This window comes from Rattus norvegicus, chromosome 9 (genome assembly GCF_021556685.1).
Source record: "Rattus norvegicus strain SHRSP/BbbUtx chromosome 9, alternate assembly SHRSP_T2T, whole genome shotgun sequence".
Classification (NCBI taxonomy): domain Eukaryota; kingdom Metazoa; phylum Chordata; class Mammalia; order Rodentia; family Muridae; genus Rattus; species Rattus norvegicus.
The window spans coordinates 75,644,527-75,932,884 of NC_141542.1; the positions used below are offsets into that span (position 1 = coordinate 75,644,527).

The 288,358-nt window shown below is 43.1% G+C and overlaps 5 protein-coding genes, 2 long non-coding RNA genes, 1 other non-coding gene and 2 pseudogenes across 27 annotated transcripts in view; 5 read left to right on the forward strand and 5 right to left on the reverse strand.

The window, feature by feature from the left end:
- LOC120094795 (uncharacterized) overlaps window positions 1-2,874 on the forward strand; it is a 34,385-nt gene extending 31,511 nt beyond the window's left edge. For 3 of the 4 annotated variants that reach the window (XR_015629589.1, XR_015629588.1, XR_015629586.1), the window contains one exon: window positions 2,588-2,874. This is a non-coding gene — a long non-coding RNA (uncharacterized LOC120094795). Of the gene's footprint in view, window positions 1-479; window positions 615-2,587 lie in introns of all 4 variants that reach the window. The other variant, XR_015629587.1, reaches the window with a different exon arrangement.
- Window positions 1-47,601, reverse strand: part of Catspert (catsper channel auxiliary subunit tau) — a 95,775-nt gene extending 48,174 nt beyond the window's left edge. Inside the window, 13 exon segments of one of the 2 annotated variants that reach the window (NM_001409059.1) lie at window positions 1,422-1,718; window positions 2,821-2,858; window positions 9,021-9,084; window positions 10,898-11,003; window positions 16,098-16,232; window positions 19,792-19,871; window positions 22,568-22,636; window positions 23,616-23,660; window positions 24,623-24,748; window positions 29,523-29,668; window positions 31,359-31,410; window positions 32,361-32,447; window positions 47,203-47,601. In NM_001409059.1, the coding sequence (NP_001395988.1) occupies window positions 1,422-1,718; window positions 2,821-2,858; window positions 9,021-9,084; window positions 10,898-11,003; window positions 16,098-16,232; window positions 19,792-19,871; window positions 22,568-22,636; window positions 23,616-23,660; window positions 24,623-24,748; window positions 29,523-29,668; window positions 31,359-31,410; window positions 32,361-32,447; window positions 47,203-47,568 (1,611 nt within the window). In that variant the 5' untranslated portion in view covers window positions 47,569-47,601. 2 annotated transcript variants of the gene reach the window in all.
- On the forward strand, window positions 25,882-26,016 carry LOC120094911 (small nucleolar RNA SNORA17). The gene has a single exon (XR_015630039.1). It is a non-coding gene; the product is annotated as a small nucleolar RNA SNORA17 (small nucleolar RNA).
- A 5,686-nt stretch (window positions 47,602-53,287) lies between the features above and the next one.
- Window positions 53,288-85,923, reverse strand: Tmem237 (transmembrane protein 237). Of its 9 annotated transcripts, none has more exons than XM_087566123.1 (13): window positions 85,088-85,166; window positions 83,012-83,043; window positions 82,387-82,397; window positions 80,866-80,922; window positions 75,546-75,683; window positions 71,702-71,819; window positions 70,791-70,948; window positions 67,527-67,650; window positions 67,106-67,297; window positions 65,702-65,775; window positions 64,605-64,695; window positions 57,023-57,144; window positions 53,288-53,916 (listed from the first exon to the last, which is right to left on the reverse strand). In XM_087566123.1, the coding sequence occupies exons 1-13, from the start codon at window positions 85,118-85,120 to the stop codon at window positions 53,855-53,857; spliced, it is 1,212 nt and encodes a 403-aa protein (XP_087422249.1). In that variant the 5' UTR covers window positions 85,121-85,166; the 3' UTR covers window positions 53,288-53,854.
- Window positions 85,924-86,285: 362 nt separating this feature from the next.
- Mpp4 (MAGUK p55 scaffold protein 4) lies at window positions 86,286-129,048 on the reverse strand. Of its 4 annotated transcripts, NM_021265.3 has the most exon segments (21): window positions 86,286-86,751; window positions 88,589-88,723; window positions 90,099-90,207; window positions 90,850-90,943; window positions 95,765-95,845; window positions 97,375-97,545; window positions 99,489-99,530; window positions 102,923-102,937; window positions 107,348-107,368; window positions 108,522-108,560; window positions 109,660-109,677; window positions 112,129-112,193; window positions 113,007-113,203; window positions 114,555-114,626; window positions 115,033-115,118; window positions 117,294-117,375; window positions 117,764-117,895; window positions 118,606-118,686; window positions 120,003-120,080; window positions 124,272-124,393; window positions 125,703-125,778. In NM_021265.3, coding segments are annotated over 21 exon segments (1,908 nt in total). In that variant the 3' UTR covers window positions 86,286-86,559.
- Window positions 101,347-101,932, forward strand: LOC120094797 (mitochondrial intermembrane space import and assembly protein 40-like; annotated as a pseudogene).
- A 997-nt stretch (window positions 129,049-130,045) lies between the features above and the next one.
- Als2 (alsin Rho guanine nucleotide exchange factor ALS2) lies at window positions 130,046-202,407 on the reverse strand. Of its 2 annotated transcripts, NM_001013413.1 has the most exon segments (34): window positions 131,265-131,303; window positions 134,272-134,368; window positions 134,562-134,711; window positions 135,215-135,276; window positions 135,456-135,501; window positions 136,926-137,102; window positions 137,508-137,630; window positions 139,344-139,501; window positions 140,765-140,882; window positions 143,761-143,928; window positions 144,475-144,608; window positions 145,432-145,509; window positions 145,852-145,963; window positions 148,549-148,713; window positions 149,206-149,304; window positions 150,339-150,404; window positions 150,498-150,700; window positions 152,364-152,430; window positions 152,760-152,830; window positions 153,614-153,742; window positions 154,067-154,198; window positions 158,162-158,324; window positions 161,449-161,514; window positions 163,301-163,481; window positions 165,911-166,082; window positions 169,512-169,694; window positions 173,202-173,279; window positions 175,406-175,502; window positions 176,570-176,738; window positions 178,024-178,381; window positions 182,008-182,927; window positions 184,786-184,940; window positions 187,507-187,584; window positions 202,354-202,407. In NM_001013413.1, coding segments are annotated over 33 exon segments (4,956 nt in total). In that variant the 5' UTR covers window positions 187,527-187,584; window positions 202,354-202,407.
- A 14,044-nt stretch (window positions 202,408-216,451) lies between these two features.
- Rps2-ps15 (ribosomal protein S2, pseudogene 15) lies at window positions 216,452-217,355 on the forward strand (annotated as a pseudogene).
- An 11,167-nt stretch (window positions 217,356-228,522) lies between these two features.
- The window catches only part of Cdk15 (cyclin-dependent kinase 15), a 93,613-nt gene continuing 33,777 nt past the window's right edge, over window positions 228,523-288,358 (forward strand). For 2 of the 3 annotated variants that reach the window (NM_001431239.1, NM_001431240.1), the window contains 10 exon segments: window positions 228,532-228,731; window positions 229,459-229,608; window positions 230,276-230,370; window positions 235,359-235,438; window positions 249,103-249,197; window positions 249,915-249,977; window positions 259,111-259,234; window positions 261,003-261,123; window positions 275,183-275,276; window positions 280,816-280,879. In NM_001431239.1, the coding sequence (NP_001418168.1) occupies window positions 228,603-228,731; window positions 229,459-229,608; window positions 230,276-230,370; window positions 235,359-235,438; window positions 249,103-249,197; window positions 249,915-249,977; window positions 259,111-259,234; window positions 261,003-261,123; window positions 275,183-275,276; window positions 280,816-280,879 (1,015 nt within the window). In that variant the 5' untranslated portion in view covers window positions 228,532-228,602. 3 annotated transcript variants of the gene reach the window in all.
- On the reverse strand, window positions 262,196-263,874 carry LOC148003744 (uncharacterized). 2 transcript variants are annotated; one of them, XR_015629136.1, is made up of 3 exons: window positions 263,735-263,867; window positions 263,503-263,647; window positions 262,196-263,334 (listed from the first exon to the last, which is right to left on the reverse strand). It is a non-coding gene; the product is annotated as an uncharacterized LOC148003744 (long non-coding RNA). The 2 variants fall into 2 exon arrangements; XR_015629137.1 differs by lacking the exon at window positions 263,503-263,647 and having other exon boundaries at window positions 263,735-263,874.

The window sequence follows — 288,358 nt, forward strand, 5'->3', positions numbered from 1 at the left end:
GCTGTCCTGGAATTCACTCTTCAAGACCAAGCTGGCCTTGAACTCACAGAGCTCAACCTGCCTCTACATCTCCAGTGCTGAGACTAAAGGAGTGTGCCACCATTGCCTGGTTCAGCTTGTCTTTTATGTTTTGTATTTTCCAAACGTTTTTATGAGCACGTATTACCTTTACAGCAAGTAAATAACATTACTCAAATCATATTGCTTTAAGCTATTGATTAATTAAGAATAAGTTCCCGGGGCTGGAGAGATGGCTCAGCGGCTAAGAGCACTGACTGCTCTTCCAGAGGTCCTGAGTTCAAGTCCCAGCAACCACATGGTGGCTCACAACCATCTGTAGTGGGATCTGATGCCCTCTTCTGGTGTGTCTGAAGATAGCTACAGTGTACTCATATACACAAAAATATGAATGAATTTTTTTAAAAGAATATGTTCCTAACTATGGTTACTTACTATAATTATACCTTTTGAAATTCCAGAGTAAATTTAGCTATGGTTTTGAATCCATAAAAGGATGAGGAGACAGAACTAAACACTGGAATGTCGAAAGCCAGTACTCAGGGAGAGAACACCTTGCTGAGGCCTCTAACTCCTTCCAGCTGCCTCTTTTTCAGGTTGTTGTTTCCTTATTTTTTAATTCACTTTACATCCAGATAATAGCCCCTCTCCTCTCCTCCCAGTCCCACCCTTACAAATCCCTTCCACTATTTCTCCCACTCCGTCTCCTCAGAGAAGGGGAGCCCATCCCTCTTGGGGCATCTTAGTCCCAGCAAGTGTAGGCACTGAGGCCCACTGAGGCCCGACCAGGCAGTCCAGGTAGGGAAAAGGGGTGGGACAGCTGCAGTAAAGGAAGTAGGTGTTGACAAAGGCTTTCCTAGTGCACCTTACATTTACACTCAGCGTCTGAAACAAGGAGACATATGTACATTTGTAAGACAACAATTTTATAGCATTCTACTAAAATATTTTCTCAGCCTTTTACATGTCTATTGAATTTATATTCATAATTGTTAGTACATTTTTAGCAGAATCACACACTAATGCAGGGGATTAATTTGTACTATTGACAGTTTGCTTTTCTTTCAAAGGATTTCCCCCTTAATTGGTCAGCACACACAGAGGAAGAACACTTAATATATTTAGACACGTTTCTACTTAGAGGCATTTGAATAACTTTGAATTTATTGGTATTTAGGAGATTTTAAAAATAACTGTTTTGGGTTTTCCTGTCTGAAGCTTGCTGTGGGAAGACTGATTTAGCTTCTGTTGGATCTTGCCTTTGAAAGCCACCTTTTCACTTCCACTCTCAGGAGCCCAAACTAGCCCTCTTCCTTTCAGTTGATACCTCATTCTGTTGGAGAGACACCTAAATTCCTCCTCCTTATTCTCTCAGGATTTATGGGTAAACGTCTCAACTTTACCTCTTGTAGAGATGGGTTTATTTTTAAAATGCTTGGATGTTTGGGCATTAGTTCTTCATCCGATGAAAAAATTACACTTTTCCTGTCTTCATGTGGCCTGTCTTCTAGTTCAGAAGTGTTTGGCACACGTGGCATTTCATCCTCTTCTATTATCTGCAGGGTATGAATGGGGGGCAGCGTGACATCTTCCGGCGGTGTTGAGTCACCACTTTTGGGTAAAGAGAACTCTGAATAATTTTGGTCCAACAGCTTTAAAACTGGTATGACCCGGCCTTCCTTATCACTGTAATCCACTAACTAAAACAAAACAAAACAGAATAAACATAATTAATCATTATTCACTAGTGAGTTTCAAAATCAATAAATCAATTATGTCTGTCCTTTACATATTGATATTTGTAAGTCATTACATTCCTCAAGAAGCCGTTGGGAAATCTTATACTTGGCCTGAGCGTAGATCATTATCTGAAATGTGATAAAGCAACTGTTCACGAAGCCATGGCCGCATATGTCTGAAGTGCGTAAACTGGCGACCAGCTAAGGAAATCTGGGGGCCGATGTCTTATTGTCACGTTATCACTGATGCTATGAAACAAGGGAAGCTTTAGTGCCAAAATACCACAATTACATCATAAAATAAAGGAAATGTGATAGTGAAGAAAAGGAGAATAAAGGCTGGCTTCTTAAGTGAAGTGTACTCTGTGTTCTACCGTCTCCATCTGACTTGGGGAAAACAGTGCATCTCACGCTTGCCAGTCAGAGACCCAATATGGAAACAATTAAGTAGCATCAGAAAGCAGAAACAAATCCTTTACCGATCTACATGGCGATTTATTCCTTAATAGAATGAAAAATTACATTTAGATAATTCCATTTTCACTGACTTCTATCATTAAATGTATATTGTTAGATTCTCATTCTAATGAGCAATTCTAGTGAAAGTAAAAACAGGCTTAAGTCATCTGCTCCTCAGGTCTTAAGTAAAATCTCACGGGCTTTCTCCTTTTCTAAATGTTACTGTTTTGTGCTCAAGTCTGTTTCCATAGGGCAATTTATTTTGAAACTAATAGTATAGATATTGTCATAACAAAAATAACTGAATAACTTTAGGGATACATTTTAAGGTTTACCTATAACTGTTCTACTTATATTCCATCTCTTCATAGATTGATGACTATTAGAAATTCCCTTTTGGCTCAGAGTGGTTAAGAACACCAACTGCTCTTCCAGAGGTCCTGAGTTCAATTCCCAGCAACCACATGGTGGCTCACAACCATCTACAACTCCAGCTCCCAGAAAGATCCAGCGCCTTCTTTTTCCTCTGTGGGAACCAGTCATGAATATGCACGCCCGGGCCATCCATGTAAAACACAGAACATAAAAGAAGAAATTCTCTTACCTCGTTTGAAATAGCTTCAGATTTTCTGTAATGAATATCTGTTTAAAAAAATTACAAGTTCTCTGTTTTATTTAAATAATATTGCATTACTTACATGTATATACACTGATGAACTATGACTATAATTTTTCTCCCTTCAAAGAAAGGACAACTTACAGCAGCTATTCAAACATGAGCACTGCCTTAGTGAAAACATGGTGACAAGCCTCTGGGAAGAAGAAGGGGTGTAGAAAAAGAATGGAGCATGTGGGAATTGATGTTGAGCCTTAATATTTTCCCCCAAGTCCCTGAGCCATTTTATATCCCACCAACAATGTACAAGGTTTTCCATTTCCCCACAGCCTGGTCAACACTTGTTATCTTTTCACTTTTTGGTATATGATCAGGTATATGGTATTATGGTTTTTGTGAGCATTTTGTCTAAGCTCTGCCCCACAGTTACTTGGCAACAGCCAGGTGTACCTGACTCACTATAAAAGGGGATGCTTGCCTCCTCCTCACTCTCTTACTCTTGCTTTCCTGCTCCTACTCTGTCCTCTCACCCCTCCCCCTCTCCCCCCAAGAGCTAATGGCCTACCTCTACCCCCCCTCCTCTCTCCTCTCTCTCTCTCTCTCTCTCTCTCTCTCTCTCTCTCTCTCTCTCTCTCTCTCTCTCTCTGTCTATACTACCTTCTCAACTGCCCTCCCCATGCCCTGAATAAACTCTATGCTATACAGTCATGTGGCTGGTCCCTCAGGGGGAAGGGATGCCTCAGCATGGGCCCGCGGAGGGGCCATCATACATCTACTAAACATATTCCTTCTCCCTTTATCTTTTATAAACACAAGTTTTGATTTACACTGAACTGGTGATTAGTGATTTTGAACATTTGTTTTCTTTTTTATAGAGATTTGTATACAAATCTGAGCCATTTTTAATCAGGTTATTTACATTGACTTGTTTTTGTTGTTAGTGAACTGAAAAATGGGTATTAGCCACTTACCATGCATGCTTTGCAGACCTTCTGTCCATTCTGTGCTTGCCTTTTTACTCACTGTCTGCTGTCAGGGGCTCTTTAGCTGGATATAGTCCAGCTGTTTTTGTGTTTGGACTTGTGCTTTCACTGTCTCATTAAAGGAATTATCACCTGCACCAACATCATTGAACTCTTCTCATATATTGCCCGCAAATCTTATAGTTTCAAGACTCATGTTTTAAATTTTTAATTCTCTTTAACTCACTTTCTTTTTGTAGCTAGCTCATGGGGAGAATGAAGTGGGTTTTTTACATGATTCTGTATTGTGCAGCTTTGTCAGATTTATTAGTTCTAATATGTTTTTCTTGTAGAGCTTTAGGGGGTTGCACATATAAGATCATGCCCTGTGCTGTCAAACTGCCTTCTACATATCTGTGTCTGTCCCCACTGATGACTGCTGCTGTCAACCTTGGTAGGAGAAGCTCCTTTTTTGCAGCATTCAGCAGTCGGTGCAGAAGCTCAGAACTGGTCACAGCACTCAGGATTGCTTCATACTCAGCCCTGAGCAGGACATGCAAATCACACCGTCAAGGCTCGTGGAGGTGTGAGACACCGAGTAGAAAGACTCTCAGAAGATGAGGAGGAGTATCATGAAATGCACATTCTGGACAGGGTGTGTCCATTGCACCCATGAAATCATAGTAGCTACCTACACACAACCTGTGCAAAATCAAGCCAGCCAACTCACCAGCATGAGTAGAGGGGCTCTGATGAGGCTCTACCCTAGCTGAGGAGCCGTTGATACTGATTTTTCTGTGGGTTGTTCCAGTGGGTGGTGCTGTACACACATGCACACAGGCAGCACTCACGGGCTCAGGGGTTATTAAAAAGAAACAATGACATCAAGTTGGAAAGGAAAGTGTTGGGGATCCAGAGAGGGGTGAAGGGAGCACTTAGATGGGAAATTATCAAAAGATAGAGAGATTCTAAAAATGCCAGGTCATGTCCGGTAAAAATAAAGTGGTGCCATCTTCCTTTCTGAGCTAGATGGCAGTGATATCCTTTTCCTGACTGATCGCTCTCTTAGGATTTCCAGTACTGTGCTCAATACAACAATCAGGGAAGGACATCCTTGCCTTGCTCCAAGATTAGAGAAAAACTATACATTAAAAATTGGAAGAGGAGTCAGGCATAGTGGCACATGAGAGGTGGAGGCTGGGGGACTGCTTTGAGTTTAAGGCCAGCTAGCATGGTCTACATAGTGGGTTTTTTCTTTCTTTTTTAGATGGTCCCCCCCCCCCCCCCAGAGCTGGGGACTGAACTCAGGGCCCTGCGCTTGCTAAGCAAGTGCTCTACCACTGAGCTAAATCCCCAACCTTTAGATGTTTTTTTAATGTGAATGAGTGTCTTCCTGCGTATATATCTGTACATTGTGTGTGTGCCTTTTCCTTGGGGAGGTCAGAAGAGGATGTTAGATTCCCTGGAACTGGAGTTACAGATGGTTGTGAGCCACCAGGTGGGTGCTGAGAACTGGACCTGGGTCCCCGGCAAGAGCAACAAAAACTCAAACTTCTGAACCATCTCTCCAGCCACACTTTTATTTTTTCCTAGTCTAGCTCAATTTGTCAATTTTATTTACATTTTTTAAACTTAGCTTCATTGATTTTTTTCAATTCTCTAATTGAAAAAAAAATCTATGATCTTTATTACCTCTGACTTTGAAGTTAGCTCCTGTTCTAGTTCTTAGTGGCATGAAGTTAAGTTGTTTAATTTTAGGTCTTTTCCAAAAAAGCATTCTTTACTTTTAATATTCTTTACTTCTTTACTTTTAATTATGCGCGCAAGTGCGTGCGTGCGTGTGTGCGTGTGTGTGTGTGTGTGTGTGTGTGTGTGTGTGTGTGTGTGTGTACGTACTCATGTATTCTGGTGACTATGGAAACTAGAGGCACTGGATTTCCCAGCAGCTGGAGTTACAGGCAGTGGTGAACTGTCTGACACCGAATTCTGCAAGAGCATCAGGCACTGGGAGTTATGGAGCCCCAGATCTTTTTTCTACAGGAACCTTTATTGCCATAAAAACCTGACGTCTTAATGTCAATGTCCCTTTCAGCATTGCTTTTGCTTCAGTGAATGTATTTAGGGTGTTTTCTAATTCTTCCTTGCATTGAGCCAGTGTTTTACTGGTTGTTAAAAATAAAAATTAAATTCCTACATAGTGAGAATTTTCATTTTCTTCGCTGACAGTTCTAACTTCACTCCATTGTAATTGAAAAGGTATTTGGTACGACATAAATCACTCTCAATTTGTTGGCTTGTTTAGTGATATCTACTTTGGAGAATATTCGACGAACTCCTGAGGAGAACAGATAGTCTATGCTGTTCTCTCTCTCTCTCTCTCTCTCTCTCTCTCTCTCTCTATATATATATATATATATATATATATATATATATATATATGTATATATATATATATCTCCACACACACGCACACACATATACACACACACACATACATATACATTTGGACTATAGTTAAGTGAATTTACAGTGCTATGAAATTCTCTTTTTAATTTCTGTCTTGTACTATTAATTATAGAAAGTGCCCTTTCCCATTATTTTTGTATTGTTACCTGATTCCCTTTTATCCTCGCTTGCATATTGTTAAGTTCTCTGACACTGGTTGCATATATTTACAATTATTTCTTTTTGATATGTTGACCCCTTTGTCATCATATAATGGACTTATTAGTCTCCTTTAAAGTTTTGACTAGTGTTTTTATGATACAAGCACAGCCACCCCAGTCTCTTTTAGCTTCTACTTGTGTGGATTTGGACTCATGTTGTCAGGTAGGAAGGTAAGCACCGTTATTGGAGACCTATCTTGATGGGCCCATTTTCCTTGTTACTTTGTGTTGATATTTTCACATAAGAGAAAACAGCCATTTCTTTCTCTTGTTAAAGCATTGTACAGCAAACCTTCACCAGGCTGACTGATTAGAGATTCTGGGGCCTCTTAAAACTTTCATTCAAGTTCAAATTATCTTTGTTCTCAATGATTATTAGTGTTAGATCACCAATGCACCTAGACAAGCAAGACAAGAGTCAGTGCCTCAGCCTGTCTGTGGGGAAAATCAGAATGTTGGCTTCCAACTCCTGATTCCTCTTGCCCTAGCCACTTAAGTGACTATATTACAGGCATGCACAACCATACATGGTACATTTTTTATTCTTAGTGTGTCTCAAACATCTAGAGTATGCTAAGTCTTAACAGTGTTCTGATACAAGCAAGACAGAAGGCCATGTCTTAGGATGTACTGAGAAAAATAAAAATATTAGCTTATAGCTTATGCTCTTAGTTCTTGACCTCCACAGTGGTGCCTTAAGTATTCCTAGGAGCTAAAATAGAGCAGGTTTTGTGCTCACTCAGCATTTGGGAGCCTGTCAGTCAGTTTTTGGATTTCTTGTAAAAAGGAATTGATTTATAAATTGTTGGAATTGGAGTATCTTTAGAGGGCCAGAAAGGTCTCAGAGTTCATGTCTTGGTGACATTCTTCCCTCAACTCATTTTTCCTAGCTGTGGTATGTCAGCTATAAAAGAAATAAGAACCGATTGTTTTATGGATATGGTGCATAAGAAGGAAATAGCAATATGGTTAAAACTTAAGCTCTAGGGTCAAACTGACTAAGCTCAAAGTCAGCTCTTATCAGTTAATGACTGAATTCTAGTTAGTTGGCTATTTAATCTGCTTAATTCTCAGCTTACTTGTCTTTAAAAACATGGATAGGAAAGTACCCAGAATACATGTATGTGCTGAGACACTGGAGGCCTCAGAAATACCCAAAAAAATCAAGTCATTAGCTGACCCACAAAAAACAAAAACAAAAACAAAAAACAAAAACAAAAACAAAAAACAAAAACAAAAACAAAAAACAAACCACTGGAGAAGCAGAACTCATAGGGGGGGTGTTACTTCTTCCAGTATGTGATACTAAAGAGGGCATCTGTGGTGAGACTGCACTTAAAGCATGGGTGTTGGAGCTCTGCAGAGCCTTGGCTGGGTGCTTGCCTGGCATATGTGAGGTCCTAGGTTTGATCTTTAGCAACAAAACAATAAAAACAGCACCAAAAAGAAGCTTGTATATTTCATATAGATTGAAGATACAACAGCTCCACTCTAGTAAGTTAGTATAGGAGACAGAAATATGAGCGCGAGCACGCGCGCACACACACACACACACACACACACACACACACACACACACATGTGGCTGATGTTGCTGGGGAAATAGCATGGAAAGGCAATTAAGTTACAACAAAAACCTTGCAATAATAAATTATATCACAAATAAAGCTTTAAAGATGTGAAAGCGTGTGTTTAACACGCAGTAGTGTGCACACTTTACTTGCTTTCTACAGAGATTGGAGAGAGATGTGTAGGAGACTGGGTGAACACTATTTTTCATTAATTAAATCTCTTACTGATACCTTAGGGTAAGTTCTCAAATTAGACACTAATTGGATTTCCTCTGCTATAGTTTCTCTTTCTCTCTTCCTTGTTCTGTCTTTGACTCTCTCTTACACGTACACACACACACACACACACACACACACACACCTCAATAGTTCTGTAACTCAAATGCTTAACAAAAATGTCTTTATAAATATCACAGCTAATATTTAAATTTTTCTATATTTAAAGAAGCAAAGAACCATTAAAATTTTTTTTAACTCCTGAGGTGGGAGGAATGACTGAGCAGTAAGAGGGTCCATGTCCCAGCATGAACATGGTGGCTCACGCCACCTGTAACTCTCTGCCTAGAGGAAGTGATACTCTCTGATGGCCTCTGAGGATGTCAGGAATACAGATGATACACAGGCATTTACACAGATAAAACATCCATACACAGAAAATAAGTAGCAATTTTAAAAGTTAAAAAAAAAAAACCTCTTGATAGGGACCAAGGCTTTTCTTAGAGATTATTACAGAATACAAATATAATTGGTACAATAGTAAAATGTATGTATCATCTGAGATGAAAGTGAAATTAATTTAGAGTAATTAAGTAACGTTTATAATACACCACCTTGCTTTAGTTAACTTAATAATAAACATAGAGGGGCTGGGGATTTAGCTCAGTGGTAGAGCGCTTGCCTAGGAAGCGCAAGGCCCTGGGTTCGGTCCCCAGCTCCGAAAAAAAGAACCAAAAAAATAATAATAAACATAGAAATTAACTTGATTTTACCATGTGTCGTTCTTTCAAGCTCTTCTAATACACTAGAATTTGATCCAGACGGCTCAACACTTCCCTAGACACACGAAGGAAGAAAGAAGGAAAGAAAGCATGTTGGGTAGAATACTTAAAGACCTAAAATATTTTTTCTGCTTTCATATGTATTTTACAGAGGACAAGAAAGAGGAGGAGTAGCTACTCTAGAAGGCAGCAGCCTAAGCACAGGGACCAACATCACTGAGATGACAGAATGAGAACAAAGATCTCAAAGCATGATGCTAGCTGTGTAACTCAGGCAGGAGGACGGCAAGAAGCACATTTGTGTTGGAGTACGTTATGGCCTGTGTCTTTAAAATTATGCATATCTTTATAAAACTCCAAGGAAATTTGTAATGCACGATGACATTGAATCTTTTTTATATAGACACCGTTAATAATAAGAGCACAAATCCACAATCTCTCTAATGACTAGTTTCTCCTAAAATATTAACTCTATATTTGTAAATAACAGTTAATTCAACCTCTAACAGTACACTGCTGCCCAATTCTTACAGAGATATTGTAAAACATAATATCAACACAGTATGACTAGCATTTCAAGATCGTGATCTTAGTAAATCTTTTATCTGAGATAGATATCCTTTATTTCTTGATCAAAATGTATACATTACATATCTAAACTTCAAATGAAATATTACTATCAAAATGCATTTAAAGACCATTGCAGCTAAACAAGACAAAAGTACAATTTTAAAAATTGTCCAAAGGTTTGAATATTTATCCAAAGAAGATATACAAATAGAGAATGTATGAAAAAATTTTCACATCATCCATCATTAGAGAAATGAAAACAAAAATTAATGAATCAGGACTTTGAATTCTTAGGTTTGTTGGGAACATTGGGACCTGCAATCACAATATGGAACCCAACAAGAGGTCAAGACTCAAAACCACTACACACTTTCTTATTGCAATGAAAGATGACAAGTTTGCTTGTACAAATAATTTGGCAATTCTTCAAAACTTTAACTGGGAATTACCATGTAATTACCTTCTGTTCCTGGGCATTCACGCAGGAAAATTAAAAACATATGTTCACACACAAAAGTATACAAGAAAGCCAAGCACGTTGGCCCACATCTGTAATCTCAGCACTGGGAAGGCTGAGGCAGGAGGATTTTGAGGTTGTCAGCAAGTTTAAGACTAGTCTACATAGTGAGACCCCCATCTCAAGAAGAACAATAGATGTCTGCTCATGAAAGCTCACTGCATCGCCCTTGACCGTAGCTCAATAGAATAAATAACCACAATGTGTGTCAGCAGATGGACACAGACAAATGCAGTGTATCCGTGCAACGGGGACACATCTAGAGACAAATGACATGCTGCCATGTGCTACAACTGGAAAACATTACGGCAAGAGAGCCACAGTAAGCCACAAAGAACCATGTGTTTATATGTGGTCCCACGTTTAGGAAATGTTGGGGACAGGCAAACGTATACAGAAGAATAACACAGACTGGCTGCCGCCGAGGGCTGCAAGGCACTTAGAGAACTGAGCAAGTTCTCACTCATGCTGTCCGGCTTCTTCTGACTCCATCATGAACATTTTCTAAAATTGATTGTGCTGATGGATCCGCAACTTGGTGGACAGGCTGAATGCCCCTGAAAGGCAGGCTTTAAATTGGCCAGTTAACTGAACCTTATAAACCATGAATAAACTTATGGAATGATACACTGTTAATATAGTAAAGTTATGAAGTATGAGTAGCATTTTATATAATGGTATTATAAGCAATAATCTGATCAAACACTTAATTATCAATGCATATCCCTACTAAGCATATGTATTGCATGCTACATATAAAAGAATGCATTTTGTCAATTACCTTAGAGTCTTTTTTTAACAGTTTTGGATTAATAAGATTTCTTAAATAATCTGCTTTTTCTATCCATGTATTCATACTTTTATATTCCTCTTTCATTCTTTCCAATCTAAACAAAAAAAGCAGTTAGAGATGAAACGAGTCAGTGACAGAAGAATGTGCGATAAAAGTCACAGAAAAATGACACAGTATGATCTGTTTACATAAAGTTCCAAAAGGGACACACCAAAAACATATTATCTAAGGATACAGTTAAAATAATTACAACAAAAATAAGGGTCATGGTTATGGGATGCAATCAGGGACAGAGGTACATCTCATAAAGGCACACAAATGTATTTCTAACATTGGTGATGAGGACGTATTTCTTATTAGGTAGTAACTATTATCATTAGTTAAGCTTTATAAACACATTCAGAAATTAGTCAATTATTATTCTTGGTGCTTATTCCTTCAGTATTCGAACTGCACCCCCTTTTCCCTCCCAGATCCCTCTCCCTCTACTTCCCAAGATTATTCTCTCCCCCCTTCTGAGTAGGACTGTAGTATCCACACTTTGGTGTGATCTTTCTTCTTGGGTTTCATATGGTCTGGGAGTTGTATTGTGGGTATTCTGAGATTCTTTTTGGCTAATATCTACTTATCAGTGAGTATCTTCCATGTGTGTTCTTTTGTGACTGGGTTATCTCACTCACAATATTTTCAAGTTCCATCCATTTGCCTCTGAATTTCATGAAGTTATAGTTTTTAATAGTTGAGTAGTATTCTGTGGTGGAGCAGGGACTGAAGGAAAGGCCATCCAGAGACTGCCTCACCTAGGGATCCATCCTATCTGCAACATTAAACCCAGACACTATTGCAGATGAGAAGTGCTTGCTGTCAGGAGCCTGGTATAGCTGTTCCCTGAGAGGCTCTGCCAGAACCTGACCAATACAGATGTGGATGCGTGCAGCCAACCATCAGACTGAGCGCAGGAACCCCAATGGAGAAGGTAGGACAAGGACTGAAAAAGCTGAAGGAGTTTGCAACCCCCTGGGAAGAACAACAATATTAACTAACCAGAACCCCCAAAGTTCCCAGGGACTGAACCACCATCCAAAGAGTACACATGGAGGGATCCATGGCTCCAGCTGCATATGTAGCAGAGGATGGCCTTATCGGGCATCACTGGGAGAGGAGCTCCTCGTTCCAGTGGTGGCTCAATGACCCAGGGTAGAGGAATGATAGGGTGCTAAGGCAGGAGTGAGTGGTTGGGTGGAGAAGCACCCTCATAGAGTCAGGAGGAGGGGGGGGGATAGAGTACTTGTGAAGGGGAAACTGGGAAAGGGAGTAACATTTGGAGTGTAAATAAATAAAGTAACCAATAAAAAATAAAGTGCTTATTTCAATTAGTCTGGGCTGCAATAACAGAGTGCTATATATTGGGTGGATTAAACAACAGATACTTATTTCTCATAATTCTCAAGGCTGTGTTGTCTAAGGTGCCAGTCCAGTTATATCCTGGCAAGGATCTTCCTGGCTTCAGGTGGTCCTCATATCCTCACAGAGGAAAGATGGACACCATGTCTTCTCCTCATTTTGTAACCTTTCTAAAGTTATCAATGCATTAGCATTAGGAGGGCTTTATCCTCAAACCTGATCTACCCCAGTTATTTCCCAAAAGTTCTACCTTTAAAATATATTGTTACATCAGAGGTTAAGATGTTAAGCTATTAACTGAGAAAGCTGGTGCTATAGCTCAATGGTAGAACATTTGCCTAGCATGCTTGAGAGCCTATGTTCACCCCCCAGCAACACAAATAACAGGAAGAATAGGGGTGGGGTGAAAACATCTGGTGGAGCATTTTATATTCAAACTTTTTGTCACTGAGTGTACAGATAATATCAACAAAAGACACTTTTCTCTTTAAAAACATTTCTTGTTTCTTTACTGTCATAATATACATTATAATGACAAACTGCCATGCTTGCTTAAGCTCACTGAGAAGGTGGGAAGTCTGGGAGTGACAGTGCCTGCAGGGGCAGCAAAATTTCAAAATCTTTTCAAATCCCTACAGAAACTAATAGAATACAAGTAGCAACTAAAAGCCATGGATGGCCTTTGTAACAAACCTTATAGTAAAGTATTTAAAACATCCTTTAAAACCAAAACCAGCATTGAGGGTGCTAAATATAAGAATGGAAGGAACACTGTATTTGACTGAAAATTTTCTTAGCTAATTTTCTCCTCAAAAATCTGAGTCTAAAAGATGAGGAGAGCGCCACCTCATGGGAGGACCAGCAGTCTCAACTAACCTGGACCCCAGAGATCTCTCAGACACCGAGTCACCAACCAGGCAGCACACACCAGCTGATGTGAGGCCCCCAACACATACACAGCAGAGGACTCCTGGGTCTGGCCCCAGTGAGAGAAGACACATCTAACCCTCGAGAGACTTGGGGCCCCAGGGAGTGGGGAAGTCCGAGGGAGTGGGGACATCCTCTTGGAGATGGGGGAGGAGTTATGGGATGAGAAACAGTCAGAGGGCAGACCAGGAGGGGGATAATGACTGGACTGTAAAAGCAGATTAAAGAGTTAAATAAATTTTAAAAACCAGATGAAATAAAAAAAAAATATGAGTCTAGAATTCCTCATGTATTCATTCCCAAAGATGGCCATGAGGCTTGCCGTAGCCAATGGGACACCATTACTGTGACATTAAGGCAAGTATGAGGAGCACTGTGCACAGTGGTGTGTGCCCTCCTTCAATGCTGCCTTCAGAATGCTGCTCTGTAATGAAGCCAGGGCAGCCTACCAAAAGCCACGTGGAAACCTCAGGGCCCAGCTCACTGCTGGCCGCAAGTGACAGACGGATGAACAAAGACTTCTCGTGGTTCATCTATTCCTCCTCTCATCTGACTGTACAACCGAGCCCAGCCAATAAAAGTAAAGAACTTAGCCTACAAAATATGCAATATGCCTACATTTACTGTGATTTAATACAGTAATAGATAACTAGTACTATTGCATTTGAAGGATAATCAGAACCCAACCTTGAAAACCAAGTAACTGAAGGAGAGAAATGATCCTCTCTCCCTACAAGGAATGTAACACTGGGCAACCAAGAAGACTTACAAATTCACTCCATTTAATAAAAAAAATGGTAGAATTCGCATAACATTTTGATATTATATTCCCAGAAATACAGTATGGATGCTAACAAAAACCAACAAATTGAAAAACTGCCCAGGCAAACATCATGTGCCCCATAATAAGAGAACCCAGTTTCAGTCTCATGGAAGAAACCGTGCCTGATTGAAACAGTCTTGCACTGTGTCCAGTTTGGGTGCATGCCTATGGTAAAACACAGTCACTCTAAGAGTTTGCTTATCTATCTGCCAGTCCTTAAAGTTGGAGTCAACAAAATGCAAGGTCCTGCCCCCAGTGTCATCGTGATGTCTTCAACATAAGATGTGGATGTGGGAAGCTCACGTATCTTATCTGCAGCCACCATTGCTACTCAGAGTCTAGATCTGATAACTGCAAGCTGGCACTCCTGTAAGTCTGTCTCTAGTGTAGTTTTTTCACTTTTTGCTTGTGTGTGTGTGTTCTGTAATAAATGTTTCTCTCTCTCTCTCTCTCTCTCTCTGTGTGTGTGTGTGTGTGTGTGTGTGTGTGTGTGTGTGTGTGTGTTTAATATTACATCCTCCTGGGGGGAGGGTTGGGAGGGGAACACCCATAAGGAAGGGGAGGGGGGAGGGGGATGTTTGCCCGGAAACCGGGAAAGGGAATAACACTCGAAATGTATATAAGAAATACTCAAGTTAATAAAAAAAGAAAAAGAAAAAAAGAAAAACCAAAAAAAAATATTACATCCTCCTGTATATAGTTTTTTACTTGGTGGAAGACACTATTTAAAATTTTGTAGAATTTGAGGCTCTTGTGTATATTTTCCTCTAGGAAAGGTACACATTTACCTCTGGCAGCCAGCTCTTTCTTCTAATGCCAGAATGAGGACCAGTGGTAGGCAATAGGCAGCTAGGGCATAGCATTTAAAGACAGAGTTATTCTGTCGTAACTTGTTGTTGACCCAGATAGAAGTCTGGGTATTTATGAAGTACACTGAACTCTGGCTTCTGTTTCCTCAGGACTGCATATCTATCTTAGCTCTGCTCAACTTCTTACCATCTTGGCTACCACCAAGTCCTTTGAAATTATGGCACAGAACAATGGACTCAACAGCCCTGGGTCTCTCTTGCTCATGGAATCTAGGATCAGTAAATATCCACTGCTTTTATAACATTGCTTTCGAACAAAATTTCAAAACATACTTCCTTCAGACTTTGTTGCTGTTGTACAATGAGGTGGTCTGAAATAACTTGGGAGGACTTATGTAGAAGTGAGTGTGTGCACATATGAGTGTGTGCATATATTGGTTTTCCACCACCCTAAGTTCATGAACATGAGCTGGATGACCAAAGAATACACCTCTGTCCTCTAATCTGACTGTCTATTTATCAAAGACTCATGAATATCTACAACATGTCAGGTGCTCTCTAAGTACCAAATACACAAAGTTTTCTCAAAGAACGCAAGAATCTAATAGTTGAAGACTAAAAGGTGTAAAGAAATACATATCAAGCCATAAATCATGAAATGCCTTCAGCCAGTGTCATGATGCTGGACATCATAGCCTCCAGAATTAGAACTAAACGTCTAAGGATTAAGGCCCATTGCCTATGTTGTTTTACAGAGGTCTGGACCACGTAGCAGTAAGATTAATGTGATTAAGGTATTAAAAGCCACAGCTGAATGTTGCAGAGTGGAAGGAACTATACAAATAAATGAAAATTCCATAACCAAGAAAGAAAGTAACTAAAACTCATTGGAATTAGTTCAACAGCAGATTAAAAAGAAAGAAAGATCCAGTGAGGTGGTGTGTGAGTTGGAAGGAAATACCCAGACTGACAGAAAACATGACAGGAAAGACAGCACACGAGACCACAGAACAGACGAGGGGAGGAGCAGCTGTCTTATGAATGGGTCTTCTTCACCTCTTTGGTCGTCACCTCTCTCCTTGCCATCATAAAGTACCCAGCTGCTGAGAACACATGAAGCAGTGTCACAGTGATATTCCCAGGCCACCAGAAAGCCCATGGTTCAACAGACGGGATTTGGAACACGGTAGACCAAGTGTGAGTAAATGAAATGTGTGTGCTTTACCTTTCCCGGGGCTTCTCTCGGAGTTTTTCAAGTTGCACCACAGTTGCCTGGCTGGTTTCAGGACCCCCAATGTTAACATTAAATTCTGGGGATAAGAATGCTGGATATTCCACTCGTTGCGGGGTAATAATATTTCTGAAAAAAGGGTAACAGAGTTAGATGCTGACACGATGTAAAAGCACATCCCTGTAATCAGTGTGGTAACAGTAGTTTGGATCCTTCTTCCTCTCACGCTAGCTCACCCGCCACCATGGGCCATCGAGAAGACTGGCTAAAGAAGCATCAGAACCCTGGCAGAAGCGCTCATCCTGTCAAAATTGTGGGCAGTAGGGACAGAAGAGGGGCGACCCAAAGCAAGGAGAAAAGCATTTGAGCCCAGGCCTTTAGTAACCATTTACAGCCAAATCGCCTTCAGAGTCCCTCATTCTCTTAAACAACTAATCCTATGGACTAGATTGTGTGCCATACGGTATTAATATATCTGTCTACATAGATTGTTTTATCCCACTGTAACAGTAAACCCACAGGAGAAAAATTATGGAATCCTTTTCTGAAGGGGACAGGGAAACTATGTAAAGACAGAATAAATCTTAAAAGAAGGAGGGGGGATTTATTGAATCCACTTGACATGCAAGAAAGCCAGTAGTAAAGAGATCCCTTACACATCTAACAGCTAGCAAGTGCCTTTTGACCAGTCTTCGCTATATACAATAATGAACACCTTAAGTTCAAAGTATTTCCAAAATAGAACACAAACTTCTCCATTCCCTGAACATGCTCTTCCCCATATTCCCTGCCTCAGGGATTAGAAGCACCACATAGGCACCCAGTGGTCATATATGTCAGCTACCATTGTCACTTCCCTTTTCTCTGTCACTGTCCATCTCTGATCTAGTGTTGAGATTCCAAAATCTCAACAACTATGATTAAACATCCTAAATATTTCACAAATTAATGTAGTCATCGGTACCACTGAATTAGTCAGGGATGTCTAATGAAATAGATTAAAATATATATAAATAGATTGTCATATTATATAGGTTCCCATGAACTTGTAGAAGTTTGAGATCTGCAGGGTGAGTCTTCTGGCTGGTGACCCGGGTCTGCCAATGGTATAACTGAGGCAACGGCACAATTCCTGTTCAAAGTAGACAGGCTCAAGAACAAGGGAGCAGATTGGTATAAGCTGGCATTTCAGATTGAAGGTGCTTAGACAGGAGCGATTTCCTTACTGGGGAGAGGTTAGTCTTCCTGCTGTATTAGCAGATTAGATGAGGTTGCCCACACTAATATCTGCTTTACTTATACTTATTTAAATATGAATCTCATCAAAAACTTCTCCTTGAATGATGACCAAAATCTTGTCACTTTGTGGCCAGCCAAGTTGACACATGAATTACTATTAATGTGCTTGCTGTCAACCTAGCATCTATATCCATCCCTTCAATCATCCTGAACCTCCAAATGAGGATGATCACATGATCACAGTTCCACCTGACCTGATACAACTGTCCTTTGCCAACAGACCAGGAGAGGAAGTAAAGTTTGAGTGATGTTTTCTCCTCTTCTCAGCACCTCAGAACTTCAATATTGTGATTATGATATAGGGATAAGAGGAGGGAAACAAAGCTACTTACATCTATGTATAGATACATACAAACACACTCATAAGGCAACTTGGGCGGGAATGCACGCAGCTAGCATACCCTTGCTTCTGTAACTCACACGTCACAGTCTATGCCTCTTTATTCTTCCACTGTCTATTCTACCCTTCCTCTGCTTTAGTAATCTCTGTAGCTGTGCCTTACCTAGTGGTATGATCAAGACTTCCATCCTTCTGGGCCATTAATAGTCCTGTGCAGATTAAGGTGTACTTTTCTATTAAATTTTTATTTAGGACCAGTGAAGTGACTCAGCAGGTAAGGGTATTGCTGTCAAAACTGAACCCAAGTTCCATCCCAGCATCAAAGGAAGAAGGCAGGACCAGTTTCCACAAGCTGTCATCTGGCCTCCACACGACACACTGTATGCTCCTACTCCAAGTAATTTTTTTCTTTAATGTTTAAAAATGTTTCGCTTGTACTTGTCTTTTGCATGCATGCCTGTCAGGCTACCATGTGCGTGCAGTGCCCATGGAAGCCAAAAGAGCCTCTGGAACTGGAGTTGCAGATGGTTGTGAACCATCATGTGGGTGCTAGGAACTGAACACTGGTCCACTTGAAGAGCAGTCAGTGCTGTTCAACACTGAGTATTTTTCTATGCCCACAAATAATTTCGTAATGCAAAACCCCCCTAAACCACAGAGTGTGGGGATATGAAGAGAAGCTCCAGAGAGTCTGGTGTATCTCAGGCACAGCCTTCCCTTGCCCATTGTGAGACAGGCCTTCACACTTTCTTCTGCAGTTGGGAACTGCTGTTTACCAGTGAAGTGACCCCTCCTTTACCTGTTGATTCTGGCTCATATGGAGCCCAGAAGCTGTGCAGCAGCCTTAACTTCTAGTTCAGTGCAATCTCTCAGTGGAAGCATTTCCTTTTTTTTTTTTTTTTTTGGAAATAACTCGAGGCCTACAGAAGATAAGGTTACAAGACCAGGAGAGAATGCTTTGCTCATGAATTGTCAGGAGCAATGGGGAGTGGCAGTTTCACTTCCACACCGTGATTCATGGACCACTTCATGTTGGCTACAGGAGACCAGGCACAGGCATTGGCGACAGATACTGGCGATTCAGAGTACAGAATGCCACCTGGAGAACCAGGTGCCAAGCCTGCAGGTGTTGATGGCGAGTGACTGACATATGGGAAAGGCCATACAACAGTTTTGTTGAGCCAGTTGTTTCAGGATAGCAGGGAACATGGAATACTATATTTTAAACTACAGTTCATTTGTTAATAACTTAAAATATTTTTGTGTTGGGAGATATGGAGTGTATGGGGATGTGTGTACATAAATGAACAGTGAATGTACCAGGTACATGCATGAGGAAATCAAAAGACTGAAGGCATCTTATTCTATAATTCTCTGCTTTAGTCCCTTGGAACACGGTCTTGCACAAACTTCTGGGATATGCCAATCTCTGTCCCTCAAAGCTGGGGATATAGACACCTGCAGCCATGAATGGCTTTGTGTATGGATGCGGAGATCTGAATGCAACTTGCAGAGCATCTCCCCAGCCCCACTAGTAGCATTTATAAACAGAGTTTTGCTCTGTTTTTACAGTCAATTTGGAGCTAGGAGTTGGAGTGAGTGGTGTTAGGTAGGCTAATGCTGATGTCCTACAGAGCAGAAACTGGCAACCACTACACATGTGGATCTTAGAGACCCTCCTTTTTATCCAATAAGAAGGATCTTGCTGGCCAGTTTCCTCATTAAGTCACCTCTTCACTCACCAAGAAGGTTCCCCTCTCCTCAGTATCTCTCCCATCTTTTTGTTTGTTTGTTTTTCACAGGATTTCATATAACCATGCCCCCTAAACTCCCCATCTAGCTGTCTCTATCTCCCAAGTGCTGGGGTTACAGACACGAGCCATCACACCGGGCTCTTTCTCAATTATTAAGCAAAGGAATTCAGTGCTCCCTTTAGCTTAGGGGCTGGCCCATCTCAGCCATGTTCTCAGGGTCTGTCTCTTAAATAACTAATATGCTCCATCCTACCTTTAAAATGCTATGTGATCTTGATACGGTCATGAAACTTACGTGACAGGGTCTGTTCTCTCTGGAGGAGGTGTAATTTTCATAAACATAGATGGTTCAATGACTTTCTGAAGAGGTTTTAACTGAATTTAAAAAAATGTAAGTTCAGTTAGTTATAATTCACTGTAATAGAACTAACAACAACACCCGCTCCCGAAGGCCTGTACAGTTCTTAGGTGACGAACACAAGGAGAGGAGTGAAGACAGACTTAGTTTTTTGGGTACTAAATATCTGCCAGGCATCATATACCTTTAACTTTCTCAAGTGCTTTTGATCAAACTATGAACTAAGTGTGCACATTTTACAGATTACACTGAAGATCTGTGATTCACTCAGAGTTCCACAGGGGTGTGCCTGGGTGACGCCGTGGAGCGTCTTGAGTGCCACTTTTCTGGCTCCTGGATGGCCGTCTTCTCACGCCAACACAGTGCGGGAAGGAGGCCTATCACTGCGGGGCTGCGCTGCCCTTTCATTGCACAGCCAGTTCTTTCTACACAGTCCCTTTGCTCTGTGCTTACAGGAAGGTCCACCTACATAAAACAACACTTGCCCCGTTTTATCAGAAAATAAGCTGTCACATTCTCCATGTGTGCACAAGAATGTGTTCATTTGTATCCGAAGATATATGTGCATGTGTGTTCACATGTGTATTGCTGCATGTGTAGTCCAGAGGACAAGTTCAGACTTCATTACTCAAGCTTTCTCACTGGCCTGGAACTCATCCAGTAGGCTAGACTGGCTGGCCAGCAAGCCCCAGGGAGCTTCCTGCTTCTACTTCCCCGGTGCTGGGATTGAAACTCTGAAAATAACCTCTCCCATTAAGAATAGTTGCTCTGGGGCTGGAGAGATGGCTCAGCAGTTTGGAGCACTGACTGCTCTTCCACAGGTCCTGAGTTCAAATCCCAGCACCCACCTGGTGGCTCACAACCATCTGTAACAAGATTTGATGCCCTCTTCTGGTGTGTCTGAAGACAGCTACAGTGTGCTTATATATAATAAATAAATAAATCTTTTTAAAAAAGAATAGTTACTCTGATATGTTATGCTTATATTTGAACACAGACCTAGCTCTAAAGTTGATGCTCATGAGCTATGACTGCTAAATGTAACTTGCAGAAATAATGACAGTGGGAACTCTAATAATTCATCACAAAAGAGAATAAAAGGGTTAAGATAGTAGCTCAGTCAGCAAAGTGCTTCCCATGAGTTCAATACCAAGCAGTCACATAAAAAAGCCAGGCACCGGGGTTGGGGATTTAGCTCAGTGGTAGAAGGCCCTGGGTTCGGTCCTCAGCTCCAAGGGGGAAAAAAAAAAAAGCCAGGCACGGTGGCGTTCACTTGTAATCCCAGTGCTGGGGAGAAAGAGGCAGGACAGTCTCTGGATATTCTAATTGGTGAGCCCCAGGTCCTGTGAGAGACCCTGTTTCAAGAATCAGTGTGAATGGGTCCTGAGGAATGGCACTCAAAGTTGGCCTCCCAGCCTCCACATACACGTGCTAATGTATACACATGTGCACTCTACCATCTATACATACACACAGAGAGAGAATAAAAGATCTAGGCAGGCCAGTGCACTGGCGCAGTAGCCTCAGCACTCACTCGGTAAGGCAGGGGACCATGAGTTTAACTCATGGACCACAGGTAGCTCAGGAGCAGCCTGAGCTATAGAAAGTCTCTATGTCTAAAAGCCATGTACTGGGCATGAGTAGAGAGAGCATGAGCCCACTGGGCTCAAGATTCTGTGTCAGCATCCCCAGCATTACAATAAATAAATTAGTGAAAACAGGCAAGGAAGAAAGGCTTGCTCTTTGAGGCTGTACATTTCCATTTCAAAATGTATTAACAACTATGATATGCTTCAGAAAATGTAAATATATTATAGGGATTTTAATTAACATAGGGTTAGACTTACTTAGTAAGATTGATCTTATTCTCAATAACTAATTGGAACTCACCCAAAGACTACTAAGGGAAAGTCTGAACCGGAAGGTTCTTCCCTATGCAGCAGCAGCATTAATGGAGTCAGGTAACACACGCCTGGTTCTGATAACAGTGTTTATAGTGGTGTGATTTTTCTAGGCTAGTTCTTTCTTCAGTCTGAATGCTAAAATCACAGGCACATGTCTGTGATCAATGACTCCATTTTATGAATATTTCTAGATGTAAAATTCCATACTCAGTGAAACACCCAAGATAACATTGCTTTAATAACACAAACATATAGAAACAATTAAGAAGGAAGTCTTAAAATAAAGGCATTTTGAATAAAATACAATCATTTAAAATATAGAAGCAAGAGATGATAAAGTAATATTTTTTTCTGAAGAAAAGCCCTTATATCTCAAGATCAGAATACAAAGCATCATTTGTTTTTAAGTGATCCTTTTTTAAACACTTATGTATTTTTAGGGGGCGTTGCATGAGCCCTAGCATACAGGCAGAGCTCAGCAGGCAACTTTTGGAAGATCCTTCCACTATACGGACTCCTGGAAATGAACCAGGTCATCAGGTTCAGTAGAAAGAGCCTTTACGGGGTTGGGGATTTAGCTCAGTGGTAGAGCGCTTGCCTAGGAAGCTCAAGGCCCTGGGTTCGGTCCCCAGCTCCGAAAAATAGAAAAAAAAAAAAAAAAGAAAGAAAGAGCCTTTACCCACAGGGCCATATGCCAGTCCTAGAAGTTTTTACTTTTAAATGTTGCCCAACTGGAAGAAAGTTAGAGGCTCAAATGATTTGATTGAGGAGCTAAAACAGAATACCGTTATTTAAAGGAGTGAACTAACCTGATGTGAAAATCCATAACCGAAGTTTCCATAGGAGAACATAAATTCCACTTCCACCCTGCAGATAGGCTAGACACAGGGAAATAATTTCATTGTTTGATTAGCATGATGTTCTTAGAGAAGTGACAGAAACCAATAATGCCATAAATCCGTATTTTTAGAAAAGCCCAGAATTAATCTTCTAGTTAAAAAAAAAACTAAAAGAATAAACCAAAGCTTTGTTTACACAAAGAACCCCAAAAGAAGATTCTGTTCAGTTCCCAGAAGGTTAAAGCCTCCCCCATTAAAATTAAATAATGCTAATGGTCAGATGTACAAATTTTAACTTAGAATCATTAGTAGGATTATATAGAACGTATTTTATATATGCATATGTTTCCAGTTATTCACTCACATGTCTTTCATCTCCACCCCAGATCAAATTTTTGAGACAAGCAATGTCACCTCTCAAACCCAGGCTGACCACACACGAAGGGAAAGTCCCCATACTCAGGGACTTATCTGTTCCTCAATCCCGTCTGGCCAGGAGACAGTAGGAGTGTCTTTGATTGCTCAATTAATCAAATTGCTAACTTTAGGCACATTCAGAATTCGGAGACTTTCCAATAAGGCTGGAGAAAGCACTGAAAGCAGTGGAAATGTTACACTGTCTCATCCAGTGATGTCTAATCCTGTCACAATTTACTAAGAAGGTCAAAGTGTTACAAACATGTATATATGTATATACATAACAGTAAGAAAAGGAGGCCATGCATTTGAGAGAGAACAAGGGGGAACATAGAAGGAGGGGATAATATTATAATTAATTTAAAAATATTATAAAGAACAAACATATAGAAAGTTAAATAGAGTCTGGAAAATTATACCAAATTTTACATAAAATAAGTAAAGAATTTATGAGCAAACAAATACTTTTACTAATTCAGACAGCTAAGGTTAGGGTAATGAAAAATTTAAAAGTTTAGGCTATGAACTATGAGAGTAAGTTCTATACGGTGTTAAAACATCACACATGCATAAATCTTAGGGAGGTTTGTAAAGCTCTTACGGTGTTTCTACGCATCATCTGCATTACTTCAGTAAAACAGCCTTTCTAGAAAAAAAATCTTAAATGTAGAATTATTCATGTATGTATCTGTAATTCATCTAAAGCATGCTGTAATTCAAAATCGGGCAGTAATTTTCAAAATATACATCAATTCAATAGCTAAAATACAAGTACAATATAATGTTAAGTAAATTAAAATCAATGTTCAGTAGAAGAAAATTCCATTGCAAATGACAGAAATGAATATAGATGCTAGCATTTACAGAGGCAGAAATGTCTCTGCTGGATTGACTTCCCTTCCTAGAAATCGACCTCCATTCTGGGTCTGAGGGTTCTATATGAATCTCCATGTCAAGCTCCTGGGTAGGTGGCAGACTTCTCACATCTCGAGGGCATGGACAGGCTTTGAAACCTTCCATCTGTGGTCATTTCTGCTGTCCTATGAGCTAGCTCACCCAGTCCAACATCCACGGTTGGCTCTTTTCCCTGAGCATTTATCCTACTCCCAACGTCACAGTTAGGAACCTTAACACTGCATGTTGAGTGCTTCGCTGAGCTTTCTTTTCAGTTCGTACCACCACCAAGCAGTGTGTCTCTTGTGGAACCCAGAGGCAAAGGGGCTTCTCCAGGGCCCACACACCAATCTTGTTCAGAAAGCAGTGCACACTCTGCCACACTACCCTTGACTGCTCCAAATTACATGATCTTGAATGGAAGCCTCATGCCATCTGATAATTCTAATATTTTTCATGTTTAGAATAAACTTTGTTTCCTATGCATGTGATAAACCCATCAGATATCAGGAGCCATGATGACAAACAGCGATTAGACACTGTGGTACCAAGAAAAAATGGTTTCTGTTTTACTTTTTGTCTTTTTGAGACTGTCTCATGGAGCCAGGAAAGAACTAGCTAGCCGAGGGTGAGCTTGAACCCTGTCTTGTCTGTACCCCCAAGTACTGGGATAAAAGGCATGGGTCCCTATGTAGCTGATATTTTTATATATACCTGTATTACTTCATAAAGATGTGATTCCGCATTGCCTAAGGGATAAGGAAGCTTTTCTGAATCTCCTGCATCTTGCATTAGTTCCAAGTAAATATAATTCCGCTCATCATCTTGACGTCTGGGAACCTCAATAGCAAAATATATGCGAAGTATTAAATTTTAAGTCTGAATTTCAGACATAATGTCCAAATAAATACATCCATAAGTTATAATACATCATGGGCATCTCAATTATTAGTTTTCATGTTATCTTTGTGATGTTTCAAGTTCATCATTCCACATACTCTCATATCAACAAAATGAGGACCTGCTTCTGTCTAATGCTAATTATGATCTTTTGAATCATCTATCATATTACATACACTGTCTTTTTAACTATTCATAAAGAGTTGCCCTTAACACACTACTGAGACTACATGGCAAGATGAAGTGATTCAGGGATCCTAAGAAGAAAGATCAATTCTGGAGGTATTGTAATATTGATTTCAAATTATCCTAACAGAGCCATAGTAACTAAACCAGCATGGCACTGGAACAAAGCAGGCACAGATCAATGGAAACAAATACAGGGTCAGACATAAGCCCACATAGGTACACCCACTTGATTTTCTACAGGCCCCAAAAATATACATTGTCTTTTCTCAAAAGACAGTTCACCAAGCAGGGCTAGAAAAACCCCAATACCCATATGTAGAAGAATGATCAAGATTCCTAATGCTCACTTTGTATAAATACAAATCCAGATTGAATGGAAGAGGTCAGCGTAAGAACTGACTCTTTAAAAGGGAGAGAGAAAACACTCTGGACACGTTCATGGGCAATGACCTTCTGAACAGAGCCTCTTAACAACTCAGGGAACAGCAACAAGCAGGAATGATTCAATTCAAAAAGCTTCTGCATGGCAAGGGGGGAAAGTTTCTTCTCCAGCTGTTCATCTAACAGGATATTAATATTCAGAGTATGTAAACACCTCAGAAGACTAAACACTGAACAAGTCAATAAACCAATCAATAGGTGTCAGATGAGCTGAATAGATCCATTTCAAATGAGTAAGTACAAATAGCCAATAAGTGCATGAAGAAATGCTCAACTGTTTTCCGCATGGGAGAACTACAAATCAAGACGACGTAGATTCAGCCTGGCCCTAATCAGGCAGAATATCCAGAAAACAGAGGCAGAGGCTCGAGAGGATGCAGGGCAAGGCTTTACACTGCTGGTAGGAATGGGGAACCAGGAGAAAGTTCCTTAAGACCCGAAAACCTGCCCCTAGAGGAGGCCTTGCAGATGTGACTGCTGTGTCACTTGTGTGTCAGTAAGTGGCAGAGGGGAAAGAGGCTATTTCTACACCCAGTGTTCTGACCTATGGACATCTGAATGATTAGTAGACTAACACTCCCTGAAAAAAGCAAGCCAGAGATGGCCACCGCTCTGGTGCCAGGCAGGCCTGGACAGCCTCCCAGGACAGGAAACAAATGAAGACTAGAATTCTACCTGGGACTACAGACCCCAATCAAGGGTGAGCCCAGGATAGAGGGCTATTTGGATAGGCAGGCAGAAGAGATCCTGAAATGACCCCCAGACTCCTGGGTAGGGAGCTCGCCTGTCTGGCACTTCCCACACCTGAGAGGTGAGAGCAGACCATGCTTGAGGTGACTCCTGCCTGCTTCATAATGCAGGAGCCAGGCACAACACTCCCAAGAGCACTCCTGAGATAACCCAGGTACTCAGACCCTGGGCACCACTGAAAGGAGCAGAGAAGTAAGTGGTGGAGAAGTGGAGGAGATGGAAGAGAAACAGAGGCTGTGGCACAACAGAGAGAGGCAGGACTGGAGACTCATGAGGAACAGCCTGATGTGAGTAGCTGGGGATGCCACCTGGGAACACGGTGGGGTCCTGGCCTGTGCTATGACTGTGTCTGGCTAGGGCCTGAGAGCAGGAGAGCTGACCCCACACAATCCGGGAATTGCAGGTTAGCCAGCCACAAGGATACAAGCAGGCATGGGAGAGCCGGCCCTACCATTCGTCTCCCTGTGTGGTGTGGACAAGAAAGAGAGAGCCTCCCCCCCTCTTGTCCTCTCCACCTTTGGCAGGCAGCAGACCTGGCCAGAGGGTCATGAAAGAAGAGCCCTGTCCCTCACCAGCTGCAACTCTTAGAAGCCAAGGTCCTGCGCCTCACCTGGGCAGTAAAATAGAGCTGGCCGTGATGGTTGTGAGTGAGCTAGTCCAGAGGGCATGAGTGTGAGAGAGCCAGCCTGTGTCTCCTGTGTGGTGGCACCAGCAAAGGAGAAATCCCCTCCCTATCCTTTTGCCCTATCAGAGGCTGAGAGAAGAGTTGGCCCAGATGGGGTCATGAGAGCAGGCGAGCTGGCCCTGCCCCCACGTGCTGCAGCACTCAGGGAGGGTAGGTCCTGCACCTCACCTGGGCAGCGCAATAGAAATGACTCTGATAGTGGTGGTACAGGTGAGCCAGTCAGGAGGGTGTGAGCACGGGAAGATATGAGACATCTACTCCTACCAGAGGGTGATATAGACCCTGAAATGGCTACCTCCTGTAGCCAGACCGAACTCCCTGAGGAGGGAGGGGGACATCAATCCACCCACAAAACCTTCAACCCAAGATGTGAAGGGATAAAGATGGAGAGGTGATTGAGGGAACAGCCAACCAATGACTGCCCCAACTTGAGACCCAACCCATGTGAGAGAACCAACCTTTGATGCTGTTACTGGCACTCTGCTATGGCTGTATACAAGAACCTAGCATGACTGTCTCCTGAGAGGCTTCATCCAGCAGCAGATGAAGGCAGATAGACTCACGGCCAGACATTAAGTGGAGCTTGGAGTCTTGTGAAAGAATTGGAGGAAGAAGGGAACAAGCTAGAGGGGTCAAGGGCACAACAAGAAAACCTACAGAGTCAACTAACCTGGGGATATGGGGGCTCACAGAACCACCAACCAGAAAGCCTGCAGGCTCTGGGCCTAGCTCCCTCCACATTTGTAGCAAAGATGCTGCTTGATCTCCATGGAGGTCCCGTAAGTGAAGCAGAGGCTGCCTCTGTGTCTGGTCCCTGCCATTGGCTCCCCTCCCCTACCTGGACTGTCTGGTTGGAGCTCAGTGGGAGAAGATGGTCCTGGTGGGACCAGATGACCCAGAATGGATGGTACCTAAGGGGTGCTCCCCTTCTCAGAGGAGCAATGGGGGGGGTGAATTTGTAAGGGTGGGACTGACAAGAGGGGGGGGCTGTGATCGGGCTGTAAAGTAAATATGAATTATTGGAGAAGAAAGTTCTTTAAAAAAGAACCTGAAAATAGAGTTGTCACCTGACCTGGTTCCATCGCTTCCAATACAGAAGAATTCAGTCAGCACACACTAGAATCAGCCTCCTCATACTCATGGAGATTGCAGCCCACAGCCTAGACACCCAGGATGGACGGAATGGGCATCTAAAGTGTAGCATATGCACACAGTGAAGTTTTATCCAGTCACAGAAGAATAAGACTATACCATTTCCAGGAAAAATATGGGACTGGAGATCATTGTGTTAGACATAATAAATCAGATTTACAAAGACCAATGCTCTCTTGTAACTGGAATTTAGGAAAAAGAAAGGGGTTATAAAAGTAAAGGGGAAGCTATTAGTGATTTAGAAGAAGGAAGAGTGGAGGAGATGCCTTGCTTGTTATTTTGCATGCATGCATGCATTCATTCATTCATTCATTCATATCTGCATGTTATGAGGAGAGCACACGTGCCACAGTGCACATGTAGAGGGCAGAGGACAGAGGAGTCAAGTTGTTTCCTGCCCTGGGAGATCCAGAAATCAAATTCAAATCATTAGACTTGGTGCAAGTGCCTTTATTCACTCAGCCATCTTCCCTAGATTCAGGACTAAAAATTATCTTTCCTACTCAACACTTAATTAAAATAAACTTCACAAAGACATATAGAGCACAGATGAAATGCTCTAGAATTTCAGTAAAACTCAATATAATAAAGCTTTTAAGAAATAACTGAATCATTTTAACTATTAATGAATCTTGTAACTCAACAGATTAATACTAATTTATAAAGAATGTGTTCATTTATTTTGTGTGTAAATGTGTGTATGCTTGAGTGTATGTATGCACACTGCATGTATACATGCAGATACTCATGGAGGCCAGAAGGGGGACGACGTCAGATCCCCGAAAACTGGAGTGACATCCTGACGTGGGTTTTGGGAGCCAAACACAAGCTATTTTCAAGGACAGCAAGTAGTCTTGACTACTGGACTATCGGTCACTATTTTAAAGAAAGCTTTGAAATATATTTAAGCTTTTAAGAAGCTTAACTATAAGCAGAAGTAATTTAATGGAGTATGGCTTCAGGGCAGAGTGCATACACCCCCAGCTCATTCACATCCCAGCACTATGACCCCGACAAAGTCCCATGGTACCTCAGTTTCTTCACTGTAAAGATAAATTTTTAAAAATGTGTGTCTGTGTGTCTGTCTGTGGGGCAGAGGCGGGGGAAGAAGAGAGAGACTTGGGGTTGTTGAAAACAATTAGAGGTGCGTATATGAGAGGAATATATAAGCGGAGAAAAAATAATGGGAGAGTGGATGAAGAAAGGGTAGAGAGGTATCGGGGAAACAGGAAGAGCAAGGGAAGCAAACCTTATTTATGACACACGATTGGAGCCTCCCTCACACAGCCTCATGGCAGGGAGGAGTGTGCTGAGGATGGCCCTGCACAGCACTTCACACACAGCACAGGCCTCGCCAGAGCAGCAAAGCGCTGGGAACTCCAAAGGAGAAAGCACTGCTCTGCCTCCTGTCTGAATTTCCCCCAAAGATATAAGCAGTTGGAATTTTTGAAACTGTAAAGACACACCGCCATATTGAGATGAGAGTTTTCACATTACCTGTACAGAAAAATACTTCACCTCATCGAACTTAAGTACAAGGTTCTTCTCGTTATTAACAGCTTTCAAGTGACGAATTTTTGTACATTTCACAATGTGGTTTACGGAGATACGCATGAACAGATTAAAATGCTGTTGGGCGATGACTACACATAGAATATTTAGGAAACAAGTCGTATTGTGATTGATCAAATAACACACTAAAAATTTATTAAACAATCAAGACCAAAATATAAAAATCAACCAAGTAGATAGAGAAAGTAATATCAGAGTAAGTTAAGCAACAGAAAAAAATTCAGAATGGTATTTTTTGCCTCTCATTGCTCGGCACCATGTCAGCAGTGACGTTTGCTCTTCTCTCCAGACCTACTACATCCGTCTTCTCACCTCGTCACCACAATCCCTCTGTAAACTTTCTATATATTAATTTTAAAGTGACTAAGTATCTATGATACATAGCTGACGTCGTTTTCCGGATATAATTATGTATAAAGGTTTTTAAATAAGCATGTAATTGAGAACAACTGATTCTTAGGATAGAATTTACAGCAAAGTGTTCTACTCTAATTCATTATAGGCTTCATTTTCAATGTACTGTATTGCTTTAAGTACTGCATGAATTTAAAAACTGTTTTCAAAATTTAAGTATCTTAAAACATCTTTATAGAAAAAAATTTTTTAAAAACTCATATTATACAAAAAAAGAAAGGAAGGAAGACAGACAGACCATCAGACCATCATGAGAGTAGTTTAAAAATAAGAATGGAGGAATCTGGTAGTTCAAACTCTAATCCCAACACTTGGGAGGCTGGGACAAGAGGACGGAGAGGCCAGCCTGGGCTATATAGCAAGACTTAGTCTCAGAGAACCAAAAGACAATGCACTAATTTAAAGTAAATTATTTTTTAAATATTTAAGAGAAGTAGACTTGTTGCTTATAAAAAAAATCAGCATTATATCTAAGGATAAAACATATTTTTACTTTACATGGAGATCAAGGTAAATCACAGCTGGCCAATTTTTTCTTCTCTTTTACTTCGACACTAAAGAGTGGGATTTACTTACTTTTGCTGTCCTTGAACCTGAGAAAGCATTTATGATCAGTATTTATGAACACTCTAACATAAACTCAATGAATGTGACTAAAAATGGAGTTAGGATGGATGAGGCAAACATCAAAGTGTAGCATTTAAGAGAACGTGAAAACTATGGTGATCAAGATCTTTTTTAATGTGTATAATGTTTTTAAACTGACTTGAGTGCCGCATATAAGAGGTCATGTGATAGGACAAGCATTCTTGTGAGCCCCGCCCACCAGCCCCGCCCCGCGCCCGCCCCGCCCTGGCTGCCCCTCTCCCAGTCCCTCCTACCCTGGCTGGCTCCCCCAGCCCCGCCCACCTTTGCTGCTCCCCCCAAGTCCCGCCCACCCTGGCTGCCCCCCTCCCAGTCCCTCCCACCCTGGCTGGCTCCCCCAGCCCCGCCCACCTTGCTGCCCCCCCAAGTCCCGCCCACCCTGGCTTGCCCCCCTCCCAGTCCCTCCCACCCTGGCTGGCTCACCCAGCCCCGCCCACCTTTGCTGCCCCCCCCCCCCAAGTCCCACCCACCCTAGCTGGCTCCACTCTGAAACACCAGACCTGCTAGTCCCCTTCAAAGGCCAAACTGCAACCAAAGCTAAGAGGCTCTGAAGCACAAGGACCATTTAGTAGGCAAGCAGAGGATTAGATGATAAGAATGCATAGTGTTTCGAGCTGCTGTGTTTTCAAGTGGTAAGTCAGCAATGAGTAACCCAAAACCGAAAAATGGGGTGATACTGGCATCTACAGACCAAAAGGATACAACGCTGAGTAAACTGTCTACAGCTCTTTATATGAATCGCCAGACAGCCCACCTATAACAACCAAAGCAAAAATATAAAAGTCAGGCACAGGAGTAAGCTATTAACTTTCTTACACTTTACATTGAACTGTATTTAGTTCTTTTCATTATTTATTTACTCATTTACATAAGCAAAGCCCCCCCCCCCTTCTCTCTCCTCAGTCCAGTCCTTACATCCCTCCCCCATTCAAACCTGTGTCCATGGGGCTCACAGAGACTGTATTTAAAATTTAAAAACACACTTGTGTTGGTTTTTTTTCCCCACTACAAACACTTTGTTATTTGTTCTCATTAGAAGTATGATTTCTCGGGGTTGGAAAGATGACTCAGTGATTAATTGCGCGTGCGTGCGTGTAATAGCATATGTGTGGTGGTCAGAGGACAGCTTGCAGAAGTTAGTTCCTTCCTTCTACCATGCAGGTCCTGGGGTGGGACAGGTCCTCAGGCTTGGAAGAGACAAGTGTTTATCCACTGGATCATCTTACCAGCCCAAGCAATGCATCTTCTAAGCATGCAGAAAAAAAGTCACATGGAAATCTATTACTTCTGAGGTTTGGTAGGGGGTGGAGGATGGAGGAATGATGAAGGGTCAATTTTCAAACCGTTGGTCAATCTGGAAATAAGTGTAATCACTTAATGAGCTCAACAAGAATATTGGTTCACAGGATGTTAGCAGTTCTTAGGTGGGGCTCCAAATTGGTGCCTTGCAGGACATTAGCATATCTTGTCATGTGGGACAACTGGGAATCTTCATTATAGAAAACATTATTTCTGTGAATAAGAATGTTTATTATAATTTTGGTGAATATGTAATGGTTTATGACTCAAAACATTCTTGGTCATGTTTATCATAGAGGACTATTTTTTCACATACGCTTTAATTATCAGATAATGAATATCAATTGTTTCATATCACATTAGAAATAATTTGTTCAGGCTTATTTAAGCTTAACTCATACATACCACATCTCCAAATGGTATCAAATTCTGTGTTTGATTTGCTACAACCATTTCATCACTCTGAGACCCTTGAAGAGTTTTCCTTAGCATCTATAATGAAAATAAACAAATTTAACAATTTAGAAGAGAGCATAGACCATAAATGGATAAAATATTACTGCAATTTAATATTTCCAGGATCTATTAATTATCTGGTGCTCTAGGCAGTGGATGTGACTATGAGTGGATGCAATAGATGGAGACTCATTTCTATCTTCAGTAAGTTTAATAGTAGGTGAGTGGGGGTTGGGGATTTAGCTCAGTGGTAGAGCGCTTGCCTAGCAAGCGCAAGACCCTGGGTTCGGTCCCCAGCTCCGAAAAAAAGAAAAAAGAAAAAAAAAGTAGGTGAGCAAAGAAAATATACATAACTAAATATGGAATTATCAAGGAAATCAGAAAATGGCATATGTGCATGAACTATGGGCATTGGGCTTGTTAACGAGGTGGACACAGATCAAGGAATGTTGAAACATTTGTAAGATCACGTCATCCAGTTACTTCCAGTATGGGGATCCCCTGAACCAGGACCTCTATTATTCAAATATAATTATGTCAAAAAGAGAAACACAGATGAAACACAGGGCACGTTAGAAAGGGCATCACAACTTCCAGATTTTCTATAAGGAGAGACTTAAGATAAAAATTCCAGTACAAACCTGTGGGGGCAGAGATCAAGACAAGAAAATCCATAAGCAAATGTGGCAGCTAGAGAAGGGGAGAGGCAAAAGAATAGAGAAAATCAAAGAGAAAGTCCAACACTGCAAAAATTCTGACTCCAGGTGGTGCCACACTGGCCAAGCCAAGAGCCCTAAAGGAAAGGAGCAGATCCAGCTGTGGCCTCCTTAGAAGAGTAATGGTTCTCTGGGAAGAAGACAGAGGAAAAAGTGGGTTCCCTGAACACATGACAGTAAAGAGAAAGAAAGGTGTTGTGGGAAAATTAAGGCTAAATAACAAATAAGAACCACCAATCACATTAATGTCACCCTTTCACCTGTCACCTATAAACTGCACTTTCATTCCTATAAACTGCACTTCCACAAACTTTTTAAAAGCATGGTGCACTTGATCATGCACAAAAAGTGACTAGGAGTAAGAAAAAAAACAAATCAACTGCATTAAAACTTATTATAGGAAGGGAATTGGGAGGTATTTTTATTGACGGCTATTCTCCTCCTATTGGAAGCCTCCTCCCTGAGACCTGGCTCTCATAATATGTGCAGGTGTTATGCAAGCTGCCAAGGAAGAAAAGCAATCCCGAGTCCTACCACAACAGTCACTAGCCCAGCAAGACAGCTCCAATGGAACAACAGTGACACCTTTATCTTGCAGGTAAACAACTGTCTAGATGAACCCAATACTAGCTTATGGGAGGGAATTCATGGCCAGCACTGTAAATCTGGCCAACTGCATGTGACTTGAGAAGTCACAGACACTAAAGGAGAACCTACAATTAACATTTTTCTAAACTAATATAATTTCTAACTATATTCTAATTACTTGTCCTTACACTCATGGATAAATGTACCTCTCACTCCATCAAAGAAATTTCTTTTTGCAATAGAGACTATTGTAGAGATTCGCAACTGGTCAAAATAGGGTCCCCAAACCCAACTGATACATCTGCGATGCCACCCAGACACCCGAGGGAAAATCACGCAAGGGGCAGAGAACAGGGAGGAGGCAGAGGAGCAGGACACCTCACGACTTGCTGAGGAGGCCTTGAGTGAATAAAGAACAAATGGATGAATCTCTGAGTGAATTTGTATTGCTGACAGAGTCATGGCCATGTCAAGGACCAGTGCCTCAGACCTCTAGGAGCTTGACAAAGCCACAGCCTAGGTCAGGCTGAGAGGGATGTCTGAGTGTGAATGTGGGCAGTGTGTGTAAAAATTAGCAACTGTAGCTTCCTCCTCCTTCGTGTTACAGCCTGAGACTGCTCACCTCCAGAGAGACCTCCTACCCGGGCTAACCCTTGTCCCCTGTGCTGTATGTAACAAACACACTGGGGTTCTGGCTTGCTGTGTTGTGGGTGCAGCTCCATCACAGCATAAATAGCTCGCATGACCCCATCTTTTCTGTATATGTATCTGTCAGTTCTTCATTTCTTCACTGCCCCTAGTCAGATTTTCAGGGTTCCAGGACCCAAGCCATGAAGGGTCTACCATGATGTAGACATGACAGGGGAATTGCACCCATGACGTCTTAACAATATGGTTGCCTGAACAAGACCTGCATGATGAGAACACCAGCTGACATGCCAGTGTGAATGGGGAGATTCCACAAGGTCCGCCTCTAGCTAAAGAGCCACTGCTAGCCAATGATTACTGAGAAAAGAGTCCATTTTCTCAAGGGATGGCCAGCAAAGATTGTCCAATCCCAATGGTCAGGCCTGGCACATGGATATAGGAGCAACACAAAATGAACTCAGTGGGGTGAATTTACAATAGTAAATTCAACAATAATTCAAAATGAAAAAAAAGAAGTTGTTTATCAATTCAAGGTAATGTCAGAAATGGGTTAGAATTAAGTGCCCAAGATAGCATGAATTCAAGTGAAATTTAATAAGGGCAGTGAAGGAGGCAGGAGTAATATGATGAGAGCAAAATGAGACAAAGACACAGTACCAAGACATAATTGAAGGAAAATGCAAAAACAAAACACTGAGAAAAGAACTAATATTAAAATCAAAATCTCTGAGAAACTTTTTTAGGCAAAAAGAGGAAAAATTGAGTCACAATGACATATCTACTCTCAAGATATACCTAGACTCTACCTAGAACCTACACTCTATGCAGGTTAAAGACTAGCTTTGCTATGTTATCATAAAGAGTACCATAAAAGCCAAAGTGTCAGTAATAGGGGGGTGATAGACTAAGAGAACCGCATGAAGGGGAGAGAGGTTATCCCAGAGTATGCCTCGTGCATTTAACCGTCAAGTGTGTCATGTTCTGTCTGTAAAATAGCATATCTATAGATCACTTTTAGAAGTACGAACATTTTAACAATATTAATTCTTTTCATTTATTTGTATTCTCTTCAATTCATCAATGTTTCATAGTTTTCAGTGTAGAAGTAGTTTGCTTCTTTGGTTAAATTTATTCCTAAGAGCTTTATTTTTATAACTATGAACAAATGCAAATGTTTTCTTGATTTTTTTCAAGTCATTTTCTGTACGTATACAGAAGCACTAACAATTTTTTCATGTTCCTTTTGTAACTCCCAAATTTACAGAACTTTCAGTTAATTCTGACAGTTTTGTGGCAAAGTTTTCTCCTATAGTGTCATTTATCCATAAACAGTGACAGTTTGACTTCTCCCTTTTCAACCAAGATGCCTTTCTCCTTACATGATCGTTTAGGCTAGGACTTTCAATACTATGTTGAACAGAAGGGCATCTTTACCTCATTCTATATCTAAGAAAAGCTTTCTATTTTGTCCTTATTCAGTATGTTTGCTGTGGGTTTGTCATATATGGCCTTTACTGTCTTCACATATGTTCCTTGTGTGCTGAGTTTCTTGAGAGATTTTTAATCATAAATGAACAGTAGGGATATATCTATATATCTATATATCTATATCACGTTATATATATTAGATATTCAACATATTAGATATGTAATATGTATTTAAATATATTAGATTACATAGATCATGGATGGTGAATTCTAAGTATATAATATACATACATACATATATATATATAGTATTAGATCTCAAAATGCTCCCATACTCTCTCTCAGGATGCAGTAAAAGAGCATGTGAGAGGCCAGGTCTTTCATTCCCATTGGTATAACAAGACAGAACCACTGTCTTGTACCTTCACAGCATCAGTGTACACCAACCACAGGAGAGCCGAGATTTCCATTCACACTCAGTAGTACTAAGTACAAGTCTCCTTCCTGCTGGGATGATATCCAAGGAGGCCCATTGAACTATAAGAACTTTCCCTATCACCCAGCAAGTACAAGGCAACCTCTAATGCAGGCTGGATTTTCCTACTGCAATAAACTAAAAGTAGAAGTAGTAACAAAAATCTGTAAACACGTGGGCACTAAACAACATACTTCTAAATAGCTCATGTCAGAAGGTAAAATACCTCTGAAGAAGAAATGCCACAGGAGAGCAGAGAGAACTAGAAACCTAGCTTAAAGAAACAGCTGTCTTTACACCCACTATTGCTGGACTGCGATCAGTATGACTTTTCAGCATTAATTTCCCAATTTAGTGTTAAATATTTTTCAAGAATTACTTGTTTAGCCCTTAAAATATACAACAAATTCTTAGTTGACAGTTTTTTATTAAATGCTTAAAAGCTGGGTATGGTGGCACACACATTTAATGATGCATTTGCAGAGAGAGGCAAAAGGATCAAGAGTATAAGGATAGCCTCAGCTACAGAGCAAGCTCAAAGCCAGCCTAGACTATGATGCCCTGTCATATACGGAAATCATTTAACAATTACAGTGATTTTTCTACATGATTTTCATATTCTACAATGTTATCAGTTCTAACAAGTTTCTGTTATTGTAGTTAAGATTTTTTTTAATGTGTAAAGCAAACAGAAAATTTCATTCCTTTCCTTCATATTTGGATTTTTATTCCTGTTTTCTTGTTTAATATGGTGCCTTAAATACAAATACAAGAGCAGGCCTCTTAGACATGGCCTCGAAGTCAGAGGGAAAGATTCCTGCTTTTCCCATCTGCGTGTAACGTCCACAGTGGCTTTTCAGGCACCACATGCCAAAGACCTACTATGATTTCACATTCATAGTGGTACTGTCCTCGGTCACTGAAAAACAAGTGACTTCAGTGTCTATGCATAGCTGATGGGAGAAAACCCAGTCACACTTATAACTTTAGCCTTGGGGGTGGGGGAGGGGGAGAAAGGAAGAGGGGGGGGAGGGAAAAGGAAGGGGAAGGGAGAGGGGAAGGGGGAAGAAGGGGGAGGGAGAGGGAGAGTGGGAGAGAGGGAAAGAGAATGTGTATGTATCATGTATGTGTGTGTGTGTGAGAGAGAGAGAGACAGAGATAGAGACAGAGACAGAGAGAGACAGAGACAGAGAGAGACAGAGACAGAGAGAGACAGAGTTAGAGACAGAGACAGAGAGAGACAGAGTTAGAGACAGAGAGAGACAGAGATGGTTCTGCTCTTTTATTCTAGGTTAACCCAACAGACACAGAAAGACAAGACTGCCACACTCTCATTTATATATGGAGAGTGAAAGCTCTTGCAAATAAAGACTAGAGTGTAGAGGCTGCAGGGAGAGCAGGCAGACAGGTGGAGAGATGGTGGCTAAAGTGTGTATAGTTTCAGTGATCTATTGAATAGAATGGTGAATATAGTTAATAATAATGTATTGTATATTTCAAAGTGCCTGGAATGCATGGGACCCAGAAATCTAATACTGACATTTTTCATAAAAAATAATAGTTACAATAAACAATTGATTCAATTATTCAATAAGTCAACTATTCAATATATCTGCAATCATTTTGTTATTGTAACACACATGCAAACACACCACATCTGTGGCTTAGTTGTAGTTTAAAGTAACTACTTCTAATTACCATATCATAAATATCCCAAACTATGATATAGTCTGCATTTATTTAAGTGAAACATCATGTTTATTATGTTTATATTCTTTATCTTGGAAGTCTGCTTTGTTAAGGTCTCACTCTGTAGGCAGGCTAACGTGGAGTTCAGTAGACAGCCTAAGCGTTGTCAAAACCACAGGTATGCTCCTGCCCTGGTCTTCCAAACGCTGCAGGTACTGGCAGGAGCTCCTCTCCCGGCTGGGAAGTCAATTTTGAGTGTGTGCATCAATAGATATAAGATGGTGGGATCCTTTAAGAAACCTTCTTCACAGGCCACTCATGCTCAGCTCCTTTGGCCCTGACAATGGTGCTGCCTCCCTCACACTCGTACCTGTGGGCTTTCCTTCCTCAGCTGAGTACAGCGCTCTTGAACAGCAGTGACACCCACAAAGCAAGTATCTGCCGAATTCCTATTAAAATCTTGGCAAAGGTTCTAAAAACATCACCTAAAGACTTTGATTCGACCTAGAATTTCTGCTGAGCCAAGGAAGAGACTGACTTCAGATAATCCCACCGGGCTTTCCATCTCAAGAATTCAGCCCCACTTTGAAAAGTCCCCCCCCCCGTGACACTTTTGCTGGAAAGCCTGTGCTGCCTTTCACACCATCTACACTCCATCTCCAGTCGACACTCTTCTTACCCACATTCTTCCATTCCACAGATCTTTCTGAAAGCCCACGAACCTACAGTCACCTTTTGCTAAAATGCTCTCACTTCCTAGTCCTCACTGGGCCTGTTATCCGTAATTAGTTAGCAATTACCCACATGGTGGCACAGCTGCATGTCTGGCACCTGCCTGACTCCAGCTTCAAATATTCTTGCCCTCAAATGGTCAATGCTGGTGTTGAAAGCAGATAGGTAAAAACATAAGTAATAACAACTACATTTTCATCGCTATACAAAACAGTTATCCAAAGGAAAGCCTTTGTCTCCACTTGCCCAGCCCACTCTTCTACATTAGAGGAAGACTCACAATTTCATTAGCCAAGTCCTCATTATGTAAGGAATCGGTCACTCAATGTGTATTCTTTTTAGCATTATTTTCCTTGCCAAGTTTAACAACAATGGCTTCCCTTTACCTTCTTGGGTTCTTTGTCTCTACAAAACAATGACCATCACAAAAAAACAAAACCTAGAGTTGCAGAATAAAGTATAAGGTCTTACCTAATTCTGTGAACATGAATGACTGACTCCGGGTAGAAGGCTTCCCTAGGAAGTGCTAGGTGACAGCAGACACAGCAACACTCCATGCTGCACTTAACCCCAGAGTATGGTACTTGCCTGCTGAATGGGTCAATCACTTGGATGGCCTTATCTAGTAGAGTTCCTAGTCTAACTTTACAGATGGATAAGGAACGATGAGAAAAATTCAGGCTGGAGAGATGGCTCAGCGGTTAAGAGCACTGACTGCTCTTCCAGAGGTCCTGAGTTCAATTCCCAGCAACCACATGGTGGCTCACAACCATCTGTAATGGGATCTTTTGTGCCCTCCTCTGGCATGTAGGCATACATGCAGGGAGAACATATTATATACATACAAAAAATTTTTTAATTTAAAATTTTTTTCTTGGAAAAATTTAAAGTGGCATATGTGAAGAACTATAATAAATTGTGGTTTTTTTTAAGCAAATGGAAGGGTGGAGAGACAGGAGATTCCCAGTCCTTGCTGGCTGTCAGCCTAACTCCAAGTGAGAGGCTTTCTAAGGGGGAGGATAATCGAATAGATAAAGCAGTAAACTAAGTGTCCTTCTCTGACCTCTGCATGTATATGCACATATATGTGTGCTTACATCGTACACACATAAACATATACACAAAATATTAAATGAAATAAATTGACATTACAACTGGATTTTCAAAACATGCTTTTCAAATATGGTAATGGTTTGTTTTGGATTAATAAATAAAATATAACTAAAATCAATCAGAAACCCTCCTCCCTGCCTTGTTTCTTTGGTTTGTTCATTCACTCCCTTCTTTCTTTACCTACAGCTACTAGGAGAGTTACTCAGACACCGAACCCTGCCACAGTTTCACTTTTTATTTGGAAACCCTGGGTTCCCCAGGTTGCCCAGTGTGACAGGCATGTCTGGAATCTGTGGACTTCCTCCCTCTGCTTCTAGAGAAGCTGCAATGATAGGCCTAGGCCACCAAGTCTGTTTCTCACTTTAAAAATTGAGGGTTTTAAAATTTAGAAGTTGCCACGCACATGCATGACAAACATTGGTTGTAGGTGCTAATATATTTTCTACTGATAAGGATGCAATCAGAGAAATTTAGAAATACCCTATTGTGTCACATTAGACACTTGTAATTACTACTATTATTATTTTGCTTTCCTAAACTGACCTCTCTGGAGACATAATGGTCCCATATCCCATGCATGTGTCATATATCTGAATCAATATACATCGTGCTAAAGTCAAGGAGTTATTGGGTCTATCCTCACTCAAGAGGCTCTAAGGGAAAACCTGTCCTTGTCTCTTTAGACTCCTTGCTGAATCACTCCTATCTCTGTTTCTGCATTCACACCAGCTTTTCCTCTTCTGAGCATGCCCAGATCTTTTTCTAAGTCTCTCCTATGAAGACATTTGTGGTTTATAGGGACAATCTTTTTGTCAGGATAATCTCCCCACTTCGAGCTTCTAAATTCCATCACATCTGCAAACTTTATTTTGCTGCATAAGGTAATTTCTACAGCTATGCAACCATTCTTCCAACAGAAACATTTCTGATGAACTGGAAGAATCCTTCAAAAGACACAAATGGCCTCTGCTGATGTAACTGCACGGAGGTCATGCAAGAATCACCAGAGCCTACCTAGCCACCACACCCACACCAATGCAGTCTACCAAAGTTAGTCTCCAAGTCTGCACAGCCATCAGCATAGATCTCTAATGAACACACACAAATCAAGGAAACATGACATCACCAAAGAACAATTTCCTAATAAGCAACCCCAAGACATGGAGATCTACACATTTCTGTAGAGGGCATTCTCAATGACTGTTTTAAGGATGCCCAGGGAACCAAAGAACACAGATAGCAATTCAACAAAAATCACAACAGCAAGACACAAAGGTTTGGAGTTAAACACAGATTAACACAGCTAAACATTCTACAGCTGATTGACAAGATCAATCAAAAAATGTAACAGAAACTGTGGTTGCTTGAATAGGTATAGCCACCATAGACTCGTGTGTTTAAATGCTTGGCCCATAGAGAGCGGCACTATTAGGAGGTGTGCCTTGTTAGAGTAGACGTGAGGTGTGTCACTGTGGGGACAGGTTTTGAGGTCTCTTATGCTCAAGCTATGCTGAGTGTGACTTAGTCTCTTGCTGCCTGGAGATCTGATCAAGATGTGGAACTCTCTACACCTCCAGCACCATGTCTGCCTGCATGCTGCCATGCTGCCTGCTATGATGATAATGGACTAAACTTAAACTAGTCCCAATTATGTTTTTCTTTATAAGAGTTGCCATGGTCATGTTGTCTCTTCACAGCCATAAAACCCTAACTAAGACAAAGAGTATCAACAGTGGATTGATCAAGCAGAAGAAAAAATATGTGAGTTTCAAGAAAATCCAGAAACTTAACTATCTAGTTACACAATTTCTTTAAGAGTGAAGGTAAATTTACAGAAAAGTCATAATATCCTAACATTGTCACAGTGGCATATAAATCACTTACCTGACATGAAAGTTAGACAAAATTATCAAAATATTGTTATGAATACTTGACATTTAACACAAGATAGTTATATATGTAAGTGGTATCACCAAGCCAACATGGTGGAAGGTGTAGAAAATAAGTTTTTGTATATGATCAAAGTTAAATTGTTATAAACTTAAGACTATAGCTATAGGTGTTCTATGTAAGCTTTACAGGAAACACAAAGACAAGAACTACAGTAAATACTCTAAGAAAAAGAAGGAGAAAGGAATGAAGACATTCCTAGAAAACTGTCAAATCATAAAAGACAGGGATAAAGAACTAACATATCTAAAGAATGATGAACAAGATGGCAATAATAGGTACTTTAAATAATTTATGTGTAAGTAGATCAATTCTCCAGTCAAAAGATGGAGAATACTCAAATGATTAAAACAAAACAAGATGGTCACAATTGCAGAGCCCTGTAATCTCAACACTTGGGAGGCTAAGACAGGAATACTGGTCTGTGTAATACAGTGAGACCCTGTTACACATGAGAAAAATAAATGAGATTATTAAATAATAATTAATGGGTCAAGCATCAAGAAGATTATGATAATTGTAATTATATATTCATCTAATATCAGAGTACATAAAAACATTAATATACCTGAAGAGAGAGATGCAGTACAATACAACTGGGATTCAATACTCTATTCTTTTTAAATTTTTTAATACAGGACCTAGCTCATGATAGCCACTAGTGCTAGTATTGCTGTGAGGAAACACCATGAACAAAAGTAAGTTGGGAAGGAAAATACTTATTTGGCTTACACTTCCACATCATTGAAGGAAGTCACAATAGAAACTCAAACAGGGCAGGAACTCAAGAGCTAATGCAGAGGCCATGGACGGATGTTACTTACTGACTTGCTTCTCATGGCTTGCTCAACATGCTTTCTTATAGGACCAGGACCACCAGCCCAGGGATGGCACTACCCACAATGGGCTGGACCCCTCCCCATCAATCAATAATTTGCCTACAGCCAAATCTTATAGGCATTTTTCCAAATGAGGTTCCTCTTCTCTCATGACGCTAGCTTATGTCAGGTTGACTTAAAATTAGACAGTACAACATACAAGTCCACTGCTATTCCCACAAGTACCCACTGTTAACAATGAACAGGTTTTCAGGCATAAAATCAATAAGGAAACATTAGATTCAAAACTATACTTTATACTGAGAGATCCTGATAACACACAGAATATTTCATCCAACAGCAGCAGAGCACAGGATCTTCTCTAGGGCAGGTGGCACATTCTTCAGAATAGATTACTTCCACAAATGTGTTACACTGTATCAAGTATCTTTTCTGACCACAACAATATGAAATTAGAAATCAGTAAAAAGGAGAAACTGGGAAAATTCACAAGCATATGGAACTTACACAAAAACAGCAGAAACCTGGAGAACCAATAGGTGAAAGAAATGAAAGGACAAATTTAAAAATACTCTAGGCAAACAAAAATGGTTCTACAACATCCAAAACTTACGAAATGCTGCAAATGAAGTTCTATGGGGAAAGCTGACGACAGCAGAGGCCTATCCCAAAAAAGAAAGCTCTCATTTAAGCAAACTTTACAACTCGGCGAAGGAAGGAAAAGAAAAAAAGAAAGCTCAAATAACAAAGAAAGGAAGGAAGGAAGGAAGGAAGGAAGGAAGGAAGGAAGAAAGAAAGAAAGAAAGAGAGTAAAGTTAATGACTAGAGCTCAGGAAAGGAATTGTACTAATTAACAAAGCAAGGAATCATCAGAAGACTATTTTTATTTAAAATGTTTATTTATTTGTCATATATATATATATATATATATGGGTGTTTCGTACGCATGTATGTCTTTGCATTGCATGTATGCCTGGTGCCCAAAGAGGCCAGAAAGGGTGTTAGATCACCTGAAACTGGAATCACAGGTGGCTGTGAGCTACCACCTAGGCGCTAGGAATAAATCCAGGTCCTCTGGAAATGCAGCCAGTACTCTTTATTGCAGAACCATCTCTTCAGCTCTACTATTTTAATTTTTATATTTATCACAAAGGAGTCTATATTAAGGGAGCAATATATATATAGTATATATGAAAGAAGTTTGGGAAGTAATTAAAGAACTTTGAGAAAACTACAAAGAGAAAGACAAAAATCTGACAGGAAAAAAATAATTTGATCCTTCAATTCTTTCTCAAAAGATTTTAGCAGAGGCTTAAATAAACAAAGAGATGTACTCTAGCCTCCTCTCACATCTTATTGAAGTCATAAGCTATGATATATCTTAATCTGAGTGATATTTATTACCAATCTTTCCAATTCTCTCAATAATCTACCCCTTAAAAGTTTTTGGAAAAAAGTCTCTTTAAGGTGTAGCAAGCAGTTCAACCAGTAAGAGTGTCGCTGCCTTGGCCTCATGAGCTGAGTTGGTCCCCAGAACACATAACAATAACACCACAGAGTTAGCCTCCGGTCTCCACATGAGCATTGCAACAACTCTCTGTAATAATTGTCCTCGTTTGCTTCCTATTGCCGTCAAAAATACTATGGTGGACATTTGAAAGAGCCTGGCCTTCATATGCTCATATATTCGATTACTTCGTTCCCAGCAAGTAGAACTGTTTAGAAAAGAGAGGAGGTGAGGCTTTGATGGAGGAGGTGTATCACTGGGGGTAGCTTGAAGGTTTTCTGGTGGGTGTGGTCTCTCTCTCTCCCTCTCTTGTGCTGTGGATCAAATGTAAGCTCTCAGCTACTGCTCTAGAAGCATGCTCGCCTGCCTGCCTGCCTGCCTGCCTGCCTGCCTGCCTGCCTGCCTGCCTGCTGTTATGCTTCCTGTCATGATGGTCATAGACTAATCTCCTGAAACTGTGAGCCCCAGATTAAATGCTTTCTTTCATAAGCTGACTTGGTCATAGTGTCTCTAGACAGAAATAGAGAAGTAATTAAGACAATATAACCACAGGCAACTTGGGAAGGAAAAGATTTATTTCATATTACAGGGCAAGAACGGAAGCAGAGACCATAAAGAATGCTGATAACTGTCTTGCTTCCCATGGCTTGCTCCACCTGATTTCTTATACAACAAGGACCACTAGCCTGGGAGTGGCATGGTCCACAGTCACATCAACCAACCAAGACCTATAGGCATAGGCCAATCCGATAGAAGGAATTACTCAACTAAGGTCTCTTCTTAGGTGACTCTAGCTTGTGTCAAGCTGACAAAAGGAGGGAAAATACTATAACAAATAAAATTTTAAATTAAAAAAAGTATTTGAGCCTTCTAGTCACTTATTCCTCCACCTGCTTTTACTCAATTCATCCATTTTTAAAAACTTTCTATGTACGCAAAGATGGCCTTAAATTTCTGATCCTTTTGCCTCCAGCTCCTGACACTCAGATTACAATCTCGTGTCACTGCCACTGTTTCTGAAGTGTTGGGGATTGAACTCAGGGTACACGTTAGGCAAATCCTCTACAAACTAAGCCACATCCCCACCACCGTTTATCTAGTTCCTCTAGTTTGTGTCAAGTTGACAAAAAGGGAAAAAAATCACTATAATAAATAAAATTTTAAATTAAAAAGAAGAAGGAATCTCTTATGCACTGTTGGAAGCTTTGCCTGAAAATAAAAAGTTTATGGCCTATTAGCAAAAGGCAAAAAATAGGAGGTTGGAGTTCCAGAAGGGACAGCCGAGTCTGAGAATAAAGAGGCATGGAGATATTTGCCCCAGAGACAGAGGAGATATGAAACTGAGGACTGGGCAACCAACCATGTGGCACTCATAGAATAGAATAAATGTGAAAATTAAGATATGAGCTAGCCAGAGACCATGCCTAGCTATATGGCCTAGGTATTTGTAGACCTAACTAAGTCTCAGAGTTGTTATTTTAGGTGCTGGAGCGAGGGTGGAAAGACACGAGGGTACAGGTGGTTCCACCTACATTCCTCTAGCTGCACCTTCAACCTGCAGTCACCATTTCAATGCTTCTTTTTCCTCTGAAGTGACCCCCAAGCTCACATCTAGGAACCAGTTAAAATAGTTTTAAACTTGAGCACATTCCTCCATTTACCCTTCTCCCTCAGGAGAACTATAGTGGAAGCTCAAAAAGATCTAGTTTAGACATTTATTTGTGGGTGGGGGGGCGTGTGTGTGTGTGTGTGTGTGTGTGTGTGTGTGTGTGTGTGTGTGTGTGTGTGTGAAAATCTCCTTGGAGGCCGGATCTCCTGGAGCTGGCATTACAGGTGGTTGTGAGCTGAACTGCATACAGAACTGAACTCAGGTTCCTCTGCAAGCACAGCGTGTGTTCCTGACTCAGCCATCTCTCCAGTATCTCACGGTCAACATTTTAAGAAGCACCTCAGAAGACCAAACTTTGGATACAGATGAACAAAAACTAAAACAAACAACCCAACCTAGAGAGAATAATAAAGGTCGGTTATTTTTATGCTAAAGAAAACTTTACATTGAAAAGGAATCGCCATGTTCAAAACAATATTAAAAGTCACTATTCTGAGAAATAAAGCCCAAATTTCTTACGATCATGTACAATAAACTTAGCCCTTGGTCTGGATTTCAAAGCACGTCTCTCTTACAAATCTTTGTGGTTTTTAATTTAATATTATTAAAAACCTATCCTTTAGTGTGCTTTAATAGGCTCTCAATTTATCATAACCATGCTTTAAAAGCATGCTAAATTTTTGGAATTAGGAGAATCTTAGACATCAAGTAATTAATTTTACAGAGATGGCGCTCAGTGTTTTATATGTGCTATTTGTTTCTGAGTTTTTATTTTTTATTATTAATTACTTTGAGACAAAGTTTCTCAGTGTAGCCCTGCCTATCTTGAAACTTACCCAGTAGTCCAGGCTGGCCTTCTTAAGTAATAAAAGAACGTGCCACCACTGCCTCTGCTTCTGGATAATTTAACTGCACTATTTCTTAGTGATGTAAGGTCAGCAGAGGATGTGAAATTTCCTAGTAATCTTCTAATAACCTCTATAGTAAAAGGAATTACAATTTGGTTCTCCCATTATCCACATCTCCATCCCCTTGGTACCACACTAAACGCTGGAGACTTGATGAAGAGGCAGAAGAGTGCCAAGAGTTTGAGACCAACCTGGGCTACACAGCAAGTACCAGGTCGGCCTGGGTTTATGTGTTAAGGCAAAATAAAGCAAACTAAGTCCTCTCCATAGCAAAAGAAACAAGTAATAAAAATGAAGTGTCTGGGGTTTAGCACATAATCCAGATAAACTACATCTCAGTGAAGGTATTGACTTTGGGGAGCAGGTAGGGACTGTTCTTTGCCCTGTTAAAGCAGCAACTACATTATCATCTCCTTCTCAATCAGTCTTCCATATGCTAGTTGAAAAAATGAGGCTGCAGGAAGTTAAAGTAACTGCCTAATGTCTCTAGTGTCACCACCTTTCAGATGAGGGAGCTCTCAGGATTGCCAGCACTTTTAGTCCCTCCCGACCTCCCATGCTTGGCCCACCCTCCACCATGGCCGCTCACGTTCAGCAGCCGAGTTCCTGTGCCCTTGCCCTTCTCTTTGTCCTTGTCCTTCTCTGTGAGTGGTTTTCCTTCTTCATCAGCATATCGGACTGAAGAGACGTTGGATGTTTTGCTCTGCAGGAAACCCGGGGGGTTGAGGGAGCTCTTCTGGATAATGGGGTTCGGCAGCAGGGACTGTGTCCCCAAGCTGCGGTTGCTCATGATGGAAGGTCTATAGACGGAAGATTGGACGGAGCGCTTCGAGGAGACAGAAGAGATATTAGATGGATGGCTGGGAAATGCGGCTGGGGTGGTGGGAACCCTGCCCGATGTCTCTTGAGGGTTACTGATGGAAACCCTCCGGTGTCCCGGAGGAGGCAACTCCATTGCTGCATTCTCTTCAGGGCCCTCTCTGCCACTAACCTAACCGCTGCTTCCTGCGCACGCGCAGCTGTGCTGCCTTTCCCGCGCTTTCCTGGACCACGTGCTGAACGCCTGAGCTGTGTTTCAGTCGCCTGAGTGTGGAGGCTTTAGCAAGCAGGACCTTCTGCTGTGGTTCCTTGTCAGGCAGTTTCCATTTCCCCCCAGAAGCCAGAGCTCGCTGGAAGGCACCACCTCCACAGGAGGCGAGACTACCTAATTCTCAGGAGCCATCTTCTCTGCACACCAGATCTTTCTAGATTTAGAGTACCAGACATGACTTCCTATGCATTATCACCAGTGTGCCAAATGGATATTTCCAGCAACCTACTTGAACATCTTTATTTGACTGTTCCACAGACACAAGACACATTCTATTTATCTTATGTATTTATTTATTTATTTATTTATTTATTTATTTGGTTTTTTTTTTTCGGAGCTGGGGACCGAACCCAGGGCCTTGCGCTTCCTAGGTAAGCGCTCTACCACTGAGCTAAATCCCCAGCCCCTCTATTTATCTTATTTCCTGAGCCTTTAATATGTTCCAAATTTATTTGATGTAGTAATGCCACATTTGCAAAATTATGACACTTTAAAAAAATGTATGTTGATACAAAGAACCCTTTCTCGTTACCATCCTGTTCTGGGATATCTGTCATGTAGAAAAATATAATGATTTATTTTATGGTTTTTCCAGTTTGCCTCACCAACCCCTTCTGCCCTCCCAGTATTAGAACAATTTTACCATTATACACAAAGCAAACCCAGGAACTTCCAGAACATTATTGACCATTGAACATTTAAAAATATTTTTAAAGGTGGCTCTAAGGCAAGGTGGATAGCACATTAGACTTTTAAAAACATAAAATATTTTAGATATATTTTCATACCTTAGAGCTATTATTCACTGCTATAATATTTGAAATGTCATCTTCTTTTAGGCAAGAGTCTGCTCAAGAGTCAATTTAGTTAATCTCTAGCATTAGAAATTCCAGTTTCCCCGCTCACCTCCAACCTCATCTACACACCTTTCCTAGACTCTCCACTCCCATCCCTAAGTAGATTAAGAGCCTCCGGAAAGCAGACAGTTAACCAAGTGCTCTCTCACATGCCCCACAGACACAGTTAAGTGCTGCCTCCACCCTACTGCTTGGCATGCCTCTTACACTGGGGTAGAGTAGAGTACAGAGTAGTCGCTGCTCTCCAGAATTCTTCAGAGACCAGACCTTGGTTCTGGCCTTTACCTTTCTGGCTACCTGTCATAAAATCCCAGACCCTTGATTTCCCGCGTGTTCTCAGTGTGGGTCTATGCTGCATGTCCAATGAGACTTCTCATACCAGAACATTCTGACTTTCTACAGGTCCATGTAATGTAGCATAAAGTATACCTAGCATAACAGATCAGTCTTGTTTTTGTTTTGTTACACAATGAGAGATGATTTTATTTGTATTGTAAAACTATTCCCACTCGGTGGTCATGGTGGTGGCATGCCTTCGAACACAGTGCTTGGGAAGCAGAGGCAGGCAGATCTCTGTGAGTTTGAGGCCAGCCTGGTCTACACAGATAAACCGTTTCTCAAAAAACAAAGAAAACAAAGCAAAACAAACAAACAAACAAACAAACAAACAAAAACCCCCTATCCCCATGCTCCACTTACTGGCTGCGTAAGGAGAGGTGGTTCTGCAGGACAGGTTAGTGGTTAGCTCTATGCATTTTCCAGAATGCTTAATGTTTTCTGGCCAGAGCCTGAGCAGTAAGGGACAAGTTTATCATTATTTGAGATCCTTGGTTAAGTCTAGCTCTGTGCATTTGTCTCTGGAGGCATCTGCTAGAAAACATTGGCATTATTGTTTTACAGAGAAATGTATGAAGTATAAAGGAAAGGTACAGTACTTCAGGGTCCACCAAAGCCTATTTCTGAATTGTTACCAAGTCTAAAGATTCATTTGAACTTAATTGACAGTGGCAGCTAGCAATGGTCTTTGGGTGGGACAGAAATATAGTCCTGTGAACAATTTCATATCTCTAGGTATTTTAGTTCATTAGTGATACTCAATCTGAAAAGAACAGAAATGTGTTTCTCACAGTTCCGGAGGCTGGCAAGTTCAGTATCCAAATGCTGGGAGGACTGCTGTCTGCTGAGGGTCTAACCTGTGCTTTCTAAATAGTGCCTAGCAGAGTCCTTCTGAACTCTGTGTTCACGTGATAGAGGGTAGAAGTATAGAACTGACCAAGTCCTGCGAGTCCTACAGGAATTTCACCTGCCTGGGTCTTGATTTGGTCAGGACATGATGTTCCGAATGTGGCAGAGTGCCCCCTAAACCCTCATGGTTTGAGGAGAATTGACCCCCACAATTTCTTCTGATCTTGCTATGCCCATCCACACATGTACCCAAAAAGAAATGGATATTAAAGAAACTTAAATTTAAAACTCAAATATGTAAGAACCAAATGAAATACGATTTTATTGTGTCAGGAAGCATTTGTGAACCCCAAAAAACCACCACGGAGCCATCCCTGATGTAATAGCATTAGGGTCTCTTTATTACAAGCTCAGGCTTGGGCTCTCCTACAACCCAACCCTGACACAGCAGGATGGGAAGGGAAGGCAGAGCAGCCCTGAACCCTCAACAGGATAAGTTTTTATAGGAAAGTAGGTGCAAGTGAGGGGTTGTCCAGTCTGGCAAGCAAGTAATAGAATGACTGTAAGGCGACAGGCTCTGAAGCAAAACCATATACCATCACAAACAGTCTGAAGGTACATCTGAAACAATCAGACTGATCTTAACTAACTGTTGCTAGGGAGTATCTAGGGAGTAACTCTGGGCTACGGGCAAGGACAAACCCCAGGGTCCTTCCTAGTACTTGGGTGCACCTTGGATTCAGCTGTAGGTCAAGTTCTCAGACTGTTTTTGTTTTGTTTTTGATTTTTTTTTTTAAGATGGAGGCCAGACCCAAGATGAAGTAGATTTGGTCTCTCAAATTTCATCTGAGGGACAACTAGAAAAATTCTAAAAATGAACTGGATCTTAAATATCGTGGAATTATTTTTTCTAGTTGCTTTAATGATACTTACTGTGCATTCCTAGAGATATGCCCCCAAGTCTTAGAATAAATTTCCCTTGAAAAGATTTTGAAAGAAAAAGAGTTGGGGGCATTCAAAAGTTTAACATTAAGCCTAACCTGATATCTCACAACTCTGTGTTTTTAAAAGATCTCCAAAACGTGCTCCAGTGATGAGGCTGGGCGTGGTCAAGAACATCTGCAGCTGTCTCAGAGGACAAGTTCAGTACTCAGTACCCACCCTGGACAGCTGACAACTTCTTGTAGTTCTGGGAATCTAACACTTCTAGCCTGCAGAGGCACCCACATGCATGTGGCGTGGACACACATTCATGTAAATAAAAATAAAACTTTTTTATTTTTTTAAATGTCGAGCTGAACTGGTGAGCTGGCTCAGCAGACAAACATCCTTGCACGAGCCTGACGACCCAAGTTTGATACCCGGAACCCATATAAATGACGAAGGAGAGAACCAACTGCACAGAGTTGTCCTTTGACCTCCATATTGAGTCTGTGGCACAAAACCCTTCCCTATCATTTATACACACTGATGATGATGACTATAATGAAAGGTTTTTTCAAGTTATAAGCTCATTCACCTTTCTGGTTTTTTGGTACTCATCTCTACAAGGAAATGATCCATTTTATAAAGCCTCTGCTTACATCTAACTTCACCTACAAACCTTTTCTAGGTCCTTCCATTCCCAGATCTAAGTAGATTAAGAGTCTCATCCTCTCTTCCTGCTGCTCCCACAAACCTAGGCTTCATCCTCAAAAATTCCAATTTGACAGGTCTGATATTCTCATCATAGCAATCGGCCATGAATTAACCAATGGGGCTCTTGTAAAGAACTTTCCTAATCACGGTCAAAAGAATCTTTGACGTGCACTGTTGAGTTGTGGTGGTGAAGGACTTGTAGATTCCGTCATTCTCTCAGACCTGACAGAATTCAAAGATCACTCTCCCACTGTCAGTTAAGACGTTATTAACAGTCAGCTTCCTCCAGCCGCAGTGCAAGGCTGCATTCTCCATGCCATTTGGAGCAAACCTAGCCACTTGGCTAATACGAAGCTGTACCTGTCTGTATTTCAAGTCTGGTACAGATATAACTGAATCCAAACCAAAGTACCACAGGGACGGTACCACTTCCTGGAGGACTGATTCCTTGCTTGTCCTTGATAGAATTCATGAATTCCATCTCTGTTGGCTACTGGGTAAGAGTCTGTTTCCAGCCTTTCTGTTGGCTACTGAGTAAGAGTCTGTTTCCAGCCTTTCGGGTCACTAAAGGACCCTCCTCCTTTATAAGCAGAAATATCACAACTGACCAACAGCTCTTTGATGAAATATAAAAGGGTTTCTTTAATCCTTTAGAAAACATCAGCCACCTCACAATGGAGGATACTCTCCCCATTTCAGGGCTCTTATCCCTACTCACATCTGCAAAACCACTTTTGATGTGAAAAGTCATATTATCGTGGACTCCAGGAATTAGAGGGGCCATGACTCAGTCAGAAACAACCCCACACTGAGAGCACCTTTCCCCATTTCTCCTTGATGACACAATTCAGATATGGTCAACTTCAGCACATCCCTGCAGAAGCTGCAAAACAGACTATGAACTCCTACACTTCCAGCTGCTGCCGACATGAGAATCACTGCTAATCAGTGAAGACTAAAACTGGCAGGAATGTCAGAACTGCATGTATTTATAATTCTATAACACGGGTAAATACCCGTTCAGCAACTCGGGCCTTACAGATAGTAAAGGAGTTTCACTATGGTGCTGCAGAGACAAGAACAGCCACCTCACTTAACAATCTGTCCATCATCTTCTATACAACATTCAGTTGTGTGCTAATCTGGGAGGCCCAGTAGTTTCGGGGATGTGTCCAACAGCCTTTGAGTCACCTTCTCTTCTAGCAGGTCTTCTCACTGACTTAAGCTGTCGGACTTAAGCTCACAGACACCAGCTGAAGAACCATTTGAAATGTGTTAGGACAGCATTTTTTTTCTACGCAGAACCCACCCCAAGAGTGGAATTTTCCAAAAACCTGAGATATCCGATAGAGAGTGAAAATGAGGACGGTGACCTTCCATTCATGTTTCCCGTGACTCACAAGAAGAACCCCTTGATCGCAGCATTCAAGAGGCTGGGGAAGGAGGATCAAGAGTTTAAGGTCAGTCCGAGAGACAGCGCAAGACCCTTTCTCAGAAAACTAGCAGAAACAGAAGGACTGGGGAGGGGGCTCAGTGGTAGAGTCCCTGCCTTCCAGAATAAAACCCCGGGTTTGAAATCCATCAACTGTACGAAGTCAGAGCAGAGACTCAGAGGTCAGCCCCAGATCACACGCCTGAGCTGGCTATTGGTCCAGCTTCTCCTTGCTGTCTGACTTCGTTGTTGCTGCTTTTGGTTTCAGAAATGGGCTCTCATGTCTCTCAGGCTGGACTCAAACTCGCTGAGTAGCTGAGGGTGGCAATGACCTCGTGATCCCCTGCTTCTGCCTCCCACGCCCTAGATTACAGGAGGTGTGAGCCATTCTCCCAAAGCTCCCTACATGATTCTGAGGGGCAAGCAGACAGGAGAATAACTGGTGCAGATTTTAAAAAGGAAAAATCTTCAGTTTATAAAGCCTCTCAAAGATAGGTATTTCTGTTTTATTAGCTATAAAGCATCTTTCAATTCAAATGGCAAATAATTATTATATGAGCTATAACACTAGCCAGATTCAGAGAAAACAAATCACATCCTGCAGTGTTCCATAAGAAGACATCAAAAATATAAAATGAAGACATTTTTCCATCTTCCCCATTCACTAAATTTACATTTAAACTTGATGTATATTTTATAACACTGAGGTTAAGGCTTTTCTAAATTGGTGCTCTTTAGCTAATAATAATCATGAATTTTGCAAATTTGAAAGGACAGGAAACAAACACATCACCTGCTGTGTTTTTTTGTTTGTTTGTTTGTTTGTTTGTTTTAGCTCATTATCTCCTGTGTCACTAAGGTGAAAATAATAAAGACCCTAATATTTGGTATAAAGACCAGATATAATTTACAATCTACAGTAGCATTTCAGCATTATGTAACAAAAGCTCGATTATAAATACATGTATCTTATAAAAATACACTTAAAAACGGGAGTGGGGAACGCAGGCCGTCACTGCAGGGACGGAGCCGGCCGGCGCTACGGAGACGCTTTGACTCCTCTCTCGGGGTACTCGTCCACATCAGAAAAGAACATCAACTCTGGAGAAGAGAATGAACACATCATAATTAAAACATTTCAGATCCTCAGAATGGTTTTGTAGCTTAGTCGCAGTCTGCTGGAATACAGATTTATGCATAGTACTCATACAAGTATGAATTATTCAGGGAGTTTTTAATCTAAAAGCTAAGCTAGTAGCAAGTGGGCATGTTTCATCATTTTTAAAAGTTCAGGCATTAAATTTATTATAGACCCCTTAAAAATAAAATACACATAATGAAGACAATATTAATACATTGTACCAAGAAAATTAAGTCACCTAGGGTCATTAAAAGAGCTAAGAGATCTAATTCTACAGTGATCAGATGAGTTAAGATGCAGGGGAGAGGGAAGGATTCAGAACCAACACTAAGTGTCTACAAGAGCACCTCCACTACACTATCCCACTTCGTCTCCAAAAGTCCCAATAAGCTAGGCATTATCCCCATTTTGTCTTCACGTTTAAAATCACCATCCTTAAAAGACAGAGGGTTTCTGGAATTCTTACTATGTATCATGCACACTGCAGTTGAGACGAACCCTGCACAAGCCAGCAAGGGAAAGTGTCAGTCCCAGCAACAATACAATGATTTTCATAATTAAACTATTATTTAACATAGAAATTCAATTTATTATTAAATGCAAGGAAATATAAAAATTAGACCTTGAGAATACAAACAATAAAAGTCCTCTGATAAAAACCATTAGATTAAAAAACCATACCTCACGAGAAAAAAAAACTAGCAAAATACACAATGTGGAACATCTTTGTGTGTGAGCAGGTATGTCGTACATACATGTTCATATGAGTGTGTGCACATACACATAGGTGCTGATGTCAGGCATGTTTCTCTATCACCCTCCACATTAGGGGTTTCTCACTGAATGTGGAGCTCATCAATTTGGCCAGGCGACCGGCCATGAGCTCAGGGATTCCCCCTTCTCTTCCCTCCCTGTGCCCAGACTGCAGGTGCACAACACTGTGCCTGGTTTTCACACAGGCACTGGAGATATAAGTTGAGGTCCTCATGTTTTTATAACAAGCATTTTGCCAGCTGACCAATTACCCAGGCCCAAAGTCCACGATACCGCAAACTGAACGAAGCGTAGGGCATTTAGTGGGAGAGCATGAGAACTGCAGTGGAACAAGTACAATCCTGAATGAAATGCACACAGAATGGCACTTGGGTTTGGTATAATATGGTACACACATATGTGCATACGAAGAACGCCACCTGGGCTCAATAGGCTGTATGTTTCTGTATATACCTACATATATACATTTACATCTATAAATGGAACAAAAGCTATAGGAGAAAAGGTCCTGGGATTGGAAGAAGGGACATGAGAGCAGTTAGAAGGGGAGAGGGATCGTGGAGACAATGCAACCACAGTGCTCACGAGCGAACAGACGACAGCAAGGAAGCCCTGTCAGGAAGTACAGTGCACAGTGAAAACCAAGTGTTCCTAGAGCATTTGCTGATGAGCTCGCTAGTCTGCTAACACGAGTGTTCTAAGAGATTCATGGGTCTAGAGATTAGTGACTTCACTGGGCACTGGCACATTAAAGGTAAAAAAAGAAAACACTGTTAGACAACGAAGTGAGAGTCTGGGTCAATGTGACAAGAATGGCTCGCTTCTCTGAGTATGACAAGAAGCTGTGCTGATGACGATTTAAATAATTGGATGCTAGTGTCTTCTCTTCAATTGCCTTTCTGACGCTCATCTAAACCTAGCTACCTCTCTGAAGCCACTCCAGAACTTCAGGTCTCTATGTGTCTTATTAGCACAGAGAGTGAAAGATCTGATCAAAACGAGCTTCAAAGATGTAGGCAATATGAACTGACTTGAAAGTGTATCTTTTGACTAGCCAAGATTACATTTTTATTTTGTTGTCCACGTTCATAAAACTTCAGTCTCCAAAGCAAAGGCTACACTTCTGTGAAATCAGCTCCATTTTGAAGACTGATGTTTCCTATTTTTGACCTTCTTCAGCTGTGATACAAACATTCAGGGGACATGGCATATACCTGGGTGTCTCTCCATCATCTGCATGCAGGTAAGAGATGAATAAGGTCAGTACACAGAGTGCTCTCACACCGCATCTTAAAATGTAGTAGAAAGTAACGGAGCAAATTAAGCCCAGCACTTGAGGTCATATTCAGCAAAATGGTTAAATGACTAGGTTGTTGCGTGGAAAATAAGCAAAAATATCTAAGGCTTAAAATAGGGAAGTGAATATTATTAAGTGGCAATTCTCCATAGCCTCAGGTCTTTTTCCTTTTTAGTGGTTTAGGATGCAAGGAAATTCCCTAGCTCTTTATTACCGAGCAATGTGTTGAGAACATTTATTATTAAAGTGAATTATTTGTTTTGTAGTATATATGTCAAGATTAATTTTACATAGTTTGGTTAAATTATTTACTGTCATATATTGATATACACCTATTTTTATATATCATATATATAAATATATGATAGAAAATATATATCATATATATCGTGAAAACATAGCTTGATGAGAGCAGAGCCTTAGCAAACCCTCAACACTCCCAGAAGGCGCACCTTCCGGGAGCCTAAGGATCCCCAGGAAATGTTTTCAGGCTCTGACTCTAAGTCCTCTGTTGACAGCCGCCCGTATCAGCTGTTGTCTGTTAGTAGCCGCCCGTACTGCGCCCAACGTGGGGCTGATTTCCTGTGAGTGAGTCAACAGGGCACAGCTGTTGTCCACCTCAAAGGACGCAGTGCACATGAGCCAAGCACGTCACAGCCCGCTCTCGGGACATGCAAATTGGGCATGGGCTTGCACCAATCGGGTAGCGACACATATATAAGCAGTGCCTTTTCCTCCCTCGGGGTCCCCTGTCCCTGTTCAAAAGAGCTGTACAATAAAGGCTTGTTTGCAGACGAATCCTGTTGCCGCGTGTCGTTCTTGCTGGCGAGATGTTGGGCACGAGACAGTCCTCCCTATTCCTTCTGTCATCCTGAGACCTTCTTAAAATAAGGTCCTTCTAATTGTTTATTTTAAGTGTGCTTATTATTAAAGTATTATGGCAAGACTGATCATGAGAGAAATTGCGCAATACCCCTATCTTTTTAGTTCAATACCTTCACTAAGATCCATGCCTGGCCTGTAAGACAAAAAGAGCCAGGCTAATCCAACCAGAAGCGCCACCACCAGATTCACTATGACCCATGGCATGAGAACCGGTTCCTCCACTTCTGCTGGCCTGGAGATGAGAAATGCTCATTAGAAATGCCTTCGTTTTTGCCCCCAAGTCCAATACAACTATTTTATATACTTTTAAAAAGCAGTCCTCTCCTAGAGGAATACCAAGTGTGACAAAGCATGATCTTCCTAAAACAAGCAACAGAAGAAACTCAGCACACGTCTGCAGACGTTTGAGTTCTACACAGATCTTTGTAGAGCAGTGTAATGAAAGTTAAATGTTCCCCTCAAGAGTCCAAACAATTTCCCTCACAATATCACGGCAATATTCTTCAACTGATAATCTCCTTTCTCTCTTAGACCATACCTACTCACTCTCTCAAAAGAGACTGTCATTCATTTAAGCTGGACTTTCAGCCATCTGGTCAACCCATTAGCTGGCTACTTGTCTGTGAATGCTGCTTCTCCCACACTGTCTTCCTAGTACTTCTTGCTCAGTTCTTGGGCTGTATTCCAGCCACCCTCTCACCACCATTCTGTGATATTAGGCTCTCTGCATGGGGTAAAGCCATAGAGCACCTCCAATCCATTGTCATACTTTTTATAAGAAGATAGCTCATTTAAAAACCTAGGTATAGTTCCCATAGAGGAGGGCCCAAGAGCAGCAGGACCGCTGCGTCTGAGACACCGCCAGAACCTGAAGGGATCTACCGGATAAACAGTTCTCTGCACCCAAATCCCGTGGGAGGGAGAGCTAAACCTTCAGAGAAGCAGACACGCCTGGGAAACCAGAAGAGACTGCACTCTGCACACATCTCTGACACCAGAGGAAAACACCAAACGCCATCTGGAACCCTGGTGCACTGAAGCTCCGGGAAACGGCGGCGCAGATCTTCCTGGTTGCTGCCGCCGCGGAGAGCTCGAGGGCAGCACCCCTCGAGCGAACTTGAGCCTCGGGACCACAGGTAAGACCAACTTTTCTGCTGCAAGTGACCTGCCTGGTGAACTCAAGACACGGGCCCACAGGAACAGCTGAAGACCTGTAGAGAGGAAAAACTACACACCCGAAAGCAAAACACTCTGTCCCCATAACTGGCTGAAAGAAAACAGGAAAACAGGTCTACAGCACTCCTGACACACAGGCTTATAGGACAGTCTAGCCACTGTCAGAAATAGCAGAACAAAGTAACACTAGAGATAATCTGATGGCAAGAGGCAAGCGCAGGAACCCAAGCAACAGAAACCAAGATTACATGGCATCATCAGAGCCCAATTCTCCCACCAAAGCAAACACAAAATATCCAAACACACCAGAAAAGCAAGATTTAGTTTCAAAATCATATTTGATCATGATGCTGGAGGACTTCAAGAAAGACGTGAAGAACTCCCTTAGAGAATAAGTAGAAGCCTACAGAGAGGAATCGCAAAAATCCCTGAAAGAATTCCAGGAAAACATAAATAAACAAGTAGAAGCCCATAGAGAGGAGTCACAAAAATCCCTGAAAGAATTCCAGGAAAACACAATCAAACAGTTGAAGGAATTAAAAATGGAAATAGAAGCAATCAAGAAAGAACACATGGCTCCTCCTCTTCCTCCTCCTCCCCCCTCCTCCTCCTCCTTCTCCTCTTCTTCCTCCTCCCCCTTCCTCTCCTTCCTCCTCCTCCTCTTCCTCCCTCCCTTCTTCTCTTCCTTCTTCCCTCCCTGGCCAGCCTCTTCTGCTCTTTCTCTTTTTCTGCCCTTCTCTTTCTCCCTTTCTACCACTTCACGAAGTCCTCCTCCCCCTTTTCTTACAAAAAGCAATAAAATTCCCCTTTAGCAGAAAAAAAAAAAAAAAAAAAAAGAAAGAACACATGGAAACAACCCTGGATATAGAAAATCAAAAGAAGAGACAAGGAGCTGTAGATACGAGCTTCACCAACAGAATACAAGAGATGGAAGAGAGAATCTCGGAAGCAGAAGATTCCATAGAAATCATTGACTCAACTGTCAAAGATAATGTAAAGCGGAAAAAGCTACTGGTCCAAAACATACAGGAAATCCAGGACTCAATGAGAAGATCAAACCTAAGGATAATAGGTATAGAAGACTCCCAGCTCAAAGGACCAGTAAATATCTTCAACAAAATCATAGAAGAAAACCTCCCTAACCTAAAAAAAGAGATACCCATAGGCATACAAGAAGCCTACAGAACTCCAAATAGATTGGACCAGAAAAGAAACAACTCCCATCACATAATAGTCAAAACACCAAACGCACAAAATAAAGAAAGAATATTAAAAGCAGTAAGGGAAAAAGGTCAAGTAACATATAAAGGCAGACCTATCAGAATCACACCAGACTTTTCGCCAGAAACTATGAAAGCCAGAAGATCCTGGACAGATGTCATACAGACCCTAAGAGAACACAAATGCCAGCCCAGGTTACTGTATCCTGCAAAACTCTCAATTAACATAGATGGAGAAACCAAGATATTCCATGACAAAACCAAATTTACACAATATCTTTCTACAAATCCAGCACTACAAAGGATAATAAATGGTAAAGCCCAACATAAGGAGGCAAGCTATACCCTAGAAGAAGCAAGAAACTAATCGTCTTGGCAACAAAACAAAGAGAAGAAAAGCACACAAACATAACCTCACATCCAAATATGAATATAACAGGAAGCAATAATCACTATTCCTTAATATCTCTCAACATCAATGGCCTCAACTCCCCAATAAAAAGAAATAGATTAACAAACTGGATACGCAACGAGGACCCTGCATTCTGCTGCCTACAGGAAACACACCTCAGAGACAAAGACAGACACTACCTCAGAGTGAAAGGCTGGAAATCAACTTTCCAAGCAAATGGTCAGAAGAAGCAAGCTGGAGTAGCCATTCTAATATCAAATAAAATCAATTTCCAACTAAAAGTCATCAAAAAAGATAAGGAAGGACACTTCATATTCAGCAAAGGAAAAATCCACCAAGATGAACTCTCAATCCTAAATATCTATGCCCCAAATACAAGGGCACCTACATACGTAAAAGAAACCTTACTAAAGCTCAAAACACACATTGCACCTCACACAATAATAGTAGGAGACTTCAACACCCCACTCTCATCAATGGACAGATCATGGAAACAGAAATTAAACAGAGACGTAGACAGACTAAGAGAAGTCATGAGCCAAATGGACTTAACAGATATTTATAGGATATTCTATCCTAAAACAAAAGGATATAACTTCTTCTCAGCTCCTCATGGTACTTTCTCCAAAATTGACCATATAATTGGTCAAAAAACGGGCCTCAACAGGTACAGAAAGATAGAAATAACCCCATGCATGCTATCAGACCACCACAGCCTAAAACTGGTCTTCAATAACAATAAGGGAAGAATGCCCACATATATGTGGAAATTGAACAATGCTCTACTCAATGATAACCTGGTCAAGGAAGAAATAAAGAAAGAAATTAAAGACTTTTTAGAATTTAATGAAAATGAAGGTACAACATACCCAAACTTATGGGACACAATGAAAGCTGTGCTAAGAGGAAAACTCATAGCGCTGAGTGCCTGCAGAAAGAAACAGGAAAGAGCATATGTCAGCAGCTTGACAGCACACCTAAAAGCTCTAGAACAAAAAGAAGCAAATACACCCAGGAGGAGTAGAAGGCAGGAAATAATCAAACTCAGAGCTGAAATCAACCAAGTAGAAACAAAAAGGATCATAGAAAGAATCAACAGAGCCAAAAGTTGGTTCTTTGAGAAAATCAACAAGATAGATAAACCCTTAGCCAGACTAACGAGAGGACACAGAGAGTGTCCAAATTAACAAAATCAGAAATGAAAAGTGAGACATATCTACAAATTCAGAGGAAATTCAAAAAATCATCAGATCTTACTATAAAAACCTATATTCAACAAAACTTGAAAATCTGCAGGAAATGGACAATTTCCTAGACAGATACCAGGTACCGAAGTTAAATCAGGAACAGATAAACCAGTTAAACAACCCCATAACTCCTAAGGAAATAGAAGCAGTCATTAAAGGTCTCCCAACCAAAAAGAACCCAGGTCCAGACGGGTTTAGTGCAGAATTCTATCAAACCTTCATAGAAGACCTCATACCAATATTATCCAAACTATTCCACAAAATTGAAACAGATGGATCACTACCGAATACCTTCTACAAAGCCACAATTACTCTTATACCTAAACCACACAAAGACCCAACAAAGAAAGAGAACTTCAGAGCAATTTCCCTTATGAATATCGACGCAAAAATACTCAACAAAATTCTGGCAAACCAAATCCAAGAGCACATCAAAACAATCATCCACCATGCATCCCAGGCATGCAGGGATGGTTTAATATACGGAAAACCATCAACGTGATCCATTATATAAACAAACTGAAAGAACAAAACCACATGATCATTTCATTAGATGCTGAGAAAGCATTTGACAAAATTCAACACCCCTTCATGATAAAAGTCCTGAAAAGAATAGGAATTCAAGGCCCATACCTAAACATAGTAAAAGCTATATACAGCAAACCAGTTGCTAACATTAAACTAAATGGAGAGAAACTTGAAGCAATCCCACTAAAATCAGGGACTAGACAAGGCTGCCCACTCTTTCCCTACTTATTCAATATAGTTCTTGAAGTTCTAGCCAGAGCAATCAGACAACAAAAGGAGGTCAAGGGGATACAGATCGGAAAAGAAGAAGTCAAAATATCACTATTTGCAGACGATATGATAGTATGTTTAAGTGATCCCAAAAGTTCCACCAGAGAACTACTAAAGCTGATAAACAACTTCAGCAAAGTGGCTGGGTATAAAATTAACTCAAATAAATCAGTAGCCTTCCTCTACACAAAAGAGAAACAAGCCAAGAAAGAAATTAGGGAAACGACACCCTTCATAATAGATCCAAACAATATAAAGTACCTCGGTGTGACTTTAACCAAGCAAGTAAAAGATCTGTACAATAAGAACTTCAAGACTCTGAAGAAAGAAATTGAAGAAGACCTCAGAAGATGGAAAGATCTCCCATGCTCATGGATTGGCAGGATTAATATAGTAAAAATGGCCATTCTACCAAAAGCGAGCTACAGATTCAATGCAATCCCCATCAAAATACCAATCCAATTCTTCAAAGAGTTAGACAAAACAATTTGCAAATTCATCTAGAATAACAAAAAACCCAGGATAGCTAAAACTATCCTCAACAATAAAAGGACTTCAGGGGGAATCACTATCCCTGAACTCAAGCAGTATTACAGAGCAATAGTGATAAAAACTGCATGGTATTGGTACAGAGACAGACAGATAGACCAATGGAACAGAATTGAAGACCCAGAAATGAACCCACACACCTATGGGCACTTGATTTTTGACAAAGGAGCCAAAACCATCAAATGGAAAAAAGATAGCATTTTCAGCAAATGTTGCTGGTTCAACTGGAGGTCAACATATAGAAGAATGCAGATTGATCCATGCTTATCACCCTGTACAAAGCTTAAGTCCAAGTGGATCAAGGACCTCCACATCAAACCAGATACACTCAAACTAATAGAAGAAAAACTAGGGCAGCATCTCGAACACATGGGCACTGGAAAAAATTTCCTGAACAAAACACCAATGGCTTATGCTCTAAGATCAAGAATCAACAAATGGGATCTCATAAAACTGCAAAGCTTCTGTAAGGCAAAGGACACTGTGGTTAGGACAAAACGGCAACCAACAGATTGGGAAAAGATCTTTACCAATCCTACAACAGATAGAGGCCTTATATCCAAAATATACAAAGAACTCAAGAAGTTAGACCGCAGGGAGACAAATAACCCTATTAAAAATGGGGTTCAGAGCTAAACAAAGAATTCACAGCTGAGGAATGCCGAATGGCTGAGAAACACCTAAAGAAATGTTCAACATCTTTAGTCATAAGGGAAATGCAAATCAAAACAACCCTGAGATTTCACCTCACACCAGTGAGAATGGCTAAGATCAAAAACTCAGGTGACAGCAGATGCTGGAGAGGATGTGGAGAAAGAGGAACACTCCTCCATTGTTGGTGGGATTGCAGACTGGTACAACCATTCTGGAAATCAGTCTGGAGGTTCCTCAGAAAATTGGACATTGAACTGCCTGAGGATCCAGCTATACCTCTCTTGGGCATATACCCAAAAGATGCCCCACGTGCTCCACTATGGTCATAGCAGCCTTATTTATAATAGCCAGAAGCTGGAAAGAACCCAGATGCCCTTCAACAGAGGAATGGATACAGAAAATGTGGTACATCTACACAATGGAATATTACTCATCTATCAAAAACAATGACTTTATGAAATTCGTAGGCAAATGGTTGGAACTGGAAAATATCATCCTGAGTGAGGTAACCCAATCACAGAAAAACACACATGGTATGCACTCATTGATAAGTGGCTATTAGCCCAAATGCTTGAATTACCCTAGATGCCTAGAACAAATGAAACTCAAGACGGATGATCAAAATGTAAGTGATTCACTCCTTCTTTAAAAGGGGACCAAGAATACCCTTGGCAGGGAATAGAGAGGCAAAGATTAAAACAGACACAGAAGGAACACCCATTCAGAGCCTGCCCCACATGTGGCCCATACATATACAGCCATCCAATTAGACAAGATGGATGAAGCAAAGAAGTGCAGGCCTACAGGAGCCGGATGTAGATCGCTCCTGAGAGACACAGCCAGAATACAGCAAACACAGAGGCGAATGCCAGCAGCAAACCACTGAACTGAGAATAGGACCCCCATTGAAGGAATCAGAGAAAGAACTGGAAGTGCTTGAAGGGGCTCGAGACCCCTTATGAACAACAATGCCAAGCAACCAGAGCTTCCAGGGACTAAGCCACTACCTAAAGACTATACATGGACTGACCGTGGACTCTGACCTCATAGGTAGCAATGAATATCCTAGTAAGAGCACCAGTGGAAGGGAAGCCTTGGGTCCTGCTAAGACTGAACCCCCAGTGAACTAGATTGTTGGGGGGAGGGCGGCAATGGGGGGAGGATGGGGAGGGGAACACCGATAAGAAAGGGGAGGGGGGAGGGGGATGTTTGTCCAGAAACCGGGAAAGGGAATAACACTCGAAATGTATATAAGAAATACTCAAGTTAATAAAAAAAAAAAAAAAAAGAAAGAAAGAAAAAAAAAACCTAGGTATAAGTGGGGTATAGGAGCTCATTCCTATAATCACAGCACTTAGGAGGGACAGGCAGTATGATCAGGAGTTCAAGGCCAGTCTCACCTACATAAGAAGTTTGGGCTACTTGAAACTACATGTCAAGAAAAACAAAAATATAAAATATAAAAAGGTCATTCTCCATTAACCAACGGAACAGTTATTTTCTTCTCATGGTTTATTATAAACAGAAATGTATCCTTGGTATGGTCTATGAGTGAAAATGTGGAAAGGCATCATTACCCTCCTGCTCCCCCATTGCTGCTGTTAGCATAACTGCTAACATTACTGTGGAGTCTTACCAGAGGCTTCCATTGACAGAAGGTTCGTAAAGGTAGATTCTGTCACTTGTCATTTGCTGACTCAGAGATAGTGTTAGAGCAGTAAAATACACTGAGGGGGAAGAAGTGAAATTACTAATAAATTTAACTGTTGTTTATATTTAAATTTAAGACCAAAACAATCCACACTTGTGGATTGATTATACAAATAAATTCACTTAACTCCAATACACAGTTTTATTAAAATGTGGGCCTGGATATAGTGTAGAGTGTAATAGATGAGCACAATTTTATCATCAGAACTGGCAAGGAGGAGCCTAGGTCTTTTAAAAATTTAAATGTTCGGGCTGGAGAGATGGCTCAGTGGTTAAGAGCACTGACTGCTCTTCCAGAGGTCCTGAGTTCAAATCCCAGCAACCACATGGTGGCTCACAACCATCTGTAATGAGATCTGATGCCCTCTTCTGGTGTGTGTGAAGACAGCTACAGTGTACTCAAACACATAAAATAAATAATTCTTTTAAAAAAAAATTTAAATGTTCAAGGTCTTCAAACTAGCTTTAATAGAATCTTGTAACCTACAACAAAATGTATTGTAGATTGCCAAAAATACATAAAATGGTATGTCATGCCAGGCCATCTGAGTCTGCCAAGGGGAAACACAGAAGCTAAGTAAGTAATGAAGGCCAGCAAGTTTAACTTTACTTATTATTTTTGGTGTGGGGCATTAAACCCAGGACCTCTTAGATGATCTTCAAATGAGAAACACTTGTAAGCCAGGCACAGCAGAGGATGCTTGCAAATCCCAGCACTTAAGGGAAAGCAAACAGAATGAGAAGTTCAAAGCTATCCTCAACCACACAGAAAGTTCAAGGCCAACCTGAGCTATGTAACAGATCCTGCCTCAAAAACAAAAACAAAAAACAGTTCTTAAAAATTACTCCTGGGTTGGGGATTTAGCTCAGTGGTAGAGCACTTGCCTAGCAAGTGCAAGGCCCTGGGTTCGGTCCTCAGCTCCGAAAAAAAAAAATTACTCCTACCACATTTTAAAGTATAAATTGTACAATATTTTTCTTCTCCTCAATTATAACATAGTTATTAAGGTAACTATTACTTACAGAAAGAGGCTAAAGCTGTTGGCTCCAGGGCCAAAAAGTTCCGGATTGCTACTGAGGTTTTAGCAAAGTCGATCCTAGAACGAGATGAAGACTTTGTGTCACTGTGCAGCTGAAACACAACAGTATCTTCCCTTGCTGGGTCCCCTTCTCTATTCTACCGCCACCAGTTCGTCTGTCCCTTGCCAGTCTCTAGTTAACGTCTGAACTTCAACAAAGAAAGTATCTACCTGATTTACAAAGTCTATCTAACACGAAGATGAGTATTAAGACACATGAGGAAACAGTTTAACCTTGATTGGCAAAAATCATTAGCTTCCTCCTCTTCCCGGTAAACTATTGGACTACAGTGCTGCCTAGTTTTTATCAACTGGTCTTTACCTAGAGTCATCTGGGAAGCTGAGGGAACCTCCACTAAGAAAATGACTCCATAGGACTGGGCTGTAAGCAAGTCTATCGGGGCATTTTCTTGATGTGCTCAGGGCCGGGGTGGTGCACACCTTTAATCCAAGTCCTCGGAAAGCAGAGGCGGGTGGGTCTGTCAGTTTGGGGCCAGCCTAGTGTACAGAGGGAGTCCAGGAAGCCCAGGCTACTCAGAGAAATCCTGTCTCAAAAACAAAATAAAACAAACAAACAAAAAAAAACAACCAAGGAACAAATCAAGACTGTGGGAGGGCCCGGCTCACTCTGGGCGACACCATCGCTGGGGCAGGCCCGTCGCTGGGCAGGTGTACTGGGTTGTATAAAAAGAAGGCTGAGCAAGCCATGGAGAAGAAACCAGTACCAGGTCTCTGTTCACAACTCCAGGTTCTGGCCTTGGTGAGTTCTAGCTGTGTGTTCCCCTGACAGGGGACCATACAATATGTGGTAAAACAAACCTGTTTCTCCCAAAACTGTTTTTGCATAGTGTTTTATCACAAAAACAGGCCAGTCATGACAATAGGCAGGGTTTGTTTGGGTTTTTTTGAGGGGGGTGTGATTTTATTTAGTTTGTATGGGCAGGTGGGTACACGCCCATGCACTCACACACACAGGAGCTATGTGAAGGTAGGAGTTGGTTGTCTCCTTCCACAGCGTGGCTCTTGGGTAGCAAACTTAGGACAGCAGGTTTAGCAGCAGGCATCTTTACCCACCGAGCCATCTCTCCAGCCCTGCTGATATTTTTAAAAATGGGTTGACCTGTGTTCTCCAAAATAAGTGGTGAAGGTCTAACCTTAGTCCTTAAGAAAGTGACTTCATTTGGAAACAAGATCTCTATGAATACAGTGAAATGAAGACAAGGCCATACTAATCCAAAGACTGGTTTAAAAAAGGGTCATTCAACCTTGAAAAGCCATAGTGACATATATTGCTTACTATTTCTTCCTGAAGGAAGGTTAGAAGAGCCCGCATTCACAACAGCCTTACCTGTCAAATGCTGAAACTGTACTTAGAGCCAAAAGCAAGTAAAGAAGGCTCTGGAAGGGATATGCCAAGGGCTTGTACTGCTGCAGAAGGTTGGAGACATTAGAGAACTGGTCTCCCGCGAGAACACAGATCACAACAATATTCCACACAGCACAGCCAGCCAAGAAGCCGTGAGAGAAGAGGCCGATCATCCTGCACAGAAGATTTTAGTTATGTATTAGCCACTAAAATAAAAAGCTAAGGTATTTTTAAAACCTCCTCAAATAAAATAAAGTTGAAAAGCACAAATGGAATGTCTACAAGAATAAATCTACATTCCATTTTAAATTGTTTACGAAGTATGGAACAGCCAAACATTTTTCTTTTAAACGATGCTATCCAATTAACATTTGCTTAATGAACACCAACAAAAGGCAGCCACCTGAAAGCTCGGTGCACGGAAAGTGCCACATCGCGGGTAGTCCAAGATGGCTTCATGTCCATTGACACATCTACGTTTTCTGTGGTCTTTATCAACTCCGAACGGTCCGCCGCCTGAAATCTCCCTGGGAGTGCGGAGCAGACAGAACACAATCACTGAAGGCTAACAAGCAAGCGCCTGAACTGCAGGTCCAGGAGGATCTGGTGCCTTGGCCTCCACGAGCATGCACATGTAAGTGATTGGAATAAAATAAAATCTTAGAAAACAGACCAGGAGCCTGCAGAGTGGAGTAAAGGTGCTGCCTCAGATCAAGTCTGCTGACCTAAGCTTGGCCCTAGACCCACAGAGGCAGCAGGACGGAACTGGCCCCACAAAGTTGTCCTGACCTCACACGAATGTCACTCGTCTACCTCACACCTACAAGCACATGTGCTCAAAACCTAAATAAATAAATAAATAAATAAATAGAAGGGGTTGAATTTGCTATTTTTTTTATTCTAAAAATTACACTGGACTGTAACTTTCCTTTTCTTTCACCTTTGACTACTTAGATATGTAATTTCTTCATCTTTATTTTTAAGATTTAGTTATTTATTTTATGTATGTGAGTATACAGTCTCTTTCTTCAGAAGAGGCATCAGATTCCATCAGATGGTTGTGAACCACCATTTGGTTGCTGGGAATTGAACTCAGGACCTCCAGAAGCAGTTGGTACTCTTAACTGCTGAGCCATCTCTCTAGCCCCAATTTATTCATCTTTTTTTAAATATATATATCATATATATATCATATATATATATATGCTATTTTTTATTTACATTTCAAATGTAACCCCTTTCCTGGTTTCCCATCCATAAATCCCCTATCCCATTCCTCTTCCCCCTTCTACTATGAGGGTGTTCCCCCACCCATCCACCCACCCCTTCCCTCCTCCCCGACCTGACATTCCCCTACACAATGGGGGTGGGGGGTGTCCAGTCTTGGCAGGACCAAGGGCTTCTCCTCCCATTGGTGCCTGACAAGGCTATCCTCTGTCCATGTGTACTCTTTGGGTAGCGGTTTAGTCCCTAGGAGCTCTGGTTGGTTGGTATTATTATTCTTATGGGGTTGTAAGCCCCTTCAGCTCCTTCAATCCTTTCTCTAACTCCTCCAATGGGGACCGCATTCTCAGTTCAATGGTTGGCAGAGCCTCTCAGGAGACAACTCTATCAGGTTTCTGTCAGCATGCATTTCTTGGCATCAACAATTTCGTCTGGGTTTAGTAGCTATATGTATATGGGATGGATCCCCAGGTTGGGCAGGCTCTGAATGGCCTTTCTTCAGTCTCCATATCTCCTCCTATGAATATTTTTGTTCCACCTTCTAAAAAGGACTGAAGCATCCACATTTTGGTCATCCTTCTTGAGCATCATGTGGTTTGTGGATTGTATCTTGGGTAATCTGAGTTTTGGGGCTAATAGCCACTTATCAGTGAGTACATACCATGTGTGCTTTTTTGTGACTGGGTTACCTCACTCAGGATGATATTTTTCTATTTCCATCCATTTGCCTATGAGTTTTATGAAGTCATTGTTTTTGATAGCTGATTAGTACTCCATAATGTAGAAGTACAACATTTTCTGTATCCATTCCTCTGTTGAAGGGCATCTGGGTTCTTTCTAGCTTCTGGCTATTATAAATAAGGCTGCTATGAACATAGTGGAACATGTGTCCTTATTGTATGTTGGAGCATCTTTTGAGTATATGCCCAGGAATGTTAGATAGCTGGGACCTCAGGTAGTGTAATGTCCAATTTTCTGAGGAACCTCCAGACTGATTTCCAGAATGGTTTTACCAGTCTGCAATCCCACCAACAATGGAGGAGTGTTCCTCTTTCTCCACATCCTCACCAGCATTTGCTGTCCCCTGAGTTTTTAATCTTAGCCATTCTAACTGGTGTGAGGTGGAATCTCAGGGTTGTTTTGATTTGCATTTCCCTGATGACTAAGGATGTTGAACATTTCTTTAGTTGTTTTTCATCTTCTAAAATAATAATGCAATGCCGATAACTTTCCTCTTAACCCAAGGCCAACATTAAAATAATAACAATTTTAAGATCAACTATATTTAAATCAACAATAAACTTTCAACTCAGAATTAAATTTAAAAGCAAGACAGTCTATAGAAGTAATTTAAATACTTTAGGAATATTAAGATGAAAAGGTTGGGGACTAGAGAAATGGCTGAGAAGTTCAGAGTACTTGCTGTTCCTGCAGAGGACCTGGGTTCTGTTCCCAGCACCCACATGGTGGCTTACAGCCACTGTAGTTCTAATTCTAAAGATTAGGTGCCTTCTTCTGACCTTTGTAGGCACAAGACACACATTTAGAACACAGAGGCAAAACACTCAAACACATAAAATAAAAATAAATAAGTTTTTAAAATATTTTTTAAAAATTATTTTAAATGTTTACACTATGAAGGCAAGCTATTATTTGAAAAATTCTTTACAATTCTTGAGAAGAGATGCCCGAGTGTGCAGCACAGCCTCCTGTGCTGGCAGGGAAGAGAACTTCAAAAGGCTCTCTTGAGACTCAGGAGTCGGCCTGGGGCAACGCACATATGCACTGTGGTCACTTTCTTCTTTAGGTGTTGCAATCCAGAAATGGGTCAGGAAGCAGGCTGACGCCATCTCAATTACCTTCACAAAACCCATTGCTCAGATATTTTTAAAGGATGAAAGAATAATTAATTTTCTCAAAAAAAAAAAAAAACTTTCCTGGAGAGCCAAAAAAAAGCATTTGTGGTTTTCTTTATTGGTCAGTCAAACAGAAAAGTTTTTATACCAAAGGAAACAAGAATAAAATAACTGGTCACATTGCTCTAAAAAAAAGAGGGAGTCGGGGGGATGGCCTTGTCTTACAAGCACAGAGACCTGACTTGGGTCCTGACAGCCTACCTAAAATTGCTGTGCATTTTTAGCCCAGTGAGTGGGTCCTGTCTCAAAAGAAGCAGATGGTAATTACTTCAGGGTAACACCTGAGTTGGGGGTAGGGAAACTGAAATCAGAATATACTGTATAGGAAAAAATAATCTATTTTCAATTAAAAACAAAATCTAGTTGGAAAAAAAACAATAGTATAATGACTAGATTTGTCTGTCAATTTTCATTCATATTTCTTTATTATTTCCTTCATTCAGGTCATCAGAACTATAATTACCAAGTTAAAGATATCCCTTGACAATATTCAGAGCAACTGTATTCCAAAACAAGGAGTTACTTACGGCTTTTTTCCACAAATATTTTGCCAACAGGCTGGCTGACTCCGGTGGGTGCGGTGAACCTAGAGTGGTGTTCTAGAGTGCTCTGCTCATCCGTAATTACGTCTTCATCTTCTACCCCTAGCTCGCTGGCATACTGTGGTTCCGCTGGCTGCATTTTCCTGAAATCAGGGGAAATCTTTGAAACAATAAATAATTCTTGAATTTTTAAAGACCCACAAGAAATTACCCATGAATATAATAGACAGAATCCTGAACTTGGAGTGAAAGAAATATGCTGTTAATAAATCTAATTAATAAATCTAATTATAAATCTGTTATTAACTGCACACGTTCCTGTGAACCTCGGACTTCTCATTTGGAAAATGGACACTCACTGGACGAGATTTCTCCTGACTTCAAATTATAAAATTCTAAACGTGACTGGTTATTGTTTGCAGTAATTTTTATGTACAAACATTAATGTTATGTAACTTCCAGTATATTTTAAGTATGCTGTTGTATTTTATATGATTATAATGATATGTTATTATTTATAATAAATAATGGAATAACTATATAAGATAGTTAATTTCCTATATTAAAACACAATGGTTAGGCTTATTTCCTACTTCAAATCCATTAACATGGAGAAATGAATCACAGTATTTATCCTTAATGACGGGTTTTGTAACTTATATGAAAATATTCTCTCTGATTGTGCTTTCTTCGAGATGACTCCTTGGGCTAGTTCCATACATTATTCTTCTCTTTTCTTTAGTGTTCTATTCTTTTCAAATTCCTCATAGCATCGGTTCATTTCTGTACTACTGCTTATCCTGACACAACACACGGTGTGATGAGACCCAGCGAGGACTTGAACTAAACACAGCACCAGCTCTGAGGAAGAGCTCCATGGATGAATAAACTATTACTTCGCCTTCCTTCGAGGTTTTGGAATAACCACTTCCTCACGAGGCTCCACGTCCATGCCGTTTTCATTCCGTAGTAAAGACGGACTGGATGGCTTTTCAGTGAAGGAAGTCTCCAACTCTGAAAGTAAGATGTGTCACATGATTACAAGGTAGAAATGAAACAGTACACACCTTTTTCGAGACAAGAGAACTGTCAGACTTTTGGTTGGACCAATTCTTTCGCCAAGGGCAGTGTTCTTTGAGACGGAGTCTGACTATGTCGTCTCAGCTTCCCTGGAATTTGTTATGTAGACCAGGTTAACCTTAAACTCAGAGAACTGCCGGCTAAAGGCATGTGCCAACATGCCCACTGGGATTAGATTTCTTAATTTTTTTCTGTACTGGTTGACATTAAAACTTGAAATTCTACATTTAAAATATAGAAGTGTAAATTTTTTTATCTGAAAAATTTGGCTGGTGTGGTGGTGCATGTTTTTAATCCTAGTATTCAGAAAGTGGAGACAGGCAGATCTCTGTCAATTTGAGACTAGCCTGGACTACATAGTTAAAGTCTAGGCTGGCAAGGACCACATAGTAACACCCTGCCTCAAACAAATGAAACCAAACACTAGCCTCCAAGTTCGGAGTACCTCCAGGTTTAGCTACTTGTTGGCAGGAGTCACGGGACTCAGATGTCATTACACTCGTGGTTAGTTTATTACAGCAAAAGAACAAAAGCAAAATCAGCAAAAGGAAAAGTGGAGCGAACCCAGGTGAAACAGCGCAGTGACAACAGTCCTTCGCCAGAGCAAACCGTGCCACGAATCCCAGCAGCAGGTTATGCCAACACAGGGCAGGCAGATCCGACAAGGAAGCTCATCAGAGACTCAACGTCAGTCACACAGACCTACACTTACCAAAATCCCAGAGTCCCAGAAGGGAAGCAGGTGTTCGTCATCACGTGCGAAGGCACAGTGAGCTGCCCTTACAGGTTAGTAAAGGTTTGCGTGAGTGTGGGGAACCGTTCGTCATCCAAATTGCCCAAAGCCACAGACAACAGGCTTTCTGAGAGTGCAGGGATCTCAGTCATATGACCTCTGCTATCCTGCACCCAGTGGAGTCATTAAGTTCAAACAAGTGGACAGGCCACCTACCCATTAGCTAGTCTTCCCACCTGAAAACACTAGATCCCGAGACAGCCTCAACCCTTCAAACGTTTGACTAAAATGCAGCCCAGGCCTGAAAGACAATACAGGCAGAACAGTACACAACGGTCATTCTGGGTAAAGCAAAACAAGAACCAGAGCTTTAAACTCCTAGAAGTCAGAGCAACAGACAACAGACATAGCTCAGATGGTACAGTGCTCGCCTAGTGCACAAGGTTCAGTCCCCAGCACTGGAGAAAAAAGAAAAACAGGCGTGGTCACCATAATCCTAGCAGCTGGAAAGTGGTGAGGAAAGAGGAGGCTCACAAGTTCAATCCTCAGCTACACATCACGGCAAGTGTGGGTTACACAAGACCCTGCTTCAGAAGAAAAGAGAAAAATACTATACCACCAGACAGGCAAAGCTGGTGCACTTAGAATGGCTAGAGCAGGCTCCCCGGAACGCAGGTCTCCTTTGGTCTGATTCTTCTCCGGCTTGTTTTGCAGTTTGGGCTTTTTGTTGGTTTGGTTTTTCTTTTCTTTTGTGTTTTGTCTTTTTGAGACACTTTGTCCACACTGACCTGGAACTCATAGACCTTCTGCCTCAGCCTCCAAAGTGGTGAGCCTAAAGGCACGTGCCGCCGCTCAGCTGGGTCAAGAATGTTCTGAAAATGGCTAGGCCAGTTTTATGCAGCTATTCTTCACAGTCTAGGAATTGGTATCATCTCAATTTTCAAATTCTTATCCTGACCAAATGATCAAAACTTTATTGTCATCAACCTACATTCATGCTGGTGATTCCTACGTCGAACGGAGGGTAGGCTCTCCCGTGGGAGTCACCTGGGTCTCCTTCCAACTGCTTCTGCTCTTCCAGCGCCCAGGTACTGTGACACCCACTTCAATGCTTCCCAAAACTGGCCTGTGTTCTCCTCAGTCCTAAGTCCTGCCACTCTGCTCCTGTAACTTTAATCAGTCAGTACCTGCTGCTCTCTAAGAGCACAGTCATTAATTAGTCAGGAGAAACACTGTTAAATTCTCCTCAAGGGCTAATCTGTGATAACAGTGACCAGCTAACCTCACAGTTACTCCTTCCTCTCCTTTGTTTAATATTAGTAAAGTCAGTCCACTGTCCCTTTCTAATTACCATAAAACTAATATATGTTCTTAAATGAAGAAAATTAAAATCATATTTTGTTCTTCCTTGTTAAAAGACAATCTAGTCAGTTAACACCACTGTTCTCCACTGTCTTCACTGTGCTCATGTGTGCCTATACCTACGGTCTAGATTGAATCATGCCCCTGACACACATGCAAGTCAGACATCCAGGACCTGCCAGCATAACTTTATGTGTAAACAGAGCATTTGCAGACATAAACAAGTTAAGATAAGGTCATGCTGGGGAAGGAAGGACCCTAAATCCAATGGCTGGTGTCTTCGATGAAGAGAATCAGGGAAACGGGCAAAATGAAACATGTGAGATGGGCAGAGATTGGCATTATGTGTCCACAGTCAAGGATGCTGAGGATTGGCCATCCTGCCAGAGGCTGCAAGGGGCAAGGAAGGCGCCTTCCTCAGAGCCTCTGGAAGCAGTCCAGCCTCGGAACACCTTGATTTTGAACTTCTATCCTTTAGACCCATGAAAAGGATAAATGTTGATTGTTTGAGGTCTCCGAGTTTATAGTAACTTGTTACAGCAACCACAGGAAAAGAATAAAGTATATTTTGTGAGAGTGAGGTCCTCTCCAAGCGCACTGTTTCATAACCTTTGTCGGTCACTCAACAATACTTTGTAGATGTCTTCCCAGGATATTAGTTCACTGGAACACTCCTTCTAACCTATACTTGCTTTATGCTTATTTAGATAAATGTCATTATTTAACCAGGATCACAGAGTTCTGGTGGTTACCCGATTTTAGCTAATATCCTTTGTTTGAAATTATTATAGCCGCTTCCATTCTTAGACATCAGGACAGGCCAAGGCCATTTATGCTCCTATTTCTGTGTTTCTGTGTTTCTGTGCCCATTATCACTAGATTTTATTTTTGTACGATGGTCTTTTTTGAGACAAGATCTTACTTTGTAGCTCAGGCTGGAATTCATTATGTAGCTATCCTACACCTTGCAATCCTCCTGCCTCACTCAGCGTTGTGAGTGCTGATTACAGGTATATACTATGCTCAGCTCAACACTAGATTTTCAAATTTAAAAAGCAAATAGCACTGCCAACTTGATTCTCTCTCTCTCTCTCTCTCTCTCTCTCTCTCTCTCTCTCTGTTTACATTGAGAGCACTAATGTAGGTCACAATTTCACAATAAATGGTGACTATTGCTTTATTAGATCCTTGATAGTACAGAATTCACCCTATCTCTACTAATCTGAAATTTTCATTTCACTAATTAAATTCTTGCATGAACTAGGAACTGAGCTTTCTGGTTTAGACCTGATATCTATCTATCTATCTATCTATCTATCTATCTATCTATCTATCTACCTACCTACCTATCTATCTATCCATCCATCCATCTATCTCTATCCCTCTCTCTATCTCTCAGTTCTTCTCTCTTAGACTACATATTCATGACCAAAGAGACCTGAAAAAGGGTCTGAGTCATTGGACTTGAAATGGTAGGTATTTTAAGGAAGAAAGCAAGAACCCACCTATGGGAACAAGGTTCAAAATCACAACTTCTGTCACAGTCTACCCGTTTCCTCACGTACCAGGAGGTGGTCTTATCTTCTTCTGTTTCCTTTGAACAGGAGCCTCTGGGTACTCCTTGAGTTCTGCAGCTGGTGGCTCGCTGCCCTCAGCCCTCCTGTTAACAACGGGCTCAGCAAGGCCTTCTGAAGAAGCAGGAGCTACCGAAGGACAGGAGAAAAACGTGTCAACTCGAGCAGAGACCACTGAGTTAGAAAAATGGGTCAAGGGTCCCTACAATGTTTTCTGTACAACAACACCCCTCTTCTGGATTGTGCTTCTATACTGACTTCGTGCCTCCTCTCCTCTCACTACAGGTTCTATGCTGAAAATGAAATAAACATGGGAAGAGGCAAGCTGAGAAGGGGGAGGGCTGAAAAGAAGACCCGTTTAATGCCGAGGACAAGAAATTGTTTCAGAATATTCAGAGCTTTCAAAAGGGTACAGAGAAATTAAAACTGACCTCATAGACAACACTGTCATCTCCGACCCTAAGAACTATAGCTCATTCTTTCACATGCAAGTTAACACATGGAGGTGACAGGTCATTTAGGAGTTTCAACTTTTCCCCTAATAACCAAATATCAACATTATTTGGGAAATTGGAAACATTCTTGACTACTTTCCCTTGCCTACTGCTATTCCTTGAAAAGGAAAAATATGCTGAAAAACAAAGGGAGAATGTCCTTAGCCTCGCTGGTATTCCGAAGGCCAACTCTGGGCTGCAGATGAGGGTTAGTGGAAAACATCGGCATAGTATATGGGGCCAGGGTTATCCTAGCACTGGGGAAAAATGGCTGACAAGTGCAAACGGAAGATAAACTACCTTTCATTCACTGAATCAGTGGCTGACATTGTCCCATTTTGTCAGGGACTTAGAGAAGGTGACACTCCCATGGGTCATGGTGACAGAAAATAGGAGAAATTTTTCCTTGAAGGTGAATTAGCAGAATCCATATGATCAACAAGATAAATCTTTCCACTGCTAGCAATCTACACTGTACCCTCGCCATACCACCCACAATTTTATGTTGAACTGTAACACTCTTTAGAATGAAATCTTTACGTAAATTAAATAATATTAAGTTAAAGATTAAACAGTACTGTAACAACACGAAACCACCACTTAGGTATTAGGGATCCCTACAGTGCTCTATAAAGAGCCAAGACTGTGCCCATAGCATATGGTCCCTTTACAGTGCTCTATAAAGAGCCAAGACTGTGCCCATAGCATATGGTTCCTTTACATAAGAGAAAACCAGACAACATCAGCAACAAAAATCAAACATCACCACTACAGACCTTTTAGGCTTGGGAGAGATGTTAAGTAAAGAGTGAAGTTAAGAGCCCAGGACCAGTGGGTTCAGTGCAGAATTCTATCAGTCTTTCATAGAAGACCTCATACCAATACTGTCCAAACTATTCCACAAAATAGATACAGATGGATCACTACCGAATTCCTTCTATGAAGCCACAATTACGCTTATACCTAAACCACAAAGACCCAACAAAGAAAGAGAACTTCAGACCAATTTCCCTTATGAATATCAACGCAAAAATACTCAAGAAAATTCTTGCAAACTGGATCCAAGAGCACATCAAAACAATCATCCACCATGATCAAGTAGGCTTCATCCCAGGGATGCAGGGATGGTTCAATATATGGAAATCCATCAAGGTAATCCACTATATAAACAAACTCAAACAAAAAAAAACCACATGATCATTTCATTAGATGGTGAGAAAGCATTTGACAAATTCAACACCCCTTCATGATAAAAACCCTGAAAAGATCAGGAATTCAAGGCCCATACCTAAACACAGCAAAAGCAATATACAGCAAACCAGTAGCTAACATTAAACTAAATGGAGGGAAATTTGAAGCAATCCCATTAAAATCAGGAACTAGACAAGGCTGCCCACTCTCTCCCTACTTATTCAATATAGTACTCAAATCCTAGCCAGAGCAATCGAATAACAAAAGGAGATCAAAGGGATACAAATTGGAAGGGAAGAAGTCAAAATATCACTATTTGCAGATGATATGATAGTATACTTAAGTGACCCCAAAAGTTCCACCAGAGAACTACTAAGCCTGATAAACAAATTCAGCAAATGGCTGGGTATAAAATTAACTCAAACAAATCAGTAGCCTTCCTCTACTCAAAGGATAAACAAGATGAGAAAGAAATTAGGGGAATGACACCCTTCACAATATTCCCAAATAATATAAAATACCTCGGTGTGACTTTAGCCAAGCAAGTGAAAGAGCTGTACGACAAGAACTTCAAGTCTCTGAAGAAAGAAACTAAAGATCTCAGAAGATGGAAAGACCTCCCATGCTCATGGATAATTAGTATTAATATATTAATATAGTAAAAATGGCCATTTTGCCAAAAGCAATCTACAGATTCAATGCAATCCCCATCAAAATTCCAATTCAATTCTTTATACAGTTAGAAAGAGCAATTTGCAAATTCATTTGGAATAACAAAAAACCCCAGGATTGTGAAAACTATATTCAACAATAAAAGAACTTCTGGGGGAGTCACCATCCCTGACTTCAAGCAGTATTACATAGCAATAGTGATTAAAAACTGGTATTGGTACAGAGACAGGCAGGTAGATCAATGGAATAGAATTGAAGACCCAGAAATGAACCGATACACCTATGGTCACTTGATCTTTGACAAAGGAGCTAAAACCATCCAATGAAAAAAAGATAGCATTTTCAACAAATGGTGCCTCAACTGGAGGTCAGCATGTAGAAGAATGCAAATTGATCCATTCTTATCACACTGTACTAAGCTTAAGTCCAAGTGGATCATGGACCTCCACATCAAACCAGATACACTCAAACTAATAGAAGAAAAAGTGGGGAAGAGTCTTGATCACATGGGCACTGGGAAAAATTTCCTGAACAAAAACACCAATGGCTTATATTCTAAGATCAAGAATCGACAAATGGGATCTCATAAAATTGCAAAGCTTCTGTAAGGCAAAGGACACTGTCACTAGGACAAAACAGCAACCAAAAGATCTTTACCAATCCTACATCTGATAGAAGGCTAATACCCAAAATATACAAAGAACTCAAGAAGTTAGACTGCAGAGAGCCAAATAACCCTATTTTAAAAATGTGGTATAGAGCTAAACAAAGAATTCACAGCTGAGGAATGCCGAATGGCTGAGAAACGCCTAAAGAAATGTTCAACATCCTTAGTCATCAGGGAAATGCAAATCAAAACAACCCTGAGACCCCACCTCACACCAATCAGAATGGCTAAGATAAAAAAATCAGGTGACAACAGATGCTGGTGAGGATGTGGAGAAAGAAGAACACTCCTCCATTGTTGGTGGGATTGCAGACTGGTACAACCATTCTGGAAATCAGTCTGAAGGTTCCTCAGAAAATTGGACATTGAACTACCTGAGGACCCAGCTATACCTCTTCTGGGCATATAGCCAAAAGATGCCCTAACATATAAAAAAGACACGTGCTCCACTATGTTCACAGCGGCCTTTTTTATAATGATCAGAAGCTGGAAAGAGCCCAGATGCCCTTCAACAGAGGAATGGATACAGAAAATGTGGTACATTTACACAATGGAGTACTACTCAACTATCAAAAACAATGATTTTATAAAATTCATAGGCAAATGGATGGAACTAGAAAATATCATCCTGAGTAAGGTAACCCAATCACAGAAAAACACACATGGTATACACTCACTGATAAGTGGATATTAGCCCAAAAACTTGAATCACCCAAGATACAATCCACAGACCAAGAAGTTCAAGAAGAAGGATGACCAAGTGCAGATGCTTCAGTCCTTCTTAAAAGGGGGAACAAAAATATTCATAGGAGGGGATATGGAGACAAGAGTTTGGAGCAACAACTGAAGGAACGGTCATTCAGAGCCTGCCCCACATGTGCCTCATATATATGCAGTCACCAAGACTAGGTAAGATTGATGAAGCTAAGAAGGGCATTCTGACAGGAACCGGATATAGATGTCTCCTGAGAGACACAGCCAGAGCATGTCAAATACAAAGGCGAATGCTAGCAGCAAACCACTGAACTGTAAACGGGACCCCCGTTGGAGGAATTAGAGAAAGGACTGAAAGAACTGAAGGGGCTTGCAACCCCATATGAACAACAATGCTAAACAACCAGAGCTCCCAGGGACTAAACCACTTCTCAAAGACTGTACACGGACTGACCTATGGCTCCAGCTGCATACGTAGCAGAGGAAGGTCTTGTTGGGCACTAATAGAAGAAGTCCTTGGTCCTGCCAAGGTTGGACCCCCAGTGTAGGGGAATGTCAGAGGAGAGGAGGGAAGAGGGGATGGATGGAGAGGAGAACATCCTTATAGAAGAAGGGAAGGGTGATGCGATAGGGGGCTTATGTCCAGGAAACTGGGAAAGGGAATAACATTTGAAATGTAAATAAAGCAAAATATCCAATAAGAAGAAAGAAAGAAAGAAAGAAAGAAAGAAAGAAAGAAAGAAAGAAAGAAAGAAAGAAAGAAAGAAATAGGGGCTGGGGATTTAGCTCAGTGGTAGAGTGCTTACCTAGGAAGCGCAAGGCCCTGGGTTCGGTCCCCAGCTCCAAAAAAAAGAACCAAAAAAAAAAAAAAAAAGAAAAGAAAAGAAAAGAAAAGAAAGAAAGAAAGAAAGAAAGAAAGAAAGAAAGAAAGAAAGAAGAAAGAAATCAACTAAGTGGGGTTGGGGATTTAGCTCAGTGGTAGAATGCTTGCCTAGCAAGCACAAGGCTCTGGGTTCAGTCCTCAGCTCTGAGGGGGAAAAAAAAAGAAATCAACTAAATGTTACTCTGAGGTCTCAAGCCAGCTAGGAAAATAAAGAAAACCCCAAACTGACCATTGAAGGTTATGTACTCCAGATGTGTTGGGTCTGAGTTACTAATAGGCCACCCAGGATTATGGGGATGGCAGAAGGGCTTCATGGGCTTGCTTGCTATTAAAGCTTGAAGACATGGATGATGTGACCCTGCCTTCAGGGTCTTGCTCTAACACAGAATGGGAGAGTTAAGAATCCCAGGTCTCTAAATCTATTAATGTATGCAAAGGTCTAGAACCAAGTAGAGCTTCTAGGGACAAAGACCCAAAGAACCCAGCAACACTGTAAACGTTAAGCACCTATGCGCAGAACTTTGTTCTATAAACACGTGTAGTTAGTCTCAGGTTACCATGGTCTTGCCCCACTGATCCCAACACATGGGTGATGTGCTACCCTGGAACCTGTCTCTCTGTAATTTGTAATGCTGATCATGCTTACAGTGCTGGGAAAACTTGTCATCTCCCATAATACTGATATCTTACCTGGTGTGCTCTTTGTTCTGGATTTCTTTTTCTTAGGATGACTAAGTGGAATCTCATCTATAAAACAAAGAGCAACAACAAGAAAGGCAGACAATCAGCTAGAACAGGATTTCTGGTAAGGAAGGCTTTCCCCTCTCTTCTCTGGAGTCGACCAATGTTTATGTATAAGGGGAAGAAAGGTAAGAGGCTGACAAGCCAAAGGCAGCCACACACGGTGTCAGTATACACCTGCTGCCCAGCGGTGTTTAAACTGTCACTTAGAAAGCTGGCTCAAGGCATCATGGACCATGAAGAGGCAAGACAAAAACATACAGGAGAGAAAATCCTGGGATTCTTAACTGTAAAGTGTAAATAAAAAGCCTCTGTGAACTGTGGGGAAAAAAAGAAGAAAGAAAGAAAGTTGGCTCAAGAAACGTCCACATGGTCCCATACAGTCTCCAGTCCCTGGCACTGAGGTACTATAGTCTAGACTGGCTCTGGCCAGGTGGCTGAATAGATATGGCACGTGTCTGTCTGCAGCACATAAGAAGTTAAGCAGGGTAAAGTACAGTCAGTGCTTGGATTGGTGCCCAGAAGACGAGGACTTTGCAATTAACCTACTTGGACTTTTCCTTTGGAGAAATAAACTTAACATTTATTTATGTTATGTATATACGTGTGTGTGTGTGTGTGTGTGTGTGTGACAGAGAGAGAGGGTGGGGGGAGAGGTGGGTGTAGGTGTGTATGCCTGGAAATGTGCACGCCACATCTTGTATGTAGATGTCAGAGGACAACTTGCAGGAGTCAGTTCTTTCCTTTTGCCTTATGGGTTCTGGGACTCTAACTCGGGGTTTCAGCTTGGCAGCAGGTACCTTCTTCACCCACTAAGCCATCCTGCTGGTCCAACCTTCAGTTATGTCCAACACACTTGGAAGACGATAAGTGAATAAAACGCTTTGAGTTATTAGTGCAGCATAACCTTGCTTATCCTGACTAAATGAGAAAAGTGCAGTCTATTACAGAGTTATTAGCAAGCCAAGAGGACTACAGAGAGCAACATATTACGGTATATCACACATAACTTCCAAATGGCAGTCACTGGAGATGGGGAAAACAAGTGAGCACTGAAGATTTACAGACTGTACACTTAGATTCAATTCTAAGTAGAATACTCTAAGGAATCAAAGAAAGTATTATTATTATTTTTCTGAGGCAATGTCTGACTGTTACCCATTCTGGCCTTCAACTCCTGGGCTCAAGCAGCTCTCCTCCCTCGGGCCGTAAGGGCCGGTGATACAGGTGTGTGCTACTGTCCCCACCTTGAGACCTACGTAGTCTAGGCAGGCTCGTAAGAGCCAGTGTGCTCATCCTCACACTTACTTTACAACACCAAACACATTTAGGACTGTTTACACTAAGAGCAAACTAACTTGGGGTTGGGAATTTAGCTCAGTGGTAGAGCGCTTGCCTAGCAAGCGCAAGGCCCTGGGTTCGGTCCCCAGCTCTGAAAAAAAAAAAAAAAAAAAGAGCAAACTAACTCACCTTGGATAGCACTTCAAGTGACCCCGGCCAAGTTTAATCAGAAGGGGGAAAAAGAGAAAGAGAGAGAAAGAAAAGAAACTATTAATTAGATATCTATTTTATTGTCTGGCTAAAAATCAACTTACATCATTACATCATTACAACCTTAAAAATAAAACTAGCTTCCGCGCGCATACTTAGTTTACAAACTAACTACTTATTTGTCAATAGTATGTTGTTTAATAGCACTGCTAACAAATATTTTGAAAGCACAAATACACATTCCCTACTGTCTGTTAACTACAGGGACTAAGCAGATTAAGAATTCTCCTTTGTCTCTGGTTATAATCAGCTCAAGCGCTGACGCTTGTCCCACAAACACAAGGGCCTCAGAGAATCCTGGTAAGCAGGACACTAGGACACTCAGAACAAACCCATTACTCTATTGTGCTAGATTAAGGGGTTTCTACCATTTTTCTCATTACTCGAATTTAACTTTTGCCTCTAACTTTTTCGGAAGACTTCTAAAAATTCCAGGAAGGTTTTTATATGAAGTATTGTAGGTTTTCAACCATACTATTCAATTTTTTCCTACTCACTTTACATTTTTAAAGTTCAATAATTAAATGACGTAAACTGTTTTTACCTTGGCACAGGTGGAAGTGCTCGCGGAGGACGCTAGAGGGGGAGGGGAGAGGCAAAAATCTCATCAATAAAAGCTGGGTGACTCTTACCTTCAATTCTCTCACATGCCACAAAGCTACTCTTTTAAAAGCCCACCATTCAGATGTTATGCAAATAAGATGGGTCAGCAATTATCTTCAAATCTTCAAATCGAAGATTGTTTATCAGTGAATCCTGGGAGGTGGTGATGGAAACTGGACTGCTGGCTTTAGATCTGTTCTGCCGTTTCTACGCCCCATGTAAAATTCTTTTTTCTTCCATGTCAACCAGGCTGGCCCATTATGAGCATTCAGACAAGGATCTGAACATACATCGCCTCCCTTTTCAGGCCTTCCGTTAGTGGTCAAGTATTGGAAAATAATGTTGCATACACAGATAAAGCCAGACCATGCCATATAAGTCTGTGTGTGCATGCCTGTGTGTGTATGTGTGCATGCCTGTGTGTGTATGTGTGCATGTGTTTACGTACGATAAATAGCCATATGTAAGGAATGAAGAGTGACACTTTTCTTAGGGAAAGCCTCTCTGATGTTATCTGAGCTGAGACCTTTGTGGCAGAGGAGCCAAATTAATAGGCAATGATGAGTAAATGTTAAGGCTTGGACACGAAGTGCTCCAGGTAAAGGAGAGCAGCAAGGCCGGAGCACAGTTACAGAGGACAGAAAGGCAGAAGCCACATTAATTAAGGCCTTGCAGACTAAGAGGAGTATGGATTTAGTTTTATTAAGTAGGAAGCCAACTAAGGTTTTATGCCACAAAGTAACATGCTATTTTAAAAGTTACCTGGAATAGAAATAGATAACATATTTAAGAACAGAAAGCATGGGGCTGGGGATTTAGCTCAGTGGTAGAGCACTTACCTAGGAAGCACAAGGCCCTGGGTTCGGTCCCCAGCTCCGAAAAAAAGAACCAAAAAAAAAAAAAAAAAAAAAAAAAAACAGAAAGCATTTGGGGTTGGTGTAATTTACACTGTCCTACCAGAGTAAGAAAAGTTGTGCTTGTAAGTTCAGGGAGCATTAGGTTTTTTTTTTTTTTTTTTTGGTTCTTTTTTTCGGAGCTGAGGACCGAACCCAGGGCCTTGTGCTTCCTAGGTAAGCGCTCTACCACTGAGCTAAATCCCCAGCCCCGAGCATTAGTTTAAAAAGCATTCGGAAGGGCTGGAGAGATGGCTCAGCGGTTAAGAGCACCGACTGCTCTTCCAGAGGTCCTGAGTTCAATTCCCAGCAACCACATGGTGGCTCACAACCATCTGTAAAGAGATCCGATGCCCCCTTCTGGTGTATCTGAAGACAACTACAGTGTACTTATATATAATAAATGAATATTGGGGTTGGGGATTTAGCTCAGTGGTAGAGCGCTTGGCCCTGGGTTCGGTCCCCAGCTCCGAAGAAAAGAAAAAAGAAAAAAATGAATAAATCTTAAAAAAAAAAACATTCGGAATTTTTTCAAAATAAAATGCTAATCACTGAAGAGATGGCAGCCGACCTGGGTTTAGTTCCCAGAATCCACAAAGCAGCTCACAGTCATCAGTAATTCAACGGCCAGCCTCTTCTGGTTTCTTTGAGCAATAGTCAGGCACACAAGTGGTGCTATACATAGATGCAGGCAAAACACTCATTAAAACAAATACATCTTTAAAAGAATTGAACACTAAGAGCAGTGTCTAGATGTCAATTTATTATCTCATATTTCACGCTGCTTAAAGAAGGCACCAATTCCAAAGGTTTAAATTTTAGATACTCTTGCTTATCCCACTTAGCAATCCATGGTTGTAGTCATTCAAACAAATTCGTGAAAATGCTACAAAATTAGGACACTATGATGGCCTAATGGTATCCAGCAGTCAAAATGACAACTGGGATAGAATAGTGGCACTACTATTCTCAAGATGCTATGAAAGTGGGACCCAGAGCTGTTGATATTTCATAAGTCTTGCAAAAATGAGACATCTCACCCATCTGGAAACCGCAACTCTAAGCCCCTCAAAAGCGGAACGGCTGAACAGAAGGAGAATAAATTCCCAACAGCTCAAAAGTACCTGAGGCTCGCTAACCACTTGCTTCTTCCCCATCACGTCTCCAGGGACGGCTGTAGAGCACAGAGAACAGCGGCCGCCCGCCCCGCCCCGGCCTGTCCGCCCAGGCGCAGGCGCAGAGCGTCATCGGGCTGCGCCTCCCTGGCTCCGGGACCCGAAGCGTCCCCACCCCTCCCGCCAGAGGTTTTGGGGCTACCCGGGCCGAACCTGGTCTGACCCCTTCAAACTAAGCTCAAAGGAAAACCTCAGCGTATGTCGACGTCCCCAGGAGCGGAGGGGGTTCACCCACAGTTTCCCGGGAGGTCATCACGGTTTGCGTGGGGATGAGCACCGCTTGACCAGACCAGGATTCAAGCTCCCACCGGAAACAGCCTCCTCTCCCGCTTTGCCTGCAGCCGAGAGCCGCCCAGAGGTGTCGTCATGGCAACGCTGACGGGCACTGGGATGTTGGTTGGGATTGATCGACTTTTGGGGGGCCGCCCAGCCGTACCGCCCCTATCTGGCCCCGCCGCACCCCTCGGGCACAGCTGTTCTCCGACTTCGGGCTCGGCGGTGGTCACTGCTGGTTAGGACACCTCCACAGTGCCACACTCCGGGTCATGGGCCCCTGGTCGCTCACCGCTTTGTCCTCTTCCAGCGGAGGCCCTGAGTCGTCCCTCATGATGCTTTCCTGCGGGCCTCCTTAGACTCAACCGCTGGAGCCCGAGGCCAGCTCCCCGCGACGCCGGGCCTCCGGGGACCTGCAGGAGGAGGCGGCTTTGTGGAGCCTGGAGAGGCCACGGTTCCCAGGCCTGGTTCCTGCCTACCATGGTGCCTCCTGGAGGGAGAGCCCTGTGACTGAAATAGGGAGGGTCGCTTTCACTGGCAGGCCCAGGGTCCCTGATGGCCCAGGAATATAGTTTGAATGATCAGTTCTGATAGTTTCTTCAGTGGGAAAAGTTATAGTTAAAAAAATAGATAGGATGGAGGGAAGTGTGGATACAAAAATGAACAGGGAATCAGGGAAGCTTCAGATCTAGGGAGACCAAGACTCTGTACCAACATCCTTATTTTGGAGCACATATACAGGCCTCCAGGACTAGTCCACTGCCCTTTGCTAATTTGGAAATAACAATGTCATAGGTTTCCTTATTAGACTCGTTCTTAGCTTAGTTGGTCAACTAGGCACTTTTGTAAAAATAAAGAGAAATAAGACAAAGTATTTTACAAAGTAAAATACAGCTTCTGTCATTAGTCTGATTTATTTAGAAGATTTTTGAAAGCTGTCTTACAACATATGAAATCTGTAATATTCTCACATACAGAGACACCATTGTTCACATCCCTACCTTTAGCTTATATGGGGAAACAGCGGGGAAATGCCTGAGAGCCAAACGAGTAGCTCCCTATAAGTATACGATGCTAGTTAGATGCTAGTTAAAGCCGTTCCATAAGCAGTTGTCGTGCTCTCAATGGCAGCTGTTAGTCTGGATCTTTTAAGATTCAGCGCCAGGGGAAACCCATGCCTCTGGTACCCACTGCAGTTCTTCCTCAGCCTTCTGTATGGCAGACAACAGCTGGGCACGGGCATCTTGCAAGTTGTCATTCACAATCACGTGATCAAAAAACTGGCCAAACTGACTCTCCATTTTCTGGGCTAGCTCCTCCATCTCTTGTAGGTCTTCATCCTTCAGGGAGATTGAACAATGTGAGTGGCACGGGCAATAAGACATCAGGCGTCCTACTGGCAAAGCCGTGAGGTATTTATAAACAATTATGTCAATTACATATCCACTCTAGTCTTTGTATGCCCCACCCCTTTCTCACTGTGGGTTTTGGAGGCAGAGTCTTGCTGTCTAAACCTGGCTTTCCATCTGTGATGCTTGTGCCTCACCCAAGTGTGCTTTCAGGTGTGCACCCCCGTGCCTAACAAGGACACAAACTTTTTTTTTTTTCTTTTCTTTTTTTCGGAGCTGGGGACCGAACCCAGGGCCTTGCGCTTGCTAGGCAAGTGCTCTACCACTGAGCTAAATCCCCAACCCCACAAGGACACAAACTTAAAAGCCCCAGAGACTTAGAAAACAGATTGTCCTGTCCATAGATGTCAAAAGGTCAAACCAGAAAACCAGAGTTTCATGGTAATTGAAAAATAAAAAGAGAAAATACTTAAGGGTAATATAAAAATACTTTCGACTTGCTTTGACAAGACATCCTAAAACTGGAACAGTATGGAGATTAGCAGTGGCCTCTGGCCGAAAAGGACATGCAGATTTGTGAAGCTGTCATATTTTTTTTAGTTTTCAAGGCAAAAATTCTATTTCACAGCAATATAAATATAGTCAGTACTACTGAGCTGTACAGTTACTATAGTGGTTCATTTCTAAAATGTATACATCTGTTTAATCATGTGTGTGCAAAAAACAAAGGACAACTCCACTATGTGGGTCCTAGGGATCAAATGTCATCAGATGTGGTGACAGACACCTTTAACCAGTGAGCCAGCTCACTGGCTCCAAGACAATAAATCTTGTCTGTCTGTCTGCTTCTCTCTCTCTCAGTCTCTCTCTCTCTCTCTCTCTCTCTCTCTCTCTCTCACACACACACACACACACACACACACACACACACACACACACACACACACACACACACGGGGCTGTAATGTCTGGATGATTATCTAGGGGCATACATATAAAAATTCACTGAGCTATATGCACTTAAGATTTCTACATTTTAGTAAGTCATATGCTATGGCTTAAATTTTCTAAAGTGGATTTAATGTATTTAAATACACATCCATTGATAAATAGAAAACCTCACTTAGAATTAGTTCTCCTGACTGCGCCTCTTGTATCATTATTAATAAACATTTTTGTGAAATATCTTATTTTACAGATGAGGTATACTCAATATAACATTTTACAAAGTATTTTAGTAAAAACACTTCAAAAATAGAAATAGGCTATACATATATTTGTTTAGCTTTGCAGTGGCTTCTGAGTCTTTTGCTAAGCTCAGAAAAAAAATAGCATTTATTAAACCTTATTTTAGTAACCGTAAATAATAATCTTGAGGGGTTTTGTTTGGTTTGGAGTTTGATTTGTTTGTTTTTCAGGTCAAAGTTTCTCTGTGTAGCCCTGGCTGTCCTGAGACAGCCTGTATAGACCAGGCTGGCCTTGAACTCAAAGATCTGCCTATGCCTCCAGAGTGCCGGGATTAAAGGTGTGCACCACCAATGTCTATCGAGGAAGGGGAAAAACATTTGAAATGTAAATTTAAAATATCCAATAATAAAAAATGGAAAAGAAAAAATTAAGGATAAATTTAAAAGTCATTACTTGTTAAAACTTTCAAAGGATTCTGTGGAAACAGCAGTGGTTTTTATTTTTTTAAAAACCATTTCCTTGAAGTGCTCCTGAGAAGAGGGTCAAACAAAGAAAACAGAGAAAGGCCTTCAGCTCAGCCACCCGATAGCTCTCCACCTCCCCATAATGAAAGGAACACCAGGATTCTGGTGTGATTTACCTTGAACTTCATGTCCACAAAGTAGTCAGTAATAATCTTAGCATTCCTCCTAGAGTGTCTCATGGAGCTCATGCTAGGTGGCTTAATAAATATGACATAGGGCTTCAGTTCACGGGTTCGAGCCAACTGAATATCCTACATAGAAGAATTAAATGCAAAATTAAAAGACAGAAGCGGGCCAGGAGGGTGGCTCAGCTGTAGAAGCAGTTACCAGGCAGGCCTGATAAGCCCAGGCCAGTCCCTGCAGCCCACTGTAGAGGAGAACTGACTCTGACTCGTGAACATCGTCCTCTGGCTTCGACACCAGCACATTCAAATACCCATTATACATTCTTAAAAATTAAAAATAGAGGGCTGGAGAGATGGCTCAGTGGTTAAGAGCACCCGACTGCTCTTCCAGATGTTATGAGTTCAATTCCCAGCAACCACATGGTGGCTCACAACCATCTGTAAAGAGATCTGATGCCCTCTTCTGGTGTATCTGAAGACAGCTACAGTGTACTTATATATAATAAATAAATAAATCTTAAAAAAAAATCTCTCTCTCTCTTTCCTTCTTTCTTTAAAAAAAAAAATTAAAAATAGAAGTCCTAGCTTCCTATACTCAATGTGATCATAGTCTCATGTGCCCCCAAGTCCTCAATGTAAAATCCAAATATTTTAATTATGGTTCTAGAATCAAAATTAAGTTAGAATCCTGGCTCTTCCTCTTTCCAGCTATTGATATATTGAAATAGGTCTTAAATATGACAAAATGCTGTTCACTGAGCATAGACTCCTATATACAACCTCATGACAAAAACAAAAGTTCAGGAAAGGTCCAGTTTGTCCTCTTTCCCTTTCTTCTCTAGCATGTGACCTTCGACACTATTTCCATCCTGCTGACCACCAGCTCTGACCCAGGGAAGAGCAAATTGCTTTTCCCCTGATTTTCTTTACCACACAAAGTATATTCTTAAGTGAATAAAGAAAGGGCAAGAATCAAAAAACTGGGTCTGCACAAATAGTATTACTCATCCCTGCTCTCCTCACGCATGGTTCAAACATGTAATTTTGCCAGCACAGAACATTACCTTTTTTTTTTTTTTTTTTTTTTTTTGGAGCTGGGGACCGAACCCAGAGCTTTGCGCTTGCTAGGCAAGTGTTCTACCGCTGAGCTAAATCCCCAACCCTTACATTACCTTTTATATAAAGTATCTGCCTCTGCAAGAAGTTATCTTGACAAGTCTGTGCTCAGTATTCAAAGCAGGAGAGATTGGGACATTTTCTTTTATGACTATCCACTCAAGCTCTGGTTCTGGGTGTGAAAAGTAAAACTTTCTCTCCAACTTTTATAAAATTTTCCCATTTACATTTCGAGGAATGGCCTGAGATGTGAGAGGCGGTCTTATTCTTAAACGTAGAGCTGAATAGGATGTCTCAACTCTAGCCTTAGGCACGTGTGTAACATGGATGGTGTTACATGCATTTGTGACTTAGCATGATGGAAAATGTGCTACTGTAGACCCACCTGAGGCTCCAAGTCCATGACACAGATCTTCCCTTCATCAAGGACTGCAAGTACAGCATTCACACTGGTTCCATACAGGTGGCCTTTGTACTCGCCGAACTCCAGCATCCTATAAGAACAAGACAAAGGAAACGACTTTCCCAAGTAAATTACAGTGATCGGCAGTAATTACATGAGTTGTCCTGGTTAGTTTTGTCAACCTGACTTAAGCTAGAGTTACCTGGAAAGGGACTATCAGCTGACGGATGGCCTCCATCAAACTACCTAGAGGCAAGTCTGAAGGTAGGCGGTGTCACCTCTGAGCAGGTGGTCCTGGGTTGTGCTAAGAAAGGTGGCTGAGCAAGCTGTGAGGAGCAAGCCAGTAAGCAGCACTCCTCCATGGCTTCTCCTTTAGCTTCTGCCTCCAGGTTCAGGCCTTGAGCTCCTGTCTAGACTTTTCCTCAGTGGTTGCCTGTGATGTGGAAGTGTATGCCAAATAAACCCTTTCTTCCCCGAGCTGCTTTGGTCATGGTGGTTTTCATAGCAGTAGAAAGCAAACTTGGACATAAATGTGAATGGCGTTAGGAATATGCCGATCTCGACAATACGAAATCGTTTCTCTGAAGCTTGCAGCTCTGGCTCTAGTAAATCAATTCATGTTGCTTTCTCAGCCCTTCAGAAATGAGGACTTAACTGCTGAGAGCTTTGGCTAATGCAAAAAAACAGACTACTGTCAAATAACCAGAAGTAAGAATTGACTTCTGAATCTTACCTGTGTCCATACATGAGGCTTTCAAATGTTTCCCTTGACACGTAGTGATACTCACGCCCGTCCATTTCATAACTCTTTGGGGAACGGGTGGTATCTACCAAGGAAGATAGTGAAAACTTTCAGAATCTTCTATTTTTGATTTCTTACCAAATACATACTTGGATAGAGATTGCCAACTAAAACAAATAAATGAACCCCTAAACAGATAGATAAGACGCTGGAACCAAGAGAGGAACCCTGAAGTGCTAAGAAAGTGAGCACCCTACGTCACATTCCACCAATTACAAACCTTTACTCACTTAGTGTGGGAAAGAGCGGATCACACTATCACACAGGACACCTGCGTTATTTAGGGAATACGGAACTAAACGAGAAGCTCAAAGTGCACGTTTGCCCCCTCGTAGCAACAACAACGTCTTTGTTTGGACAATGTACTTCTGATGATCTCGCTGTCTCTCTCACACTGCTCGCCAGATAGGATGTTATTTTACTGAGAAGTAGCTGCAGCTTTTGAAGAGTAAGCGACCTGCTCACATATCAAGATGGATGCTTCTCCTAAACTGCTTTTATTACAACAGATTGTCTCAGATTTGAGAGAGAGAAAACCCACGGCATCTGCAGTGTTGGCAAAGCATGAAGACCAAAGAAGAGGTTTTGGAGATAAAGAAAGGGGGAAACTTGCCTATTATGTTTAATTTGATTCTTTGATGTGGACTATTTAATTTAGACCAGATGTTTTCAACCTTCCTAATGCTGCAGCCCTTTAACACAGCTCCTCATTTTGTGGTGACCCCCAACCATAAAATTATTTTCATTGCTACTTCACAACTGTAATTTTGCTTCTGTTATGAATCACAATGCAAATGCCTGTGTTTTCTGATGGTCTTAGATAAGCCCTGTGGAAGGGTTGTTCAGCCCTCAAAGGGGTTGCCACCAAAGGTTGAGAACCACTAATTTAGATTTAGACTCCTCAATGTTATGTTTCAATGGCTTCTGTATGGAAAAAAAAAACACACGTTCCACCAAACATCTAAAAGTGATGTATTGTCTATTAATAACAATGAACACATACTATGTATCTACTATTTTCCAGTTATTAGTTTGGGTTCTAGAACTTAAGAATGATACACTGGTGTTCTCCCCACCCTCATGTATTGTCAGCTGATAAGGTCCACGAGGGCAAAGGGAGCAGAGGCTAATGACAGGGCAGGGGAAAGGCTGGGGAAGGGGGAGGAGGATCAGAAGCCCTGTGAGTACTTACTGTGAATAACACACACCAGGACTAGCTGGTGACTCAGGGGATTGAGCGTAGAAACATCCGGTGTGGGCAAAGGTCATTGTTGGCTGAAGGCTTAGGGTACTGAAGTACCTCATTAGTGTGGGGAAGCATTTCAGGAATCTCAGGTGCTAGCTGAATGAGTTATCAGGAAAAGGAAATTGATCCTGTAATATAACTGAGGATATGTGACATTCCCCAGGTTGAGGTGTATGTGTGTGTGGGTGGGGGGGGGGGTGAATTCCTCAGACAAGCTCAGAGAAAGCAAAGCCCTGTAATTAGGAAGTCTTCCATTACACTCTGAGTCCAGAGACTAGCTGGTCACTGGTGGACTCCGACCTTCTTTCAGGAGTTTTCCCCCAGTGCTCCTCTAATTCTATATCCTACATGCTGTAATGCTCGATCTTACTCTCTTTTACAACAAATTCACCTTGTTAATAATAAAAAAAATCTGTTCTTACACTTGACAAAGTTTCAGGATAAAATAGATCAGTGAAAATTACATGTGAGGAGCTTGCAGCAGGCCCTCAGTGACCAACCTCCAAGGTTGGTAGATATCGCCTTGGGGCCATTTTGTTTTTTCTTTATTCAGATCGCTCTCCAATGTCCTTAGACATCTGTAAGTATGCAATTTCTCCTGCAGTTTCCTACTGAGGACAAGGAAAGCCAGCAAAACTTAAGGCTCCCAAGAGGTAGTGAGTTATATACTGTGCATGGAATGACTCCACCATTGCCCCAGTGGGAATGCCATTTCTTAAGGCAGGCTCCTCTGTGAACTACAAGGTGTCCACTTTTAAAATGTTGGTGATTAAAAAAAAATACAAGCAAGTTTTTTCATGTTTTTAATGATGGCTATCTGTGCACTTAAATGTTCACATTTTGTAGGTATTCTACTTTTATCTAGACTACTGAAAGTGGTGACATCGTTCATTGTTTTCTCTGAAATTAATGCCCATTCTTATATAGGTAAGCCATACTTGCGAAACATAGCCTAGCAGAAGGGATCACAGGTAACAAGGTTGGTCTTCCTTCCTTGAGACAAGATCCTTCCACTTTCCTGCCTATGAAAATCTGACAATTCCCATGATTCTCTTTCCTTTCCTTCATTTCTACCTTTCCTCTATCTGTTTTTATCTCTCTAAGGCTAGAGGGTAGGAGAGGAGAAAGTGGGGCAGGAAGGTGTTCTGACTTGGTTGATACCAAGGCCTCTGTGGTGGTTTGAATATCTTGGCCCATGAGAAGTGGCACTATTAGGAGGCGTGGCCTTATTGGGGAAGGTGTAGCCTTGTTAAAGGAAGTGTGTCACTGGGAAGGCAGGGTTTTAAGGTCTTGTATATATGCTCAGGTCTGGCTAGTGTGATCTAGACCCTCCTCCTGGCTGCCTTTAGAAGACAATCTCCTCTTGGCTGCCTTCTGATCAAGATATAGAATTCTTGGATCCTCCAGCACCAAGTCTTCCTGCATAATGCCATGCTTCCCACCACAATGGTAATAGACTGAGCCTTGGAAACTGTAAGCCAACCCTAATTAAATAGTTGGTTTTCTAAGAGTTGCCTTGGTCATGGTGTCTCTTCACAGCAATAAACTAATAACTAAGCCTACAATTACTTCCTTAGATTTGACAGATAATTAAACTGGCTCTTTCTCTCTGAATGCTATATGAGGTTATGCTGTAACCTCTACCACATGATCAACAAGTGACCATTTCAAACCTAATTTCTACACAAGTCAGTCCTTTGTGATTCCTTCCTGACCTCTTGAATCTGGAGGTCCACTTCTGGTGGTGTTTGCTGGAACTTCCTTTTGAACAGGTACTGGGCTGACTTTTCCCACATTACCTACTCAGATATGATCCTTGCAAAGCATCTTAGAACTTTCACTGTGACAAGCTCTGAAAGGGCAGTTGCTTTCCAAACACCAGCCATACCCAGGAATCTTTTATCCTTTAGAGTTTTAGTTATTATTCTGACAACAGTCTTATTCTTCCCCAGTGAGCAGGGAACATATAAGAAGTTCTATAGTCTCCCAAACATCCTCGACTTCTTTGAAGCATGCACACTCACTGGAAACCATCCTGCAGAGTGACTTTTTCTGATTAAAAACAAACTTCCATGAGTATGCTTATTAGGCTCTTTCCCCGGGCCTTTCATTCACTGATACATCTCAGTAGTTGACAGATTTTTCACATTCCTCTTTTAAAGAGTTTCATCTCAGTGCCTCAAACAAAATGCTAACCTCCTTTATTCTACAGACTATGCATCATTACAAACCTTCCATTTGCCTAAAATTAGGGCTCTTGAGCCAGATCTTCTCTATTATATAATAAAGTAAGTGTTATTGTGCGATTCTTAAATTATTTATTGAAAATTAAACCCTAGTAGAAATATACAATAATGGAGCTAGAGAAATGGCTCAACAGTTAAAAGCACTGACTGCTCCTCCAGAGAACCTGGGCTCAATTTCCAGTACCCACACAGCAGCTCACGACTGTCTGTACCTCCAGTTCCAGGGTATCTGACACCCTCAGATAGACATGTATACAATCAAAACATCAATGCACATAAAATAAAAATAGATAAACCATTTAAAAATACATGGTAACATAGACTTGGAGTTTTCCAAGGCCTTAAAGCTTAGAAAGACATACATAGATCTCCATGGGCAACGGAGGAGCATCAGGAAAACTGTTTCTCAGAAGTCAGGGTGCTGACAAACTGGGAATTCAGTAGAAAAAAAGTAAGTAAAAGGAAATAAGAAAACATGGCTTTCAAAGACCAAGAGTATGTGATAATAATACTTAGAAATTTATATAAAATTATATATGGACATTAAATTTTTAGATGAAAAACTAAATAACATAAAGGTGACAGAAATAGTGTGAGGAAGACGATAAATACTATTCTGACCATTATTACAAAAACCCTGACTAGTCACGGGTTGTAGCGTGTGGTCCTTCCTTTCACTCCTTGCTCAACCCCTTACATCTGCATTAGTTGCATTTCTAATCTCCTTCCCGGAAGGCAGCCAATGGCCCTTCCACCTCCATCACATGGCTGGTGACTCTCCCTCCTGACGAACAAAGCATGGCAAATTCCTCTCCTCCTGCTGCTTCTTTTAGCCTGCCTGTGGGAACTTGGAAGTCCTGCTTCTTCAGTCCAGATATTGGGTGCTGGCATCTTTATTGATTGATCAAGAACCAACTGGGGAACAGGACCTTCAGTGTTCACATGCAGATTCCTAATCAAAGCATTACAACCACCCTCTACAATATATACAACTAAGAAAAGAAAAAGAGCCATGGAGATGGCTAAGTGTGGATAGATGCTTGCCACCAAGACTGACAACCTGTGTTTGAGTCTCAGAAGCCAACATGGTAGGAGGAGAAAACTGACTCCCACATATTGCCCATGGCCTTCTACTTCAAAAGGAAAAGATGTAAAAACTATCTTTTGAAAGCCTAACCTAGCACACTATGCTATTATACTGACATAGTTAGTAAAGCAAATAAAGGTAGAATTACTTAAGGACTGGTCCTTACACTTTTACAAGAAAAGATGTGACAGAGTAAAGAGATACCAGCACATCCAGAGACAAAGTTTTACCAAAACCTGAGCCACCAAGAAAGACAAATTAACATACGTGGCACAGCACTTTGAAAACAGCTGGGGTTACATCCAATGAGTTGTCTTCTCAGTTCATTGACTCCAACACCAGAAGGTCCTGAAGACAGAAAGCCACAGCAGAAATAATGAGATGCGGATGCACAGGATTGCATGCTTCAACCATCCCTGCAGCTATGCTGCTGCAGGAACGGGACAGCAAAGGCATTTTTAGGGAAACTTTGTAGTAACCCTGCTTATGGACTGGAGCAAACCCAGAAAACCTCATTCTCCCAGTGACTCATGAAATAACCCACACCACTCCAACATTCAGAGAATAGTTGCGGAATCACAGGATCTGTCACTTCCAGAACATTCCACCACTGCTGATGCTCTGACTGCCCTAGTGTACTGGCTGGCTCTGTGTGTCAACTGACACAAGCTGGAGTCATCACAGAGAAAGGAGCCTCAGTTGAGGAAACGCCTCCATGAGACCCAGCTATAAGGCATTTTCTCAACTCGTGATCAAGAGGGGAAGGACCCAGCCCATTATGGGTGGTGCTGTCCCTGGGCTGGTGGTCCTGGGTTCTACAAGAGAGCAAGCTGAGCAAGCCAGCTCATCTTGGCCTCTGCATCAGCTCCTGCTCCCTGACCTGCTTGAGTTCCAGTCCTGACTTCCTTTGGTGATGAACAGCAATGTGGAAGTGTAAGCTGAATAAACCCTTTCCTCTCCAACTTGCTTCTTGGCCATGATATTTTGTGCAGGAACAGAAACCCTGACTAAGACACCTGGGATTGCAACAGATAATCTGAGACATGGCCCTTCTATTTAAAAGTTTTCATCGGAATGCAACTCTGTCACCCCTGGATGTGGTTACATTTCTTTTTTTTTTTTTTTAAAGATTTATTTATTTATTATATATAAGTACACTGTAGCTGTCTTCAGATACACCAGAAGAGGGCATCAGATCTCTTTACAGATGGTTGTGAGCCACCATGTGGTTGCTGGGAATTGAACTCAGGACCTCTGGAAGAGCAGTCGGGTGCTCTTAACCGCTGAGCCATCTCTCCAGCCCCCGTGGTTACATTTCTAATAGGTGGTTGAGTAAGTACCATCAGGCCCTGCTGGAGGTGTGATTCAAGCTATCACTGCTTCAGAGAGCCAACTTTGCAGAGACCTTGGTCAGGAAACCAGATCACCCAAGTCTTCTTTTATAGTCCAAGGCACATCCAGAAGATTTAGACAGTTTATAAAGAATGTGGTTAAACATTTCTTAGAGAAATGGAATTTCTCTAATCTGTTTTCTTAATATGAACTAGTGATGAAGGCTGGGGTAGATCATGCATGCTTCTAGACTAAATTCTAAACAGATAAAAGTATAAATCAGGTACACCTTATTAGAATAGAGACTGTTAATACACTGGTTAATGCACATCATAGCACACCATGTTCAACTGTTGGTCAAAGGAGAAAAAGAGGCAGAGAAGACAAAGGAAACTTGCCTTTGAAAGCTTTCTTATAAACACTGACAAGCAGGCCTTTAAACCATTTCTAGATGAAACTCTACCAAGAGTCCCACCTTACTGTTACTATCAACACAAAACATTAAATCCAGGATAACTCCCAGAGCTGAGCAGAGCATGACATACCCACAAGCACTATGAGGCGGTGTTTGTCTGCCGGCTGACGCTGGTACCTCACTACCTCCTCGTAAGGGGCACCCACAGCACTGTAACAGCTGCAGGTGCAACGCATGTTGGCATGCAGCTGGCTGAAGTGAGACTTCCTGCGACACAGGCGCATGCTGCGGCGGAAGCCAGCTGAAGAGGGAGAAAATGCATGAAATTCCAAAGCAAGAATAGGACAGATAGCTGCTTTACAGCAGATAGTGAGCTGGGCATGGCGGTGCACACACCTCTAATCCCAGCACTCAGGAGGCAGAGGCAGGAGGCTATCCTTGAGTTCAAGGTCAGTCTGGTGGACAGAGTGAGTTCCAGGACACCCATATTGTGAGACCTTGTCTTGAAAGAACAAAATAAAACATGAAGCAGCTAGTGATGGCCCATAAGGTATGTGTAAGCTGCATCTAGCATCCACCGTATGCCAGGGATTATGCTGGAGAGATAAAATAATCCAGGTTGTCTTCTCAGGAAAAGTGCAATGCATGGAGGGGGAAACACAAAACAATCAACAAGAACAATAAAAGTAAAGGCTTGGAAAGGGTGAGTGGTCAGAGAGTGGCGGTGGTTTATTAGGATGGGCAGTTCAGTAAAAGGATCAGAAAAGCTGACCGTGAGAAGTTGCCTGAGTGCAGAAGGGGCCAGCTAAGGTGCAGTCTACAGAGTAGAACAAATACCAAGACAGTGGGTGATTTGAAGAGCTGCAGGGTAGTGAGCGACGGGAAGGTGGTGGTGCTGAGGGAGGAGCCAGAGCCAGATCACGGGGGGGGGGGGGGGGGGGGAGGACTAATGCTGAGTCGGCTATGAGCGGTAGGCTGTGAGCGATGTGTGAAGAGGCCTTTGAACAGTAAGGCTATGGTCTGCCTTGTTTCTGAAGGATTCCTTTGGTTGCTGTGGAGAGGAAGCAGGGCCGCAGGGAGAGCAGTGGGGTCTCTGCAGCTCTGTGGCCAGGGTGGAAACACTGGGTAGTCTTATGGCTCCCACTTGTCAGATGGATACACAATCACAGACAGTTCAGGTGACTACATAGGATGGTAGCATTGTCTGCAGTTAGGACCCATTCATTTGTCATTATCCCTGACTGAATTCTTAGAATCCTTCTCCTGCCACAACATCAAAAGTGTTTTTGATATTTCCACAGCCATTTTCAGGTCCCCTCTGAAGAAAGAGTAGAAACCATATGTGTTTCTATAAACACAGAGACACAGTGCTATTTGTATCTATCTACACTGAGAAACCATGGACCCTCACCAGCATCTACAATATAATGTCACTCTACAGAATTCACTGTAAACGTCCCTCCTCCTGTGCAGCTCCTTCCTCAGCCTTGCTCTTATGTCCACAAATACTCACTTATGTCAAGCAATAGTCCCAGAGCTAGGGCGCACCTCGATGAAGGTTATGGGGTATCAGAGGCTGATGATCAGCTGCCGTTCTCGCTCCTCTGGCGCTGACCATGGTACCAGGTCACCACTGTCCACAGACTGCCCCCTGCCCCGCTTGGACTCCCTATTCACCACCTTTGTGCAGCGGCTTCCCATGCTCAGCCTTGTTCAATGGCTTAAGGGTCAATAATCCTAGAAGCAAGGCACAAAGGCAGCCCCTTGGGTCTTTAATGTCCTCCGACAATCCCAAAGTCCACCTAGGCTTGGCGCTAACATTCTAGCTTTTAGACTACAGCTCTGTGCTGCTCTCCTGCCCTGTGAAAAGGGGGCTCCAGGGTGATTTTATCAGGGAGGTCTGCTCCTTTAGAGAACTTTTCTCAGGTGACAGATCATAGAATCTGGACAGAAAAGATGGTTTTAATAGCCATGAAACTGATTTTCTTTACAGTAAGACAGGCTATAGAATGGTCTGGGGAAGAGACGAGCAATGTATGTTTGACCAAATAATTAAAAGCTATCCAAGTTAAATTAGATCAGTAACAATGAGGAATCAATAGGTCAGATTATTGATAGGAAATTCGGACAGAGGGAAGTGAGAACAAGAAACAAGTTGGAGAGATTCATCGGCAAAGGCATCTTTCAGCAAGGCACCCGGATAGTGGGAATAGCACTTGAGAGCAACAAACACGTAACTCTTACCGATAAAAAACTGCTGCCCATCGCCGACAAATTCCTCTTTAGCTGGAACAGAGAGAATGGGAGATTATGTGAGAACCAAGACAGGAATGCATAGCATCATCTTCTGGTTTCAAGTGATGGTCTCCAGATGGCAGAGCAGCCCCTGTGCCCCTGGCAGCCTCTAGTCCTCTCTGCACTCCCCACCCCACAGCTCTTATGCCGTCTCTTTAGCATTGCATCATAGGGTTTGTCTAGAACGACTGAGAGTAGAAAACTATTTCAGGCTTGTTTAAAATTGTAAGAAAGAAGCTGGACATGGGACACACCTGTAATCCCAGCACTCGGGAAGCTAGAACAGGAACGCTACCATTTTGTGTCCAGCCTGAGCTGTATATTGAGAACTTGTCTTCAAAGAAATATGGTCACAGTATACTAATCACAAATATGGTCACAAAGATACTGATTATGCATTTTCAAACATACCCTTTAAAAGCTGATATTACAAAAATAAGAAACAAGCTGAGTTTGGCTTGCTCTTGCAGACCCTGTAGTAATGCTGGGATGTAAAGTTTCCATTGTCAATGTGAGACAATCTAGTCACCTAGGAGGAGCATCTGGCCTATGGGCACATTGGGAGAATGATCTTCACTACATTATCTGAGGTGAGGAAACACCCATCTGGGGCAACACTACTCCTTCGGTTTGGGTCCCAGACTATGAATGGAAAAGTAGGCTGAGCACAGCAGACACATATGCATGCATTTTCTCTCTGCCCTTGACTAGGGATGTGATCAGCTGCTTAACATTTCTGCCTTAACTTTCCCACAATGATGGACCGCAACCTAGCGTTGTAAGCTAAACGGATCCTTTCTCCTGTAAGTTGCTTCTGACAAGATATTTTCTCATAGAAACAGGTAATGAAATGAGAATAAGGGTTTTACTAGACTCTTATTTCCTAAAAAAAATAAAATTAAAACTGTTCATTATAGCATTACTATAGAGTCTGCAAGACCACTGTCTTCACAAAAGCCAAAATTAGATTATTTCCACTAAAAGGAAAAAAATCAGCACTTGGTCTATGGAGGCCAGGAACACCTGAGAAGAAGAAGAGGAGGAGGATGCCCAGCCTCACAGCCTTGGGGGCTAGCCAGTCTCTTGTTTCTGTTTCTACTCAGAAGCCAGAAAAAGTTATAAAATCCTTGTAAAGAGAGCTGTTCTGGTTATTGATGTAATGAATAACAAACATTTGTTTATAGGATTAACTCACATATATAAATTTCTTTAACCTTATTTTTGAGAGTTGTTTTGTCTGTTATGACATGGTCTCATGAGGTCTAGGCTGGCATCAAACTTGCTATGTAGCTGAGGGTGACCATGAACTGATGATCCTCCTGCGGCCACCTCTCAAGTGCTTACGACATATGCTACTGTACCTGGCTTTAATAATGCATTTGAAAATACAACGAAAACACCAGGATCTGGAGAAATGATTCAGCGGTTAGGGGAGCTTGCTGCTTTTCCAGAGGACTGGAGTTTGGTTTCCAGCATCCATGTTGGTGGCCCACAACCACCCGTAACTCCAGGTCCCAGGGAGTTGATGCCCCCTCTGGCCTCTGCAAGTACTCAGTATATAAATGGAATACACTCCTTCAAGCATGTACACATAAGTAAAGCATTCAAGTAAATCTGAAAAATTACCAGCACCAACTCCATCTTCTAGAAATTAATCACACCTTTCTATGTTATGTAAATACACTCACAAGGAAATACTCACTAACATATAGACATAAAGCTAATTGCCTTGATTTAAAATGTATCCTATGGGGTGGGTTCATGTGGGCCTCAGTTCCACCCGCCAGGCCGGAGAAGAGGCGAGGGAGGTCACAGCATGAAGGTGTAGCCTCTGTAGCCGCGCCCACTCCCTCTGCGAGCTGGGAACGTTGAGAACCATGTCCTACTGCTGGCAGGAAGGGAAGGATCGGATCATATTTGTGACCAAAGAAGACCATGAAACTCCTAGCAGTGCCAAGCTGGTGGCTGATGACCCCAATGATTTCTATGAGGAGCACGGGTTGATACTGCCTAATGGAGACATTAACTGGAATTGCCCATGTCTTGGGGGAATGGCCAGCAGCCCCTGTGGGGAGCAGTTCAAGTCTGCCTTTTCCTACTTCCACTACAGCACAAAGGATATCAAGGGATTAGACTGTATAGACCAGTTCCGGGCCATGCAAGAATGCATGCAGAAATACCCAGACCTCTATCCCCAAGACAAGGAGGAGGAAGAGGAGGCAAAGCCAATGGAGCCAGTGGAGGAAACGGCTGACACTAAGGCCTCTGCAGCCAAAGAACAGGGGGCAAGCTCCTGAAGGCCTCAGGCCCTGGCTGCCACTCACCATGGGACCTTCTATACAATGCCTTTTGGTCACCTCTGTGAAAGTTCTTTCCCTCTGTGCACTGTAATATACAAAATAACTTATTTTAATGATCAGGGGTCTTGGCTACTTGGCGTACACACTGAAGAAAAGGGGGTGTGTGCACCTGTGTCCTGCATGAACCTGTCCTTAAACGTTAGGCCACTCCTGGATGTACTCTGTGATTGCCCTGGATTTTGCCACTTTGAAATGTGCTGAGGCTTCTCAGTAACCAAAAGTTGTTACTCAGGAAAGTTTATTGTGAGAAGGCTGATGTATTCTGGTCCATGGTATGTATCCCTTTTGGTAGATTTTTCACCTCTTGGGAAAATTAAGTAGATGCCAAAACTCTCAAGAGTAGGTTCATCCCGGGCTGGAGAGATGGCTCAGTGGTTAAGGGCACCGACTGCTCTTCCCGAGGTCCTGAGTTCAAATCCCAGCAACCACATGGTGGCTCACAACCATCTGTAATGAGATCTGATGCCCTCTTCTGGTGTGTCTGAGGACAGCTACAGTGTACTCATATATATAATAAATAAATAAAATATTTAAAAAAAAAAAAAGAGTAGGTTCATCCCTACTGAAAGAGGCTGGTGGTCAGGTACTGGAGCTGGAGGATGAGGCTGCTGCCGTTCCTGACAGCTATGTTTCTGTGTTTGTAGTCCAGGCTCCAGGGCCTACAGCTGCAGGGTGGGATTGGACTCTGTGACTCCCAGTCCCTCCTAAGTGAAAGGAGAGGCTGGCTTTGCAGTTTATTGTTTTGCCGTTCTGAGAGCCCTGGTTTGGAGCCCATGTTCACTATTGAGGTAGGGACCTAGCTGCTTCCAGAGCAGAAGCCAACAGAGGAATGTCTGAATGAAGTACTCAATTAAAGAGAAACAATTTCTATCTGAAAAAAAAATGTATCCTATGAAAACGAGTTTCTGAACTGGGCTTTAAAAAGTCGTCTCTTCTAGGAAGCTGTGCTGTTGCCTTGTGGCAGTGAGAGGCCTTGAGCACAGCACTCACTGGCATATGCAGGGGATAAAAATGAACGCTCACCTTCTGCGAGTTCCTCTGGATATTTGAGCATGTGAAGAAAGAGACACGAAGAATTAATCTTGGCAAAGATCAAGCTAACCATTAAGGAACGGGAAAGGCACACATAGCAGAGCAGTCATGCCACCATTTTAGCAAAGCTGGTAACTTGGCGTGGCAGATGAAAAGCACTCCGTTGGGACTCAGAAACTTATTTGATCGGACTCTACTGCTGGGGGATGGTGATTTATTTGTCTTGCAAGTTGTGTGTCCCTGAAGTGTCACTTATCCATGAAGACTACAAAACTGTACTTGAAAGATATATACAGGAAGACAATGGCTGAGCCTTCCTTCTCGTCTCTCACAGCCATGCCACTGCATTCCTGGGAAGGATGACAGGCAACAGGGCACACTATCCTATCTGGCAGTCCGACACCTTCCTTCCTTGCCTGTGGACGGCCTAACATACATGCTTTCTCTCCAGCTGGTCCTGTGAAGACTGGGGTACTTGGGTGGGGGTTGGTGCTTGTTTGGGTATTTTTGCTTGTTGCTATCTAGACATATTCAAGTGGCTGGGTTTTCTGCTAATGTTGTTACAGTTTTTCTAGTTAAATAGACTGTATCACTGACGCTGGAGAAATCCAAGAAGGTCACATTATATCTCACTCAGAGAAAGAGACGGAAACTGAAGAGCCCTAACTATTCACTAAGTGGTCCAGGTAACAGGAGTTAAGTGTCATGAATGACTGCCAGGGCTTATCTACTCAGAAAACATGCCGCCGGACACTAACTGTTCTTAATTGAGCTCTTATGAGAGTCAAATGGGAAACATTCTTGAAAGCTTTGGGACAGCTGCATGTTTTCCCCAGTAGAACTGGTCTTAGAGAGCCAGCGGCTGGCCACCTCCTATGAACAATTTCACAAGCACAGCACCAGTCAGCACACATATGGTGCTTACTGTATGTTCAGCTCAGCTCTGAACACCTTATGTGTGTACAGTGCTACCATATGCACAGTTCTGAACACCTTACCTATGTAGGGTGCTCACTGTGTGCTCCGATCAGCTCTGAACACCTTACATATGTACAGTGCTCACTGTGTGCTCCGATCAGCTCTGAACACCTTACATATGTTTAGTGCTTACTGTATGCTCAGCTCTGAACGCCTTATGTATGCAGGGTATTGCTCATCTTAGAAGTATGGGACCTGATGGTCAGAAAGGTGAAAGACCGCAGAGCCTACAGACACCCTTGGGCCCCATCGCTCCAGTGTGCAGTGTACCTACTCCACACGCTCACTGCTTCTCCTTTCACAGACACTGTGAGTATCTCTGGGTCTCGGGTATCACTTTGGAGTGCAGAGCATTTTCCAGAAAAAGTGATGAGATAAGCAGAACAAATAAAGACAAATATAATCTAAAGAAGAAGTCGATCACAAGCTCTGAGCCAGAAAATTAAAATTATCCCAAATGGGTTAGCCATCTCAGGGAAAATGGGGATATAGAAAAAAATATAGGTGGTAAGTAAGTTGATTAGGTCCCAAGACCATCTGTCTCCATGCTATCTTTTCATGATGAGTTCTTATGCTGGCATCTCTAGTTGAAATGATTTACTCCTTTATGCATATGATCACTTGCCTGCATGCACATGCATGCACCGTGTGCAGCCTTGTTGTAGTGGGTTGGTCTGGTGTGGCTGGTATTCTAATGCTAGCACTGGTTCCTCAAGACCTGGTTGTCCCAGAGACGAAGAGAGTCCACACGTAGACCTATGTTATCTTGCCCCCAAGTTATTTATGATTGGTAAATAAAGATGCTGACAGGGGAAAAGAGACATAAGTGGGGTTTAGGGTTCCAGAGCTTGGGGGGTTTGGAGGAGAACCACAAGAGAGGGGAAGGTGAATGGAGGAGAAGCCTCCAGATACAAAATAGTGAGTAATAACTCGGGGTTGTCGGTAGGAAAGTAGATTCTCATGGCATAGAGGATAGATATCTGCCCAGCTCTTGTGCTGATTAAGGCTTATAGTAAATAATAAAGGTGCCTTTTATCCGGAAACTTAATGATCAAGGCAGGGTAGAAACCCCAGGTTGAGATTAAAACTTTCTACAACCTGGTGCATGAGAAAGCCAGAAGGGGGCATCAGATCCCCTGGGACTAGAATTACAGATAGTTGTGGGTCATCATGGGGTTGTTGGGAATAGAACCTAGGTCCTCTGCAAGAGCAGCCAGTGCTCTTAACCTCTCAGCCATCTCGCCAGCCCCAGGTCTCTCTATATGTATGGAATGAATTAATTGGAGAAATAATCTGTCACATATTTCAATGTGTGATACAGTGTCCTAACTCTATTGTAAAGGAAAAATTAAACAAGAAAAAATTTAAATGCATGCATATCAAAATATAAATTCTTTGGCATGAGTTTTCTAGGAGATAGAAGAAACTGCTAGACATTAATATCTACTTCGGGTGATGAAGCACTGGGCTTAAAAGAGAGGAGCTATGGCTATTCCTCACGGAAGGACAGAGAAGCAAAGACCAGAGGGGCAGGTGGGCTTTAACAACCCAGTGCTGAGTGACACTAGTCTGGTTTGTGTCCATGATAAAAGAAGGAGCCACTTCAGCTACAGCGGAAACAGTAGCCCGAGACCCTAAACCTCAGCCTAGGAGACTCGGGTCTTGTCGCCTGCCCATTTAAACAGAGAAACCAAACACGCTATAGAATCTGTTCTGCTACCAACACAGTCAATGATACTCTGAAGAACAGACACTGGAAAAGTGCCATTGTTATAACAAGTAATGTGCTAATAAAAGAGAGAAAGCTTATTCGGCATAAACACTGGACATATTGACTCTCCACATGGAACAGAGTGTGGGAAATAAGGGCTTCAGAAACTACAAGACAAGTCTTTATTCTGTGTGTCTTCCAGTAGAATGGCTGTGTGTGTGTGTGTGTGTGTGTGTGTGTGTGTGCGCGCGCGCGCGCGTGCTCGGGCCACAGCCATGTGTGACCATCTGAGTATAACCTCAGGTGTAGGCCCTCACCTTCCACCCTGGTTGAAACAAAGTCTCTTCGTAGTTCTCCACTATGTGTCAGGCCAGCTGGTCTGCAAGCTCCCAGTGATTTTCTTGTCTCTGCCTCATGCCTCAGTATAGAGGCAGTTGATTACAGACGTACACCACTGTGTACACCTGACTTGACATGGGCTCTAGGGAGTCAAACCTAGGTCCACACTTATATGGCGTGTACTTTATCCATGAAGTCATCTCCCTGGCCTTCTACACATATGGCTTATAAAGTTTACATCACTATCATGTATTAAAGAGCTACCTGGGCTGGAGAGATGGCTCAGAGGTTAAGAGCACTGACTGCCCTTCCAAAGGTCCTGAGTTCAAATCCTAGCAACCACATGGTGGCTCGCAACCATCTGTAATGGGATCTGGTGCCTTCTTCTGGTGTCTGAAGACAGTGACAGTGTACTTATATAGAATAAATAAATCTTTAAAAAATAAAATAAAGAGCTTCCTATTTAATCTTCAATTATTGTTGCCCAGTAGGAACATAGATGGTTCTAGAGTTGTGGTTCTCCACCTTCCTAATGCTGAGACAGTTCCTCAACCATAAAATTATCTCACTGCTACTTCATAACTGTAATTTTGCTACTGTTATGAATCATAATCTAAATATCTGATATGCTGGGTATCCGATATGAAACATCCAAAGGGGTCACAACTCACAGATTGAAAACCACAGGTCTAGAGACAACCCTTCATATTGAAGACCTCGGGTCTAGAGACAACCCTTCATATTGAAGACCTCGGGTCTAGAGACAACCCTTCATATTGAAGACCACGGGTCTAGAGACAACCCTTCATATTGAAGACCACGGGTCTAGAGACAACCCTTCATAGTGAAGACCACGGGTCTAGAGACAACCCTTCATATTGAAGACCACGGGTCTAGAGACAACCCTTCATATTGAAGACCACGGGTCTAGAGACAACCCTTCATAGTGAAAACCACGGATCTAGAGACAACCCTTCATAGTGCAAGCTGGTTGTGTACTCTTCAGGACATCGGCATCCCTAATCCTATCATGTAAAGGATGCTACTCCTCTTAATATATGAAACTATCAAACACTGCCCCCGCAGAAATCCAAATGCCCACCCCACCCCTGGACAGTCCTGGTCCTAAGAGAAGTGACTGGCTAAATGAAATTTACAGTAGCTCAAAAATAAATCCAGTGTTGATGTATATGTGGAATCTGACGCATATTTGGGGATATTCATAGGGAGTGAAAGCTGCTGCAGTGAAGGAAATGACCCTGTCACCTCACATGGCTAGGATTCTTATTTTACAATCACTTAGCTATATCTCTACATATGCTTAAATTACACCAAACCATGGAAAATACATTTAAAAGTTGGTACTAAAAATGCATTTTTTAACTTACCAGATTCAAAAGTTTCTTCATCTGTGGTTTTCAGTGGAGGTGAAAAGCAAAATTATCATTACATGACTGTCTACACCAAGTCTATATCTTAGCAGTGCATGCCTAGTCCATGCTTCTGCTCACACACTGCCTTTAAAATGTTTACATTAGATCAAGAGCAATGGATCAATTCGCTCCATGGCATATGTATGTCTTTAAGAGATGAATAACATTTGATAGATGGGCTGTGATTACCAAGAGGGATGAAGCAGGGTATTAAATAAATAGATAACAGGAGAGAAGAGAATAAATTAAAAAGTGGAACATGGGGCTGGAGAGATGGCTCAGTGGTTAGAGCACCGACTGCTCTTCCAGAGGTCATGAGTTCAATTCCCAGCAACCACATGGTGGCTCACAACCATCTGTAAAGAGATCCGATGCCCTCTTCTGGTGTATCTGAAGACAGCTACAGTGTACTTATATATAATAAATAAATAAATCTTTAAAAAAAAAAAAGTGGAACATGGACTAGAGAGAGGGCTCAGTGGTTAAGAGCACTGACTGCTCTTCCAGAGGTCCTGAGTTCAATTCCCAGCAACCACATGGTGGCTCACAACCATCTGTAATGGGATCCAATGCCCTCTTCTGGTGTGTCTGAAGACAACTACAGTGTACTCATATACATAAAATAAATCTTTAAAAAGAAAAAATATTCCTTTAATAAAGTACTTAAAAAATTAAAGGTCTGAGGCCTAGTACCACTGCCAAATTTGAGAAAAACCTTTTCAGAATTCACAAAAACCATTAAGTATAGAAATATAAAATATCTTATTTATTTATCCGAGGTTTAGAGCCCATGACTATCTGCCTACCCTGGAATCACTACATGTGATAGCAAAAGTACATTTTGCATTTTAAGTATTTGGTGTCACCCTCTTCCCATCTGTCTCACAAAGAGCATGGGTGTCCCCACTGTCCCTCAGGCGAGACACTGCTTATCTGTGTCCCGGGATAATTTCCCACAGGGACGCTGGAGACACCCCCAGCTTCGCTTCCCCTTCCAAGTGTGGAGTCACAGTAAAGGCACACGGGCTGGACTCAGTTTACAACCCCCGGACACCTCTGCTTCTGGTCATCTAGGGCTGAGGTGCCTCATGTTTCTTCTGGTGGTGACTCAGTCAGGAGGAACTGTTACCTGCTTCCACACACTTCTCGTCAATCTTCATGCTATCTTCTACAAAAGAACATAGACAGGGGGCTTAAAATATGCCCATATTACACGCAAAACCCTGTTGACAAAACTCAGACTACCTTTCAGTGTCACTCTTAGAACTATTGCTCACTTGGGAAGATAAGACGAATTCTGCTGCTTCGGAGAAGAATGCACTTTGTGACTGTAGAACATAAAAAGCTATGCTAGCAGCACCGGCCAGAGCTCACAGTGCTAGATGAAGTGTGCAGCCTGCTGGAAAGGGAGCGCATCAGCGGCGTCGCCCAGCGTGGATCTTGAATACTACGGTACTGACAGGATGGCAACCACTGGGGCAACAGAAGCACAACTGTTTGGGGTTGGCCGATTACTTTTTGATTGGATTTGAAGACTGGTCCTTGGGAAGAAAATGCAAAACTGATACTGACACAAACCGATAGCTTGGAAGCCAAAGGTCCTAGAGCATAATTTACTCCTGGTATATGGCCAGACTGCCTTCGAAATATTTATGTTTATACCCTACGGGTGACGCAGCTGTTCATCTTTACCACAGGAAAACTTAATACAGAGACTCATCCTTGGTCAAAAGGCAAAAGCCACTTCCCTCACTGCAGCTGAGAAGAGCGACAGAGACAGGAGATGGAGACAGACAGACAGACACATGCACATGGCTGAACATAAACCAATGGGAAGGCAATCCCTGAAGGTCCCATTTAACCTCCAACACGGGGCCCTCCAGAAGGAAGCTTGAATCTCCAGACTGCCTGTTTCCAATTTCAGGCAACCATTCCCTTTTCCAGAACCTCAATTTTTTCTACACACAAGATAAGAATAATAATTTCCTTACAATGTCATAAAATTTGTATAAACACTTGATTCAAAACCCTGCTGAACTGAACTCCACTGAGGTCTTAGCCTGTGCTCTGTCAGACTCTAGAGCTGTGAATAAACATTGCGTCCCCTCCTTGATCTCTTAGATCAGAATAAACACCCTTCGTGTGCTACACATCACAGGTAGAAATAGCTTCACAGAGCTGAGCGAAGCAGAAGTGGGGTTTGAGGACTGAGGAAATTCCTAGGAGTATTTGGAGATAAGGGTGTCTTCCTGAATCCCATTCCTTACCTTCTTCCACAGACAGTGCTGGCCACAGGGAGAGAAAGGAACAGTAGTTCACATTCTGTGTCTTTCAAAAGCGCAAAGCACCAACATTGTAATTAGTGTTTTGGGAATTCATGGAGACACCTAGTGACCGCCCTTCAGAAATAAATGCATGTTCCAGAGTGGCTGGAAATGGAGAACTGCTTGCTTCTGGCAAATGCACTATCTGCCTTCTTAACACGCTCTGTAGGAGTCGTGTTCTTCTCACGTCTAAGTTAGGGCTGCATGTCTTAGGAACTCAAATCTAGGAGGGAAGGGAGGGGGAGTAGGAGAGGTGAGGGTGAGGAGGGCACGGAGCAGGGATGACAGTAAGTGCATTACAGGAAACAACTCTTTGCTGATCATGCATAATCTAACTCAGCACGGGAATTTTCAAAACCTTGATTAATTAAATGGCCTATTCCTCTTCACTAGTAGCCTGTCCATGTCCCCTGTTTCTACACAATAAGATTTAAACAGAGCAAAAAGAAACAAAGTAGCATTATCATCACATCATGCATGACAGCTAGAAGAAATGATCTAAGGTTTCAGGGCATGATGTCACTCAGCATTGCCTGAGAAAGGTGGTCCGCTAAGTCATGGCTCCAGCCTCTCTGTTCCCAGATTCAGGGCTGCGTGCCAACACTAATAGGGCCAAGCAAACAACTATCTATGTGGACTTTCCAAAATACCTAACATAAAACATATTTGAGCACACGGGTAGGTGTCACGTCAGCCTCTGTCACTCTAGATCAATAGCATCTCCACAACCTTTGATAAATGAAACAGGAAAGTGAACTAAAGGATTCTTCCCATCTACATTGGTTAAGTATTTTTTCAAAATAAACTATCACTAGGCAGGTTATGGTGTGAAAATGCTTCTGAAGAAAAGCTAAGAGAGGAAAGGTGGTATTACACTTGTTGCTGGAGCCAGGCAGACAGGCGTCCGTAACTGAGAGGTAACACAGCGTCAGGGAGTGGGCACCGCGTGTACCACTCCACTAGACCTGCCTGGGCTACCCGAGACATTGTCAAAGACAACAGACAAACAACGGCAACAAAAACCATTTGTGGTCATCGAGGGAAACAGTCTTTGGCTTGGAAAACATGGGAAATAATATTCAGGGGCACGTGCTGCTTACACACCTGTGATACTGGTGCTGCTGTCTGTGGTCTACACTGAGTCTCCTCTGTGCCCCTTCTGTCTCCGTATGTCCCCTCTCTGCCCTGCCTTAACCCCTACAGGGCCTGACAGGCTTCTGTTTGCTTCTGTCCTCTGACGTTCTCCTTTGGTCACTGTCTCCCAATGTCGGCAGCTTCATTAAGCCTTAAGTAGTTCACAAGCACTCATGGCCACGGACCCCTTCCTGACTACCATTTGAAGAGTGGTATAATGATCACGGTGAATTCCTTAAATGGTAACAGTCTCATATTTAGTCAGAAAGGCCCAGGACTGGAGCTGAGGATAGAGTTCAGTGAAAGAGTGCTTTCTGAGCATGCACCAAGCCCTTGGCTCAATCTCCAGTACAACAAAGGAAAAGAAATGGGAGCTGGAGAGATGGCTCTGCTAAGTCTGCTCTTGCAGCACTTAGAGGATCTTTATCTACTGTCCCAGGGGTTCTTCCGCCCTCTTCTGGCCTCTTGGTGCACTGCATGCATGTCGTGCACAGACATTCAAGCAGGCAAAATCCACCTCCCTCACACACACAAAATAACCCAAAGAAAATACATCTTAACATTAAAAAAGAGAGGACATGAGGAAGATTATGCATCTGTGTAGCCACAGATACCCGTCGAGGTATGGCACGCAAGAGCTGTGGGTAGGGGGTCTCGGAGGACTTGAGTTTGGGGGGAAATGACTTAAGACGTGTTTAACCCAAGGATGTATTTAACGTCTGTGCTAGCTGGTTCCTGTCAACTTGACATAAATGTAAATGTATCTGAAAAGAGGAACATTTAATTGAGAAAAATGCCTCCATCGGATTGGTAAGTACAGGGGTACTGTTATGACTGAGAATTGATGTAGGAGGACCCAGCTCAGTGTGGGTAGCACCATCCCTAGGCTGAGGTCCTGGAATGTATAAGACAGCACACTGAATAAGCCATAGGAGCCAACAGCATTCTTCCTATGCTTTAGTACCTGCCCCCAGGTTCCTGTCTGACTTCCTTCCATGACAGACCGTGATGCAGACATCTAAGCAAAATCACTTGTTTCCCTTGCTCACTTGCTTTCGGCCATGGTGTTTGTCACAGCAGCAGAAATGCTAATGGAAGAGGAAATGGATGCCTGTAGGAGGATTTCTGAGGGCTGGTTGTGGAGGAGAGCATCATGGGACAATTAGGATATTTAGGGTCCTCTCTCAGGCAGGATGCTAGCCTGAGACATGGAAGCCCCGTCTTGGGTGTGCAAGCTGAGTTTGAGGTCTCTGCACACACTCACTTACGCACACTCACATCGGGTGGATTTGAGGCAGGTATGAGGCTGGTACGGCTGAGACCACCAGAATTCCCGCTGTTTCCTAGGCAGAGAGAAAGCAAAGACTGGCTGACTCGTACAGCGTGGGCTCTCCCGGGGCTGTGGCACTGGCAGTGCATTTCGGAAGAGACACAGAGGTGGGACTTTGTCATCTGACTCAGCACACCATGGGTGGCTGAGTCCACTGGACCCGGGGCAGTGACTGTCCTGGGTCCCCCATGGTACTTCCAGGACACCCTTCCTTTCCTTAGGAGTCCCCCACTTGGGATGTTGAGCCTCATTCTTCCTGACAGTTGCCATGTTCTCAACCCTGGCTGTAATATTGGATGGTTTTATTAAGCAGGCAAATGTCCCTTCTAACACCTCCATCTCTTATCCAATGGACTTTGATTCACCCTTCCTCTGCCGCCACGCCCCAGGGCCGTGCACGCCAACTGCTGCAATCTCTCCAGGATTTTCATTTCTCAGTTCTCTGTTTCCTGGCAATACCCTCCTCTCACAATACCAATATCCTGCTTATGCTGTGATCCATGGATCTTCATGACCTCATCAACCCCTAAAGGCCTTGTTTTCTTATACAATTGCTCTCTCTGGGGGGATTGGGTCAACATATTCAGACCATAGAATGTTTAAGTTTAATTTAGTCTCACAAGCGCTTTTCTACCTGACTAATATAACTCCTCTGGTCCCCTTAGTGTTTAAGAAGCTGAAAATCTATCAGTAAGTAGACACTTCAGTTTATAAACCAGAGTGTTTATGTTCTTCCATTTGCTTGTATCTTTATCACATACTCAGAGACTTGATGTCCCAAGCATTGCCTAGTGATCCCCCTGTTGCCAAAAGTGGCCTTCCTTACCTCTTCAGAAGGTGGTTAGAAGGGATTAGCCCAGCACAGATTGCAAGGTCTGAGATTTTCCGGGCCTGCCACCAGAGGGCATCACTCTGGTCCACAATCTGGAGAATATCCCCTTTCAGGAAAGGCAATCCGGCATCCATGCAGGGGATGTCAGGGTCCTCTTGGGGCCAGTAATCAATCATGGCACGAACATAAACCTGGCAGCAAGTGCAGGGCGGTACTCTCAGAAGAACGCTGTCCAAAACCAGCACGGCTTAAAACCATTGCGCTCACTCCCCTGCCTGCTGCTCTCCTCTTTCTTTACTACCCTAAGCATAAAAGAGAGTTGTTCTTCTAAACCAAATGCTGGAGGAGGAGCGTTGCTGTTGGCATCTCAGTCACAGGGCATAGAGAAATCATGCTGGAACTAGGCTGGAAGCTTCATCCCTGCTGGCTAGCACTAGAAGGTGCTAAGAAGACTGCTGGGGAAGAATTATCATCAACAGCCTTACCTTCTTGTGGACCTGTGTGTAGTAATACCAAACAAGCAAGCAAGTGAGTCTTTGGAGCACCAGTGGAAAGTCTGTTATGGCCTTAATCAACCACTTTCCCCTTGGATGCGATGCCCACTCCAGAAAGAGAGTTCACATTCAGTACTACAAACACAGTTGAAAGGCTTGTGGCTGAGGAGGTCATGGGTCCTAGTGGGAAGCTCCTGATGATGTTTTGCTAAGTGGGTATGATGTGCCTGACAAATTGCTTTCCCAATACCCATAGTAATGCTGTCAGTTCTGGCCATAGGAGTTACTGCAAAGACTTTAAGTGGTTGAAGTGTCGAGAGCAGATGATTCTGAATGAGTATGCACAAACAGGACACCAGCACCTATCAGCTCCAAAGCTCAGAGAACACTGTGGAGGAAGAGGCAGGATAATGTAGTGATGTAGGCTAGCAGAAGGACGTGGTGTACACTGACTTATACACACGATGCAGCTGGTACACTTGAGCTCACGGCCACTGTGATTACCTACACGATTGGACAGGTCAGCGCCCTGTCAGAGGACTTATGGGCCCCCCTCCCCGCTCAGGATTTAAAAACAGTCAATAGTTGAGACATTTGCTTCAGTGTATGATGAATCCCATTCATACACACACACACACACACACACACACATGCAAGCATACATACATACCCACACGTGTTCACATGTGTGTGTGTGTACAGACACACATATGAAAGCAGAAATGGGGCTAGTTGGAAGACTAAAGGGAGTAGAACATGAGAGAGTAATGAGATGGACTTAATATGATCAAAATACAGATGTAGGTATGAAAATGTCATGATGAAACCCATTATCACAGCACTTTAAAATGTGTCGTGGAACAGAATTACTTAGTTTAGAAATATTTTTGTCCAATGTTCACTGTTTTTGACACAGCTTCTTGATTTTATGGTGGCCCACTCCCTTTACCCACTCTGCATTTCAGATCATCAGCATTGAGAAGCACCCGGAATACTGAACCCTTCAGCGGCTAGGATTGTCATACACCATACTGTTGTGTGTTCTTACTGTCGTCTGGCTGCTCACAGGCGGTGCAGAGACCGGAATCACCTTGAACATGATCGTACCACACGACATAGCCTAGAGGACAGCAAAGAGGAAGAGTGGTGAAGCATGGACTCCACCATGCATTAGACAAGGTAACATCTCAGTGTATCCAGCCCTGAGCTCCAAGGTGCAGGAGACAGAGTAACATTCTACCCAAGCTCAGTTTTCTACTAAACACAGGAGGGATGCGTGCGTGCGTGCGTGCGTGCGTGCGTGCGTGCGTGCGTGTAGGGGAGGTGCTTGGGAAGGGATGCTTCCCAGCTTGGGCCGGAACTCCTGGAGGTTAATGAGGAAGCTCTTTGGGTTTCAGCAGCAGACAAGTCTGGGACCTGAGATGGGAAGCTGATGTGAGGGACTTAAACACCGTCACATGACAGCACGTACCACAGGCACGGCATCCCACTACATCACTAACAAAAAGCACAAGTAAGACAGTTACCAGAATATGGATCACTTGCTCAGGGTCCAGACCCTCTACGGGAACTCCATTAACTTCCACCAGTTTATCTCCAGCATAGAGCAACCCTACATTACAAGAACACAAACAGAGGAAGGACCAAAGAAATAAAACAGAAGCCACTATTCCAGTGTCCACTAGCTCATGACCCCAAGCATGTTTCAAAGTTTTAAATTAAAAAACAAAACTGTTTACCTCAACTTATGCCACCATAACTGTCTGTGAGCACTGTATTCTCTACCTCTTTGCCAACACCAACAGTGATCTGTTTGTTTTGCTACTCTGGAGTTGTAAAATGGAACCAAAATACTAGCCAGAAGAACTCTAAAGGGAGAGTTTGGGCCACAGGCGGAAGGCAGATGCTCCAATGCTGTAAGGAATAGGGGCTGTCCAGGTGGTCGGCTGTCTCTACCACTGTTTAAGTTTTAGCAGCTGTGTTTGGCGTTTCCTATACACTCAGGTAATATTTAATTCCTTCTCAGATCTCTGACGAAGTTGAAGACTAGTTATAGTCTCGCAAGTAAACTTAAGTTATTTAACGTTAAAGACATAGAGTGGAAAGCATGGTTTTCAGACAGTGTTACAGGCTAAAATCAAACATAATTCTGGTATAGAATCCTAAACTCTTTAAGTTAGGAACAATGGTACAGTACTTTTATCTAGTTGACAAATATGACAGACTGGATGTTAAATGTATGTTATACTCTGATTTACATCATTGTTGTGGTGGTACTCTATGTGTGAGAAAAGAGTTTTTTGTTTTGTTTTGTTTTGAATTCGGACAGAAAAAGTGAGATGTTGGAGGTTGGTTCTAATGCTTCGATTCAATTGGGAATCTGTGTGTCCAGACGCTCAAGGTCCTTGTCCCAATTGTTTTTTGATTGATCAATAAAGATGCCAGCAGCTAACAGCTGGGCAAAGGGAGGCAGGGCGGGACCCTTGGGTTGGGCAGGCTGGGATGCAGTGGGAAGGAGGATCCATGATGCTGTGGGAGACAGAAGAGATTTAGAGCTGCAGGAGAGAATGCCTATAGCCATGTGAGAATCCGGGTGAGTGGTGGCCACCTTCCCATTGAGCCTCAGGTAGCATGGGGAAGGTTTAGGAGTGCCTAGCCTCTGAGGTAGCCAAGGCATTTCAAAATTAAGCTTCGGCAGGTGTGTGTGTGTGTGTGTGTGTGTGTGTGTGTGTGTGTGTGTGTGTGTATGTGTGTCTTTCATTCGCAGATCTAAAGGTTCCCTGGAGGGGTGGCTGGAGGTCTGACTCCGCTGGGAGCAAACTCTCCACTACATTCCAACCTTGTGTTTGATGAATTTTGCTTGTGTGCTTCTTATGCTTTTCCTTTTGTTTTTGTTTTTTTAAATTTATTCCAGTTTATTTTCTTTATTTGCCTGTTTGCTTTCTGAAGAAAGAGATAAAGAGGCATGGAGTTGGATGGGCGCAGATTCGGGGAAGGATCTGGGAGGAGATGGGGGAAAACTGTGGTCAGAATATACTGTGTGAAAAAACCATTTTCAATTTAAAAAGAAAGAAAGCAATATCTTGATCTATTACTACATGTTGTGCACATGAATTCTATTTTCACACTGAAATTTGTTAATGTATACGATTACTGTGCGTTGATGCTTTTAAAAGCCTTGAGAGATACAAGAGAGATGGGAGGTTTCAGAGAGCGGAGACAACAGCAGGATGAGCATCTGGAGAAACATCGAGGAGAGGGATGGCCCATCAGGGAAGAGCCAGGGAGGAGAGGAGGCCGAAGGCCTGGGGCCTTGCAGTGAGGGCCTCCTTGGGATTTTCCACTGGGTGTCAGGGTGCCGCATGCAGGAGTCAGGGGGCTGTGGGAAGCAGGGGCACGGGGCAGGTGTGGATGCAGCTGATGTCATGGAGGGTGGAAGCACAAATGAGAAGCTGCTCACGAGGAACAGAGCTCCGCCATTTTGGAAGCAGAAGAGGCCGGGTCCTTCCTTCCATCTGTAAAATGTCATGACAATGCTTGCTTTGTTTGGTAGCCTTAAGGATGTTAACAAGAATGTATCCTCATGGGGCCTAGCATGTAGGCTCTGGACCAGGGTGCTGGCATCCCTTGAAACGATTGTTCCTTGTTTCTTTATTGCTTTGGCCAAGCAGGAGCATCTGAGTCCCCTGACCTAAGTGGAGAAAGGAACTTCTCTGCTCCTGGAAGAAAAGCTGCAGCCATCATGTTCCCTGTGTCTCGCTTACCCCTGCCTGAAACCCCAGCTTACCGCTCCTCTCCACCAGCCCACCGTGGATGACTCTGGCCACCAGGATATCCCCTGTTATCTCGTGACGCTTGATGGTAGCTCCCTGGAGAGAGAACACAGTAGGGCATCAGTTAGTTCTTACTTGCCTTCCATTAGTACAAGAGAAGAATGCGGGCTAGTGTATTAGAATTGAGTAAAATGCACAAAGGCCAAATAAAACATGAGGTACAGATGTCTCACTCGTTTTCACCAAAAAGAGTTTATATCTTGTCTTCTCATAAAAGAAAGACACTAAATAGAAGCCTTTGCATCGTGAGAACATTATGAACTGAGTGAGTTTGAACCACAGGCAAAGTTTTATGGGCTCTCACGCCACCACCCGCTCTCCGTGTGACTGAGATGAAATGGCCATTCAAGCACCTATTAGCTATCACTTACATCACAACGAACCCTGGTGTAACCATAAACAAAAGACGAAATGATTTTCTCACCAGGGGCTGTTGGTTTTTCACCAGACAGACAGTCCTCATTGCTTCTTCACTGTCGGGGATATTGTCTGGCAGTGGAGGGAGAAGGGGTTCAAAGTCTTTCTGAGCCACTGTGTCATGGGCCCTCAGCAAAGCCTAGGGACAGAAGACAGAGGTGAGCAAATGTCTTGTGCAGCACCCATGCATCTCCAAGTGGTGACTGGATTCTGTGTAAGACATAACTGTGGACACCTACACGCCAGCCTCAGCTCTAAGCAGGCTCACTCACACTCACTTTCTGAGATAGGGATAGTTGTTGTCCCTTTTTTATAGACAAGGAAACATAGAGGTTAAAATATAGATGGGACACAGAGGTTTAAAAGTACTCAGTAATCTCTTTTAGGGACTGGAGAGATGGCTCAGAGTTCCAGAGATTAAAAAAGATCCGGCTGCTCAGAATCCAGTGCACCTGGACTCTGTTCCCAGCACCCACAGTGAGCAGGTGCTGGGGATCTGATGCCTTCCTCTGACACCGTGTTCAATATTCAAAGCCTTCCCCGCATGAGAGAAAGCATGGAGATTATTTATCTGTAACCAGATGCTACCCTGGATGCTACCCAGAGTTCAAGAGGGATCGTATCTCTTTAGGAGCACAAGACACCGAGAAGGTTCTGGGTGCCTCCTGATGCATGTGGCAGCACCTGCTGTGTAATTAGTCAATGACCTGTGAGCCCCAAATCTTCAAGGGAAATCTGTTCATGTACAAAAACAGAATATACATCCAGAGACAATGTTTTCCATCACTTTTATTTACTCTTCCTCACTCTGTCTCTGATAAAACTTTGTCCATTTTAGCAGGTGCTTACCTTGCAGTGCGGAGCCTGGAGGACTTGCCTTAGCTCTTGGATCTCAGGGGAACTGGAGGCTTTGGGTAACAGCTCCAAGACCTGACACATGATGGAAAAATATACAGCATAAAGTATTTTTAAGCCATGTGGCTCATGCCCGTAATTCTAGCCCTCGAGAGGCTGGGAAGTGGGGATTACCAAGTTTGAGGCTAGCTTGGCTACAAAGTGAGTTACAGACCACCCTTGGCCTGCAGGGGAGAATCTGTTTCCAAAAACCGAAGTGAAATAAAATAAAATACTTAAAATCTTCGTCGCCTGGGGCTGGAGCGATGGCGCAGGGTTATGAGAACTTGCTGCTCTTTTAGAGGACCCACATCTGGTGGACCCACGTAGGTGGGTCACAGCTGCCTGCTATGTAAATGCAGCTGGCCCCGGGAGGGAACCAGCACATATATAACATACACTTAACCTTTATCCCACAGCCAGCATCACACAGGTTGAAAAGTGGATGCTCCAACGTGATGTTGACTAAGAGATAGATGTAGTTTCCTTTTCTGTCTCCAGACACAGGGCCTGGTATGTTTCCTTAGCTATTAAACTTTACCACAGCAGGCAGAGCCAAGCTCAAGGCAGATGAAAACCCTAACAGTCTTTGTAACAAGGTCCAGACCTGTCATTGACTGAGACAGGAAAGGCTAGGAGAGGCATAAGTTAAGGGGACATGTTGAGGACAAGCTAAGTTTGAGGTGCCCGTACAAATTTGAGTAAGAGGAGGAAGTTGGCTAGCAGAGACTGGAATCCAAACAGGATCCATGTTAGGAACTAGAGAATCATTGTTGCAGAGTCACTGTGTTGACCTAAGGTCAGTTAAATGCCAAAGGGGCAAAGGGAGAGACAATCATGTGGTAAAACTGTGTTCATGCACGCCTATGTATGTACATGAGTGTGTTAATTTTGGAAGACAAGTTTCTTTATATATTTTTTAATTTTTAATTAATTTTTATTTATATGAGTACACTGTAACTGTCTTCAGACACACCAGAAGAGGACACTGGATCCCATTACAGATGGCTGTGAGCCACCATGTCGTTGCTGGGATTTGAACTTAGGACCTCTGGAAGAGCAGCCAGAGCTCTTAACCACTGAACTATCTTTCCAGCCCCAAGTTTCTTTATATTAAGTTCAATTAAGAACTCTTATTAAGGGCTGGAGAGATAACTGGTGTGTTCAAAGATAGCTACAGTACACTCATACATAAAATAAATAAATAATTTTTTAAAAGAGAGAGAACTTTTATTAAAATGCATATTCATTGACCATGTTTTCCCAACAGAAACTTCTATTCATTTAAACAAACTGTACAGGTCAGAGGACATCAGCAAGGGCTCTATGACTCCTGGATAGAACTACCTTACCTCACAGGATAAGATCTGTGCATGAGTTGTAGCAGGAACTAGCTTCTTCTCTTTAAACTTCTGGAGGCAGTCATAGACCTGCAGAAGAGTAAAAAGGGCAAGTGATGGGAGACGTGGTCAGGAGCATTTTAAAGTAAAAGCTTTCAAAGGAAGAAGCAGCCTAAGGCAGCCATGCAGACAACTGAACAAGCGGCACTGCGTGACTCTAGGCAGAGTGACGTCCCCCCCTCCCCCTCCGAGGGCCCAAGGCTTCATAAGTGTCACTTCTGGCTGCTACCAGGAGAAGAACAGCCCTAGAGCAATTTCATTAATGAAAAGTGTGCACATTTCCCCCTTTTTAAAGTGAGGGAAATAAAGGAAAGATTCCTGGGACCGACCCCAGCAGGGATCTATACACAGTGTACACGAGGGCTTCTCAAGGGAGAGTCTATGGAGTAGAGACCCCTGTGCTGGGCAACTGTGCAGGGCATGAATTCTGCGGCTCACAACCCACCAAGGGTCCTGAACAAGAAGCCAGATATTCAAAACGTGCTCATCCGCACTCTGCTCTGGCCTTTGAAGCTGCTCCTTCCTTCCTCAGGCAATTCTCCAGAGCCAGTTTAATTCCAGCTTCATTCCTCCCTATCCCTGGGGATCGTTCTTGTACAGGATGAAGTCAGGCTAAGTAAGCAAGGCTTGCTTTGCTTGTCTTCACAGTGCTGCCCCTCATCTTATCTGGGGAATCAGATTTCTCTTACAGATGGAGAAAGGAGGTCCAAGAGGCACTTTAGCCTTTCCCATCTATATCTGTGATACGTGAGCTTCCTGCTGTACTGTAGGGCTGGTACTCAAGTATGTGGACGTGATCTATGCTGATTGATGGCTGAAGGGAGCGAGCGCTAAGTAAAAGAACCCCTTGAGCATTTATAATGAGAGTAAAACTCCCTGGCACCGGGAAGGTGTTGGAAGCGGGTGGAGTGTAGGCTGCAAGGGCTAGCTAGGTATAATCTACATCCTGAGTTCCAGGCTAGCCAGGGATAAACATGAGACTCTGGGTCAAGAGCTGTAAAACAAGTGATGTGTCCTTGGTCATGCAGAAGATGTTACCACTTCAATTCTATAGAATGTAATATTAGCATACACCATAAAGTTGACCATATTTGATGCTTAATTAGAAGAAACACTCACATTCCCAAAAATAACTTCAAATGGGTTTTTCTTAAGAACACTTTTTCAGGAAATCTACTTTATATGGTGCACATAATTTTAATCAAACTAAAGGGATTCTATCAGGGTAAGGAAATTGTGAGTTCCAACCAAAACTATGGGTGTTTTACTTAATGATTTTAACAAAAGACAAATGATGTTTTGTTATATTTTTTTGTTTTGTCTTGTTTTTAGAGACAGGGTTTCACTCTCTATCCCTGACTTGCCTGAAACTTACTACGCAGACAAGGCTGACTTAGAAACACACCTGCTTCTGCCTCCCAAGTGCTGGGATTAAAGGCAAATACACCATTCCCAGCCAGGAGTGACTTTTTATAAAAGCATTATTTGTCCAGAGTTGTTGGCCTTAAGGCAAAGGATTGTGGGGCCATGGCGGATATAGTGGTCAATGTGGTGACTTATTTGTGATCGTAGGGGCCTCGGAAACCAGTTGGGGGCAAAAAGAAAGGAGCAGACATAGTTTTTCATTCTTAAATGTTTCCAAAGTGAACAGGGGTATGCCCTTGTATGTTTGTCTCTGTCTCTCTGAATGTATGTGTGTTTGTCTGTCTCTGTCTTTCTGTGTCTGTGTATGTGTGCACATGTGTGCTTCACTGATTCCAGGCTGTCTTCGAATTGACCTTGCAGCCATAAATGACTTGAACATCTGATTATCCTGCCTCTGTCTCCTAAGTACTGGGATTGTAGGTGTGCACCATCTCACCTGGGTGAGTGGTTTGAATGAGAATAGCTCTCGTAGGATATTGGAAATGTAGTCACTAGGGAGTGGTATTCTTTGGGAAGGATTAGAAGGTGTAACTTTGTTGGAGTGGGTGTGGCCTTGTTGGAGGAAGTGTGTTACTGGGGTGGGCTTTGAGGTTTCAAAATCCCATGGCACACCCAGTGTCTCCCTCTCTGCCAGCTGCCTTCAGATCAGGATATAAAACTCTCAGCTCCTGCTCCAGTAACATAGCTGTCGTCTCCCGTCATGAAGATCCTGGACTAACCCTCTAGAACTGTAAGCAAACACCCAGTCTGCTGCTTTGTAAGAGTTGCCTTTCTCGGGGCTGGGGATTTAGCTCAGTGGTAGAGCGCTTACCTAGGAAGCGCAAGGCCCTGGGTTCGGTCCCCAGCTCCGAAAAAAAGAACCAAAAAAAAAAAAAAAAAGAGTTGCCTTTCTCATGGTGTCTCTTCACAATAGAGCGATAGCTAGCACACCAGTTTCACAGTGATGGGGTCTAACCTACAACTTTGTGCACGTCAGGTAGGCACTTCACAGAGCTCCCTGTACCACCAAAGTGATCCCAGACAGAACAGAGAAGAGTCATCCCATTGCAGTGCTGGGCCACCCCATTACTCTCTGGAGAAGGAGGTCAATGATGATGAGGCCGAAAAAGAGAAAGGAGAGAAAGATAAGGACAATGGGAAAAGACCTAAGCTTGAAGATGCGGGATCAACAAGGTGTCACCAGCAAAGATAAAGAGAAGACTAAGGACAAATGCATTGATCAGAAAACGGAACAAGGCAAAGCCCATTTGGACCAGAAACAGAGCTGATGTCACTCAAGAGGAATATGAGGAATTCTGTAAGAGCCTCAACAATGACTGAGAAGACACTTAGCAGCCAAGTGCTTCTCTGTAGGCTAGTTGGAATATGCGACATTGCTATTTATCCGTTGGCTAGTTGCTCACTTTGACCTGTTCACAGCCATGATAAAGTGATAGCCAAGTATCTCAGCCTCATCTATGGCATGATTAATTCTGATGACCTGCCCTTTATCATCTACAAAAATTGCTCCAGCATAGCAAAGTCTTCAAAGCCATCCAGTTCTTGAAGCTGGAAGAAAACCCACAAGTTTTATGGGTATTCTCTAGGAACCTAAAGCTTGGAGTCCATGAATGATCCACCCACCAGCAGTGCTTCTTTGAGCTACTGAGCTGCCATACCCTCTTAGCCTGGAGAAGAGATGGCTTCCATGACAGGGTGCATGTTTGACATGAGGAGACACAGAGTCTGTCTACTCCATCACTGGTGAGAGCAAAGAATGAGAGGCCAACTCCACCTTCATTGAGAAGGTAGGGAAGAGGTCTTTGAGCCTGTTACCAGTTTGACAGCTCCAGCTGCTGATGAGAAGAGCCTGGACTCCTGAACAGAGATGTTCTGGAGCTAACAGGAAGAAAGTGGAGGGCAGTAAATCAAGTTTTGAGAATCTCTGCAAGATCATGAAGGAGATCTCAGAGAAGAAAGTGGAGAATGTGACGATCTCCAATAGGTATGTGTCCTCACCCTGCTATATTGTGGTGAGCACAGTAACTAGACAGAAAGGCCCAAGTACTGTGAGACAACTCTTCTGGGGGCTATACCATGAGCCAAACAGCACTTGTAAATCAACCCAGACCCCCCAGTTGTGAAGACCCTGCCGCAGGACCTGGTGGTGATGCTGTTAAAAGCTGCATTCCTCCTTTCTGGCTTCTCACTTGAGAATCTTGAGATCCACCCTATCCATGATCATGGTGGGCCTGGGCACTGATGAAGATGGGTGACAATGGAGGAGTCCAGTTCCTGTTCCTGATGATGTTGAGAACACATCTCATGTGCAAGCAGTTTAGAGTTCCCCCTGGAAACCCTGTGACCTATGCACAGTTTTTCCTATGGCTCCACAAGCAGCCATGATTGGCCTTGGTTCATCTGGCTCTCTGTTGCTGTTTTCCTCTCTCCTGTTCTTTTATAGGAAGACAGGAAGTCCTCCCCACCCTGACAGTAAAGTTTGATGTGCTGAGTTGGGCTTTTATGGAAGTTTTTTTTCTCAAATTAAAAGAATGCAAAAGGGGTTGGGGATTTAGCTCAGTGGTAGAGCGCTTGCCTAGCAAGTGCAAGGCCCTGGGTTCGGTCCCCAGCTCTGAAAAAAATAAAAAAAATAAAAAATAAATAAATAAAAGAATGCAAAATAAAGAAGATACAATTTTATTTTTAAAAGCAAACAAATAAACCAACAGTTTTTGGCATGCTTTTATAGCAACCTGAATAGTCCAAGACACTGGACTATTTTGCTAGCCAGAGTGAGGAAAGACTTTAAGCACTCACTTTTAGCAGAGCCTGTAGCCACGGTGAATGGAGGAGGTCATATAAGAGACACAGACCATGCACATCCCGGCTGTAGAAAAGACTCAGTTCCTGCAGTAGGAGCCTCAGGATCCCAGAGAGACCTAGAAAAGGTCAGAGGCCAGCTGGCGGGTAAGGTCAGCAAGGAAGATGTGACTGGGGCTTCTGGGACTGCTGAGCTTACCAGGCATTCCGTATGAGGGGACAACACAGGATTTAAGGCACAGGGGTGGCTCCACACCCTGCCCATTATTTATTTATTTTAGAAGACTGTGTGACTCTGTGAGAAAAAAAATTTTTTTTGTAGACTGCAAATGAGCTAGCTTTCTCACGGGGCTGTGACTAACAAACAGGAGATACCAGAATAACGCAATGGTTCCCTCTTCCACCTTACCAGATGGGAACTTGTCCCTAAACCATCAGGTGTGTTCAGGACCTTCTTTCTCCAACTCAAACACAGTTAGTTTTGTTCACCTTTTTAAAAAAAAGATTTATTTTATTTATATAAGTACACTGTCACTGTCCTCAGACACACCAGAAGAGGGCATCGGATCCCACTACAGATGGTTGTGAGCCACCATGTGGTTGCTGGGATTTGAACTCAGGACCTCTGGAAGAGCAGCCAGTGCTCTTAACCGCTGAGCCATCTCTCCAGCCCCCATTGTTCACCCTTTCTAAAAACACTTATTGAAAGTGTTACTGAAAATCTCCCCCATTAGACTTTAAAATTTTAAAGTTACGCTGCATTATTTATTTGTGTGGGGCTAGGGACATGCAGGCCACAGCCATTCGGGTGAAGGTCAGAGGACAGCTTGTAGGAGCTAGATCTCGCCTTTGGCCACGTGGATCCCAGGGAGAGAGTTCATGTTGTAAGTCTTGGCAGCAAACGTTTTTACCCACTGAGCCATCTGGCCAGCTCTTCTATTAGATTTTCATTTGTTCATTCATTCATTCATGCATTCATTCACTTATTTACCTAGTTTCTGGAGGTCAGAGGACAATCTGAGGGAGCTGATTCTCTCCTAACTCAGGTCACCAGCTCTAATGATACACATCCTCACTCACTGAACATTCTTGCCATTTCCTCATGAAACTTCCTGGTAGAAATAACAATATTCTACTGAGTAAAGGAACTACATATACAGTAAAGCCTTGACTTTTTTCATTATAAAAGACGTCTCCTTTAAATGTTACTCTGGATGCGAACAAGTTGTGTAGTTCTGAGTTTGATAGAAAGCAGTGTGGCCTGGTGGGGCTATGTCTCCCTTGCACTGACAGTTGCTTTCAGAACTATCAACACGAAAGCTAAGGGTAAAGGTGCAGGGATCATATGCCATGTACCTGATCATGTATGTATTCAGGTATTATGGAAAGTCTCTTCCAGTCTAGACAAAGTACTTTGGAAACACATACCGTTCTCAGGATTGGGTGCTGTGGAAAGAGCCCTGTCCTCGTCGGTCAGCTCTGCTCCTCTGTCGGACTGCCTCATCCTCCCTGCTGGAGCTTGGGAAGGAAAGTTAGGAATAAGACGCAGATTGACAAATGGCATTATCGTTACTTGGCCGCACCAGCCAGTGTTCAGCATACTGGAGAATATTTTCAACAATTATTCTGCAAGCCTAGCCCTAGGACACACACACTAGGAAATGCATCAGGTAAAACAGCCATGTCCTATATTCCCTCTCCAAATCAGCCACTACTAGCTGTGTGAAAGAGAAAACTATTATTCCACAAAACACTCCCCTACTCCACCTTTTTTCTAAAATATATTCTTTTAAATAGTTCACATACACATTCTCACTCATATGTGTATGTTTCAGTTCAAGCTTGGAGGTCAGAGGCTAGGTTGCAGCAATCAGTTCTTTTTCTCCACCATGTGGGTCATGGGGACCAGTCTCAGGTTGTCAGCCTGAGGGTGAGTGAGTGCCTTCACACAGAACCATCTCAGCAGCCCATCCATCTTGTACAGTAACGGACAGGTCATGTTCCATCTACCTGCTTTCCATCTGGTTGCCCAGGTGAATTATCCACTGTTGAGTGCTCAGAGGGTCTCCCTGGTCTGAACACACACTGATGCTCCATTCTGTATACTATGCTCTGTGGTTCTTCACGGAACCCACTGATCAGTCGCACAATTCCTGTTAGAGGACTGTATGGAACTCTGTGACATCCAGGTTACTGTCCTGGATGACCTCTGTGACACAGTTTACTGTCCTGGCATAGTCTTCTAACCTGGAGACAATGTAACAGTGATCTGGCTTTTGTCCCCCCAGTCTTCCTGGTCCACCTTACAACCTGTCTAAATCCTAGTATATTTTACATAGGTTGAAACACGTGGTAGCTCATTGTATCTTGCCCTATCAATTTCAATACTCATCTGTAGCAAACAATTCGAACTACTTAATTTTTTAAAAAACACTGCTCTAGATTTATTTACTCTCATAAAATGAAATCCAAAATAAGAGTGGCCTAGTGGAATAGGAGTCTTTGCACTGCCCGATTGTCAGCGTTGAGGCAGAGACAATCCAGACTTGGGTCAGCCCTGCCCCTGCCCTGGGGTGCACATAGCACTGGTCTATCTGCTCTGATATGGTGCGTTCCCCGCTGTCGTGATTATACCTCAGCCAGCAGGATGAGGACAGGGTGAAGAAAGGGCAAAGGGAGGGTAGAAGCCCCAGGAACGTCTTAGAACTTGATGAATAACCACTGTCCCTGCAGAACACTCGAGTCAAACATAAACCAACCCAGAATGACCTGTACGTAGAACTCAATTTTGCAAGCAGTGGTGGCACAGGAAGCAGAGGAAGGTGGTTCTCTATGAGTTTAAGACCAGACTAGTCTACAGAGCAGCTGGGGTTCCACAGAGAAACCCTGTCTTAAAAAACACAAAAACAACCCCCCCCCTTTCTTTTACAAACACAAAATAGTTTGCAATTTTGATTGAAACCAATGAATTTGAAGAAATGCTATCACCATAACTGAAGAATTAATTTAACCCAGCTAAATCTTACCAAGTCAGAAAATCATTTTATCAGCGCTAATCTTGCTTGTGACTCAGGAAACCACTACAACACACCACTCTTTGATTTTTATCTACACCCACATTCAAAGTCACTACATTCTTTCAGGGTTTTGTGTAGATTCAAATGTATGTTATGATGTTATTCCACATGCTCATGCTTAAATACACAGTATCTTATGATCAGCTCTTTTGTTTTGTGGTTTTCTGTTCGTTTGTTGTTTGTTTGCTTGGAGACAGAGTCCTATGTAGCTAGCCCACGCTGGCTTCAGACTTGCTGTATAGTCAAAGATAACCAGATGCTCTCATCCTCCGGTCTCCACCCCCAAGTGCTGGGATTACAGGCATGTGTGACCACGTCTGGCTTATGTGGTGCTGGGGACTGAACCCTGGACTTGACATGTACCAGACAAGCATTCTACCAGTTAATCTATATACTCAGCCCTATACCTTTCTCTCTACCTTATCCTTTTTTTTATTTTTTTTATTTTTTTTAAAGATTTATTTATTTACTTAATGTATATAATAAGCACACTGTAGCTGTCTTCAGACACACCCAACCCCATTACAGATGGTTGTGAGCCACCATGTGGTTGCTGGGAATTGAACTCAGGACCTCGGGAAGAGCAGTTGGTGCTCTTAACCGCTGAGCCATCTCTCCAGCCCTCTACCTTATCCTTTTAATTACTGGTAGGGCATCGTGTGGATTTAAATAGTAACCTTACATGTTTAAGTGCCTTGGTTTGAACTGACCCGGAATGCAGGATTCTAGACAGGCATTATAGGGTAAAGAGGTGGGGAATATGAAAAGGTAATTAAAAGCTGTGTTATAAAGAAAGTGATTACCATGGATACCTGGAATGTACTCAGTACCTTAAAACTCAGCTTTGGGTCTTTGCGGTGGCTCAGCAAGAAAATGCATTTGTTGCCAAGCCTGATGACCTTGAACCCACTGGTAGGAGGGAACTTTTCAGTTCTCTCACTTCTACAAACACTCTGTGGCACTAGGGCTTCTACAAACATTTGCACACACAATTAATTAAATTGTAGTTAAATATTGTAATTAGAACATTTTAAGTATTTCCTTCTGCTTTAAAACAATTGCTATTACAAGTGCTGACCTCCTACCCACTTGGTTTGTTTTCTAGAATATTTTTCAATATGGAAATCCTGTAAAAGCCCGTGTGCAACCACGAGAAAATGCCTGCTGGCTTCTGCATCCAAGGTCCTCAGGACACTTAGTTTCACCTGAACTCCATGGCTCTACCCTTAAAAGATGGTACAGTCTGCTAGTGGACCACTTTGAAACAGACTACCCAAGTTTATCTGTGCAGATGCCGCAAGTGCCTTCAGAAATTGCAAGCAGACTCTTACCTGCAAGGATGGAAATACGGTGCTGCTCCTGTCAAGAGAGAAGCAAGCAGGAAACACGAGCCGGCAGTTAGCTGTCACAGTCACCTGATGCTCTAGATAAAAGCTCTGAACATCCTCTTTGACGTAATCCTGCCCTTGCAGCCTAACCGTGGCCCTCTAAGCCTGGGCAGGGCCCTTCGTATCCCTGCGTGGGAACATCTCATTTGCGTTATCCTCACTCACACTGGACGTCCACACTAGTACTATGCTCTGCTACAAGTCCTTAATATCGTTGACTGTTTCTAGATAACGAACACCAAACACCCCTTCAAGTTTTCTTTCCTACTTTAAATGTTTCTTTTTGAGACAGTCTCACGTAGCCCAGGTGAGCTCAGACGGTGTGTACGCCCACGCATAGCTGAAATGCCTTCGCCCTTTCAGGGGCTCAGATGACAAAGGTGTGGCGCCATGTTCACTGGTTTTGTTTTTAACTTCAGTTTTTCAAGGCCTAATGCAGAGCTTATATGTGGGGCATATGCAGCAGGAAAGAGTAGGGGAGTCAAGAAGCTCTGGGTTGGAGTCCCAGCTCAGACACAAAGCAAATCACAGCTATTCACTGACAGGAAATGGGGAAGGGCCTGGACTGGTACATGAGGTGAGGGCTGATGTGACCAGGATCTCTTCATCAGTTACATGGGTGCTGGGCTTTCTAGTCACCGACAGTGCCTGGAGATTTAGGGGTTTTCACACACACGACCTGAAAATGTATTGTTTTAATTGCAACTGAAGAACTGCATGGAATAAGGAACACACAGTGGCCAGCAGCTTCACTTAAAACCGAAATAGAAGGTTCAACTTCTCAGAGATAAGATGGCATGCTGTCCTTGGAGCATTTCTCTGGTTCTATTGTCTGAGTTTCCGTCAACTCTTTCTCTGAAGGAGGTAGATGTTCAATTACTTTGGCTTTACTAGCCAAATCTGGCATTTGTGTGTTGATTCACAAACTCAAAAATATGGGAAATGTGCAAAGGGAGAAAGAGTTGGGACCTCTTCACGGGGAGCAGCTCATCCTGGAGGAAGGCGGTTAGCAGAGATGTGGACAGTGCAATCCTCCCGCTACCCTTCCCAAGAGACAAACAAAGCCCATGATTGTTTTCCTTCAACACCTTTGTCCTTGGGTTATCAGGATCAGAATTCACTTGCTCTTTGCCAGCACACTGGCTTGTAGGGGCCTGACTCCTGAACTTAAGTGAGCTAAAACCCCATGGGGTCCTGAGTTCAGAGGCATGGATCACAATGTGGACAAAGAAATTCTGTGAGCTGAGCACCCTTTAAAGTTTAGTCTGTCCCATGATATTTCTTCTATAGTCATAGAACAGCTCCGTAGAGATGAATGTCATTTATTATGAAAACTGCTGTTACATTATAGCCAACATTCCAAAACAGTATGTTAACAAATGCTTGTCTTGATTATAAAGTAGCTCGGAAATCATGATCCTTTTCAAAAGTAGTTCCCACCTGCTGAGCATTTCACATGAGTCAGGACACTGCTCATCTAGAGTCCAGCAGATGAGACACAAGAGCACCTGTGACATCTACACAGCTATGAGTGTTACTGCTACAACGTAAACCAACAACCCACAAGAGGATGTTTGTAAAAAAGCAAATCGTGGCTATGCTGTGTGTCAATACTTTTGAGGTGGGAGAATCCCAAGTGCTTCTGTCCTTCCTTCCCCTCTGAGTTCAGTGAGAGGCAGAGGGAGGGAGGACACGAACACTGGGCTGAGGACCACTGCAGCTCCCTGCTTCCTCACACTTCCCAATCTTCAGTCTCCACACGAAGCTTGTGCTAAGAAGCTCATGGGCCTCCTGGGAATGAGTGCAGTCTGCCTCGGATCGGTGAGGTTTGTAGCAGCTCAGTACGTCAGTGTTTGCATTCCAGTGTTCTTTTTAGTCAGCAGGCAGAAGACCCTATTTGGATGCATTCCCCGTGGGAACCAGGATGTTGTTGGCACCCTGTGGGAGGTCTCTGACCACAAATGCCCTGGTGGAGGGGCTTACAAAAGGTTAAAACTACAGTTTAAAATTTCTCCTTCTTCCCCCCTAGCAAAGTAGCATGCTGCACATGTGCCTGCAAGAGGTCTAGGAAGGCAAGGTATGGCTGCTTCAGCTTCAAGTAAAGCCTGCTCCTTGCCAAAGGGTATGGGGTAACTGCAAATGGATTTAGACAAACCAGGAGCTTAAAAACAGTCAACTTCTTTTCACCTAAGCAGCTGTCCTGGAAATGTTTCCTGGAACTCCATGGAGCTGGAACTTTCACTATAGGAAAGGGTAACCAGTTTCCTTTTCCAAGTAGAGGTGTGGATCTCAGCACAGGTCAAAGACTGTCTACTCTGTCCCTATTCCCTTTTCCAGTCTCCATTTGAATGATACAGTATGTTTCCCATGCTGGGCTCTAATTATTAGTAAGGCTCAGAAATTACAACAGAAATAACACAGAAGTCCATTCCAATTTCAACACTGTTGTCTTTTGCCCCCATCAGACTCCAGATGGTGCTGGAGCTTCCGCAGCGGATAATCCCATCCTCAAGCTGTCAGGTGCCCTAGTTAAGCTTCTCACGCTGAATCTGGTAGTAACAGGCCTGAAAAATCAAAACAAATTCAAATTCACCTTTTTAAGACTAGGGAAAGAACAATCCCTCACTGCAGGCCTCACTGTCTTACTCACCAAGCTCTCCCTGACCTCATTGCTCCAGCCAATGGCTATGGGTAGCCTAATCGTAATGAACAAGAACAAAAACTTACACCCTTCCCCTCTATTTTGAAATGGAGACTATTATCAGTCATGTGCTGGTCTTTACTGATTAGAATGAGACCACCCGACCACCTACTAGTGACTGGGAAGTCTGAAGGCACACAAGGACAGTGTGATCAGAGCTCCTTGACTTTTACTAAGCAGGGGCTAAGCCTCACACACCTCACAGCAAGTCAGAATTTCCAAGACTGCATTTCTGAGAAGCATCTCCACCGATCCCACAGTTCTTGTGTGCTTAGGATTCACAGACTGCAATGAATGCACACCAGGGTGGTATAATTTCCACTCCACCTCTTAGGATAAACACCAGGGAGTGGGACTCCAAGTCAACACACCAGCACTGTGCCAAGACAATCTTGCAACTGTTCTTAAGAGAGCAGCCTAACTACTTTCTGCCCTGTTACCAGCAATGTGGGAAAGGGCCCCTCTATAAACCGGAACAGTTCTGCTGGTATTTTAGGCCCGATCTTCAGTCTGGACGTCTATGGCCTTGAGTGAGCCTGAGCATCTGTCCTCATGGAGGTTTACTGATTTCCCTGGGAACACTTCATAGCGACACTGTCAAGTCAGCTGTACACATGTTACCACCGACTTGCTCTTCACCTCCTCCTAAAAGTTACTCTGGGCCATGAACCTGACGTTCAGTTCTAAGGTTTTTGACCCATTTCAATAGACAGGTCTTTCCTTTGCTCATCTAATCTCTACAGACCCTACCTCCCAAACTGCTACACACTTCAATAATACCTTTTAAAAAATCTATTAAGTAATTTATATTTTCCGGTTTTAGTTTGCATCTTTCTTTTCTGGTATGCAAATTGCACTACTGTATTGTTAATGTGAACATTATCCTTCCCATTAGGGACTGCCCATTCATGTGACCATAACACGCTACTTCATATGAAAAATATATTTTTATAAGATTTTATTACCTGGCAGGGTAGGGCTGACTTGTCCTAATTTAATACATGGTTTTAGAAATAACAAATATTCTAAAGGTATTTAGTCTACACAGAAAGGCAACTCAGACCCAGAAAGACAAGTATGATATGTATTTGCTTATACGTAGATGTTAGCTACTTAATAGCTAATCATTGATAAGCAGGATACTTCTCCACAGATTAAGTATAGAGGGACTAGGGTAGGGATGGATCTCCCTGGAAGGGGAGATAGAATAGTTATGGATGGGGGAGGGGGCTAGAACAGGAGGACAACACAGTAAGGGATAGAAGGGACTGAAAGAGGGGTACAGGAAGGACAGCTAAAACTAAAGGCCATTTGAGGGTCCCATGGATGGACACACACACACACACACACACACACACACACACACACACACACAAAGGCAATTTAAATGAAATCACCCAAGTTACAGGGGAGACAGAGCCCCAAATGGACATTTCTTGTCACCAAATGAAGCTTTCAATACCAGGAATGGCTCCAGGCCAGAGCGACCCATGGGAAGGCCCCAGCCCCTTCACAACTCAGGCAATTGCCAAGGCCATTGGAAGTTCTTCACAACCTGAGGTTGAGACCCTACTGCTCAAGACAATACTTACACAACTCACTGAACATGGAGGGCTTGAGCTGGTGCCTGCCTAGAGCTACCCCTAGTGGCTAGTGCTCAGGGCTCTGCACTCCCAAAGGAGAAGGGCAAACACCAACCCTGCAACCCTCTGCTCAACAAGAGTGACCTGTCTGTAGGATATGCTGGTGCAATGGTGGCACAAATCTGTGGGAGTGACAAGCCACTGTCTGATCTGAGTTGAGCCACTCCATGGTGCAACCCACGCACAGTGCTGTTTCGTGGCTGAGAACCTGAGCCTACACAGGCCGAGCCTACATAGGTCCTCAGCCTAGAGAACACCAAAGTACAGCTGCTGGCTGAAGGAGCATAGTAATAAAATGACTCTCAATGACATGCTGCCACACTCATCATCTGTGCCTTGCACAGCCACCATCACAAAAGCTTCCTGCAGCAGATGGGAACAAATATAGAGACCCGCAGCCCAGTGTAGAATATAGAAACTACTGTTATCTAAATCAAGGTGTGTAAGCTATAAAAACATATAACCAACTGCCTGTTATTCCCTAATTAACTACATGCAGCTGACCGAATCCTTTGTCCTCTATCACTGTGAGCTCCAGACCTAATGTCTACAAGAATAAATTAGGAACCTTGAAGCCACATGCCCTGGATACAGCCAAATCTCCAACGGGCACTCCCTAGCCTAACCTGTAATGTCCAAATACAAGTGGGTAACCCTGCAGCTCCCCCTCACTTTGTGTTCCCATCCTTTCAAAATGCTGTACAAACTCCCTTCAGGAATGAGGTTCAGATCCAGAACTGGACACCATCCTGAGCTTTCCTTTTTAAGCTTCCATTTCTAAAGTGAGTTTTCTTGGCTCCACCCCAAACCCAACAACACCTGCTTGATTTTTAACAAGAGACAGAAACTATGTGGCTCTGGATGGAAACTGGAAAGAATAGGGAGAGGGGAAACCATAATCAGAATATATTGTATTTAGGATCTTTTTTAAATAAAAGAAAAAAATAAAGTCTACACTGAATTTTTCCATAAAGAAGAAAGTAGGTCCTGTATAGCAGCTCACACTTGCAATCGCAGCCCTTGGGAAGAACTGGCAGGAAGGTGACTAGATGTTGCAGGCCATCTTGGAAATAAACAAGCCCCCACCAAAAGAGAAACCAAAGAATAACATACAGAGAAGGTTCCCAAGCGATTTACAGTAGGTAAAGGAGGACAGACTTCATGAGAACTGCTCAGTGATGCGCTCACCTTCAAGGTGGTGAACATTATGCCTTGCTCCCCATGCTGGAGATAGGGGTCCATCAGATCCTCAATGAGATGAACTTCAGAGCCTAAATTCCGAATCCTGTCCCAGACAAAAAAAGGATGGGAAGTTCATTCTGCCTCTAAGTGGACCGTCCTTTTGAATCAACTGATGATGGCAGACAAAGACCAGCTTAACCCAAGTGAAATTCTGTTCTGATAGGAGCAGACAGTTACCATCAGTTCAAGAGGAGCAGACTTGGTAAACAACAAAGATGTCAGAAAAGACTGGATACCTGGCCCGCAGCACCACGTATAAGAAGACAGGGAACAAGTCATCCATGGACCAAAGGAAGTCCTCCTGCAGCGACGCCAGCACACTCTGAGAGATTTCTTCGAAGGTCTGCTGGATCACTTTAAGTTTGTCTGATGGAGTAAATGTTGTGCTGTTGTGAAAACAAAGTATAAAGAGATATCCTATGATTTTCCGAATAGAGTCATCTCTTACTTATTAAAAAGAAATAGCTCCTCTAGGTCACATGCCTCACATTAGACACACTAGGCAACCAGAATGTGGAGGGATGGCCTGGACTCCTACAATGTTTGGGAAAAGGAGCCTGCAGCTGTCAGAGCTCTGGTGGGAGACCCTGACTGTTTCCTTTGCCCTGGTGGAATCCCTCTTCAGAATGAAAAGTTGGCTAAACATAAGTGTACACAGACAACATAAGCTCATCTTAGAGAAAAGGAGCCCAGATGTTTCCAAAGACACTTTCTGATCTGCACATTTATTCTGACAACATTTAGGAGTGGGAAGGAGAAAAATATAGCAAGATCCTGTCTGGGAAAAAAAATGGAGAGAAAGGGGGTGGGGATTGTGTTCTTTCTCCTCTCCCAGTACAGGAAGCACTACTTTCATTTGTCTGACTGTTCAACAGCGTAAGGCCGTTACCTGATCTGCTGCAGACACTCTACTGCAGATGCAAAACAAGCATCCTTTGTGGATGGCAGTACCTGCATAGGGAGAATGAGTGTCAGAAGAGAGGCACCTTCCATAACAAGAAAATGAACCATCCTGGGGAGGACCCAGCCTGCTGGGGAGGTCAGGCATTAACATGAGCACTGCTCACACAAAATGCAATCCTTCACAGCAAAGAAAAGCACGTTTGATAAGAAACTAAAGTCCACACTACCTTTTTACTCTCTCCAAGGATTGACAAGGTTGCTGGCCAGAATTTCCTACAATGAAACCATAAATTGTCAGCATAAGACATCAGTATGGCAGACGCACCCCTTATAAAGGTGACAGTTATCTTGGTTTCCCTGCTGTCATCAACAACAACAACTTGTCTCCAACTTGGTTCTGGGTTTTATGTTTTTTACTTACCTTTCCCCTAAGTTTTAGTAAACATCCTGGAAATGGCTTAATAGTATGAACAAGAATTCCTGAGAAGAAGCTATATCTGGCTGTGAATGAGGACTCCCGGAAGGAGTCTATGTCTGCAGAGAATAATGGCTGACTGGAAACTCAGTGCCAAGAGATTGGAATTTGTAGGTTCAAAGGCTAATTACTTTATCTTGGCTAATTTTAGCCTTCTAGAATAGCCACTCCTGGCTCTAAATCTGAAAAAACACCTAATGGTAATAAATAAAAACCTCTTAGAAGCTTTTGATTTAGCAGAACACTTTTCCAGAAATCCAAGAGTTAAGAATGTCATGAGATGGTATCTTGAGCCTATAAAGTAGTTGAGAGATAGCAGCACATCCCCAGCCCCTCCCACACTGTCTCAATGTGTCTGCCTCTCTGGTGTACCCAGTACATTCTAAACTCTCCTCCACTGATGCCCTTCTTTGTTCTGAAAACCATAAAAACCGCTTCCATGTTACAGCACAAGATTTGGGATGACCTAAGTCTGTGCTCCTAATCCCTGGTCACTTCTAATGGCTCTATCATGAACTACCTCTTACTCGCTTCAAGACGGGAGCTGCGGTTTCTAATGTTGGCAATAGCAGCTACTATATCCAAGGGGCTTTATCATAATATAACCTCAATCTACATCCAATAATCACATGCTACAGCCCAGAATATGTCCATTTACCTGTATCACATTTTTATTACTAAATTATTAAATTACTAAATTATTCCATTGAAAAAAATGGCTTCCCAATAGAGACATGCACATTTTTTGATAGTGCGAGTACATGGCTCTGGAGTGGGCTGCATTAACACTCTAGGAAAGGATGATAATCATTCCCTAGAAAGAACCCATGGTCTGAGACAATAAGAACACTTTTAAATCTAAAACTTTAAATTGCAAATGATGGGGGGGAAGGATAAAAGACAAGAAACACCAAAGATTTAAAGCAATTACCTTTTTGTAAGGAATGGGAGTATAAACTACACATCTTTATTAGGTAAGGTGAGCTATTTAGTTTATACATGATAATGTAAGAAAAAGCATGTTCAGATGGATAAGCGACTTCATAACCATCTTGGAATCCTCTCAGAAATGAAGACCACGAGTCCTACTATGTGCTGACAGGCAGAAGAGTAAGCTGAGAAACCACACAAGCCCACATAAGTAGATGCCGATAAATTCTTGGCAGTGCTGAAGGATTTTTCAATTCAAACTTTTGGTTCTGCTCACCACTACAGTACCTACCTCTGTACTCCAAGAAAGCCCAGGAGAGCAATATCTGGCTGCTTGTTTAGTCGAAGCACACATTCCCAGTAAATGTCTTCCTCTCGGTCATTGTCCAGGGCATAGAGCATGAAGAGAGGCGGGTAGAGCCGAGGCAGCAGCACCGGAAGCAGTAAGCCAGAACTTGTTACTACATAACTACAAACAGGAAGTGGGAAGGCAGGCACATTAACACTCGTCAGAGATGGAGCTTCCGTATGGACTGCAAGGTTCACAGGACGTGCTGCTTTATATGCCTGTCCGGAACCAACTGCCAATTCTTTTAGATGACCAGAAACCAAACTGAGAATCTCTCTGGAGTCCATCTTGAGGCTGCTCTGGAAGGGTCACCTAACTCAGCACAAGTTGTCTTTGCTCAGCAGCCCTCATGAGTAACCATGTGTGGCTGTTCCCTTCCTGAGAGCAGCTAGGACCATGAGTGACCTCAGAAGGGGTCACTGAGGAAATGGACCGGGTCTGGGGAAAGCAGCCATCTTTGAGGTTCTTTGGGAGTCCAAGCAGCCTGCATACCACTCCTTCACCACCTCACCCGGGTCAACTCACCCTGGCTCTGGTGACTCGGATCTGGAATCTGATTTCCCAGTGCAGAAGGATCTTCTTCCAGTGGGCAGAGGAGCAGAGAGAGGAACTGTGCTGCCCTCTTCAGGAAGCTCAGGAAACAAGAACCTAAGTGAAAATGGAAAACAAACCCTAAGCTCTAGGTCCAGGGCAGTTGAAAACAGTAAATATGAACTTCCAACAGCTAATCTACCTAAGGGCCTATGAAAGGAGTTTAGCTATTTTATTTTAGCTCCTTGGGAGTTTCAGATGATGCGTCCTACAGACTGGGAATGGAGTGACTGAGAAACAGTTCCAAAACCCTTCCCAAGCAGGGGTTTATCTGCCTAAGGAACTGTCTACCCAAGGTCAACTTGCAGCAGCTCTAATCAGAAACTCAATATAACCCCAAGTGAACAACAGAGATCTCAATGTAAATTTCAAAACTCTTCTAAATGCAGACTTGCTGAAAGTTAATTCTTCAAATGATAAGGGACTAAATTATTGACTATTTCCTGGGTTTGCTTTTTGTCCATGCCTTTATTTTTATTCTAGAGAAGTGGTTCTCAACTTGTGCGACAGGAGTCCCACATCAGATAGTTATGCTACAATTCATAACAGTAGCAAAATTACAGTTGTGAAGTAGCAACAGAGTCATTTGGGGGGTGAGGGAGGGGTCACCACAACAGGAGGAACTATATTAACAGGTTTCAGCATTAGGAAGGTTGGGAACCAGCCTTCGTGGGTTTTATCTCTGATTTCCAGTATGTTGCTGGGCCTACCATGTTTACTGTCTGGTTTATTTCAAAGACTTAAGACTTTCAAAGGCAGCTTGTAATTTTCTCTGTTTTTTTGTGGAGTTACATCTTGCCATCCACCTCTGATCTCTTTATAGTTGGGAATACCAAAAAAAACAAAGTAAAGAAAGTTCTTTTTAGGACACATACCCAGCCAAGGCTGGAGCTGAAACACTCCACTGCAGGGACGCTTTTCACAGACATGCTGCTCCTCAGAACCTGACACGGAGCACTCTGAACTTGGTAATATAGGGCATTTCTGGGGCAAACTCCTAAGTGACTCCGTAGAGAACTCGTTCATTAGTTTAAAACCTAGCTCACAAACTGCAGCTGGCTGCTGCCAGAGTCTCTTCTCTACGACAGTTCCTGGTGCATTTAACCGTGTGTCGTCTCTCAGTACTTCCTGGTCAGTCAGGTGTCCAGACCTGACCCAGCAAACACTTCATTCCAGCTTCTGCCTCACTGTCTTTCTTTGCTGTTCTTTGCAGAGATAATCTCACTGATATACTGCATGTGCTATCTGCTCTTCCTTACAGTAGTTCATTCGCTGAAGCCTCTTCTTTTCTCAGTGTTTTTGTTTGGTTTAGACTGTAGGGCTCATCTGGCTCCTGCTGATTAGATGAGTGTATGTGGTGCTGTTGTGAAGGGACAGGACTGGATATCATTAGAGAATGAACTGTAATGAACTCTATTGTGTGGTTAAGGTTTTAGAGGCATGGTTAAGCCAAGAAGTTAAATACAAATATAACTACTGTATTTTACAGCAAACTAGACTTAGAAAACCAGAGTTTATTTTAGCCTTCAGTAATATTAAATGAGAACACGTATAAGGTAGTAAGTATCATATGAACAATTAAAAATGCACTTCCACTATTGAGTCTATTTATGGATCTGTAGCATAACGCCATTTTTGGATGACTACTTCCAATGATAAAGGGGGACACTTGAGCACCTCACAAGGCTGCAACATCTAGACTCAGGTTAAAGCTGCCACAGTATTAACAGAACACCCTGCAGCTTTCGAACATCAGTGTAACGATCTTACCTCACAAGTTGGAAAATCCTCTTGAGATAAGACTTAATCTCCTTCACAGCTTCCTGCAGTAACCGACGGTTGGCCCCTACGCCCACATAAGTCATTCTATACACTGCAACCAGGGTCTCCACAAGCCTGCCCAGTGGGTGCAGAGGAGTGTCACAGGCCTGAAACCAGAAGCAGGGAACATGATCAACAGGCAGCAAGAGCAATAACGCAGAAACCAGTTAATAATAAACTATTTCCACAGTGTCAGGAGTCAGTCTGGGGTCAGGAAAGCCCAAATACCTTAGCTTTTCAAATCTTTAGTCTATTGGAGTTGTACGGAGCTGGGGTCGGGAATACTTGTTGTGAGATGGGTCCCACACTGTGACCAGCAGGGGCAATGTCAGTTCTTGTGTTTCTTCAAGGTAACATTGCATACACATCCTATGACATGTTTTATTTTTGCTTTTCTTCTTATATATTTTAAAGTTTTCTTTAAAAGTGATGTGTGTGATAGCGTGCAGACACCCAGAGGCCAAAGCCTCAGAAGCCCGGGGTAGCCGCTGTGGGCAGTTGCAGGCAGTCTGATGTGGGTGTTGGGAGAACTCAGGTCCTCTGCTCTCAACTACTGAGCCAGCGCTCCAGCACCTACTCTTCTTTTGTAGTTTGCTTTGGAAACAGGGTCCTGGTATGTAGCTTAGGTTAGCCTCAAACTTGTGATTGATCCTCATGCCTTAGCTTCCCATGGGCTAAGATTACAGGGATGTGCTTGGCTGATTTGTGTTAAGTTTAATGTTGAAATCTTTCTTGTGATGGTACTCTACACCAAGAATTCCGTTTTTGGCCTTTTTTAATGGCTCAGGTTTTTTACAGAGGAGGATTATGGCTAACAATATTGTACAACTCAAGACAGACAGAAGAAAGGACTTTGTTTTTCATCACAAAGATATCTAAGTATCCTGAATTGATCAATATAAATAAAATATATAAATCTATGAGAATGTTATACTGTTTCATATAAAATGTAATTATTATCTATCAATTACAAACAAACTAAATTAAAGCATAGTGGCTAAAACCTATAGTCTCTGCATTTGAGAGGCTCAGGCAGGAGCATTGCCCTGAGCTCAAGGCCAACCTGGGCTACACAGTGAGACCATTTTTTTTTTAAAAAGTCAGAGATTTAGCAAACGAAACAGAGAAAGTAAAACCAACATTAGGTTAACACTTGAATGATGATTGTGTTTGTTTTGGAGAGTCTACAGGTGGAGTAGAGATGAGACAAGGCTTCATGTAGCTCAACCTGGCTACATATTTTTTTAGCAGATGGCCTAGAAGTCCTGGTCCCTTCCATGAGCTGAGATTTCGGGTGTACATGACCACACCCAGTTCTACAGCTGTTTGATCACTAATTCACAAAGCCGAGGTCGTTCTGACTTGTTTACCTTTATTAAATACTTCTTGATATCATCATATTTCTCCACAGAGAAGGCGCCAACGTGCTGGGGAATGTACTCCAAACTCTCCAGGGTCTGAGTCTGTGAACGGCTTAGTATTTCTGGACTGTGAAGAGGAAGAGAAAAGGCCAGCATCATGTTAGAAAGCAGAACAGTTGTAAGTGTGCACCTCAGTCACCAACTGAGGAGGAAGTGGACCCACCTCGCTCACCACGAGCATCCAACCGACCTAGCACGGGCCTAGCACACTCATCACTAGCAGCTGACCTGAAGTTACACAATCTACTTAAAATGTTACTGGCTGACTGCTACTCCGAGCATAATATTCACCTGAGGTACTTCCCATAATGTCCTGCTACTCAAATGTGAATCAAAGAAGCATAAAACCAAAAGATTTCTAAAAATCAAATGTAGCAGCTATACACAAAGATCAAAGTAAGCACTTCTTTGTGTTTTAAATTTTTAGGTATATTTTGTGTTCAAATGTTTTACCTGAAAAAAAAAATATATGTCTATATGTCTGCATGCATCATATGTGTGCATATGACCACAGGTGCCAGAGGAGGATCCTATCCCTGAGAACTGGAGTTAGAGACAGTGAGAGCCACCATGGGGTCTTCCACAAGAGCAGCCTCTTGTAGAGGCTCTGAGCTCTTGCAAACCTGTGTCCTCTTTCCAGCAGCACACCCTGGGGTTTTAACAGTGAGGTTCAGAGCACACTCGGGACTGTTCCAGGGGGACTCCGTGTACATGCTCAGTAAGGAAGACAGTCTGATGGAGAAAGGACAAAAGCTAAAGAAGAACGGTCGAAGTCCATCCGTAGTTTTCTCTTAGTGCTTAGAAATGTTGGGCCATTTGTCCCCGGGCTGCAGGCTCTGGCTTACACACTGCACACGCCCACTGTGGGGCTCTGTGTGTGGTGCCCACTTTTCTCTGGCCACTGTCACGATCTCCCTCTTTGAATGTGACTGTGAGCTTCAGAACACACTTAGCTCCTCAGTTTGCAGGTTCATCTTTTACTGAACCTTGAGCCTTTCTCAACCATTGTTGGGAAACTGAAAAATGTTCACATGCCTTATCATTATTATTTCTCCTGTTCTAGAATTCTGTGGGTTTTGTATCCTCTGGAAGCGTGTACATTGGTCTTAACCACTGAGCCATCTGTGCCGTTCTTCTCTTCTAGAATTCTAAGTACAGACATTTAGGCCCATCAGTTCTCTAGGCTGCATTCATTCCCACCCCACCCTGGTTTTTCCTGAGGTTTTCCAGACTGTCCTACTGGCCTACTCCCAAGTTCACCGCCTCATCCATTAGCACCTCAGCTCTGCTTCTGCGCCCATGCTGAATTCTTTAAGTGACTGTGCTTTTGAAATCTAAAGCTTATTTGGTTCTTCTTCATGTCCCCTACGTCTCTGAGGGTAATTCCATGTGAAGACTTATTTCAAGGATGGCTGTGGCTGCTCGTTAGTTAGAGCATCTCTGCCATCGCTGTGCTAAAGTTTGTGCCAGCTAACTCCAACACCAGCCACCTCTTGCCCATGCCTGCTGAACATCCACTCCCCAAGGAGCGAAGCCACCTCTCCAGAACAGTGTTTTGGCCTTTAAGCAACCTCGGCAGTAAAACTGTGAATGCCAAGGCAGTAATGCACTTTCACTGTTTTCACACAGAAAGACTCAAAATACTGACTGGGCTGGAGAAATAACTCAGGGGTTAAGAGCGTGCACCACCCTTGCTAAGGCTCTGGGCTAGGTTCCCAGCACCCACATAAGGTTGTTAACAACTGCCCGTAACTCCAGCTCCAGGGCATCCAAAGTCCCTAGCCTTCACAGGCACATGCATTCACTTACACACACACACACACAAACACAAACACACACACACACACACACACACCCCTAAAAATAAATCTTACCAAAAAAGAAGAGCCCAAAATATTAAGTAAATATAGTTCAAACCAATTCAGACTAAAGATCAAACCACTAAGTCCTGTGCACAGCCCTTGCTTGCCATTCTCAGAAGAACAAAATCTGTGCATCCATTCTATAGAATGCAGTAAGGTGTCTCCATAAGTAGCCTATAGAGTCTCAGGATGCCTAAATCAATACTCTGAGAATATCTAAACTAAAAATGATGCAACTGAGGCAATCCAAGGAGAGAAAGGGCAGGGTGGGAAGGAGAGAGGGAGAGAGGAGGAGAGGGACAGGGAAAGGGAGAGGGGAGAGAGGGAGAACACATGTGCATGTTTGTGTGAGAGCTGGCATAGTGACCCATGCTGTATCACACATGAACAGACACTAAAGTTCAAAAACCTTGGAGGAAGATTATCAGTTTCTCTAAAGAAAACTTACATTTTCGCCCTATGACTCTCTGCAAGGTCTGAAAAGAAACTCCCTGACTATGCCCCTGTCCTAAGTCTGTCAGTAGTGCTTGGATAGTTACGCTAAGGTGTGCACACTGTCACCTTTGCCCAAGCTCCAGGCATTTCCCCATCAAGCTCCCTGTCTGAGTGAGTGGTTCTACAGCAGCCTGCAGTGCTAATTATTCCCTGCATCTCACCATGAGGCTGCAAGGTGCACAGGGCTGGCAGAGCCCAGGAGGGACAGAAGAGGCCACCACGCCTAGCACACTAGGAAGTTCTGCCACCCTCATTTCTCTTAACTGGCAGAGCTACAGCTCCCCAGATCGCCTACATGATTCAGCTGTGACTGATACTGAACTTGGTTCCAGGCCCAATATATGCAAACACATTTTCTTCCTTCCAAATGAGGGTCTTCTGTTAGGGACAAACCAGTCCAAGCTACAATTCACTCTGCCTAGGAGCTTCCAAGCTCACTGACTTTCAAATCATATTACACATTGCAATCATATTACATCTCTAATGGAATATGGCAAATGTGACCACTGTCTGGTTTCAAGTTCCCGACTCAGCATGCTGTGCCATGTGCTATGCTGTGCTGTGCTGTGCTGTGCTGTGTGTGCTCACCTGTCTTTATGCTGGCGACGGTTGGTGGTCAAGGCCACAGCAATATTATCCCACGCTTTCCAAACCTCCCCTTGGCCTGGGCTCTCACAGCCCAGCTGGCGCCAGCATTCGTCAAACACTGCTCTCCATTTCTCATCGGCGGCCACGGCCAGGTTTCCCAGCTTCCTGCTGATAGAGCCGCATCAGAAGTCATCATTTCTGCTTTGTGAATAATCATTCCCAAGGATAAAAATGGCCTACCATAAATTTCAAATACTTCCATAACCCAAACTGTGTGCACGTTGTATGTGTGCACGCACTCCCACACATGTGTATATGCACTGTGTGTGTGCATGCCCATGTAACGTCTGAGCTTTGCCTGACAGTTCAGTTCAGAATGCTTTTCCTGTCACCACATCTGTACCCTTCCCAGCAGGATCATTTCCACATCTGCAACTTTAAACACCTGTGCACTAGGGCATAGGCTTCAAGCTAGGGCTACAGATGTGGCCATCTATATAGGTAGCAGCCAACATAACTTCAATGGAAGATATAACTTCATAGAAGTTATATAGTGTCCAGTCATCAGAAAGTTCTCCTAGAACTTCATAGAAGTTATATCTTGTTTAAAAAGAACAATTTTTAAATTTTGAATTTGCTTTAAAATAGTAGCCTGCTTTGATGAAAGCAAGACAAGTCAACATTCAGTAACCACCACCCAGAGTCAGTACTCACAAGGCTTTGGGCCTGTCCTTATCACTCTCATATAGGCTAGGTTTGAAGTAGGTCCCAGTGATTTTTATCCCAGATCCCCATTCTCCACTAAAATAACCTTCAATATAATCTCCATTTGGCATAGTCAGTGTTCCCTGGATAAAGCAAAGGAGAAGCGGCGTTAGACAAATGCTTAAACTTACAGAATTAGGAGGAAAAACAGTATCACACAGTTAATATTTTCCTTTTTAACCTGCTTTTTTGCCATTCTCAGTTCTGATAAAATAACAAAAATGCACATGAAAACACCTCTGGTAAGGTAAGAAGAAAGAATAGGAGATGGGAAGACTAAGTTGTATGAAACACATTACCCAGTTACAGGCCGCTGCAGGCAGTGCTCAGGTCAGAGGTCATACCTGCTAACATCTGTCTGCCTGCCTTAGAAAATAGGTCCCTGCCAAAGGTTCTAAATCACACTCTGAGAGTCTATCTTGGGAAAGAGGGGTGGGGGAAGGAGCAAATTAAACCAGCACGAGAAGGAACAATATGAAGAACAGACACCACTGAAACAGAAACCCAAGTTCTGCAGGAAAACACACATACACTGAATCATACAAAGCATTTGAGTATTGTGGTACATTCCTTTAATCCTAGTTTGAGGAGATGTGGGCTGAAGGACAAGAGGTAAAGGTTATCTTTGACTACATAGGGATTTATGGCCAATTCCTTCTAAGAGGCATCAGAGATTTAATGGGAAAATGTAACGAGGCAATTGAATATTAATGTACAAAATGTATTTAGACTTTTTTTTTTCTTTTTTTTGGAGCTGGGGACAGAACCCAGGGCCTTGCGGTTGCTAGGCAAGTGCTCTACCACTGAGCCAAATCCCCAACCCCTGTATTTAGACTTTTAAAAAACTTTCTAAAGTCAAGAAAAATAAATGAGAACATGGAAACAGAGAACAAAGTTGTTTCTGACCTTTCCACAAAGTGTCCAGTCATCAGAAAATTCTCCTTCATAGATAGTATCATCTTCCGAAAGCAAAACCCCATTTCCCTGTGTGAAGAAGCAAAACACAAGTCCCAAGACAAACCTTAGAAGACCTGCAAGTGAACACAGCCATACCCAGAAAGCCTCCCACCATCTGCAAAGTAGAAAATAGTACTAAGAAAGTCACACAGGGCCAGGCATGGTGGCTCAGGCCTGGGATTCCAGGATCAAGAGGCAGAAGCAGTTTTTCCACAGGGAGTCCCAGCCTGCCTGGCTTAGAGAGTACAACCTCAGCTCAAGAAGCCACAACAAAAGTAGAACATTAATTAATTAATTAATTAATGAAAAGGTTAGGGACACAGGAGAGTTCCAAAGCTGAGGGGAAACACATATAAACAACCCACTCACCATCATTTTATTAAGGTGGAAGTTGCCTTCGTAGTATAACCCAAACTGGGTGACCACCACCCCATTCCCTTGGCATGCATCGTCCTGCCACATTCCCATGTACTTTTCTCCCCTGCATAGAAATAAGAAGAAAGATGAAAGCCAAATAAAACAAGGACAAAGCGAGAGAAATTCTTATAGGGCGTGAATTACACGCCTGGTCTGCACTGCTGCTGTCACCCTGGTCAAATCGGCTTAATCCACCTCCTCAGAGAAGGCGGTGTGACGGCGAAGGACACACATGTGGCACTTGCACAGGAGCCTGACGCACTGCCCAGCAGACTGAGAACACGCTACACACTTCCTTGACAACTTCAAGGCACGTTATTAAGTCGGGTATCCTGGCATGTCCTTGAATCCCCAACACAGGAGGCAGATCTCTGAGAGACTGAGACTAGCAGAGCTACACACTGTGACTCTGTCTCACAAGAAAATATGTAATTAAAAAAGAACGCCACTGGGGTTGGGGATTTGGCTCAGTGGTAGAGCGCTTGCCTAGCAAACGTAAGGCCCTGGGGTCAGTCCCCAGCTCCGAAAAAAAGAAAAAGGAAAAAAAAGGAGAAAAAAAAAAAAAAAAAGAACGTCACTAATTTAAAATATACTTGAATCAAACCTTTGATTAATTTTCCTTCCCAAAGTTCCTTGTCATACAAGGTTTAAGTTTTACCCACTTGAACTTAGAAGGTTTTTTACCATCTCTACTAAAAAAATAAAACATGAATTAGGTGTGGCAGGCCGTTGTTACAGTCCTGCCACTTAGAAGGATAACTCAGGAGGATCAGTTAGAGCCAGACTTGGGTCAGAGAGAGAACTTTTTCTCAAAGAGAAGAAAAACATACAATAAGGCAGGCCGTAGCTTGTGGTGCATGCTCAAAGCCCTGGGTAGAGACAGGAGACGGGTAGGAGGGGGCAGAGGTGTATGAACTACTTGTTAAATCACAGTTTGCTGGGCATGGTGGAGCACACCTTAAACCCAGCACTTGGGAGGCAGAGGATCTCTGAGAGTTCCAGGACAGCAACATCTACAGTGTGAGTCTCAGGCCACCCAAGGCTACACAGTGAGATCTTGTCTCAAAAAAAGAAAAATATCTATAGTTTAGAGATTAAAAAATAAAATTTTTTACATTTTATATATTCAACTGGGGTGGGGGCATGAATGCCACAGCATATGTGTGGAGATCACAGGACAATCTGTGGAATCAGTTGTCTCTTCTACCACATGTGTCCAGGGATGGAACTCGGGTCCTTAGGCCCAGTGACAAATGCCCTTACCACGGAGTCATCTTGCTGGCTCATAAAGGTAATTTTAAAAATTTCACATTATGACAAGACCTGGTGGCACATGCCTATAATCCTAATATGAGAGGAAATGCTGGAGGGGATCAGGAGTTCAAGGCTAGCTTTAAGGCTATCCTCAATTCACTCAAATAAACAAACAAACAAAAACACAAAAAATTCCCATTTTATAGAAGCTGTGGTGCTTAACATAAAGGGGGGTAGTGCATTAAATCCAAAGTAAATTAGACCAAATCAAATATGAGAGCAAAAGAAATGATACTGCTCTCTAAGGCTTGAATTTAAGGAGGTGGGCTTAACTCCTGGCTTGTGAGCATGACAGGAAGACATATTACTTAAACATAAACACAGTCTATATCCTGCCCCAACAGTGCTGCCTGTCACTGATCCCTACTGCCCATTCCCACTTCCTATCGACTTTCACTAAAGGTTTTCTTCCATATAATAAAGATTTGGAAGGCACAGGATCTAAGTCAGGTGGTACAACTCGTCTGGTACCTAAAGCTGTGGTTTTGAGCCTCAGGACGGCATAAACCAGGTATGGTAGCACACGCCTGTAATCCTAGCAGGTTTACAAGTTTTGTCTGGATTAGAGTTGAGTAAAAATTTAGACTTACAGGTAAGACTTTTGTAGAAAATCAGGATATATGCAAGAGGGTCTGAAATTTAGGTTCACCCTTGACTGTATAAGGAAGGGTTTTTGAGGAAATAAAACTTCTGTATATGTAAAAATGTTGGAAGAACAGTACCCATGTGAATTCTGAATGACCCTGACTTTGTGAAGTAGTCTATTGTTTGGCCCATAAGAAAAAAAAAAAAGATTCCTGAAAACTGTTTGCTTATGGTAAGTTCTTTTTCTTCTAATTTGTGTGCTGGGCGAAGTGAACTAAGTCTCACTATGTAGCCCAGGCTGACCTCAAACTTTAAATCTCCAACTTCCTGCCTCAGCTTCCCTCTGCTGGGATTACAAGCACACACCTCTAAGGGCCACCATCCCAAACCAGTAAGTTTCCGTAATGCTGTCAGATTAAGAAAGCACAGCTGGTGCTTCTCGGACTTCTGGCTAAGATTAAGTGTAAGACATTCAAGTCTTCATAGTCAGGGGGCTAGAGACGCGGCTAAGCAATAAAGAGCCTGTGCTGCTCTCACAGAGAACCAGAGCTCAGTTCCCAGCCCCACATCTGCAGCTCACAGCCTTGGCTATCTCCAGCTCCAGGGGATTATCCAGTGCCCTCCTCTGTCCTGCTGAGACATGGCACTCATGTTTATCCGCATGCACGCACGCGTGCTCAAATACGGGTGTGAGGGCTAGGAACGTTATCTTCTCACTGTACACACCGAGACAGAAGCAGAGCACTGTACCTGGTGATATCATCGAAGACGCCATACCCTGCTTTCTTGTCCATTACCCACTGGCCAATGAACATGCTGGGAGAGGAAGAAGTCAGTTTTCCACTGCGGAGGAGACCGTGCCCGTGGCGCATGTTATCTTGAAAGCAGCCTTCAAACACTTCACCAGAGGCATAGCTGTGGTTGAAACGGACAGAAAGATAGCATACGCATTACAAAGGGCTTATGGGTAGCTATAATTATGTTTACTATTACTGAGCATTAAAGAAATAAAAACCCTCTAGTTTGAAGAACTGAGCCTCAAAAATTAAAGGCAATATGAATAATATTTTGCATTAACATGAAAAATGTGTTTGGTCTCATAGGAAATAAAATGAGCTATCAATGAGAAGAAAGGAGGCATAAAGTTTTGTCTGGATTAGAGTTGAGTAAAAATTTAGACTTACAGGTAAGACTTTTGTAGAAAATCAGGGTTTATTCTATAGGTAAAGACGAGTTATGAGCCACATTTAGTAATACTATCATCATGCCACAGAGGGGATGCTCTTTCAATGAAGACTTTGCACACAGTTTTGGTTATTAAAGACAAAACCTACTCCTTAGAAACTGCCCATACCAGCCTCTAAGGAGGCAAGGAGAGCCCAGAGCCTGTGCGATGCAGGTTATTACCTGTACACTCCTTGCCCACACATTTTCCCCTCCTTCCAATGGCCCACGTAATGGTCTTCTTTGTTCAGGGCCTTGTTTGGGATTCTGTATTCACCATATCTGCCAAGGGAATGAACAGCATAAGGAGATGCCCAGACGCAGAGTCTGAGAGGAGAGGACTGGACCACAGGCTGCCCTGAGTCACTGGCGAGAAGCTTTATTCTAAAGCTAACGAAAAGCCAGGCATCTGTGTCCTCACCTGTCTCTGTCACTAATTCCCAGCATCCCTCTGGGAAAGTCATGGTAAACCACAGTTCGTGCACCCTTCTAGTAAGTAGGGCAAAGCAAATAATACAAAGTCCCCTTTCCTTCTAAACCTATTTAAGATCTTGAAATCACAAAATTTGACATTATCGCTCATGTACATTTATGTATATTTTAATAGTAAGATCAATTTTTCTTTAACAGGACACAAAATATTTAACTGCCATAATTTTTCTTGTAAATACATTTTCAGTGTTAGAAAATATAACAAGATGGGCCGTGAGATGGCTGGTGGGTAAAAGCATTAGCTACCTGCTGTCAACTTGATGGCCCAAATCCTGGGTATTCACATAGTGGAAGGAGAGAACTGGGACATGGCACATGTGTACCCAGACACATACATTACACATAGTAGATGGATACATGATGAATTCAACAAAAAAGAAAACAGAACAACTTATCCAAAATCGATGTCAGTGGGGTATTGTTACAATAACATCACTGCAAAATTTCCCTTTTAAAAGGGAAACAAATTTGAAGCTACTTAAAAGCAGGCCTAAGGCACAGCACAGTGGTAGGGCAGTTACCCAGCATTCCCAAGACCCTAGAGTCCATCCTCAACACAGCAAGTCGGGGGAGCAAGGAGGATGAGATGGGGGATGGGACTATTTCTGTAAAACTGAAAATAAAATTCCTCTGTGTCCTCTGTGTAGAGGTGACACTGCTGTGTCATTGGCTCGCATAAGTATCATCTTCAATGTCTATGAGCCCGCATATCTTCTGCATGGATCCCAACACAACAAATGCCTACACAACAGAAATCAACCGCTTGTTTGAAAAGCAAACAAGATTTAAACTCATCTCCTCCTTTAAATATCCATCTTCCTTACCCGTCTTCCAAGCCATTCCTGAACGTGCCAGAATACACCTTCCCATCAGGCCACTTCAAAACACCCCTGCAAGGCATCAGCAAAAAGTAGTAACTCTCAACTAATGGTCCAGAAAACCAGAGCTCTTTCCATCACGTGAAAACATGAAGCATCTGTCACCTTCCGTGCGGCTTCCCTGAAAGCCAGCGCCCATCGTAAGTGGCGTCCTTTAGGCGAGTATCCTTGTAGAAAGTGTATTTGGCACTTCTTGAGATGGGTGGTTCCTGCCTCTGAACAGTGCTGCTGCCTCCGTAAAGTGGGAAGTCAGACGTCCCCCTCAAAGCCTGGTCCACGGCTTGGCTGATAGCCCGAAGCCACTTGGTCTAGAACCAAAGAGTCCATGTGAGGAAGCTTAAAGCAATAACCCATCCAGCACCACACTGAGTGCTGCTGGCTCTTCTGCAGTTCCTTTTCTATCGCCTATCACCGTGCTTACTGAGAGATGTGAACCAGCTCTTAGAACTTACTGTTCTTAATTTTTAACCCACACGCCTATGGTCCCTTGATCTTTGACAAAAGCACTAAAACCATCCTGTGGAAAAAAGCATTTTCAACAAATGGTGCTGGTTCAACTGTCAGTCAGCACATAGAAGAATGCAAATCAATCCATTCTTATCACCCTATATAAAGCTTAAGTTCAAGTGTATCAAGGACCTCCACGTCAAACCAGACACACTCAAACTAATAGAAGAAAAAGTGGGGAAGAGTCTCAATCATGTGGGCACTGGAAAAAATTTCCTGAACACCAATGGCTTATGCTCTAAGATCAAAAATCAACAAATGGGACCTCATAAAACTGCAAAGCTTCTGTAAGGCAAAGGGCACTGTCAATAAGACAAAACAGCAACCAACAGGTTGGGAAAAGATCTTTACCAATCCTACATCTGACAGAGGACTAATAGCCAAAATATACAAAGAACTCAAGAAGTTAGACTCCAGAGAATCAAATAACCCTATTTTAAAAAAATGGGTTACAAAGCACAAGGCCCTGGGTTTGGTCCTCAGCTCCGAAAAAAAAAAAAAAAAATGGGTTACAGAATTAAACAAAGAATTCTCAACTGAGGAATATCGAATGGCTGAGAAGCACCTAAAGAAATGTTCAACATCCTTAGTCATCAGGGAAATGCAAAATAAAACAACCTGAGGTTCCACCTCACACCAGTCAAAATGGCTAAGACAAAAAACTCAGGTGACAACAGATGCTGGCAAGGATATGGAGAAATAGATGTTCACAGCCAATCATTGAACTAAGAATGGGATTCTCCAATGAAGTGTTAGAGAAAGGACTGAAGGAGCTGAAGGGGTTTGCAACCCTATAAGAAGAACAACAATATCAACCAACCAGACCCCCCAGAGCCTCCCATGGAATAAACCACCATTCCCAAGAGAACCCAGGGATGGACCTATGGCTCCATCCGCATATGTAGCAGAGGATGGCCTTGTCAGGATCAATGGGAGGAGAGGCCCTTGGTCCTGTCAAGGCTCCATGCCCCAGTGTAGAATGCTAGGAGGTGGGAGTGTGTGGGTGGGTGGGGGAACACCCTCATAGAAGCAGGGGGAGGGAGGATGGAATGGGTGTTTCTGGAGGGACACCGGAAAAGGGGATAACATTTAAAATGTAAATTTAAAACGTCCAATAAAAAAAACAAACAAAGCAAGGAGGACTACTGTGAGAGTTCCAGGCCAGCCTCGACCACAGAGTAAGATTATAAATTAAAAAAAAAAGAATAGACTAGAACAGACTAGACTAGAATTACAAAGAACCACCAGGCATCATGGACTATTCCTGCACTCCTGACACTTGAGAGGTTACAGCAGAAGAATTCAAGGCTAGACCGGGCTACATGACAAGATTGTTTCAGGAAAACAAAACAGAAAGGCAAAAATCTAGTTTTGATTTAGTGGTCATTAATGAAGCAACAATGCTTATGTCTTTTTTACTAACAATAAAGACAGAAAAGGCCAAAGTTAAGAACAATCACTAACCTTTTCCTGGGGTGTTGAAGAAATGAGCGTGAACTGTTCTTCAGGTGTGGTTATCTTTAAGCCATTCCTAAAATGTTCACATGGATAAGCACCAATAGATACGGCAACCTGTCCTTCTTACTGGAGGACATGCTCCCGAACTCCTGCCCCACCCCACTGGGAGGAGAACTAGCTCCTGCTGTAATCTCAGCTCCACAGGGGACAAGATGCTGAGTGACAGTGCTGTCACCACAGCACAGAGCCATGGGGATGCCCACCTGCTGCTCACCATGGTCCTCACAGGACATCGAGTACCAAGGAGCACTTTGCTATCTCATGTGCTGGAAAGTGAGGACGAGAAGCCAGCTTCCTAAACCCACCACCCCACTTAAGGAAATAAGAAGAGGAGGCACTTACACGCCACCAGTTTCTTCAGAAAGTGGCTCTGCCCAGAGTGTGGCCAAAGGGAACACGTGGTGTGTGGAGAACTGAAAGAGAACATGAAGGCACGTCAGTGACGAGTGCGCTCCACCCTCAGGTCTGCCCCCTGAGAAGACGGGTGGGTGGCACCATCTCTGCTGTATCACTGTAACACTGCCACCTCTGGTGGGTCTTCCCCCTCTGATGCAAGGACCCCTCACATGGCTGACAGTCTCAAACTAGAAAAAAAAAACCTGGCTCAGAGAGGAGGTGTCTCTTATTTAAGTGTTCCCAGATTCAACGGCAACTAGCAACCACAAAAACAAAACAAAACACCTTGAATACAGCGAAACCAGAGGAGATAATTAAACATTCTCTTTTATTCAATAATTACAAATAAATCACAGCAGTGCTTAACATAAATAGACAGTATACAGCCATGTGCTATATAATGACATTATCAGTCATGAAATTCCTTCTGCCTAGTGATCTCATAGCTTCCATAGTACACCACACACTCATGTGATATATATATATATATATATACATACATATATATATATATCTATATATATATATATTCAGATACACTAATGTTTACCATTGAGTTATGGCTGCCAACAGTCTTCAAGAACAATGACCCGCTGTGTGGGTCACAGCTTGGCAGCACTAGGCTGTACTGGATAGCCTGGTCTACAGTAGGCTAGACCTTCCAGGTTTAGATAAGTACACTAACATTCGTGTAACAGTGAAATTGCCCAATACCATATTTCTTGCAACACAGCCCATCATGAAGCAGCTGACTACTGTCCACTTTCCAAGGCTTCTTTTCAGCTAAGAATCCAACCTACCTGAGCATGGACCAGGGCATCATTGAAGAGAATGAACCAATTCACAGAAAACCTGCCAGCATGCTGCAGGGAGAGGGCTCGGTTACTGCTCTCACACAGCAGCCGGCGCTCTGGCTTCCTCAAGGAATCCTACAGCAAGTGAACACAAACTTCAGTGAGCCAGAGGAGGATGAACTAGATTCAAGGAATATTTAGGGGAACTTTTAGCCAGAGCTTACTGCTGCATCAGATGTTTCCTAAAACCAGACTTTAGGAACACACAGGAGATTAAAACAGGAGCAAGCACAACAAAGGGCAAAGGCTGCAGAGCACTCCTGGGAACCAGGGAAGGTGCTGGGATTCAGAACACTCATGACTGCATTCTCAGAAGGGCATCACCCAGGGCTACTGCTACCAACAAGCGAGGAGCAGAGAAGGAGGGCTAGAGCAAGCAGCGACAGTGGGCAGGGCTACCGTCATTTTTCCAGGGAAGGTCTTCCAGAAGCTCAGCGTGTACTCTGCTTCCTTCCTCTTCTTGCCAAGATGGAGAGCAAGAGACTCATAACAAGAACTGGAATCCTGCAGCTTTTGATACTCTGGTGATGTCTAGAACCAATGAACAAGGGGGTAAGAGCGTAAAACACTGTCCATGAGCTTCAGCCTCTGAGTGGTTCAGATGAGTTACAGTCAACACAGGAAGACAATTCAGCCTGAGAACACAGGTAGCACAGTAAAGGGAACCAGGGAATGGGCTGATCTCAGAGAACTCCAGTAAAGTACATGTGAACAGGGGCAGACACTTGTGGCAGTCCTGAGAAGAGAGCTGCAGAATTGCAGGACTCAGAGAGACGCCTCCTGCTTTGTTCTCAGGGTCCTTTGGTATTGGACAGGTGGACTGGATCTATCAAAACTATCATATTAGAAAATACAAATATAAAAGGCTTATTGACTTCAAACAATATTTTAAATAACAACTTCTTCATGTTTTCATTTCCCAAAACATGAAGAACTCTTACTGAGAAACATGGCATTGGCTCACACTATTTAAAAGTCCCATTATGACCTGGCTTCTGAGACAGTAGCTGTGCTTTTGCTTTTAATCTGTTACACCGCTTAGATGAAATAAACATAGAAAATTTGATTTTATAAAGATAGCTAGTTTGAAAATGGAGTATCTTAATAACCATTTCAAACAACTGTTGATACTCTCCTGCTACACATTTAAAAAAAAAAAAAACTTGCTAAAGGGTAGTTTCCTAAAAGGTATTGCAATCTGTAATCTGGAACACTGGCGATCAATGTTTCCACTGTTAATTAAATTAACTAATTGAGCTAATGATATGGTACAGTGGTAAAAGTGCTGCAGCCAACCCTGATACCCTGGAACCCACTTGGTAGAGAGAACTAACTCCTGCCAAGTTGTCCTCTGACTTCAACTTGCACATGTGCGCACGCGACAGACAGACAGACAGACAGACACACACACATACAGTCAAACAAATTTAAATGTCATTAACAATTAATACAATACAAAAAATTTACTGTGTTAAAATTTACAGGTCTACCTTGGCTTTGAATATGTGATTTTGTAACACTGTGGTCTGAGAATTTGAAAATTATATACACTATCCAAATGATACCTTTTATACACCAAAAAATAACATTGGTACTTTTCTCATCAGAAAAATATTCTAAGTATTGAGAAACTGTCAGGCTCAAATTACAAACACATGTCTCCATGTATTTTGCTCTTAAAAGTTCAGTTTGACAGACATATACTCCCAGCACTTTGGAAGCTGACAGAAGGACTGTCACAGTGCAAGGACAGTCTAGAGTACAGTGTACAGTCATTTGTATGATTCATCCTGAACACATTTCAGGAATTAGTAGTGTTGGTCTTAACTGCAGGCTTAAGGCTGGTGTCACTTGCCTCTGTTCCTGCTTGTGCATTACCAATGTGTACACCACAGAGAAAAAGCAGTGTCCTCCTGTGTCAGGAAAATATTCTGACCTTGCAAACCCTCAACAGTATCTGGGGACAATATCTGGGGACAGTATCCGGGAGACAGTATCCGGGGGACAGTATCCGGGGGACAGTATCCGGGGACAGTATCCGGGGAACAGTATCCGGGGACAGTATCCAGGAACAGTATCCGGGGACAGTATCCGGGGACAGTATCCGGGAACAGTATCTGGGGACAGTATCTGGGGACAGTATCTGGGGACAGTATCTGGGGTCTACGTGCCAAGCTTTCAGAGCTAAAGCATCTGTTAGCTCAGTTTCGGGGACTCTGATGCCCTTTTCTGACTTCCATAGTCCCCAGTTAAGCACACAGTGCACATACATACATACATACATACATACATACACACACACACGTGAGCAAAATGCTCACACACATACTATCATTTCTAATTAAAAACAAAAGCAAAACCTGAGCTGTGATGGCACACACCTTTAACTCAGAAGGCAGAGGCAGACAGATCTCTTAGTTCAAAGTTAGCCTGGTCTACAAAGTGAGTTCCAGGACAGCCAGAGCAATACAGAGAAACCCTGTCTCAAAAAAGCTAACCAAACCAAACCAAACCAAAAGCAAAGCAAAGCAACTCCATTAGAAAGTGTAAGTGCTGTGCATGTGTGATGAAAGGACAGTCCCTCCCGTTCATGAGTAATTACATTCCAGGGTCCTCACAGTTTGACACATTCATTTAAGAAACAACGAGTTTCTAAGTGACCAAAGGCCATGATCTTTGTCTCCTGGGAATTTATAAAGACACAAAAAATGGTAAGCACACCAAGACAATGCAATGTTCTTGTTAGTAGCTTGCATAAGAGAAAAAATAATCCTGTAGGTAGAGTGGTTAAAAGAACAGACTGATGATGTCAGAGTGCCTGGAGGTAAATTCTAGCTTGTCACTTCTCAAGTGTGCCTCAATTCTCTCATCTGTACAGCAGGATAAGGGTCACACCTATTCTACAGAGTTGATGTGTGGATTAAACGAAAAGACAGAGCACGCTCAGAACAGTGACTGGAAAGATGGAGTTGATTGCACATGACTTTAATCCTGGCACTGGAGAGGCACAGGCAGGTACATCTCTGAGTTCAAGGCCAGCCTGGTCTACAAAGCAAATTCCAGGATAGCCAGGCCTACACAGAGAAACCCTGTCTTGAAAATCCAAATGAAAGACAAACAGAAAGACAGGAAGAGGGAGGGAAGAACGAATGACAGTGACCAAAGTGTGAAATGCACTAAATAAAACATTAGGAATAATTAACATTAGATATGGAGAAGCTTTATACATACACACACACATATATATTCTACATGCATACAATATACCATCTACCTTATACCTCAGCCTTGTAAATTATAATCTGCAGTGATGGAATGAGAGTGTGCTCCGTGCTAACAAGGCTTTCAAAGGTGACTCTGATGCTGTATGATGAAGACAAAGACCAAGGATGGACCATGAGTGAAACTGAAGAAATAAAACTGGCAAAGCACAGACAGGGTAGCCACGCCAGAGACGGGCAGGTAGGACCCCTGACTTCGTGAAGTGTTCATGGACATAGCGTCAAAGGCTGCCAGACTAAAGGCAGGGTTAGCTGTGTTTCCAGAGGATATGCCAAGCACATAAACACAACACGCTGGGATGGGAACTGACAAATCAGAGGGAGGGAAACAGTAAAAAACAGAAGAGGGTGTCTACTATGTGGGGCCTTGATGGCAAACTAAACGAACTCATCAGTCTCCGGAATACGCCCTTCAGACTAGTTACAGGTCTTTTTGGACAAGGTGTTACCATGCCTGGCCTTGAAATCTTCATCCTTCTGCCTCTCAGCCTTCCATGTGCTGGGATTGCAGACAAATTCCCCCACACTCTACTTTTCCTGAATAACTCTTATCTGGACTAGTACAGATTTTTTCTTTATTGACTGAGATGATGTCTGTAACCCACTGTGTTCAGGTCCCTCAAACTTGCATAGCCAAACTACATCAGTTTTAAATTAAAACTGGAACCAGACTGAAAAAATAGAAAAGATCAAGATCACAGGAGGATCTCATGGAGAAACTCCTATGAGTGCCTCCACCCTGTGATCTGAAGTCTGCCTAGGTCAGGAGGCAGGCCAGGATGTGAAGGTTTTAAGGAACCTTGGGGTTGGTACAGTTTCTCTGGAAACAAAGTGAAATCACATTTCTTGGCATGACTCTACCAAGAGCCCAGGCCAGCTGGCAATTCTACCTCAGCAATGCCTTCTTTCCTCGCCAGATTTTATGTGACCCATAGTCAGCGTGTACTCCACACACCCTGACACAAGGAAGGAGCAGCTCTCACAGCTGCACAAAGTGAGTCTGAATTAGGCCCTGAGCAGAAATGAATCCACAGCTTGGAAAAAAAACCTGTTCCAACCTGCATATCCTTTCTACATCCACTACTCCACAGAGAAAGAAATCGTAATTAAACACACAAATACTAACTTAATGGGGCCCAACATCTTAAGGTGACTTAATCCAAACTTTTGACTCTTGGCTTCCTGAGTATTCAAAGGGGCACAGAGGACCTACCACTTCAAAGCAAGTGGCGAGCTTTAGCAAAACTTTTGCATAATTATGAAGTCGTCTGATTGGCAAGAAAAACAGCGCATTCAGTATTTCCATCAACTGAGTGTTCTCATCATTCACTTCTGACAAATCTTGCAAGAGTTCTTGGTTTTTATTTAGGAAATCACTGGAAAAGAGGGAAAAAGAATGAGTGGATCATCTGGTTTGAACGATATGCCACAGAAAGTTTCACTGCCGTAACTTCTGAACACACGCACACTGCCTAGGTGTTATAAATGAATATAGATGCAATAACAGGACTGAGGTATGAATAACAATCATAATATTTTTACCTATAAAACAGGATTTTAAAGTGCAAGCTGTAGCACTGGTAGCAACATAAGAGAAATGGTTAGTAACAGATCTTTCCCCATGTTCCAGGAAAGGGGATAAATAACAAATGGCACCATTCTGTTACTTTCACAGATCTGGTATGTCTGGACACTGCTGAACAGAAACACTGGTAGAAAAGCAAGCTCCTTGTTCAAAGCACTAGCATGGACCTAAATCCTTCTAAGCTCCTCCTTTCCCTTTTGACCACTGGATTATAATCACAGGACTAAGACGAGCCCGGTGTGGTGGTGCACACCTGTAATCCCAGGATTCAGGAGGGAGAGGCAGCAGGGTCAGGAGTTTAATGAGAACCTCAGCTATAGAGCAAGCTAAACCCAGCCTAGGTCACTCTGCCTCAGTAATAGTAATAATAATAAATAATAATAAATTAATGAGCTCTCTAAATTTATGAATTGGGAAGACTAGTAGGTGAACACAAATGAAACAGCAGAAATTGATGAACTATAAAACAAGAGTCTCCACCCTTCACCAAGGACTCTTAATAATTAATGGTTGGTTAATATGGAAGGAAGAGGCATTTTCTTCACTGGAATAGTCACTAGTGTGATGCCCTGGAATAGCCCTGCTCCTGGGAAAAAACAATAATGCTGGGACAAAAAGAAAGACATGAAAACATTAAAAGAAACATTTAAAGGAGCCACAGAAGAGGAAGGGTAGTAATTAAGAAGAGGAACTGGCAGGGTTGGGGATTTAGCTCAGTGGTAGAGCGCTTGCCTAGCAAGCGCAAGGCCCTGGGTTCGGTCCTCAGCTCCAAAAAAAAGAAAAGAAAAAAAAAAAAAAAAGAAGAGGAACTGATAGAGGGAGTGAGAAGAGAGGGCAATTTAATCAAAATACATTCTACACGGGTATGTAAATGTTGTAATTAAGCTTTATTATGTATAATTACTATATGCTAATGGACATTTTACAAAATGAGAAACAGCAACCACTCTTTGAAAATATTAAAAGCAAGAGAACTTCTGATTAAATTTGAAAATTACAAATAAATAGACTAGACTCTATCCAGGAAATGAGATCACCCATGTTGTCAGCCTCCACTCACAGAGAACAAGTGACTGTTTCTGGCCTAATTTTTACCTGTAGGTGGATATCTATATATATAGTCATCCCTCCAAGTTTGAGGGATCATTGAAGAGGGGCCAGGAAGAAACTAATAGCTGAAAGAAGAGAAAAGTGTCACGTAACAGTTTCCTCTGAGACTGAAACATTCCATTCTGCAGGGAAGGTCCTAAAGCAGGAAGGTAAACAAGTCCAAATAAATACTTGCAGGAAGTTCCTGAAACTGACCAGATTCTCCAGGCCCCTTCGTGCCAAGAATAAATAAACTTAGCTGCAAAGAAGACTCTTGAGACCAGACCAGCTATCTAGAAGAGGCTTAGACCAGAGTCACTTGAAAGGGACACTCTCCAACCTGCTGAGCTGTCTGCAGACTATGTAGTGAGCTCTAGGTTCCCAGCTTTGTGAACTGTCACCCATGCTGGGAAGGGCTTTGGTGATGTAGCTGTCTTTCAGTCATTTCTGCTTCTGTATGTAACTCCTCACCCATATTTCTATTAAGTAATCCCTACAAAAGTCATTGCTTCACAAAAATAAGCAACTGAAGAAAAGATAAAGGTCTAAGTATGTGACAACAATGAACAAAGTAGGAAAAACTGCACCCGGGACAGTGCCAGAGGTTAGCAAAGCTGAGTGGATGAAATGAACAGCTTTCCAAAGAAGTAAGCCCCAGACAGACCTACTCCTTACAGAACCACACCAGTAGTTTGAAAATCCCCATAGTAAACACTGCCATTGCAGAGTACACAGCTTTTTACAGATACATTCTACCCAATCTTCAGAATATAGACAATCCCTGATTTGTACAAATTATTCCAGAAAGCAGAAGAGGAGAGAATGCACCTCAACTCATTTTATCATGTCTAGTGCAATCCTTTGCTAAAAAGTGGCAAAGTTCAGCAAAGAAGGATATCCACACTCCATCAGCATCAAAGTGTAACAACGACCCTGCCAGACACAACTGGTGAGTGTGGGTGGTGAGTGAACATTTGAAGTATTTTCTTTTTCTTTTTTTTTTTTTTTCTTTTTTTCGGAGCTGGGGACCGAACCCAGGGCCTTGTGCTTGCTAGGCAAGCACTCTACCACTGAGCTAAATCCCTAACCCTTTGAAGTATTTACTATTAAAATATAGAACGCTTCAGTTAGCCTTATTATCATGTCAGTGTACTGTATTAGAGGCTTTTGTATTATCCATCTAAAAGCTACAATGCAAATATACTGTGCGAGCTAGGCTTTTCTGGGACCACCACAGACATCTGCTCTTTACCAAAAGGTGAGAAAGCATTCTTGCTTTCCAGATGGAAATAAAGTAGGCTTCCTGCTGTGAAAAGAGTTGCTCAAAGGGTGAGGGCTAACAAAAAGCAGTGCATCAGAAGGACCTGGATCTCACACCTTTGACTTTAGTGCTCTTTCAGAACTCTACTGTACCTAATGACAGTCAGGGCTAACAGAGCCTGTCCTAAGAGTCATGGAACTCTACACTTTGATTCAATGGGTAAATGACCATGCCAACACTTCCGATGGCACTCCCAAATATCCAAACTATAGAACATAGTTTAAGATATGGAAACCTACTACTGTAGAAGTTTCCTAATATGTACAAAAGGAGTCCAAATGAAGTTATCATATAGTGGGGGAGACAATACCCCAACTAGACATCATATTCTACCAAATGAAACCTCCAGTATCAAGAATAGGTTACAACTTTTGGAGTTTTGGCTCAAGAGGTCTTACAGATCCTCCTTGACATTATAGGATATTGCCAATGTTATTGGTTATCCTTCTACAACCTGACAGGAAGACCCTATTGCTGAAAACAATGCATTGTGTAGGTTACTTACATTGCAGGCTTAGCAAGAAGCTGGGATCCTCCCATAACCAGAAAATTTGAAACTGATGTACAATACCTTGGGTGGAAAAAACAGACACATAGGCATTAATTAGTGAGGGGTTTCAAATGCATATCTAGACACTTTTGAAATCTTCTTCATGAACTTGAGAATGTTGTCTCACTGCCATTGGAGAAGACAACAGGCCGATGGATGCAGAAGGAAAGTGAGCAATGCAAGGTCAATAGGAATATTAACATAAAGGGATTTCAAAAGCACTGTGCCATTCAGACCTGCCTGGCAGGTGCCACTTGCTAACCTGCTGGAGAAAGCATGTTGAAACTGTAGGATTTTTAATGACAATTGAATCTTCATTTCAAGTTCTCCAATTAAGTCTTCAGAAAAGGAGTGGTGAAGGCTAAGAACACTTAGGGGGTGAGGGAGGCCGACATTAGAGCATCCTGATTAATGCTACCAGTGCTCTGGGGCAAGCAGAGGCAAGCTGCTCTGAGCAGGGACGCTCGTACACACTCCTGGGCTAGCAAGCAACTGATACGGACAGAGAGAGTCTTCCGAAAAAGGAGCCACTGTGCAGAGTCCTTCAAGATGCAAATTAGTTTTATTTATCCTACCTATAGGAAAACTAATCTATTTTAAACAGTAGCCCAAGGCATCAAAAACTGCTTTTTAAAGCAAAAGGACAAAAGTAATAGAAAGAGAGATGGAGGTATAGTAGTAAACACAGGACAAAGACAGAAAACTGCACTAATGAAAAGTGAAACCTTCACACAAATAACAAAGCCTAATCATACAAATAAATTAGTGTCAAGTTCTATCATCTATCAATTTTATGTTGGATGAGTTAGAAGAATAAAGCAAAGATATTTCTTCCTAGACAACGAATTCCAATAAAATTTTGCCTGAGGCTGAAGTCACTTAGACTAAGTCTGAAAGGAAAATACTAAGGTAATTGCGGGAAGCTATTTCAACTGGTGTGGGGAAAGGGCAACTTTAAATAATCTTTTGATTAGCATTGCCTATAGCCTTCGATAATAAACACATGTTCATTAGTCCTTGGGATATTTATAACCCAAGGAAAACACTGGCATGACAGGAACTCCCTGGCAACAGGTGTTTCTCGCTGACCCCAGGCTGTAACTCTGTGCAGCACCTGGCACGTGCTGACACTGAGTCAGTTTCTGTCAGATGGTGGGAGATTAAATAAAGTGCATATAAAAACAACACATATTTCAGACCAACATCGTCACCTGGTCTACATTAAAATAACACTTAAATTAATACTTTAATCATGATACCAAAATACAAATCAAGAAAAAACAAGAAATACTTTGTTTACAAATATACTTGGTATATTTTTCTTACAAAACATGAACAGATCCTTGAGTAGACAACCATCCATGGTGCTATTCAGAAAGCACTGTTATGTTATATGTAGCTAGAGTGTCCCATCACACAGCAGTAACAAGCAGGCTCAGAACAGCTTCAATCTCATAGCTGCTCTGTAAATAAGTTTGTTCTTTATTTCCTCATATTTTGGTATAATTTACTTAAGTAAACAAAATAAGCAGGCTTAGGACAGAATATTATGTGTTAATAAAGTATGCTATTCCTCACTGCTGGACATAGAAAGGAATATGAGAACTCATTGTCATTGTTAACCTTTCCCCCTTCAGGAGGAAAACTGATCTTGAGCACTGCAAAACTATCGCTGGCTAAGGTTAAACACTGCTTTTCAGTCCTACTGCCTAGCGGCACTGTCCCCGTCCACTCTTGTGATTGAGGAGTGGTTCCCCTTGCAAATTCCCCTTGCTGAAGCTGAACATGACCTCAGACTGATACTTGCTCTGTGTAACTGTCCAAGAAAAGACTCGAGTGCTTCATGATGACCAGGTTCCTGGCTTCCTTCATGCCTTGCAGGTAGCTGCTCAGTGAGGCTCCATGCTGCCCAATGAGGTAACACAACTTGCTGAACCGGCTGGCGACTTCCTGCAACAGCTGGACAGTGGTCACAGTGCCCAAATGTTCTGCAACAAAATGATATCACCATGAAAACCAAATGCTTTCTTAAAAGTTTGCCCTTTCCGAGAATACTTATTCTGTTGAAATAAATTCTGATCTATGGAACCCAAACCACTTCCAAAATCGTTACAAAATCAACTCCAGTAATCCCTGAGATGGCTCAGTAGGTAAAAGTGCAAGCAGGAAGACCTGGGCTGCAACCTCAAGTGGGAAATGGATGTTGGAGACAAGAGGAGCCCAGGGCTTGTTGCCACCAGCCTAGCTAAAAACTGGCGAGCTCCAGATTCAGTGTAAGACCCTGAATCAAGGTGTAAGACAGATAGTGACTCCTCTGGCTCAGTACACTCATGCACAGGCCACGCACACCTCTGCACACATGTGCACATAGGCCACACCCACGACCTTGTCAATAGGAACTGTCAGGTCTCTGATTCAGCAGGTTTGATGTTAGCTTCTCAGGATGAATGCTTCTCTTAAAAGTTTCCCAGGTGACTTTTTTTTTTTAAAAAATAACAGACAAACTGGAGACCCAATAAAACTAATACCTGTTAAGTTTTGAAAATAAGTAATATAAAACAGAGAGAAATGAATTATTTAATTTCACATAGTAGTAGTATTAAGGCAACAGCCAAGAATTAAACTCACTCCTACAAATAGATGTTTTTGTTTTTGGAGATGACTTTGAACTTACATATCCTCTGACTCACTCTCCCTCCCGCGAGCTAGGTTACAGGTATACGCTGCCATACCCTGTCCTATGCAGTGCTGGGAACTGACTCAGGGCCTCAGGCATGCCAGGAAAGCACTGTGGCAAGTAAGCTCCACCCCAGCTTGGCCTTAGCGCTTATTTAGCATCTTAAACTCTTTGCACTGGCTGCTGAACCACTTGACCCAGGGAGAAGCCCAACTCTTCAGCACATGGGGATCTACGCTTCAGGTGGCCAAGGCAACTCTCAATTCTAGAGGACAATGGCAGATTTTCGGACTTTCCCAGGCTGTAGTTCCTCATTTCTAGCAATGAGCCTGACGAGAATAACCAAGACCAACAGAGAAATCAAGACCCGTTCAGACAGTAGTCTCCCCTTTCTTCAGAACAACCCAGGAAGTACCTGCTGCTTCTTTCTCTTGCCTAAATCCCTTAATTCCTGAGCCCACCCTAGGGAGATTTTACACAACAGGGGCTCTACAACCCTTACAAAGCAAACCAGATTACAAACAAAAAATATAAATCCTCAGGGTATATGGGGACCGTATTCCCAAACCTGGTTACATTAGTCAGGAGTGGTGGTCCAAGCCTGTGGCTGCAGTACTGGGGAATGTGGAAAGGGAATTCAGTCATCTTTAGAGATTTGAAGGCTAACCAGACTACATAAGACCCTAACTCAAAACTATAAAACAAAATCCAAATCAACAAAAGCAATTGGACAGTAGGTATTTCCTATTAGAGACAATGAGCTCAGCACACAGGCCCACATTTCCTTACCGCGGTAAAACTGCTATACTGGACCATTAGCCTAAATCCTGAACCCAGCAGCAGCTACAGGGTAAGAGAAGAAATCTCTGATTTCTGTACACAGGCCAAACCTAGAAAAACTGAAGGGAAAGGTCGTTTTGCTGGCTGAGAGGGTTGTTTTTGAGACAGCGACGTATCATATAGCCCAGCTCCCAAACCTCACTATGTATGCTATGCTAATGTCCTAGAGACCCCAAAAACCCTAGACACAAGGATGGGGCAGCCCAGGGACTATGGGAACTTCTTCTTCTGCCTTACTGCATCATTTCCAATGCCTCTCTGTGACTGAATAAACATCAACTTAATTGACTCACATATATGAATGATACAATTCTAGCAAAAATTAGGGGGAAAAATTCCTGGAAATTATACAGTGTGTAAGGACTCGGAGTCAGAAGTATTACTCAAGTCTAGTTCCTAGGGACAACTTTCCCAAAGAATCTACTTTTCTCTTCTGCCACATCTTCCAAAGCTCCAGTCTCTACAAGTATAGGAAGAAGGAGCTTAGGGGACTATGGAAACAGAGCTTGGGGCCTGGGAATGGGATGTGGGAGCAAACCATTACCACAGTTTCCTCAGAGCAAGGCATAGCGGCTCCTGCTTATGGTCCCAGGTAATGGTGAGACTGATGGTTTGAGGCCAGCCTGGGCCTTCAACAAACAAACCAACCAACCACGAAAGAAAAGGGCAGGCATGGTAGTTTACACCTGCAATCTCAGCAATTGGATGGTGGAGACAAAAGGATCAAGAGTTCAAGATCTTCCTCAGCTACATAATGCATTGGGCCTAACCTGGGCTACAAGACACCCTGTCTAAAGCAAATAAGCAAACAGACAGATAAGCCTCTTGACAATGCAGAATCACAGCTAAACCGATAGCCCTGGTAAGCCGGGAGGCAGGGAGTGGAAGGTGTCAACTTACCCAGACTGAGAAGAGGCCTAAGTATCTGTGACTTGATTTCACTTAGTTTCGAGTAAAACCGTCTTTCTGTGGTAGCCAACTCATGGAGGCTGGCGATGTATCCCATGATGTTCTTATCCACCAAGGCTAGGTAGCTATCTTTTCCTGCTGTCACTCTGCTGATATATCCAAGCTAAAACAGGTGGAAATAGAGAGTGAAGATAAAATATCATTCATAAACAGTGATCTGACATGTTGTATGGGTCACAGTGGCAGTCAGGAACCAAAGGTTCGGATGCCCAGGAGCTGGTAAGCAGGTTATTAAACTGCCAATCGCTTAGAAGTGCAGATTAACAACAGTGCATGTCAGAGCTCTTCTCGTTTGCTTTGGAGCTGCTGTATTCACACACCACTGTTCAATGTGAGTAACTGTACACACCCACTTCTATTCATCTCCATTAGACATACAAGACCCAAATGATAAGTTACACATCTCGGAGCCCTTTAATCCCAGCACTCTGGAGGCAGAGGCAGGCAGATCTCTGTGAGTTTGAGGCCAGGCTGGTCTACAGAGCGAGTTCCTGAGGGGCCAGTCAGAGTCACACGGAGAAAATCCTGTCTCGAAAAAGAAAAAAGAATGAAAACAAAAATTAAATGAAGAAAAAGAAGAGCTACATATCTCAAGCCTCACTTTACATGGACAAGATTAGTGAGGAGGAGGAGGAGCCCTGAGCCATATCGAGGCCTCTGCACTATCTCGTCTCTTGTAAGTGCCAACACGGGGCCAGATGTGATGGCTCAGGCCTATAATTCCAGCACTCAGAGGTGAAGCTGGAGGAATGCTGGCACCTCAAGGCCATCCTGGCTACACACTGAGTTCTAGGTTAGTCTGGCCTACTGTGTGAGACCACACATCAAGAAAAAGAAAAAAAAAAAAAAAAAAAGAGCTGGAGTGGTGCAATCCCAGACAGATGGAGGATCGAGGATGGATCTGAGGCTGGCCTTGAATGTGAGACTCTACTTCACAAATCAAATCAAGAAACAAAATAAGGAAAACACAGAAGTGCCTCAGGATACTGGCCTGGACAAAGAGTTTTCTGCATATGACCCTAAAACACAAGCAGCCAAGGAAAAGCTGACAAATGAGACTGTATTACACTAAAAGCTTTGGGGAGGCTCAGCAAAGTGAAGAGAATCTACAGGAGAAAATGCCTTTGAACTGCTCACCCAACAAAGGGGTAATGCACAGAGTATAAAAGAACTGACTAATCTCAGGAGCAAAAATTCCCAAATAATCCATTAAAAAGTGGGAAAGTGACCTGAGTAGAATCTCCCAGAGGATACTCAAACAGCCTAAGAAAGAAACACTTAGGCTGGCCATTACCCAAAAGACAACAATAAAGTGCTTACACAGAAAAAAAGAGGGCCCTATGCCTTGTTGATAGGAACTTAAAATAGTATGGCCAGAAAAGAAAACAGGATGGTGGCCCCTCAGTGAGACAAACAAACCTATAAAAAGAACTACTACATGATCCAGCAATCCCACTACTCGGTTATTTCCAACAGAGCAAAAACCAGTTTGTCAAGATGACATCTGTAGTCACACGCTACTCACAATGGCCAAGATAGAGAATCACATAGGCATCTCTTGGCAGAAATATGCATAAACAAAGTAATGTGTATATAATGGAACACCATTCAGCCCCACGTGAACTTTTGATATTTGTAATAACACGGGCAGGACTGAAGGGCAGAGAGTGAAACAGTAAGGTGCAGAGACAAAAGGCATGGCCTCAGAAACTGACTAGAAAGCAGTGGTTACCAAAGGGAGCAAGGACAGAGGGACAGTGCGGGCAAGGACGAAGAGACAGTGAACGTGAGAAAGGGAACTGCAAGAAGGAAAGAAAATGTCTGATGTTGAATATGGTAGGATACGTATTAGGATGATGACAATAATCAGATGAAGAGCCAAGCATTGTGGCATATGCCTTTAATTTCAACACTTGGGAAACAGAGGCAGGAGGATGTACACAGTGAGCTCTGAGACAGCCAGGGCTATGTAGAGAGACCCTATCTCACAAAACAAACAAAAGAATTAACTGAATATCTCAAGATAGCCAGTAGAAAAGAATTCTGAATGTTCCTACCACAAAAAGAATATCTAAGGTGATGGACATGCCACTTACCCTGCTATGGTCATTAACCATTGTACATATGTAATGTATGTCACGTGTAACCCACGACCGTCTATAGTTAGCATGTGCTAAGGTTCTTCTCTGAAAGGAACATTTTTTTTACATTTGCCCTTCCTAGAATGAACAAAATTAGTTGATATCTTTATTCACATTTCTTCATTAAGTCGGGCAGGCAGGCAGGCAGTACACTGTGGCTATTAACTTTTCAAGGAAACTGGTGACATACACCAGAGCCTCATCCTTCATCCTTCATCTACACTGAAGTCTTCCAGAGGGCATGTGGTGACAGGCCAGCTACTGCCCAGGGCCAATCAGCACGCCACAAACAGACTACATGTAGGTCAAGAGCCAACACTTGGCCAATGCTGCCCTTGGTAATTAAGGTCTTGTCTCAATACATTCAGAGCTTACTAACAAGAAAGCTGAGGACTAACTACAGTCCATACAATGAGAACAGAAAATCCAGAACGTACCAGCACTGAGGGCTATACCCCCTGTTGACATCATCTATGAAGATGTGAGGAAAGCAGTATATAAGGAAACGGGACAGGAATTAGAAAAGTAGACATGAGAATATGGACCTTCAAAAGAAAAAGCAGCAGCTAAGCTAGCAGAAATGAAAGCCAATGGGTCCCAAGGTAAGTCCCGCCAGCGACTTGTTGGGACGTCTGTCTCTGTGAGCTCAGTTCAGAAGCCTCAAGTTAGCACTGTCCCCAACAGAAAGAACTCCTGATATAATTCACCTGAGGGCCCTGGGAGACTTCGCTGCAGGACTAGGTTCCAGTCCTAGCATGGCAAAAGAGAAATGAAGAAAAACAGCTCAGAAGGCAGTGTGTGGGGACTAGAGGTTAGTTCAGGAGGTGAGTTCTTGTTCAGTGCACACAAAGCCCTGAGTTCCAACCCCAGCATCACATCCAAAAGCAAGCAAACAGAAAGCACAGCCTTAGTGTAGGCCCCTAGAGTGCTGCCTCAACACTGTGTATAAAGTATGCACCGAGCAGAGCATGAGGGCACACGCCAGGGGTGGATGCCAGTTCCTCAGGGGAAGGAGGCCGAAGGTCTGCACAGCAAGTTCCAGGTCAGCCTGGGCTGCATGCTTGTCAAGACCTTGCCTCCAAAAGGTAACAAAACAGCATACGCAGACACAGAGGTGAATGGGGGAGTCTCAAGACCCTATCCCATGGCCTCACATTACAGTAGGGCACACAGCAGACAAGAACATCACACACCATTTTACATGGTGACAGGTGCCATGGGGAGAGTAGAGCAGAGAAGGAGAAGAGGAGGGAAGAGTGAGAAGGGCTTTGCGCTTTACACATAGTCAGAGTGCTTAATCAAGGTCAGGGACATTACAGTCACAGCAATATTCAAAGACTCTCCATGCTACAGAATGTGGGCCTTAGGATCCAATTCCTACTGGAGTTCACCTTACTACAGGAGAGAAGTACCGGAGTCGTTGTACCACTGGGATTCTCTGGCAGGGTGTCACCTTCTGCACGGTCCTGGCGGCCACTGTAATACAACCCAGGCTGGAAGTCTTCAGTGTCCACTAAAAACAGGGAATAACCGTGGCCTGCAGCTACACTCCAGACTCCACTTTCACTGCTAACCTGAAATGACAGAAAGATACCGTCCGTCCAAGGGAACCAAGGAGAACTCAAGTTGCACGGAATGGATTACTTAAGCCAGCATGAGGTAGTTAGCCATGACTGTGAGAGAGGACCTCTTCCAGCACTGTGCCCATCTACTGCAGAAGACAGCAAAAGAAAGATACCTCATGTTCAGCTTTTAAACTGACTCATAAAAATCTGAAAGAGTAGAACATGGAAAGGGAAAAGCACAGCTCCTGGTTTTTAACGTTGTTTTGTAGGTGTTTATAACAGGCTATTTTACAATGAAGAGACTCGAGAGCCCTGCTCTAACAGTAACACCTAGAAAGTACCTTTGCCCATCCACATTCAGTCATGTGCCAAAAATCTACCTAAAAAGAAAAAAAAAATCTAGATAATGAAAAGGCTAGATGTCATTATTGCCAACTACACCCTTAGATTCAGTTTCCCACTTGTAACTCACTATCTCTCTGATGCCAGTTCACTGTGCCAACTCCCAGGATGCTGAAACAGGCAGGACCCCTGAGAAGCCATCTACGTGGACCTAGACCAGTGGCTCTCAGAGAGTGGTCTTTGCAGCAGCAGCAGCAGGACCTGGAAACGTGTTAGAAATGCAAACTCTCAGCACAGATTACCCAGGAGGGATCCGGCTTTCAGGTGATCCAACAAATGCAAACAAATGCTTGAGAACCAAGCTCTGAACTGCTGGTTTTCAAACACTAGGGCCCCACGTCATAATCTAGGAGCTTCCATCAAAAGGCAGTAGCCAAGGTTCTAGGTACCCTGCAATCTACCACTTACTATTATCATCACTGTCTGTCTGATGCACAGCCTTCCTCAACAAGACTTCATTAAGAAAGTGTACAACAAAATACGGCCCCCAACCTCCAGCTTCCTTCAACCTCTATGCAGGTAAACCCTGTGCATCACCAGATGAATGTGAGTGTGCACACACTGCTACTACTTATGTCTCAGCTACTGTCTCTGGACATGGCACTCTGTTCTCAAATCAAGTCATGCAAATAATGGACTTCCAGTTCATTGTGAGAAGAATGAATTAAAACATTTACAAGAATCACCCAGTCTGTGTGTTTGAGATTCTCTGCTGTCTAACCTAGGCTGGCCTTGAACGCCCCCACTACCTAAGTACCGGATTTCAGGGGTATACTACCAACTCCAACCAAGGCCAACAAGCCAGCAAGTGTTGGCTGCACAATCTCCAGTCAAAACAAATTCAGGAGGCTGGAGAGACGGCTCAGCTGTTACGTGCACTTGCAAAAGATCCAGAACCGGAATGATGGCTGACAACCATCTGCAACCCCAGTTCCACAGGATCTGAGATACGCATACCATGCACTTACATACATACCCATGCAAACCATTCACACACATAAAATAATTTTTAAAGAGGCTTACATAAGAGGTCCTACAGGTCCTACAGTGGCTCAGAGGACAAAGATGCTTGCCTCTAAAGCCTGGTGACCTGAACTCAATGCCAGAAAACCAAAACCAAAACAAACTGAAACAAAACACCCAACAACTTCAGAACTGGGCATGGTGGCACATAGCCAGGAGTACTGCTAGTAGTCTGGAGGCTGAAATAGGGGAATAAAGAATTTAAGGCCAGCCTGGGCTTTATGAGAGAATGTCTCAAAAAAATCAAACCAAAACAAAAACTCTAACTCAAATCTCACTAGACTTTTAGCTCTCATAGGTTAAGATGATTTCAAACCATCTGTGGTCATCTCCAGACCACAAGAAACAAACAAATACACACCCCATTTCCAAACACAACCAACCTCCACGCTGTATTTTGTATACAAAGTTCTGAGACTAACCTTGTACCAAATTCCATGGTGCCAAGGCTAAGACAAGCCAGACTTTCAGGTCCTCTGACCCCATAGTACAGCATTTTCTTTGGTGAGATTTCCATTTGTTTGCCTTTTGTTTCTCTGCTGGGAATGGAACTCGCAGCCTCAATGATTGCTGGGTGACTAGTCTAAAATGACCTCGAGCTCCAACCCTTTCTGGAGTATGTCTGAAATAGGCTCTCTGCATTGTCCAGGTTGCTCTGTAGCCCAGGCAGAACTTGAATTTCAATTCCCCTGCCTCAGCCTTCCCAGAAGCTGGGACTGCAGTCTTGTGCCACCAGGTCTAGCCCCCAAACCTTTCCCACATTAGTAGGGGTGCTTCTACTTTGTTTTTAAGATGACGGGGCAAGGAATCTTTGTGTTTAAGTAACAGGGGCTGGGATGCATATTGAGGAAATGCTATATGCTAAATGCCCAGCTGGAGAGATGGCTCAGCAGTTAGGAGGACAGACTGAGCATGTACAGACCACCTAAGAACCCATGCCCAAGCTCACAGTTCCCTGTAAGTCAAACGCTGGGACATCAGATGCCCCTGTTGGCCTTTGTGGGTACCCATTATATATTCACAATTAAAATTTTCTAATTTAAAAGGAAACATTTACTACTGAAACTAGAAACTTAACATTCCCCAATGTTTTCTTCAGTCTTTTCCCTCGAGTGGAATTGAGCTCAGGTAAGGAAGAGTCAGCACTGTGGGCCTTAAGCAGAGATGCATGCATTTTGGCTATTTGAACCACATTCCCAAAATTAAGGCAGCTACCCCCTCCTCATATCCTCTATTACTCTCAGCAGGGAGTCTGTCCTGGACAGGGAAAGGCAGCCCCAGTACCATATCCCATTCTGATGTGCTCCTGCCTCACACCATCCTGCCTCTCAACAGCATAGCAGGAACCAGCACTACTGGTTGGTTGTATACAGGCCTTTCTTCAAGGTGTTAGAGCAAGGGGAAGGCTGGGAAATGCTGATCTAGAAAGAAATAGAAGGAACTAGAAACTACCTTCTCAACAGTGTTACATAAATGACAACCAATTTATGCAACAGAGCCATCTAAACCTTTAGCTTTGCTACAGAAAAGGGTTAACAATAGGTCTATTCTGGTCTAAGCTATAAAATAAACATACAACACCAGAACATTATGGTTTGTCAAATTTAGGTTTAGAAAGAAGCCAGAGAAGACATTATTTGATGGAAGAAAGAAAAGAATATACCAAAGAAATAAACATTTGCTTAAAAGGAGACATCTTTTTATTTCTTTACTTAAAAAAGGAAGACAGATGTATTATAAATATTCAGTTAACAGTTAAAGCTATAAAGTAAAAACAATTTTAAAAATTGCATTTAAGCCGGGAGGTGGTGGGAGAAGAGGTATGGGATGTGGAACAGTCAGGGGGTGGACTGGGAGGGGAAGAAAATCTGCAGGGTAAAAATAAGTTTAAAAAAATTTTATAAATAAATAAATAGAATTATACTTAAGTAGAAAAAGAATGACTGTGTCATAAAGCCTTTTTTTAAAAAAAAATCAAAAAATTTTAGGAAAATTTATAAACTAAATTTGGCTACAAAAACAATTTCCCTAAGTATAAAGTGCTACAGCACAGAATCCCAGAATATATTGCTATTAGGTTTACAAAAGTACCTTCGAGAGTCGAGGAACCGTTGTTGGAAACTCAGAATGCCCCAGCTGACCGAAGGTATTACTGCCCCATGAGTAAACCTATCAGAAACAAGAGGGGAGCAGAATGTAAGTTTAATCTTAAATGTTTATTCTGAACCTTCTCAAGTACCTAAAATCACAGAAATTATTCACACTAATTTTCTACTCCTTAAAATAACAGGTATTAGCTGGACACAGGGACTCACTCCTGAAATCCCACCACTCAGAGAAGGAGGAGGTGGTAGAAGTTTCTAGTCTGAGCTAAGTGCAGGCAGCCTGGATTACAAAGAGAGAGCTTGTCTCATCCCATTTCAAAAGAAGAAAACTGAAATGAAACCTGGCCTGCTGGTACAAGCTTATAAGCATAGCACAGTCAGGAGGCTGAGGGAGAATCTCAACTTTAAGGTCAGTCCACCTCCACAAGACTCATAGCATAGAGAGGAGGTCATGGGTCCCATTCACAGACACCTTTTCCTCAGTGATGCAGCCACTGGTAAGGTGCATGTGTTCCTGTACTCTAAATAACCCTACTGAAACCCACTGGGATGTGTGTATGTATACATATTATGTATGTATATGTGTGTATACCCTGTATATACTTCATACACAAACATTCAACACACACATCACACATTATGCAGATACCCCTATACACATATCATACACATACACACAAATCATAGACATTCAACATATACATCATACAGATACCCCCACATTACATAGATACTCACACACATATTACACACATATACTTTCCCATACACATACAACATATACTGACATCCCACATACACTCACAAGAACAATACATTTAAAAAAATCCTTGAATACTGGTATGTATGTATGTATGGATGGATGGATGGATGGATGGATGGGTGGATGGATGGATGGATGGATATTTTTTTCGCTAGAAAATTCATGAGCAAGGAATTCTGAGTCAATGAATATGTACATCTTTCAGCAAGGTCCCATTTAGATTTCTGCCACCACTGCTTTTTCCTGTGTCTTGAAGATATATGTGATATCCTCTATTAGGAGAAAGTAGTTTTAAATTTGTTTGCTAAATTATCTTTTGTCACTAGCCATCCTCCTTTTAAATTCTTCACATGTGTTTGTTTTATTGTCTGTGGGGGTGGTGGAGACATAACATCAGGGTGAACATGTGGAAATCCAGAGACAACTTTCAGGAGTCATTCTCTCCTGCCACTGTAAGGAGGCACCCAGAGGAAGCCAGGTTTCAAGCCTGAGGACCCACGAGGACCTCTCCCTCTCCATCCCTCCCTCCCTCCTCCCACTGCACCTTTCTTCAACGTTGCTATGTAACAGAGGATGGCCTGGATTCTTGCCCCTCCTGTCTCCTAAGTGCTGGGATGACAAGCATGTGCCACTAGGCCTGGTTTACGAGCTGGAGACAGAAGCAAAGGCCTTGAGCACACCAAGCACATACTCTGCCAACTGGTAGGTATTTGGGGGCCTGTTAATGTTTGCTGGTTAGGACTGCTGAGTTATTATGAAGACAATCATATCTTGTTGTGATTTAATGTCAAATCTTTTTTTCTACTTTTAAGGTTTCCAGGGAAAAGTCACCAAATATTTGTTCTTAAACACTTATGATTCCATTTGTTCGTTTGAAGTCTCTGCTCCATTTACAAATAGAATATACCAAATTCTAACTCTTGCCCTACAAAAAAAAAACAAAACAGTCAATAACTCTGAAAGCGTCTACTGCATACTTGGTCTTGCTTCCTAAACTGTTACAACACACCTGTCCTGAAGACATCCAAAAGACTCATACAGGTGGGTCTGTTTCTACTGTCAGGGTATTTCTGTTCAACTGAAATCTTAACATCTTAAGGCAATTTCTTTTCTTAGGGTTTTGTATAAATAGTATTTCAAAACAAAATTGGCTTTTTTTTTTCCTTAGTGTCACACTAAGAATCTCCTTCATGAGGGAACTGAGGCCCTACTACTACCTGGAGACTCTGGCTCCATTTAAGGGCCCTGGTCTGGCAGCTAGAGTTAAGTGGAAGCTTTACTCCAGCCAGACCAATGCCCTTCAGATGAGCTGGATAACTTCTCTTGCTCCCTTCTCCTCATCTATAAAATGGAAATACGGCTCTGCCTGACAGTACAGTAGTTCAGAGACAGTCTAACCATGAGCAGCACTCCACTTAGCCTCTCACCTGAGATTTCGCAGTCAGTGCGAGAGAGTGGGAGCCACCTGCCTCCAAGTGGATGACCTCTTTACCATCCAGACACTTGACACACAACGGCTGAAGCCTTAAAGGAAACAAATGTGCACAAACACAAAATAAAAGTGTTTTCAGCATGAGTCATAGCCTTTATCAAATTATACAGCCAGTACTGTTAAATAAAAATAAAATGTCAAAAATAGTGTACATACGTTCAAACTTCTTCTGAATATTATACCTAATTTCCATTAGTTTTTAATTGTAGTGTTGTCTGTCATCACTAATTAACCCCTGTAATGCAGAATCCATCAGGAACCATAAAATTGAGCTGGAAATGGTACACCTGCAGACAGGAGGATCACTGCAAACCAAGCCCAGACTAGACCACACAGTACAACCCTATCTCAAATAAAAATAAAATAGAAATGTACAGACTGTAGAACTGTGAAAGAGAGAGCACCACAGGGAAGAAAGACAACTTCTGACTTCAGTCCCCTTCGCTCTGCTGAGGAACGTTAGCCCACTGCTCCAGACAGTCTACTCAACATCTTCACTCTTCATATATCAAGCACGTTAATACTGGGAAAGCCTATTAAACAAAATGACAGTCTCCCTGGTGTACATAGACTTTAATGCTTTAGTGCCAGTTATCTTAAGGAGCACAGCTACATCTTTTGGGGTCAGAACCCTGTTAAAATGTAACTACTCAAATCTTTCAGTGACATACCACCTTATCCTAATACCATGTTCTGCATTCCAAGATGAACAAACATCAAAACAGACATGTACAAGTGTGCACGGACACGCCAGTCTTTTATTGTTTTTTGTTTTTTTGTTTGTTTGTTTGTTTTGAGACAGTGTCTCTCTATGTAGCCCTAGCTGGCCTAGAATTTTTTATGTAGACCAGGCTGGCCTAACTCAGAGACTCACTTACCCGCCCCCATCTCTCTCCTCTGTTAGGATCAAAAGTGTGTGCCAGCAAGCCCAGCCTGTAGTCCTGTATCAATAGGCACTGAGGGCTAAGGTGACAGCTTTTTATCAGCACTAATGGTACACGGTAATCTGTCCTGTTGGAGGAAATGGGTGTGTAGAGACCTCAAAAAAAAAGGCTACTGCGTAAGCTGATCGCCATCAGTAAACGCTGGCAGCACTCACCTGGGCAGGACATCGCCGTGCCCCAGCTGCCCTTCCTTGCCTTTCCCCCAGGTCCACACCTCTGTTCTCAGCGAAGGCAGGAGGGCATCTGCTTCTCCACTGTACGTGGGAGTCAGAACCACTGTCCGTGTTTTCACCCTGGCGGCCTTCCTTAAGAGCCTGGGGGAAACTGAAGACAAACAGGAGCCAGGTCAGGGCAGGGAAGCAGAAGACACCGCTTTCACCAGAACATCCTACAGCAATCACCACCATGGTATTTATAGAAACACTCCTAGCTTCTTTGCAGCAGAGTAGCTCTACTGGTCAATGAGGTCGGGAACAGCTCATGAGACGTACAATCAGAAGCCTGTTTAAAAGTTTAATCTGTCACACTGCCAAACATTTGGCTGCAGAAACCCTCTCTGTGTAGCATTTATCAACATCCTAGAGAACGTATATTCCAGAGAATATGTTAAATAAGTGGGTGTTGTGCTGATGCTCACATTGCTTGCTGAGCAAGAAGACTGCTGAGGGTCTGAGGCCATCCTGAACTACACAGAGTTAGGCCAGCTTGGGCTCAGTGTAAGACCTTGCCTCAGGAAAACAAACAAACAATAAAAAACAGAATATGCTCTAAGAAAAATACTGCAAGGTTCACAAATACTTTTCTTTTTTAAAACATAGTTCAAAGCTAATTGTTTTCTATGCCAAGTTTTAATTTTAAATATATAACAAATAAATATAATAATGGTTTAGTTTTAAGACATAAAAATTTAAACTTCTAAGATGGGAAGAAAGTTTTAAACGGGGGGCTAGAGAGATAGCTCAGCAGTTAAGAAAACTGACTGCTCTTCCAGACAACCTGGGTTTGATTCCACATATAATTCTAGTTCCAAGCCATCTGATACCTTCTTCCTGCCTCCATGGGTACCAGGCTTGCACATGGTGCAGACATAGATGCAGGCAAAACACCCATACACATAAAATAAATTAAACAACAAAGCTTTTACATATTTGGATGACTACATAGATTAGTGGGGGTTTTTTCCCTTGGGTGTGTGGTTGTTATTTGTTTGCTGTGAGACAGGGTCTAGCTATGTGGCCTTGGCTGTTCTGAAACTCACTATGTAGACCAGGCTATCCGGCAACTCGTAAGAGTTCTGACTGCCTCTGCTTCTAGAGTGCTGGGATTGAGGTGTGGCTCACTATACCTTACAACAATGTATAACATGAAGTAAATCTTATACATCGAAGTGGCAAAGGCCCCAGCAGGACAATTTAAATAGTTGTTAAAAAACTAAAGCTATATCCTGTAACTATTTCTAAAGCAGAGAAACTGGTAGCTTTCTCTGAAAGCCAAACACCATTATAGAAACCTCAGAGTCAGAATAATTAGGAAGACTAACTTGCTATATCACAGCATGCAATGCTGGAGCACTCACGACTCACCGCAAGTCAATCCACCAAGGCATTACCTTGCGACAACAATCCTGGGAGGGAGAGTCTTCGACTCCCTCCCTCCGACTCCTCCTCTCTGATATCCATGAGGCTTGAGCTTTTCTTCCCTTGTAGTGATTCCTGTTTCACCTGCTCTTCTCTGAGATCTTTCAGACTTTCTGGGCCTGTGGAGGCAGTGCCTGACGGAGCTCCTGGCTCGCAGGGGGCAGTGCTATAAAAGTTCATAACTTTCTTGAGAGACAAGGCCCCAGCTTCATAGGTGGCGGCCACTCTCACACCAACAGCAGATGCACAGGAGACCACCAAGCTGTTGAGGGCTGAGGTGCTTGTGGTTGGTGGACTGTGAAGATCAGGAACTGCTTCTTCTACAAGAGGCTAACACATATACAAGCATAAGCAGTCAATAGTAGCCATCTGCATAAAAAAAAAAAATCTAAAGCAGAACCAATGACAAGGTGCCTGTCTATAACCTTAGCATTAAGGAGGCTGAGGAAGAGGAAGAGGAAGAGGAATGAGGCCAGCCTGGGCTACACAGCAAATTCTAGGACAACGACAATAGAACTGCTTATCTTTGGTCTCAAACCATCCCCTCCTGATTGCAGAGTTAACATACTGTAAGGAAATGGTTCTTGAAATACAGTTCTTCACCTATGTGCTTCCTCTTATCTCAGTGTCATGTTAAAATGATCTCTAGCCACTTTATAAAACCAAGCACAGAAAAAGGAAAGCGAGACACAGAAAGTTTGAAAGGTCCTGGCTGCCGCCCTGGGGAGGCTGAGGCAAAAGGAGCTCAAGGTCAAAGCCAGGGAATCTGGCCTTTCATAGTAAGACCTTGTCCCAAAAAATATATAGACATAAAACAAAAACAAAAACAAAACAAAAAAACTGGATTTAATGCAAGATGCCCTGAGTAGAAGGTTGAAAAAACTCAAATTGCTATTACTTGAATACTTTTAGGAAAATTTAAACTGATTACTTGCTACTATGAAACAGAAGAAATAAGCTATTTAAAAAAGAAGGTTTTCTCTAAAACACTTTATAATGGAGATTTAGATGTAGGCTATATAGGAGAAAATTGTATTCCCTGGCCTACTACCCCTCAAATCACATTTTTAGGCTAAGCCATCAGTAACTCATCTCCTATAACTCAGTAGCCGGGCAAGCTACAACCTTTGCTCTGGTTACCACAGAGGATAAATGGAACAGGTTAATAATTAAATACATGGAGCTAGTGTTCTTAGCATGCTCTGTGGGACTACTAGAAAGTTCAACAAAAAATTCCCAGTATCAGTGAAAAATTAGGTTAAAATATCAAATACTGCTTACTAAAAAGGAAAAAAAAATCATTAGATATACCCAATAAACACAAAAAAGCTTTTGACATATAACCATAGTTACACTGAAAAACTATTGCTTCTTATAGGGGTTGATGGCTGAAAAGATAGCTCAGTGGTTTAGAGCACTTGGCGCTCTTTCAGAAGACCCAAGTTCAGTCACCAGGGCCCATGCCAGGTGACTGTAACTGTAACAATACCTGTAACTCCAGTTCCTGGAGATCCAACAACTCTGACCTCCATGGGCACCTAAACTCACATGCACATACTCACATGCAGAAACACACACCTACACATAATTAAAAATTATATAACTCTTTAAAAAATGCTTTTTATACCTGAAGACCCCAAAGATATGCACATTGTTCCTTAGTTTATCCTGAATTCAGAACCAAATGGCAAAGCACTGTTGTAAAGCTGCAGACCAGCCTGGGCTTCACAGCAAAAGGCTATCTCAAAAACAACAACAAACCAAATAGAAGTAACATTGGCGTCTAATCTTCTTGAAGTAATTCCCAGTGCCTACCACAGTATCTGGCACGCGGAAGGTACTCAATATAGTTTGTCAAATTACAAATTTACATATTACAAACGTAGAAGTTATTTCTATGCAAATAAGTAATCTAATGAAAATATTCAGCAGAGGCTTGAAAACTACATACAATTAAAGGCAAGTACTCTGAAGACTTAGTTCTCATGACAAGGTGTTCAGTGCTACTGGGATTTCTATCCTTTGTTCATGCTATCTCTGTAATGCCCCTAGCAGGTGCCTTGATGGTCTCTGAGAGGGAGATTCTTACCATTAAGGAAAGGCAGAGATCACTGCCGATAGACTTAAGCTACTGTTAGTGATGTATTATATATGTGTGTGTATGTATATATGCATGCATGTACATGTATGCATATGTACATGAGTATATGTGTGTGTATGTAGTCATGTATGCATGCATATGCATATATACATGTATGTGTGTATATATGTATATTTTTGTATCTTTCCTTATTTTAGGTGCTGAAAACCTCAGACATGCTTGGCAAGTGATCTACCACTGAGCTACATTCTAGTCATTCAATTGTATTTAAACAAATAAAGTAGGGAGAAACTAATTACTAGCTGTTTTGATTGAAGATATAATTTTAGAATTTACAGTCAACCAATAATAAAGACCAGCATATAAATTTTCTGTTTAGTGTAAGGCTAAAATGTTACTCACATAGATTAAGTTAAATTTAACAGGAACACAAACTGCCAAAACCAACATATATAATAAAAACTTCATTTCATTTAGCAAAGTAAGTTCAAAGGAAAATGCAATGCGTCATGTTGGGGGTCGGGGAATACAGACTTTTAATAGTGGTAATTCGATACCCAAATGAGCTGTATACAAGAAGTGTTTAACCTTACATTTAATAGAGGAAAGACTTCTAAAGGACAAACCAGTCTTCTGTGCTTGTTTTTGAGACAAAAACCTCTGTAGCCAGAGGTGGCCTCAAACTTGAGATGAGACAAGGTCAAATTTTTTATAAACACATACAGTCTAAGAATTTTTTTATAAACATTCTTGATAAATTAATGTTGCTTTGTTTAATCTTTTTCTTATAAACAGTTTACTCTTAATTGAAAAAGAAAAAGAGATCAAATACCAACAAGTTCAGAGAGTTTGTGTGAAGCAGAACTGTTTCTAAAAACACCCCAGCTTCTTACTCAGACAGTAGCTTTGGGAACAAAGAACTCAGAGTTCTCCTGGCTGTAAAGACCCTGCGTGGAAGAACAGAAACAGCTCTTTCCTGAGTACACGCTTTGCTTCTTCCCCACCACCACCTTTGGCACAAAGCAAATCAAGTAATTCCAAGAGAAAACCAGAAAACTGCCTTTTTGGAACAATGTGTCTCCAGCAGTGGTATCACCCGTTCTGAAGTCTTCAATGAGAATATTTTAAATAAGACAATAGAAAATATTTCCCCACCTCAAATAAAGCCCAGTAAGGACCAGTTATAACTGAAAATAGCAACTAAAAATAGAACAAACCTGAAACATAATGTAAAACCTCTAAATTTCTTTTCTCTCTTTTTGTTTTTACTTTTGTTTTCATTTTTGTTTCCTTTTATGAGATAGAATGTTAATTGTTGCCCTTGCTAGCTTGATACTATGCAGCATAGGCTAGCCCCAAACTCATAGCAATCCTCCTGTTTGACCTCCTAAATCATGGGCATACACAACCTAGTCCAGAAACTAAGTTGTTATATGTCTGCTTACAACTACATTCTCTACAACCTAGTACCCTCACTTGATGGGAGAAAACATCTAGGAGCAGTCCAGAAGCAGCCCTGTAAGCCCCTCCTTATACTGGTTATACTCCTCTGGGGACTTCCAAAATGTGGTGACTCGCCAGGATGGCAAAATACAAGCAAGGAAATAAACAAACAGCACTTGGCCATTTACAGAGCAAGCCAAGCATGATATCTTTCTGAATTAACACTCTCCCTCCTCTCTAGGCTGCTTAGAGCCCAGAGACAGAATTAAATAGCAGCCTAATTTTGGGTGCGCACGGGGTGGGGATGGGGGGGAACGACACCTGCTGGCCTTAGGACTTCAGTTTCCTGAAGGAACACAAAAACAGACTTTTAACTCCAAATAGCCTTTACGTTATAAAATGTAGCAGCTACCTGGACCTGGGGTAGCTTTTCTTCACGCTCATGGTTCTCCTTCACTGAATGCTCTGATAGCTTCTGCAGGTATGCAGTTACCGTCTGGGTGTCTGGGTATGAGGGAGCTGTTCTGGCAGAAGACACTTCAGCCATTCCCACGATGTTCTGCTGGGCGGAAATGGCACTGCCACTTGTGGTCTGATCGCTTCCCATATTCAGTTCAGCTTCTGCTACTGTGTTCTCAAACACCTCTCCTTGCCCATCCAGCGTCTCCGGGTGAGGGCTGGTCACAGTGCTGGCGTGCTTTTCTGCTTGAGATTCAGACAGTGTCACACCTAAAGGGCAGCAATGGCTGTCTGATATTATCACGTGGTCCTCTTTGTCTGTCATGGTGATGAGCAGCTGGCTGCACTGATTGCATCTCTCTGGGACTGGCTTCAGATCCTGGGGAGGGAGGCACTGCACAAGTGCAAGGCTGTGGAACGCACCACAGGCCACCTGGAGCACCACTCGTCCAGCAAGGTGTTCCACCTTTTGTGGCTTTGTCACTGGGAAGGTGGTGGTGATGAGACCCAGCTGACAGCCGGTGCCCCATGCCCAGATCTCTCTGCTGATTGACAATGCCAGTGTGTGTTCCTCGCCACATGCCAACTGCAGAATCCTAACTGCTAGCAAGGGGCTGGTCTCCGAGTCAGAAATGCTGACAGGACTTGGTTCCGACACATACTGCTGGTTCGCTACCGCACACTGCCCGGCAGCGTTCTCCCCCCACATGTACACCACTCCACTTTCTGTCACCGCTCCACTGTGGAAGCTCCCTGTTGCCACAGTAACAACATGATGCCCAACCAGGGCACTTTCTAGAAGGGGGCTGCTTGGACAAATTTCTGCTGCTTCACTTTTCCAGGGAAGGGTCCCAAAGCTGTAGACCTCACCATCTACGGTTCAAAGGAGAAAGAGGTGAGGTTAGTGGAGTAACGGAGCATTTCACCAGCAAAGACCTTCAGAAGCATGTTGTAAAGACTCAGACAAGCAGACAGCGTTTCGCTCTGCTCCTCTCACGGCATTCTGGATTGAAGTGAGAATTTACAAACCAACCTTAAGGAGCACGGGCTCACTCACAGCCAGCATCACAGGCCACTACAAAAGCAGCCAGCAAACCTGAGACAAAATTCCTGCTGTGACAACCTGGAAAACACAGTTCCACATGCCATGCTGTGAGAGGAAATTTTCTTCCTTTTGTAACTACAGATTGAGCCTTTCGTGCTAAGCATGCACTGTACCACTGAGCTCCATCCACCCCCAACTGAAATGAGTGTGCACTCTTTTTGTAATTTGGACACTCAGAAACATGACACTGCTAAAACATGAGAACAATGAGAGGCTTTCCCTCAGCTACCCCAGCTTTTGTGAAACAGGATCTCCCATTGAAACCTAGGCTGGCTTGGAACTAGCCATGCAGCCCAGGCTAGCCTCAAACGTAGGGCAACGTTTCCTGTTTCAGCCTCCTAAATGAGCACCCTGGCCTCAATTCTACATGATTTTTTTTATTAAAAACATTATTATTAATGTGTATGTGAGATGTCGGGGGAGGCTCAGTCCACAGCACGTGTGCGGGTCAGAGGACAACTCCAAGGAGCTGGTTCTCTCCTTCAACCTTCATGTGGACGAGGGAAACCAGACTCGGGTGTGACAAGGGCCTTTGCCTACTGAGCCATCTCACTGGCCTAACTCTAGACTTCAGTGATACCATGTTAGTAAAAGGCTTCCAATATCTTACTTAATAAAAGTTTTCAGGTATCTTAATTAACATATCCCAAATACATTACTTACAACGAGGGCTAATTCTATAGCTCAATGCCAGAGTATTTTCTTAGGCTTATGTGAGACCCCAAGTTCAATCCTCAGTACTACCAAAATCGAAAAAACACCAGAATTCTCCCAGATATTTTTGAGAATTATACATTTTCAAATCCATAGTATAGATATTGAACTTATAGTTCACATTTTTCAAGTATTTCCCAAAACCTTAATAAAATATATCATCTTATTAAATAAAATATTAATTTAAAATGTGTCATAATAAAGGCAACATAACAATGCACTAGAAAGAACTCTCATATGCTCATGTTTGTTTTGTAACTCCTCTAAATCCAGATTTAAGCTGTTTCCTAGAGTTTTTCTTCTCAGTTCCTACAATAAAAATATAAAACATTATTAATACTTAAATGTCTACTATTCAGAGATTTAAAATTGGAAATCAATGAGAATCTTGACCCAAATCAAATTCTCTATGACGAGGTTGATAAACTGGCAACTTTAGATGGACGATCTCCACACAGCTTTTCTAAGCTGGTTGTTCTGTCCTACTGTTCTGTCCTGAGACACTGCGGCCTGTGGCCACAGGGAGAAGGAAGAAAGCTCTGACAAGACGGAGCTCCATTCGGAGCTCCATTCGGGTCTGTGCTAACTAACGCAGCTGAGCTCCGTGGGGAACGGTCAGCCCTGGCACTCCACTGTGCTCAAAGCCCCAGCTCTTTCTATTAGCATCACTGTTCTGATAAGCCAAACAGTCTCTAAGAAACTTTTCATGAGGTCAATTATGTGTTGAGCACCATAAAAACTTTAAACCACAACTCTCCCTTTTATTCCAGTTCATAGAAAGTGTTAACAAATGAATATAAGTTTTGTGGAGGGAGTTGCAGAAAAGAGCCTGCAGCCATCAGTAACCCTTTCCTGATCTCAAGCACAGGCACGAGCAGAGCTGTCAGCAAGGCTAAGCCACCTCTCACATACCTTCAGTCAGAAGAACTCCATGCTTCACGCCAAGGGCCGCCTGAAGAACTGTTTTTCCTCCCCAGCCTGGCAACCTCTCTGGTGTTAGAGAAAAGGATCCTGCCTGCCAGACATGGACTAGGCCTCTTTCTTTGGATCCTTCTGCCTCTGCTGAGCTACAAACATTTAAAAACAAAATAAAATAAAACAATTATCCCCACAACTCAAAGCTGTTATCTTTTGCCCTCAATAATTCTTGAGACTGTATCTTTCTTCTTCTTTATGTCTATGTATGCACTGGGGGGGTTGGAGGATGAATTTGATATTGCACCTTCTACCAGCACAGACATAGGAATAGCTGCATCAGGTAGTTTAATTAGCATTTGCTTTTTACACTTTGGTTATGTATGACACCAGAGCTGGGATAATACCTCTTATATAAAAGGCTAGAGGATAATCTAAACCCATAAATTACTTGCCTCAAAGCAATAAATAAGACCTGAGATTTTTTTATGTTTTATAATTTGGGAGCACAGACTTTCTAACTTGATGGAAAAGATATGAGGAACTGAAATCTTCCACTTTATGTTGACTTTAAAGCTAAGGGATTTACATCTGTTTGTGGTGCTGGGGAGAGAACCTAGGGCTTGCATGTAACAGGCAAGTACTGTACAACTGAGATCTGTCCTCAGCCCAGTACTTCTTACAGTTTTTAAATATTATTATTTGTATCTGGCATGTACTTGAACATGTAGAGTACAGCAATGTGTTAATTCTACACATGTATGTATATGTTGTGGTCAGTGTAACTACCATATTCTTTACATCAAACAACTATTTCTTTGCATTTGGGACATTCAAAATCTTTTCTACTAGCTATCTGGAAATACACAAAACTGGGTATGGTGACACTGGACTGCAATCCCAACACCAGGGACACACGGGGCAGGGAGGGAAGGAGAAGGAGGGAGGCAGGGAGAGAGATCATTCACCCTACAGTCTGACAGAACATTCTAAGGTCCCTATGCAAAGACATTCGGTACATTAACCACATCCATTCTTACCATGTTCTAGAAACCATTGTTTTGCCCTCTAGTTTCAAGAGATTAGCTTTTTACCTTCCACATGTAAGTAAGGAGATGTGGTAGGTGGTGACAGGCTTTTTATACCTGACTTACTTCACTCAACAAAACGTCCATGCATGTTGCTGCAAATGACAAGATTGCATGTTTTTTTGTGGCTGAATATAGGCCACTGACCGTATACACAACTTTTTTAATCCATTACTTAAGCTGACTTCATAATTTGCCTACTGACAGGAATGCATGTTCCTTTCAATACACGAATTTCCTTCCCTTTGGATATATGCCCCACAGTGGGGCTAATTTTGATTTTACAGCAATTCCATGTTGGGGTGGGGGGTGGTGCTAGGTGTTTGCTTTTGAGACAGGGTCTATGTAGCCAGGCTTGAATCAAAGTCCTACTTCTCAGGCCTTCACCTCTCCAGTGCTGGGATGACAAGTGTATGCCACCATATCTACCTATTTAAAGTTTTTTCAGGACCCTCTATTATTTTCCATTATTTAGACCTTTTTAAAGAATCAAATTCGTAACTAACAACAGTCTTCTCTGCCTTATTCTGTTAAGAAAGAATCTCTACACCTCCCACTGAGACAGGATCTCAATGTGTAGCCCTGACTGGCCTGGAACTCTCTATATAGACCAGGCTGGTCCCAAACTCCGAGATCTGATTGCCTCTGTCTCCCAAGTGCTATGATCAATGATGTGGGCTACACATTATATTTTTGTTTGCCTGTTTCTAGCAAGCACATATTCTTCTATTTTAGTGAAAGCAGAAAATATTGTTTAAATGTCTCTACTTTTGCTAAACAGTATTTCCTTACATTATAATTGGACTAGCTGCACAGTGGTGGCCTATGCCTTTAATCCCAGCACTTGGCAGGCGGAAGCAAGCAGATCTCCAGCCTGGTCTACAGAGTGAGTTCCAGCACAGCCTGGGCTACACAGAGAAGCCCATCTCAAAAGAAGAAAAATAAATAAATAAATAAATAAATAAATAAATAAATAAATAAAATTATAACTGAGCTTAACAATCTATGAAAGAAAAGACACAATTTAATCTTCTTTTTAGTATCTTCTATGAGTAGTTTTTTTAATTAATTTATTTATTGTATACAATATAGCTGTCTTCAGACACAGCAGAAGAGGGCATCAGATCCCATTACAGATGGCTGTGAGCTGCCATGTGGTTGTTGGGATTTGAACTCAGGACCTCTGGAAGAGCAGTCAGTGCTCTTAACCACTAAGCCACCTCTCCAGCCCTATGAGTAGTTTTCTAAGGAGATACTGAAACTTAAAATAAAAAAGGAGGGGTTGGGGATTTAGCTCAATAGGTAGAGTGCTTGCCTAGCAAGCACAAGGTCCTGGGTTCGGTCCTCAGCTCCAAAAAAAATGAATAAATAAAATAAAATAAAAAAGGATATCTACAAGAGTTTTAAGATAGTAAAATACCTTTATAAGCATAAGAAACTAAAAACAAGACTTTTCTCTAATCACCTTTATTTAAATAATTTTGTCTCTTTACGTACCATCTATAAAGGCAACCATGTGTTCCTACTTAATATCACTGAAAAGAAAATCAATCTCAAGAAATATTAATTTCAGCCACGTGGAGTTGTTTGTTGTGCTTTCCTAAAAGGACAGGGGAGGGAAAAAATGTACCTTTTCTTCTTTGAGTCCATCGGTCAGGAGGAATACTCCATCACCAAATCATTCCATTAGCAGAAGCTCTCTCAAAACCTAAATAGAGAACACTAGGTAAGCACAAAGAGTAGCGGAAGGATACTGGAATACTCTGCCAGTGTATCTCTGAAAAGAGAGGAAGAGGCAGGGCAGGCCTCTAACAAGTGTACATTCACTGAGTGACAAGTATTCAGAGAAACTATTCAACTATTCCAAACCCCGCCTACTCAAAGTCAAATACCAAGCCTGAGTCTACCCACTGAGCTTATAAAGCGCCTGCTGGGGGTTGGGGATTTAGCTCAGTGGTAGAGCACTTGCCTAGCAAGCGCAAGGCCCTGGGTTCGGTCCCCAGCTCCGAAAAAAAGAAAAAAAGAGAAGAAAAGAAAAAAAAATAATAAAGCGCCTGCTGACCATCAAGTGTACTGTCAATTAGAAAAGGCTGGAAGCTAACTGTTCCAGAAAACAGATATTTCAGGTTCTTAAAACTATTATAAAGGAGGGAATTCAATCTGAAAATCAACATATTCACTACAAAAATGTCATATAGATTGTGTTGTTTTCAAAAAGATGTTCCCCATTTATGTGAATACCTGGTCCCTAGTTGGTGGAACTATCTGGGAAGGATTAGGAGGTGTGGTCTTGTTGGGGGCAGGCTGTGAGGTTCCAAAAGCCAAGTGGCATTCCCAGTGCAGTCTCTACCTTCTGTTTCCAGTTCCAGATGTGAGCCCTCAGCTGTTGCTGCCACTTTGCCTTTGCTCATCCATCATGAATTCTAGCCCTTTAAACCCTAAGTCCAATTAAACCTGTTCCTATTATAAATAAGCTGCTATAATCACAGTATTTCATCACAGTGATAGAAAAGTAATACCCATATTAAGGTTACTTTTTAAGTACTCTGGGACACATAAAAACTTAAATTCCTACTGGGAAAGATTTTTTAAAATCTCAGTAATGTATCATATCCAAGTCATTCTAATTTTCAGTAATGAATACAAATGTTAATTATTAAATTTCTTTTCGTGTTTAACTAAAATACAACATTTTCCATTTATGGGAACTTCTGTGGTAATTTCCCCAAGTCAATCTCAATATTAACAAGCTTCAAACCCAGAAGGATTAGAAGAAATGTGAACTTTAAATGAGCCGTTTCTAGGCCCACCATTTGCCATTTGATCTCACAGGCTATGAGTACTGGTGTGGCAGAAACCCTTCACCCTAACCAATCGCCAGTCAGCATCTCTATGACATTACTGATGCCGGAATGCTAGCTGTAGGAAGCACTGGCCACTGGGCATTCACCAGCTGACCATTCACCAGCACTCACTGCTACTTCTTTCCAACAGCAGGCCACGGTGCCCGGAACACCAACCAAGTTCCCATTTTAGTCTGATAAACTAAAACTGCTGCGGATGTAGTTAAATGGTAGAGCACTTGGTACACATGGGCTCTGGATTAGTTCTCTGGTAGCCATGCCTCCAAATAAAATAAAATAAAATAAAATAAAAGCCTCTACCCAAAACCCAGGCATAGAAGCTTATGACCACAATTCCAGCTCTAAGGAAGCTGAGGCAGGAGACTGAAAATTCAAAGTCAAGCTGGTCGAGGTGGCATGCACCTGTAACCCCAACACTTGGCGGCTGGAGGCTAGATGATCTTGAGCTCAAGGTCAGCCTAGGCTACATAAACACTACCTCAATAAATAAATATATTAATTAGTAATAGAGGAAAAGTTCAAAGCTAGCCTGGGTACACAAGACCTGTCTCAAAACACAATAATCATCCAGTGAAGAGAGCCAAATAAAATCATTGTATGAAAACAATGCCCACAAGTTTAAAACTCAATGTTTAAAAAACATGGAAGTAAAACAAACAAGCAAAGGGAATGCTGGGTCCATTTCAGTGTAACAACTCCAAGTCTCAATAGCACCAAAATTCCAAAAAACACAAGCAACAGCGCCCTATTTCCGTGGACCTTATAAAACTTGAACCGCATTTATAATTTTCTGCAGAGGGTATAGAATGGTCACTGCTCTGCAAACAGCCCAAGCTGGCAGAGCCATGTAGGTCCATCTGTTTATTCCGGACTGCCTGGAATTCTCACTGCTTCCCATCTGTGTATCCGGAGGAAATTACTTCTACCTTGTAAGTGTTTAATTTAGAACAGTTTGGGATCAAATTTGGATGAAAGGTACTATAAACAGATGGTACATTTGAATAAACTTAATGTTACTAGTACACAGAGTTATTAACTGCTACTAACTCTCTGTCCGTGATGGTAACTAGCTTTAGTAGGATGCTCCTTTCCTGGTGTGCAGTGAAACGTTTACTCTGGGTTCCTTTGTACAGGTCAAGGGCGCACTGCAGATTCCGGTTTAGCACTATCTAGCAGGAGCCAAGGGACCCTTCTAGGAGGGCTTGGGATTGTACAGCCACACCTCATTTCCTGAAAGAGATCCAGCACATCAGGACTCAACAACCAAAAGAACTGCTGTAAGCTGAGTATGAGAGTACCTATGATCCCAGCTATCAGGAAGCTGAGGCAACAGAACTGCCATGAGTTCAAGGCCACCCTGGGCTGCAAGAGTGAGTCCCAGTCTAGCCTGAGCTATATAGAATAAGAAGCCGTCTCAAAAGGACATGGTTTTTTAAAAAAGCAAAAATATCCAACAAAAAAATGGAGGCTCATGAGATGGCTGTGCAGTTAATAACAAGCACTGCTTTTACAGCACAGGACACAAGTTCCGTTCCCAGGACCCATGCCAGGCACTCCTGCACACGCATGCACACACACTTTCCTAATAAAAAACAAAAAAGGAGGGCTGGTAAGATGGCTCAGTGGGAAAGGTGTTTGCTGCCAAATCTGTCTGACTTGACCTGAGTTCAGTCACTGGGACCCACATAATGAAAGGAGAAAATGTACCCCTGCGAACTGGTCTTCTGACCTACATATGCATGCATGTCAATGCATGCATACACACGAACACACAGAATAAGTAAATTAAAAGCACATACAAAGACATTTTTTAAGGAATGAAAGAAAGAAATGATAACGAAAGCTGGGTGAAAGACGCTACACGGCTGACCCTCAAAATGTGCCAAGGCCGAGGAAGGAGGAATGGCACTTACCAATGTGGGGAAAACCTGCAGGCAAAGGCAGTCAAAGAGCCTATTCTGGCCTAGTCAAGCCCATAGCAGATGTTTAGCGTACAGGTCAGTATGGCAGTACATCAGTGGTGCAGGACAGTCTGTAGCAATGTGTCAGAGCAGGAGTAGAAAGCTAACACACAGAGCTGGGGAAGCAGCTCAGGTAGAACAAGGCTTGCATGTTTTATCCCCCACAGTGTGCAAAAAATGGGCATGTGCCTCTAATCCAAGCACACACAAGGTAGGAGCAGAAGGTCAGGGAATTCAAGGTCACCCTCAGCTCCGTAGAGAGTGAGACTAGCCTGGGTTACAAAGGTGGGGGTGGGGGAATTGTTTTATAGACATTTTTCTTTATTAATATTGTTATAGAAGCCTTTCCCTTCTTTCTTCTTTAATATGGTCTTTCTATGTATCCAGGCTAGCCTCAAACTGATCATCTACCTCAGCCTCCCAAGTACTAATTATAGATATGCACCCCAAACCTGGCTTCCTTCTGTTTTAAAGGCTTTGAGATGTTTGACTTTTTTCAGGAATTCATGTATGCTGAATGATGAAAAGAAATGACAACTAAGGAGAACATGCCATCCAAAGCTCCACTAACACCTTTCCTCAGTTATGCACTAACAGTAAAAAAGTGTAAGCCAATAACAACGAGAATGCTGTTTCTCTGGTGTTTCTATGAATGCTTCTCCATTCACACAGCATTTAAATTGTGCTACATGGAGACAGGAGTCCTGTACCCTGTTGTTAACAGTATCTCTTCCTCTGGCCTGTACTGGCTTAACTAACTCTGATAAGGACGCTGTATAAACAGTACTTACCTGAAGTTAGAAACTGTGGGGTTGACTTACCTTCAAGGCCTTTCCACAGATCAACATTCTCCATAAGACAGGCCAACTAGTGATGCTAGCTGTTCTAAGTTCTGTGAGCAAAAGGTCAAGGCTATACTAGTAGATAACACTCTGCAAACTATACTCTCCTTCACAGCAGAAAGATGCAACCCGGAGAAGGAGAAAAAAACAAAAAAAGAAAGAAAAAGAAAAGAAAAGGAAGGAAGGAAGGAAGGAAGGAAGGAAGGAAGGAAGGAAGGAAGGAAAGAAGGAAGATGCAACTCTCAGATTATACAATAAAACTAAGAGCTTTGGTTCTCAGGAAAGTGACAACATATTTAGGTTCCACTGGCTACATAGCTTCCTGTGAGGAAGAAATGGGCTGCACACAGTTAAAGATGCTGTTTTAATATAAGGATCTGCGAATGTCCAAAAAGAATATCATCTAGTCTAGAGTCCTAATCATTGCTTAAGAAAGTGAGGGGGAGAGGAGCACTGTAAGTCACCTTGGTGGTATATGCCTATAATCCCCCATAACTTGGGAGGCTAAGACAGGAGGATTGCCTTGAGTTTGAGGTCAGCCTGAGTAATAGTGCAAAATCCTGTTTTTAAAAAGAAGAGCTATGAACCATCTATTATATGATAATCAAAAATCTAAAGTCCAAAGACTCTGAAAACTACCTTTCTTTTTTCTGTTCTCACAGCAAAAATCCAATATGACCTCGATTCAGTCAACTATAAAATCCGACCTGAACCAATGAGGGGCTGTTATTTATCTGGGGCAAATACTGCCCTGCCTCTCTTACTGCAGAACTATCAATATGATCACAAGCCGGCACAGCTCCCCAGGGAGGGACTACATAATACAGTTTATATACTGTGTTCGGAGAGAAAAAGCTCAGTTCCAAAACATATCCCAACATATCCAAATAAGGAACTTGGAACCTATATTCTTTTTTTTTTTTAAATCACTATAATTTTTAGTACACGTCTCCCAGATTTTAACTTCTTGTAGGCTTCATTCTGCTTCTTCAATTTGCCTGGTTTTAATTTAGGGTAGGGAATGTGGATAGATGAAGTCTTACATGTTGCCCAGGGTAGCCTCAAACTATTGAGCTGAAGTGATCCGCCTGCATCCAAGGGTTCCCTGTACTATCTTAAGTTTTTCTAATATGATAGCACTCTATAGAGAAGACAGTATCAAGACAAAAGGAAGCTAACCTGTGTTCTCTCTCCTCCCCATCATCTTCTGCGACTCTTTTAGCCCTCGCTGGCTTAGAGTTGGCTATGTAACTAGGCTATTCACATATCTGAAGAGGCAATTCTCATCTCTGCCCAAAAAGTATTGAGAATACAAGAATGTGCCACTACGCCCAGCTACTTCTCCTCATGTTGGTTTCTAACAGTATCTGGGTATCTGGAAGCAGGAACATAATTCAGAAGTAGTTGTCTAATAAGTCCAAGGCCATGGGTTTGATCCCAAGCCCTGCATAGGGTATTTTGATTAAAATAATAGCAACCATTTTTACAAGAGTAATGATAATTACTGGTTAAAACTGAACAGGACCACTGAGACGGTGAGTAAACCTGCTACCAAAGCTGACCACCTCAGTTTAATTCCTAGAACCCACAGGGCAAAAAGAGAAGCCTGGCTCCCAAGAGTTGTCCTCTGATCTCTATATGTTCACCACGTCATACACAGACAGACATAAAAATACACACACATACAAATAACATACATAATTTAATTTTTAAAAAATGACTACATATTAAGATAGTAAACGGGGACGGTGTACACTCCTTTAATCCCAGCAAATGGAAGGTGGAGACAGGTAGACCAAAAGTCAAGACCAGCCTCAGCTATAGCAAGTTACAGGCTACCCTGGGCTACACCTGACTCTTGACCTTGTTCTAAAATAAATAAGTAAATAAATAAACCCAGGGACAGGAAAGTAGAACTGAGCAAACTGTATCCTGAGCTCTGAAAGGGATTCCCAGATTAACTAATGGCACTAGTGACTTGGATACAAAATTACCAGATTTTCCAGTAGCCATCCACAATTTGTTTCTTTTTGTCTCCATAGGTAGGGTGGAATTAGGAAACAAAACTTCACACTGTAGCCCCAGGTTTCTTTAACTCTGCAATTCTCCTGTCTTAATCTTGTAAATCCCAAGCTTATATATATATATATATATATATATATATATATATATATATATATATATATATATATATGAGTCACTACACTGGACTAGTGTTTCCTTTTTGAAGTTTGAGTTATAATTTGTTATAATGAAATAAGCCAGAGTTCACACTGTGGATTGAGAAATCATGAATCTGATATTTTACACAGGTAAAATACTTAATAATTATTTCCTTTAAAGTCTTGGTCACTGTGTTTACATGTACGCTAAGGCGCTCTTGGACTCTATTGTTTGACTACAAATATTCTAGATACCAACAGCTCCTTTCCAGACACCCTGTCACTGACACCTTGACCAGGCATGCAAGCAAGGCTAAGGACAACTCACCTACAAGAACAGACATGCTAGCCAACTGGAACTGTCAAAGCCACTTCAAATTCCAGCCTCGCCTCAAGAAACCCTTTGAGTCGCCAGAGTAGGGGAACTCAGTAAATTAAAGCAGGAATGAAGTTATTATTTTTAACTTTGTACTTACAGGATAATGCCCTTAGTAAGTCTTGACTCATTTAAGTCCCTGAAGGTCAGAAAGCATGAAGATTTTATGCTTTGTACCCACACTAACCACTACAAACAAGCCAACGACACTTAAGGAAGAACCTAATGGGAGGCACAGCCCTTGACCTGAAGGTTGCCCCAATACTCAGTTTATAGTTTGCTTGTTTTTTCAACACTTATTTAGAGAGATCAAGAATGTGTGTGTGTGCGCGTGCATGTGTGTGCACACAGAGTGGAGAATAGTGCATGAAGATCAGAGGACAAATTTTGGAAGACGGTTCTTCCACCATGTGGGCAGGGGACTGAATTAATGTGAGCAGGCTTGGTATCTTTACTCTTTGAGCCTCTCCCCACAACAACCCTTCTCCCAACGGCCTGCTGCTTACCTAGACCTGCCAGACCTGAGCACACTTCTGACTGTGAGAGTCCTCTAAGAAGTAAGGGCATGTGGCCATTGCACAAGAAATGCCCACCAACACCCATTTAGTTCCTTTTTGTACCTACTATGCAGCTTTAAAATTTGAGTTTTCCAAACCATAAAAAGTTCCCATGAAATATTTTAAAATATTGCCATGGTATAAGAGGCATAAGTTGTTACAGTAGCTTGAGAATTTGACATTTAACTGTTAGAATTACAATATCTCAGGATAATGCATTTACTAACTAATATAATTAACTCAAATTAAATAAAGAGCTTATTACTTCATGACCATATAAAATCTTGATAAAGTCAGTCTATATCCAATTCCTTCCAGAGCATTATGAATGAATTTGCTCCCTAACATAAGATTTCGAGATGGTTTTATGCTCGACTCTCCCCAGAATCCCTATCATTCCCACTCCTCTGCAGTCCTTAAACAGGGCTCACTCTTTACTGCCTGGAGAAAGCACGTCCCAAGACAGAGTCTGGCTCCTGTCTGCAGACACCCTACTGTCTCTCTGCAGGAGACAAGAGCTGTTTCAGACTCTACTACTTTAAAACTACAACGCAAACTAGCATATATACAGGGAAAGAGCCTTGGTTATAAATAAAAAAAATTAAAATGTAGTTCCCCAAACCATCTTAGTCATTTATAAAAATAAATTATCAAACCTGTCTTCACCACCTGGTTTTTAACAAATAATAAAATATTTCAAATTTGTTTTACTCCACCACTGAGGGAGGCCTTGAACTTGCAATTGTGTTTAAGCCTCCCAGGAGCTGGATTAGAGGTATGAGCCACTGCCTAGGAAGCTCCTTTTCAGTTAAGTTCCACATGGGGCTGAAGGCAGTGACCCACCATCTCTATAAATACACTCTTACAGTTAGGTATATGCACCACACCTAGCTCGCTGCTCCTGTTCACTCTCATTAGCTAGATACATACACGTGAACGACACACCGCGTACAGCTAGACAGGAGCACATCTTACTGTGCGTAAATACCCTCTGGCCCTTGCTTCCTTCACTAAACATGTCCTTTCGGTAAGTACACACAGAATTCATTCACTTCACTCGGGGATAAGTACATTCAAGTGCATGAACAACCAGTTTACCTGTTTTCCTACTGGTGTGCATTGGACTGTTCTACTTCACTGCTATTTTAAAGAGCTCTATCATTCCTGTCACCTTTGTTAGAAAAGCTGCCCAAATTTAAATTGAAAACTTGGCTCAAACATATTTAGATGGTCGAAGAAAAAATAATACTGAAGTTAGCACTAGCCAGATGGCATCTTCTGGTCAGAGCTACCAACAACATCTAACACAGGGGTCATGTGAGCAAGAAACTGGGGATGATCCAGAAGGAAAGCATTTATAAATACCTGACAATTATGAGAATGATCAGTCAATTTGTGAACTCAGAGAGACAAAAGCTAATCTCTCTAGGTATAACTCACTGGCAGCAAAATGAACTGTCCAAAATCCCATCTTTTGGAAGGAAAAAAAAAAAAAACAACAACAAACCTGTGTATCTTCTTCAAACTCAAAAAGATTATATAACCACTCAAAAAAGTATCAATAACTTACTGATTTAATTATCTGTTTTAGCCAGGCATGGTGCTGCATGCTTACAGTCCCAGCACATAAAAGGCTAGGCAAGAAGATCATGAGTCTAGGACAGCCTAAACTATATATCAAAAAACAGCAAAATCAAACAAAGAGCATAAACTAAACACACCCATCCCGCATGCAGAAGACTGGAGTCCAGACAGGAAACTGAGTGCAACACCAAGAAGAACAGCCTCATGCTTTGTTGTGGTTCACCAAGATTCTCTTAAGGACACACGAAAGCTGCCACTTCCTATTACTTTAAAAAAAAAATTGTTTGAGGCTGGAGAGATGGCTCAGTGGTTAAGAGAACCGACTGCTCTTCCAGAGGTCCTGAGTTCAATTCCCAGCATCCACATGGTGCTCACAACCATCTATAATGGGATCCGATGCCCTCTTCTGGTGTGTCTGAAGACAGCAACAGTGTACTCATATATAAAATAATTCCTTTTTTAAAAATTATATATATGTATATATAATAAATCATTCTTTTTTTTAAAAAAAACTGTTTGATGAGAAAGAAGTAAAAAAGTCTCCTAAAAAAAAGAAACACCAGGCTAGGGAGAGACTATTCAATGGGTAAAGCACTGGTCACACAAGCACGAGGGTCTCAGGGCAAATCCCCAACACCCATGTGGAAGTCAGCTCAGCCACACATATCTAAAACCCAGCTTTGAGGAGGCATGAGGGGGATGTGGGGAAACTGCATACCATGTAGACAGGAGGATCACTGGGCCTTACTGGATAGCCAGCCTGCTGTAATAGTGAGCTCTGGATTCATGAGAGACCCTATTGGATGGATGGATGGATGGATGGATGGATGGATGGACGGACAGACGGACGGATGGAGAGAAGGTCAGGCAGACAGACATGGAGGAAGACAAATGATGACCTTTAACCTACACATGCACACACACAAGCTAGGTGTGGTGCATATAACTATGATCCAACAGTTGGGAGGTAGAGGCATGAAGATCAGTCACGAAGCTATATAGCAATCTTTTTTTAAAAATTCCTACCAATAACAAGCTGCCTTTACTGTAGTTGGAATAGGCAATAAATGGAATTCTGCAGACACTCTGAAAGGAGCTAATGGTCTGGAAGTCAGGATGTGTCCACAGCACTCCTCCCAGTGACTATAACCAGGTTCACTTGTGCTGTCAAAGCAGGCCTCCTATGCCATCTCCCCACCTACCTTCCTCCCTGCTTGCTCACCTCACACTTACCAAGTCTCTCATTAACACTGGGGTACATTTTGGGGTTAGGTATAACAATCTATGAATGCTTTACTGTTTATACAGCTTTATGTCTCAGGTACTGCCTTCTTATCTCCCAGATTCCTACTGAAAATGGTCCTCCAAGCTCTGAGCTCCAAGTTTTCAAGAATCCCTGAGATCATGTAGTTAGAGACCATCCAACCTTGGATGATCAGGATCTACAACCTTGATCAGCACCAGGAAGCCTAGAAAACAGAACTTCCGGAAGTGAGAATACAGCTCGGTCATACGATGGTTGTTCTCTAAGCTCACTTCCACTGGCAAACACGAGCACACACCATAAATAAATATAATTTTTGGGCTGGAGAGATGGCTCAGTGGTAAAGAGCACTGACTGCTCTTCCAGAGGTCCTGAGTTCAATTCCCAGCAACCACATGGTGGCTCACAACCATCTGTAAAGAGATCCGATGCCCTCTTCTGGTGTATCTGGTATACAGCTACAGTGTACTTATATATAATAAATGAATAAATCTTTAAAAAATAAATAAATAAATAAATAAATATAATTTTTAAAATGTTTAAAACATGGCCTAGACATTCTTGTGCCTGCAGAAAGGATTCTTTTGACCTTTTTATATTACCAAACTGCTAACCACTTTTAATCTCATTTGCCAAAGAAAAGTTCTTTAAATGAAGTAAGTATATGAAAATGCACTTACTTAATTAAAAAACTTTCTTGAAAGTTGAGATGGTATCTTGTGTAGCCACAGGCTAGCCTCAAAGGGCTATATAACCAAGGATGACCTTGAACTCCTGACCCTCTTGCCTCTAATGCTGGGATTACAGGAATGCCTGGATTAATATTTTAAACCCTTTGTAACTTCAAAAGCCAAGATTATACACACACACACACACGCACACACGACACTTAAACACAACCCTTCTTACTCTGTAACTCGACTCAGGCTGGCCTAGAACTATGTTGTCCTGGGTGCTCTACCACTTGAAATCTCCTAATTAGTGCTGGGATTGCAAACAGACACCACTGTGTGCCCAACTTGAGAAGCTGTTTTCTTTCTTTTTTGTTGGGGGGGGGGTCACTATGTAGTTCTAGCTGTCCTACAGTTCACTTTATAGATAGACCAGGCTGCCCTGCAATTCACTATGCAGACTAGACTAGGCTGTACAAGAACTGACTAATGCAGGCTAGGCTGCACTGCAACTCACACTCTGTAGACCAGGCTGGCCTTGAACTCACTAGGTTATCTCTCTCAACACCTGTACCTGATTCTCCACTAAAATCCTTTCTTGAAGGCAGGCAATGGTGGGACACAGCTTTAACCCAGCAATCAGGAGGTAGAGGCAGGCAGATCCCTGAGTTTCAGGCCAGCACAGAGCAATTTCCAGGGCAGCCAGGGATTACACAGAGAAACCCTGTTTCAAGAAAACAGGGTGTGCTGGTTCGTTCCTGCAATCCAGCCCTGGGAGACTGAGGCCATCTTAAGCTACAGAGTGAGTCCCAGGCTAGCCTGGGTGACAGACTGAGACCTTGAACTGGTTGGTTTTGTGGGAGGTGCCAGCCCTGGGCAAGTGTAAGATCTAGGAGATGTAAGAAAGGTAGCAGAGGGTGAGCCTGAGCAAGTCCGTAAGCAGCTTTCCTCCAAGGCTCCTGGCCTGAGCTCTTGGTCCTTTTGTCTCTGGAGTGTTGGAATTACAGGCCTATACCTGCCCATGCCGCCAGTGCTGGCCAGGCTCCTGACTGCATCCCTGCTCTGACTGCCCTCAAGTGATAAGGTGATGTGAACCACATAAACTCTCTTTTCTCCCCAAATTGCATTTGGTAATGGTGTTTATCACAAAAAGAGAGAGCAGACCAGGAGAGACCCTGTAACAAAAGAAAATATCCCATTCTCCAACATCACTTCTGCTTCATTAAAAGAAATAAGGACCATTGAAAGCTCTTACAGGCTGCTGCTGTTCTTTAGAAATACTGTTGGAAGGACTGTGGCATGGACGGATGTAGTCCTGTAATCCCAACACTCCAAAGACAGAGGCAACAGAACCAAGAGTTCAAGGCCAGCCCGACTACTCCACTGTATAGCAAGTTTCACACCGGTGCTTAAATCTGTGTTGTAACCTTTTCTTGGCCACCTAAGACCTCAGACTCAGCAACAGTTACTACTTACTTTAGACTCAGCTAATCACACAGAAACTAAAATCAGAACTCCAGCAATATTCTCACTAATCTCTTCTCTCAAAGAAGACAATCCAACTGCCCAAAGTGGGGGTATGTACAGTGGGACACAAGTGTAACCCCAGCAGTCCAGAAGAATTCAACACTGGTCCAAACTACAAATCAAGACCTTATCTCAAAAATAAATAAATAAATGTAGTTTTTGAACATTTTTTAATTTTTCTTCCCAAATTACCTGTCTAGTAGTCCTACACTTATTTATGTGCGTGTACTCTGGAGGTCAGAGGCCAACTCGCCGCAGTCCAGTCCTGTTATCGAGGGTTTCAGGAATTGAACTAAAGTCATCAGGCTTGATGACAAGTACCTTTACCTGCTGAGCTACCTCATGGCCCATGCTTTCAAATTTTAACAATATAAAACAGCTTTGAATTTTTTTACTTAACTATGAGCTCTAAATCTGCCAATATAGCCATAACCTATGAAATAATAAATTTAACTAGGTATAGATTATATCAGCGTATTTTTCATATTAAAATACCTTTATGAAATACCAAAGCTACTAGAAACAGCTTGAAATCATGTTTTCTTCTAAATATAAGTTATAAAACTATGTCTGAAATGAACTTAGTAGTTCTATCAGAGACTGACAATAGCAGCCTGTGTCTACTGTAGGGTCCTACTATCTATTGCTGACTACAGAGAAGCTTGCCTCATTCGGGTGCTAGCCACCACCTTCTTACCTGTCACTCTCCCACTCCCTTCACACCGGTGCTTAAATCTGTGTTAACCTTTTCTTGATAAACCCAACTCTGCCTCATTCAAAATCTCTTTCCTACTTTTAAAAAACTAAAGGTTACTATGTAGCCTGGTTCATGATATACTAGAAGAAAGTAGTAACTATAAAGGGTTAATATATATATCGGTCACCCCAGGATCCAGGCACAGTAGTAAATGATACATAAACCATACCGTAGGTACTAATACCAGAAAAGCCCAGTATAGAGATAAGGAAACTGAGGCAAAGAGGCTCAAAGAAAGATGTGTTCAAGGCATTTCTAGATCCGAAGCCTAGGCCTCATACCACTATGCCTGTATTAGTAAATAGAATAAATAGTAAAATATTACAATCCACTCTTTATATGGAAACACCCACTTGTAACCCCAATACTTGGGATGCTAAGGCTGGGCTACACAGTGAGTTAATGAATCAAAAATATAAAATAACCAGCAAATTCTTCACTGATCTCACTACCAATGACTACGGTGATGGCTATTCCTGGTTGTCAACTTGACTACATCTGGAATGAACTACAATCCAAAAATGGATGACACACCTGTGATCCAGATCTAGAGGCTAGAATACACAAGCTTCTGACCCAGTTCTTGACATGGGACCATATAGATCTTGAGGCATAGTGGCCATGAAAAGCTTAAGGCCGGGCAAGGTAACACACGCCTTTAATCCCAGGAGTCTAAGGCAAGCAGATCTCTGAGTTCAAGGCCAGCCTGGGACAAAGCAAGTTCCAAGTCCAAGTGTGATGGTGCACACCTTTAATTTGGGCCACACCTTCTGCTGGAGGCCTACCTAAGGACACGGGAAGAAGGAAGGCCCTCTCCTTTGCCTGCTTGTACTTGTTAGCACATCTCTTGGTACCTACTTCAGGATTCCAGCTTATCCGAAAGACCAGCTGAAACAACTACCCTCATGGAACTGAGAAACTATTAGATTCTTGGACTTCCCATTCACAGCTGCTCACTGTTGGACTGCAGACTGTATATCTTACAATAAATTCCCTTAATATGTAGAGACATCCCATAAGTTCTGTGACTCTAGGGAACCCTAATACACACAAGTATATGACAAAAACAAAATAGTATGACCTACAGCTTCGTTGCATTTTTGTACCTGCTCCGAATAAACCTACATCACACAAGTTTGTTCTAGACAGCCATTTAAAGAACAGGTACAAATATAAGAGCAATAAAGTAAGAACCTTAATGTGGGTACGGCAGTCAGTTAACCTGTAAGACAAGTGCTGTTCTTGACCACCCCAATTCAACCAGTGTGTTTTCCCTCTTTGGTAGCCACAGAAGTACTAACCAGTAGCTTGCTTCTACAAATCTACAGTTGCACATAGTTGTCTGCAAATAGCCCTGCTGCCTGGAGGACCAACATCTATGTTGAGGACCGTTTCCTCAAGATCGCTCCTGTATTCTTTCCTGTCTTCACGATGCTTATCTCTCCTTTGATGGATCACTTGATACATTAAAGGATTTGGTCAAACTGCCACTGACCGATAATACCAAAGTCCTTTTCATTTTCCGCAAACGCAGTTTCAAGCCACTAACAACACCCCCCACTCCCTTCACTTTTCACCGGGATTTGTATCCTGGGGCAAACCCACATAGGACACTCAGCAAGGTTCACTGTCTTGCCAGCTGGGCGCTCAGTGTGGGCATTCAAAAAACCCTCTGAGTGAATGCGCGGAAAGCAGCGTGGGTGGAGGCGGGAAGAGGGGACCCAAAGGAATGCCACACAGCTCGGACCACAGCAGAGGCGCCGGGACCGGGAGGGTGGGACCCGGGCCGAGCCACCACGTCCGGAGCTCTACCACAGGCAGGCGCCATCCCCGCATGCCATCCCAGCGCAATCCCGCGCCTCGGCCGACCCGCCTTCGAACCCAGGGACCGCCCGGACCTGCGCGGGCTCACCTGACGCTCCCGCAGCTCCGCGCTCTTCGCCCGGCGCGAGCCCGACTGCACCGCGGGTACGCGAGATCAGCTGATTCACGGGGGCGGGGCCTTCAGTTAGGGGCGGGGCCTCAGGCGGCGGGCTGGAGAAGCAGGCCCACAGAATGGGTAGGGCTAGGCAAGAGCCTGTGACGGTGTCCGAGAAGGATCAAGGTTGCTCCGAACGCATCGGCAACTGCAGGCAAGCCATTTAGTAATTTAGAAACAATTGTCCTAGGGCGCACTTTAGAAGCAACCAAAGACTTAGTGAACGGACCTAGCTCCATGAGCGTTTCCATGGTAACGATAGGCTGCGCTTGAGTACGGAAGCCACGGCAAGTTTTGTTATCTCCTCAAACTGCGAGAGATGAAGAGAAAAATCTTACCTCTTAGAACATGACTGCACACGTCTGTAATCCTAACGTTTGTAAGATGAAGGCAACAGAGTCAGGAATTCGAGGCCAGCCTTGAGACCCTGTCTCAAGACAAAAGTGAAAATACGAACAATCTTTAAGCTGCATGTTCATGAATTGTTCCCTAATGAGGATAGCTTCCTCCCCCTCCCCACCATGACGTCATCTCTTCCCGAATGCGCGTTTGCCGCGTGTCCACCCCAAACGGTAGAGTGAGGTAGGAAGAAATTATTTCCTCAGGGCTCTTCAATAAACAACGTTAAAATTGTTGTGTTTGCTTCACAGTCTCACAACAATCCACACTTGTCATGGTCGCAATCCTCCTGCTGAACCCCTAACTCCTCCTTTGAATATTTTCTGTAACAGCTGCTCTTGGAACACAAGCAAGAGAGAGAAATCTGCTGCTACAGAGTGTGCATCGCTGAACCTACAAAGTTACATTTACTCCATTAAAGATAGATATATTCCCTGGATCTAATGCTCCTGTGTACAATTCCTCCAACTCAGAGTCCCTCACCAGAGCCTTATCAACTTCAGAACCAGAGCAGACAAAAGTACAGCCTTGAGAATGGCGCCACCAAATGGTACAAACCAGAGATGTCTTGCAGTTAATGGTGCCTGGGCTCTAACCGCCCTAAGCTACCTGTCCTCCATACCACAACTAAAAAAGACAACCGTGAAAGAGATGTATTCAATGAGACTGCACTAGGAAGAAGAATTAAGGGGCTGGTCCAGCAACCCCCCACGTCTATCTCTGGGGTCCTGACATGAGGTTTAAATAGCCTCAAGGTGTTATTCTGCCCATGGTAAACACATCTTGGTTGGTCCTGCAAAGCAAACCGTCAAGTTGTCAGAACCAGGAAACAAGTTCTCCCGGGAATCCCACCCAATCTTTTCCTTCCCCAGAGAGACTCTTGAGGAAATTCTAATTCTAATTATCCTGCTAGTTCAATAGTCAAAAGGGGGACCCACGTGTCCTCTCAGGATAGTCACACAGTTTCTGCTGAGACATCCGTGTGGCCAGACGTTATTTCAAAACCTAAACCAGTCATTTGTACACTAATACATTATCTCCTAGTTCTCTCCCTGGGTAACCCCACAGCTACCAAAATATCTACCTGCAATCAAAATCTTCCTTTTCCTGTCCTGGAGAGAGAGAGAGAGAGAAAAAAAAAAAAAGACATTTTGTCCTCTCATGCTAATCCTGCCCCTTGAATTAAGGCATCACCCTTCTAATCCACTTAGAGGCTCGCCCACTCTTTTTTTTAAATCAATTCGATTCCTCATTCTTTCTCAACAAAATAAGTCTCTGTTGTTTCATTTTGGTTATTTTTCTTCTACCTCACCTCCTGTGCAACCTAACATTCTACCTCTATGTTTTTGTTCTGTTGTTTTTCAAGACAGTGTTTCTCTGTGTGGCTAGATGCTTAGTTATGTTAGTTTGCCAATTATGTATCATTCATGTGGCCTTTCAGAAATTATACAGAGTGATGAATATCACACTTATCCTTATAAAGTACATGTCTTGGCCCTTAGGTTTAAGAATGCCCCCCCAAACAACCAGACTGTTGGCATTGTTCTTGGTTACCCACTCACAGAAACAAGCTGGTAAGACACTATGGTTGAAGACACTGTACACTTTCACCACAAGAAATGAAGAAATCAGTATGGAATTCATCAGGACACTTATTCCCTAGTGGCTAGTTCTCAAGGCATCAGGACAGAATTCTACTTATCTTATTATATTTATGTGCAGGTCACTTCAGAAGAAAAGGTACCAGTTTTCTTACTCATCACTGGACCGTGCATGCTACAACACACATTTGCCAGGCAAGCTATGCCCTTGGTGTAGCAGTGGCATTGCTGTTTAGGGCATAACCAACTGCTTTCTGGTTTGAGTTGGAACCTGCTCCAATGGAGGGAGTTCGTTTCTCATACTACAAAGCCCATGGCTGCAAAGGTAATAGGCCCTGAGGGAAATCTACTACTGTTGTTTTCCTGATTGCCAAAACCTGCCTTCTGTGTTTGTGTTTATACCCCTAGATTAGTGGGTCTCTTAGGTAAGAGAAGCCTCTCTTTGCTGAGAATTAGTAACCATTGAAAGCTCACTCTAAGTGGGATGTCTACCCAGGTGCAGAAAGAGCAAGAGCCCAAGGATGGTGAGGATGCTGTGAAAGGCTCTTCTAGACACGTGGCTGCCTTCATGAACTCACGGCACAAGATCAAACAGAAATTTAGCACAGATTGGAGAGAAGCACACAAGGCTCCACCTCTGGCCTAAGATCTATTGGAAGCTGATGGCTGCTGAGGGAAAGAGGGTTATTTTTCTTTGGGGACATAGCCACTGGTAGATTGCCCATTCTCTAGTGAAAAGCCCCCATGCCCATGCCCATAAGAGCAGCACCAGTTGGACTCAGTGGATATATATAATGTTTATATATATTTATATATATAATTTATATTTTAAAGAGGACATGCAGTTAGGAGGAGGTCCAAGGAGAGTTGGAAAGAAATGAGGGTGACTATAATCAAAATACAATAGTTAAAAATATTACAAGAAAAGCACAATAGGGCTAGAGAGATGCTCAGTAAAGAGTGCTTACTGCTCTTGCAGAGGACCCAAATTCAGTTACAAGCACCCACATGGGACAGCGCACAGCTTCCTCTTCTGGCCTTCACAGAGACCTTCATACACATAACATTCATACCCAGGGATACACACATATACATAAAATAAAATAAACCTTACAAAAAAATGGCTACCCCTGAGAGGAGGACCGGAAACAAGAGCATCAAAAGAACTGACTTTGCCCATTCTTTGACTTAATCATGTGCTTTTTAAAAATCTTTCTTTTAGACGCCAGAGGAAAACACCAAAGGCCATCTGGAACCCTGGTGCACTGAAGCTCCAGGAAGGGGCAGCACAGGTCTTCCTGGTTGCTGCCGCCGCAGAGAGCCCTTGGGCAGCACCCCGGGAGCAAACTTGAGCCTCAGGACCACAGGTAAGACCAACTTGTCTGCTGCAAGAGAGCTGCCTGGTGAGATCGGGACACACAGAGGCAGAGTTCATCTAGGACCAGGCACGTCCTGTGTTTGCCGGAGGTCCCACGCCCTCGGATCCCGGGCCCGCAGCAGCTCTCTACTCCCAGACCCTGTGGGAAAGACACCTCACCGCCTGATCAGGTGGGCACTCCTGAGGCTGCAGAGCGGAAGAGACCACCAACACTGCCCACCCCTGCCCACGTCCCTGGCCCAAGAGGAAACTGTATAAGGCCTCTGGGCTCCCGTGGGGGAGGGCCCAGGAGCGGCAGGACCCCTGCCTGAGACACCGCCGGAACCTGAAGGGACAGACCAGATAAACAGTTCTCTGCGACCAAATCCCATGGGAGGGAGAGCTAAACCTTCAGAGAGGCAGACACGCCTGGGAAACCAGAAGAGACTGCTCTCTGTACATACATCTCGGACGCCAGAGGAAAACACCAAAGGCCATCTGGAACCCTGGTGCACTGAAGCTCCAGGAAGGGGCGGCACAGGTCTTCCTGGTTGCTGCCGCCGCAGAGAGCCCTTGGGCAGCACCCCGCGAGCAAACTTGAGCCTCGGGACCACAGGTAAGACCAACTTGTCTGCTGCAAGAAAGCTGCCTGGTGAACTCAAGACACAGGCCCACAGGAACAGCTGAAGACCTGTAGAGAGGAAAAGCTACACGCCCGAAAGCAGAACACTCTGTCCCCATAACTGACTGAAAGAGAGGAAAACAGGTCTACAGCACTCCTGACACACAGGCTTATAGGACAGTCTAGCCACTGTCAGAAATAGCAGAACAAAGTAACACTAGAGATAATCTGATGGCGAGAGGCAAGCGCAGGAACCCAAGCAACAGAAACCAAGACTACATGCCATCATCGGAGCCCAATTCTCCCACCAAAACAAACATGGAATATCCAAACACACCAGAAAAGCAAGATCTAGTTTCAAAATCATATCAGATCATGATGCTGGAGGACTTCAAGAAAGACATGAACACACTTAGGGAAACACAGGAAAACATTAATAAACAAGTAGAAGCCTACAGAGAGGAATCGCAAAAATCCCTGAAAGAATTCCAGTAAAACACAATCAAACAGTTGAAGGAATTAAAAATGGAAATAGAAGCAATCAAGAAAGAACACATGGAAACAACCCTGGATATAGAAAACCAAAAGAAGAGACAAGGAGCTGTAGATACAAGCCTCACCAACAGAATTCAAGAGATGGAAGAGAGAATCTCAGGAGCAGAAGATTCCATAGAAATCATTGACTCAACTGTCAAAGATAATGTAAAGCGGAAAAAGGTACTGGTCCAAAACATACAGGAAATCCAGGACTCAATGAGAAGATCAAACCTAAGGATAATAGGTATAGAAGAGAGTGAAGACTCCCAGCTCAAAGGACCAGTAAATATCTTCAACAAAATCATAGAAGAAAACTTCCCTAACCTAAAAAAAGAGATACCCATAGGCATACAAGATGCCTACAGAACTCCAAATAGATTGGACCAGAAAAGAAACACCTCCCGTCACATAATAGTCAAAACACCAAATGCACAAAATAAAGAAAGAATATTAAAAGCAGTAAGGGAAAAAGGTCAAGTAACATATAAAGGCAGACCTATCAGAATCACACCAGACTTCTCGCCAGAAACTATGAAGGCCAGAAGATCCTGGACTGATGTCATACAGACCCTAAGAGAACACAAATGCCAGCCCAGGTTACTGTATCCTGAAAAACTCTCAATTAATATAGATGGAGAAACCAAGATATTCCATGACAAAACCAAATTTACACAATATCTTTCTACAAATCCAGCACTACAAAGGATAATAAATGGTAAAGCCCAACATAAGGAGGCAAGCTATACCCTAGAAGAAGCAAGAAACTAATCGTCTTGGCAACAAAACAAAGAGAATGAAAGCACACAAACATAACCTCACATCCAAATATGAATATAACGGGAAGCAATAACCACTATTCCTTAATATCTCTCAACATCAATGGCCTCAACTCCCCAATAAAAAGAAATAGATTAACAAACTGGATACGCAACGAGGACCCTGCATTCTGCTGCCTACAGGAAACACACCTCAGAGACAAAGACAGACACTACCTCAGAGTGAAAGGCTGGAAAACAACTTTCCAAGCAAATGGTCAGAAGAAGCAAGCTGGAGTAGCCATTCTAATATCAAATAAAATCAATTTTCAACTAAAAGTCATCAAAAAAGATAAGGAAGGACACTACATATTCATCAAAGGAAAAATCCACCAAGATGAACTCTCAATCCTAAATATCTATGCCCCAAATACAAGGGCACCTACATATGTAAAAGAAACCTTACTAAAGCTCAAAACACACATTGGACCTCACACAATAATAGTGGGAGATTTCAACACCCCACTCTCATCAATGGACAGATCATGGAAACAGAAATTAAACAGAGATGTAGACAGACTAAGAGAAGTCATGAGCCAAATGGACCTAACGGATATTTATAGAACATTCTATCCTAAAGCAAAAGGATATACCTTCTTCTCAGCTCCTCATGGTACTTTCTCCAAAATTGACCATATAATTGGTCAAAAAACGGGCCTCAACAGGTACAGAAAGATAGAAATAATCCCATGCGTGCTATCGGACCACCACGGCCTAAAACTGGTCTTCAATAACAATCAAGGAAGAATGTCCACATATACTTGGAAATTGAACAATGCTCTACTCAATGATAACCTGGTCAAGGAAGAAATAAAGAAAGAAATTAAAAAACTTTTTAGAATTTAATGAAAATGAAGGTACAACATACCCAAACTTATGGGACACAATGAAAGCTGTGCTAAGAGGAAAACTCATAGCGCTGAGTGCCTGCAGAAAGAAACAGGAAAGAGCATATGTCAGCAGCTTGACAGCACACCTAAAAGCTCTAGAACAAAAAGAAGCAAATACACCCAGCAGGAGTAGAAGGCAGGAAATAATCAAACTCAGAGCTGAAATCAACCAAGTAGAAACAAAAAGGACCATAGAAAGAATCAACAGAACCAAAAGTTGGTTCTTTGAGAAAATCAACAAGATAGATAAACCCTTAGCCAGACTAACGAGAGGACACAGAGAGTGCGTCCAAATTAACAAGATCAGAAATGAAAAGGGAGACATAACAACAGATTCAGAGGAAATTCAAAAAATCATCAGATCTTACTACAAAAACCTATATTCAACAAAACTTGAAAATCTTCAGGAAATGGACAATTTCCTAGACAGATACCAGGTACCGAAGTTAAATCAGGAACAGATAAACCAGTTAAACAACCCCATAACTCCTAAGGAAATAGAAGCAGTCATTAAAGGTCTCCCAACCAAAAAGAGCCCAGGTCCAGACGGGTTTAGTGCAGAATTCTATCAAACCTTCATAGAAGACCTCATACCAATATTATCCAAACTATTCCACAAAATTGAAACAGATGGATCACTACCGAATACCTTCTACGAAGCCACAATTACTCTTACACCTAAACCACACAAAGACACAACAAAGAGAACTTCAGACCAATTTCCCTTATGAATATCGACGCAAAAATACTCAATAAAATTCTGGCAAACCGAATCCAAGAGCACATCAAAACAATCATCCACCATGATCAAGTAGGCTTCATCCCAGGCATGCAGGGATGGTTTAATATACGGAAAACCATCAACGTGATCCATTATATAAACAAACTGAAAGAACAAAACCACATGATCATTTCATTAGATGCTGAGAAAGCATTTGACAAAATTCAACACCCCTTCATGATAAAAGTCCTGGAAAGAATAGGAATTCAAGGCCCATACCTGAACATGGTAAAAGCCATATACAGCAAACCAGTTGCTAACATTAAACTAAATGGAGAGAAACTTGAAGCAATCCCACTAAAATCAGGGACTAGACAAGGCTGCCCACTCTCTCCCTACTTATTCAATATAGTTCTTGAAGTTCTAGCCAGAGCAATCAGACAACAAAAGGATGTCAAGGGGATATAGATTGGAAAAGAAGTCAAAATATCACTATTTGCAGATGATATGATAGTATATTTAAGTGATCCCAAAAGTTCCACCAGAGAACTACTAAAGCTGATAAACAACTTCAGCAAAGTGGCTGGGTATAAAATTAACTCAAATAAATCAGCTGCCTTCCTCTATACAAAAGAGAAACAAGCCGAGAAAGAAATTAGGGAAACGACACCCTTCATAATAGACCCAAATAATATAAAGTACCTCGGAGTGACTTTAACAAAGCAAGTAAAAGATCTGTACAATAAGAACTTCAAGACACTGAAGAAGGAAATTGAAGAAGACCTCAGAAGATGGAAAGATCTCCCATGCTCATGGATTGGCAGGATTAATATAGTAAAAATGGCCATTTTACCAAAAGCAATCTACAGATTCAATGCAATCCCCATCAAAATACCAATCCAATTCTTCAAAGAGTTAGACAGAACAATTTGCAAATTCATCTGGAATAACAAAAAACCCAGGATAGCTAAAGCTATCCTCAACAATGAAAGGACTTCAGGGGGAATCACTATCCCTGAACTCAAGCAGTATTACAGAGCAATAGTGATAAAAACTGCATGGTATTGGTACAGAGACAGACAGATAGACCAATGGAATAGAATTGAAGACCCAGAAATGAACCCACACACATATGGTCACTTGATTTTTGACAAAGGAGCCAAAACCATCCAATGGAAAAAAGATAGCATTTTCAGCAAATGGTGCTGGTTCAACTGGAGGTCAACATGTAGAAGAATGAAGATCGATCCATGCTTATCACCCTGTACAAAGCTTAAGTCCAAGTGGATCAAGGACCTCCACATCAAAGCAGACACACTCAAACTAATAGAAGAAAAACTAGGGAAGCATCTGGAACACATGGGCACTGGAAAAAATTTCCTGAACAAAACACCAATGGCTTACGCTCTAAGATCAAGAATTGACAAATGGGATCTCATAAAACTGCAAAGCTTCTGTAAGGCAAAGGACACTGTGGTTAGGACAAAACGGCAACCAACAGATTGGGAAAAGATCTTTACCAATCCTACAACAGATAGAGGCCTTATATCCAAAATATACAAAGAACTCAAGAAGTTAGACCACAGGGAAACAAATAACCCTATTAAAAAATGGGGCTCAGAGCTAAACAAAGAATTCACAGCTGAGGAATGCCGAATGGCGGAGAAACACCTAAAGAAATGTTCAACATCTTTAGTCATAAGGGAAATGCAAATCAAAACAACCCTGAGATTTCACCTCACACCAGTGAGAATGGCTAAGATCAAAAACTCAGGGGACAACAGATGCTGGCGAGGATGTGGAGAAAGAGGAACACTCCTCCATTGTTGGTGGGATTGCAAACTGGTACAACCATTCTGGAAATCAGTCTGGAGGATCCTCAGAAAATTGGACATTGAACTGCCTGAGGATCCAGCTATACCTCTCTTGGGCATATACCCAAAAGATGCCCCAACATATAAAAAAGACACGTGCTCCACTATGTTCATTGCAGCCTTATTTAAAATAGCCAGAAGCTGGAAAGAACCCAGATGCCCTTCAACAGAGGAATGGATACAGAAAATGTGGTACATCTACACAATGGAATATTACTCAGCTATCAAAAACAACGACTTTATGAAATTCGTAGGCAAATGGCTGGAACTGGAAAATATCATCCTGAGTGAGCTAACCCAAACACAGAAAGACATACATGGTATGCACTCACTGATAAGTGGCTATTAGCCCAAATGCTTGAATTACCCTAAATGCCTAGAACAAATGAAACTCAAGACAGATGATCAAAATGTGAATGGTTCACTCCTTCTTTAAAAGGGGAACAAGAATACCCTAGGCAGGGAAGAGAGAGGCAAAGATTAAAACAGAGACTGAAGGAACACCCATTCAGAGTCTGCCCCACATGTGGCCCATGCATATACAGCCATCCAATTAGACAAGATGGATGAAGCAAAGAAGTGCAGACCGACAGGAGCTGGATGTAGATCGCTCCTGAGAGACACAGCCAGAATACAGCAAATACAGAGGCGAATACCAGCAGCAAACCACTGAACTGAGAATAGGACCCCCGTTGAAGGAATCAGAGAAAGAACTGGAAGAGCTTGAAGGGGCTCGAGACCCCATATGTACAACAATGCCAAGCAACCAGAGCTTCCAGGGACTAAGCCACTACCTAAAGACTATACATGGACTGACCCTGGACTCTGACCTCATAGGTAGCAATGAATATCCTAGTAAGAGCACCAGTGGAAGAGGAAGCCCTGGGTCCTGCTAAGACTGAACTCCCAGTGAACTAGACTGTTGGGGGGAGGGGGACAAGGGGGGAGGGTGGGGAGGGGAACACCGATAAGAAAGGGGAGGGGGATGTTTGCCCGGAAACTGGGAAAGGGAATAACACTCGAAATGTATATAAGAAATACTCAAGTTAATAATAAAAAAAGAAAAAGAAAAAGAATTTCTTTAAAATATTTAACAACAAAAAAAAAATCTTTCTTTTGAGGATCTGTTTGTTGGCTTTGGTTTGCTTTGGTTTTTGGTTCTCTAGACTGGGCCTCATACAACCCAGGGTGCCCTCAAATTGGCAGTGGAGCCAAGATCGGCCTTGAATTCCTGGTCCTCTTGCTCCCTTCTTCTGAGTGCTGAGATTAGAGATGTGCTCTGCCTCGCCCTACTTCAAAACTGGCAAACATGAAAAAGATGCAGTAGCTCAGTGACACAGAGCTTGTCTGTTGCCCATAGGTTTTTATCCCCAGTGGCCATGTTCGAAAGAAGCCTCACTTTGTGTGACGGTCTGAATATGCTTGGTCCAGGGAGTGGCACTATTAGGAAGTGTGGCCTTTTTGGGCTAGGCGTGACATGGAGGAAGTGTGTCACTTTGGGGATGACCCTCCTCCTAGCTGCCTAGCAGTCAGTCTTTCCTTAGGAACAAGATGTAGAACTCTCAGCTCCTCCAAAATCCTATCTGCCTGCTTGGACACTGCCATGCTTCCCTCCACTATGATAATGAACTGAAATGCAGAATCTGTAAGCAAGCCCAAATAAATGTTCTTTATAAGAGTTGCCTTGGTCATGGTGTCTGTTCACAGCAGTAAAACCCTAACTAAGACACCTTTGTTTAAATAAACAAGGAGCTATTTGAATAGAGAGGCCACAGGGAGGATCCCTGAGGTGCCAGGTATGGCAGTGGAGCCTTCTGAGACCTTCTATGCCAACCTTGTCATCAGCTGAATCAACGGAAAGACACCAGCTAATGGCAAATGATTCAGAAAAAACAGCTTTGTCAAGACGTGTCTGAATTCCTGACCAATTCTCCAGACATATCTTGCTTCTCTAAGTCAGTACACTTGGAATGTTTGGTTATGCAGCAACAACTGAAACAAGGGCAGAGTGACAGCTAATAAACAAATAAGGTGGTGACAAAGACTTCAGATGTGGGCGGCAGCTTTCTAGCTATTGTCAAAGACTGGATGGAGCCTAATTTCAAATTCAGCACTTGTCTTTGTGACCTTGACTTGAGTCATTTTAACCTCAGTGTGCCTTGATTTCCTCACCAATAAAACAGGGATGGCAGCAGGCCTAGCTTATTAGCAAAGCGAAGGTCAAATGATTCACTGAATATATAGAGTTCATCATTCACCACGGTACAGAGCAAAAGCTATATGTGACCAGACATAATGGTACTGACCTATAATAATACCATTAAGAAAGGCTGAAGGAAGAGGATTACAAATCTAAGACAAGATTATATAGCAAGATTATATAGCAAGACTTTGTCTCAAAGGGGGTAGGGGTTGGGGAGGCGAGCAGCTGGACATACACCTGGGTAGCCTTCCTGAGGCAGAGGTAGGAGATCAGGAGGCTCACATGCATCAGTCACAAGTTGTAGGCTAGCTTAGTTCCACACAGTGTGAGACTCTGAAGAAGGAGGAGGAAGAAAAGGAGGGGGCAAGGGGAAGAGGAAGAAGAGGGCAGGGAAGGATCGATGGAGTACTGATAAGTCGGGCTAAGTTCTTTGTCTACTCAAACTTGGAACTTGAGTTGGGGGCCAGGGGAATGGTGTTTCAGGGACCGCAGAAGACTTGAGAAAACACAGGAAGGCTCTTCAGCACCGCCCAAAACACATACGTTACAGAGAGAATAGGAGGGGAGGAAGGAAAGGTATTTCCTTGGGGAAGGAGTGTTGTGAAGTATAACTTTTTAATGGAGTAGCAGTTAACAGGGTGTGAGGTGAAAGTGTGGAACAGGTTTCCAGGACTAGGAGTGTAGCTCAGCGGCAAAGAGCCTGCCTAGCACGTGCGATGTTCCAGAGCCCAGGAAACAAACAATAACATCCCAAAACCGAGCACTAAAAAACAAACTGCTCTTCCAGAGGTCCTGAGTTCAAATCTCAGCAACCACAGGGTTGCTCACGACCATTTGTTGTTTTTTTTTTAAAGATGTATTTATTTACTTGTTTATTTATCTACTTGTTTTATGTATATAACCACACTGTCCTTGACACACCAGAAGAGGGCATCAGATCCAATTATAGACGGTTATGAACCACCATGTGGTTGCTGGGAATTGAACTCATGACCTTTGGAAGAGCAGCCAGTGCTCTTAACCGCTGAGCCATCTCTCCAGCCCACAACCATCTGTAATGGAATCCAATGCCCTCTTCTACTGTGTCTGAAGACACCTACAGTGTACTCACATAAATAAGTAAATAAATATTTTTAAAAAGTTATCCCACAAAGGACTAGAGAGATGGCTCGCCAATTAAGAGCACTTGCTGCTCTTGCAAAGGTTTGCTTTCCAGGACCCATATAATGACTTCCAATTATATATCTGAAATGTCAGTTCCAGGATGTCTAATGCCCTCTTGTGGGCTCTTTGGGCACCAAGCACATATGCCATGCACATACGTACATGCAGACAGATCTTGATATATGTGTCAAAAATAAATAACCCTGAGAACACACACATTGATTCTCTTTTTTTAAAGACAACTCATTATTTACTTTTTGCTTTTTTGTGCTTTGGTGTTTTCCCTGCATGTATGTCTGTGTGAGGGGGTCAGATCCCCTGGAACTGGAGTTACAGACAGTTGTGAGCTGCCATGTGGTTGCTGACATTGAACCTGGGTCCTCTGCAAGAGCAGTCAGTGCTCTTAACCACTGGGCCACTGCTCCAGCCCTAATTTTTTTTTAAAGATTTATTTATTTATTTTATGTATTTGAGTACACTGTAGCTGTCTTCACACACCAGAAGAGGACATCAGATCTCATTACAGATGGTTGTGAGCCACCATGTGGTTGCTGGGATTTGAACTCAGGACCTCTGGAAGAGCAGTCAGTGCTCTTTTTTTTTTTTTTTTTTTTTTTTGTGAGCTGGGGACCGAACCCAGGGCCTTGTGCTTGGTAGGCAAGTGCTCTACCACTGAACTAAATCCCCAACCCCTGCAGTCAGTGCTCTTAACCATTGAGCCATCTCTCCAGCCCACCAGCCCTAATTTTTTTTAAATATTTATTTGTTTTATGTATGTGAGTACACTGTTGCTGTCTTCAGACACACCAAAAGAGGGCATTGGATCCCACTACAGATGGTTGTGAGCCACCATGTAGTTGCTGGGAATGGAACTCAGGACCTCTAGAAGAGCAGTCAGTACTATTAACCACTGAGCCATCTCTCCAGTCCCTGTGGACTAACTTTAATAACAGTACAATATACATTTTATTACTAAAATACAGACAGAATTGAGTGAGTTGTTAAATCAGTCCAACATTCCTAAGAGACAGAACACAATCTACGTTTCCCAGTTCCCTAGACACGGTTTTCTCCTTACTCAAGGTTTTAACAGCATTCAGAATTAGCACTTAGAAAGGCTGGAGACAGCACTGCAGAGAGGGCTTAGCTGGCAAAGTGCTTCCCTTGCAGGCCTGAGGACCTGAATGTGGATATCTAGCACTCGAAAAGGCTCAACACAGCATCTGTGTGCTGTCATCCCAGGACAGGGAGAGGGAGGCAGGACCCAGGGCTTGATGGCCAGCTGTTCCAACGAAATTGGTTAGCTCAGGAGTCAGTGAGAGACTCTGTCTCAAAAAACATTAAGAGAACAACTGGGGAAGACATCCATTGTTGACCACTGCCTTTCACATGCATGTGCATGGGCACCCTCCAAACATACATGTGCACAGGTGAACATTCAAACGCAAAACAGAGTGAGATTGACAGAAGGGAAGAGCATGGTGCACAGAGCTGCATCTCAGGCGGGTCAGAATGACAGACAAACAGCTCCGGCCTATCTTTGCTGTATCTGTATTTGTGATGTGCATTCATGTTTGGATATAAAGACGGTTATTTATTACTCGAGTCATTTTATTAAGACTCTGAACAGTGGGCTGGAGAGATGGCTCAGCGGTTAAGAGCACCGACTGCTCTTCCAGAGGTCCTGAGTTCAATTCCCAGCAACCACATGGTGGCTCACAAACCATCTGTAATGGGATCCGATGCCCTCTTCTGGTGTGCATGAAGACAGCAACAGTGTACTTATATATAATAAGTGAATAAATCTTTTTTTTTTAAGACTCTGAAAGTATATAAAGATATAGTGCAGCTTCTTCTTCTTCGGGAAAAACACCAAATGGCGGATGACGCCTGTGCAGCGGGAGGGCCCGGAGGACCCGGGGGCCCAGGATTAGGAGGCCGCGGCGGCTTTGGTGGAGGATTCGGCAGCGGCCTTAGGGGCTGCGGTCGTGGCCGAGGCCGTGGCGGTGGTCGAGGCCACGGTGCTCGTGGAGGTAAAGCTGAAGACAAGGAGTGGATCCCCGTCACCGAGCTGGGCCGCCTGGTTAAGGACATGAAGATCAAGTCCTTGGAGGAGATCTACCTGTTCTCCCTGCCCCTTAAGGAGTCTGAGATTATTGACTTTTTCCTGGGTGCATCTCTAAAGGATGAGGTTCTGAAAATCATGCCAGTGCAGAAGCAGACTCGGGCTGGCCAGCGGACCAGGTTCAAGGCTTTTGTCGCTATTGGGGACTACAAGGGCCACGTTGGTCTTGGTGTTAAGTGCTCCAAGGAGGTAGCCACTGCCATCCGAGGGGCCATCATCCTAGGCAAGCTTTCTCCAGTGCGGAGAGGCTACTGGGGGAACAAGATTGGCAAGCCCCACACTGTGCGGTGCAAGGTGACAGGCCGCTGTGGCTCTGTGCTGGTGGATCTCATCCCTGCCCCCAGAGGCACTGGCATTGTCTCTGCTCTTGTGCCCAAGAAGCTACTGATGATGGCCGGTATAGAAGACTGCTACACTTCAGCCAGGGGTTGCACTGCCACCCTGGGCAACTTTGCCAAGGCCACCTTTGATGCCATCTCCAAGACCTACAACTACCTGACCCCCGACCTCTGGAAAGAGACTGTGTTCACCAAGTCTCCTTATCAGGAATTCACTGACCATCTTGTGAAAACCCACACCAGAGTCTCTGTTCAGAGGACCCAGGCTCCAGCTGTGGCCACCACATAAGTGTTTTTATACAAGAAAAATAAATGAATTAAGTCTGTTAAAAAAAAAAAAGATATAGTGCAGACCCTGAACATGACTCTAAGTGGCTGACACTTTGGAGGAAGGATACGCACCTCTCACTGACACCAGGAAGCACTTTCCTTGCAGCTGAACTTTATACAGGGAGACACTGACTAAGACAAGGAGCTAAGAGCCCCTCGTGACATGTGATAAAGTAGGAACTGACTTAAACAGAAGCAATTCCAACTTATCTCAAACCCAAGCCTAATCAGGCAGTGGATCAAGGAGCTGACTGCCACATGTAGGTAAGCAGAAGTTCTTTTAGAGGAAGCACGTGCTACATGAGAATACTTAAGTCTTATATTCAAAAGGTCTACATTAAAACATATGCATAATTAAATGTTAGCGATCGCAAATGTTAATGAAATCTAAATAAAATGTCTGAATTTCTAGGGGGAAAGGTGTTTCAAGACAGGGTCTCTCTGTATAGCTCTGGCTATCCTAAAACTCATTTTTTAGATCAGGCTGACTTTGAACTCACAGCTTCTCCTGCCTCTGCGTCCCGAGTGCTGGAATTAAAGGTGTGCACCACTGCACCCAGCTTTGTGCTGAAAATTTTTTATACAGTCTGTACTTTTTTCTCTTATTTTTATGTCTTAAGGATTTTTTTCCCTGACAAAATCCATGATATATCCTAGCATTCTGAAAATATTTTTAAAGCACTAAGCTCCAGGCTACTAAAAAAATAACAATAATAACATCTCGAAGTTGTATTGGCAACTGACCTTATTTAAACTTAGAAATCGATTTCCTTTGGACCACGAGGTTAATAATGGCTCCTTCCCAAACTGACTTATGAGTGTTTTTGACCTACGGTGCCATTCTGAGCAGTGTTCTGTGATCTTTTGTAGTAAGTAGTCATTTTTCATGAATTCTGGTTCTCAGAGAAGAGCATGGCTGAGGAGACAAGATGAGGTCCTCACAGGAGCTGTGACAGAGAGGAAGACTAGAGGACAGAAAACAGTGCCCCTGTAGCCCGAGGCCAAAGGGAAGAACGTGTGCTCCATACAGTGTGGACCAACACATCTCCTAGGGGATGGCAAGATGGCTCAGCCAGGAAAGGTGCTTGCTGCACAGACCTGAAGACCATGAGTTCAAGACCCCATTCCCACTTTAAAGTGGAAGAAGAACACCGACCTCTGTCCTCTGACCTCCACATGTTATTTTTCTCCACACTGAAGTTTTATTATACACACACACACAAAAACAAACCCAGAAATTGATATGCAATATACACAACATGATAAAATCCATATCCAAGAGGTTGTAATTCAGTGGTAGAATGTTTGTCCGATATGTTCAAAGGCCCTGGGTTCAATCTCCTAACTGAAAAAAAAATAACATAAACATCTAAAATGAGTCTGAAACAGTTTACCAAGAAGCTAAACTCTAGGAATAAGAAACTAAGAAATGGTGTCGGTTTAACCCGAAGCAACCTCTCTCCTCAATGGGGCATGAAGCAACCAGGCAACTTAAATTCAGTGAGAAGCAGCCATGTGCCTGACTCTTAGAAAATTCATAGTCACCTTTTTAGGTGGAGATGTGGGCAACAAAATCACTACATTTTCACAGGGCTGCCTTGACACCTAGGTGGACCATTCCTTTGCTGTTTCTTTCAGATTAAAGTACATGTGATTTAAGTGCAGTATTATTTAATTTTATTAGTTTGTATTAGTTGTGGAAAATAACTGATTATGCTATGACATTTGCACATATGCACATAATTACACCTCAATCGAGTCCACTGTCCCTATCACCATCTCTCGTCTGTCTTCCTTGCACTGGCCATCTGCCTTCCCAAATGGCACACATTGCTTTCAAGTTGTGTGTTCATATGCCTCATGGATTATGTATGTATGTATGTATGTATGTATGTATGTATGTATGTATGTATGTATGTTTGTATGTATGTGTTTTGGTTGGATTTGTTTTAAGTCAGAGTGCACGTAGCTTTCTGGCTAACCTCAAACTCACTACACAACTGATCAAATCCCCCTGCATCCACCTCTCCAATGCCGACAGGTGTGAGCCACCACACTTGGTTTAACGTTTATTTGTGTGTTTAATTATTTATTTATTGCTGAGATATAACCTCAGTATGTAGCTCTGTCTGTCGGGGGGCTGCAGCAATGCTTCTGACCAGCCTCCTGAATGGTTATTTTTTAGTCCCCTGAGTTAATGAGCTGAGAATCATTGGTGTCTGCTTACGCCTCTCTTCAGTTCCAGTGCTGTAAGCGCAGAGAGGACTCGGAATGCACCTTCCACCAAGCAGTCAAGACCCACCGTCCTTCCTTTGCTTGTCCCTCCTTCATTCCATTTTCGCTCTTTCTCCCCCTTGTTCCTTCTCTTTTCTTTCTTCCTATCTTTCCTTCTCCCTTCCTCTCCATCTGTATCTTCTTTTCTTGTTTCCCACCTCCATCTCCCTCCTTGGCTTTAGAGATGATTGTTATGTCGGGGAACACACTGGAAGGGACTGTGTCTGAGAGGAGACTTGAATTAAAGGTTTCACACAATGTTTTGAACCGCTTGGTTTTCAGGGTCCTTGTTCATGTCCGTACATTTCAGGCACGGTGGGGTGCATCAGGGTGGTGTGGCATTGCAGCCACCGTGGCTGGGTTGATTCTAGTGGCAGCACACGCTGAAGACAGTTGGGAGAGTCAGAGAAATTTAGGAAGCAACTGAATAAGACGAAGAACAGTTTTTTAAAAAGATACATGTAAACGTGGAAAAGGACTACAAGAGGTAGGGTCAAGCCAGCTACGAGAAGCAAAATTCTAGGAAAATTGGAGTTCGTGCTGAGACTTGGAGTTTGGAAGAAAAAGTTGACCTGGTCAGGTCTGGTCTTAGCCACCAAGTGGCGCTGTTGGAACGAGGCTATCCTCGTCCTGTACCCAAAGTCAGCAGGGGCTCAGGCACTGGAGAATGAGATTGGAGCCTCCTACGATCTCACACAGGGTCCCTGGGGATCAGATTTGACGTCTGATTTTTTAAATTTGTATTTATGCATATATATCCACAATACATGCATCCTAGAAAGCAGCAGTAACTTCCACTGTATATTTTTAAAAACAGATCTAACCCTACTGCCTACACTGGAGAGTACACTCTAATGTCCAAGGTAAGAGCTCCACGCTAACCTCTCTCCCTCCACAGAGCAAGAAGCTTTAGGACAATGCTAAGACAATGGGAGCACTTTAAAGCGCAGAAATTCACTAGCACACAAACACACCAACACTATTGGTTTTGTTTTAAAGTTTTTACATTATTTAATTACGTATTCGTTTAGTGTGTGTGCGCGTGTGCATGTGCATGTGCACGGTGCTTGTTCATGCCATTTGACTCATCACACTGTAGTATAAAGCTGTATGTTTTCAAGGTCATTGGAACCTGTTTGACAAAACCAGGCGCTTGGACTGAACCTAGGGAATGTAGGTGACCATTGCCTACCTGATAGGTAAGTATCTCAAAATGTGTGGCTAGTCTTTGTCACATTAGCAGACAGTTGCTCCCACAGTTTCATGCACAGAATAGTGTTTCTTCCCAGTGTTAGAGAAACACAGCTTGTGTGTCAGCAAAATCCACAGCAACCAGAAAGAAAAAGCTCATGCTCCTTTTAAAAATATTTTTTCATTTATTCGTTGATGTTTTCTCACAAGGATACAATGTATCTTGATTATATCCACCTCCTACCCCCATCTCCTCCTGGACCCCATAACATGTGCCCCACCCCCCACCAATCTTCACATCTTTATGCTTCACTAAGTTCAGTCAGATCCAACTACAAGCTCATGGATGTGGTCAGTTTACCAGCAGCCACGCCCCCAAAGAGAACTGACTCCCTTCCCCAGCAGCCATCAACCACCAGTGGTTTTGTTTCATTTCAAGTAATAGCCCATGTGTATATATGTGTGTATACATAGCTTCATATATATCCTTCATATACATATCCTATAAACATGGGATATGGATAGGATAGGTAGACAGATGGATGGACAGGCGGACAGACAGATGAGATATAGACATGGGATTGATTAGAATGGTTTACAGGCTATGGTTAAACAATAACTGTCTCCCAATGGGAAGCAAGGGCAAGAAAGCGAAGAGTATGAACTTCCTTCTTCTATGTCATTTCTGTCGTTTGCCACCAGAAACTTCCCACCTCAAATGATCTGGATTTTGGGTAGGTATTCTATTTTCAAGTAATTCATCCAGCCACTCGAGTTTAGTTAATTCTCGATGTGGTCAAGTTAACATCCATCACACGCAGCGTCTCCCTTGTACCTTGGCTCGCACGTGTGCTTCACGTTTTGTATTATTATTACTGGATATCGATGTGCTGTTTACTTGTGCTTAGTTTTCGTTGTGAAGTTGGTGTTATTACTTCCCACACTGTCTTTTATTCCACTACCTTAAATAAAGAGTAAGATACCCACTGGTGGTGTTCAAAAGCATATGTGAGGCAAAACGACCATGTTCCCCAATTCAGGAATTTTGAAGTATTGGACATTGTTTGCACAAAAATGTCAAATATCTAACACTATGTTTAGTTTTATAGCTTTAAATTCTATTTTCACAGGGGCTAGAAATATAGTTTAGGGATAGCCCCTTACTTAGCATGCACAAGGCTATGCAGGAAAAATATATTCCATGTTCCTTGCCCTGATAATAGATTCCTGCCTCCTATTCTGGTTTTTCCCACACTCTGGATCTCACCTCCAAAACAGTATTTTACCTGTTGAGGGTCAACCATGTTGGGATGCCCAGGAAGGAGTGCTAAGTGACGCTGTATGTGTAGATCCACATGCTAAAAGGATTGGAAAGCAATGGCCTAAAAATAACCTCCCAGGCAGGGAAGTGTGCTTACAAGGTGTTGCTGTGAGAGATAGCTTGGTTTGTACAACAGTGCAGTTATACAGGACCACGGCCTAAGGCAGTAAGGGACCCTCACAGAGATCACAGAGATCTGCCTGCCTTTACCTCCCAAACGCTGACATTAAAGGTTTTCACCCCCATGCCCAACTTTGATTTTTTAATTACATTTTTATTTTGTGTGTAAGGGGAGGGCTGGGGAGTGGGGGCGCAAACTGAGTTTCATGGAAGTCCAGAGGACAACTTTTGGTTATTGTTTTAATTTTATTGAAAGCCTACCTATTATGGTCAGAAATGGACAGGGAGATAGATGCTAGACAGACAGACAAATAGATGTTATATGATACATAGCTATTAGATGATAGAGATGATAGTGATAGTTGATATAGATAGATAATTGATAGATGAAGGATAGATAGATAGATAGATAGATAGATAGATAGATAGATAGATAGATAATATATGTGTATAGACTCTGGGTGAATGCTTTTAAGAAATACTGCTTTTTAATTCAGGACATTCTGATTTGTTTGTTTCTAAGTTGTTGTTGGTTGGTTTTGTGGTTGTTTTTGAAACAGGGTCCGAATATGTAATCCAAGTTGGACTTAAACTGGAAATCCTCCTGCCTCAGCCATCTTGTGTGTTACAAACTTGCACTACCGGCTCCTTTGTGTCGTTCCCCACCCAAGGTCTAATTATTTATCCAGGCTGTCACCAATCCTATGACGATCTTCCTGCCTCAGCTGTTCCACTGCTGGGGTTGCATGCATGAGCTGCATGAGAGTTTTTGTCTCATTCTTTTACGACAAGAGTAAGACTTATAGGCATCATTCTTGGTTTTGCTTCTTCACTTCACCGTGTACCCTGGTCATCACTCTGTCATTAAGATATCATTCTATTTGTATTGAAGTATTAGCATTCCATTATGTGGGTACTAGGGCTTATTTTCATCATTTCTGATAGTATTTTTTAATGTTAGTACTGTGGAACATCTGAGATTACCCACATATTAGAGAAAAATTATTAGATGATATTTGTTATGAAATATAATGCAATATAATGTGTCGGGAATGCTTGAGTACCTGACAGGCCCGTGCTAAGGTGTTCCCCTGAGAAATCATACCAGCTAACAGACCTAGTATAAAAAAGATTTAGAGGGGGAACAAAAATACTCACAGGAGGAAATATGGAGGAGACAAAGTGTGGAGCAGAGACTGAAGGAAAGACCATCCAGAGACTGCCCCATCTGGGAATCCAGCCTATATACAGACACCAAACCCAGACAATATCGCTGATGCCAAGAAATGCTTGCTGACAGGAGTCTGATATAGCTGTCTCCTGAGAGGCTCTGACAAATACAGAGGTGGATGCTCACAGACAACCATTGGACTGAGAACGGAGTCCCCAATCCAGGAGTTAGACAAAGGACTGAAGGAACTGAAGAGGTTTGCAACCCCATAAGAAGAACAATATCAACCAATCAGAACCCCCCCACCCCCTCCCCCCGAACTCCCAGGGAATAAACCACCATCCCAAAAGAACACAGGAATGGACCTATGGCTTCATTTGCATATGTAGCAGAGGATGGCCTTGTCAGGCATCAATGGGAGGAGAGGCCCTTAGTCCTGTCAAGACTCGATGCCCCAGTGTAGGGGAATGTCAGGGCAGGGAGGTGGGAGGGAGTGCACGCATGGGTGGGTGAGGGAGCACCCTCATAGAAGCAGGGGGGAGGGATGATGGGATAATGGGTTTCTGGAGGGGAAACTGGGAAAGGGGATGACATTTAAAATGTAAATTAAAAAAATCCAATAAAAAAAGATTTATTGTGGGGGAAGGAAGCAGAGACCTGGAAAAGGGATAGAGGCAGAGAAAGAGGGGAAGAAAAAAAGAAAGGAAGAGAGAAAGAGAGGCTAGCTAGGAACACACAGGAACAGAGAGAGAGTGGAAGAAGAGGAGGGAGAGAGCTGGAGTAGTAAGCAGTCTTCTTCTTTTTTTTAATTTATTCTCTGTTTAATTTATTACACTCTGCTCACTGTCCCCCTTCTGCTCCTCCTAATCCTTCTCCCATCCCTCCTCCCCTTCTCCTCAGGTGGTGGGGGACGGTGCTCAGTGAGTAGCCTTTTTATAGGTTGCCACATCTGACTCTTAACCTGACCTGGCCACTGGGTGATGACGAAAGCCGTTGCTAGATAGCTGTTGGGCGGAGCCTAGCGGATTTGTCTGAAAGTCAATAATACCCCCCCTCCAAATATTAAATTTAATAAAAACAGAGCAGACAGGAGAATATGCAAATTTTCAAATAAACACAGTGGTTTGAAATCACAACATTTGAGAAAGGAAAAGTACCGCCAAAATGTGATAGAAAAACTAAACTGATGGTCTTTCCTTCAGTCTCTGCTCCACACTTTGTCTCCTCCATATTTCCTCCTGTGAGTATTTTTGTTCCCCCTCTAAATCTTTTTTATACTAGGTCTGTTAGCTGGTATGATTTCTCAGGGGAACACCTTAGCACGGGCCTGTCAGGTTATTATCAATAACCTATAATTTTATTGCTAAGTTAAAAAAAAAAAGGCAGAGTGGCTGTGGTGCACACACCTGCAATCCTAATACTAAAAGGTGGAGGCAGGAAGATCAGGAATTCACCTGCATCCTTGGCTACAAAGCGAGTTCCAGTCCAGCCCACGTGAGACTTTCTCAAACCATCAAATCGATAGATAAATAAATAAGTAAAAGAATGAATGGATGAACCATTTGTATCAACCCAGCTTCTCTGGAAAGAGGCTGAGAAGAAAAAGGAGGGACGGTAAATGCAAGCCCAGGGAAGACCGGGAGAGGGGGTAGCGCAAGGGTGGGGGGATGAGGGGGAGGACGAAGCGCGGGGGCGGGGTAGGGGGGTGGTGTGGTTGCAGTTAAGAGTGAGCCGCGCTGAGCTAGCCTGAGGGATCTTGCAGCAGTCTGAATGGAGCTACAGTCCGTGCCTGTCCATTTAAGGGGTGGCAGGCACTGGGGCGGATGAGGGGGCTCTCAATTCCATGAGCTTCGTTCGGGCAGTTCTCCGCGGGCGTGGGGGTGTGGGGGAGGAGCAACAGTGTGCAAGCCCCAGGCGGACAGGGCCTAGGATATCCACCAGGCTACAGAAGGCACAGTTTGTTTGGTTGGTCTCAAGTGCGAACTGCTATGATGCAGTTTGCAAGGAAGTCATCTCGATCTCTGTCCTTTTTCAGAAATCTCTGGTAACAAAAATGATTGTTCTGGACACAGAGCTAAAAAATAATCTTAAAGAGGCATCCAATGTTTCTCCTTGACCTTCAGCAAACCATGAATTGTTAAATTTTGAGAATTCTGAAGAATATTTTACAGTTTCCCTTCAGGTGTCCTCTCTAGTTGGTAAATAACAATTTAATCCTTCAGAAATAAGCCAACTCCACACACACAGACACACACACACACACACACACACACACACACACACACACACACACACAAAGAGAAGTTAATTAAAATAATCCTCTATTCATGTTTGTAAGTTAACTGCATAATCCCTTCAGCTTATACAAATGCTGGCCATTTTGAATTTTTAAAACTTCTTTGGTATATGGTACGCCATCTGTAATTCTGGCAATTGGGAAGTTGAGGCCAGAGGTTTGCCACAAGTCTAAGGCTTCTGTGAGCTACGTAGTGAGTTCTGCTAGCCTGGGCTACAGAGTGAAATACTCTCCCACCACTCCCCACATCCCAGTCTAAAATCTAATCTAATCTAATCTTTCTTTCTTCCTTTCTTTCTTCCTTCCTCCCTTTCTTTCTTTCTTTCTTTCTTTCTTTCCTTCCTTCTTTCGTAAGGTCTTAATACGTAGTCGAGACTCAGGATCCTTCTGTCTCAGGTCTGTGTCACCACATCCAGCTAGGATGTAATTTGTCTATGATAAAATCTGCCATCTTCTTTGAGGAAACAGTCAGCAGGTTGCATATGCCATGGCGTGCATGTCGCACTCGGAGGACAGCTTGCCAAAGGCAGTCAGTTCCCTCTTTCTACCTTTGGGTCTCAAGGCAAAGTCAGGTCAGTAGACTTGGTGCAAAGACATTTACCCAATGAACCATCTCACCAGATCCAAAATTAGCATTTCTGACAAATTTTATTGTAATGAATAAGTGAAAGTTTATTGTGATAACAAATAATTTCCCTCGGTTGTATGTCAGTCAAACGTTTAACTGTTTTCCTGCCTACTCCCTGTTCTTTTGCATCATTGGTCTCTCTTACTTTCTATCTCTCTCCTTTTAAGTGTCTCAAATGTTAGTAAATCTTTGAATGGACTTGTCTTAGATCGTATGTAGCAATCTGTTTCTCTTTTTGCCTTTGTTTTGAGATACAGACTCACTCTGTAACCCAGACTGACCTCTAATTCATGGCACTCTTCTTGCTTGCTTCCCAAGTGCTGACCATACAGGCAGGGACCCCATACCTTGCTTGCTTGTAGCAATTTTGAAATAAAACTTAAAATATATGCTCAAGGTTAGTGTCTTAAGGTTTTTTTTAGAAAGATTTATTTATCTATTTTGTTTATGTACAGTCTAATTGTCTTCAGACACACCAGAAGAGGGCATCAGATCCCATTACAGATGGTTGTGAGCCACCATGTAGTTGCTGGGAATTGAACTCGGGACCTCTGGAAGAACAATCAGTGCTCTTAATCACTGAGCCATCTCTCCAGCTCCCTTAGTTAGAGTTTCTATTGCTGTGAACAAACACCATGACCACAGCCAACTCTTATAAAGGAAAACATTTAAGTGGGGCTGACTTGCAGCTTCAGAGACTCAGTCATTAGCATCAAGGCAAGAAGCATGGTGTCATGCAGGCAGACCTGGAGCGGGGAAGGAGCTGAGAGTTCTACATTTTGATCCACAGGCAGCAGGAGACTGCTCTACTGGGGCTTATGCTTGAGCATATGAGACTTCAGAGACCACTTTTACACTGAAACACTTCCTCCAACAAGGGCACACCTACTCCAACAAAGCCATACCTCCTAATAGTTCCACTACCTATGGGCCAAGCTTTCAAATGCATGAGTTTATGGGGGCCATTCCTATTCAAACCACCACAATTAAATCACGTAAAAGTTAAGATTTAATGTCTGAAAGTTCGGTTGTTAAATATCCATGATACTGTTGTGATAACAGACTTAGCCCTTTTTCTCACAGAAATTGTTGTGCATGTTATTTGTGTCACGGAATAGGGGATGGGGGTGGGGGCGGGGGTTAGGGGTGGAGGGCTGGGGGCTGGAGAGATGGCTCAGTGGTGAAGAGCACTGACTGCTCTTCCAGAGGTCCTGAATTCAATTCCCTGCAACCACATGGTGACTCACAACCATCTGCAATGAGATCTGATGCCCTCTTCTGGTGTGTCTTAAGATAACTACAGTGTATTCATATAAATATTAAATAAAATCTTAAATTAAAAAGAAGTAATGTCATATATATATATATATATATACATATATATTTAAATGTGCCACCATACCCAGCTCAAACTCCTCTCTCCACCGTTGACTCTGCACTGTTAGTAGAGTTTTATCAACACAGGCATTTATTATATAGTGTTTGAAGGAATGACTGCCCTGTCAGACTGAGATGGACTTCTGTTTGGAGGCAGAGGGAGGAATCCTCAGCTCCCTTTCCACCCCACCGTTCTCTGGTTCCTTTGACTCTAAAAGTTGGCTAGGTGGCACACTCGTTTGAATGTTGGAAAACCAATCTGAGTCAGATGGCACACATCTGCAATCCCGGACTGGGGAAACTGAGGCAGGAGGATTGCCTCCACTTGGAGGCTAGCTGGGCTAGTCTTGTGAGAGACAAGGACTCAAAAGAAAAAAGTTTGAAAACTAAGAGGCTTTCAGGAAAGCAAGGGATAAGACACCCCTCGGCATGACCACTTTAGCGAGGGGAAACCCAATAGACACTAGTCGAATTCTGGAAAAGTGAGTGTAGCCACAGAACTGACTGGTGGCTGGGGTAAGCTGGTGTACCCAGTTGTATTCTCTCGGTAAGAGCCTCCTGGTGCACCCAGTTGTATTCTCTCGGTAAGAGCCTCCTTGTTTTCGGGTGTGCACACATGAGCGCCAGCCGCTGCGGTTCTGATGCATAGTTCTTTGCACTGATGAGCTAAAACTGCTGAAGTCATGAGGCTGCTCCAGGCAGAGCCCTCGTGTGAGTCACACGAAAGCTCCACTCTGCTGACCTCTGGCAGAGCGGGGAGCGAATGAGGAGAGAAGAGACGGATGGGAAGAGGTTCAAGTGCCGGTTTTCTCCTTGAACCTGGACTAGTATGGGTCAAGAGCTGTGTGCAAAGAGCCGGCAGCCAGGATGCAGTTGCTACCACCGTTCGGAGGGAGGCGAGGCGCACAGCTGTCAGAGGAGCCAGCCTGGAAGCACCTCGGAGCCTGCTGTATTTGAGGTACTTGTATCCCGGGAGGAGCATCTTTAGTAAACCAAGCGATTCAGACAGACACTCCCTCTTGTAGCAGGGTCTGATTCCTCTGCGGTAGGTCTAAACTCATAAAAAGAAAATTCTATTAAAGTCACAGAGGATTTATGACTGTAGTTATCAAGTTTGGGGATGTACTTGTAAACCAGACGAGGGGAATAAGCCTTGGGTTTGGCCTCTTTTGACTTGAAACAGAGAAAGTGGTTCTTCTCTGGACATCTCTGAGCCACTAAATTGTAGGGCTGAACTGTAGAGGGCAAGCCGCCATACCGGTAGGTCCACTGTGGATTCTCAGTTTCAGTAATTAGCTCGTGATCATTAGCAGTGTCTAACTAGATTCTTCTAAGGTGTTACATTAAGTACCCAGGAAGGTGGGCAGGTATGGGGCAAACTGAGTTAAATGAGGAAAATGGAAAATACCCTCAAAGAGACTGGGTTAAACTGTGCAGGTGAAGGAAAAATTTAGTATTTCAGTAATTGGTACCATACATGGTTGTCTCTAAGATCTGACTTTCAGGAAACCTGCCTTTCATGGTAGGAAGCCTACACAACAACAACAACAGCAGCAGCAGCAGCAACAACACAAGCAAAAACCAGAACCAAACAAACAAAACCAGGCAAATAAAAACCAAGAAAAGGCTTGCCAGCCACCAAGTCTGACTGCACACATTGTGTGCGTGCTTTCCTCTTCCTCCAGCTAACAGACCTAAAAGAAGCATCATGTTCCTCGGCTTCATTTCACCCCAGGGGACTCCAGGCTGCCAGAGTCCAGAAGTTGGAGAGTAAAAGGCCACGGAGTAACAGTGATTCTTTTCAGGAAGAGAATCTGAGGCAGGGGGTGCCATGGGTGAGTGAACCGCTGACAGGCATCAAGGAGAATTTCATGGGTGCCTGTCTAGGGAAGCTAGTCTAGCCTTCACCTTCCAGGGACGCCTGTGTGGGCTTGCATGTGCTCTCACACATACACACACAGACACACACAACACACACACAACACACACACAGGCATACACACACACAACGCACAGACATACACACACAACACAGAATACACAGGCACACATGCGCATAGACACACACAAAAACACACACACACATGAACACAGACACACAGACACACATGGTCATGCACATACAGATACACATACACACAGACACACACAGAGACATACACACACATGTACACAGACAGACAGGTAGACAGACACACATGCACAGGCACACATACAGAGATGCTTACACACACATACATGTACACAGACAGATAGGTAGACAGACACACATGCACAGGCACACATACATACACAGACAGACAAGCACACACAACATAGACACTTACACACAGACACAAACACACACAGACACACACACAGACACATATACACATACACACACACACACACACACTCTCTCTCTCTCTCTCTACTGTCTAATGTCCCTGGGGAAAAGATAAGTCAACATATTTTTTATATGTTCTTTCTATCTTCCCACCTCTCACCCCACCCTTGGAGCAGAAGAAGAGCTTCCCTTTTGGGGCAGCCTCATCTTACTTGAACTTGGAGAAGCTGGGTGAAGGTTCTTATGCCACAGTTTACAAGGGCATCAGCAGGTAAGTGACTTGTTAAAGACTTTTTTTTTTTTTTTTGTTCTTTTTTTCGGAGCTGGGGACCGAACCCAGGGCCTTGCGCTTCCTAGGCAAGCGCTCTACCACTGAGCTAAATCCCCAACCCCGTTAAAGACTTTTGATAAGGGCATCTCCCTATTTTGATAAGGGCATCTCATCTATTGTATTATAAAGCCAACTGACATAGTAGAAACATTCACAGCTTTTGGGACTGTGGCAGGATATCTGGGCCAACGGGATGGTAGACATGGTGTTTTTTTATTTTTTGTTTTTTAGATTTTATTTATTTTATTTATATGAGTATACTGTAGTTGTCTTTAGACACATCAGATGGTTGTGAGCCACCATGTGGTTGCCGGGAATTGAACTCAGGACCTCTGGAAGAGAAGTCAGTGCTCTTAACCACTGAGCCATCTCTTCTGCTCTAGACAGGGTGATTTTAACAATCTTGAAAAGCAAAACAAACAAACAAACAAAGCGACATCAAAGAAAAAAACAAAACAACAAAAACCTAGCTAAAATCAACCACTGAGGAGGGTAGACTTTCTCCACTGTTGACCTCCAAATCAGTTACTACCCAGTGAGAGCCAGTTGGTGTCTTTAGAGCTTCTCTTAGCCCTTCCTGACTCTCACAGTGTGGGCTATCCAAAGGCTGACGCTCTGCATTCCTAAAACATACCGAATGGCTGGGAAAAAAGAATGTGTATCCAAAGACCAAGTGGACTTGGTTTGAAGATGAGGTTCTGGCCGTCCATCTACCCTCTAGTAAGGGTAGGAGAGTTGGAAAACCTTACCTCTTAGCTTAAATAATCCAATGAAGAAAATAATGACTACTGGTACTCATACTTTAAAAGTGCAAGTACCATAAAACTAAATATTTGTGTTTATCTTAGAGTGTGTGCATTTGTGCTGTCTTTGTTAAAATAAGATTATCAGGGAAATACAATTTTAATTGTATAGAACCAGGATTTGATTCATGACCACAGATTACCCTGGGAACTAAGAATATAATATATTGCTTTCAAGAAACTCAGTTTAGTAATAGAATGGAAAATTGTGTCAGAAACACTTCCCGACCTGAGTTGAAATCTCCACATCCATGTAACAATCCAGGGGAAGCTATGAGTGCCTTAACCCCAGCGCTGTGAGGACAGGAAGGAGTGGAGACCAGAGGATCAGACCAGTGGAGCTTGCTAGTCACTAGGCTAGCCCAGGTGTGGTGAGACCTTGTCACAAAAGGACTCCAGGTTCCCTTTTGATTATCCTGTGAATCTGCATCCTGTGAGCCCAGTCCCTTAATTCTTAGGAGATAGCAAGCACACATTTTCTTTTAATATTGCAAAATAATTCGGAGGTCTGCCTGCCTCTGTTAAGCACAGACGATAAGGTAGCTGGGTGGGACCCCATCATGAAATTAGCATTTCTACCACACCTGAGTCTAACCTTGTTCTGTCCCAGGCCAACCCTGAACTCAGCAGTCAGTCTGCCTTTGTAAGCATAAAGGAAAAAAAAAAAAATCTAGCTGGGAGGGACCTCCAGTGACCACCTTTCCCTAAAGCTCTTTTTCTCCTTTCTTAGTATATGAGTACTCTATCTGCATGTACACATGCATGCCAGAGGTAGGCATCAGATCCCATTATATATGGTTGTGAGCCACCATGTGGTTGCTGGGAATTGAACTCAGGACCTCTGAAAGAGCAGCCAGTGCTCTTAACTGCTGAGCCATCTCTCCAGCCCCCTATTTTAAGTTCAAAATTTGAAAGACAAGTGAGTGCAAAAATCTGGGTAGAATGTTCCTGTGAAAAGGAGAAATAAAGGTGAGATAAATAGAGACTGGGAAATGCAGTTCCAAAAGTAATGAAGTTGAAGTTAAAATTGATACCCACAGAGAGTGAACTGTGAAGGAAAATCCAATTTAAGCCAGCACTTGGGAGCGGTTTGGCGAAGCCACAGGGGCATCAATGGAAGAGTTTCCAAGGGGCAAACCTGCCAAAACCGGGGCACAAAATTAAGTGGTATTGAGTTATAACCCAAAGAATAAAATATCTATGAGTTTCTGCAGCTACAAATGAATGGCTCAATAAATTAATAAAGAAGAGAGAAGAAATAAATCTCCCATGCAAAAGAACCACAGTTACCTTACGTGGATCTACTCTCTCAGAAGTGGATCTCAATGATTCCATGCTCAAAGTGCAGGTTATACTTAGCAATGTTGATCCTAATATAGGGGTGGTGGATAGTCGCTTCACAATAGACACTCAACAAGAACTACCTCAGGGGGTTGGGGATTTAGCTCAGTGGTAGAGCGCTTGCCTAGGAAGCGCAAGGCCCTGGGTTCGGTCCCCAGCTCCGAGAAAAAAAAAAAAAAAAAAAAAAAAAGAACTACCTCAGACAGGCAATTACAGTCAACATCAAGAGTCTCAAGTCATGACAGGTGTCCCCATGATAAAACATGGTCAAGATGCTCTGGGCCTTCCCCCAAACTCAGAATTCCAGTTTAATCGTAAGAGAAACATCAATAGGAAATGAGTGTCATTGGGGTACATGATGTTAAATGCCCAAACAATCAACACTTTTATGGAAAAATCAAAAGAAATATCAGGAAAACACTCTAAGAGAGGGTCATCCTTCAAAGTTCTTAACCTGCACTCCTCAAAACCATCCAGGAGATCAAACCCAAGGAAAATGTAGCAAACCATACAGCCAAGAGGGGCCTAGTACAACTCAACAACTGAATATAGTCCTGCATAGAATCTGGACAATAAGAAGGACATGAAGTAAAAGTTAAAGAAATCCTGGCTGGAGAGATGGCTCAGAGGTTAAGAACACTGACTGCTCTTCCAGAGGTCCTGAGTTCAATTCCCAGCAACCACATGGTGGCTCACAACTATCAGCTATCTGTAATAGAATCTGATGCCCTCATCGGTTATTTCTGAAGACAGCGAGGGTATACTCATATACGCAAAATAAATAAATCTTAAAAACAAAAAATCTGGGGCTGGGGATTTAACTCAGTGGTACAGCGCTTGCCTAGCAAGCGCAAGGCCCTGGGTTCGGTCCCCAGCTCCGAAAAAAAGAAAAGGAAAAAAAAAATCCATTAGATTGGAATGTTAAAAAGTTTAAAATCCTAATGAATTATGAGCTGTAATATAATGTGTCAGTTGGTTCATTAATTATCATTATTGTACAATCTTTTAGTTTAGGTTTTTTGTTGTTTTGCTTTGCTTTATGATAGCAGCTTGGTGTCCTTCAGGCCAGCTGTCCTTCCTGTGTAGCTGAGGCTGACCTTGAACTCCTTGGTTTCCTGCCTCCATCTCCCAAGTGCTAGAAGTCGCCATGGTGTGGGTTGCCGTGCCCAGTTTGGTTCACTAACTGTAACAACTGTGCCTTCCTAAGTCAACAGTCTTAAGTCAACAGAAGAAACATCAAGGATACAGGAACTTTCTATACTGTCTTCTTAATTTTTCTGAAGTTCTAAACTCGCTTTTTCAAACTGAAGTTTCAATCAATAGAGCTGAGACTGAGCTCAGCAGTGCAATGCTCTTCAGGAAGCACTCTGGGCATGGCTTCACTCTAATGAAGACATGTGCAGTGCCTATTCTATGACTTTGTAATAATGGAATAATTCCCATTATTCCAGGAAACAATGGAAGGCAATGGAACATACTTAACTGCAGAAATGATCACCATGGTTTTTCATTGAGACAGTCTCATGCAAGCCCAAGTTGGTCTAGAACTCACCATGTAGCCCAGGCTGACCTTGGGGCAACCTTCCTCTTACCTCAGCCACTCAAGGGCTAGGGTTACAACAGGAGCCACCATGCCCAGCACAGTATTCTTAAAATAACTGCAAACTGCAGTTTATAAGAATTTGGAATTGGCAAAACACATTGTGATGTATTTGTATGATAAGATACTATAACATTGTTAAATTCCACATTCTATAAGATGGAAATGATAAAACCAAGCATGGTGGCTGGCACTTGAAAAACTGAGACAAGAGCATTATTATGAGTTCAAAGCCAGCCGGACCATTAAAAAATACCAGGAATGATAAAAGAAAATGTGGAACAGAGAGAGAAGAAACTGTGATATATGGATCTCATGGTATTAGAAACACCATGGTTGTAAAGAACTTGCACAAAATCTTCTTGGATAAATAAATATAGAATTAAAGGAGGGAGGGAGAGGATGGGAGAGGGAGTTGGGAGACCAAGGCAAGTCTGAGGGTGCTTTGGAAGCTACTAGATGACTCTGGCTGCTAACAGGCTCACCCAGGAGAGTTGAAAGTTGGAGGCCAGTCTGGGCTATATTGCAAGACCCTGTCTGAACAAAACAAAAACTTGCATCTCCTCACCCTCTGCAAAAACAAAAATTAACAACAACAGAGAGAGAGAGAGTGAGAAAGAGAGAGAGAGAGAGAGAGAGAGAGAGAGAGAGAGAAGAGAGGAGAAGAGAGGAGAAGAGAGAAGAGAACAAAAGAAAAAGAGAAGGTGGCTGTTACCTGACATGAAATGTGGAGATTCTGAGGTCTGAAAACTAAATGAGGTGTTGACTCTCACTTTCAGATGATGTCCCCAGCTACTCTACTGAAAGTAAAAAGAGGTACAAGTGTTCAAGCAAGGGGACAGTTATGAAGTCACAGCCAAAGTTAGATGGCACACAAGGCTGGCTTAAGTGCACCAGAGGGATCAGAAGGTATTATGAAGGAGATGGTCACTCTGTGCCTCTCTGCTTTCTATGGGTGCTCTATAAAGAAAACATCACACCTTAGCAAAGAGAAGGATGTTTCAAAATACATATGCAACATGTTTTATACATAATGAGCTTTGTGTTTTGAGAAAATTCTAGGTTTAAATAGTAGGATACATTGTAAAGGAAAGGGTTTTGTTTGTTTTTTAATAGAATCTCCACTCTAAGCTGTTGCTTTGAACCTCTCAGTGAGTATGTGCGTCTGCCCCACCCCTTTCTAGGATAAATGGACAACTGGTAGCTCTAAAAGTCATCAGCATGAACGCAGAGGAGGGAGTCCCTTTCACAGCCATCCGGGAAGGTAAGAGGGGGACAATATGGACTCCAGGGATTGTTTTGATTATTCAGTGTGGTAGAAACATCGTGGAGGATTCAGTCTATCCACTCAGCATGTGGTCTCTGATATCTCCAGAAGTGATGACTATAATTTCAAAGTTCGATTTCGTTGCCAGTTTCGAAGATTATTTACACTATTATCTTCTTATTTGTTCTTGAAGAGAAAGTTCAAAACTGCTGTCCATATTATGATCTCTGTGAGCGTTTACTAAATGTTTTCCATATGTTTAGATTCTTGCTCAAACCATGTCTATACAACTCAGAAATTCATTTAAAAGAGAAGTGTAACAGCATACCAATTTTTGGTTGTTATTTCCCTGATTGTGGTTTGTTTTCTTTTTTTTTTTTTTTTGGTTCTTTTTTTTTTTTCGGAGCTGGGGACCGAACCCAGGGCCTTGCGCTTCCTAGGTAAGCGCTCTACCACTGAGCTAAATCCCCAGCCCCTTGTGGTTTGTTTTCTTGTTTCTGTTTTTCCTGCAGTGTTTAGGTCCAACACACACACACACACACACACACACACACACACACACACAGACCCACACACACAGACACACACACACACAGACCCACACACACAGACACACACACACACACACACACATTTTTTGAGACAGGATCTCACTAAGTTTCCCAGGCAGGCCTTGAACTTTCAACCCTCCTGCTTTAGCCTCCTGATAGAAGGTACATTCTTTAAGCATTTTCTCTCTCCCTCTGGGGCTGTCTCATTTATTTACTTTTTTTTTAAAAATGAGATAGGGTTTCAATAATTTGCCTAAGCTAGCCCCAACTCTAGTCCTCTTGTCTCAGCCTCCTAAGAGCTGAGATGACAGGTGTGCCTCACCAAGCCTCAGGTGGTAGTGCCTGCCTTTAGTCTCAGGCCTTGGGAGGCAGAGGCAGGCTGATCTCTGTGAATTTGAGGCCAGCCTGCTCCACAGGCTAGTTCTAGGACAGCTAGAGCTACATAGAGATATCCTGTCTCATAAAAAAAAAAAGTGGCTGATAATAGCATATAGTTCATGGAGCTGTTATGCAGATCAAGTGGGAGTACATAACAGTCCCTTTTCAGGGTTCAATGATTAGTCATTGCTATTACTTTGTTCTTGATTATTATTTTATTTTATTACTTATGGGGCATATTTTACTGATCAGTGAGAAGATTTATACCACAGTGTTTAATACTATTAGCTTATAAATTTAAAACTAACATAGCAAAATTAAAGAATACAATTTATCAACATTTAACTTAAGGCTTGTTTGCTTGCTTGTTTGAGACAGTGTCTCCAGAGAGCCCAGACTGGCTCCAAACTCGTTGTGTAAACCAAGATGATCTTGAACTCTTGATCCCTCTGCGTTTCCCTCCCAAGAGCTATGATTAGAGCTGCAGCACCACACTCAGTTATACAGTCCCTGCTGGGAGTCGAACCCAAGGCCTCAAGCATGCTAAGATGTTAGTTACTTTTCTGTTGTGGTGATAAAAATACCTCGACCAAAGGCAACTTAAGGAAGAGCTTATCTGGCCCAAAAGTCCCAAGGGTCCATCGCAGCAGGGGGGTGGGAGAGGCAGAGCGGCAAACAGCAGCCTTATAGCAGGAACAGGAAGCTAAGAGATGGCACCTTCAACCGCTGTAGGAGCAAACCGGAAGTGGGCGACGCTGCGCATTCTCAAAGCTAAGCCCGAAGCTATGTACTTCCTCCAGCAAAATTCCTCTGCCCCCAAACAATGCCACCCACTGGAAACCAAATATTCAAATACCCAAGCCTATATAAGGTATACTTCTTATTCAAACCGCCACATTAGGCAAGCACTCTTATCAACTGAGTTAAATCCCCACCCCAGGGGGGGGGGGTGTCAAAGATATGGCCTTTCCTCAGCCTGACTTTCCTGGTCTTGGCTATTTGTCTTCCCTTCATTCTTGAGTATACGCTACATGCAAAAGGATAGTGCTGAATGCTTGAGAAGTGAGCAGAGAAAGCCCCATTCTTCATTCTGTTGTTTTCAGCTGTAACAGAGCAGATGATCCAAATATTAAGTGTATAGAGGCTGTTGTAAACAGAATGACTCAGGCTCCGTGTAGCTAATGGAGGCAGGGTTTAGACTGAACTTTGAAGACTGGGTTACGCAAGCGGGCATTTAAAAAAAACAATTCTGAAAATGAGTTTATAATTCAATTTGATGCCATTTTCAAAAGTCTCTGAAGCCCCTGGGAAATATTTTACATTTAAATAGAAAGGCCAAAAGGCTATCAGTGTAAGTGGGGGACTCATCCTGGTAGGATCAGGTGCAATCTGGGGGAACACGTGGTTTTGAGCATTTAACATGAAGGAAGCTGCACTTACTGGTGTACTTATTAGTGGTCCAAATGAGAACGCGATCACGTTTGGAGACAGATGTGTGGATAGGCGAAAGAGTAATTTTGAGTGCAATAAAACAAAACAACAAAAAACACCAAGTCACCAGACTAGAGGAGGCTCTCGGGACGCGGGCTCCCCTCGTTCTCTGGGCGTTGGCTTTTGTGAGCCTGAGTTCACCAATGGCTTACACTGGGCTTTGTTGCTATTTTCCCCAGAGCTAAGTTCTCCAACTCCGCGCATCTGGCAGTCACAGTGAAACGAGTTTTGCAGCAGGTTTTGCTAACAGATGTTCTCGGCCGGCTCAAAGCCCCCGGGTGTGTATTGTTCTATATGCGCGACCATTCTCGAATTGCATGTTCGCCGAGCGCTGCCTCCCACACAGGTGTTCACAATTACAGTTAGCGTTCCTGTGTGGACTTCCTGGGTTTGTTTTATGGGGCTGGCCCTTACTGAAAGCTTTGCTTGTATGATATGAAAAACCACAGAAGGGTTTTGACACATCGGAGGAGTTCGACTTCCAGTTTCCAACAATGGCTGCTTCTTTTTCCTCCAGGGTAAAAAGCTTGCAGCCTTGAAAGCAAGGCCTCACTTAAGAACTTTGGCACTGGCTCATTTTTCCCTGGTTAAGATCTGGATGCCCATGAGACCAGAGAGTCGGAGGTTAAATGGGAAGGACTGGGAAGCAAGATAAGAACAGCTGGAGTTCATTAGTTCAAATCCAGGGTCATTAGCTAAAAAGTCAAGCAAAAGCCATGCGCGGAGAAACTCAAGAGTAAGACACCTTCTTTCCAGACCCCTGAAGCAGGAATTCTTTTCCTGAGCGAATCTGCTTGCTCTGAAGATGTGGCAGCCCAGGGCTTAGAGAGTGGGATTCTGCTATGGGACGGCTTCTCCACATAGAATGTCTGTTTGTTTTTATAGGATCTTCATATGTAATATCATGAAATTAACAAAAGTCTGAGCCACACTAAGGGAAACTCTTACTAAGCATTCATGCATCGTTTAGTCCTTTTAATGCCTTTAGAGATATTATATCATATGATCAAACTTTCAAGTAATATCTGATTCAAACTCAGAATATTAATGTGCATTCACACTACGATCCGTGCTGGGTGTCTGAGATGGCCAGGCACTTTGCTGACTATTAGATCTGCAATAGCACACAAATCCCTGCTATCCTCACTTGCTTCTCCATGATACGGAGGGTCAAAGCCAAGGCTGAACACATGCTAGGTAAATAATCTACTGCTAAGTTATTTGCCCCGCCCTCTTTTTCATTCTTTATTTTGAGGCAGGGTTCCTCTGAGTTGCTCCGGCTGGCCTTGAACTCGCCTTGTAAGCCCAGGCTGTCTTTGATCTTGCCACTTTCCTGCCCTGGTCTCCTGAGAGAGGTGGAATTTCAGGACCAGGCTATTACTGTCCTCATCCTTCTAACTAAAAGACAAAAGAGCTGGGTGTGGCGATTCAAACTTGTCATCTCAGCACTCAGGAGGCAGAGGCAGGAGGATCACTGAAAGTTCAAGGCTAGCATAGTCAGCAATGCCAGTTCTAGGCAAACCAGGGCCACCTGGCGAATCCCTGTATCAAACAAAACAAAATGGAAAAAAAAAGAAAGATAAAAAGATTGGAAGTTTTTGTAGCAATTTAAGAGTCTTTTCATTATTGACACAGAATCACATTTCGAATGTTTATTTTTATAACTGGGAGAAAATATTTTGAGTAGGTTAATTATTTTTATGGATTTTATATGAATGTGCCTTAGTTTCATTGAATTCTATATTGACATTCTAGGAATGGACCTTAAATACCTTTCTAAAAACAGCCAGCTTGGGGCTGGAGAGATGGCTTAGTGGTTAAGGGCTCTTCCAGAGGTCCTGAGTTCAATTCCCAGCAACCACATGGTAGCTCACAACCATCTGAAATTGGTTCTGTTGCTTTCTTCTAGTGTCCCTGAAGACAGTGACAGTGTACTCACATATATAAAAATAAATAAATAAATAAATCTTTAGAAAAAACAAAACGAAATAGCCAGCTTTTGGGTTGAACCTAGGACCTCCAGCCTGCCTACTCCCTTTCCTTAAGAAGTCATAGATCTATCCTTGTCCGAGAACCAGGCATGACAGGGCTCCTTCCACCACAGGCTTTTTTAACCCCTTATCCCAACACCTGGAAGTGCAAGTGTTGTTGTTGTTGTTGTTGTTGTTGTTGTTGTTGTTGTTGTAGAAATGAAGGGGTCTGAGCCTCAAAGAGGTGGAGTAACTGGTCTGACGTCACAAAGCTACTCGGCATGTTTGGGTACTAACGTCTGTTATATTTAAACTCCCCCTGCTCTACCACATAAAACTGCAAATGCTTGCACCATTTAAGCATCTCCTTCAACACGAGCTAAAGTGGGTAGCAGCAAGGGGCTCTCTGGTGCTCTCTGTGTAAAAGTGTGGGCAGACTCAGAAGCAACTCCCCAGAACAGAATGTGGTAGTGTGTGTTCAGCCCCTCACCCGCTCATCCTACAGAACCCGGAATGGCGGAAACAGTTGCCGCTGAAATCCTTTTGAGATCACTGTAAAGCAATTACTCCTAATCCATTTGTGAGAAAATTCACTGAAAAGGGTTCAGGGACCTTGCGGGGGTCATCCAATAAGATCAACAAAGAGTCTGATTAAAATCTCAGGTCAGCTATTACCACAGATGGATGGGGGCAGGCCCGGCTGACAGGAGTCCGACCACATCAAGGACATAACACATTTAGCACACACTTACAGCTCTGTGAGAAACAACCCCAGGGTGATGGCATATGAGAGGGATTTTTTTAATTTAAAATCATCATTGTTGGGGTTGGGGATTTAGCTCAGTGGTAGAGCGCTTGCCTAGCATGCGCAAGGCCCTGGGTTCGATCCCCAGCTCCGAAAAAAAGAAAAAAAAATCATCATTGTTATCATTAATGTATGTGTGTGTATCTCTGTGTGTGCACATGCACATATACAAACTCCAAGCTGTGCCACCATGCCTCTTTGGAGGTCAGAAGACAGCCTTGTACAGTTGCTTCTCCTTGTCAATTTTTACACTGGTTCCAGGGATTGAACTCAGACTTGTTTGGCAAGCACCCTTGTCCACCAAGCTATCTCACCGGCCTTAGAAGAGTATATTAGCATATATCAATTATGCGTAATATAGGTTTTATTGTGACATTTTCGTTCTTGTATCTATTTCGATCATGTTCACCCTCTCGGTATTTCTCCACCACCTCCACTTTTGTGTCATTTTGTGAGGAGTGAAGTAATGAGTTAATTAAGGTCACTTACAGGAATATGAACAAATCACCAGTGGCTATACCAGGGAAGATCTGCCTTTGTCCCTTAGGAACTGTTAATCACGTGTAGATCCTCAGGGAGGTATGGAGACTTGTGAGCTCCTCTGCTCCATCGTGGAAGGTTGATAGGCCAGTGTCTTGCAGGCTGTCACAGTGACAGAGTTTCATGGCAATGGCTGTGCCATTCCCTGAAGATATCGTTCCGCAGCACGTCCAGCTTTTGCATTATTTCCATTCTCTAATCCTTTTATGTTCTCTGAGCCTTGGAGAGGGTAATACAGATGTTTTATTTAAGGATGAGCATCCAATAGGCATTTATTCTTAGCACTTTGACCAGTTATGAGTCTCTTCAATGCCTATCACCCGGCGCACACACAAAGAGAAGCTTCTCTGATCACAGCTGACAGCGTCATTAATCTATGGATATAAGCAGAAATATTCCAAGGCAGTGTAATGTCATACCGTGTTCACTCAGTTAAGCAACTGTGACTTTCCTACTTGAGCCTATGACCCGAACCACAGACTTCGATGGGGTTTATAGGACCAGTCTGAATTCCTTACTTTGGAGCAGGCTTCACATCTCAGCATGAAGTTACCCATCCCCCAAAAGTACATGACTATTGCACCAGAGGACACAATATGACAGGAGTGGGGGGCTCAACTTCCAAAGAACTGCTCCTTTGGCCTTACCCAGCATTTCTCTAGGTCATACTGTTTCTTGGGGTTCATAACTCGACTGCCCATCTTGGTTTGTGACTCTTATGCCAGAGAAAACGTAACATAAGGAATTGTAAATCCTTTATTGTTCAGGGTCTAATGGAGTTGGGACGGCTCCATTATTGACTCCTGCATAGACTCATTAGAAGTGGCCAAGTCTTTATCGATTCACAAACATTTACTGAGCACCACATGCCAGGCCTGTGTTAGTGCTGGAAACGCAGTCAGGAGGTGGGGTCAATCTGCGTCGTTAAGCAGCCTATAGACTTGAGAAAGCTTGGGTTACCAGGGTTACCAGGATATACAGATATACTCCGGACTTTGGGAGACAGACGTGCTTTATCTGTGACTATTATGTTTCACATCTTTTCCTAAACTAAATGGAACAGTATAGAGTAACATCAAAATATGAACCACTGTGCTGGCAAAACATCCATTTTCCTAAAAATCAATCAAACGCAGATCAGAATGAAATAAAGAATCCCTTTAAATTAAATATTTGTATGACATTGTGAGATGGAAATATTTTAATACATAATTAATATTTCATTAATTACATCGTGGTTATAACTAATAATATTTAATTATTAACATATTAAACCACATTATATTGTAGCTAAATATATTAGCTATCTTTTATATTGAATAAAGATCAGCACTGGCCATTTACCTTTGGAATGTTTTATTCATCTTTTTGATTTTCTGGTGTTTTTATGGTTAAACCAGGTTAATGTATATGAGATTCTTACAGCAATGCCTGGTATATCTTAAATAGTCTAGAAGTGTTAGCTGTAATCAGTTACTATCCTCATCATCACAGGGGCAGGATACAGCTCAGGAAGACACTCTCGAGGATCTAGGATGATCTGAACATGTGCCCCCATTGTGACTCATTTATACCCCCAATTTATCTCTATGCCTTTTCTTTGGAGAAAACAAAAGTAAGTATGCTTATGTTGACATACAGGACGTTTATTTGGTTTGTTTTGAGACAAGGTCTCATGTAGACTAGACTGGCCTTGCCCTTACTATGTAGCTGAGGATGACCTTGAACTCCCAATCTTCCTACCTGGCTACATCCCGGAGGTGCTGGAATTATAAGCATGAGTCACCACATCTGGGTTACTTGATCGGTGTGAATATGGAATCACCAGAATCAGCGTGCTGGTTTTAGCATCTCTCCTCTTTCCCAGGTGACTTTCGTATCCTTAACCTTCAGATCCGATCAGATCCTGTATCCAGCTCTAATGACCAGAGAGCCCTCAAAAGTAGAAGGAAGAAAGGCCTTTTCTCCATGTTTCCCTCTCACACAAGCCTGGAAGCTAGAGCATGTTAGACCCTCTGGTGTGTGGACCCAATCAATGTAACAGTAATTCCATGAGTCATGGCCTGCTTTTCATGCAAATGCCCCATTAGTTGCTCAGTAAAATTCCATTTCCACATGGCTTTTCAGTATCCTGGGCTTTGTCAAAGCAATGGTAAATGAGCAGGAGATAGAACAATTTTTGACCTAGGTGAGGAAGGGGCCTAAAAGGAGCAAGGAGCCGAAGCATCTTCAACAGAAACACTGCCATCGACCCTACACATATGGATGATACTAGGGAAGACACGATCACAAAATCAACAGTAAGTAACATTGCTGACCCTGTCCTAATAAGCACCAAGGGTCCAATAAGCAGAGAAGGCAAGAGTGGCTGTCCTCCATGTCGCAAAGGGGAGTGTGACAACCTGCAGAGGTATGCATGTGTGCATACGTGCATGCATGCGCACGTGTGTATAAGTGGATATCTGGTGGCAGGCACTGATAAGTGTGACGGAGGGGAATAAAACAGAGCTGAGGAATGGAGGCTCGCTGGGGTGTGTGAGGTGGAAGGCTGTGATTTCATCTGCAATGAGTGGACAAGGAAGCCATGTTACATGAACAGTTTGAGCAGAGTCTTAAAGGTGAGGGAGAAAGCACGCAACCAGGAGGAAAGAGAATTGTGGGTGGGGAAGATGACATAGCATGAGGGGTCGGGGTAGGCCATGGGGTGTGCTTGAGAATGAAAGTGTCAGAGGAACAGTTAGAGGCCATTGTGCCAGAGCAAGAGGGTGAGAATGGGAGGAGGTGAGAGCTAAGGAAGGGCATAGAGCAAGTGTAGGGGAAGGGAGGAGACTGGGCCTGGAGGTTGCTGGGCAGGACAACCTCTGGCCTTGGGATTTCTTTGAGAGGAGAGGTCGCTGTAGGGGTTGGGAATCAGAAGGGGTTTGAGTTGATGTTTACTGGAAAGAACCATGGTTTCAGAGCGTTGCAGAAGGAAGAGTCAGCAGGACAGACAAATGAGACTACTGGGGTGCTTTGCTAGATGCCAGCACGGCCCAGCCCAGGACAGTAGTCAACCACACTAAGAGAAGGGAGGCTTGTATGTGTTTTGCAGAACTGAGGGTAGATTTTCAAGGTGGGTTTGTGGAGAGCATGAAAAAGGAAGCAGAGAGGGATTGCCGTTTGCATGGCACTAAACTGTGGAAAAGGCGTGAGTCACTTCAGCTCACTTCTGTAAAGGTTTGGTGAATGAAGATAAGACTGATAATACAAAGAAGTCCACACAGAGATAACCAAAGGGCACTTTCCCCTTTCCTGCAAAACCAGATCGCGGAGCAAACGACAGAAGTTCAGACTGCTGCCACGGTTGTTGGCAGTCAGCCTCATCCTTGTCCGTGGTCTCTGAGTATCATTATTGTTGTGACTGAGAAAACATGCTGCCATCATTTTTAAAGTAAGCCCGAGGAGTTTTAGTAATATAATTATGTAAGAACAAAATTACATTAAAGATGAAATTAAAACCAGGTGTGTTAGCAGGTATCTGCAATCCAAAAACTTGGGAGACCGAGGCAGGAGAATCATTACAAGTCTGAGGCCAGCCTGACCTATTTGAGTTCTAGGACAGCCAGGGCTGCAGAGAGACCTGGTCTTGAAATAAATACGTAAATAGTAAATTAATTAAACTATTTTTAATATTCTTGGCAATTTGTTTTTCCATTTCCTTAGGAGGAAAATGTGATTTTGAGTGTATGTTAAGGATCAAATCCAAGGCCCTGGGTATACTGGGTAAACACTGAGTCACACCTGTGGATGCCTTGTCCTGTATAAATACGTGTGTAGAGAAACAAAGTTATGAAATGATTCATAAATAAAAGCACACCTAAAATGCAAGTGTTCTCAACTTATGGTCAGAAGTCATTGCTATAAATGTGGAGGTACTGAAAACTCCAGCAGATGGGCTGGAGAGATGGCTCAACAATTTAGAGCACTGACTGCTCTTCCAGAGGTCCTGAGTTCAATTTCCAGGAACCACATGGTGGCTCGCAACCATCTGTAATGGGGTCCTATGCCCTCTTCTGGTGTGCATGAAGACAGCGACAGTGTACTCACATACATAAAATAAATAACTAAGTAATAATAATGAAAAGAAAGCTCTGGCAGAAACATACGGAGAATAAAACTTTATGACAGGGAGTGGGGTTTTAACAGACTCAAGGTGAAAGGAGGGTGGGAAGCAGGTGTGAGGTATTAACTGTAATTTGCATCTCTGTAACATTTGCCATTTACCAAGGGTTTTAGGAATGGAGTCTGAGTCAATTCATAAGAACCCGTGAAATGAAGTCAGGAAAGATGGTATCTCTCTCCACAAGGTGGGACATTCTCGAAAGTTCACAGAGAGAGTGTCAGGGCCAGGATTCCTGGGAGGACTCCTGGCCCCACAGGCACCTCTCCCTTAAGAACTCGGTAAAGATGCTTGATGAAGTAAGTGCTTACTCTCGGTGTAGTGGCTGGCTGAGGTGGGGTGTGCATGTACAGATGTCAGTCTGGGCCGAGAAACATTAAACAGTGCAGTGAAATTGGTCTTCATACTTAAAACTTAAATCACAGTTGAAACTGAAATAGTAAATTTGGTCCAAAAGGACCTGGTGGGCACAGCTCAGAAGAACACAGTAGACTGGTAGACATAGCAGAATTCCTTCAACTGTGACACTGGCTCGCCCCAAACTGACTTGTTTTTGTTTTTGTTGTTGTTGTTGTTGTTGTTGTTGTTGTTGTTGTTGTTGTTGTACCAAGTCTTTCTGCCATAGCTCTGGCTGTCCTGGAACTCACTATGTAGACCAGGCTATCCTCGAATTTACAAGGATCTGTCTGTCTTTGTCTCCCGGGTGCTAGGATTAAAGGCATGCATTACTTCTTACAGCTCAACCCAGCTTTAAAAAAGGAATAAGAGTAATGGCTACTTTAACAACCACAGGTTTGCACAGCACTGTCAACGACACTACTAAGCCTCTGATAAGCCAAACTGGTTTCTTTGCTTTAATGGTTGTGTGTGTGTGTGTGTGTGTGTGTGTGTGTGTGTGTGTGTGTGTGTGTTTAAGAGAGAAAGTTTGTGTCTGTGTGAGAATGTGGATGTGTGTGTGTGTGAAAGTGTGTATTTTGATGTGTGTGTCTGTGTGGTGCTAAGGACAGAACCCCTGGCCTCCTGCACTTGAGCCAAGTCTTCTACCACCGAACTACACCCAGCTCATGTTGGTCTTCCTTCTATGCGCAGGCCGCTCCAAGGAGAATCCCACACAGGGAAAGGAAAGCAACTCTTCCCTAATGGTTCAAGCCAGCAGAGGAGGGCTTTCCCTGTCTTTTGCCTGTCCTTGAACCAACCGTCACTGAAACTAGGAGATGTGTGAGGTGTCCAGTCATGGACACTTCTAGGTCGAATGGCAGCTCTTGGGTAAAGGCAGGGTAGCTCAACAAGAAAGGGTTGGACTAAGAAGTGTTGGCTTTTTGAGGACAATGATGGCGTTCCAACTAGAAGGGAGACCGGCCATCAGGAAGCAAAACCAATAACAAGCACAACAGGTCAGGTTCCTGAGGGAATCGGTATGTTCCCAGATGGCAGAGAATACTTGAGTTTATTTGGGGAGGGCAGAGCTGCATGTATGTGCACACACCTGTGTGCGATTAGGTGTGGAGGCCAGAGATTGATGTTGGGTATTTTTCTCATGACTTCTCTGCCTTATTTTTTGATCCAGGATCTTTCACTGAACCCGCAGCACACTAAATGCTAGACTGTCCCACAAGCCCTTGCCTTATCCTTGCCAGTGGGGGAATTACAGGACTATACTGCCACACCCAGGTTTTACTTAGGTTCTTGGCATCCAAACTCAAGTGCTCATGCTCGTGGGATAAGCATTTACACACGGAGACGCCTCCACAATTCGCTCTTAATCTTGTAGAACTCTAGAGTAGGAAAGAGTGGTGCAAAGGTTCATCAAGTAGAAATGTAGGCACGAAACCAGGACACTGATTTTGAGGGTTTCTTTTCAATATACTATTTTTCCTTTTTTAATTAGTGCTTTTTTTAGAGGACAAAATAATGGGTTTCAATACACATACACACATAGAACACACGTAAAACATACTATATACATACACACATATATATATACATACATACATACGTTTTGTGTGTGTTTGTGTGTGTGCATGTGTGCGCATGTGTGTGTGTTTGTATGAGTGTGTTTGTATGAGTGTGTTTGTATGTGTGTGTTTGTATGTGTGTGTGTGTGTTTGTGTGTGTGTTTGTGTGTGTGCTTGTGTGTGTGTTTGTGTGTGTGTTTGTGTGTGTGTGTTTGTGTGTGTGTTGTGTGTGTATGTGTGTGTGTTTGTGTGTTTGTGTGTGTTTATGTGTGTGTGTGTTTGTGTGTGTGTGTGTTTGTGTGTGTGTGTGTGTGTGTACATGTGTGTGTGTTGGTTCCACGAATGACCAGAGGTTGAGCTGCTCTCCCTGATTACTCCTACGGCATTTAGGGGAGGCAGAGCCTCTCACTGACCCCGTGTTTGCTGACTCAGTTGGTCTTGTAGGTGACTTGCCCAGAGATCCCTTTTACCCTCCTCCTGGGTTTTAGGTGGGCTGCCTCTTGCTCCTACATGTCTTTTACGTGGGTGCTGGTCATCTGAGTCAGTTCACATACTAGTGTGGCAAACACTTTACCCACTGAGCCATCTCCCCAGCCCTCTATGCGTTTAAGTCTTGATTCTGTGAGAGAGAATGTGTGATATTTTGTCCTTCAGCTCCTGTACTCTGTCTTGTCCTTCTTTTCTCTCCCTTCAGAGTTCTTCTCCTTCATATTCTTGTTTCTACTTTTACGTCCTAAACATACATGTACATTGTTGTTTATGATTTGAGTTTTATACTATTCCATTCTTTAAGCCTTTTGTCTGTTTGATTTTGAGACAGGGTCTCACTCTGTAACCAAGCTGCCCCTGAATTTGCAGAAACCCGCCAGCCTTAGTCATCTGATTTCTGGCATTACAGTCGTGACTGTTGCGTCAAACATCACCCTTGGTTCTAAGGATGCTGATTCCTCATGCTGAGACTCACCTCTTCATGCCTGTTAGGGGTCTTCCATCTCTCTGGAACTCCCAAAGACAGCCTTTCTGGGACTTCTGAGGCAATCACTCCTCTTTAATTGGATGCTTTTATGGGGTAACAATGGGGCAGGTCACTGGTAAAAAGCCTTAAGCTGAATCCCAAGCACCAACAAATAGGCAGCTACTTTTAGAAACCTAACAATGACCTGTTTCTTAGTAGGCAAGCGGCAGCTGTCAATTGTACTCCTCAAGGCTCCCCAAGCTTGGTGGTGTTCTCCGTTAAGCTTGATTTCCGGAGAGAAGGTTTGCAATAGTCCTGCAATAAGTCCGTTCCTGTTGCATAGCTTACCATGGTTCTTTACTCCATGCTCCTGCCCCGCCACCAACCACACCTATTAGCCTCCTTGGCCTCTGGCTGGACTCGACATTTTAGAGCCAGGTCACTTGTTACAAATTCCTGCTCTAAGAGATGAGTCAGCCAGTTTCCCACTCCTCCAATGGCCTGTGCTCTGAGCCCAGGCTCCTACAGCTCAGAATCTGGGACGGTAAGAATCTCAGAGGAGAGCCTCACACAATGCCCAGAGTGCTCTGAGAAAATGGATTACGTGGATGAAAGAGATGTTGGCAACCATCAATCTGGTCGGAGAGGGCAGTTGTGGAAATGCAGTGGGTTACCATTTTTAAAATAGTAAAGGTCTGTTGTCATTTCAAATATTCTTCCAGAAAAGATTCATTTCCCTCAGTAAAAATCTATGACTGCTTGATTTGAAATGTTTAAAAAAATATATTGGTTAATAGGTACAAAGAGGCACTTTCATTATCAGTGATTGATGTAATATCTTGTTTAAATCTTTCTAGCGTCTCTCCTGAAGGGCTTGAAGCACGCCAATATTGTCCTCTTGCATGACATTGTTCACACCAAAGAGACTCTGACATTCGTGTTTGAATACATGGTGAGTTCTCTAGACTCTTACAGCACATGGGGGGGGGGGGCAGGAAGCCTGGTGCTTGTATAATGAATCTGTTAATATTTTATGGCATGATAAAACTTTCATTACGGTGTGGAAGGTATGATGGATCATTGATGTGCTAAGTGCAGCCTTGCTGCTCTCGATGGCAATTAGTTGTACTTCTTACCTGGACGTTGTCTGTTCCATCCCCCTCACCGCCAGTAGCAAACTAGGTGCTTTCTCAGAAAAAATGTGGTGCTTCTTAAAGGCTATTTCAATTGCTAATAGAACCTGATTGTTTCTTTAACTTAATGAATAGATATACAACACAAGATATTTAAAGACTGCAGATACGCTTTCTAAAGAGTAACTCCATTTGTACTGTGGAAAGAAAAAAAAGATTCAAATGAACAAAGAAATCCCAAGTGTGCTTGACCTGCTTTCAAGGATGCTTGAAAAGTGAAAATTTGCTTTGCTGTGTGATGTATGCCAGTCACTCAAATGGGTGTCTCTGTGCCAAGGAACAGGCTCTCTTGCACCAGCAGCCTACTAGAAAGAAGGCTATATCTCATCTTACCAATGGGATATCAGAAGATTCTGGCTATGCCCGTTTTACACTTTAAAATACTCATTTCTTGTTGTACTTCACCAGGTCTGTGGTGTGGTTTAGGATACTAAGGTCCACTGACTTCCCCCTTCTTCCTCTGCTGGTTTATTTAGCATACGGACCTGGCCCAGTACATGTCTCAGCATCCCGGAGGGCTTCATCCTCACAATGTCAGGGTGAGTACTTTAAGAGTCACGCTCTCTCTGGCCTGCCCATAGCAGAAGCATCTGGAATTAGGCAACCATCACAGAGCGAAGTCTGTGATACAACAGCAGAAGATGGAACCAGGTACAGTGGTTTACACCTTTAATCCCAGTGCTCTGGAGACTGGCTCAAAAGGATTATTGTGAATTCAAGGCCAGCCCGGCCTTTGTAGTGAACTCTAGGTTGCCTAGACAATAGTGTGAGACCCTGCCTCACAACAACAGCTAAGCAAACCCAAAGAAGATAGACATCATTGATACTCTAGGGGGAAAAGGTTGTTACTGACAATACAAAGATGTATAGCTGGACAGTATACAGTGTAACCCACTGGTGTGTCTTTAGACATAAAGACCAACTGAATATAATTCCATCCAATGGAGAGAAGTAAAGCTGGACCAACATAAATAGACCCTTTTCGTGGTGGGTTTCTGGACCTGGGGCGAAGTTTGCAACACCTGTTCTAGCAGATCCTGTTATATACAGGAGACTAAATCCCACTTTCTAGTTCCTCAGAGTTGAAATCATAAACCCTTAGCTAGCTGCAATTCTAGAGACCATTGTATTTCAAACTCTTCATTCTCTAGGGTTTTATTGATATCAGTGAGATGATCAACTGTTAAAAATAACTATATGAAAGTTGCATGTGATGTAATTATTCATTTAACTAATATTTATGTGTTCATTTATTAAATAAATAGATACTGAGTACTTAGTGTTCTGGTGATGAAAAGATTGCATTTCTTATTTTCAGTGAGTTTGAAGAGCAGCATAGACTCTCCCAGATAGTTAGAAACAGTGTTTAGTGCTTAGCTGTGTGAACGGGGGACTCTATGGGATGCTTAGTAAGCAGAGATAGCCCAGTCTGTAGAAGTAACGTTTAAGATGCTTAGTAAGCAGAGATAGCCCCGTCTGTAGAAGTAACATTTAAGAAGAAGGCTTGAGGACAAGGGGTGGTGAAGAGTAATAAAAATTAAGTAGCACTGGGGAGACGGGCTGGCGAAGTAGGCAGGGATGAGCTGTGTGACAGCTCACACCTACAGCCCCAGCATTTGTGAGGCAGAAGCAGGAGGAGCTCGAGTTCAACCTGGGATATAGAGATGTTGTCTCCACACCACCACCATCACAGCAGGGAGTTGTGTCAGTGAGAAAGGGAGGAATTGAGAAAGAGAGGTACACAGGGAAATAAGAAAGATGTGCAGTAGATTGTCAAGGACGCTCACGAGGATAAAGCACATTATGTTGTCTTCATGCCTATGTTTTGTGTGATCTATGTTATTGTTGTTTAAGAGATTTTATTACTTTTTTTCTCTTTTTTTCGGAGCTGGGGACCGAACCCAGGGCCTTGCGCTTCCTAGGTAAGCGCTCTACCACTGAGCTAAATCCCCAGCCCCTGCTTTTTAAATTGTATGTGTGGTGTGTGCGTGTGCGTGTGCGTGTGTGTGTGTGTGTGTGTGTGTGTGTGTGTGTGTGTACATGAGTGCAAGGATCTACAGAAGACAAAAAAGGAATTTGATCTCCTGGTGTGGGAATTCCAGATGTCTGTGAGCTGCGTGGTAGGGCTTAGGAGCCCTAACTCCTGTCCTCTGAAAGAGCAGCCAGTGCTCATAAGCATGGAGCCGCCTGGAGGGCATCACCACCCTTCTGGTTTAAAATGGTAGTACTTAACAGTCTCAGGAGAGGCGTGCGGGAAAGCATTTGGACTGATTCAGAAGTGGAGTCTTGCCAGGCCTGTGGGAAGAACAGCCAGTGGAATAGGAGTATACGAGAAACTGACAAGAGAAGTTAATGTGGTTTCATTGGCTTCTAGGCTGGGTCTAGCCTCAGGTCACCATGTGAAGATGAGCAGGATGCTAAGGAGAGCATGGACTGCTTAAGGACTTAGAGGTCGACTAGATGGAAGAACGCTTGGAGAAAAACAGATTTTTGAGGCTTGAGTAACTCACACAGCAGACACCGAAATGCCCAGAAGGATAAAGACACAGAAGACATAATTCTTACCCTCAAGAGCCTTACTGCAAAATGAGATGAGAAGACATTCTGACACTATTACATTATTTTAAAAAAAAAAAAAGAGTCTAGTAAGGGCTGGTGACATGGAAGGCTCAGTGGTTAAGAGCACTGGTTGCTCTTACAGAGGACCTGGGTTTCGTTCCCAGGTCCCACATGGTAACCATCTGCAACTCCAGGTCTACAGGATCTTCTGTCTTCTTCTGGTGTCTATGAGCACTGTATGCAGGTGGTACATGGTCAAAAGACATGCAGGCAAAACATTCATACACGCAAAATAAAAATAAAAAACTGTTTAAATTTCTGATAAGAAATAAGACTTATTCCTGTAGCAATGCAAAGAAGTACATGTTTTCTTGTTTGTTTGATTATTTTCATTGCATTTTATTTATTAGTTTTGTGTGTGGTGGTGGGGATGCGCACATGCCATGGCACAGGTACGCAGGCGAGAGGACATCTCCTGGGAGTTGGTTCTGTCCTTCCACTATATAGAACGTGAGAATCAAACTCCAGTCATCAAGCTTGATGGCAAGCTTCTGGCTGTGGAGTAGAGTTGTGGGAGGGGAACAATATGATCAATTATATTGTGTGTGGGGGGGAAGTTTTATGAGGAAGAAGAGGCTAGAGGCAGGGATCTCAGTTGGAAATTGCTGGGTATGCACTAGCCCGGAATTCATCAACCCAGCGAGGAGATGACTGTCTGGGGATCGGGTTCAGTAAATCCAGGATCAAGTCTGGATGGGCTTCTGGCGTTATCCACAGTGATGCAGAGGTGTGCTGACTCTGAGTGGCAGGGATCCAGTTGAGTGTGGTAGCCATGGCAGAAGTGTAAGGGGAGGTGACAGAGTAAGGAGTTCAGGGAGGGTTTGATGAGCAGGGCATGTCGAGGAAAGAAGCGGGCAGGCAAGCATGCCTGGTTTTTGAGCTTTATTGACCAGCAGAATTACAGCTGAATTGTTGAAAATGAGAGAAGTTGGCCTGGAGAGGAAGAGGAGCAACTACTTGGGGCGGGCTGTCTGTGGGGAAATGAACAGTAGGCAGGTTAGGAGGAGGCTGGGGCTGGGAGTTCAGGTTTAGGCCTGCTGCTGGCCCTTGGGGTTAGGAGTGCAGGCTGAGAGCAGTTGGTCGAATGAGCACAAAGACAGGAGGACTCCTGGTAGCATTCTTGTGCTTAGGGGTAAGAGAAGCAGTGGATAAAAGCAAGCTTCTTACAGAACTGTAAGATGTTATACTGTAAGGTCATAAGTGTCCACGCACCAGGGGCGTCACAACTGTCAGAGGCGGTGTGACTGGAGACACAGCAGTACCTTAGTTCCCATCTTTTAGGGCCCACCTCTTGGGTGAAACCAGGTCCTTGACTTTGCCACAGAAAAGAATTTTAAAAGGATTTCAGGTTGAGCCAGCATGAGGCAGTGTTAGAGTTTATTGAAAAATGTGTGTGTGTGTGTGTGTGTGTGTGTGTGTGTGAGAGAGAGAGAGAGAGAGAGAGAGAGAGAGAGAGAGAGAGAGAGAGAGAGACAGGGTTTTGATATATAAGCCTGCCGGTCTTGGAACTCACTCTATGGGTCAGGCTGACCTTGGATACAGAGATCCCCCTGCCTCTGCTTCCCAAGTGCTGGGATTAAAGGTGTGCACCACCACCACCCAGCTATATGGAATTTAAAAGCGTTTGGATTTTCATTGATTACTGAGTTTCTAAAAATCTTCCCCTCTCTCTATCCATTCCCTTTTATATATAACTGAGGTTATGGAGTGGCTCTAGAGATAGTATTATGATTTGGTAAGATAAGACTAGGAGCCACTAGGATTTTTCAACACGGTTGGGATACGTCCTTTGACTGTAAGTGAGCTTTCTAGTGACATTTCTGGAGTATGCATTTGGATAAGGATAAAGTCCGTAAGCAAATCTTCATTGTGTTGGAATTCTTGACCTCCAGCCAGTGAGAGGTTTCAATCAGACTCTGGATCGAGACCTCCTATCTCTTCTCATGTCCGCAAAGTTGTCCCTGTTTTTGTATCCTGCCATAACAAATACAAATTAAAAATCACGTTCTTTATCGCAAAGACTTTGGGAATTTGTTAGCAACACATTAATAAATATAAGAATTTATGGGGCTGGTCTGTGGAGTCAAAACACTAGTCTGAGGTGGGGGCAGAAGTGAGCTTACCAGGCAGCAGCAGCCATGAAGGTGCCCAGAACTAAAGCTGAACAGTGAAATCTGAATGTGCAGTTCACAGGATTAGAGGCGGTTAAACATGAGGCTCCAGGAAGTAGGAGCCACTGTGGGAAAGGCCTATTGTGCTGTGCTGCGCCATAGGAGACCCATCAAGGACATCTATCGTTCATTTATTATCATACGGAATAGGGGACCCCATTGGGACATCTTTAGAAGCATATTGGTGTCTTCCAATGGCATTAGGCAAAGAGAGAGCAACTCGATCTTTTTTTCCTTTCTGTGTAGTTCACTCTAATGATAGTGTGGGAAGTGGACTGGAAAGAGGGAAAATTCTCCTGTGTGTGTGTGTGTGTGTGTGTGTGTGTGTGTGTGTGTGTGTGTGTGTGTGTGTGGTGTTATATTCCCTTAACCGGACTGGACATTCACCTACATTCATCCACTGTCACCTTCAACTCCCACACTGGCAGTCCCCTTCCTCGGCTGACTCTTACGTGCTGGGTTTCTGCCTTGACAGCAAGGCTGGCTAAGACAGCAGTTACAGATGTGCAAGGATGTTGAGAAAGTGGCTGGGTCTGTGATCAATTAGCCAAAATTGATGGGTGAGGGAAGAGTCAGCAAGAATATCTCTGGCTTTTAGCAATAAGACGGATGGTGGTGGATTTGGCGAGGGAGGAACAGGAAGGAAATGGATTTGGGAGGGATACACTGAATTCCATTTTAGCTTGCTGAGTAAGGGCATTATGGAGTTTAAGTGAACTTCAGACTGTGTGAGTCTGAAAGTCAAAAGAGACTCGGGGCTGGGGAGATGGCTCAATAGGTAAAGTGCTTGCTGAATACTCATGAAGCACGGAATTCTCTGATCTCCAGCCGCAATTTAAAGGCCTGGCATGGTAGTCCGCATCTGTAACATCAGCACTGGGGAACTGAAGACATTCTGAATCCCTGGGGCCTGCTGGCCAGCCAGTCTAGCTGAGACAATGAGGTCTGGGTTCAGTGGGACCTTGTCTCAAAAGCTAAAGTGGAGGGGCTGGTGGTTTAAACACTCGCCACACAAGCTAAGGATCTGAGTTTGATCCTGAGACCCACTGTGGAGGGGAGAGCAGCCTCTGAAGAGCTGTATTCTGACTGACATACACAGGAGCACTGTGACACACATGCACCTGTGCATGCACGTGTGTGCGCACATACACATTTTAAAAAGAAAAATTTGATTTGGAGTTGAAGATTTTGAAATGCTCGCAGTACAGTCGTTAGCTGAGGCCATCTTAGTTAGGGTGGCTAAATGGAGAGAGCAGGGATAAGAATTCTGCAGCGGGCCAAGGACAGCCACCAACCTAGACGCCATTAGCAGTGGCATCTACAAACAAACAACCAGAGAAATTAGCGGATGGAAACAATTAGAACATGGTGGAAGCAAGGAGAGAGAGAGAGAGGAGAGAGAGAGAGAGAGAGAGAGAGAGAGAGAGAGAGAGAGAGAGAGAGAGAGAGGAGAGAGAGAGAGAGCACGCGCTTTGGGGAGGAAGGCACAGACTGGCAGCATGGCCAAACGCTGCAATGGTAGGGGATAGGAGCTGTCCACTGGGCTGACTATGACAGAAAGCATGAATGGACCGAACACGCAGACACCTCCTAAACGGGATGTGAGCTTGCATTTCAGAGCACAAACAATTCCAGATGACCCAGCCCATGACGGTGGGAGCAAGTAGCTGACGATGATTGGGGTAGCAGATACTAGGAGCTACGCTCTGGACAAGGAGAGAGAGAGTTCACGCAGGAGAACTGTGGCATCAGTGAATGTAGGACACGAGTTGAGCAAAAAGAGGGATGGAGGGATATGTAGCAGGGATCATGAAAATCTAAGGAGCACTCAGAACTCAAGGTGGAGAGGTAATAGTTCTGAAGTGGGATCAAGGAAGACAGGAACACAGCTTAATCCTACCTTAAGTCCAATGGGGTCAAGAGGAAGCTGGAGAAAAGCTAACGTCCATTCAAGAATGTTGTGGGAAGCATCCGCGTAGCCTTTCGAGACTGCTCAGGTAGCGTCAGTGTGATGAGCAGATGGGTTTGGAAAAGAGAAGATGTGGCAGCTCACGCCTGAGATCCCAGCACCACCCTGAGCTGTGAGGTGACACTGTCTTCAAAAACAGGAAGAAAGAGAAGAGTAACAGACACTAACCTCAGTGACGGACACAGGGTGGTGTGGAGATGGGTTACAAGATGAAAAACAAAACCCTCCGCTTATTTTAAGACATGACCAAGGAAGGTAGAGGACGCTAATGAAGTTATCTTATTTCTGATGTGTGTGTGTGTGTGTGTGTGAGTGTGTACATGTGTGTGAGTGTGTACATGTGTGTGTGAGTATGAGTTTGTACATGTGTGTGTGTTTGTGTGTGTGAGTGTGTACGTGTGTGTGTGAGTGTGTACATGTGTGTGAGTGTGTGTGAGTTTGTACATGTGTGTGTTTGTGTGTGTGAGTGTGTACATGTGTGTGTGGGCGTGTACATGTGTGTGAGTGTGTGTGAGTGTATACATGTGTGTGTGAGTGTGTACATGTGTGTGAGTGTGTACATGTGTGTGTGAGTGTATACATGTGTGTGAGTGTGTACATGTGTGTGAGTGTGTACATGTGTGTGTGAGTGTGTACATGTGTGTGAGTGTGTACATGTGTGTGTGAGTGTGTACATGTGTGTGCATGTGTAGAGGCTCGAGGTTGATGTCAGGTGTCCTCCTCAATGGTACTCTGCCATCCTTGTCACTGTCCTATTACTGTAAAGAGACCATGGCCTCGGCAACTCTTGGGGCTGGTTCTAGTTTCAGAGGTTTAGTCCACTGTCATGGTGGGAGAATGGTGGCACGCAGGCAGACATGGTGCTGGAGAAGGAGCTAAGGTTCTACAGCCTGATCCACGGGCAGAGAGGGGACGTGGGAGGGAGAGAGAGAATGCACCTTGTGTGGGCTTTGGAAACATCAAAGCCCACCTTTAGTGACACCCTTCCTCCAACAAGGCCCCACCTCCTAGTCCTTTTAATATGTTCAAATTGTGTCACTCCTTGGTGGCTAAGCATTGAAATACATGTGCCTATAGGGGCCATTACTATTCAAAGCACCACATACTTTCTTAATTTTTTTTTTTAAGACAAAACCTGTCACTGGAACTCACAATTCAACCAGGCTATCTTGCCCATGAGCTCAGGGATCCTCTTGTCTCTACCCACCCCCACCCCCAGCACTGAGATTATAGGTGTATGCTGCCACACCCCGGCTGCCATATGGATGCTGGCTGGACTCAGGTTCTCATGCTTGCACAGTAAGCACTTTGCTGACTTAGCCATCTTCCTGAAGCCTTGTTTCTGATTCCTGATGGAACAAGACTCAGAGATAGATACTTCAGAAGTAGAGGACATGGCTTTCTCTGTCCAGACTTGGTTGATCCCACTGCAATCCATCTTTTTTTTTTTTTTTAAAGATGGTGTCTTAATATGTAGATTACCCTCAAACTTACAAACATGTCATCCTCCTGCCTCAACCTCTCAAGTGCTAAGACTCCACTTGTGGCTTTAAGGGACTTGTATCCCAGATGGCACTAACTCAACAGAATTTCCTCATGTGCAAACTCCAGGGTGTGGGAAGCTGCTCTGGGAGGAGGAGCCAAGATCTAACTTGACGTCATCCCTGAAAGCACCTTCAGGTTTGACTGTACCATACCTGTTAATGGAAGAAACTGCCACGAGGAGGGAATGTGAGGTTTGGTGAGACTAGAATTTTAAGATGCTGTGAAATGCTGTACTTAAATACCCCTGGGCTTTACCCCTTACAAAAGCCAGGAGGAGCCCGAGGAAGCAGAGAGGAGAGGGACTGAACAGTGAGTAGGAGGGAGGTGGCTAATTAGTGTACAGTGTCTAGGTTTGACCCACTAAACATCTCTGTCTCAGCTTCTGGGAGCCTCTCTCTTCCCTTTTAACACACACTAGATATTTCTTCCACTTTTAACTTTGAATTTAAGGGTTTAAAAGCAATTTACGAAGACAATGATTCATTTATTTCTTTTTCTCATACCTAAAAGCAAAACAAAAATCCATCACTTCTGTGTGCCTACGGAGGCAGGGGTGAGAAGAGAGCTTTGTGGAGTTGATTCTCTCCTTCCACCTGGATGTGGTGTCTGGGTACTGAGCAGAGGGTTCCAGGCTTACATAGAGAGTACTTTTTCCTACTGAGTCACCTCACCTGCTCCTTCCTTTCTTCCCTTTAAAAAAAAGGTTTATTTATTTATATGTATTGATGTTTTGCCTGCATGCATGCCTGTGTAAAGTAGTCAAATCCTTTAGAACTGGGGTTACAGACAGTTATGAACTGCCATGTGGGTGCTGGGAATTGACCCTAGGTCTTCTGGAAGAGCATCCAGCGCTCTTAACCTCTGAGCCCGGCTTTATTTCTTAATACCATTATAAAATCAGTTTCCCAGTGGTGTGTACTGGTGTCACAGATTTAGAAGGGTTTGACTGGAGCCCGGAAAACAAAGCGATTGTGAACTCCAGACTGTTGTTTCCAGGTCAACCTTGACCTGACATGCCAAGTTCATCTGTGGGAAAAATTATCTTTCACATCTAAATTAACACGAGCGCTCGCTCCTAAGGAGACTCAAGATTTCACTTTAGATTTCTTTGGGGAAGAGCAACTCCTTCAGTATCAAAGGAAAAGCCGGAATTCTTTGGGATACAGTCTACCTGATTCATGTGATTTCTATCCTCCTTTCTCAACAATTCTAAAAACTAACTCTCTCTCTCTCTCTCTCTCTCTCTCTCTCTCTCTCTCTCACTCATCTCTCAAGAGACACTTTCACTATATTCTTTTGGAGGAGTGTTTTTGATTTACAACACACAGTGGTTCAAATGTCCTTAGGTATGGTGTTCATTTCTTCCAGCTTTTCATGTTTCAACTTCTGCGGGGCCTGGCATACATCCACCACCAGCGTGTTCTCCACAGGGACCTGAAACCTCAGAACTTGCTCCTCAGTCACCTGGGAGAGCTCAAACTGGCTGATTTTGGTGAGTCGCCCCCCAGGTCTCCTTCTGGCCTATGAACAATGAATCTTTTGTGTGCACTTGTTTGAGGCATTCGCTAGGCTTGCCCTTTGAAAGCCCAAATGTGATTCTGTGTGTGGATGTCAAACTGACAGGCAGGAAATGTGAGGCAAGAAGGAGGGAGAGTGTGGAAGTTTCTTCAGATTCCATTAAGACTCATCTAGCCAGAGGCCTAAGCTACGTCTTCATACCATCCCGATGTCGCGTCTGATGTAGTGACGTCTGTGGAGTAGACTGTACTTAGGAAATGTCCCTGTGTCTAAGTGCATAATGACAACTCTGTCAGAACAGATCCCAGGATGGCAGGACAGAGAGGTTGACCCTGGAACGTAGCATAGCTTCCTACATAAATAGAAATAATGCTTGCTCTGTACCCTTACACATCAACATCAGCTTGACTACATTCCTCTATAACTCTTTCCATTTTAGCACGTATCATAGTTTATATCCACGATATCTAATACAGAAATTCATAAGCACATACTATACATAAATACTTATATGTGACTTTAGATTTTATTCTTCATTAGCAGGTAGTTGACACTCTACTTTTGCTTATCATTGTATTCCTAGTGTAGTAGTAAATGTTCAATAATCTTTTTAAAGATGGGATTTCACCGTGTAGCCCTGGTTGACCTAAAGACCACCGTGTAGACCAGGCTTGGCCTTAAACTAGCAGTAATCCTCCTGGTTCTGTGTATGTACCACCACACTGGACTGACACACAGGGTCTAGTGTTTTATTTGTTTGGTTTGGTCTTTTGGGGTTTTGTTCATTTGTTTGTTTTAGACACTGGGCTTTGTGTATGCTAGGAAATTGCTCTACCACTGGGCTATCTCCTCAGCTCTGACACATTGGTTCATGAAACAAGAAACCAGTCTTGGAGGATGTCAAATGACATCTGGAGGACTTTCTTTGTGGTGATGGCTCATCCCAATACACGGGCATTTAGCAGCTAGTCATTTACCAACTCTCCACAAGACAACTCCTCTTGTTAAGGTTTCCCCAGCTGTGGGTGCTGCTGTTCTGAGAGACGGGCCACTGACTCACATTCTTGTTTTGCAGAGAAGCACTTGAGAGGAAATGACCTCAGTCTACTAACTTGGGCCAACAATACTCTCTCTTTTTCTGCTAAACTGGTAGAGAGTATTCTAGACAGAAATGCAAAGCAGATACATTGATCCTGAACCAAGCTATTTCACTGCTACTGTAGACACCCACGGTACAGTGATACAGTGTTCTAGAAACAACCTTCACTCACCAGAACAGTCGGAGCCATCATGGTAGCCCCGTAGTGTCATTGCCCAGTCTTTACCTGTCACGTGGCTCCACCATCCTACAGATATTGCCCAGATATTTCAGCACAGTTGTCACCCCCAGCTCATCATAGCTCGGAGCAAAGAGAAGGAGGAAGCAAAAGCCAAGGCCATCCATCCACCAAGGGCATGACCTGGAGGCTCAACATCACCTATTCATACCAACTAGGCAAGCACTTAGTCAACTGACCATACTTGGCTGCCTCACCTAGTTACAGAGCAGGTCAAAATTAAGACATCTGCTTGCTGCAATACACACAAGCCTCAGGCTAACTGAGAGCTTCTGGTGAGAGCACCCGCCATTGGCATGTTGCCCTTCATGTTGTTTACTCTGCCATTTACACATTCCCTGTGTATCACCATGCCTCCCAGAAAGACCCAGGACAATGGTTTCTATCTTCATTCTCTTTGGACAGGTCTTGCTCGAGCCAAGTCCATTCCCAGCCAGACATACTCTTCAGAAGTGGTGACACTCTGGTACCGGCCACCTGACGCTTTGCTGGGAGCCACCGAGTACTCCTCTGAGCTAGACATATGGTAAGAACTAGCGCCCCAAAAATGGAGATGCCCGTGATGGATGAATAATCATTGCTTCTGCATTAAAATGTTGAAATATCAGGTGCTTTGCAATACTTGACTTTTGAAGATTTATTTATTTATTATATATAAGTACACTGTAGCTGTCTTCAGACACACCAGAAGAGGGCATCAGATCTCTTTACAGATGGTTGTGAGCCACCATGTGGTTGCTGGGAATTGAACTCATGACCTCTGGAAGAGCAGTCGGGTGCTCTTAACCGCTGAGCCATCTCTCCAGCCCAATACTTGACTTTTGAATCTCATGGGTTTTTATTGTTAAAGAGACAATGGGCTAAAGAGGACTTGCCCACGGCACCTTCTGTCCCCAGTGCTCTTTCGTCACAACCCTCCTAGCTTTCCTATTGACTCCTTTGCCTTTTCACCTCCTTAACCACTCACCATCAGATAAACAGACATACACCTTCAAACTAATGACAGACAGGCAGGCAAGCAGGCAGGCAGGCAGGCAGACAGACAGACAGCAGTCATGTAGGCAGACAGACAGCAGTCAGGCAGACAGACAGACAGACAGCAGTCAGGCAGGCAGGCAGGCAGACAGACACGCACGTAGTAAAAATTAATATTAAAAAATAACTCTCCCCATCAGAGGTTGAACGGGGCCCATGACACAAGCCGGAGAATTGGGGCTTCAGGATGAGGAGGGTACAGTGGTGAGCGGGTGCTCTCAGGCCTTCCTGGAGCAGGGAGGCCACATTGTGGGGGTTTTACATTTACTTGTTTATTGGGAGGCTCCTGTATGGGGGTCAGAGGACTACGTAAGTTGGTTCTCTCTTTTCACTATGGGGTTCTGGGGAATCAAACTCAAGTTGTCTTAGCATCAGACTCCTTCCCTCACAGAGTGGTCTGCCAGCCCCATCAGCTTCTAGAGCTGTCCCAATTCTGTGAGGACCGCACTAGATGTGAAGTGATCTCACAGGCCTAGCCAACTCTTCAAAGATAATAAAGCAGATGTACCTTTCCCAAGGCTTTAGAGAAACAGCGTCTCTATTTTTAAAAATCAATAATAGTGTTTTTGTGTTCAAAATTTTATTTTCAAAGTCCAACTGTTATTTGATTTGAAATGTGCCAAAAATAGCATTTTTATTTTATTTGGATAACCAAAGAGTTTTTAAAAATTGACTAAATATCATTTCCCCCTTTCCTTTTCTCATTCCAACCACTCTTATGTCTCTCTCCTTATACCCTCAAAAATTCATGGCCTTCTTTTCTTTAATTATTCTTACATATATGTAAGAACATGCTGATTGTGTGTATATGTATATTATATATGTATCTTAATATATTAAATATATCTTAGATATACACTATTTATCTACATGTATCTTAAATAACCTGCAGAGTTCATTCAGTGCTGCTTGTATGTATATGAGTTCAGTGCTGACCACTTGATATTGGATAACCAATTATGGGTCTAACCCCAGGGGACGGCTAATTTTCCAGCTCTCAGTATCATTTCTTAGTTATCCTGTGAGACTTGCTCCTTCTGTGTTAACATTTCTGTTGGTGTTCTCGTTTGGGTTTTGTTTAAGCACTCATATAATTAAAGTGTTGTGAGATAAAGCTTCATTGTCATTTCTAGGACTGCCAGGTCCTCTGGTTCTTACAGACTTTCTGCCCGTCTTCCTCCATGCTGCCTGAGCTTCAGATGTAGGAGTTGTGTTGTAGGGGGGATGGGCGCCCTTGGTCCACTGTTCTCTGCATCTTCACAGTTGTAATGGCCTTTTTGTTGCAAGGCGAAGCTTCTCTGACGAGCAACAAGAGCTACAGTTCTTTGTGAATATAAGGACAGGTATTTAGAAGGCAGTTAAGCATTATGCTGGTTTAATAAAAGGAGGTTAGTAAGTTCTCCTGTAAGACCCGTGGCCTCACTAGCCTCAGTACTTGACTAGGTTTTCAGTGCCACACATGATTTCCTTCCGGTGAAGCAGGCCTTAAGTCCAGTGAGAGAGCTGTCAGCTGCTGCCAAGACGTGCATGGCACTATTGCACCATTTGGGACAGCTTGACTTGCCAGCCATTGTTCTGGGTCACAGGTGTCTCAGCTGGGTAGGACTGTCCTGGCTTCCCTCCCTTAGCAGCCTGAATAGCACCTTCCAGTCTTATCACAGCTCATCTTCAGGGGAGGAAGCTTTCAGATCAGACTCAGTATCTGCAGCGCAAGTCAACAATAGATTTTTTTTAATTAAGCAAGTAATTTAAAAGCAGGATTAAACTTCCAGATTTCTCAAAGAATTAAGAAATGAAGACACCTCCACCTCCACCCCCGTGTAACTGGTTGTAGGCTTCTGAGACTGAGCGCCATTTCTAGAGCAATCACCTGCTGCTCAACTGCTCTGGAGCTGTCAGCCTCACTGTTCTGCCGACTTCAAAGGCCTTCGGCAGGCTCTGCTGCGCTCTGCTCTTAACGACGCCTTCCAGCTTGTGTTTCCCAAGGTGGAAGGACATATCCATCAATTTGAAACCTTGTTTTATTATAGAATATTTAAAACAATTATATATATTATATAAATACACACACACATGTATAGGGGCCATTTTGTCCTACCTACCAGGGGACATTTGGTAATGTCTGGGGAATCTTTGTTGTCGTAGCTGGTGAAAGGCACTGGCAGCAGGAAGGTGGAGACACTAGGAATGCTGTAAGGCAAAAGACAGCTCCCAAGTAAAACATTTACCCAGCACAGAAGTCAGTGACGTCATACCAAGAGCGCCGAGGCAGCATCAGGAACATGCGCACATCCTCGGCACCGCCTGCAATGGTTGTATCCCAGTCAGTGTGGCCCCGTGGTTGTGGGTGCCTTCCTTCCCTGCCAGCCTGCCCTCTGTGGAAGGGGGAATCTACCTGAACTTTTAGTTTCCAGTCCTCATTCCCTTTCTGCCTTTAGAAACAATACTTTTCTGTTTTGTTTTTATTCTTTTAAAAATATTTTGACTACCTTTACCTACTTTTAATCTTTTAAAAGTAATTTTTAAAAGTTACATTATTTACTTACTTACTGATTGATTGATTGATTGATTGGGGCTGGAGATGAGTACAACAGCTCAAATATGAGGTCAGAGGACACCTTGCAGAAGTTGGTTCCCTTCTACTGTCTGGGTTGTTCAGATCGAATGCACATCATCGGGCTTAAGCAGGTTAGCCATCGTGCCAGGCTTAAGTTTGAGCTTGTGAAAATAGTGTGGTAGTGTGTGTGGGGGGGGAGGGGGGTAAAGGAGAGAGGGGTGGTGGCATGTGTGGTGGTGTGTTGGGGGGAATGGCGGTATGCATGGTGGTGGTGGGGTGGTGAGTGTGTGGGATGGTGGTATGTGTTGTGGTGGCATGTGGACGGAGTGGGGGGTTGGCAGTGTGCATGGTGGTGTGTGTTGGGGGATTGGGGGGCCCATGGTGTGTGTGTGTGTGTGTGTGTGTGTGTGTGTGTGGTGTGTGTGATGGTGAGCTGTAGCGCAGCACTGAGGCTCATGTGTGCTGGGCAAGGTCTCTAACACCGAGCTACATCTGTTGCGCTTGTTCCTGATACTTTAAGCAGAACTGGTGTTCGTATTTCAGGGCTTCAGGGATTTTTCTCTTTTGATTTTGTTTGTTCCTTCATCCCCATTACCAAACCTCCTCCTCACAACTACACTCTAATTTCTCTAGTGTATTTACTATGGATGTATGTGTTTTGTCCCAGAGAATACGTGAATGTTCAAATTCACAAAATAGTGTAAGAGTCAACAGGCCAGCATCGTACGACAACATCTTGGGGACATCTATACCAACTTTATCTCACTGTGTAGAATCTGTCATTTGCCAGTCAAGTGTATAAAGAGAAATCATGTTGTCACCTAAATTTTCACTCCCAACACTGTTGAGATTGAACATCTTTTTCCTGGAGTATTTGTTATTTGTTTACTTTCCTGTGATTTATTTACATCCATGTCATTGGTTTACTTCCTGTTGGTCTCTCTGTCTCCCTTTATCTCTGTCCTGATTGGTTGCTAGGAATGTTCTTCATTTATGTCGGATGTTTTAGGTAGTTTATCGGTTACACATATTGCAGGTAGCCTCTCCTAATACAGATTTTTTTTTTGTCTTCCTATCTTGATGTCCTCCTTTTGAACAAAGTTCTTTTTAAAAAAAACTAAATTACATTTTAATTAATTGATCTGTTTTGTATGTCTTTGCCTGTGTAGATGCTGTTTCCACAGTGAGTATAGAGGGTCCTGAGTACAGATTGCAGGGGTTGGTTTTCCCTATGTGGGTTCTGGGGACTGAACTCAAATGGTAGTTTCGGTAGCAGGCACTGAGTACAGCCCTTACTCAAAGTTTTTAATACTGGTGCTTTGATGCTTTTATTGATATTTTTCTTTTTGATTCCCCCCTTTATTTCTTGTTTAAAAGTCTTTCCTTGACACCAGAACAATACGACCTAATAAATCCTCTTAAAGGTTTGGGTTTTTTTTCAAGTTTTGGGGGGTTTTATATTTCTTGCTCTAGGTCTGCGTGTGTATCTGCTCATGAATCGAGGTATCTGAGGAGGCCAGAAGAGGTCAGATCTCCTTTAACTGATGCTATAGGCAGTTGTGAGGTACCTAAGATAGGTGCTGAGGACAGAACTCAGTCCCTTGCAAGAGAAGTACACGCTTTGTCCTGTGGAGCCATCTCTCTAGGCCCAGTTTCATATTTGATTGATTAACTGATTGACTTTGACAGGGTCTTGCTATGTAGCCTTGATCAACCCCCTGCCTCAGCACTCTGAGTTCTGGTATTACACATGCGAGCTGCCATGTCTGCCTTCTATTTTGACGTTGACTTTAGAACATGTTAACCAATTGTCTTGTTCCGGTTCTCATGCTGTTTGCCGTGCCAAATTTCTCTTTTAAAAACTATAACTTTATTCATTCTTGGAGAAGTTCATATGCAAATGCAGTGTATTTTAATCATGTTCACACACACTCCCAGTCTCCCCTTCTCTCCACTCAGAGCCATTCCTCAGCTCCCATCCCAACTTCACGCATTGTGTAACTCATAGGTGTGACGCCATGCACTGGATGGTCAGCCCTAGGACCACACCCTTAAGGAAGACTGACACTCCCTTCCCCAGCACCCATCAACCATCCATAGGTCCAGCTAGGGGTAGGACTTGTGAGCCCTTCCTTCTCCAAGCTGGCAAGTTACTGGCTTGACCTTGTACAAGACTTGTGAACATGCCAAATTTCTTCTATATCTAGTTTCCACAAATGCCTGGTCTGTTTCTGAGCTAGCTCACTCTTCTGTCATGTGAGGTCAATGTATCTACTCTTGTACCAATGTATTAATTACCATAGCTTTATAGTAATAATTGATGGTTCATAGGCCATGTCTCACCCTTCAAGAATCTTGTCTCCTCCTTCATAAATCCCTCAAGGGCCAGGGAGATGGCTTCACGGGTAAAGAAGTGCTTGCCACACTAGCATGAGAATGGGAGTTTAGATCCCTGGAACCCACGTTTAAAACAAAACAAAAGCCAGGCATGATAGCACTTGTCTATAATCTCAGTGCTGGGGAGGCTGAGACAGAGGGGTCCCCAGGACTTGGTGGCCATCTAGGGTAGCTGAATCAGAGAAGTTTCGGTTCTGTAAGACGCCGTCTTAATAAAGAAATCAGTGAATGATTGAGGAAGACACGTGATGCTGACTCTGGAGTCTATGCCCTGCCCCCCTCCACTATTCCCTGGCACACAGGAACACTACACACACACACACACACATGAACTCCTTGACTCACGACTCATTAATTTTTGATTTTTGATGTAATCAGACACAGTGCCTCCAGTTACATAAAAATTCCTAGTGGGCTTTTCATTAGAATTGCATAAAATGAATAGAATATTATGAAAATGAGTAGGCTATTTTTATAGCTATGTAATATATATATGTATGTATGTATTATGTATTATATGTATCATGTACTCTTGTAGCCCATGTTGGTCTCAAACTGTGTATAGCCGAGGATAACCTTGAACCCCTGATCCTCCTGCTTCCATGTCCTTCTAAGTGTGTACGGCTGCGCTTGACTTCCAAGGTTTGAGCACAACCTATCTTTCCAGCTGCTTAAGTCTTCTTCAATGACTGTGGTTTTATAAAGTGTTATAGCTTTTTGCTTAAGGCTGTATGTATCTAAAGCAAAGTCCTTATAACTCTCTTTTATTATCCTTTCATGTGCTATCTCTCCCCGAGCATGTGGCATTTGATAGTTATGTGTTAATTTTCCTGGAATTATATCTGTGATATTTTTCATGTGTGAAAAGTGGCAAGGAAACTTTACCTAACACAAGACAGCAGAAAAGAAACGATCAGAACACACAGCAAAAGAGCATCAGGGCGCATGAGTGGAGACATACAAAGTCATTTGTGGAAGTTTTTGAGGCCTTAAATATTGATGGGTTCCCTTGGATAGGATTTGTACTTGAAAATGCTGGAGATCATACCTATATACTTCCTAAATTAAAACTATACTTTATGTAGAGCAATGTACTTCATATTATATAACATTAAAATGTTATGTTTTATATAGTTTTAAACCAAGAAGAAAGGCAATTTTTCAGGTTACTACCCTCTACACTAACCCCAGAGGCTGGAGAGCTGACTCAGCAGATAGGAGCATTGCCTGCTCTTCCAGAGGGCCAGGTTTGATTCCCACCCACATGGTGGCTCATAACTGTCTGTAATTCCAGTCCCAGGGGATTCAAAGCCTTCTTCTGGACTTCTTGGGCACTAGGCATGCATGTGGTGCATAGATACACATGTAGGTCAAATGCCTGTATGATTACTTTATGTTACATTTGGTTGTTTGGTTGTTTTTTTTGAGACAGAGTTTTTCTATACAGCCCTGGGTGTCCTGGAACTTGCTGTGTAGACCAAGCTGGCCTTGAGCACATAGATCCACCTGCCTCTGCCTCCCCAGTGCTGGGATTAAAGGGTGTGCACCACCATACCGCCCATCTTTTCAAAAACAATTTTTAAATTATGTTTTTCTAAGTGGATTTATATATATTGTACATATATTCAGTGACATCATGTCCAATTCCTACTGCACTATAGGCAATGAAATTTAATAAAAGTCCAATTTTCACAATCTTTACCTCAAAGGAGGAGCACATGTTGGATTCTTCTGGAATGTAGCTTGAATATGATGTCTTCTTTAAGATGATTATTAAAGGTGAGAAACGCAGCTCAACTGGTAGAGAACTTGCTTAGCATGCACAAGTCACACAGATCAGCACCTCCCATCCCCAGCACCCCGGCAGGTGTGGTGGTGCACTCTTATATGCCCAACACTAGGGAAGGGGAAGATGGCGGGGAGCTAGAGTTCAAGGCTATCTCCAGCTACATGGGGAGTCTGAGACCAGCCTGAATGGTGGAAAACAAGCCTGGGTCCTCTGCAAGAGCAGCAAATGCTCTGCCGAGCCATCTCTCCGCAACGTTTAAAACCTTTGAGACCCTTTTAGCTATTAGTGCGTCTTACCTAAGCACCAGGCTAAGACCTAGATCTTGAATTCTTTATATCACTGCCTACTAAAAAGAAGGAGGACTTGTCTGATTTTAAGGTGGGAACAAGGAAGTGTAAGAGGGGCTTGGGTCATCTTTTGGACCAGACTGTATTCTCTTTCTTCCCCGTTAATTTATTCATTTATTTACTTTATCACAGCCTCCTCCTCCTTCCAGTCCTCCCTTCCCACGGCCCCTTCCTAACACCCCTCCCCCTCTTCTCTAAGAACCAACCCACCTTGGCACCTCAAGTCACTGCAAGCTAGGCACATCCTCTCCCACTGAGACCAGGTAGTCCAGTGAGGGGAACAGGATCAGGGTAAGCCTCCCACTCCAGTTGTTGGGGGACCTGTGTGAAAAGCAAGCTGCACATCTGCTACATATGTGGGAGGGGGCCTAAGCCCAGCCTGTGTGTGCTCTTTGGTTGGCGGTTCAGTCTCTGAGAGCCCCAAGAGTCCAGGTCAGTTGACTCTGTTGGTTTTCCTGTGGAGAACCTCTGCCCTTCAGGTTCCTCAATCCTTCCCCCAACTCTTCCATAAAACTCCCAATGCTCTGTCTAATGTTTGGCTGTGGGGTCTGCATCTATTTTAGTCAAGTGCTGGGTGGAGACTCTCAGAAGACAGCTATGCTAGGCCACTGTCTGCAAGCATAACTAAGTATTATGGACAGTGTCACGGAATAGTTCTTGCCCGTGAGATGGGTCTCAAGCTGGGCAGTCATTGGTTGGCCACACCCTCAGTCTCTGCTCCATCTGTGTCCCTGTACGTCTTGTAGGCAGGACATTTTGGATCAATGTCCTTATCCCTCCACTGGGAGTGCTTACAAAATGATATAAAATAAATGGGGACATGTCAAAAGAACATGGGAAGCAGTCTGAAGAAGCTTCCTCTGGCCAAATCTGGGGCAATTTTAACATCAAAGTAAATTATGAGAGAAATTAATTATAGCCTAGAGAGTAAAGTAAGAGTCCACACTGGAGACAGCTGGCTACCTAGCCAGAGGGCTGGGAAGAGAAGTCCCTCTCCACCCCCAACCCCCCAGTAGAATGCCAACTAATGACAGAAGGAGAAAAAACCTAATACAGTTGGCAAGTCACTATTTTGCAACCAATACAGCAGGAGTTAAGACAGGATTCAGCGATGTGTAACTTAAAAGGGGGCAGTTCGCTGAAGACCAAGACATTCACATAGCCACAAAGCACAGCTTCACAAACCACTTATCCACTATGAAGAAAAAAATAGTAACTTTATGGCAGAGAAACTTGGTGGACCACACCTTACAGCAGCAATTAAAGGGACATAATGAATCATGGGAAACCTGATGTGTTCCTCCGAATAGGATATGCTGAGAACCCAAAGCCATTTACATGGCATTGCTGGAAGAAGAAATTCTACCCAGCTTTGATCATGAAGAAACCAGAGAAGCCCAACATCTACTACAGCAATTGGCCTGGAATCTTTGAAAGATTGAAGGGTTTTTTTTTTTCCAATTATTTTTCTTTTGGTGGTGCTGGGACTCGAACCCTGCACGTGCCTTGTACATGCTAGGCAAGCAGTCTATTGGGACACCATGTACCCAGATCTGAAATCATAGTTTCATAAAGTCAGAGAAAAGGAGAGAACGATTCCAGATTGAAGGTGCCACAGAGCATCTCATCTACATACAGTCATGGCTAGGTGGGATCCTGGGGGAAACTGACCAATAAAGAATCCTATCCAACCAGTGAGATGGCTCAGCAAGTTATGGCACCTGCTGTCCATGCCTGACAAGCTGGGGTCTGATATCCAGAACCCACATAAGGAGGGAACCGACTCCAGAGTTGTCCTCTGACCTCCCTATATTCTCCATGACACACATCCCACCAGCAAGATAAATACACAATTATAAATTAAAATCACTTCTGTTATGTCTACTCAATCCCACTATTGTTTGCTTAGTAAAACTAAAAAGTAACACAGGAACAGAACAGCCAGCATTGCCCCTGGGTTTACTGCCTGCTCACTTTAAGGCCTTGCTAAAAACTGGGGTCCACACGGTGGGTGATCCTCCCTCTTCTCCTGTCTCCTTTTCAGGATGATAAGAGGAGTGGGCAGAGAGGAAGACAATCAGGGAGTGGAGAGGAGTCTATCCTGCTAGGCGCTGTATGCGGCCCTCCAGCGCTGGACTGGGAACCTTTGTAGGCAGTTGCTGACCAGTGGCAGCTGCTCTTGTCTTAGGGGAAGCAATCATCACCTCTCGGCACACCTTAGGACACACAGCCAAGGGGAGCCCAGAGCAAAGGCACATGGCTCTGGTGAATTATAACAAAGGTTCTTAGCCAGTCTTCTCTAGTCTCCCAACACTTCCTCTCTCCTGCTTGTCTTTCCCCTTGTCCTCTTCAGACCTTAAAAGTCCCTTATTAAGGGCTTTGAGGAAAAGAGATGTTCACACAGAGTTGTAACTCTATGTGGTAGGTTTTTTTTCTTTACTTGCTTTTGAGGGGAGGAACTAAACAAAACATAAGACGGCATATTTAGCCATCTGAACCAATCTAGCGGCATTCGGTACATTCGTGTTGTGTGACAGTCATTTTTGTGCAGCTCTAGGACCTTTCATTATCCCATATTGAAACTGTATCCCACCAGACTTTCCCAGCAGCCCCTGGGAACCACTGGTCCACTTCCTGCGCCTCGGTGAATCCGACTGCTCAGAGCACTTCACATAACTGGAATCACTGATACTTGCCCTTGCAAGTCCGGCTTTTTTCATTTAGTGTAATGTTTTTAAGGTTCATCCTAGCCTATTACATTGAGGATTTTAGTGTGTGTTGGGGGCAGGAGAAAGGAAAGAGAGAGGGAGAGGGGGAGGGGGAGGGAGAGAGGGGGAGGGAGAGGGAGAGAGGGGGAGGGAGAGAGGGGGAGGGAGAGGGAGAGAGGGGGAGGGAGGGGAGGGAGAGGGAGAGGGAGAAGGAGAGAGGGGGAGGGAGGGGAGGGAGAGGGAGAGAGGGGGAGGGAAGGGAGGGAGAGGGAGAAGGAGAGGGAGAGATGGATGTGGATACCCATGGGGGCTGGAAGAGGATATTGGATCCCCCAGAACTGAAATTATTGGTGTTAATGAGCCCCCCAGTCGCCCAGTGTAAGTGCTGGGGACAGAACTCAAGTCCTCTAAAAGCAGCCAGTGCTCTAATCACTGAGCCACTCTCCAGGCCCTAGCACACTGAGTTTTAAGGGTGGCTTAATTGTGAAACACAGGGCAGGATCTTTGCTGCTGACTTCAGGTGACTGCGGCTTTCCAATTATAGAAAGCAGTCCCTGCCTGGTTCTCCACTGTCAGGCTTCTTGCCGAAAAACCTTCAAATATAAAACGTGGCCCAAGGAAAGTAACTGGAAATGTCATGTTATTGGCATCTGTCACGGCATGCCGAATTAACTTCAACAGTAAAAAAAATGAAATATGAATTCATTTCGCCCAACAGAATTTTTATATGTTCCTCACATCTCTGAGAAGCTAAAACCTCCTGAGATGATTTTCTCCCCTAGGGGATTGCCTAAGGAATCTGAGGAATCTTTTTCTTCTGGAAGAATTTGTTCATGCTTAGAATAGGGGGGGGGGGGGGCGGGATCGGAAGAAGCCAGAAAATGCAGAAAAGATTGTAGCTGTTTGTTCTAACTTGACTTAAGAACCACATTTGGTGCCATAAATTGACCCCTGCCGACTCGCCCTTCTAGAAGGATGCACTGTTTGAGGCCACCTGCTCCGTTTCCCACTTCGAGTGACACCTCCACCACAGGGGCTGCTTCTCCTACCCCACACCACCCACCCTTGGGCATCTATGGACTGAAGCCCCACTGGAGGCCCAGTGACAGGCAGGGTGTAAGAAGAGTCACAAGAATGAAGACTGAAAACAAACTGGAAGAATTGAAGGAAGCGGGAGCTGGCTCCTTAGCGGGTGGGGAGGGGGTTTTTGTTGTTTTGTTTTGTTTGCTTTTTGTTTTTGTTTGTTTGGTTGGTTTTGCTTTGATTTGGGTTTTGGTTTGATTTGGGTTTTGGTTTTTGGGCTTTGGGCTTTGGTCAGTGTGTGCATGCGTGTGTGTGTGTGTGTGTGTGTGTGTGTGTGTGTGTGTATGTGTGTGTGGAGAGAGAGAGAGAGAGAGAGAGAGAGAGAGAGAGAGAGAGAGACTTTAGAATCCTCACTCTGTAGACCAGGTTGGCCTCAAACTCATGGATCAGCCTCTGCCTCTGCCTCTGCCTCTGCCTCTGCCTCTGCCTCTGCCTCTGCCTCTGCCTCTGCCTCTGCCTCTGCCTCTGCCTCTGCCTCTGCCTCTGCCTCTGCCTCTGCCTCTGCCTCTGCCTCTGCCTCTGCCTCTGCCTCTGCCTCTGCTTCTGCCTCTGCCTCTGCCCAGTAATCGAACTAAAGGTGTGTACCACCACACTCTCAGCTCTCAAGCCCAGTTCTTAAACTGAAGAAACAAATAAAAATTTACTCAGTTCTGAAAACAGATTGCATAACAGGATGATAGACAAATTGCGAAACGGGGATTATTTTCAGAATGACAGTTCTGAAATGCTTTCAGAACCCAAAAATGCTTTCAGCTTTAAAAACTTTAGCTCAAACTCATTGAGTACAATATTCATTGAAGTATTTAAGAATCAGCCTCTTTGTTTTAATGAAAGCATTAGATTAAATAATTAAATATTTATTTGAGTATTGATGGTACTTAATGGATCTTCCAGGTACTGAAACATAATTGAATCAGGGTTTTGTCTTAAAATGATACACAGCATATATAGAAACATATACACTTGATACACATATTATATCCATGTGTATATAATGTATACACACTATATATACTGTGTATAATATGTATATGAGGGGTTGGGGATTTAGCTCAGCCGTAGAGCGCTTGCCTAGCAAGCTCAAGGCCCTGAGTTCGATCCCCAGCTCCGAAAAAAAAGAAAAAAAATATGTATATGAGTGTCCTTAGACTTGCAATCTGTTAGATAAAGGTTTCAAGCTACTTAAAATGCAAATGGAAATTTTTTTCTCTACAACAGAAAGACCTATGCCACTTTGTGATGCTTGCATAACAGCCCAAATGTTCTTGATTTTGCCGAAATACCCTTTATGTAACATTGTAATCATCCTTGTATAGATGAAAAAGGGTAGCATGAAAGTGTCTAACAAAAAGACTTCTTCCTCAGTTTCCCATAGTCACAAGTGAAAAAAACCAAGGCAGGTCCAGACTGTGGCTTGGCGGCAGCATGCCTCCTTAACATTCAAGAAGCCCAGGTCTGGCTCTGGCACCACGAAAAGAAGATAAGGAGATACCATGAAAAGAGACTTTGTTTTAAGGTAATGAAAAGCTTTCTTGGGAGGATGGGTAACTGAAGTAACTGAAGGAAAACCTGCAAACAAGAAGGGTTTGCTTTATTGAAACCCCTAGGAACCAAACAATAGAAAAGTGAATCAGACATGTTTAGTAACCTTCTTCAAGCAGGAGTCCAAAGTAAACTAGCTGTGTAATTGTAGAAGCTCAGCACCAATGACGCTTAGCCCTTTTATGGCTTTTTTAAAACTTGCTGCATCACCAGCTCTTAACATAGAGGATGATACCGTGGGTTAGCACGCCAGAAAGTCTGGATCAAATGCTGAATGTGCAGAAGTTTTAGGAACACTTAAACCAATTTATTTCATTTTAATCTTCCATTTTTTTGCATGCATAACTATGATATATTAGAAAGTAACTCATGCTTAATTAAACTTATAATGACCTTACCAATAAGGATAATATAAGCGTTTTGACTACATCATAATAGCATAATAGGATTTGCAAAGAATGGGTGTGTATGTGGTGTGTGTGTATGTATGTGTGTATGTATGTGGTGTGTTTCTGTGTGTGTGTGTTTGTGGTGTGTGTGTATGTGTGCGTGTGTGTATGTGGTGTGTGTGTATGTGTATGTGTGTATGTATGTGTACGTGGTGTGTATGTGTGTGTGTGGGCGCATACACTTATGGTTTGTAATCTTTTTTCTGCCTGCTTCAGCCTCCCAGAGCTTAGGAATATAACTACACTTGGGGATGTAGTCTTCAAAAATACTTTTAAGTTTTTAATTGATACAAAATAATTGTTATGTAGTTATGAAATAATGTGCCTTTCCCCCTCTCCAAGTGGCACATACACTAACATCTTACAGGGGTAGCAGCTTAAGTTTAATTATTTAAATTGGGGTTCAGGGCTTTCCTTTTCCACAGAATGGTGAGCTTCTGTGACTTAAGGTTTACAACTGGAGCATGCCCCTGACTGGCTGGCTTCACTGTACTCGAACCATCTCTTGACTGTCCTCACTTAGGAACGTTTCTGGCTCTGGGTTTTTAATAGCGCATGACACCCGTTTAACAGTGTGACACCCATTTAACAGTATCCCCAGTGTTGCTCAGGAGACGCTGTAGATGTCCAATTTTATATGAACAGCCTCCTAATGGATAACCTTGCTTCCTTTGCTAGGGGCGCAGGCTGCATCTTTATCGAAATGTTCCAGGGCCAACCTCTGTTTCCTGGGGTATCCAACATCCTTGAACAACTGGAGAAGATCTGGGAGGTGAGACAAAAGTTCCTTATGAAAAAAAAGAAAGACCTACATTACAAACTTGGAGACAAATTTGCCTTAGGGATGAATGAACCACTCTATCTGCTCAAGAGCTGCACCCAGGGTGGTAAAGCTATGATGTTTGCCACAGAAAGGAGTTCCTTCCGGATGAGGCATTAGGAGACTCCTGCTGTCCCACACCAGCCTACCAAGTCTCACTACTAAAGACACTTGGGTGTCTGGCTTTGTGTGTTTATTAGTATTTTCTTGGTGCCCAGCAGCATTTTCTGGGCAGTACTACTTGGCCATTCCTGTGCTGGCCCTGAATCCTCAGCACCAGGAGACAGGACATCTACTTTTCCTAAAATTTCATAAAACAGATTTCCCAAGTTGTGTAAAGGAGTATGGAATTGGTCATGCTCCTACACATGGCAGAAGATGTTAAGGACCTTGGTGAGGAGGCATTGGTGTGAGTGTGTATTTGAGCATGAGTACATAAGTGTGTGCATACATGTGTATGGAAGTTTTCATGTGCTCATGTTTATGTGCGTGTGATGAATGAGTGTGTGCATGCACATCCGTATGAGTGTGTATGCATATGTGTGTTTCTACTTCTTTCCTTCATTTGCTCTGCTTCATTTGCACTCTGGTGTGCTTTGCTTTGCTTTCTTTTATAGACAGTGACATAGCTGCACTGTCCACTCACCTCTCTTTCTCTTTTTTTCATGGCCATATTTCCTATTTCAGTAAAGTATACCTAACATTTGCCAGGTTGGCCAATGTATACCAAGTTACAAACAAGTTTGATAAATTAGGTCTGGCTGTCTCTTGTCCAGTAAATTGCAAGTAACCATGAATGTTCTGTGCATACATGTGTGTTCATATTTTATAAACATATTACATATGTGAAGTGGAAACTTAAGGGTTCTTTGGGAAGTCGGTTGGATGATATTTTGCTGGGGCAAACAGAAGAAGAAACATTAGCTAAAGTGGACACAGGTGAAAGGCTAAGGCAGACTCATGAAGAAACATTTCACTGAAGCAGACACAGGTGAAAAAATGTTCTGCTAAAGGAAGCACATGAAAGGACACGTGATGAAGGGTTCTTCGCTAACCACACGTGTATTGGTCCACCTTCCATGCGCAGTTGAGCTCCATTTGTTGGGACTCCACAGAGAGAAACTTCTGGTGGTGTGCTGCAATTTTCTGCTGCTTCTGAAGACTTGGGCTGACTGGAAGCAGGTGCTGAGGCGGCACATGTGGTGGACACGTTACGTGTGGAGGGAGTATAAATAGGACCCAATGGACAGTGACCAGTTGGAGACAGAGCTCGGCTTGCTGGTATAGCTAGCTGTGCAACACTTGTTAGTCTTGCATCTTCGCTGATCTTACTTCCCTGAGAGAGGCACAGCTGAGAACGTCTCCTGTCATTCCTCCTGGTCCCTCCTGCTGACTTGTGCCATGCTGAGGCAGAGGCCTGTCTGTCTCTGCTAGGCAGTGCCACTGCTGCTGATTCATGTTTGCTGTCCTGACTCAATTGAACCGGACTGCTGGTGTATCCATGAAGTGTTTGTGAATGGATCGAGCTGCTGACCTGTGAACTAAACCGCCAATTTCCAAACAACACAGACGGGAGTTCCTCCAAAGAACCTTTCTAAACAGGTTCGCTTCCCCGTATCCTTTCTTTTCCATTACCTCTGGTGGGTGGTAAATGATAAGGGAAGTTAAAACATTTAAGAACTATCATTAAAAATAGAGTTTTGAAAAAATTAAGTACATATGTAAAATCTTTTCTTGCATTTTTAACACACATATGCACATATATATTTGTGTAATTTTTCTGTGATTAAAAACATTTAAAATTTTTACATGTATGTGTATGTTTTGCATATGTATATATGTAGATATGTATGCAAGAAAGAGTTTTAAAGAAAGAGTTTTTGTTCAATCACAAAAATATGGCCAGTGTTTAAGTAGATGAACTTTCCTGATACTAACATTTCACAGTGCATAGATGTTAAACTGTCAGGGGGACAGCAGAATGACTCGCTGGATAAGGGCAGTTGCTGCCAAGCCTGACAACTTGAGTTGAGTCTCCAATCCACACTGTAGAAGGAAAGAACTCCCACAAATTGTCCTCTGACTTCCACGCATGTGCCTCCCCCAACATACTCAATAAATAAAAATCACATAGCACCCAGTGAGCCCAAGGGACAATGAAAATGAAACCAGGATGTTGCTATGTCGACAACCAAGCATACAGTCTGCTGCAGCCAGTGCACAGCATCTCTGTGATTGTCTCCAGCACCTCTGCATCACCCACAGCCAAGGCTCTGCAGCCATAAACACAGTCACGGCTAGTCTGCCGACACAGCCCCTGAGAACCTCTCGTGTACTGTCTGTCTCCGGGACTTTGTGAATTATCACACACCTGACATCACTGGAGTCGTAGGACACTGGTCTTTCTGGGTCTGGCTTATTTCACTTAGCTTGCTTTCACGGCTCGTCAGACACTTTACATGGGGGTTTTTATCCGTTGCTTAGTTCAGCTCCCTGCCTGCTGGTGAAGATAGGCCGTACCATGAGAAACAAAGACAATGTGTACAAATTAATCACTAACATTAAATTGTCTTCTGGCCGCCTGGATGATATTATGGGAAACGTGAGACAAAATAGGAAACATTCACAAACAAACAAAAAGTCCCCCCACCCCCAGCCCCTAGCCAAAGGGCATATTCTTAGAAAGAGACATAAATGTCACTTTGGGTCTTCTCTTTGGACACTAAAACATCATCTGAGCTGGAGGTGGCTAATGCAGTGGCTTTTCTTGCCACTTAAGTAATTATGAAAATAGACAACGTTCACATAGCATCTCTTGAGCTTTAGTTTTTCCATCTACAAAATGAGATTGATCGTATGATTTTGTAGCCTCGTTATAGGGATTCTGTAAGATAAAATGTACAGCAAAACCACTTCACTGTAAGTGCTTGCTACACATTTGTAGGGCTGAAGAGATGGCTCAGAGGTTAAAGCTTGCCAACCTTGACAGCCTGAGTTCAATCCTTGGACCACAGGGTAGAGGGAGAGAAAGGTTCCTATGGGTTGCACACACACATGCACGCGTGCGCACGTGTACACACACACACACACACACACAAACATGCAGATGTGAACATATATTCACTTCCTTCTTTCATAGACTGCTATACAGATGCTTCAATAATGCGGCTGCTATTGCTCTGCTCACAGCTAAGAGAGCACAACTGGTATTGCTGCTCTTCACCCTGCAACAGCCCTTTACACATCTGTGTGCCAACGTACCGGGCTTATGCATTCATGGAGGATTGAATCCAGGGTCTCTCCTGTACTCTAGGCAAGAACTCTACTACTCCACTCTCTGAGTCATATCCTCAGCCCTTTATGGACTTTGTTTTTCAATACCTACCCCAACAGACACACAATGACATTTCCATGGTCCTAACTACAGTTATTGTCCCAACTTGCACTTCTCTGGCAATTAGTGATGTTGAACTTTATTTTTCATACCTTAGGCCATTTGTACGTCTTCCTTTGAGAAATGTCCACTGGAGTTCTTTGTCCCATTTTTTAACTAGTAGATGTGTTTACTTGGTACTAACTTCTCTGAGTTCCCTGTCCATGTTAGATCTCAACCCCAACAAAAAGATAATACAGATTCTTTCTTCGTTCCATTATTTCTTTTTCTAGATGCCTTTTGACTTTGTGTGGTCCTGTTCATCCATTTTTGCTTCCCTCACCTGTGAAATAAGTTAGAAAATAAAACAGATTATAAGGTTTCTGTAGTCGTATCTTAACTAAATGAATTTCTGCTAAATGAATAATTGGATTTTTTTAAACCTCTAACATCTCAGTTCAATAAGCTTTTAGCATAAAAATTTTCCCAGAAAATTTGGTGTCCATTTGGCCTCAGTTAAACATGGTACAAAGTAACCAACAAGTCTGGTAACTTTCACCTTCCAGAAAATGTGAATGTGTTTGCGATTCATTTCCTGTGTTGGTTTCTCCTCCCCGGCTCTGCTTTCTTTCCACTGTGCTTCGCCAACTGACAGAAGATGAATGGGTCGCCATGAGTCACACCCACTTGTTTACACATGCATCTGTACAAACACGGATGACAGTGGGCTGAGGAAGGATTGGCTTCCCCTCCTCTGGGCTTTACCCACAAAAGAAGAATTAGACTAGTTGGCTTTTCAAAATGGAATCAAGGATTCTCAGTGTCCCCTCGGGCTTGGGTTGGTTCCTAGGACAAGCTTATATATATATAATCCTCTCACTCACTCACTCACTTTTTAGTTTGTAAAGAGAATGGATCAAAGCTTGAAGTCTTTACTCAGTGGCACCACTTTTCAAAACTTATTACGGGAGGGAAAATAGCGCTTTAGTGTCTATTGTGTGGAGACGAGCACAGCAGACCCCACCAGAGACCTAGTCACCACACCAGTGGATTTAAGTCCTACATCCCTACTAGTAATCTTCAGCCAGCCAATCAGCTTCCTGCTGGACCAGTGTCTATATTCAGTGTTTTATAGGAAAATCATATTCAGAGAAGAGCTACCACATAGTGATGCAAAGCAAACTACAAGGACAGGTCACAAAGAATCATGCTACTCAGTCTCCCACATGCACTGGCTGTGGGATTTATGGTCACCCTCAAAGAATGGTGGTAAGATGGTGTCAGTAGAGGGCTGTAAACTCCACTTGGCCTCACACTCCAGAAGACTTTCATTTTCTTACTACATCCTCATTAAGAACAAGAACTTCAATTTGGACATCCAAAGCATGGGTCAGGACCCGCAAGATGCCTTGGTGAGAAAAGGCTTGCTGCACAAGCCTAGAGACTTGAGTTCGATCCCTGGAAGCCACAGAGAAATGAAAGGAGAAAACCAACTGCACAGAATTGCCCTTTGCCTTTCACACTCACGCACACACGGTTTTTTAAAAGCATAAGCCAGCTCCATCTCTCATGGTGCTACCATTATAATCTGCCAGTGGAAAACCAAATTATAGTGTAAGTTGCTGGCTGTGGAGAAAAGTAGAAAATGAGACGAATTGAGCAGAAAAGACGAAGGCCGAAGCGGGGTCATTTTCGGCCAGTGTTCTTCCGCCTAAAGGTCAGTAATCTTTGTAAACTTGAGCACATCCAAGAAGAGCTGAACGCCTGTGCTGAGGCGTAATTCAGCCCAGCAGCATTTCCGGCAAACCAGCTTACAGGACTGGCACAAGAGGCGGCCAACAGTCACTCCGGTTGCTTCATACCCTAAACACTTGGCAATCGTGCAGACTGAGTTGGTAGAAACACAGGCTCAGGGCTGTGGGGATGCAGTGCTTTGCACAATAAACTGGAGGAGAAGATGTTAGAACTGCTACCAAAAAGAGTCTCCTGTGTGTCAGGTGGAACCATGTGACAGCACCAAACTCTTTATTCCTCCCCACTCTGGACTTTGTGTCTCTGGGCCTGCTCTACCCAGCCGGCTTCTTCTTACCTTGGTTCTCTTTCTCTGGCTCTGTGTAGGTACTGGGAGTCCCTACGGAGGACACCTGGCCTGGGGTCTCCAAGCTGCCTAACTACAATCCAGGTAGGCACGGTTCCGTATGTCCCAAGGACTGGCAATGCCAGGAGAGTGAGTATTGGCCACAGACTGTTCATCTCATATTAGACCCAACAAAGGTAGACTACCAGATTTGTGTATTTTCCAACGGTTGTTTTTGTTGTTTTTTCTTTTCTCTCTCTCTCTCTCTCTCTTTCTTTCTTTCTTTCCTTCTTTCTTTCTTTCTTTCTTTCTTTCTTTCAAGCAAGGTCTCACTGTGTAGCCCAAGCTAGCTTGGAACTTGCCGTGTAGACCAAGCTTGCCTTGAACTCCTAGAGAACTACCAGCCTCTGTCTCCCAAGTGCTGGGATTTCAGGCTTGTACCACCATGCCCAGCTTAATCCTTTTATTAAAAAGAAATTGAAATGGCAATTAAGGTTAACTCAGTTCTCCAGTGCTATAAAGCCCAGGTAGCAAGGTGAAAATAATTAAAAAGGACTGTTACCATGGAGTCCACAACTATTCCCAAGTACCCCATGGCTTAAAGGAACGGCATGCTTTGAACCCCATGAGCAAGGAACCCATGACAGTCACTGACTTTATTTCCTACATTTTGAGCCTTGTATAGAAGGAAAAGCTAAAGCAAGAGAGGGAGCTAGAGGCACGCAGGACCTAGGATAAGCCAGGAAAGATGCAACTAGAGAATTGTCTCTCTGCCTGACAACTGGTCATTTCTGTCACACATTGCCTGCCCCCCATGAGTAGCTGCTGGGGACAGATAGGAAGCATTAGAAATATGGTCCACAGGGAAACTCTTTGAGAAGTGGTCCCCAAGCCATGGTGATGGTCAGATAGATAACCAAGAAGTCACTTCAAGGCATTGAGATGGAAGTGAGGTTTCCAATGAGCCAGGGGATGAAGATCTGAAGCCCTGGGAGCCAGCGAAGCGAGCAAAGGCTCTACTGATGCTAACCTCTCCCTGGCAGGATTAAGGGGCGGTGGGGCGGAAAACTATATAGTCTAAGCTAGACTATATAGTCTTTATTCTTACACTGTCCCATTACTAAATCCCAAAATTTCCCCAATTGTCATTATAGATTTTGGTATGAAGTTTTCCTGGAAGAGTTTCATGGGAGTGAGAAATTGCAGGGAGACTTCAAACGAGATTAGGGAGGAAAACAAGCAATCTGGGTGTGGTGGTATCAGCCCATAATCACAGCACTTGAGAGACTAGAGCAGGAAAGCATGAGGACTTGGGTCTAAAAGGCAGAGAGAGAGAGAGAGAGAGAGAGAGAGAGAGAGAGAGACAGAGAGAGACAGAGAGAGACAGAGAGAGACAGAGAGAAACAGAGAGACAGAGACAGAGAGAGACAGAGAGAGAGGGAAAGAGACAGAGAGACAGAGACAGAGAGAGACAGAGAGAGGGGGAAAGAGACAGAGAGAGGGAGAGAGAGACAGAAACAGATAGACAGAGAGAGGGAGAGACAGAGAGACAGACAGACAGACAGACAGACAGAGAGGGGGGCAAAGAGAGAGAGACAGAGACAGAAACAGAGAGACAGAGAGGGAGAGACAGAGAGAAAGAGAGAGAGAGGAAGGGAGGGAGAGAGAGGAAGGGAGGGAGAGAGAGGAAGGGAGGGAGAGGGAGAGAGAGACAGAGAGGGAGAGAGAGGGGCAGCTGCACTTTCCCCTCTTTATCCGACATCTATTCCCTTTACTGAAAAAACCGTGTGCTCTGGAAAGCTAAACACTAACTATAAAGTCCTTTCGACTTCTTTGACAATGATCCTAGTCCTTGCTAAATTGCTCAGGTCATTTAGAACTGCTTTACTATTTCTAGCTATTCCTTTTTTCAGGCATTTAACACACTGGTCTGAGGTGTAGTCTCTCCCTTTGGTGTGAGATGGAGATAAGGGAGGAAAGCTGTTTATGGAGATGATGGTCCAGTCTGCAATAGCTCCTGGCTCTAGTTGCCATGGTTTCCAGGAGAATCTCATTCTCATCATTTCTCATCAGGCCTGTAATCCCCCCATCCACTCTTCTTTGCCTGGGTGAAAACTCTCCTTCCTCAGGTCCCTAACATAGCTACAAGCGGAAATGTAAACTCCGGAAACCATTTATGTGCATATGAATACAAAGTGGCTGTGGTGAGCATAGGCAGCTACCCCACACATCAAATACTTGGGCTGCAGGTTGGTCCGGGCAATAGTGAGATATCCCCGTGACAGATGGTCATCAAAGCTAGGAACATGGCCAAACACTTCTCTGCCAGATTCCATGCTAAGAAGGTAACTGGGCTGTGTGAACACAGAGAAATATGTCACGTTGTTCATTTTGCTGTCAAGTCAAAGTAACAAGCAAGTTTTTATTTACAAAGAAAATTCTCCAGTCCCAATATCAATGAGACTTAAACGTTTGCATCGTTGCTCCCTTCTGTTTAATTCAGAGAAGCAAAACTGATTTTGAGCTCTTGCTGTCTGCTAGACTGGTGCAAGGTGCTGCAGTCCCTGGATGGGTGAACTGTGTTCTTGAGTCCGAGGAGCATGGGTTTGGATTCATTCCCCGATTCTCACTGTGACCGCAGGGTGAGGGCTATTTCTGTGGGTTTGGGAAGCTTATGGTTGTAGGTCAGGATGAACATGAGAAGGTAACTGTAACCTTAATCACAGCCAGGATTTCTAACCCCACCTTTGTAAATCTTAAGACTGTGGTGTATCTTGGGTATGGGGTTGGTACCATATTCACAACTCAGTCAAAAGGACCATATTTTAAAGAGTTCATCAAGATTCCTGTCTTATGCAAGTCTTATGAAAAAGCAAGTCTCTCTTGAGGCAGGCCCATCCACCCCCATTCCTGAGCTACTGCTGTTTCCACAGACTTGAACTGAAGTAATTTAAGAGACACTGAAGAGGAAGAGAGAGTTGGAACATTATGAGTTACCGTTCCTATCTAACGTACCCCTAATCCTATCAGCCACCCCTTCTCCACCTCCCCTTCTCCACCCTCCCCTTCCCCACCCTCCCCTTCTCCACCTCCCCTTCTCCACCCTCCCCTTCTCCACCTCCCCTTCCCCACCCTCCCCTTCACCACCTCCCCTTCCCCACCCTCCCCTTCCCCACCCTCCCCTTCCCCACCCTCCCCTTCTCAGCCTCTGGTTAACTACTTACTGCCTTACTCTTTTCTTCCCCTGACGTCAACATTTACTTTCTGCAAAGAAGTGAGAGTATATGAGATTTCTCCCCCTGTGCTCAATTTAGTTCAGTTAACAGTGTCTTCCAGTTCATCCATGTTACTAGAAATGACAAAAGTCCCATTATTTTTATGAACACATAGTATTCTGTTACGCATATAGCAATTTCCTGCTTCCGTTTTTATGTCGAGCGATGCCTTCCATGTCCATTAGGCCTTGGCAAGCACAAGCAGTGCTACAGTGAACAACAAGTACAGCCGTGCACACGACACACTGGCTCCAGCCCCCTGGATACTTGCCCAGTAGTGAGATTGCAGGATCCTAGGGGTTTTGTTCCTGGTTTTCCTTTAAATAAAGATTTGTACTGCTTTCCATAGTAGGTGTACTCGTGTACATTCCTAGCAGTAGTGAGAATAGTGAGAGTTTCACTTTTTCCATAACCTTACTAGTATTCACCATCATCATCACTACCACCACCACCAACACCACCACCACCACCACCATCACCACCACCACCACCATCACCACCACCACCATCACCACCACCAACACCAACACCAACACCACCACCACCACCATCACCACCACCATCACCACCACCAACACCACCATCATCACCACCATCACCACCAACACCACCATCACCACCATCACCACCAACACCACCATCACCAACACCACCACCACCACCACCACCACCACCAACACCATCACCACCACCACCATCACCACCACCAACACCAACACCATCACCAACACCACCACCATCACCACCACCACCACCACCACCACCATCACCACCACCACCAACACCACCACCATCACCACCACCACCACCACCACCACCATCACCACCACCACCACCAACACCACCACCATCACCACCACCACCAACACCATCACCACCACCATCACCACCACCACCATCACCACCACCAACACCACCACCACCACCATCACCAACACCATCACCACCACCACCACCATCACCACCACCAACAACAACACCATCACCACCAACACCAACACCAACACCAACACCATCACCAACACCACCACCATCACCACCACCATCATCATCACCACCACCATTACCACCACCACCACCACTACCATCATTACCACTACCACCATCACCACCACCACCACCACCATTTGTGTCTGGCATTACATAACAGAATCTTGTTCTATAGCTCAGACTGGCCTGGAATTCACGTCATAGCCCATGCTGGCCTCATACTTCACAGTGACCCATCTCCCTCAGCCACCCAAGTGGCATGTGTCACCAGGCCCAGCTTACTTTTTGTCTTTGGATAGTGTCTGTTTTAACTGGCATTTGATTCAGCCTCCTGGTTCTGATGCTCATTTCTCTGAGGATTACTGGCGACTGTTTTTAGTGTATTCCTTGGCCAGTCACATTTTGTTTTGTTTTTAAGAATGTTCATTCCAGTCGTTTGGTCATTTAGAATCCGTGTGCTCTGTACTACCGAGCTAAAGTCCTAACACACTCTCCACCCAGCACCATCGAAGGTGTTTGATTGCTTTGCCCTTGGGCGAACAGTCCATTTGCTGCCATTGCTAGGCCTCACCTGGATCGGTCTTGAGGAACCAGACTGATTCTCCCAGTGCCGACTCCAGGAAGAACCAGCTTTCTCCCAGTTCTAGTGAGTTGGGCTGTAGGCTGTGGCTGGTTGTAGCTACTTGTACCTGATTAAATCTGGAAGGAGAGAGGAGTGTGTCATGTTTTCTCCTTCCTTCCTTCCTTCCCTCCCTCTTTCCTTCCTTCCTTCCTCCTTCCCCACTCCCCAAGTTAAGCAAGCTGGCTGAGAACTGTCTGTCCTCCACTTCAAAGGGCCAGTTGTCTTATTTTGATGTGGGCAGATTGAGAAGTAGGCTTTGAAAAGTAGGCTCTTTTGTTGTTGTTGTTTAATCTTCCCTCCCGGGATGGCTTTCAGAGCGGTATATCCAAGTGTCAGTGCGGGGTTCTGACGAGCCTGGATTCCCAGACTCTCAGCAGGATCATCCTCTAACAGAAATATAAAAGTGAAATATTAAAAACCCTGCGACGTGAACTCCATCTGCACAGTAGCCGGGGCCTTGCCTGCTTGTGCCATGGGGAAAAAAAAAGATCTTGAAAAAAGAGGGAGGAGAAAAGGGTCTTTGACTAGGAGGTTTACAGGGTTAGCAGAGCCCAGTAACTTCCCCTCAAAGGAGTGGGTGTTGTTCCTCGCCCCCGCCCCAAAACTCTCATCCTTTGACTCAGCCGCCAGAACTCACTAGCCTCCTCCTGCAAGGCACCCCCTTTCACATGCTAACTGAGGTGCCTGTGATTGGCTGAACAATACACTGGTCACACTCGCTAAAGGGCTGCTATCTTTCACACAATTAGCCAAGACACATTAATCAAGCTGACGGGCACTGAGGCTTCTGGCCTCCTGTAGTGGGGGAGGGGGAAGATTTTGATGCCCCCCCACCCCAAGCAATAACAGAGTCCTAAAGGGGGCTCTTCTACCCCGATGTCTGAAGAGGTTAAAGCCCCAACTGACTGGCTATCTGGGATGTAGCAGTTTTGTGGCACACGAGATCCAGAGGCTTAGGACAAACCACATGTTCACCTTGGCTAAGCTCTACTAACCCAGAGACAGTAGCGTGAATTTGAGCAGCAGGCGCTGTAGATGTTTTTAAAAAGTTCCCCCAGCCTTCATACCTCCTCCCTCCATTCACAAGAAAATGCACTGAGTCATTCGAACCCCAGGCGTTCTGAGGCCAGCTAGACTGTGCCCACCCACACAGTGTGAGTTTCCCTATCCAGACCGAATAAAGCCTACCAGAGAGGAGAAACAGACTCAGTTAAGACAATGTAACAACTGGCGTGGTGCTGGTCCGAAACACTTGAAGAGCATTAAAATATAGTTCATTCTGAGAGAAGAAGAAATGTAAGCATTTGTGCTTTTGATCACAATTTTTTTTCCCCAAGTCCCCTTTTGTCTAGATTTTCAATGGCAACAGATGACAAAGGTCTTACCTTGGAGACCTGTTTGCTACAAAATCACATAGGGCTTTTCAGGGAATCCGCTAAATATTTAGACGTGTCTCTGTTAAAGTAAACGGAGGCCTGCTCCTCTGGAGGCTGTCCAGGCACGGTCTCATTAGATGCAAAGATCTTGTGATAAAGAGGAACTTTTTCTTCTGCCCACATGATCATAGCACAGTTGTGGTTTTTAATGTGTCACTGATTGTTCCATCCAATTCTGTTTGCTCCCCTGAAAGGGTCTGTCAGGCTCTGTTTGCTTCCTTAAACACGGTTTTTGAAAGCTCTCGTGCTGTGTGAGCTCAAATCCTAGCATTAAGGTACTGCTGAGTTCATTTCACCACGCTCAAAAGCACTGAGTTTAAATCCCTCTCAATTCCATTTGAGGCACCAGAAGACTTTATCCTTCTTCACTAATGGTTCCAAGTTTACATCTAGATACTGGGGGTCAAGGACAGGAGAGGATTTAGAAATAACAGTGCGTGACATTAGTCAATGCATTTGCCAAATTGGCAATTAGTTCCTGATGTGCGTGCAAAGCATTTTACTCCTGTCTCTTTGATGCCTGTTCCCATAGAGAAGGGAGCAGCGTCCTCAGAGGCAGTTAGGACTTTTAAAAAAAAATATCTGCTGAAAAGCACGCCTGATTTGCTTCATGAGCTCAGCCACAGGGAAGCATCCGGGATTAGGCTGGGTTTCAGTTCCAGGAAAGAACACCTCATTTGGGGAGTTTTTCTCATTGGGGGAACTTAGTGGAAGTCAAAAAGGCAGGGGGTGGGAGGGGAAAGGTGCACAGAAAAAAAGAAAAACCCAGAGGCACAGGAACCTGAATCTGGGCCCTAGACCAGAGGATAGATGAACCTACACCCTTTTGTTTTTTGGTACACTTGCTTTTGCAACTTTTAACCACTAGGTGGAAGCAAGAAATAACTGGGATGAACAGTAGCTATCTGGTGAATTCTCCTTCTGTCTGGGGAACAAGTCAGAAGATGTGTATGATCTCAGGGCTGGTTGTACATATGGGTAACATTAAATGTACTAAGCATGTTGTATTTGTGTATTTATGGATAGACCATGAATTTGAGAGAGGGAGAAAGAGAGAGAGTTGTGGGGAGATACATGTAAAGGGTTGAAAGGAGGAAAGAGGAGGGAAACACACACAGAGAGAGACACACATGAATGACAGTGTAAGAGCTCACTGTGGGAATCATGCAGGAGACAAAGATTGGACTGAAAATCATCCTCCCCTCAAATGGAAGAAAGAACCATTATGCGTTGGCTCAAAGAACTCTGAGCCAATTGCAGT

Coding starts and splice junctions, on each gene's coding strand:
- Tmem237 (XM_087566123.1), bottom strand. CDS start 85,120: ATGGGGAAGAAGCAAGTGGTTAGCGAGCCTCAG. Junction 75,684..80,865: donor CAGAACAAAGAGCACACCAG/GTAAGATATCAG, acceptor GTCCTTCGGTAG/CTCCTGCTTCTTCAGAAGGC. Junction 67,651..70,790: donor AATATTTGTGGAAAAAAGCC/GTAAGTAACTCC, acceptor CCGCACTCCCAG/GGAGATTTCAGGCGGCGGAC.
- Mpp4 (XM_087567472.1), bottom strand. CDS start 125,874: ATGCTGAACACTGGCTGGTGCGGCCAAGTAACGATAATGCCATTTGTC. Junction 114,627..115,032: donor AGCAAGTGATCCATATTCTG/GTAACTGTCTTA, acceptor GCTGTCCTCTAG/GCTATGTCGTGTGGTACGAT. Junction 95,846..97,374: donor CCGCCTCATAGTGCTTGTGG/GTATGTCATGCT, acceptor TTCTGTCTTCAG/GACCTTCTGGTGTTGGAGTC.
- Als2 (XM_087566675.1), bottom strand. CDS start 166,016: ATGGGATACATCGCCAGCCTCCATGAGTTGGCTACCACAGAAAGACGG. Junction 153,743..154,066: donor CCTTCCCTGGAAAAATGACG/GTAGCCCTGCCC, acceptor CACTTGCTGTAG/GATTCCTTGAGGAAGCCAGA. Junction 143,929..144,474: donor AAGGACAGGCCCAAAGCCTT/GTGAGTACTGAC, acceptor CGGCTCTATCAG/CAGGAAGCTGGGAAACCTGG.